Source organism: Hemibagrus wyckioides, linkage group LG11 (genome assembly GCF_019097595.1).
Source record: "Hemibagrus wyckioides isolate EC202008001 linkage group LG11, SWU_Hwy_1.0, whole genome shotgun sequence".
NCBI lineage: Eukaryota > Metazoa > Chordata > Actinopteri > Siluriformes > Bagridae > Hemibagrus > Hemibagrus wyckioides.
The window spans coordinates 9223403-9511760 of record NC_080720.1 but is presented as its reverse complement, the minus strand read 5'-3'; the positions used below and the strand labels follow the sequence as shown (position 1 = coordinate 9511760).

General features: G+C 38.4%; 10 protein-coding genes and 3 non-coding genes across 38 annotated transcripts in view; 7 read left to right on the top strand and 6 right to left on the bottom strand.

Moving 5' to 3' along the window:
* Nucleotides 1–8572: 8572 nt before the first annotated feature.
* LOC131361836 (sodium- and chloride-dependent GABA transporter 2-like) lies at nt 8573–22758 on the top strand. The gene is made up of 14 exons (XM_058403425.1): nt 8573–8795; nt 16731–16865; nt 17476–17616; nt 17739–17826; nt 17915–18047; nt 18275–18409; nt 18933–19036; nt 19569–19693; nt 19895–20007; nt 20121–20258; nt 20507–20609; nt 20738–20838; nt 21991–22161; nt 22280–22758. The coding sequence occupies exons 1-14, from the start codon at nt 8594–8596 to the stop codon at nt 22394–22396; spliced, it is 1806 nt and encodes a 601-aa protein (XP_058259408.1). The 5' UTR covers nt 8573–8593; the 3' UTR covers nt 22397–22758.
* Nucleotides 22759–24792: 2034 nt separating this feature from the next.
* On the top strand, nt 24793–34680 carry LOC131362188 (sodium- and chloride-dependent GABA transporter 2-like). Of its 3 annotated transcripts, XM_058404026.1 has the most exons (16): nt 24793–24950; nt 26274–26470; nt 27522–27656; nt 27817–27957; nt 28157–28238; nt 28348–28480; nt 28606–28740; nt 28850–28953; nt 29094–29218; nt 29506–29618; nt 29777–29914; nt 30137–30239; nt 30772–30872; nt 31288–31458; nt 31671–31799; nt 32851–34680. In XM_058404026.1, the coding sequence occupies exons 1-16, from the start codon at nt 24898–24900 to the stop codon at nt 32878–32880; spliced, it is 1890 nt and encodes a 629-aa protein (XP_058260009.1). In that variant the 5' UTR covers nt 24793–24897; the 3' UTR covers nt 32881–34680. The 3 variants fall into 3 exon arrangements, with proteins under 3 accessions (XP_058260009.1, XP_058260011.1, XP_058260012.1); XM_058404029.1 differs by lacking the exon at nt 24793–24950 and having other exon boundaries at nt 26339–26470; nt 27587–27656; XM_058404028.1 differs by lacking the exons at nt 30137–30239; nt 30772–30872.
* Nucleotides 34681–37331: 2651 nt separating this feature from the next.
* On the bottom strand, nt 37332–42181 carry synprb (synaptoporin b). Its single transcript, XM_058403799.1, has 5 exons — nt 42041–42181; nt 41195–41313; nt 40103–40301; nt 39351–39542; nt 37332–38716 (listed from the first exon to the last, which is right to left on the bottom strand). The coding sequence occupies exons 1-5, from the start codon at nt 42062–42064 to the stop codon at nt 38393–38395; spliced, it is 858 nt and encodes a 285-aa protein (XP_058259782.1). The 5' UTR covers nt 42065–42181; the 3' UTR covers nt 37332–38392.
* An 11036-nt stretch (nt 42182–53217) lies between these two features.
* On the top strand, nt 53218–127962 carry cadpsb (Ca2+-dependent activator protein for secretion b). 17 transcript variants are annotated; one of them, XM_058403303.1, is made up of 32 exons: nt 53220–53760; nt 70139–70252; nt 73985–74317; nt 83620–83700; nt 84104–84337; nt 89104–89225; nt 93054–93165; nt 95357–95496; nt 95723–95789; nt 95989–96097; nt 97075–97287; nt 103632–103768; nt 104446–104633; nt 104976–105080; nt 106606–106707; nt 106845–106908; nt 107072–107195; nt 108864–108932; nt 110280–110312; nt 111582–111688; nt 112117–112146; nt 114942–115098; nt 115198–115339; nt 116445–116606; nt 118799–118954; nt 119418–119565; nt 120460–120534; nt 120659–120742; nt 120979–121011; nt 121107–121214; nt 125574–125678; nt 126590–127962. In XM_058403303.1, exons 1-32 carry the CDS (start codon nt 53422–53424, stop codon nt 126764–126766), a joined length of 4170 nt encoding a protein of 1389 aa, XP_058259286.1. In that variant the 5' UTR covers nt 53220–53421; the 3' UTR covers nt 126767–127962. The 17 variants fall into 17 exon arrangements, with proteins under 17 accessions (XP_058259295.1, XP_058259297.1, XP_058259301.1 ...); XM_058403312.1 differs by lacking the exon at nt 116445–116606 and having other exon boundaries at nt 53218–53760; XM_058403305.1 differs by lacking the exon at nt 110280–110312.
* Nucleotides 127963–130036: 2074 nt separating this feature from the next.
* cplane2 (ciliogenesis and planar polarity effector 2) lies at nt 130037–134010 on the top strand. The gene is made up of 5 exons (XM_058403155.1): nt 130037–130189; nt 131622–131774; nt 131984–132108; nt 132222–132358; nt 132850–134010. The coding sequence occupies exons 1-5, from the start codon at nt 130081–130083 to the stop codon at nt 133085–133087; spliced, it is 762 nt and encodes a 253-aa protein (XP_058259138.1). The 5' UTR covers nt 130037–130080; the 3' UTR covers nt 133088–134010.
* Nucleotides 134011–134094: 84 nt separating this feature from the next.
* On the bottom strand, nt 134095–137724 carry LOC131361693 (heat shock protein beta-7-like). Its single transcript, XM_058403156.1, has 3 exons — nt 137202–137724; nt 134761–134877; nt 134095–134582 (listed from the first exon to the last, which is right to left on the bottom strand). Exons 1-3 carry the CDS (start codon nt 137247–137249, stop codon nt 134439–134441), a joined length of 309 nt encoding a protein of 102 aa, XP_058259139.1. The 5' UTR covers nt 137250–137724; the 3' UTR covers nt 134095–134438.
* Nucleotides 136584–158205, top strand: LOC131361690 (twinfilin-2). Of its 4 annotated transcripts, none has more exons than XM_058403150.1 (9): nt 136584–136837; nt 149815–149993; nt 150123–150218; nt 152113–152217; nt 152324–152338; nt 152911–153036; nt 155217–155367; nt 155941–156062; nt 157420–158205. In XM_058403150.1, exons 1-9 carry the CDS (start codon nt 136720–136722, stop codon nt 157585–157587), a joined length of 1080 nt encoding a protein of 359 aa, XP_058259133.1. In that variant the 5' UTR covers nt 136584–136719; the 3' UTR covers nt 157588–158205. The 4 variants fall into 4 exon arrangements, with proteins under 4 accessions (XP_058259133.1, XP_058259134.1, XP_058259136.1 ...); XM_058403152.1 differs by lacking the exon at nt 136584–136837 and adding an exon at nt 146208–146827; XM_058403151.1 differs by lacking the exon at nt 152324–152338.
* On the top strand, nt 139158–144278 carry wdr82 (WD repeat domain 82). The gene is made up of 9 exons (XM_058403154.1): nt 139158–139514; nt 140895–140992; nt 141812–141878; nt 142006–142105; nt 142189–142305; nt 142608–142763; nt 143317–143386; nt 143504–143646; nt 144061–144278. Exons 1-9 carry the CDS (start codon nt 139354–139356, stop codon nt 144088–144090), a joined length of 942 nt encoding a protein of 313 aa, XP_058259137.1. The 5' UTR covers nt 139158–139353; the 3' UTR covers nt 144091–144278.
* A 37938-nt stretch (nt 158206–196143) lies between the features above and the next one.
* On the bottom strand, nt 196144–196216 carry trnaf-gaa (transfer RNA phenylalanine (anticodon GAA)). Its single transcript has one exon. It is a non-coding gene; the product is annotated as a tRNA-Phe (tRNA).
* A 465-nt stretch (nt 196217–196681) lies between these two features.
* trnal-aag (transfer RNA leucine (anticodon AAG)) lies at nt 196682–196763 on the bottom strand. The gene has a single exon. It is a non-coding gene; the product is annotated as a tRNA-Leu (tRNA).
* A 6475-nt stretch (nt 196764–203238) lies between these two features.
* Nucleotides 203239–234456, bottom strand: lepr (leptin receptor). Of its 3 annotated transcripts, XM_058403444.1 has the most exons (21): nt 234146–234456; nt 231740–231792; nt 228313–228353; nt 228174–228226; nt 226367–226579; nt 225427–225553; nt 224859–225046; nt 222347–222492; nt 222019–222169; nt 217224–217493; nt 216350–216455; nt 215414–215643; nt 215109–215260; nt 214149–214302; nt 213030–213109; nt 212483–212699; nt 211029–211232; nt 210288–210365; nt 209182–209275; nt 207225–207300; nt 203239–206757 (listed from the first exon to the last, which is right to left on the bottom strand). In XM_058403444.1, coding segments are annotated over exons 3-21 (3291 nt in total). In that variant the 5' UTR covers nt 228315–228353; nt 231740–231792; nt 234146–234456; the 3' UTR covers nt 203239–206007. The 3 variants fall into 3 exon arrangements, with proteins under 3 accessions (XP_058259427.1, XP_058259425.1, XP_058259426.1); XM_058403442.1 differs by lacking the exon at nt 228313–228353; XM_058403443.1 differs by lacking the exon at nt 228313–228353 and having other exon boundaries at nt 231740–231794; nt 234152–234456.
* On the top strand, nt 216807–216879 carry trnav-uac (transfer RNA valine (anticodon UAC)). Its single transcript has one exon. It is a non-coding gene; the product is annotated as a tRNA-Val (tRNA).
* A 27126-nt stretch (nt 234457–261582) lies between the features above and the next one.
* Nucleotides 261583–288358, bottom strand: part of dnajc6 (DnaJ (Hsp40) homolog, subfamily C, member 6) — a 42301-nt gene continuing 15525 nt past the window's right edge. For 2 of the 3 annotated variants that reach the window (XM_058403874.1, XM_058403871.1), the window contains 17 exons: nt 285123–285258; nt 279899–279948; nt 279307–279455; nt 274521–274643; nt 272533–272666; nt 271506–271700; nt 271296–271404; nt 271002–271081; nt 270119–270312; nt 269501–269890; nt 268884–269030; nt 266988–267086; nt 265827–265964; nt 265058–265357; nt 263820–263968; nt 263324–263500; nt 261583–262542 (listed from right to left, as the gene is read on the bottom strand). In XM_058403874.1, coding sequence (XP_058259857.1) covers nt 262441–262542; nt 263324–263500; nt 263820–263968; nt 265058–265357; nt 265827–265964; nt 266988–267086; nt 268884–269030; nt 269501–269890; nt 270119–270312; nt 271002–271081; nt 271296–271404; nt 271506–271700; nt 272533–272666; nt 274521–274643; nt 279307–279455; nt 279899–279948; nt 285123–285258 — 2672 coding nt within the window. In that variant the 3' untranslated portion in view covers nt 261583–262440. The remainder of the gene's footprint in view (nt 262543–263323; nt 263501–263819; nt 263969–265057; nt 265358–265826; nt 265965–266987; nt 267087–268883; nt 269031–269500; nt 269891–270118; nt 270313–271001; nt 271082–271295; nt 271405–271505; nt 271701–272532; nt 272667–274520; nt 274644–279306; nt 279456–279898; nt 279949–285122; nt 285259–288358) is intronic. The other variant, XM_058403872.1, reaches the window with a different exon arrangement.

Below are 288358 nucleotides of genomic sequence, written 5' to 3'. Positions count from 1 at the left end.
TTGGACACACAAGACTAAACAGTACACTTCATAAAATGGGGAAACATGATACAGGCAGGTGTGAATTTTTTGGGAAAGAAAAAAACAGTGGAACGTTATAGTGGAACAATTTATACCGAGAGATATTTTACAAAATAAATCGAGAAATGAATGTTTGCACACTCCATACAAGTTGGTGGTGGAAACACATTCACACTCTCTTCAACTCTACTGTTGTTCCTCTTTGGATGATCTATGCTCTTCTCCCTTCCAGTGGGTCATTTAGGCAGGTCTGTCCAATGAATGAATACTGAATGATTAACCCACTCACACTCTTGCTTATTTTTAGACTTAACAAAGGAAATATATCCAATGATATTGATTACTTATTGTTATTCCTCACACTTACTTATTGTAACTTCTATCCTTTGAATCTATAGAGATTACATGCTCTCTGCACCTCAGAAAGAAAACTTCCTCTGAACTCAACCAGAAGGAAAAAATGTTCAAGTTGTATTGGCTTTACAGTTGTACCACAAGTGCGAGAACATCCTTGAAGCAAAAGCAGAGTGATTGTTACTGTGCCACCTGCAGTTCCTCCTCCTAGCCATAAGAGAGAACCCTCGCCAAAATATTTAACTCTTCCAACTTCATTACGGATTGGTTTGGGGTACTTGTCCACTGTGGGGGAACTATTTGTCTCCTTGAATATAAATTTTACACAGTCATTTGTAGAAATTCAAGAAATTTTATGCAAAATTTTAAATCAACAATTTTATATTTCATGTTACTCCATGTAAGCAAGACCAGATTCCTACTGAATGGAATTATTCACACTTATTTTTGTTTTTGCCAAATGAACATACATTACTTTGATACAGTAGACTTGACAGAATATACAATGAACAGATCTATGCAATGTAGGCCAATACTAGATCAAACCATCACTTGACAGTAGAGGCAATGTTTTATTATTTTTTATTTTTTTGTTTTTATTTTTTTTTATAATGATTGTTTCATGAGAGTATGATAGTCAGTTCTAGTACAAATAAATTTCTCTGTGATCTGACAACAAAGACTATCTAAATTGCCCCCCAAAATCATTGGCACTCTTCATAATGATTAGCACAAAGAATACTTCTTGTTGTTAGCATCTTCTTTTCTGTCATCTTACACTTGAAGTTTAAAAGGATGCAAAATTTTCAGTGAGGTAACATTGTAAAGCAAGTTTTCTGAAAAAAAAAAGCCTGTCACAATTATTGCCATTCCTATAAATTATAAATCTATAATTTATAAATAAAATCCAATTATACTTCTTTGGACAGAAATACTGCATCCTTGCTACATCCCTGGCTTAAATGACCAAGGACAAATATGCTAAATTAGATGCCAAAATTAACTCAAAATGTGACAGATGTGAACAAGCCACTGCCAGTCTTTTGAACATTTTCTCAACTAGAACAAAACTAACTCAGTTCTGGAGGTCCATTTTTGAGACTTAGGCCACCATCTTTGAACCATGAAGTCATTCCTGCAGGTGTAAATTTGAGTTCTCTGTGACTTTAACCAAGCTTTTTGACCTGAATCTGCATAATTGAATGCTTTGAGCTGTGATCATGTAATCTCGCTGACTTTTTTTGTTTTATGATTGTTGATGCCAGACTGCTGGTTTAGGTATTTCACAATCTGCTGATCTCTTGGGATTTTCACATACACCCATCTCTAGAGTTTACAGAGAATGGTGCAAAAAAAAACATCCTGTGTGCAGAGGGTCTGCATGCTGAAACACCTCGTTGATGAGAGAAATCAGAGGAAAATGACCAGACTGTCAGAACTGACAGGATTTCTATTAAAGGACCAACAACATGCAAACACAGAGATCGCTTTTTTTTTTTTTATTCAGATGTTTGATGTGAACATTGACCTTTATCTTTATTCTGCTACTGCCACCTGTTGAGTGCTCCTGTATAAGTGCTCACTAGCTGATTTGCATTTTTCTTGCTGACTTCAAAATGTTCTCTCATCATTCATTTCATAGGCAAACTTTGTGCTATTAGCTTTGTTTGTTTGCTCAAGCCTTAGAGGCAGCAACACTACCTGCTGCTATCTCCCAGGGATCTTCACCAATCAGGCATAACATTATGACCATCTGCCTAATATTGTGTTTGTCCCTCTTTTGCTGCCAAAGTAGCCCTTACCCATCGAGGCATGGACTCGACTAGATCCCTGAAGGTGTGCTGTGGTATCTGGCACCAAGACGTTTGCAGCAGATCCTTTAAGTCCTCTAAGATGCGAGATGGGGCCTCCATAGATCGGACTTGTTTGTCCAGCACATCCCACAGATGCTCGATTGGATTGAAATCTGGGGAATTTGGAGTTGTGCTCATCAAACCATTCCTGAACCATTTTTGCTTTGTTGCATGTTACATTATCCTGCTGAAAGAGGCCACAGCCATCAGGGAATACCGTTTCCATGAAAGGGTGTACATGGTCTGCAACATTGCTTAGGTAGGTGGTATGTGTCAAAGTAACATACAAGATACATACAAGATCAGTGTACAAGCTCCCACTTGTAATGATTATTTTTCATAATTTCTGTTTAATATAATGCATTGCGGACCTGGATTACTAACAATTTTCTTCAGTTAAATGCGAAGAAATCAAACTAATTGCCATTCAAATCAACAAATATTCAGTTGAATAATTTAGGATTACTGACCCATGTCTTAGTCTATGGCTGAAGAAGATTTATTTACAGTATCTTCTGATTTTAAGTTTTGGATTACGTTTTGGATTTGTTTGCTGTATGGATTAATAATCTGCATATGGATTCTATTCCTACTGCCTCAGGGGTGTCCTTACAGAATGTTTCACCAACAGAAATGAATCCAGCAGACGTCACACAGCTGCAGGCCATCATTGCTCACCAAGGTGTGATGTTCGCCACTTACCAGGAGCAGTTAGCAACTGCTGCAAAAATTGCTGCAGAAGCAACAGGGTCAACCAATGCTAATGCCAGCTCCATGCGGTGAGCCAATTCACATGGCGCTCCCCAAAAAATTAGACGGGTCATCTACACTTCCCATCACCACCCTGCTCCATGTTACTACAGTAGATAATGGACCCATAGGGGAGGGCTACATCTTGCACCAGACCACTTCAATAACCATTCAAATTGGACTGTTTCACATGGAGAAACTCACATTCTATGTCATCTCCTCTCTTTCAAACCTCATCACCCTGGGATTCCCCTGGCTGCATCTATACAACCCCACCTGTTATGGTGGGACGAAGAACTCACCCAGTGGTCCCCCTATTGTCTGAACCAGTGTTTCCATAACAATTTGACCTGGCCATGCCTGACAATCTCCGTAGAGAGTCCTGATCAATCCCCACAGAATACAGCGACCTTATGGAGGTTTTTAATAAGGAACGAGTGACTCAACCAGTGGCGGACTGGCCATCTGGAGCACCGGAAGTTTTCCCGTAATATTGCCAAACCATAATATTGCATCTCTTTTCTACGCAGATGGATGAGTGCATTTATCGCACGGGCGCCGCCAACAAAGAGCGTGTGTTTGTGTGCATGCAAATGTATTGTCCTCCCTCCCTATTAATTAGTTTGGTCTATTCCATACATGTTCTGAAACACTCCCCCTTCACTTCAAATTTACCGAGGGAGAGATATTGATCCTTTCGCGATACAACGAATTTCTCTGAGTAAATAAACAATAATACTTTCAGTGGATGAAAAGGGGAAAAAAGAAAAGGTGGAGCTGAAATGTTACGCGAAAAGAAGAAAAAAGCTTTAGAGGCAGATGCTGTGAAATGCTTCAGATTAACAGATTATGCTTTTGGCGTCGAAGGGAAGTTGCAGTTCCGCAGGCTCTGACAGCTCTAGCATAACGGTCAAGGATAGCGAGGCTGGATCCAGCAGCAGGGTCAGTGATGATGAACCAGGGCCTGCTGATGATGACCAACACCTCTCCCCTTCTCTACCTGAGCCGAGTGAAAAGGATGGCAATCAAACTGAACAGGTAAACTGGAATTAAAATCAGTAGCAGCCTCAACTCACACTAGTAAGCTAGTTACTCATTTTAATTATTATGGTAGTCAATATTAATTCAAAATAATGCTGAGAAATTAGCTCCTAACTCTAGAATGCAGTAAGTATAAATTTAAAATAATAAACCTTAATGAATTACATTTTCTTTTAAAAATGAGTAGCATTGGTTCCTTGTTGTATATTTATCTTTTACTTAATAATGACAATTTTAGTGATACTCTAATTTGATAATTTGTGTGTTAAAGAGGAGAGAAATGTAAATTTTCTATTAACATTTGTAGATTGCGTACCTATGACCATTGCAAATAGAACCAACACGTCTTATTTAATATTTTATGAATATTAATATTATTTGCCTTTTTGCATTTTAGGGCTAGCTAACACTGTTCCAACTCATAGATTATCGTATTTTTTTTAACTGCACCTATATAAAATAAAATTGCAAACAGCATTATTATTATTATTATTATTATTATTATTATTATTATTATTATTATTATTATTATTAATTCATTCATTCATTCAGAATCGGGAAGATAGATTGAGCCAGAGTCAGGAAGCCACCACCAGCTTTGATTTCTTCAAAGTACCAAAATCAGAAGATCTAGAAATATTTTTCAAGTTCCACCCTCAACAAAATACTACAAAATACTTTTCCCCTCTTGGGAAAATATGACATTTGTATGAATGAGCATCTTGTTGAGTGTATTAAGAAAAGCCAAGCACTCCACAAGTCGGTGTCAAGAGGGGGAAGAGGTGCTCTCATCACATTGTTGTCCAAAACTACTGTCAATAACATCATCACCACCATTCAGCAGACAATGCAAGCCACCATGGCTAGACAAATTGAGAAAGCAGGTATGTTTTCTGTGCAGATTGACACAACACAAGACATTACAACACAAGACCTTTGAGCACTACTTTGTCCAGGTGTTGACTGATGTTCTGGAAAGGATGAAGCTAGACTTGAGCAGTTGCATCAGCAATTCTACTGATGGAGCCGCTAGTATGCATGGGAGGTATAAAGGCTTCAGTGCCTTGCTTTCTGCAAAATCTCCTAATCAGGTGCATGTATGGTGTTATGCTCATGTGTTGAACTTGGTCTTGGCAGACACTACAGAGAGTGTGTTGGCAAGTGGATCACTTTTTTCCTTTTTGAATAACACTGCTGTTTTTCTTCGAGAATCATACCAGAGAATGAGCATCTGGGAGAATGAAAGCAAAGACCCGAAACACAAACGGCTTGCCCCACTGGTGAAACGGCACAACGGCATACAGAATTGAGGTCCATAATTTGATTATGGATACAGTAATTGAAAGCCTACATCAACGGTTTCTGAGTAATGGCACTTTGTATGTCGACTTGGCTCTTCTGGACCCTAAAAACTTTGACCAGATTACGGCCAACACCAGTGATCTTTCACAGACTGCACTTCAAGAACTAAGCAAATGCTTGCTTAAGTTTGACAGTACAGCTACAGTGACCAATTTAAAAAGTGAGCTCTCAAGTCTGGCTAAACAGTGGCCTAGATTGAAAAGATCAACATTCGATGAATACACTATCAGGACAACAAAAAGAAGACAATGGTGTGGAGATTGTGAACAAGAGCTGCTCATCTTGCAAGAACTGTCCAGTGTGTTGTTACCGTATTCTTTGTCAATACAACCTATTGACCAATGCATACCCCATTTTGGGACTTGCTTATAAGTTCTTACTTACACTCTCAGTCAACCAGGTAGCTTGCGAACGGAGCTTCTCCACTCTTAAATTCATAAAGAGTAGGCTCAGGAGCTCTCTCACACAAGAGCATCTAGAAGTTTTCATGCTCATGGCCTCAGAAAGAGATGTTTTATTGGCCTTGGATAGTGATCAGATCATAGATGGCATTGCTGAGAGAAGTGAGCAACTACGGAAATTGCTCACCTAATTAAAAGGAAAAGAAGGTAGTCATTTTCAGATGTAAGCTCTGCTTAACCCTACTTCTATGTTGTCTTGCGTACTTGATTTCTTTACACTAACAAATAATTTATAATAAATAATAAATAATCACTAATCTGTTTTGTCTCCTTCACAGGAATCCTTTCATTATCGTTATATCTTACACTGCATCAAGATGATACCCCCCAAAATATTGTCTTTATAGTTTTATATGTTGTTTGTCTTAATGTTCTTTCCTTTGTTTCTTTGTTTTACAAGTATGACCCAATACTGTATATGTTCAGTGATACTTCAAATAAATGTTTAAATAGCATTTATTCTGTATTGCGTTATATTTTTATGCTAGAAAGTGGTGTTAAAAATTAGTCTCCACATTAATGAGCCAATGTATTATGATGTGGGATGTGGTGGGCTGCTGTGGGCCAGGAAGTCCAGGGCCAATTTTTGTCCCAGTTCGCCCCTGGACTCAACTGTCCCCTCACTATCCTTGAGACTGTTCCATTGACTTGCTACCAAATGCCATGCCACCAAAGTGCCAGGTTTACTCTCTGCCAGTTCCAGAAAGTAAAGCCATGAAGAAGTTTGTAGAGGAAGCCCTGGTGACTTGGTACATCCGGCGTTCCACACCATCCGCTGCTGCATGATTTTTCTTCATGGAAAAGAAAGATGGACTCCATCCGTGCATTGATTATCAACTCCATCACAGTGCATTACCCTTAACCCATACCACTTGTCCCAGTGGCCTTAAAACAACTGTGGGAAGCACAGGTGTTCTCCAAATTGGACTTGAGAAGCGCCTACAATCTCTTTCGGATTAATTTGCAAATTTCTATATACGATTTATCAGAAATTACAGAAGCCGCCAAGGTGGCCTTTGAGAGACTCAAAACCTGTTTCACTACTGAATCATGACCCAAGCACACTTCATGGTGGATGTAGATGCCTCCAGCTTGGGAACTGGTGCAGTTCTATCACAACACCACAGAAAGGCTAACACCTGCCCAAGCAAGCTACAATGTCAGCAATAGAGAACTGCTATCCATTAAAAAAGTCCTGGAGGAGTGCCTCAATCCCTGTAAGGCAAGGTGGGCTTTATTTTTTTTTACATGCTTTCAGTTTACTGTGACCTATAAACCCAGGACAAAGAACAGCAATGCAGCACCCTATCACATCACAATGACCCCATATACCAGCCCATTAGCCCTGAAACAATCCTACCCACATCTGTCGTTATTTCCCAGTCTGATGGGATCTAATGGAGGAGGTTCAATGGGCCCAACAAAAAACCCCCGTCAGAGTGTCCTCCCTCCAAACAGTATGTGCCGGCTCAACTATGCCTCCTGGGTCCGCACTGCGTGCACGGCCCTGGTACAAAATGCCTTCTGGTGGCCCTCCCTAACCTGGGATGTAGAGACCTATGTCAAAGCCTTCCAAATTTGTGCAGTAGGGAAAACAGAAAAATAGCTGCAAATGCAAATGTTCTGATAGCTGCACACTCCACTGCACATAATACTACTAATAATTTTCATTTTGAAATCTGTAACCTTTCAATTTGAAAATTTCCTTGGACAATTTAGCAGATACAAATGCCTCACAGAGGAAAAACTGTTCAACCAGTTGTACCCATCTACTTCAGCAACTGGAGGCCTGATATATAACAGAATGATGTGCAGCTAATGGTTTATTCCAAGGAAGCTCTGCAGTGTTTTTTTTATTTATCATCCAAGGTTTAGTATTTGGATCCAAGGAATTCTCTTCAGCTTTTTAAACTTCTGTCTCCCCACATCAGGTAGCCTCAATCATTTTTTATTACTTTCTCTCTTTACTCATACATTTAAAATGACATAGAAAGCATACTCGATTATTTTAGCAGAACAATTTTTAAAGATAATGATTAAAGAAAATAATTTGATTAATGCATCTTCTGTTTGTTCTCTTCTTCTTCTTCTTCTTCTTCTTCTTCTTCTTCTTCTATAGCATATATATCAGTTTTTGCAAACTATTTAAATTACATTCCTAATTGTGCTGTCAGGTTGGGTGGTTATTTTTCATTTGTTTCTTTTATGAAGTTAATAAAATATGCCATTAATGCTACTAGCTAGAAGTTTGCAACCAAACCCTTTTTAGTATTTCTTAGAAAATTTAAAGCCTTCTTTAGTTGTGGTAGTGGAAAATGGAGGGGGATAATTCTTCACTGTCTTAAAGTCTTAATAAATAGTCATAAATAGAAAAAAAAATAACCCAGCATTTTTAAAAGTCATTAATGTAAGTTGACATGTATATGGACAAAATTCTCCAGTATATTTCAACCAAAAACTTTGAACAGTGGAAGTGCACAATCCATCTAAAAAAGAAAGATCACAGGTATTGTATTATAGCAGATAGGATTCGGGAAAATATGTAAGTTTATACATTTTACTCATTCTTTACGCAAAAACCCAAGCTCATGATCAAATCCCAATCACGGAAGCTCTGGAATCCAGTTTAGATAACAGTTGCATAAATAAAGAGCTTCTTTCTTTCTTTTTTTCTTTCTTTAAACAAGGGCTAATTTTTTTCTTGATAGATTGATAGAATGCTTAAAAATGTTTTTACCTCCTTCCAGTGATATGGCAATACATAATAATCCAGAGATGGACTTATCCTATCCAGAGTCAAAATCAAGCTCAGAAAGAATTATTACAAAGGCCAAAATTAAAGAAAGAGGCCAGTGGTCATGTAAAGTTGAATTTCTCCTGGCTGTTGCTGGGCAACTCATTGGACTAGGAAATATGTGGAGGTTCCCTTACTTGTGCTACAAGAATGGAGGTGGTAGGTTTACAGAATAGTATTTCTTATTAAATATACTTATCAAATGATTTAGAAATCAATGAGTCACATTTGTGTCGTAATTGTGTTCAGTAATGCCTCAGTGTAAAAATTAAATATATTTAAGTGAAATTGTGAAACTGAAAGAAATTTGACTTAAATAAAATTTTGGCCAAACACATCTAATGTGAAATGAAATGAGAACACAGGCTTGGAACATCAGGTTTAACTAGAAGGTTCATTAATGACGTTGGCTTGGAACAGCTTGCTAGACACTCTAAATTAGTAAAATAATATTATAATCTGTTACTGATTTTAAAACATAAAAGCTAATTGTGTACAGGTAAAAAGACTCCAATTTTCTAATATGTAAATCAAAATCACCAATGTTACCATATTTGTAGTAAATTTGTACTCTGCATTCATATTCCCACTGCTTAATAATACCATCCATATTGTAACTGATTTAATTTAAGAAGAGAAAGGACAATAGTTGCAGTTCTTCAGTAATATAATACAGAGTCTAGTGTGTTTTCCACACACAAAATTTAGCAACGCTACACAGTGACTAGTTGTAACATCAACAATGGCGTCAGGCTGCCAGAGGAAGCCCTCGTCCAAGTTTTAGCGCCACTTACAATGTGTAAACTACGTTTAGACACAAAATTTCATTTGACCCCAGTTACAGTAGCTTGCCTACGGTTTTTGCCTCTGTGTCTGTTGTTTTGGACTTGTTAATAAAACTGCATATGGATCCTAACACATCTGCCTCCAGAGATTCATTACAGAATACGTCACCAAATGTGGATCCAGCAGAGTATGCACTCCTTCAGGCGGTGATAGCACGCCAGGGAACTATCATCCATGCTTACCAAGAGCAACTGACTGCCCTGCAGGTCGCCCATGAGTTACAACAGCGATCACCACCGCTCAAAAACACAGAGAGTTGGTATGCATGGCACTACCAGAGTTTGATGGCTTGCAGACCACTGCCGTGGCTTCCTGCGGCAGTACAACAACTTCTCCATGCACCACCCTGACGTATACCACAAAGAGACTACCAAGTGTGCCTTGATGGTGTGTTGGGACACAGACACCACCCTGTCCGAGTACATCACCACCGCCATCCGTCTGGATAACCTGCTGTGCCTGTGGCCCTCGTCTATGCACCGAACCTTGGCCACGTGAGGAGTATCGGAGCCCCAGGGAGGAGGGAACAGAGATCTTTTCCTGGCTCCAGCACCACAACCCTCCCGTATCCTGGAAGAAAGGGGAGCTAACCTGCTGGTCACCATATTGTCTGGGCCACTGTATCAAGAACGTCCTCTTGCGTCCATGCCTCACCACGTCCACTGAAAGCTGCTGAGAACACCATGATCCCACAGGAGTCCCGAGAACTACGCAAGGTGTTCAGCAAGGAACGGGCCACACAACTCCCTCCCCACTGCCCCTAGAACTGTGCCATATACCTGCTTCCTAATGCGATGCCACCTAAGTGCAAAGTCTACCCTCTCTCACTGCCCGAATCCAAAGCTATGGAAGATTAAGGATGGCAGTCTCCAGCCTTTCATTGATTATAGGGGTCTAAATGTGATCATGGTGTGCTACTCCTACCCACTGCCATTGGTCCCGGCAGCCTTCGCTCAGCTGAAGAAAATCTTCACCACAGTGCCCATATTGACACATCCAGACCCCTGCCACCTGTTCATCGTCAAAGTGGACGCCTTTAGCTGCGGGATTGGGGCCGTGCTTTTCCAATGCCACAGACACCCTGGGAAAATCTACCTTGCGTCTACTTCTCCCAGAAGCTGACCCCAGCAGAAGTGAATTATGATGTGGGGAACTGGGAGCTTCTAACCATCAAGACAGATCTGGAGGAGCTGGATGGCGACATTGGCTGGAGGGGGCTGGAATCCCATTTCTGGTGCAAATGGATCATCGAAACCTCGAATACCCCTGCAATGCCAGGCGGCTGAACCCACGCCAAGCCCGGTGGGCACTATTCTTCACGAGGTTCCAGTTCACAATTACCTATTGTCTCAGAACCAAGAACGGCAAAGCAGATGCCCTGTCACAACGTCATGACCCTTCTAGTACTCCCTCATTGCCGGAGCCCATACTTCCTCCCACTGTCATGCTTACACCCATCCGATGGAGCCTTGTAAAGAAATCCAGCAGGCCCAGTTCAATGAGCCCCCACTGCCTTCCTATCTGGGCGCAAAGCTCTAGGTACCCACTTTGCTGCGCTCCCAAGTATTACAGTGGGTGCATGAGGCACCCAACTCGGGCCACCCAGGCATCCGATGCACCATTACTCTTATTCAGAATCAGTTCTGGTGGCCCTCCCTGTTCCAGGATGTGGTGGATTACGTAGAGTCATGTGCCACCTGTGCCCAGTCCCAGATGAGCCGACAGCTCCCCACTGGACATCTGGAACCCCTGCCTGTTCCCTGCCAGCCCTGGTCCCACATGGCAGTTGATTTTGTGACCAACCTCCTGGATTCGGGAGGTTTCAACACTATCTTAGTGGTGATCAACCAGTTCTCTAAGGCTTGCTGACTGGTGCCCTTGAATGGCCTGCCCACGGCCATGGAAACTGCCAGAATGTTGTTTAACCAGGTCTTTCACACCTATGGGCTCCCAGAGGACATCATGTCAGATCGAGGGCCACAATTCACGTCTCGGGTCTGGAGGGCATTCTGCACACACCTGGGGATCAACGTGTGTCTTTAAGCAACATGCAAACTACGTTTACACGCAAAGTATCGTTTCATGTTGAGATACCAAGCTGCTTGCTATTGTGCTTAGTCTTTGGATTTACCGTGTTTTGACTTGTGCTTGTTTCTCCTGTTCATTAAGTTTTGGTTTGTGTTTCTGGTTTATCGCTTGTTTCATTGCTTCTCCGGTTTTTGACCCCAGTTAGCATGCCTACGGTTTTCGTCTCTGTGTCTGTCACTTTGGACTTGTTAATAATCCTAACATACTTGCCTCTGGAGATTTGTTACACTAGTATTTATTCTAATTAGTGACCTAACAATTTTTGCATTATGATAACAAATCAGCTATCAGTAAAATTGTAAAGATGCATCTGCAATTCGCATATCTGCAGCACCAGCATCCAAACCTAAGCAAACCTGATACAGCTTCAATTTATAAAATTTATTATAACTTTTATATAATAATGTATACATATTTTATTTATTGTTAATATGTTATAACTCCTAAACTGCCAGCTTTTGGATATTTATGCTGGTTTAGGCAGGCTTCTGCTCTTGCTAATGATTGTTTAATTGTTGTTTAATTGTTATGTATATTAATTGTTTAATCTGAACTATAAAACAAAATCAAGAAAATTGCTTTCAAATGGCTTAAAATAACTTCTAAATCCTAAATACATATACATGCTTCAATTAGTGTTACAACATAGGGCAAAACTACAGCTTAGTTCCTGCTCTGTTTGCTGCATATTTTGTTTTGTTGTTGACTGGGTGTCAGAGGTTGCGAGGGAAGAGTCAGGAGATATAGGTGATGTGCACACACAGACTGTGCTTTATTTCACACTAAGAAGGTGAATAGACAAACTGAGAAACGTTCAGAACTTAATAAACTGTAACTGCAGGAGAAACTAAAGAGAGCTAGTCACAGAGCATAATCACAAATGCGCAAAACTCAAAACAGTCCTTAATACTCGCCACCGTCTCTGACGAGTATGGCCTTTAAATAGTCTATGGGCAATTGTCAGCAGGTGCACCGGTGGCACTCAGATGATTGGTGCATGATGACGTCACAGAGTCCTGCAGATCCGTGACAGTAGCCTCCATCTCCAGACGTCCGGGGCCAGCGACGGGGCCGACCGCGGCCTCTGGGAGCAGGGCGTCCGGTCGGCGTTGATGAAACTCGGAGATGAGCGCGGGATCAAGGATGTCTTCGCGATTCACCCATGATCTCTCCTCCGGACCGTAGCCATCCCAGTCGACTAGGTATTGGAGTCGGCTGCCCCGTCGTCGCGAGTTCAGGATCTCTCGGACCTGGTAGACCGCATCGTCTGCATCCACCTCGGGTTGCTGCGACTCAACTGTTTCTGTGGAAGGAGGGAGAATGGGGTTAATGTATGGTTTGAGAAGTGAAGTGTGAAAGGTGGGCGCTATCTGGAAGAGCGCCGGTAGGTCGAGCTCATAAGTCACTTCACGCTTCGTCGAATGGTGAAAGGTCCAATATAACGTGGGCTTAGTTTTGCTGTAATGCTGGAAAACTTGGTGGAAGAGGGCTTCCGCCATTTCCAAGGCTGTAGGTAAAACTCTGAACGGGATTAGTTTACGGTATTACCCGGTGGTATTACCCTCGGAGGAGGGCAAGTCGGTAACAAAATCTATCCCAAGATGAGACCAGGGACGATGTGGAATGGGAAGTGGTACGAGCTTGCCCTCAGGTAGCCGGCGTGGCATGGAAATGACAGCGGAGACCGAGCATCCTTTCACAAATCGTGCAACCTCTTGTGCCATTGCAGGCCACAAATACCTGTTTCTAAGGAGTGAGAGGGTTCTCTGTCTGCCCAGATGCCCAGAGCCCGGAGAGGAATGTAGCGAATCCAGCAGGTGTAGGCGTTGGGATGTGGGTACGTAAACTTTCCTTTCCGGGCCTCCCGGCAGAGCAGGTTCTTCTGAGGCTGCGGCATGGATCTTTTCGTCGAGGGACCACAGAATGGGACAGACGAAAAGTTCTGGGGGTAATATGGGCTCTGGTTCTTCGGGTTTCAAGTCCGGAGCATGAACACATGACAGGGCATCAGCTTTTGTATTTTTATGCCCCGGATGATAAGTGACCGTGAATTGGAACCATGTGAAGAACAGAGCCCAACGCACCTGACGAGGATTTAAACGCTTAGCGTCCCAGAGATTTTAGAGATTTTGGTGATCGGTGATGACCTCGAAAGGGTGTTTTGCTCCCTCTAACCAGTGACACCATTCCTCTAGGGCTAACTTGATAGCCAGTAATTCGCGATTACCAGTGTCGTAGTTTTGCTCCATTGGGGACAGTTTCTTCGAAAAGAAAGCACATGGATGGAGTACAGGAGGCTTACCTCCACGCTCAGATAATACTGCTCCGACACCCACGGCAGAGGCATCCACCTCTACTATAAAAGGATGGCTTGGATCAGGATGTAGCAGGGTGGGTGCGGAGCAGAAGGCGGTTTTTAGATTCTGGAAGGCCTCACTCTTGGGTTGGTTTCATAGTAGGGAAGTAAGAGGCGCAGTGTACTGTCTGTACCCTGCCACGAAACAACAGTAAAAATTCGTGAACCCCAGGAAACGTTGTAGTTCTTTGATCGTCTGCAGTTGTGGCCAGTCCTGCACTGCTTTTACTTTCACTTGATCCATCTGAATCCCTTTGGCGGAGATGATGTAACCTAAGAAGTGAATCACTGGCTGATGGAATTCACACTTCTCCAATTTCAGATAAAGATGATGGTGGCGAAGACGAGCGAGCACCTGCCGGACGTGGCGGACATGCTCGGTTCGGTTGGGGGAATAGATCAGAATATCATCAATGTACACCATCATGAACCAATGTAGCATGTCTCGAAGAATCTCATTCATGAAACTCTGAAAGATGGAGGGTGCATTGGTGGGCATGACTAGATATTCGTAATGTACGGCAGGAGTAATGAAGGCTGTCTTCCACTCATCACCTTGGCGGATTCGGATTAAGTTGTACGCTCTCCGTAGATCAAGTTTGGTGAAAATCTGAGCTCCCTGAAGTTCTTTTAAGCTAATTTTACCGTTTGGGCATTTAAGTTTCGATAATCAATACAGGGTCGCAGCCCCCCCCATCTTTCTTCACCACAAAGAAAAAGCTGGACGCCGCCGGAGAAGTGGAGGGGCGTATAAATCCCTGTTGTAATGCTTCCTGAATGTACTCCTCCATTGCCTTGTGTTCCGGGACAGACAGAGGATAGATGCGCCCTGTGGCGGCGGTTTTACAGAACACATCATGGAAGTTTTGGTATTCGTTCGGGAGGTCCACTGAGGTGGAGTTTTGGGGGCTTTCTATGGTTGTAGACCGCAGCGCCAGTTGTATGGGAGCAACGACTGGAAATGCGCGTAGACAGGTCCGAAGACAGTAGTCGCTCCACTGGACAATACTCCCTTCACTCCACTGGATTGATTGATTGGGTTGATGAAGAGCCAACCAGGGACGTCCCAGAACGATATCCACATGTGAATCCTCCAGTACCAGGAACGACATGGTCTCCTCGTGGAACAGTCCGATACGGAGGGAGAGCTCAGGGGTGATCCACTTCACCAGTCCGTGGCCCAGTGGCTTTCCCTGTATAGTGGTGATCTGATAACGCCTTGGGCTTGGCTGTCGGGGCATGTGGCAGGCTGATAGAACTCTGGAGGAAATGAAGTTTCCTGATGCACCGGAGTTGAAGAGCACTTGAACTGTATAAGAACGAGAGCCGATGATCAGTGCAGCCTCATGATAATGAGAATTAAACATTACAGTATTCAAATGGAACGTACTCACCGCTGGGCTTTGGGGCCGGACTGGACAGGTGGGAACAGAATGACCTGGCTCTCCACAGTACAGGCAGAGTCATTGCTGAAGCCGGCACTGACGTTCGCCTGTGGACAGGTGGAATACATCTGTCTGCATGGGCTCGGGTGCTGCGATCTCCTCCTGGAGTGAGGTATCGGATTTATAGTTCCCCTCTACGGTGACCGCGGTGAGGTGTTGTGACACACTCTGCGCCTTCAGCAAGAAGGCTTCGAGGCTGGCAGAGTCATCGTAGATAGCCATCTGTCTGCGGATCTCAGCCCGTAAGCCTCGCCGGTAAACCGCGAGTAAAGCCGCCTCATTCCATCCGCTAGAGGCCGCGAGAGTATAGAAGCGCAGCATGTATCCATGGATGGTGTCTCTACCTTGATGCAGGCCTTGAAGCCCGCCAGAAAGGTTGCCAGGGAAGTGAACACTGGACTCTCGGACGTCCACAATGCCTCCGCCCAGCGTCGAGCCTCGCCAGACAGTAGTGAGATTATGAAGGCTATCTTCGCGCGGTCGGTGGGGAACTGCTGAGGTACGACATTGAAATACAAATTACATTGCATCAGGAATCCGGCGCATTCCGATACCTCACCCGAGTAGACGGTGGGTTTGGCCATGGGACATGCTGGTGGAGTCGCAGCAGACAGGATAGTTTCTCGTAGCGAGGCAGCCAGCTCAGCGATAGGATCGGCTGGGGGCTGTTGTGGATCCAGTGGGGCAGGTGCATCGGCGCGTGGGGTTGACATCTCGCAGGTAACAGCGAATCTCCTCTTTTCTTTTTAGGGTGAGTATTCTGTCAGAGGTTGCGAGGGAAGAGTCAGGAGATATAGGTGATGTGCACACACAGACCGTGTTTTATTTCACACTAAGCAGGTGAATAGACAAACTGAGAAACATTCAGAACTTAATAAACTGTAACTGCAGGAGAAACTAAAGAGAGCTAGTCACAGAGCATATTCACAAACTCAAAACAGTCCTTAATACTCGCCACCGTCTCTGATGAGTATGGCCTTTAAATAGTCTATGGGCAATTGTCAGCAGGTGCACCGGTGGCGCTCAGGTGATTGGTGCATGATGACGTCACAGAGTCCTGCAGATCCGTGACACTGGGTTGCTGAAGTAGGCTAAGACTTGTATTTCATCGGGTATAACTGGTGCTCCCATTTAAAAAAATCTAAAAGCAGAAAAATAAAATGCTATATAATTTTTGATAAGCATACAACTAAACATGGAAATTTGTCTTCTAAAATGATAAAAGATATCTAGCAATGTTATCAACAATGGATGGGCACAAATTTGTATTTAGAAATAGATTTGTGGAACAATCACTATGCTACTTTAAGTATAAATCATTTTGGCCCAAATGTCAAACATTGTGTCTGTCTTCCTCAGGAGTGTTTTTAATACCATATTTGGTCTTCCTGTTTGCCTGTGGCATTCCACTGTTTCTCCTGGAGATATCACTGGGTCAGTACACCAGTCAGGGCAGCATCACATGCTGGAGGAAAATCTGCCCTTTGTTTCAAGGTGACTCTTATGCTTTTAACCTAAAAGAAACTTATTGGAGCATCCAGGAATCCAGGCACTATAGGCCTGAGGATAGTTCATTTTGTTTTCTTATATTTGGGCAAAGTACCGGACTTCTTCATGGCACTAAAATCAGCCTATCCACTGCAGGAATCTTGCCTTTTCTGATGAGCCAAATGAATTAGAGTGAAGGTACATTGTAATTCGAAGGCAATTTAGAAGGTTTCGCACACTAGTAAATAAACAATTCCTGCCAAATCAGGGTTATTAGAACCACTCTGGCAGGCCCAAGGGTAATGTCTTCAGGTGAATGTGTGCTCATTGGCCCACACACACAACCTATTTGAGCTGTAATTGCTGAAATGTGAAGGCATGCTGACTGCTTAAAAGGCAAATGATGCCAGTTAGGAAGCAGTTATCAAATACAATATTTAGAATATATGCAAAGATGACATGGGGGGACTGTTAACTGTTGAGCAGGCTTGCTGAAAGAAGAACCAAAATCCTGGTCAGTTGTCTGCATGCATGTGAAAGTTTCAAGAATTAGTCTAGTTGATGATTGTACGTTGACTTGTATTAGTTTGTGATCTTTTCCACTTTTGTTCCACAGGAATAGGCTATGGAAATGTAGTGCTCCTGTTGTATTGCAACATCTACTACATTATCATTATGGCCTGGGCATTCTTCTATCTCTTTTCCTCTTTTAGTATTGAGTTACCATGGGCTAACTGCAGCAATACCTGGAATACTGGTACACTTACATATTATAAATAGAAACTATACAAAATTTAGACTTAACTAGTAGATTGACTATGTGCATATGCAGTAGTAGAAACAAGTTTTGAATATTCAGTTGTCTTTCCTCTTTAACAGAAACCTGTTTTGATTTTGATAAAAAGGACAATTTTAGCTACTCTAATATACCAGAGAATGCAACTTCACCTGTTAAAGAGTTCTGGGAGTGAGTTGTTTTATACTGTATTTACAATAAATCCATTGTATTATTAAATGTATCAAAAGGTAATTGCCCAAATATGGCTTTTTTTCAGGAGGAGAGTGCTAAATCTCACTAGCAATGTGTATGAGCTGGGCAGTGTGAGGTGGGAGCTGGCTCTATGTCTCCTATTGTCTTGGATCATCTGCTACTTCTGTGTGTGGAAGGGAGTAAAATCAACAGGCAAGGTGAGAACCTCATGACGCTTATTCAGAAGGTATTGAGGAAGAGCTTAGAAAGTGATGGATGTCCTGTTTTATTGTAGACTGATTGGGGGGAAGCATAATATGTTGGCACAGTCTATTCATCCGTCCATCCATGTGTTTGTTTGTCCATAAAAAAAATGGAAAAGTTGTAGACTTCTTGAAAGACTAAACTTTTATGGTTTTGAATGAGAGAGCTCTTTCTTTCTCAGGTGGTCTATTTCACTGCTACTTTTCCTTATGTGATGTTGGTGGTGTTGTTGGTGCGTGGACTCACATTGCCTGGGGCCACTGATGGCATCAAATTTTACCTCTATCCAGATCCCGCACAACTCAAAGACCCACAGGTATATAAAGAAATCTGACCAAGTTTAAGATATGGGATATGCCACTGACTCAGATTCATGGTTTCAGCTGTTGTTTATATTTGTGTCTTATTTTTTTTTTGTTTAGATGATTTTACAGTTTACCATTGAGCTTATGCATTTCAAATGTAGTTCATCACTTACTTGTCTGAGCTTGACCAAGTTGATTAATATAGCAGAAAAGTGTTTTCTGCTTTTTTTTTTTATAAAGAAATCTGACCAAGTTTAAGATATAGGATATTCCACTGACTGAGAAGAAGAGAGTCTCGCTTTCAGCTGTTACCATGAATAGTGTATTAATTTTTATTTATTTATTTATTTTATTGTTTAGATGATTACAGTTCACCATTAAGGTTATGCATTCCAAATGTTTGCACTTAATCAATCAATATGATTAAAAATATTATAGACCAAGTTGATTAATATAACAGAAAAGGGTTTTCTGCTTTTTCTGTGTCATAATGCATATAGTCATATTAAGTAATCTTGCTTTCATGGCATGTAGGTGTGGATGGATGCTGGAACGCAGATTTTCATGTCTTATAGTCTCTGCACAGGCTCCCTTATTGCTCTAGGAAGCTACAACAAGTACAACAACAACTGCTACAAGTGAGGGAAATATATGTACTAATAACTTGTACACTGTAACATGTGGGATGTGGTAGCTTAGTGGTTAAGGTGTTGGACTCCTGATTGGAAGGTTGCGAGTTCAAGTTGTGTGAAAAATGAGATAAAATTAAAGTTGCACTGGATAAGGGTGTCTGCTAAATGACAGAAATGTAAACAACTTCCTTTCTTAAAGCTGACTAAATGTAAAGTAGAACTAAGGGACTGACAATATAACAGGACAAATTATAGTTTGCAGGGCATAAAATCATTCAGAAAAATTGTAATTGCAATATGTGCTAGGCATCATTTAAGAATCTCCACCCTCATTATAGTACACACACACACAAATAATAAAAAAATAAAAATAAAATAAAAATAAATACATGTTTAACTAGAGCTCAGAGTATGTAAAAGAATGCAAAAAAACAGTCCAGGGTGATAGTTCCTTTACAAAGTCTTATAATAAATAATCTTATATAAATAACCAGATAGCGGATGGTCAGTTATAGCCTATTGTATCTATTCTTTGCAGGGACTGTGTTTATCTGTGCCTGTTGAACAGTGGGACCAGTTTTGTAGCTGGCTTTGCAATCTTCTCTGTGCTGGGCTTCATGGCCTATGAGCAGGAGACAGACATCTCAACAGTGGCAGAGTCAGGTGACTGGATATCTAACCTATCTGCTAAGTTACAACCAGTACACATACCCAAGTTTTATGTGTAGAGCAAAATGTCAACCCTAAAAAATTTTGCATACTTACCCAGGTCCAGGGTTGGCCTTCATTGCATACCCCAGGGCAGTTGCAATTATGGCTGTTCCACAACTATGGGCCATTTATTTATTTCTTATGCTTACCCAGGTCCAGGGTTGGCCTTCATTGCATACCCCAGGGCAGTTGCAATGATGCCTGTTCCACATCTTTGGGCCATTTGTTTCTTTCTTATGATTATTCTGCTAGGACTGGACAGCATCGTGAGTGCAAAATCAATTTAAACTAGCCCTATGCATATTTTACTAAACTTTAGTTTATCTGAGTGTAAATAAGTACATAATTACTTCTCTTCTGTCAACACTCTTCTGTGCAGTTTGTGTGTTTGGAGTCATTGACAACTGCTGTAACTGACATGTACCCCTCATTCTTCCTCTTCGGTCATCGCCGTGAAGGATTCCTGCTCATTATTTGTGTGGGGTGTTTCCTGTGTGGCCTGGTTATGGTAACAGAGGTGATTATGCATTCCTGCCCTAGGCATCCTGAAATTACTTTTCCTGTTTAAACATAAATGTAGACATCTTATAAAACACATAGTATTATATTTTAACAGGCAATATAAAAGCACATTTCAGTGATGTTAGGTCAACATGAAAGTGAGTGGTAGCATTTCTTGTTGACCAATACCATTTTTAAGGCAGTTCTTATATCTCTTGGATTGTTATTGGATTGTTGTAATCTCTTTTCCATCTTGTCCTTCAGGGTGGCTTGTATATTTTCCAGCTGTTTGATTACTATAGCTACAGTGGGATGACACTTCTGTTATTTGCCATTCTGCAGTCAGTGAGTATAGGATGGGTATATGGTGAGTTCTCCACATCAAGATGTTATAATTTGAAAAGATTCCAGGCTGCAGATTTAGTATAGTGTATAGTGAGTACAAATATATTTGGTAGGTTAATGATGATTAAAATGTAGAATTATTTTTTATAGGGGCTAATCGCCTATATGATAACATTGGAGACATGATTGGTTATCAACCATTGTTCTTAATAAAGTACTGCTGGAAATACATCACTCCTCTTGTCTGCACTGTAAGTACAGTGACAACCTGTGTGACCTAGGGTTTGGCTTTGAAAGAAAACACTATTTCTTATTTTATGAAACAAAATAATATTTCATTCCTGCTAATAACCTGATGTGTGTATTACAGCAAAGTGACATTTTTCATATTTTATTTTCACAAACAATTAAAAACATACAAGGGGATATATTGATAGATTATTATTGTGATACAAGGTGTTAAAAACATGAATGCTTGGCAATGTGTCCAGCTATAGCCAATATAATGACAAATTCTCACAGTGTTTTAATACTTTTAATACTACTATTTAATGAGCATTTCTTCTGTTTTTCCTTTCTGACTTTCAATATACAGATTTCTTAACAAACCTAATCACTTCTTTCTTCAGGCCATATAAAAGCAGCATTAGCATACATTATTAACAGACACAGTGGTCCCAGAATTTAACTTGATTTCTCTGCAAAATGTGATATGTGCACTGCCTGTTTTTGTTTTTTTCACAGAACTGTAAACTGTACATATATTTTCTGAGAGCAGACTTTAGCCAATCTGTACTTCACAATACCCTTAAAACCCTTTTTTCAGCTTTTTTTTAGGGGTAATGAGAGAGCGAAATTGAAGGCACAATTAGGGAGGCTCATTCTGGCCTAGTATGAATTGATATTTCTGAATACTATGCAAATAACCTGATTGTTTCTGCAGCATAATATTATTTATTTTTGTGGATTTCCCTGGAACTTGTGTGTATTTTAAAATCTGGATAAAATGAAAATATGTGTGTTTTGGAGGCCTTGTTCAATTTGGTTGATCTTGGTTAATCATTGGGTGAAATAACTTATTTGTGTTGAAGTACACTGACATAAGCAGTATATTTCCCAAACTGTTTTTCTTTAAACAAACTGGAAATTTTTTTTTAACCATATGCTTGTAGCAAGAAAATTTTTACTGGGGTGGGGTTGGAAAAAGGAAATCCAGATTTTACATTTCACAAGCCCTTCTGCCCTGGTCCACCTACATTAATGGAGGCACATTCACTTATGGAACCAAAAATAGCAAATAAGTGCAGGAACACCCAAACTAAACACAAACTAAATAACAACATACCAGACGAAAGGTGCTATGTATGAGTTTATTGCTGATTTCTAAAGACATCTTTCTTTAGGGTACATTTGTCTTCTCTCTGGTCAAATTCACTCCTCTGAAATTTAACAATATAATGGAATACCCCTGGTGGTGCTATGCTATTGGCTGGTACTTCACACTCTCTTCAACTCTGTTGGTTCCACTTTGGATGATCTATGCTCTCCTCACCTCCAGTGGCTCGTTTAGACAGGTATTTTTTTTTTTTTAATTTATTTGATGTTAACTGATTGATTAATGCTCATATTCAATATTGTCTTTTTTTATTTATTATTTACTTATTGTAACTTCTATCCTTTGACTATCCTTAGAGATTACATGTTCTCTGCACCCCAGAAAGAAAAGTTCCTCTGAACTCAAGCAGAAGGAAAAACTGTTCAAATTTGATTGGCTTTACAGTTGTACCACAAGGGGGAGAACATCCTTGAAGCAAAATCATGGTGTTTGTTTTGGGGTACATGTACAATATGAATTGTAACTTAACTTCTGAACATGACAATCCCATGCTGTAATTTATTAAGCAGTTTTCTGCAAAAAGTGTGCGTTAATCCAGGATATTAGAGTGTTTCAATTACTCAGTGTATCTTACTGCAAGACCAGGTGCACCCCCTGGCTGTAATCTGAAGAACTCAAGCAGCAGTGTGAGAGAAATTTCAAAATTTCAGCTTTACTTTATATTTAAATCTAGACTTGTTAAACAATTTAGAACATGGCACATTTTATTTGAACCCACCGTTTTTTGTCTGATCAAAGATATTGGAACAGAAAAATATTGTAGCTGATAGATGTTGTCCAGGTATGCCATGTTAGTTTGATTTAATCAATCGATAGCTCTGAATTTCTATTGGAATGTTATGCTTTTTGTGAACTTTTCTGTTGTTATCTGTACATGATGAATTGTTCAGGTGTATGATTTTTGTTTGTTTGTGCTGGAATGATATTTTAGAACCTGACATTTTCTTCACTGATTCACAAATAAATATATGATCTCTTTGAGGTGAAAAAATAGGTAGGATTCAGACATGATTACATGAATAGTTTATGTTCCATCGGTCTACTTGCATATCAGATTAAAGGGGAGTGAAGAATTACAGATGTTGCATGCTATAACATAGGTATGTCAATAGCTAGCATGTAGAAGCCTCTCTGATTTAATGAAGCCTCACAGTTTTATATGTGCTCCACAAGATACTGATAAAGACAGGTGTAGAAAGATGGATGTGCTACTTTCCATTTTTCCCCTAATAGGAAAGTAAGTCCAACTAGCATGATAATGATGTTACAGTGCAGGTTTGCATATTTTTGCTGATATCTCTTGAAACATTGACAGTACCCTCAGTTGTATGTAGACAGCAGAGACATTAGATGTCTTTTTGAATTTCCTGTAGCAGGTTTGATGTGTCAAGTCTGTAAATAGGTGACCTAACAGACTTACTATTTAAATTTCTAGTAGGATTTGACGGCTTCGTTTAACAGGACAGAAAAAGGTGATGGAAAGAACAATTCACTACTCAATATCTATCCTAGAAAATATATCTCTGTATCTAGAAAATAATTGGATATTAACTAAGGACATTTGAGCAAAGCTACAATGTAAACTGCAGTACCTGCAATTTAACATAATAATAATAATAATAATAATAATAATAATAATTTATTAATTAAATTATTAATTTAAATAAAATAATTAAGTTATAATAAAATAATTTATAATAAAATAATTAACATTTTATTATAAAGTTTAACCGTTGTATGTGTTTTTAGACTATGTTGAAATTATAACAACAACAACAACAATAATAATAATAATAATAATAATAATAATAATAATAATAATAATAATAATAATAATTATTATTATTATTATTATTATTCTTTTATTATTATTATTATTGCTGTTGTTGTTGTTAATGATCTTTGAATACATAGAAAATATTTGTGTGATCTGAGGCACAAGTAGCCATGCTTCAGTTCCCATAATAATGTCTTGTTTGGATCTATAAAGAAGGCTTACAACAGAGTGGACAAAATTGTTCCAATATCATTGCAACACTAGAGGGCAGGGTTTAGTGCTGTTTGTACACACCATCACCTGTAGCTCTCAGTAATGCCAGTAAATCTGTCATTTGAAAAGTAAATTACACTTTTCCCACCATAGTTGTTTATCAGTAGGTTTCTGTCTTTTTATACACTAGGTAGAATGATTAGCATATGACTGGGCAGTTCCATTCTGGTGGTGTAATAACTTAAATACTGCCTTAAGCCTACTGAATGGTCCAGTGAAAAAAGCAGGTTTTGCCAGTTTAAATAAGAAGGGCTTGAGGAGTGGTGGTGATATCAGGTTTCAGCTAGTTCAATGGATGAATAGGTTTTCAGTAAGAAAAGCAGGTGGGTCTGTGTTTGTAAACGATAATCAGAGAAAGAGAGAAAAGTAGTGGGGAAACAGATGTTCATAGAAATACTTATTTCACTCTCCAGAGGACAGCAGATAAGACTAGTTTTGCATTTCTCAGGGACAAAATTGTTAAAAAGGACACTAAGTGAGCATGTAGACTAAGGGTGCACAATCCCAGTTCTTGAGGTCTGAAATAAGGTCCAACTAACCAGTTAATAACCAAGATATTACCAGCAGGAAAACTCTCTTCTTGACACTAACCATTCAGGACTGGAAATGAGTGCCCCTGGCTTACACCTCTTTCACACAGGTTTAATGTAAGCTTTTCTTTCATTCAGACTTCAAACTGTTGATTCAAGATCAACATGTCTGTTCTATATCCATGCTCATGATACATAATCATGAGTAGAGAAAAAAGCAAGACCAGTATTAGATCAGTGTTTCAAAACTACCCCTATCGTCAGAGCTCTTGGCTCCACCTTAATTCCTCTCATTCTTGCTGTTTCACTGTTTCAATTGGAACTGTTCCTTCAAATGGACACAGTCTTATTCAGAGACAGACCAGCAAGATACTTGCAGAACCTCAGGTAAACTTTACCCTTTTGCTTTTTTTCAGTGGACTTCAGTGAAAGAAAGGGAACAGAAATATTGTGTTTAACTACTGATTTACTAGCTTTTTTAATTTAAACAGGTAGATGAATAGGATAAATACAAATTTACTGCAGTTTGCTTCTTTAGTAGGAAGAAGAAGATTTGTGCTATTGATTTACAGCACAACTAACTGCTGTACTGCTTTGTGAATCTGTGGCTCATACAGTAATTGAATTGATTAAAGGTGTTCTTATGACCTCTCGTAATGTGAAATCATTCATATACAAAATGTGTGGGTTTGGTCAGGAAAGGGATGACATTTGACTCTCAAATGAGGTAAAGGAGGTCATGACCCTGTGTGGCTGTGGGAATGAGGTTAGCTGTGCAGAGTGAGGTGTAAAGAGGATTCAGTAAAATAAAATCAATAAATGTAAACAACCTGAAAAATGTATATGTACTAGAGGAACAGTAGTGGCCATTTGGCATTTGCTAAATTTAGTAACAATTGAGCTTCAGTGGCCTCAGTTTAACTTCCTTTAATGATCAAGAACAGTATTAAAAAATATTTATACCAGTAGAGCAATATTAAAGTTTAAAAGTGATTTTAGAGTTCGTGTAACACCATAATGCATGTGACTTTTGCCTACTGAAAGACAATTTTAGTTGTCATGTGTCCCACATCTACTCAAAGCATACAGTATGTGAGCCCAATTTCATGTCAACTTAACAAGGTTACATAACAACAATATATGTGATTACTACTACACATGCTATATAGATAGATAGATAGATAGATAGATAGATAGATAGATAGATAGATAGATAGATAGATAGATAGATAGATAGAACTTTATTGTCATTGCAAAGTACAGGTACATAGCCATGAAATGCTGTTTAGCATCTACCAGAAGTGCAAACAGTAGAAATTCTGCAAATGAACAAGTGCAGATAAATATGTACATCAATAAATAAGGCTATGTTAGTGTGCAAAGAGAGGTATGTGCAAGTAGTATTTACAGCAGATAAAGTGTCAGTTGTAATTATAATTGTGCAAAAATGTGTGCATTATGTACAATGTATATGTTCCTTTGTTTTAAGTAGCCATACATTATGAAAGGGGAATATATTCACAGTGTCATTAATATTATAACCACATGCAATAACTTAATAATTGAAACATTAAAAACATTGAAAACATTGACAACAATTTATTGAAATACAATAATAAAAGGATCTTTTAAAGTTCTGCTTTATGGAATAATGTATATTAATTTGTTCATTTATTAAATCCTTCTTTCATTGTTTTTGTTTTTTCTCAGCTGCATAAAGGACAGCTTTGAGTCGACAGTGAATTTAAAGCTGGTGAATGTCGGCTCCATGGCACAACCCCAGGCCAAACCACAGCAGAGAGAACAGTGGGCCACAAAGATGGAGTTTTTTCTGGCTGTTGCAGGGCATATCATTGGTCTGGGAAATGTGTGGAGGTTTCCTTATCTGTGCTACAAAAATGGAGGGGGTAAGCTCCTTTACTTACCAAACAACAGCCTCTAATACTTGTACTACAGTTCTTTTTGCATGTACTCTAACAACACATGGTAATAAGACAAATTATTTTTATTTATTTTTATTTTGGTTCAATAGTGTATTTCAGATCAAATATTTTAAACATGTAATTTATAAGACTACAAAATGGAGGTACACCACAACTCACAAATTATTGAGTTAGTGAGCTAGGTTTCAGTTCAACTTCACACTGTGACAGCAGATAAGTCCCAGGCAGTAATGCAGATGAAAATAGTTTGAATCAAATAATACAGTTACAGCATGTTTACTTCTCTCACAGAGAGTATTCTCCAAGGCACATTATTTTCATTTAGTTTAGTTAAGAAAATTCTTCAAATATAATGGAGGACAACATTGTTTTAAACAGAAATGGCCTCTAACACATTTTGGAAAGTGACTGTGAGGATTTGTTCTACAAGAGCATTAGTGATGTCAGGCACTGATGTTAGGTGAAGAGTCCTGGTTCTTCCACAACAACTTTGGCAAGCCATGATTTCATGGAGCTCACTTTATGCACAGGGCATAATGCTGGAACAGGTTTGGCCCTTCTCGTTCCAGTGAAGGAAAATTTTAAAGTTATGGCATACAAAGACTTTCTAGATAGTTGTGTGCTTTGGAAAGTTTGGAAAAGGCCCACATATGAGTATGATGGTCAGATGTGCACATACAGTTTGGTCCTATAATACATTTCAATTAAAAAAGAATAAGCAAACATACTGTATGTGGTGCTGTTTCCCTAGGACAGGGGCTGCATCAGGTGGTGGGTGATGTTAACTCGGTTTTGGGTTAAGACATAGTGAACTTAGGGAACCGAACTGTTTACATGCGTCCCTCTTTCTCACTTAATCTGCATGATGCTTAATCAAAGCAAAGGTGTGCATAAGAATAACAGAAATGTCACTGTGTATTGTCTGCTTTAACATGTGCTAATTTAACAATATTATTAGGTTAGCTGAAGTCACTTTGAGCTATTGTGTATTTAATATTATTTGTCTGTCTCAAAGGAGCTTTCTTTGTGCCATACATACTGTTCCTATTTTCTTGTGGCATACCTCTCTTCTTCCTGGAGACATCATTAGGCCAGTACACTAGTCAGGGGGGCATCACATGCTGGAGGAAAATTTGCCCTTTATTTGAAGGTAAACACAAAAAATAATCCTTTGACAATGAATTGAAACTTGCAATTACAAAAGACTTACATATAATCAAATACAATTATATAGACCTTTGATTTTCATACAAAGTGCCATTATTTAATTGGGAGTTACTACAGTATATTCTTAATTTCCCACCCCTCAGGACTGGGCTATGGTAGCCAGATTGTGATCCTGTATACAGGAGTTTATTACATCATTATTCTGGCATGGGCATTTCTCTACCTGTTCTTCTCATTCAGCTCAGAGCTCCCATGGGCTAACTGCAAGAATAGCTGGAACACAGGTAATACTCCTGCCATTGTCATTAACTGCCCATAATCCTATCTAGAGTTACACTGTGTACTTTTCTAACAATTCAGTTAAACTAATGATAAGCTGTGCAGAAATAGTGAAGTCTAATGGAATGCAAATCCACTGTTATAAATCTCAGCAGGAGTTCACTTGCATTAAATAACATAACAAGTTTGTTTTCTGTCTTACAGAGTACTGTATGGAATTTAACAAGAACAACATGACTGATAATATTCCAGACAAAATTACGTCCCCAGTTGTGGAATTCTGGGAGTGAGTTTTGGGAGTTAACTATGAATTTAACTATGAAAGTCAGTGTCAGTTCCTATACTTTATGAAAAAAGCACAGATCACTAGAGATCACTTTTTTCTGTACTTACAGGAAGAGGATTCTGGGTTTGTCTGTTGGTATAGAAGAAATTGGTAATGTGAGGTGGGAACTGGCTCTGTGTCTCCTGCTGGCCTGGATCATCTGCTACTTCTGTGTGTTTAATGGTGTGAAGTCTACAGGCAAGGTGAGTGCTCATACTACACAGCATTCTTGTCTGTGCTGGCCACTGCCAGATAACGATCGATAGAATGATGGGAAATGACAGGAAAATGGGTTCCTAGCTCATGACATGAGTATTTTGTCTCACAGGTGGTCTATTTCACTGCTACCTTTCCTTACTTGATGTTGATGGTGCTGCTAGTGCGTGGCCTAACCCTACCTGGTGCAATTAGCGGAATAACATTTTATCTCTACCCAGATCCTACTCGTCTCACAGACCCTCAGGTAAAAAAAAAACATTCATTTGGACAAAGCAAAATGCAAAATGATGATTTTTTTTTTACGTTTTAAACATATTGCATGCACTTATAGATATCAATGATATTTTTTTCAGGTGTGGATGGATGCAGGTAGCCAGATATTTTACTCTTATGGAGTATGCACAGGGACTCTGACTGCTTTAGGAAGCTATAATAAATATGATAATAACTGTTATAGGTAAATATATTATTTCTATTTAAAATCTATTATTTTCTAGTGCTTAATTAGACCTGGGATTGTATGGTACATAATATGTATGTGTATGGAAAGAGAGTCTGTTTTTTATGTTATCCAATTTGTTGTATCTTGTTTTTCAGAGACTGTCTATACTTGTGCTTGCTAAATAGTATGACTAGCTTTGTGGCTGGATTTGCCATTTTTTCTGTCCTGGGTTTTATGGCAGATGAACAGGGAATGGACATTTCAATGGTGGCAGAATCAGGTATGGCAAGAAAATTGATGTAGAGTCAATTTACCTCTTAAAGAAAATATTGGGAGGAAATAATGATATTACATATCACTATATTTGAAAACAAGACTACTAGACCCATTTTAGAGACTTTAACAGTTATTATTGCAATGACAAGTGACAATTGATCATGTAAAACATTTAAAAAGCACAATTTTTCTCTCAGAAAAATATGAATTATTTTGCATGGCATTGTTCGGGAATTTATATGAAATATGTCTGAATTGTATTAGATCTTTGCATACTTTGTATTTCTCTAGGTCCTGGGCTGGCATTTATTGCTTACCCACGTGCAGTGGCCTTAATGCCTCTCCCTCAGTTATGGGCAGTTTTCTTCTTCATTATGATCATTTTCCTTGGACTTGATAGTGAAGTAAGTGTGCTTTGACAAAGCTTTTTTGTTTATTGTTTTTTTTTTTATAGCTTCCTATTTCTTTTAATTTTTTTCATCAGTGATGAATAATACTTCTAATTATAATAATCCACATATTATCATATAGACATCTTAATACTTTCTGAATTTTTCTGCAGTTTGTATATCATGAAGCGTTGGTGACAGCAATCTCAGACATGTACCCGTCATTCTTCCAAAATGGACACCGGCGTAAAATCCTACTTCTCCTAATCTGTGTAGTCAGCTTTCTTGTTGGCCTACTGATGGTAACAGAGGTGAGAGCTCAGACATATTGAATGAGAATTTGGATTTCCTTGTTCCTTACTTTCAGCAGGTTCTGCTAGTTTTAAATGAATGCTGATATAACCTTTTGAGTACTATTGCTCTCTCTCTCTCTCTCTCTCTCTCTCTCTCTCTCCCTCTCTCTCTCTCTCTCTCTCTCGCTCTCGCTCTCTCTCTGTCTATCTTCTTTTTCTGTCTTCTTTCTCTTCCTTAAGGGTGGGCTGTATGTCTTCCTGTTATTTGATTATTACGCTTGCAGTGGAATGACTTTGCTGGCCTTCGCCATTCTTCAGTCCATCTGTGTTGGATGGGTTTATGGTAGAGACTTTTTCAATTTTACTTGGGGATTGATGAAAACCAAGACTGTCCTAAAATCTCTTAAATCTAGGGCATAATATGTCTATACCATATGCATACTATATGCTTACTAGTACTTGGTAGTAAATACAGTTAGAGCTAATAGGTTAATTATATTACAATTGCATTTGCCTTGACAGCCACTACAGTAGCAACCAAATTAAGTACAGATGCAAAGTATTAGTTTTAGTTTAATGAATCTGCTGTCAGTTTTCTTATCGCCCTGTGTTTTAATGCTACTGCTGTCTTGATAACTATGCAGAGAGTTATAGTGGAAGAGGAGGAGATTTAATTGATAATAAAGGTTTTAAATTTACTTTATGGTGAAGGTGCATTAACAGATGGCCAGTTCAGTTGTTTATACACCCCTGACGTAAACAATAGGAAACACATTAATAAAGGTAGCTTTGGTGCCGTTGTCTACACAGTCTCAAAATTGCACAACAATAATTGAAAACATTCCCAATCGTCTGTTTTTTAAAACTTTTCTTAGGTGCAGATCGTCTGTATGACAATATTGAAGACATGATCGGTTATCGTCCCTGGCCCCATATGAAATTCTGCTGGAAATATATGACTCCTATTATTTGCATAGTAAGTTAAACTGAGAGAAATGTTTCTCTCAGCAACTAGTGAAGGTGTTTTTAACATTACATAAGGGTTTTTGTCTATGAAATAATACAATAAATCAGAACTCTAAAAAAAAATTAAAAAAGTAGTTTTGTAATCTGTTATATAATATATGCCACTTCAGGATCATATAATGCATGAAATCAGTGCATATTCATTGATGCATTGGACCAGCATCAACATCTCTTAGTAAATATGTCTTAGCAAATCTGTTTGTGACACCTGTCACCAGCGCCTGTCTTTCTGGACAAGACAGATGAGAGTTTCACCAACTGTAAAACATTGGACCTAGGTTATGTGAGCCTTAAGTCTACCTGTTTAATTTCCATATCAATCTTCCTTATCCCCATCACTAATCCCTCTTTATCTTTTCCTGCAGGGGACATTTGTCTTCTCCTTGGTTAAATACACTCCTCTAAAGTTGAATAACTTATATGAATACCCCTGGTGGGGTTATGCTCTCGGAGGCTTCTTTACACTCTCCTCCACCATGTTGGTTCCTTTATGGATGGTGTATGCATTTTACAAGACCCCTGGCTCCATAAGTCAGGTAAATCTCTATAACAGTAAATAGTGAAAAATGAAAAAGAAAGAAAAAGTAAGTACATCCACTCTTTCTCAAAAGAGGCTGCTGCTTTGATTTGTTTTTCAAGAAAATTGACTATATTGCTATATATATTGAATATAAAAGATATAATATCTTGGAATATGATTTTTTTATGCTTATAAAACAGAGAATGATTGAAAAACATATATTTCCAGAGAATGAAAACCCTGTGTACTCCTGCTGAAGATCTGCCTAATCCTAAATCACCCAAAGGTGTCCTGGCTTCTTGCACTTTTGAGACCTTCACAGATCTGCAGACTTTGCGTCAACACTCTCCAGAAGATGTATGACCTTTCTGCATTTTAGAACACACAGACAGACAGACAGACACACACACACACACACACACACACACTGCACACATATTTATTATCATTATTGTCAATATCATAAGCATTAATCATTCAGTGGGGGAATGATTATTTCTTTATTTACATTTAAATAGTTTCTCTTGTACATTGTTTAACTTATATATTTGTATAAATAATCTATGTGAACAGAAGAGCACAGACATTGTTAAACCAATACTGTCACAACACATAACATTTATTATTCAAAGCAAAGCTTTGTGAAAACCATAATTAATCTATTTATTTGGTATTTATGATTTCTTATGATTAAGATTTAGGCAAGGATTGGTTGTGATTTTGTTGTGATTGGTTGTGATATGTGATTGGATGGATTTATGTGGATGATTTTGGTGCACAAGTATAGTATTTGATTAGATTTCTGTGTTTTGCTCATAATTGTATTTTTATGAGAATGTATACATTTGTTTTTAAATAGATTGTGGATTTGTTGTCCGCAGTCATGTTAGCACTGGAAACCCAGCCTACACTGCAAAAAACAACATCGTAGCGAAAGCGTAAATGCTGATAATCAAACAGTCTACAATTAATTAAATATAAGATTACAATAAATTAAATATAGGATTTCTTATGCTATTTCCAAGCATATATAATTATTTTTTTCGCTTTACAGTTTTGCTTCTGTCTAAAAATTAATGCTTAAAATTATTCTATACACCTCTGTATAAAAACTTATTTTAAGATCTCTCAAGTTTACAAATACTGTATGTCTGCACCCATACTTTATTAGAAACCGTACATTATTAGAAAGTTTAGAAACATTAATGCTTAAAAAATGGACGCATGCATACAAAATCACTGTATGCCACATATTTGCTGCTGATTATCTAAAATGCTTTACAATATTTCTTACAAACTGTAAACAACCATTTTGTTATGAGTTAATCTTTAAACTTAAATAATTAATTACAACCATGGGCAAAGCTCCCAAGTCATTTATTGTGCCTTGTTGACTTCCTGTAAATAGGTACTTACAGCACAAAGCAAAAAGGAGTGAGTGGATGGATGTTTCAACCAAAGTACAGTAAGTACAGTTGGAGTGTTTGCTGAGTTGTATGATCTATTCTATTTGAATTAGGTCATTATTTGAACTATGGCATATCAGCTTGCTACATACTTAGCCAATTATTTAGCAGAACTAAGTATTATACCTAGTTCAGTGCAATAACTTCTCTTGTCAGGGAAATAGTTCCATCTAATGGATTAATTATATTATTGTCAGTTACACAAAGGTTACTTGCCTTTAAGATCTGCAAGATCTGTAGTTTGAACATTATATGTTTAATATGTTCAAATAAAATAAAATGTTGAATGTTGTGTGGCAATTATACCTTTTCCAAAATCAAATCCACAATTGTCATGCTGCATTTCATTAAACAGTTCTCTGTTGTTGCATTATTTGGGTGAATGAAACACCTTTTATAATATTGTTTTTTTTTTTTTTAATTACTTACTTAAAAATAATCTAATTAATAAATGAGCCCTTAGAACCTCCATATATTTAACGGGTCTTCTAATGTGTTTTACTCTGTATTTATATTTTATACCTTTTTGGGGAAACAATCTTAAAAGGATGTCATTACAAAGAACTCAATTACTTATGTCAACAGAAATAAATTGGCTCTGGTACCATCTAAACTGTGAACCCCTTGACAGGTTGATGCCCTGGAGGAATTTTTCTCCTCCTGAAAAATTTTCATTCTTTAAGATGCCCTTGGGCCCCCTTTCTGCTCAGCGCCTTGAAAGCATGACACACCTAACCAATCATGACTGGCTCACGTATAAATTAGCATAATGTAAAAGTCTGATGTTGCAAAAAATGAAATAAAATAAAATAAAATAAAATAAAATAAAATAAAATAAAATAAAATAAAATAAAATAAAATAAAATAAAATAAAATAAAATAAAATAATAATTTGTTCAAAAGTAAATAATTAGAAATTTTAGTACCATTACCAGCTCGTCAAATATATCCTTGTTAAATAACACAGTACTGTTAATAATAGTACTGTTTTTTAAAAAGCTTTAATCACAAAATGAGTCATATGTCATAATAATTTAGTTTAAATTAAACCTACACTACTGATCAGCACCAACAGGGGATAGTATTTTACTTTTTGGCAGAATTATAATCCTTAACCTGTGTGAAAAAATTAATTGCTGAATATTTGTGTACTTATTTGAGTACTGGACTGCAATGACAAAGAATGTCAAAGAAGCTGTTCTGATACAAATGGAGTGCAGAGATATAGTACAAATTCCTGGACAGTGGACAGTGACACAGGTTAAATTGTAATCTCTTCTCTTACTCCCCCTGCATCCCCCTGACAAAAAAATGCTGATTCTTAAAGAGAATACATTTGGCTCTTGATTATTAACATCCATCTTCTGAACCAATAAGCATTAAGTTTCCATTACTATCAATCAATGCTTCAAAATTACCATATCCTAAATGATCAAATATTGCATTAGTCATATTTCAGTGTGGCCTACAAATATGGCTGCTACTGTAAGAACTACATCTCCCACACGCCTGGACTTATCTACAGCTGCCACTACACTCAGTATAAATAGTTCTCACATGCATTGCAGAGTATATGCTCTGTGGCATTGTGCCAGTCCAAACTAAGCCTTGATTTAGCTTGCTTACCTGGTTTGATCTAGTTATTTGTATTCAGATGGTCACTTTTTCCTGCCATTGTTTATGTTGTTTGCACATTGCTTTACTTTTGCATGTTTTTGACCATGGTTTTGCATTATGTCTTTGTCCTATTTACCAAAATTAATAAAACCCATCATGTACCTGAGTACCTTGTATGTCTATGTAATTTTCATCATGTGTGAAATATAAAACACGTACAAATTCCATATAGTGTTTATTAGTAAAATTGAAAGCTGAGAACTCACCTCCTTTACACTGGGTTGTCTCTGTAAGGTAGATGTCATGCAAACTTACTAAATGATCACACTATTGAGGTTTTTAATGAGACAGCTAATGGATAAACATGGCATTATTAATGATCAAAGCTGTTGCTGTAACAGTGGATCAGACAACAGAGGGCAGTCGATTCCATAAGCTGCTTGCTTCTCTGCAGGCTCCACAAAATAATCATTAAGAAATATAGAACAGTGCTGTGGTTTTTTTTAGTTGAATATATCTACCTAAATATTACATCGCACAAATATTGGACATAGTTAGCACTGGTGGAGGAACATAAAATGTCACTAAGAGGTTTGTTTGGAGGATGAGGAGAAGCGCACTGGGAGTTGGACAGAGACTGGGTGCTTTGATCTCTCTGATAAGCACGGGGGGAGGCCAGCCATGCCAGAGCTTATGCTCCTGATGGGCTACAGTTTACACTTAAATAATGAAAAAAGCAAGAAGAATTATGCATTTAACTGGTTTACTTTTTCCCAAAACTACTACTATACTATTACTATTATTATTTTATTGTATATTATTATTATTATTATTAGTAGTAGTAGTAGTAGTGGTAGTAGTAGAAGTAGTAGCACTTTTTTAGATCGTAAGATTGTAATACCTGTATGGATGTTTGTATACATCATATGATATGATTTTCTTCATTCTCCTGAGAATAACTGGCATAAGCGCTCTCATTTCTAATATTCATGAATTTAATATTCATGTGCTGGGTACATAGGCAACAACCCTTTAATATGTTTTAAAAATGTTTATAGCACTTTGAAACATTATAAATTCCACTGAATGTGGTTAACAGTTTTTGGATTTTTATATTTTATATTTGCTCTGCTTCAGAAAACGCTAAAGTAACTTTCTATTTTCTTATTAACATCTAACAAATAACTACCAATCAAATTGTTATTGCCCAGTGGTGAAAAGATGATTTAATATGTAATATTTATTCTGTATAGATATGTTATAGGCTATGATAAATAATGAATATTTCTGAAATGTAGTTTACCACCAAGAATGCTACAGTGCACAAATTTAAGAGCTATATCATATAGCTTTTTTCATTCATGAGACTCGGTGAGCAAAACACTGTCAGAGAGCCAGGAGGGACAGATGGATGAACAGAATGAGGAGGGGGAAGAGGGGAAGGAAGAGTCATCCTCACCTCCCCATTACATACACTTGTACCAGCAAATCACTAACAACATGGTGTCTTATCATCCACTCAGCTGAGTCTTGGATGAACTTTTATACTGAACTATCTGTAGCTGAATTGAAAGAACTCCTTGCAGCACCACGGTAATTCTGCCTTGATGGAATGAACTGCCAGCCCAAATAATAAAACCTGTCTTTTTCTTACAATGTCTAACACACATTTAATGATTTTTTCAATTCCTCCAGCTGAACATAGAGAACTTTCTATTTAAATAAGTATATATCTTGGCAAGGTGGCAATGACTTATATGTTACTTGGTCCAGAGAAAGAAGCATTCACATTTGTTTACTCATATGTGAATAATATGACATATGGCTAAAACCTATCAATAGACTGCTGATTATATCATCATCATCTTGGAACAACTTGGAGTTCATTATTTAAGAACACTGCAATTATTGTTCACAGGCTTCCTTTCTCTTTTTCCCCTACCCCCCCCCTCTCACACACACACACACACACACACAGAATTCATGTTCTGTAATTGAACCCTACTAACAGTTGAAGACAGTTCTTAAGTTGTAACCTTTCATTTCCTGTTATAAGCTAAATGGCATCAGCTATAGACTTATAGCCACCTAAAGCTGCAATTTCAGGGGCTGGGCACCTGCAGGCAGTTAGCTTCACTGCAGTGGGTCGGAGAATGCTAAACCGTCTGTAGCCATGAGTACAGGCCAGGACTCTGACAGACCTAGAGATCTTAATTGCACCCTCCTACCCTCTCATTAACAAGGCTTCGTGAGGAAAACGAGCATCTTCACCATCCCTTTGTCCGGAGCTGAGAAGAAGCAGATTTATTTACAAGAGAAGATGCAATGAATATACAAAAAAATTAGCACTAAAACAATATTAAGGAGCACAACAAAGTGAAGAAAGTGTTCAAGAGTAAACTAATAAAATCTGGCTGCAAAAAGTAGAAACCACAATACTGCATCCTTATATATGATTATCTTGTAATGGTTAATACGTTCTCAGCATGATATATTGCAACTTGCAGAAATTCAAATGATTCTGAGATTAGATCTTATGTTTATATTTATATTTATATTCAACACTACTGATCTCCGATGAGAGCCACTTAAACCCAAAAATATCAGCCATGCACAACAAAAATACGCCTCAGTGATCCAAGTCTTCCTTATGTTTGTATGCATGTAACAGTCATCACAGCAAGTTGGTGGAATTGTAATATTTTTATTTCCATATTTTGACAAGGTGAGATCAGAGAAATCAACATTATACGCAACATAGGTTACAACATGATTGCATCACTTGCATAGACTCTGACACACTTTCTGCACTGCACTGAACACTATGAACAGACAGTCATTAATAATACAGCCCTCATATCAGTCATTTTACATCCTCAGACACCTCCCAGTGTCAGACTGTGGTTCACATTTCTCAATTTTGAGCCCTATGTAGTTACAATATCACTACAGTACACGAAGCAATTACTACATATACATTATACATTTGAAATTGTACCAAATGGGAAAAATACCAGAGACACCATTTTACAGCGGCATAACACAAATAAATAATGGGATATGTTACATCTATCTCAATCCACTTACAATCACTGACCACATTAATAGGAACATCTGCCTCAAGATTCAATGTATTGTGCATTCTTAGATGATTTTCTACTCACCATGTTTGTAAAGACTGATTTACTGAAGCCTACCACCTGCAAGACAGCACTCACTCTGTGTTTTTTATATTTTATTTTTGGATCATTCTTTATAAACTCCAGAGACTGTTGTGTGTGAAAATCGCAGGAGATCAGCAGTTTCCGAAATACTTAAGCCAGCTCATCTGGCACCAACAACCATGCCATGGTTAAAGTCACTTAGAGCACACTTTTCCTCATGTTGATGTTTGATGTGAACATTCACTGATGCTCATGACCTGTATCTGCAGGATATAGGCCTGCATTGCTGTTACATGATTGGCTGATTGGATAATTGCATGCTTTAGTGGCAAAGGTGTTCCTATTAAAGTACGATTGTACACTAAATATTTTTGAATTAGAATTTGAGAAAAATTCTCACACAAATTATATAATATATATTTGTCATTTAAATCACATTTAATAATAATCAAATGAACAAAAAATATATAAAATCACCAAACTAATCTAAATGAAACACTTAAACTTGCTGCCTCTTCTGTCAAAAACCATATAATTTCCACATATAGTGCCTTGGATTCATTCTTTTACTGTCTTTTTTTTTCAACTTCATATGACAATCTTTTCAGAAATTATATCTATCTATTTATCTTTACTCAATTTTTTTCACATTGTCTCCTGACTATCTCCCTCATACAGTGTAAACACTCTGCATTCTCTTATCTCACTGACTTTCATTGACAAATATGAGCGGTCCTCTAGAAGTGGGACTGCCCATCTGTCTGTAAACATTAGGTTGTCCCAGACTGGTCTGCAATAGGCTGAGTCCTCCACCTGAAAGGTCAAAACTTGGCTGGCTGTAGAGCCTCTGTCCAAAGCCTGTTCCGGATTGGTCAAAACTGCTTTGACTGTACTGCCTGAAGCTACCACTGCGTTTCTCAGAGGGCGTTCTGGAGGGATAGCGCTGACCGGACTTATGTAAGCCTGTTTCTTTGTAGGCAAACCAAATGTTACCAGCCCACAGGGAGAAATTCAGAAAGCCAAAAGCCTAGGGGCAAGAAGGGATGGTTCAGAATCATAAAACAAATATGACATTAGGAGTATTTACGTTAATTTTTTTTTAAATAGTGTTCATTTATAACCAGCTTTTTCACACTTGCTATTCTTTTTTTGGAGTTTTCTTGATTGATGGTGGTCATATTTCTATAGTAATATTAAACCTGATGCAATGGAACAGGACTATTTAAAAATAAAGACATCAAATTGATATTTCAGTTGCACTAATTTGCATTGTAATTTAAAGAGTTCTCTTGACTGAATAAAACAAAATATTCGAAGCATCAAGACTTGACAGTTCAGCTCAGTACCCCAGTCAACAGTCTCAACAGTCTCAGCAGATTCTAATGGATTTTCTACTCCTAATGGAGTTCTACAGAGTTTATTTAAACTCACCTAAAATAAACATTCAATGTTTATCCATTCAGCCTGTCTTTAGACATCTCAAAATGCCTATAGAACCCATTGTTTGTCCCTGGCAAAATTTAAAGCTATTACAGATTTTAGCTTTTGATATTAGCAAGAGTTTAGCAAAGGTTTGCACAATAATGAGCTATAGACTCAAGATATGTTGTAATAGCTTGCAAACTTTGCTTATATTCATACTGATGACTCAAAGTACATACCACTGAAACGTTAAGATTGGTCCAGGTAGGCTCCTCTAGTGTCTCGCACAAGTTCTCCTCATCTCTGCAGGCAGACATTAGCATCTGTATCAGACTCACATCTGTGGCTGTCTTTACTCCAGAGAGAGTTTTAGCCCATGCTATCGAGCTCACAAGCCACAGACATGAGAAAATCACAGTCACCAGGCAGTCCTGTGGAGTATATAAAATGTAATAATTACATTTTTGTGAAATGCTAGCATAAACACTGGAAGAGGCAGCTAACACAACTATGCTAAATGGTCCCCACTAGCTTTACAGTATTTGTTATATATTTTTGCTAGTTACTTTTCTTATATCTTCTACAGAGGAGGGTTATATTTCACAAAATGCTTTTTTCCCGACATGATTTAATTTCACATGTTTTTCACACCTGAAAATGTGTTCTCATTTGTTAATTTTTTGTAGGTATAACAATGTGATTTAAATTGAGTAATGGCCAATTATTTATAGACTAGATAGTGATCTTTGGCATTACTATTGCATGAATTCTTGTTGCAAATGAATTCTTGTTGGAAATGCAAATTCACATTATTTATTATTATTATTATTATTATTATTATTATTATTATTGTTATTTTCATGTGATCACATGTTATTTACATGAATCCATTTGTGAAATAACACTAACGTGAAATATATGTGATTTTTATGTAAGGGTTTTTATGTCTAGCTTCTTTCTAAAACAAGAACATCATAAGAACATCACTCACCACTAGAGGACCTCTGTTCTTCTCTCTGTACTTGTTCTGGTAGAAAATGTAGACTACTGTAGCTAGGAGCGAGTAGAGAAATGCTAACACAGACACAGTAACAAAGAATTGTGCTGAAGAAGCGTAGTCTCCCTCGAGGAAGAGCGTCTCATACCTCTTACCCTCACAGATAGGGACACTGAAGTGCACCTGCTGCAGTCTGGAGGAACAGCATACAAGAAATTGCAGCATGTTGTATAACATGCCATAACAGTCTCGTACCATACATATTTATAAAATATTAATTTTGCCATTTACAAGTCAGTGTATTGTCTGCCATTTGTCTTTACAGACACGTACCATGCTGTGAAGCTGGCAGAATCCCTGTGTGACCTTGTGAATGTGTACATCAATAATTCATGCTTATACATACTTATATAAAAGACCAATAAATTTGCATTTATGTTCAAACAATCAAACAATCTGTCCTCATCACTTGTTAAACTGGAAATGATATTTGAGGGAGAAGAGCATGAATATCTTGCATTAGAAAAACATGATAAATTACATGCCAAGTATGATTAAAATGATTTCTTTACACTTTCCTTTCATTAATTCTACATGTAATCAGAGTCTGGAAATCAATGTCTGATTTTGATTATTTGACTTGATTATTATTTCGGATTTATCTTTAAACAATGTTATGTTCATTTTACAACTGTATTTGATTAACTTATGATGATTATTATTAACATTTAAATACTTATGATGATTGTTTATTTATTGTTGAAAGATCTTTCTTTGTGTGTTTGGTTTCTCTAAATGTAGCCTTTCTAACTAAATTTAGTCATCAGCCCTTGCAACTGTCACTTCATATCACAAGACAATGCAAGAGTGGGAGGGCAAAAACTTCACACACTTCCTCTGAGGCATTTGATGCTATGGACATATTTTTAAGACCCCAGTGGCTGCAAGCCTCTGCTTTATTAAGGGTGGTCTGTTCAAGTGTTAAAGGCATAATTCACTGCATTTTGTGAGTTAATGTTTCACAGAAGTGTCTAACAGCTCTTGATCTATGGTTTTGAGGGCATTGGAAGAAGTAATTGTACTCACCTGAATGGATAGCCAAAACTGATGCTGATATTTCTTTGGGTTTTATCCATGCATTCTACTTTAACCATTATCTGGCCAGAATATCCCCCACATGTTGCAAATGCACAAACGGCAAAAAGCTGTTGAAACAAAGTGAATCAACAAATCAAATAAAAACCCCTACTGCTTAATGCTCAGTCTCCCCTCCCTCTCTCTCTCTCTCTCTCTCTCTCTCTCTCTCTCTCTCTCTCTCTCTCTCTCTCTCTCTCTCTCTCTCTCCTCTTTCTCTAATCTCTAATCTCTAATATGCACTTCACAAGCTTTATTATTAAGTAAAAGAGAAAGAGTAGTGGTTTTAGGAGTGTCACAAAGTCCTTACAATACATTACATATACTGAAACCTAAAAATATTAGTTTAGTATATAATAACATGTAAAATAAGGCATATATAAAATAATGGAACCTGTTTGAAACAATGAACTAAATATTGAACATGAAAAAACACAATCAGTAATTAAACACACATATTCTGATATAAAGAAATGCTACAGACAGTGTAATACTGATCAGCGATTAGCATCGATCTTTCAGAAAGAGCAGATAAATTATTCAGAAAGGAAAAACTACAAACAGTGGAGACAGATGCTGGGACCCCTCACTGTGATTAAATCTGATTAAATAATCAAACTGTTTCTCAGATGTTCACACAAACATGACAAAAGATAATCACTGGATGCACTTTTAAAAATATATATATTTATGTAAATAATTATTTACACCACTTAAACTACAAACACAAAATTATCTGAAAGTAAAAAAAAAAAAACAACTCAAGATGTCTTTATAAGTAAACTTATGTAGTCTTACCGGAGCAAATATGACCATACACATTGAGGTGGATGACTGATCATCAGTTAGTATGTCTCTCAGTAAAGGAGTGAACGCTCGCTCCCATGTAAAGCCTCAGATAGTGACTGAGAATTGACTACACAGACGCTTCGACACAGGAACCAGGCAGAATTGTGTTGTGTGTGAGAGGGAAACAGAGAGGTAGAGACAGGAAGGGAGAGAGCAAGAGAGATAGCAAGAGCGAGAGAGAGAGAGAGAGAGAGAGAGAGAGAGAGAGAAATTAATTTTGCACTTCATTATGATTGAATATATGGCATGTCCATATACTCAAAACAAAACAAAACTCTGAATGAAATTTACAATTAAATTTTCAATCCATTATCTTTCCATAATGATCTGTTTTCATAATTTCACACTATACATGCCAGTATTGCATGTTATTCTGCATTACAGTACCCTGTAACAAAAAACCTAATGCATAAGTATAAAATAAACCAATAAACACATTATTACTGATACATTTTGCATGATCCACAACCATACTATGAATATTTAATCTGCTTAAAAAACTGCTGTTTAAAAAACTATTCTCTGATATTCACTGATCATGCTTATTGGTTTGCTACACAGGTTTATAAATCTAATATTTCAAGTAAAATAATATTTCACATGATATCTTTGACAAGTCATTCGTCATAGAGACAGAAAACAGTTTACCAGATTCTTTATCAAAATATACAGTATTTATTTACTGACCCAAGTCAAGCCCAGGTGACTGCATGGTTTCAGGTTTTCTACAGTGAAGCAGTGATCAGTCTTGGGGGATATCATGGTCATACATTAAAGCAAAGTCATCCAAAGTGAAATGGTGAAATGGATTGGATTTATGTAGTAGCTTGAAAGAAAATAATCTTTTGTATTTTTGAGATAAGAGCAACATTGAATCATTAGGTTATTTCAATATCCTCCATAATTAAGCACTTCCTTCTTTTATATTTTTTAAAATTGACGTATTGTTTATGTGGCAAGTCTGTGAATGGTGCTCTGTGATGGACCGGAGTCCTATCCATTTTTCTCATCTTGTATCTAGTGTTCCTGAGATATCCTTCGGATCCATTGTCAGCCTGAACAAGATGAAGTGGTAACTGAATATAAAGAACGAATGAATGAACATTTTTTTCAGTAGAAAGATATGTCACTGTTATTGATGGTGTGCACCATTTAGCCAAGCAGATTACCACTAATAGTCTTACTCAACAAATATAAAACTTCTTAATGACTGCATTCATACACTGTCATTCATACAAATGCTGATAAAAGGCTTAAGCCTGCTTGAAGAAATTAAAAGATCTGATCTAAAATGCACAGGCTTGTTCTTTTGCTATGTACTGTAACAACGTTTCCATGCATTCCCTAAGCAAACCAGCGCTGCACCATTCTAAGCTCCTGCTTAGCCAACTCCTGTAATTCTCCATCTGGGAGGTTTTTCTCTCCAATTAACCTTATAATTGCTTATGTGGTCATTTTAATGACCACTAATGATTGCTGTTAACAGAGATGTGTACTGACCTTTTTCAAGTCAACAAACTGCAAATAAATAAATAAATAAATAAATAAATATGCTAAATAAATAAATATGCTCTGTGAACATAAGGATGGATAAAGTTTATGGATAGAGTTTATATCCTCTTACATTTGTGCTTTCTTTTCATTGCTTCAGAAAAATTGGATGTTTTAATAAAAAGATAATTCTCTCACTGATTCGTGTTTTTTGTTTATTATAAAACATTTGCATGTAATTTCCAGGATTCAGTATGCACCTAGTTGGGCTAATTTGAGAAGTAGATCATGATTGGTGAATCAAATAGTCATTACATATAATTAGTTGCCATTTACTCATCCTATAACTTTACAGTTGTCACAGGCAGTCATTCAAACTAACTCTCCCTCAGTTTCACAGTGAAAGCTCTAGCAACAAATTGACGGATTGAGCTTTTAATCTACATGAGGTATCTTTTTGTTTAGTACTGATACCGTGAGCCCTAATTAATTGAGCATTTCAGTATGTTTTCAGTCTTTGTCAATGCCAATCATTTTATTTAAGACAAAAAAAAAACCGTGCAAAGTTTTGTGACTTGTTGAAACATGAAGATAACAAACTTAGAGTTTTATTTTTAGATTAGATATGATCCCCCTCTTCTGGGCAGGCATATAAATCACAGTGCATTTAGAAAATAGTGCTAGTTAGTTTGGTTTTCAATTATTTCTCTAAAGTGTCTTTATAGCAGTTTATAACACGACCCAACAAGAAGCATATACTGATCCAGCAGGTGTATTTTTTTTTGTATTGTATTGTATTTATTGTACTAGATTAATAGGAGAGACAAGCTGGTAATTAACTGTAACAGTTAATAGTTAAAATATTATAGGATGATTCTTAGAAATTCTTATGTTTAATCTATAGCCTTTAAATACATTAAAATCCCTTAAATCAGTTGCAAGAATCCTCACACAAAATGCCCAAAGGTTTATTTTCACCTGACCATCACTCCTAAATGTGCTTGCCGAACATCCCACATGATGTAGTCTTTCCACTAGATTTTGGAGTGTAGATGTGGGGATTTGTGTTCATTCAGTCACAAGAGCATTACTGAGGTAAGCTGTTGATGTTAGGTGAAGAGGTTTGGGGTGCAGTCAGTGTTCCAGTTCATCCCAAAAGGTGTTCAGTGGGGTTGAGGTCAGGGCTCTGTGCAATTCTTCCACTCCTTGGCAAACTGTGTCTTCATTGACCATGATTTTTGCACAGGGGCATCTTCATGTTGGAACATGTTTGGTCTTGGACCATTAGCTTCAGCAATATTAAAAACATAGAGAAGCAGTTCCCTCTATATTGAATAGACAGTAGTAGTCTATGCAGTATGTGTGTATATAGGTAAATGTTACATGATTACTAATGTGCTAATTGGACACTAACATTCATGTGCATTAAACAAGCAAACAAACAAATAAATACATTTCCAATTTAACTTTTCTAGCATTCTAAACCTGGTATTGTAGCAGAAGAACTTTCTCTAAGTGTGCAGTGCATTATACTCTGCTACCATCTGCTGTTCCAAACTGTACAGGACATGATGCCTGTCCTTCTGTATTATTGTCATATGCATATCATATCATATTTGCTTCAGTGCTCTGAAGATCCAAATGTGTTATCTATCTTCCTTAATTCCACTTTCACCTAAAACACATAACTTATAAAGGTTGTTTTATACATGTTAAATTACTGTGGTCAGCAATTTGTCATGTATCTTTTCCTTTATGCATGGAAATGATGTGCTACCATAAGTCTCCACTGGAGGAGCTATTGGGCTTTGTGAGACTGAGAATGAACGGCTCAAGGTTTAATATGGAGCCTTTCTATTCTCCCTCAATACATGCTCTCTCAGTGAGGTAATATCCTCATATGGCTTTTCATACCACTGTTATGCTATTGACACCAAACTCATCCTCTTATGTCTTCCCTCAGACACTGATTCTGAATGAACCTCAGTGTGCCTGGCACACATCATCATAGATGGCAGCTCATCAGCTGAAACTAAATCCCAGTAAGACTGAGCTGCTGTATATCCCTGGAGATGTATCTCCATATCAAGATCTTGTGATTTCCCCAGAGAGCTCTCAGATCACACTGAGAATTCTGGACAAGCAGCTATCCTACTATTGATATTTTAAAACCATTGCCTCCTTAAAAACCCCAAAACATCTAACCCTTAGATGCCTGAAGGATCTTATCGCACTGTGCCCTGCACTGCATTCCCTTCAAGCCTCCAGCATGGTTTGACTGGACCTACCACCTCAAGCTACAAAGTAGACATTCATCGTGATGTGTCTCTGTCCTGACACTCAGGTAGTGGAATAAACTTGCCCTGGCTGTCCAAACAGCTGAATCACTGTCTGTCTTCAAATGAAGAGAAAAGACCTGCCTCTTCACCAAGCACTTAAACAAGCATTAATTTTACATCTTGTGAGGGTTTTTTTCTTATAGGGTTTTATCTTGATGTTATTCTTTGACACTGACATACTGAACTATCATAAGGATATGTTTCTGATGGCGACCAGAAAACACTTTTATAGGATGATCTGGATAATGATGTCTGCTGAATTCTGTAGATGTAAATGAATCATTAATAATGAAACACAAACACAGTGTATTATTTATATGGCAATGGTAAACATGCATGTATGATTTGTAAAATAAAGCATTATTACACAGTGCTGAAATGTGTCATAAATATTTCAAACATACATGTATGATAAAAAAAAATACAGAGCTTGAACATATGTCTCAAAATAAGAAGAATCAGCTTCTTTATTAATTTGATTTTACCATCACCACACAATATTAACCTTAAATAAGCTGTTACTGAAATCTGTGTTAAAAAAGATATTTTACTCGACCTGTACCTAGCAATTCAATCAACTGATACACTGCTGCAAATAGTAATTGGACTGCAGGGGTCATTTATCTTTGCAAAAACATAATTAACTTTAACTGAGAATACAAAGTTACAGATCTGCACACTACCTTGTATTTTATTGGAATTCTTTAATTATTGCCGGTCTCTGTGTTCTCTGCAGGCCTTTTCTTTAAGACACCAATCAGCACCATGACTCTCTTTCCCTCATGCCAGGAACCACTTAAACCTAATTTCATTTTGACTCACTCCTGTGAACATGCCAGAGAGAATTTTATTAGGGAAGACAGCCTCTAGGTATTCTAGTGTAGAACGAAGCCAGTCTTTGAGCATTGGCAAAGCTGATGTACTAACAATAGATGTATGAGAATTATTGTCTGTATTCATTATTATAACCAGTAGAGGCTTACAAAAAATGCTTTACACTATTTTATGTGTGTGTCAGTATCAATGTAAGTGTTAGCACATTTGACTGAATACATTTATCTCCAGGTATACACAGCCAAAATATTGCTAATTACTTATTCATTCCAGTATTGGAAAACTGACCCTATCTCTTTTACATAAGAAAACACTAAAGGAGAGATTTACTAAAGCATGGTCTCCCTATATAAGCATTTCTGCAGATCAAGGCATGTTTTCGCTCATTAAGACAGATAGCAGGTATAATTTCCATTAAGATTTGGCTCACTGATGGTCTTGTTGTGAGGGCTTATTTGAGTAGACTGCTTAGTGGTTCTGCATTAGGAAGCAGAAAAGGTTGGTATGTCCCCATGGAGAGTAAGTCTGACACTTTGACACAAAAAGGTTTTCACTAGGCTGAAGTTAGGAAGGCTGCTGTTCGACACTGCATAATTAATGATTCTTTTTCTGGCTTCCTTCATGCTCTTCTATCTCTCTCATCCCTGAGAAGCAGGACACAAATAAAGAGTGACAATACAGAAGCTGTGATGCTCTAATCAGTTTGAATGTTCAGCCGTTTCAGTATTAGTGTCTTGACCAGCACCCCATTCTCTTTTTGACTTCAGGAAGGGAAGTGGAAGGAGAGAGGTTCTCAGATACTAACTGGAGCATTTAGAATGCCAGAGAGCTGGCTGTGAATCGAGCAAAAATGCACTTCACAGCCTGTGCTGTTCTGCCTAGTAGAGCTCTATATATAGAAAAGATGGCACTCTTCAAAACCAGCACTGTTTCTCACTGAGGGAGGGAGAGAAAGAGGTAACAGCTTCCCAAGGCATCCAAATAATCAGTGAAAAGCTGTGATACAAGCATAAATAAAATACCTTCTACAGAATGCAATGTATTATACACTCACCAGCCACTTTAATAGGAACACATGTTTTTGTTCACATAAAATGTTAAAAGGGGAAAAATGTGATGACAGTGACTTTGACTGTTAACTGTTTGACTTTGACTGTTGACTGTTAACTTTAACTGTTAACAGATTTTGTTAACTGGTTTAAGATTTTTAGACACTACAGTAGTCTCTAGTTTGCACAGAAACAAGATAGAAAACATCCAGAAAAAGGCAGTTCTGGAAGCAGAAACACCTTGCTCATGAGTTCAGAGTAAAAGGCCAGAGAGATTTAAGCTGACAAGTCTATGGTTATGTTTAACAACTATGCTTTACAGCTGTGGTAAACAGAAAAGCATCTTAGAATATATACATATATATATATATATATATATATATATATATATATATATATATATATATATATATATCAACACATGAGTCACCTTCATGTGTATGTGACCAATAAACCAATAGCTGCATTTCAGTAGTGTTGAGCATTGATAAATCACTCTACTGTACACTGACCTTATTCCATCAATCTCATATTTGCAGAGAGAGGAGGAGAGAAATACAGAGGGGAGGGGGGGCATGAATCGCTCACTTGGTTTTTAATATTTCAAAGAGCCACTTGCTTTGTGAGTGTGAGCTTCCAGACTCACATCCTGCCTTTTTTCACCGGCCTGTTGATGCCCAGTGTATGACCTCTATCACTCAAAACATTAATGCTAAGCTGACACACACACACACACACACTCACACCCAAATTACATATTCACACAATTATTCCTACAATTATCATTGTGCATTTTTTGTATTGTGTTCATTTTCAATAATAATAACATTATGCTTTATCTTTATTCAAATTTTGACATGTTTATACCCCAGATGGGTTTAAATGAAAGATTCATAAGTCATGTATGTTGCTAACAGCATATAGTGTTTGTTCATTTTGCCCACACATACAGCTGTAAATCCCCTAGCTGATGTTTGCAATGGATTGTATGGCAGCTTCATGAATATGCAAATATGGTTGTTTCTGTGATTGATTACCAGTGAAGTAATTTTCCCTGCTTTTTGTTTTTCGAAAGATCTATTGGCCTTTCACAGTGGAGGGAGAAACAATGTGCTTGTGGGAGAACATGAACAATACTGCATATGTGAACTACAGCCTCATATGCAGCCTTAGGAACACATTGTGATACATGTGTATCTTTCCATTTCATCTAGGGTTATTGTTATTACTATTGATGTTGTTGTTGTCGTTGTTGTGTTTTTGGCAGGTTTTATTCTATGATAGCAATTCTATATGTTGTGTCTAATAATCAAGGTTAATAATAATTCAACTCAAGACTAGCTCTGCAAATTAGAGTCACAGCCTTGAAAGTTGATATTAAACTATCTCAGGTGTGGAATTGGGGTTAGTCTCTATTTCAGCAGCAGACATGAGAGCCTGGCACACAAGGTAAGAGTATTAAACTGTCATTACTGAGACTCTATTAATTATTAATGGTTAAGATGCAAAGAGAGTGCTACTGCAGATAAAGCTAGGGAAATCTGGAGAACTCCTCTGGACCAACATCCACTGGAAATGATAAAGAGTTAAAAAACAGGGCTTGAGTGGCAGAACAACTATTACTTTGGAGTACATTGTGCACAACATAGAGATACAGATAAGGAGATACATGAAACTGAACTGTTTTATTTTCCATCTCATATAGAAATTATAAATAAGGGAAAAAATAGATAATGTTTCTTATCGACACTAAAACATTTGTTCAAATCTCTACCCTAACTGTGAAAAAGTGATGCTTCATTGTAAATAACTTTGTTACACATGTGCCCTGAAAATATATAGAATATCTGCAAGGATATCTGAATGTGCATGTATATCACTCTCAAGCAAGCTTTTGTGGTGCGTAATGACAGATCACAACAGAAATCAAATCTTGCTGAACAGAGATAGTAAAAAAAAACAGAGGTGTAAATTTAAGATTTAGAATTAAGATCAAATATTTGCTACAGCTCACAGAATTCTCTTTTATTTCATCCCTCTGATAACTTACTGACAGTCTCCCTAAACAGAACTTTTATACACTGGTACATCTTAGTATTATATGCAATCAGCAAATTGGTATATTCTTACTCTTTGTATTTAACTTTCATTTTATGGACTAAACATAATTGGAGTTAAGCACTGATTGATTAATTTTCTATAAAAGCAGCCTCTGGCAGTAGTTCAATAGAATCACAGTTATATATTAGAGTACTTCTTTTAATACATTATAGGTTCTATAAAAACAGCATACACTTGTAAAGTGGGTTCTCTACATAAAATTATTTTTAAAAAATATGTCATTGTTGATATGGTGTTCTGTGAAAAGTCTTTATACTTTTCTGAAGGATTGTGCACTTTGCAATAATCAAAGATGAAGCTGTAATTTTAAGCTTTACCATTAATTACTATATAACTATAACTCTTTAAAGAAATCTATCACAGCAAATGGATAACACATATGACAATGTCATTCTTTAATGAATACATTTTTTAGTGTTAAATTGCTACAGGACCTCAACACTTCAGGACATTCTGTCATTGGAAAAGAATCTAACTCGTGGTGGTAACACTTTTGTGTGGAGCTGCATCACATCACCTAGTTGTTGGTTATTTTCTTATAGTCAGTAGCAGAATGGTGGACACACTCAATCATGTTTATTTCTTTACAAATACATATTTATGGAGGCACTGCAGCAAATATAAAAAAATTATGTTCTATTATGTACGATTATATAGTTAGAACATCAGTCATACATTAACAGACTACTAGAGCTAATGTTATATTATGGATGCATTTGCAGTCTCTATCACTTTCCCTTAGATTTATTTTACTTTTCCTTTACAGTTAAAATTTGTGAAATGTGAAATATGGGCAGCACGAAATTGAAAAAGGTAGTGTTGCTGATTCACAGCTCCAGTGTATCAGAATCAGTAGCAGTGCAGCTGCATATCAATACAATATAATTTTTAGTAACACCTCACAACAAATTTGTTTAATGTTAGCATTATTTATCTCAGCTTGTTGTCTGTGTAGAATTTTGTGTTACCCATGTGTTCTCTCTGTGCTTGCATGTGTTTCTTCTAGGTTCTATGGTTTCTCATTGTCCACAAACATGCAGGAAGGTTGGAAAATGTGTGTGAATGTATCTGCATGAGTAGTGCCCTAGGACTCACATCCCATCCAAGGTGAATTATCCTTCCATTCAGGAAGTATTATGGTGATCCAATGTGACCTTGAGCAGATCTAGATGGATGGATGGGTGGATGGATGGATGTATGGATAGACAGACAGACAGACAGACACTTTTACAATTATATTTCAAAATCCATCCTGGCTGTGTTGTGCTCAGTTATTCTACGCTTAGTCAAGAGGTTTCACTGCTAGGCATTTGTAAAGGAAAAGTCATATGGAGCCAGTGGGTGAATTTTTGCCCAGGGCTCAATAACAAAATTTGTTTTGTTTTTATCTTGTCTCAATATTGAAGATACCGAGTATGCTGGTTTCATAATTTATTGAACAGGCTTATGAATGCTTAGCAGATGTGGTCTGAGCTTCAAGTGCTACCCTTTTACTGAACAGCTGCTGCAGTATCTTGAGCTGTCAGACGTTTATATTTATAGTCTTAAGTGCAATAACTTCCTGGAGTCCTCACTACCTAATGTGCTAAATTCAAAAATCACTGGCAATGCAAGCCTTCTTAAAAGAATTCCTTATCTCTATCTCTTAATATTCCATCCATGCCTTTTCTTTACTGCTTATAGAACATGTGGTCTTGGTGACCTGGAGCCCATCCCAGGTGAATTTCAGACAAGGTGGGGTTCATCTTGGATGGGGTGCCAACCCACTGCATGGTACAGTTGCACACAAAGTCTTACACTTAATCACACATTACAGACAATTTAGATATGCCAGTCACACACATTTGAACAGACAGAGGAAACGTTTGAAGCACTTTTGAAGAACATGCAACCTCCCTACACATAGGGCAACAAACCCCAACCCACCCAAATGTGTTAACTACCCAATTCTCTTAGTATTTTTTATTTTAAATCTTGTATGAATAGAATTCAAATAACACCGCAAGTCTTCTCTGAGGATCCTCAAACATTGGTTAAAGTGCATTTCAGAGATATTGGATACAAATGCCAGAGTTTCCTCCATTCAGGCACATTGGTGGCAATAAAAATAAATCAGGATGTTAGCCACGTTATTTAGTTTTTGTTTGAACCAGTAACCATAAAATAACAAAATCTATACCATTTACAATTTTTTCACAGTTGGACGTCTGGTACATTTATGAGTGAGTTTGTTACTGATGTCAAATTTCACATTTGAATAATTTTGCATTTGATCTGAGGGCAATAAATTATGTGTATTGGCATTTATGCTCAGATCACTATTAATAACCTGGCATATTGCAATGTGTGTGTGTGTGTGTATGTGTGTGTGTGTGTGTGTGTGTGTGTGTGTGTGTGAAAATAAGAGAGGGGGGGAGCATATGAGAAGCCATATGTAGAGAAGGAGGAGCAAAAGAGCACACTGAGTTAAAGGTTGTATCTTGGCCTGATTTTGTAGATAGAAATTTTACATTCTAAAATAGCAATAACCTTAAAAAGATGAAGCACCTTTAGTAAATTGAAGTGATTCTGTTTGTTAGGCCTGTGATTCTTTCTGTGCCATCCTTCCATAGGGAAAGTGTTATATTCTAGCTAGCTGCCACACAGTCTGACCTAAGAATGACCTTTAGAAATGTCACTTTAGCCAGAGAGGCAGGCATTGTATTGTATTGTATCGTGCTGTGTGAGAAGTATCTTCCCCTACAGGGGAAATGTGGAACTTCAGTCCCTGTATTACATGAACAGGTGTAACAGCGCCATTTCGGGTTTGTATTTGAAAGCATGACCTTGTTTATAATTTTCATCTGCTCTTAAAATGAACAAACATGACGTAAATGCATTTATATGGTCGCTCAAAATAAACTGTCGTCCTGTTTATATATAGCTAAATGCTTGCAGCCGTAATTCGCCTTTCAGGTCCGGAGATAATAGTGATTTTGCTGGCTGGCTTTAATTCAGCTTGAATGTCTCAGCACGCTGCTTTAATGACGGTTTAAATGCATCCTTCCACATTCAGACCGCGTGCTTTCTGAATGTGGCGACCCGGGAGTGCGTTCAGCACCACGGACAGCTGCACGGCAGGAAGTGGCCGTCGGCGCTCGTAGGTTTCATTCAGAGAGAGAGAGAAATCTCCTGCGCTCGGCCCCGCCTGCGCGCCCCCGCCACTGCCTCGCGCGCGCTCTCTTCCACCACGCCGGTCCTCCCCTTTTGCGCGCCGTGATTGGCCAACCGGAGCCACGGCAGGGCGCGTCAGCATCGTTGCGCTGCCCGTGCGTTGAGATTGCGGTGTCTGTCTCATCCGGCGTCCGCTGCCTCTTCGTTGGGACACAAGACGCTCTCCACCGCTCCGCAGTTCAATTCACTACTCCACCAGTAAGCCGAACTAGGTTCCTCTGGTTTTACATTTCAGCAGGCTGTTGTTTTTTCTTTTCAGTCGAGTGCCTGTTTCAAAGCAAAAATGTTGGATCCGTCATCCAGTGAGGAGGAATCGGACGGGATAGTAGAGGAGGAAAGCAAAGAGACGCTGGCGCCGCAGTCTGGAGGTTCTCGCGTGTCGCCGAGCAGAGGTAGCGAGAGCTCGGAGCGGCTGCAGCCCGGGGGCCGTGGGAGCAGCGCCCGCCCCAGCAGCCCAAGCCCGTCCGCCGCCAGTGAGCACGAGAAGGAAGATGTCGAGAAGCTGCAGCGGGAGGAAGAGGAGCGAAAGAAGCGTCTGCAGCTCTACGTCTTCGTTATGCGATGCATCGCGTATCCGTTCAACGCCAAGCAACCGACCGACATGGCGAGGAGACAGCTCAAGGTAAGAGAACGAAAGCAGAGCAGAGGTGCAACCTCCTTTTATCTCACCTTGAGGGGTTTTATTCCTGTTCCAGTTCCAGTTTCCAGTTTTATTCCTGTTGCTATATATATATATATATATATATACGCATTAGCAGTGATAAATGTATGAGGTCACCACAGTCCGCTGTTTTGTGGGACAAGTGGGGGGAGGTGTGTGAATGAACACACGGGGCCAACGGGACTGCAGAAGCACAAAGATTCTTGCATTTGGGATTTAGATGCTAGGCTGAGAGTGACCCCAAAAAGCAGCCCGTCCCACATCCATGAACGCGCAAGTCGACTTCCAGTTCAGTGCTTATTCCTTGAAAGGGCGACGGAGCAGTCGGACCAAAATAAAGCGCCGTCACGGCCTCAGGAGAGTCACGTGACCCACGCGCTCTCGCGGCGGGCCGATGATAGAATCTATTCCCCAAATCGCTTACTACCGTTTTAAATTATATCCAAAAATAGGATACTACACCTCGTATGCCAAAAGATGGCGTACTACTTAGACAAACCATTAGTAACATGCGGTTTGGGACCTAGCTCCATCATGTCTCTCCACATTGGCTCTTTTATCTGCCTGTGTGACCTTAGGCATCAGATGTTAATAGGAGATCCGCCAAATGTATTTTTCCCCAGTGTATAGTCTTGAATCTAAAATCCTGCAACTTGAATTAAAGCACGTGCAATTGACCCAAATCACTGAATTGCATGATAGGCCTGTTGTATTGAGTATTTGCAGGTGTTACACTTCCTCCATCCTGACAGAGGAACCCTCAGTATTTACAAACAGTTTAATTTTCAAGGTTGAAGCAATAACACCTACTGTAGTGTTTACCTTCTGTAATCCAGTTCATCTCTCTCTGCAGCTGCCTGTTTTCCCTGTAAATCTTTTTTCTTTTCTTTTCTTTTCTTTTCTTTTCTTTTCTTTTCTTTTCTTTTCTTTTCTTTTCTTTTCTTTTCTTTTCTTTTCTTTTCTTTTCTTTTCTTTTCTTTTCTTTTCTTTTCTTTTCTTTTCTTTTATCTAGAGCAACCAAACATGGTATTAAGTTCCAGAATATTTGTTTAATGTATTGCTCTGCCCTTCTCTTTTCTGAGCACGTAGAGATCACTTTTTTTTTATCATCCAGCTATCGTTTTTCTTTCTTCCTTCCCTCAAGAGCCATCGGTATTAGTGTAAAGCTTCAGGCTATTGATCACAGTATGCTGCAGTGTTTCATACTGTTTCCACTCTTTGTATCTGATCCTGATCTTGCATGTGCGCACTACAGATCCCATCTAATTCCCCTCAGTTATTGATCGAGGTTGAACATTTACAATTTACAACAAGTTCTTAACAGCTTGAGGTCACAAACCATCTACAGTCACTGCCAGATAATTAAAATCATTTGTTCCATCTTTATTTTTATATAATCCTTCAAATAAATATGGCTCAATAGTCAACAATTATAGTTTACATCTGTTTGCAGGAGGACCTTGTGGTCCTAATTAGGGTATCAGTGTGACAACATTATGTCTAAAATACAAAGACAAAATAGAAGAAGCACATATTAATCCTGTCTAGTACAATGTGAACTTTGACCATTTCACGTTCATACAAGAAACGAGGACCTGATTCTCCCATTGGGAGTCAGTGGAGTTTAGTGAGTCATGGCTGGTGATATTTGGGTCATAGAAATTAATTTTAGTGTTGAGTCACTGCTAAGGTCCTTAAAGCACAAAAGAGACATTTCAATCACCATGCAGTCCAAATCATTCCCTTGAAGGGAATTCATCAAGTGCGAAGAGTACAGGACCCATAGTGTGGGAAATGTGTGATTTAAAAATAATATAATTGAATTTGCAGTGAGATAAGTTTATTACTAGGTACAAGAATTCAGATTCATTCCTTTTAAGGTTTAATGGCATTTTTAAGAGCATTTCCAATTCACCATTTGCTGTAATCACAAAGACATGAGGATTTGCCATGCCTAGCAGCAGGCATAAATATTTCTAATTAATTAAAAAATATTGTTAATTATTATCATGAATAGCATTGTGAAAAAATACTTATCGTAGGTAAGTAATCACTATAATGGTGTTCTGTTTACAGAAAAAAATAGGATATTCAGAAAGAAAATTGTGCACTCATTAATTAAAATGTCATTAATCATGCAATTTTATTAAAGATATTTCTGTGTTAAGGCTTGGATCATTTAGCATTGCCATGAAAATTTCAGATGTATGTTAAACGATGACTTAGAGTCTGACCTTGAGTTTTGCTTTACAGCAACTAGATTTTGATTATTGTAAACGGGTACAATATACAAAATTGAACTGAGTTTTGCATTTCCATTTATTATTGTAGCCAACTACTTGTATAAAATCTTATAATATATAATTTAAAAGCTTTATTTCAGTTTTGTTTAATCCTCTTTCTTTTCACCAAATTGATATGTTGTTTGGTTTTGGAAATATTTAGGTAAATAAGTTAACTTTACAACAACATGCCTGGCCATCATAGAGTAAAATATCTATCGCAGATATTTTTAGAAAATGTGTGTGCTTAATAAGCTATTACTGTACACTGGTCTTTGTGGTGTTGTCCCTTTAAGTTGACTTGCAGTACTTTATGAATGGGGTATTCAGTAATTCCTCCTATCAATATAAAACAAGAGAAAAATTGCATTTCTCAATGTTCTTATAGTTTGCTAAGCAGTGGACATCTAACCACACATATTTTATAGCAGTGAAACCATTTTTAAATCATTGCTTTATTCACAATTATTATTTTACATAATTTTAAGTGTATATCTCAACTGCTCAGATATAGCAGTCCTTTGTTTGTAGCCTCACACCACTTGAACTGTGGCATTTCACCTGAAATGGTAGCCAAAAAAAAAACCAAATCAGTACTCTCCTGTGTGTAATTACATTTGTCATGCAGGTGACCTTCATAAAAAAGTCATACAGACAGGCAAACACATTTGAGACATCATTTTTAAGGCATAAAATTACCCACCAGATCAACATCAATGCACAGATTATTAAGACTTAGCAGCTGTACTAAAAAACAAACATCTAAATTTTATGTCAGGCTAAATATATACATTTAAGACTGTCTGTTTTTATTATATTCATGGTGTGCAGCTCTTGTGATAAATGCTCTGAGGACTTTTTCAAACATGAAAATATGAACACCTAGTGAATATGTAATGAGTAACTCAATCAGGCTTGCAACTTCTGCCTGTTAAATGGGTTGTGATGAAGACTGACTACACTGCCCTCCTGTGCAGTCAGAACCCAGAGCTGCAGGCCACATGATTACCTCTTTTTTTCACAATGGGATGCAAATCAGGGCATTACTGTGTGATTGTGTGGTTAGGAATGTGTGAATGTATTCAAGTGGCCAGTGTGGGAAATTCACCTGCTTTTCTTTCTGATTTTCTGCTTAGATCTTTTTTTTTTTTTTTACTGAGGTGTGTTTGTGTGTGTTTAAGAAAGCAGAGACATCTTCAGCTCTTTGATAAATTTGAAAGTGATAAGTATCACCATTTAATCATCTAGAAGCGCAGAAATGTCAGAAACATCATTACAGAATGGTGTGTTTTTGTGGAATCTCATCAGTTCAAAAAGGCAACTATAAAAATCTGACTTAAGAAGAAAATTGATGACAAGCTGCATTCAGCACTTACTCTGTCAAGCTAAGCAGAGTCTGAGATTAGGATAGAACCGACAGCACAGTATGCACAAACTATACGGTGACAGTACTAGGCATCTTTCTATATAGACCATAAAATTTTGTCTTTGGTTATGTAGTCATTCAGATAGGGTTCCTGTCAAAAATTTAAATTAGACCCTCAAAGATATCTTGTAGTCTATTGAAGACATGTCGCAGCAACAACAGTGGAGGCTGGGCTTGTGATCTAAAATAAGAATGAGAGGAAATTTAATTAGATAAAGAAGGCAGATAAAGAAGAGACTAAAAGAGGTGCCATTTAGGGAAACGATAATAGAGTGGCAAATGCAGTATACACATACGTCTGTGTGTATGTGTGTAAATGTGGTATTCTGTTGGGGCTGAATAGGCAGAACAGACTAAAGAGAGCAGAAGAGACAGATTTTTTTTAAGTCCTGTTAAAAGCTGTCAGTGTAACTTCCACTTCTACCTGCTGCTTTGTGCCATCCTTTTTTTTTTTTTTTTACCTCAGTAATCATGACCAATTATAAAAAGCGAAGAATTTGAGTGAAATTTTGTTGTTTTTTTTTATTCGAAAAAACAGCCACTGAAGCAGTGACTACTCTTTAGCAAGTAGCAGAATAGAGTGGATGTGAAGCGATAACCATGTTGTTGGTTAAAAACTCTTTGGCTGACACCACAGTGTGCGTAGGTGCATTGTCACAGTGCAAGATCCATTTCTGGGTGCAGTTCTGGATGTATTTTTAACCAGACTGTAAGCATATACTACCTGCAAAAATTATGCTGAGTGTGTGCGGCACATGTGAATTCTGAATTCAGATTTTTGAATAACCACCACCACCATCATTAATTTAAAAAAGATCCATATATCAATATTATGTATATAAGCAGATGTTTAAAATATTCTGTTGTTCTGGAAATTTGGGTACTATTCTTTATTTTTACTACTTCTACTATTATGTTATTATAGCACACAGTAGATATAGCTTACACGTTTTTGGCTGCTGCTGATGTCCTACTACTGTAACAAGGGAAAACAAGCTTTTTTAATCCTAAATTAGAATCAAGACATGGACTGAGATCCTATCCAGTAGATAAAGTGGACATTAAAATGAACAAAAAAAAAAGAATGGAAGAATTTGAATTAAATCTGTGAATAGGTGTGAGAAGTAAATCATGACCTATGAGGCACTTGGCTGGTTCTACTCTTATGAATGAATATGAAATGCTGAGTAATTCTTTGCTTTGCCACTTATTACTCTCAAAGAACCATATAGGATAATAATAATTAAAAAATGCAGCATATTTTCTTAGACGTACATAGGCTAGCAAATGGAAAAGACATGGTATTTATTACATAAGAAAGAGGAGGTGGACTGCGCTTTCTCATCATTAAGCGCAACAGCGTACCAGCTGTTTTAGGATCAATACAAACACACACATGCAAGCACAATTGCAGATTGCTTTATTCTAAAGACCAGTGGCTATTTTACTCCATCCTCCCATCTCACACACCCTTGTGTATTAGCACCGACACTACGTTCCATCTCCCTTACGCACATCTCATTATCCATTAAGCAACACCTCCCCCTCTCCCACTCACACCCAGCTGGCACAGGCCTACATGACCTTCCCTCTTCCTCAAGGTTGAATAGCATGCAGCTCTTCGCTCAAGGTCTCTCATGCTAACAGTAGAAAAAAATGAAGGAGCATCAGACAATGGTCACACACATGTTTTCCGTAAAGTTCTCCTCTGAGGCGTTTGGGGTAAGAAAGAAAGCACTGATTCCTAGACGACATGCTTTCTCTCTGTCTGCCGTCCCTTTGGTCACAGGAAGCCATTTTGCTGAGCGTGCCATGTCATATGCCTCAATTCCTTATTTTTAGCTGGAATTGAAGAGTTCCAGGCAAATGCTCACACCCCCACATGCACATTAGCTCTCCTTTGCAGATACACACATTATCTCGTGTGCAGGCGTTTACACGAGCACAATTACAATCTGTCTAAGAACAACATATAATTGAGAATGTATAGCTCACACATAGATATTCTCTTGTTTGATTATATAAATATGTCTTTCTTTCAAACTGTAGTTGCTTTTTTCCTGTCCATTTATCATGCACACACACAAATATACAGCTATCCATAGGAGAAGAAACTAATATGTAATCTGTATCGATTTATATATTAATATAATATGTTGAATAATCATTGTGGCATTTAGAGCATGTAGAACTTTCTCGCTTTTAAATGCTTTACATTTCCTCAAATACTTTTAATACATTCATAAAACATTAATACCTTTAAAATTCAAAAACATATACACTTACACACATGCTTTTGACCAGGCACACACACACACACACACACACACACACATACACCACAGGCACATACAACCTACACAGATGCATAAACTATATGAGCTTCCAAACATCACAGCTATGATGGGTCACCTGAAAACCCACCAGCTGGTATGTTTCTGGAGGATGGGAGGAAGCAGAGATGCAGAGAACCCAGGATTATGTGTTGCATTTATGTTATTGCAGAGCATTTCTAAAATGCTGCACATGTAGTGATTTTGATTAAAGTGTTCTGCAATGGATGTTATAGTTTCCACTGCACCGGGGCTCGTCAGCCATTATAATCAAAACATCACAATTCTGTAGGTTTACACAGCCTAACTATTAAGATCTGCAAAATAAATTATTTAATGAGGACAAAATATGAAACAGTACAAACATTGCGTTCCGTGTCCACAAATGTGGCAATTTCCTGCAATACAAATACTCAAAAATCATAGCTGGCAGATTGTATCTTAATATTGACATTAAATGTACTAGATATATTAGATAATGTTACCACTATATTCCCTCCAAATAACATTTCAGGACTGCATAATTGTCTGATTTTTGAAGAAAACTTTTTTTAAGAAGTAAGTCTCTTGCTCCTAAGTTTCTAATCAGTGTAAAATACTTATTAGTGTAAAATTCAAAATCATATTCACAAAACACATACATTTCAGCAAACACACACACACACACACACACAGATTCATACACACACAGATTCATACAAATGCATATTGTACACTATATGGGCTTCCAAGCATCTCAGCTATGTTGTTAGATGATGACCTAAGGCTTGTTGTGTGCATGGGCAATGTGATCATGTATTAAATAAACAAAAGCTAGTTTCAAATACCACAATCTACTGGAGACTTTTTATGACTAGAAAAGGTGGAAGAGGCTACCAGAGCATGAGAATAATTCATGAGATTCCCTCCACATTTTGGAAATTTGATTTGTTCAACTAAATAATTTCTTATCCGTCAGACCATTCGAATTGTCCAGTTTTACAAAGTGAACAAATCCTTTCTTTTCTTTTTTTTTTTTTGCATAAGAAAAGTCTTTTGACCTCCACCCAATTAACCTGCTCTGATCCGCAGAAATTCACACATCTGTTTGCATTAGGTCAGTGTGCAGGTCTACACTTGTATCTGCTGTAATCCCATTAGCTATGATAAATTTCAAAGATTGTAACTTATACCTTAGGTGCTGTGAAATGAACTGATAAAATCACCGAGTAGATAGACGATACCCTATAGTATATCACTGATGAGAGATTGACTGCATCATTAAACTGGACCATTGAGGTCAGCAGAGGTGAAGCAAGAACAAATGTTTTGAAATGGTCCATACTCTTCAGGCATTGCTCAGAGGGCCCACCGTAAATTTGGTAGATATTTCTCTTACTAGAGCACATGGTTGCTCAATTGTACCCTTTATAATTACAGATACCTGATTTCAATATAATGGAAAAGCTACATAATAAAATGCAAAAATTGTTGCCTTTCATGAGTAGCTAATTACATAATGCGAAAGATTATGATTGCTATGTGATGTATTATTAATAACACTAATGATCATAAAGCTGTATGTGGTGCTATTCTACATTTTTGCTACTTTAAACAGCTGGTTATTCTGAGTACCGAGTTTACATTAACTCAAATGTTTTTGAAAATTATAAAGTGTGAAATTTATAGCACGGAAAATGAATTCAGGTAGCATAGACTTCACTGTCCTCTCTTAAAACGTTTACATTTACAGCATTTAGCAGACATTCTTATCCAGAGCAACCTACTGGAGTGCTTTACAGTTCCTATTAAAACATCCCAAAACATGATAGAACAAATAGGTCAGTGTCTAAGAATATTATTAAGCTCAAACCCTGTTAGAGAGAAGATTCAGGTCTTCTTATTTTTTAATTATGAAGATGTGGGTGTTCAGTCTTGGTTTGCAGACAGCCAAAAGAAATCCCTTGATCATGGTGGCCTAAAAAAGCCAACACAATGCAAATGGAAAGATGTGCTGAAAAATCACAAAACACTCTTATGAAAATGACACCATAATACAGGCATTTTAGAAATGCACTGCAAATTAATGGATGCACTGCAAGCTTAGCATACACATGTCAGCTCTGGAAGTGCACGAGACCCTCTGTACACTATCACAATATGAATATCAAAACAGTGGCAACATAACAAGTAAAACCAGTTAAAACAGGTGCTGAGCCCAAACATGTTCCAGCATGAAAATGTCCCTGTACACAAAGCAAGCTCCATGAAGACAGGGTTTGCTCTGGTTGAAGTGGAACAGCTTGAGTCCTGACCCCAACCCCACTCAACACCTTTGGGATGAATTTGATATATGTTACAGCAATAGACTGACTAAAGGAAAACACCTTTAATTTTCCCAGTGGATGCTGGCTGCTTTGAATTTGAATGGTGTACATGGTTCCAAACGCCTTGAAAGTAAGTAAGAACACTCTGTCCGCTGTCAGTATTCTCTGGAAAGCCTTCTGTTGTGTTAGTGGCTGGGTTAGCATTTTAGAATTATACCACAAACACATAGCTGAATTTGCATGTTGATTCATTCCTTCATTTCCAGTAAGTACTTTATCCTGGTCATATGGATCCAGATCCTATCCCAAAAACACGAGCCAAAGATACATACTGCAGGGAAAGAAAGCCCATTGCAAGACATCATACACAGAAATCAACACACATCTAGGGGCAATTTTTTTGAAGCTAATACACCTGCCGGCATGTTTCTGGGAGGTGGGGGGAAACAAGAGGACATGTAAAATTACACCTCACAGATATTAACCTGAGCTCAGAGGATGCATTTCTAAAATGCTGCACTTGTAGTGATTTTGATGAAAGTGTTCGGCAGTGCATCTTTCAGTTCGCAGTGCATTAGGGATCAGTCACCATGATCAAAGCATCACAATTTTGTATGTTTATACCGCCTAACTATTAATATTAAAATAACAAAATTCATTTATTGAAATATTGAAAGTATATGGTTTTACTAGTTAATATTATCACTTCATTCCTTCTAAAAAAAGTACATCACAACAGGAATGCATAATTGCTTTATTTCTAAGAAAACTTTTTAGAGAGCTGTGAATCTGGTTTGATGTCTGCTTGAGACTACCAGAAAGAAGTTTTACACCGCTTCTCAGAAACAGCAAGGCCTTTCTTTTGGCTCAGCATGTATTGAAACTGCTTCAGCAGTAGGTCTGCGATCTTTCAGAGCACTTTCATCAGAAGGAGAGTGAAATGATGGGAGGTGCAGGGAGGGAAGGTGTACAGGGAGCTGAGGAGTAACTGGAACGTGTTGTTCCTTTCCTGGTACAGTTCTCCTAGAGATCCAGACTTATCCTGCTTGCTTGTTTATTGCATCTGGTACCTAGTTGCTGTTTGCTCTTGATTAGTGCGCTGGATATGAATGAGATGCAGATGATGCTCTACTGAATGCTATGTGTATACACAAAGGGTTTGTCTGTTTGCTCTGGTCACTGTATGTGGAACTGTGTATTTTGGCTTGTTTGTGTGCCTGAAATATCCTTAAGTAAATATTGCAAAAACCTGCAGAACCTGCAGCAGGAGGAGTTTTTTTATTTATTATTATTTTATTATGTATTATTTTTTATTCAGGGACCTTGTTTTTGTGTGACTGTGTGTATGTTTCTTTTATGAGTTCCAAGTACTATGTGCTTTTGACTCATACTCATGGTTTTGAAGGAAAACTCTACCCTGAAACACAAATATATTTATATTGAAATATATAGGATGTGTGTAGCTATTCTGGTCCTAACTTGTTGGTAGTTGCTGTATTTTTATTATAAGAAGTGTGCTGCTGTGATGTCAGGGGACAAAAAGGTTTAGTAGGAGAAAAAAAAAAGAGCAAGAGCTTATTTTCTCAATCTCTATGTTCCAGCAACAGACTCATAGTTCCATAATGTAGTGCAGCAACTAGGATTGCCTAGTAAGCAATCTACAATATGACAAGCAAAACGGCATTGACAGTGGTATTCACGTAACAGCTGAGGATTTCAGAACGTTATCTATTTGAGCAGAGTGTGCAGATGAGTAGCTGAGAGAGCTGGGGAGAATAAAGACCTAAAGCGCTGCTGCATCAGTCTCTTTAAGTAGACATGTAATAATGGCTAAATCTCTCTGCCGCTGCTATCAGCACTGAGAGAATTGCAGAAAGCAGAATTTGGTTAACAAATAAATCCTGGATGCTGCTGAAGATCACATATTAATTATAAAAAGGTGGGTTGTTCCTTTAAATATCCACATGAATATGCTGTACATGCTTTACTGTGGCTTAACCACACCAACATAACCAAGCAGTACATATACTATGTCACATCACATTTCAATGTGCAGGTGTTTATGGACTCGCTATTTAAATAGCAAATCCAAACCAGACAACTGACACTATCCATTATATCCTCCTGGATGCAAAATCACAACAATGCGAAATATGTCTCTTTGAATGTACAGTCAAGTGTATGGCATCTACTCAGAATGACAACTAGAGCATGAGGAAAGGCGAACTTCATGTAGGGCTGTATGTTTATTTAAAAAATATCATTAAAAAGCAGAAACTGTGAGCCAGCACAGTTCCTCTTTGATGAAATGTGCGTGTGTCATGATCATAAAATCTCCTCCTCATTTCTGCTTCAGCTTCTGCAGCTCTAAATTTGGCAAGCACCTTCATTTTTTTATTACCCATTGAGTACTTACATAACATCTAGCAAAGGTCCTTTTTCTTCCTTTGTCTCGTTCTCTCTCTGTGTTGACGAGCCAATATGGAGGTCTAATTCTAGAAACATCCAGTCCCTGGGTAATTTAGTTGCAGTTTTAATTGTTCTAGGTAAAAGTGGATTGAATTCGAATGCATTACAAAAACCATGCTTTAAAATATCTCTTTCTCATGCATCATATTTTATCACTTAGTTAAAAAATCCCTGGCCTTGTGCAAATTAGCATGGTATCACAAACATACACACACACACAATAATTATAAATAATCAGGTGAGAAAATAATCCATGAAAAAAAACATGTAAGTCCATATGTGAAACATAACATGTAAAGTGTCCACAGGTGTACAGTCCAGGGTTTTTTTTTCTTTAAATTATCCACATGTGAAAGTCATGTGACTTTTCTGAACGCATCCTGAGAGAAAACATGTAATGTAGCTTTTTTTTGCCAGTCTCAAAACACACTGTTAAAGTGTGTGTGACCAGCAGTCGCTTGAGACACCGGGTGGCTTGATATAACTAAAATGTGACCAAGCAAAACAAAGAAGAGGTGTGAGGAAACCTGTGAGTGCATTTTGCTTTGTAGTTGTTTACAGATTCAGATTAAAGCCAGTTTGGCATTTGCACACAGTGAAATGTGAACTTTGACCACTGTTCACTGTCCCTTACTAGCCTGTGGCTAGAAAAGCTGTCCGAAATACGAGAACTCACAAAAAGTGTAGCTGTCTGGTGATGAATCGGAAGTCAAATAGAGCAGTGAATATCAAATGTAAACCAACATTAAAACCATACCTATAATGAGAAACTGTCTAATTATTTGTACACTAAGTCACAGTTCCGGGAAAAATGGATTTATTTTTCCTTCAAGTGGAGGAGACAAGTTTCCGTCATCTGTTGGTTGAATAAATGGGAAGCCAGATTGTGTAAAATGAAGATGAATATCCGGCAAAAGAGGTTTGTTGGAATCAGGATAGGGAGGAATTTGTGTTCCTCAGATGCTTTTTAAGTCAGACTGTGATCTGGCAAAAGCTTGGCTTGTCTAGTGCTGTTTCCAGTCCAAGTGATATAAAAGAAATAAAAAGAACTAAATATGTGCGAGTGAAAACTTATGCTAGGTTACATAAAGAAATATGGGGTGCCTGGTGTATGTTGGATCAAAATAGAATTTCCGACTCGACTAAAGGACCGCCGTCACAGTCAGGCTTTTAGCAAAGAAATTGGTGCTGGTAAGTCACACTTTCTCAGTGTACTTCACACTAACAGAGACTGGCCATCTGTACAAGTATGCATGTGTGTGTATGTGTTCTCTGCCCTTGTGCTGACATATCAAGGCTGATTTATGTGTTTGTCCTTTCTAGTCTTCTCTAGTGAATCTGGCTGCCATAGAGCAATCCTTAATAAGGGTGCTTTGAAGAAAGGATCGATGTGTAGGTTAGATGTAGGAGGAGATGCAGCATGAGCAATGCCGCAATGCCAGACATAACGAATGACTGAAACCAGTGACTGAAAAATCATTAACTAAAAAGGACTCAAGTGCTTTTAATGCAATTAAGAAAGCAACCTATATGACCTATGCTTCCTTTCTGGCTCATTGCATCAATGTACACTTTCGCTTCGCAATGAGACGCACACACACAAATAGATACATTAGATACTTAACAAATAAGATATTTTTCAACAGGTGTTTTATGGGGAGGACAACATATGCTATATAGCCAAAAATTATATAGTTATATGGCCATCACATGCATATGTGCTTCTGTTGCTGTTATAATAACCTTTACGTTTCTGGGAAGGCTTTCCACATGATTTTGGAGTGAAGCTGTGGAAATTTGTGCTCATTCAGCCACAAGAGCATTAGTGAGGTCAGGTGTTGATGTTGGGTGAAGAGGCCTGGGGTGCAGTCAGTGTTCCAGTTCATCCCAAAGGTTTTCAGTGGGGTTGAAGTCAAAACTGTGCAAAACTCTCAAGTTCTTTCCCTTCAGGAATTTTAAAGGTACAGCATACAAAGACATTCTATACAGTTGTGTGCTTTCAACTTTGTGGCAACAGGTTGGAAATGATGCACATATAAATGCGATTGTCAGATTTCTACAAACATTTGTCTATGTAGTGTAGATTATTATGTATAGTGTAGATCATTTCTACTATACTACTACTTTATAATATCTATATATGGTACACATGATTTAATTAAAAGAACAAGAAATAATTTGGTGATTTGGAGAAACCCTTTACAAATCCTTGCCAGGAAAATCTGTTTCTCTTGCATGCCTGTCCTGTAGTAGTAAAGCCAAGGTAGCTGAATTTGTGTTGAGGAGCTTCATCATTTTCATCAAGCAACAGAAGCTGAGAAATGAAACATCTTCAAAAATGGACAAGTCCAGTTACTAGAAGAGAGAGAGAAAAAAAGAAAAAGCTCATACTGAACGAAAACATACCTGAAAACATTGATTACATTTAGCTTTTTCTTATCACGTCAGGAGGATAGGTTCAGCAAACTCGGAAAGGACTGGTAATGCATGTGTGTCCATTTCTATGCGAGGGAGAGCGAGGACATTAGCAAAGAGATGAACACACAGATGGTGCAGTAATGCCTCACAGGCACACTCTACATGGTACTTTTCCACCTTCCTCCCACACCAGAATCTATCTCACATGCATGCAAACTCTCTCACACACACTCACATTCTTTTCTGTTCTCCTCCACACAAATACACACATCCCAGAATGTTTATTTCTCTAGAGAACAGTATACCACAACCAATTAAACATCAAGACGCTTCAGGCACCATGATGGATGATTCTGATTCTCCTCATTCTGACACACTAGGCAGTTTCCTTCTTATTAGAAGATTAGAATACTTTTTTATTTCCCTTCATTCATATTTAATTCCAAATATTTGAAATATATCTTATGTCATACAACAGAACCATCAATCTGAGAGAGCAAAAGTGCACAGTTTCTTTTGGAGAATAAAAACATAGACAACGCTCTGTTGAGTTCAACTAAGGGTACAGAATGTGAAGTAACTTTTATTATTATTATTATTATTATTATTACTTCTTGTTACTGTTATGTTTATTTTTTTAAATTTATTGTTATTACTAAAAGGTTGCTTGAGAGGTTGCTGGTGGCTCAGTGGTAGGTTTTTCACCTACCATGCAGAAAGCCCAGGTTCGAGTCCCAGCCAGTGCCCCCACCCCAGCCACTGGATGCAGTGCCGGTCCCAAGCCCGGATAAAATGGGAGGGTTGTGTCAGGAAGGGCATCTGGTGTAAAACTGGTGCCAAGTTGTTGTGCGGACCAGTTGGTCTGCTGTGGCGACCCCTCGTGCACGTAGGGAGCAGCCGAAAGATCAACTAAAAAGTTGATTGACAAATCAAACTATTTCTTTTTACCGAACTATGCATATGAAACTAGTTACATCTATGCATGTTTAAAAAAAGAAAATATCAATATATATGTAAACATGTTTAAAGATATTTATGCACATTCTTATTTAGAGATGAACACATCTGATCAAGATCAGGAGAGTTCTGGCAATCAGTTCATCAGCTGGCATATTGTGTGTTTATAACATGATTTATTATGCACATTCTTATAATTTCTCTTATTAACTTTCATAATGTTCATATTTATTTCTGCTTTTCATAATAAGCAGAGTTAATGAACTTCTGTTAATGAACCAATCTCACACAAGCTTCTGTTAATGAACCTATTCACTCTAAGACCAAATAAATGAGCTCAACCATGTCATTAGCGGTTATCATTTTCTGTCACTATCATTTTCCTTTCTGTTTTTCAGGAAAGTAAATATAGGAATGCTGACTATTGTAAGGAATGTTCTTGCAAACATATGTATGTTAAAATGCAGTGGAATTGGTAGCAGCACTTTGGTTTGAATGGATTCTTGGTTGGTTAGCATTTTAGCCAGCTTACCTGTCCAGCCAACTGATAGTAAGTGACAAGTACAGCTATAGCTATCACTTAATTAGGTTAAGTAGCTAGTTAACTTTGTATTTTTTATGCTAGTTTCATTCATTAGGAAATAAAATAATAAGTCATTTTTAAAAAAAATCCAGTGACCTTGGTGTCACAGTATGGACCAAGCAAAATTAGTGATAATGTGCTGTATTTCAACAGAATTACTTTGCCTTTTTTAAGTCTCTTCTTTATTTTAACTCAAATCTTCTTTAAAGCTTGAGACATGTATAAATCAGGTTAATCCAATAATCTACATTTTCATAACTGCAAAGATGTTTGTTGTGAATACTGTGCTGTGGTTTTAGCTGGTTAGCATCTTAGCTGAATAAATAGCATAGCACGTAATGGTTAAACAGATACATGAATGGTTTGTGCTTCCTTGTATTCTTCTCCCTTGTATTCTTTATTTGCCAACTGTGTTTTCTGGAAATTCTGTCCCCTAATGGCACAAAACCCTGCTGTACATCTCACCAAGAGTTTTGGCTTCCAGTTTCCTCTTTAGATCCCTCATTAGTGTATTCCTTTTTTAGAGCAATTACATATTACAGAAGAACTTCCTGTAATTTGAAATGGTTTCAGGCAAACTGCTGCAGTCTGGCATGCATAACAGCTACTTGGTTTACATAAAACTTTTGGCACAGACAAAATAGTTTAATTATAATCTTGGTGTCTTGGGGTAATATATGCAGCCTATTTGCTGCCGGAGGTAATTTTCTTTTTTTGGAGCAAGGATTAGATGTTGATGGCCCTGAACATTCACTAGTTCTTTCAAACACGGATGCTGTTTACACTGTCTTGCTTTCAAGCTGTCATCTACATAACACCTGTATAACTGTCTTACTTTGTGGACGTCGCATTTACTCTGCTAATTGGCAGGGGTGATGCATTTATGTTATCTTTAGCCCTGTCATTGAAAATCCACAATGCATTTATGTTTCAACTTTGTTTCAATTCACTACACACCTGATCCAGGTAAACAAATGCAACTGGGATTAGCAGGCTCAGGTGTGTCAGGAGCTCAAATAGAAAACTGTGGACTGACTGGAGGCCCTTCAGAACTAAGCTAAGAACCCCTCATTTTGTTTTCCACACAAGAGAAAGGCCACACCTCTGTGGAAGAGATTCTTGACTTAAACTGTGTGGTTCCAAAATAAATAGAAGAACATGTCAGTAGCAAACAACACAGTGTATTTTGTTATAGAGATATAAGTCATGTCAAGAGACTGAACTGATTAAGAGTATCTAGACTTAATAATATCTCTTAGTTCATCACTGAATTATCCCTTTTATCTTCTCATTGCCCATGGGCTCTTTATATATTCTTTAAATTCATTGGTTCTGGAAAATATGGGTCTTCTCAGATTGGAAAACTTTATAGCAAGTCATTAAAAAATAACTTTTTATCTCAAGGGAAATATATAAACGAAATCTACATTAAAGGAATATTTATGGATTTTGTTATTTGGCCTACATTCCTCTCTCTCTCTCTCTCTCTCTCTCTCTCTCATATTGTATGTTTGTGTTATCATTGCTTAGGCACTGAGGCAGTTTTGTGTTCTCTCCCTCTCTAGATCACCAAGCAGCAGCTTCAGACCACCAAGGATCGCTTTGAGTCTTTCCTCAAAGGAGACACTCAGATTGTGGCAGATGAGGCCTTCATCAATGCAGTTCAGAGCTACTATGAGGTACACACAAAATCCACCATTTTGTTTGCTTTTACAGCACTAACTGATCAGTATACTTTTCAGTTTGTATTGTTGTTTCTTTTACTTTTAGTGTGGTAGTAAAAATGCTATGTGGTGGATGCTGTTTAATCTAAGGTGATATTTGATTATAGCTTTTTACTGTCAGCTTAGATGGGCAATAATGCTGCAGTGCAAGAGGATATATAATTAAAAAAACAGCCTTTGGACATTTTATAATGCTATAAAATTACTCATAGTGTCATTATGTTAGAATTGCATTTCATTTTGTTATCTCATAGCAGCAAATGCTTAGGCATATGACTGTATAAGATAATTAACATAGACGTGACAGCTCTAAACAGCCCTCCTGGGACACAAATGACTCTTTTTAGCTGGTATATAAATGCATACACTCTCACAGACACACAAACCCAGTGAGGAAATTTGTATGCTTAATGGTTTCACTCATTAAGTATTGTTGTGGTAAGGTTACTATGTCATTATATCATTCTCTGGTGTTGCTATGGTTTGGGCTTCTGCAGTTGCTAATTAATCTGCTGATAAACGCAATGTAGAATCACAGTAGTATCTAAGACAAAGATTATTGGATTATGCTCCAGTCCTTGCAATTATGAAGATACTGCATCACCTTTTTATGAGCATCATTGTTATGGAACCGTCTTCTTTCTTTTTGGGGTGGGGTGTGGTGGGGGTTGCACTTAGCCCCCAAAACTATTTAGCTCAACCTACTTAGATTTTTAGCTAATTTGCATAATATGCCAAACCTATTTTTGTGATGTAGTCAGATAATTTATGGCATATCTTCACTAGAACCATGTCCACCATCAGCCAGTCAGATCATAGCAGGCACACACACACATATAGGGTGCTAGTTCTGAAAAATGTACAAAGACACACACACACAGGAATACTGATGCATTTACAATGAAAGGGTGTAAATTGAATCATTAAATTAAAGTGCATACATTAAAATACAAGCATAAACCTTTGGTCTCTTTGTAACACAGTAGGTGTCGGATGTAGGGCTGAAGTATTATCAACACCCTGCACTGATGGACTCACTGTTGTTTGAGCTCAGACAGACACACACACACACATTCCCCAGTTACACACACTGCGATCACGACAGATCGGCCATCACTTCACAGTATCATGGCACAAAATGTGTGTGTGTGTGTGTTATGCGTCAGTGGTAGCACAGTGTTAACATGCAAACCATTTGGCTTTTGTGACCAGTATCAGAAAGTAGCCAAAGTAATGATACAAATGGTTTGATAGATTTTGATGGTAGTACTAGTATTCTGTCTCATATTAATAATCATAATCATAATCAAACAATGCATCTTGATCTGTATATCAAACTTGAATTAATAGGGTGACACTTTAACCCAGTGACATGGTCACCATGGCACTGGGTTTCTTCATCCAGAAACAGTTCATTACATTAAGGTAGTTTGTAATTGTATACACAGGTAGAAAGAGGCATGAGGCAAATCAGTGTTTGGATCGTTACCAGGCAGCAATTTAGAGTCTAATCTGTCTTCCTGAATACAGCAGTGGAGAGGGACTTTTAAAGTAGGGAAAAGCAGCTGCCAGCTCTAGCAGACCTTCCCAGTGTGGAAAAAAACAACATAAATCACATTTCACTCGCAAGACCATATAACTCAATTTGAGACATGGGTAGGAGACAGTGTGTGTGTGTGTATGTGTGTGTGTGTGTGTGGTTTGGGGGAGGGTGTGGGGGGGATTTCCGGATGTTAGTCAGACCCTTTAAACCTCACTCGACTGCTACTGCAGCAAGAACAGAGAACAAATCACACTTTTTTTTTTCTCTGCCTGTTTTCAGAAGGGAAAGAGAGACTAAATAATTCAGAGAACAAGAGAGATGGCGAAAGGTGGAGAATTTGTGGCTTTATGCAACATTTCTGCTTTCACTAGCTGCATCATTTCAAAGCTGTAAAATTTTAAAGTTTCAATTTCTTCCCCTGGCTTTAATGACCTTGCTATATTATTTCAATATATTATACAGACACAGGCAAATCCGTCATAGTGTAGAATATTAAACCAGAGTCCAGAGACACAATTTTCCCAAAGCATATTGCAGTTGGATCATTATTGATTTAAATCATTACGGAGATTACACACTGATTCAAGTGCACTTTCCAGAGAAGCAGTGCTCAAAGGTTCATACAAGTGCAAGAAAATAATTCTCTAAAACACACCATTTTGTAACGTTTTGCTGTCTGTTTCCCACAACTAAACCAGCATGCCTTCACTACATCATGTGATTAACAATAAGTTCATAGAGCTTACTTGCAAATATTTTATAAGCTTTATTTCTTTACAAAGTAAACAACAATTTAGAAATCATATAACTGGAAGAATTAAGTGCCACCCACTGGCACCTTGTTCAAAGATGCCACCATATGCATATATGTAATATGTTCAACAAATGTTAATCCTCAAAAGTCCTTATTCATGCGATTCAGTTACATTATGTTGAAATCCTAATTACCTCCATGACCAGGGATTTTAAAAATACTATTTGACAGCTGATTTTGTTGTTATTATATTTTGTGGTCAAAATGGGAAATGCAACAAGCACTATTAGAGGCCCATTGGGGCACAAATCACGCTGGGAATATGTTCAATGGAGGGGATGCAGCCAACAGGACAATTAATGACAGAGATTGCATGTCTTTTTCTTCCAATTTGACATAATTTAAAATTACTCAGTGGTTGCCAAGATGATGTCTATGGCAAATAATTGTAAGAGTGTAAGTACACCTAGTGAATCTATAATATACAGAACCCTTTATATTGTAAGATATACTGCAAAGATTGAAAGTGAAAAACAGTGGGTTGTGGAGTGGATAATGTCCGTACAGCCATGCTTCTCACATAAAGGAGACAAATTTGTTTTCTAGTCCCTGACATTTTTATGGCTAGATTAAGGCCTTTTAGTGTTTTTTGAGATGTAGTGTGTCCTGAAAATCTTGCTGAAACCTGGCAACCCTGGTTAATGTTATTAGCTCTTCTCGCATGCAGCAATAGAAACACATCAGCAGTATTAAACACAGTTGAACAAACACACAGGTTTGTCTAAAACCACTGAAAATGAGGTGCTAGGCTGTTTGCTGAATGACTGTATGTTGCTAAATCTCACAGAACTGTTGTGGAGATCCTCTAAAGATTCACAAGATAATAGGCATAGTATAAGAGTGAGCCTCCTGACTTAATTTTGTTTGATTTCTGTTGTCCTGCTTCAACAAAATATATGGTCATGAGACACTGATAGAGCTACTATGAGTATTACGTAAAACTATTGCTAGTACTTGACTGTGGTGAAAGCAGTATATGCAATCACCTTGTTAGATACTTGATTTTTCAGGGATGAGGTAGTCCAAGTAAAAGGTTTAGAGTTAATGTTTATCCATGTAATCAGCCTCTTTAGACTTCTCTGACGAGTCTAAGTATTTAGAAGCGCTGTTGCGGTGTTCATGAACAGAAGGTGATGCCTTTCAAAAGTAATTAGCTCATCTCTTGCTGTATAGGAGCTCTCATGCTGTTTCACCTGCAATCTGCAGTCTACCACATGACACTGCACACTGTCGCTATACAAAGTATTTTCAGTATTCTGGAAAGTACATTACATGAAAGTATTTTAATACAAATTATATGAACTCGCATTTATTGCTTTTGGACTCCTAGGTGTTTCTCAAGAGCGATCGTGTGGCTAAAATGGTCCAGACTGGAGGTTTTTCTGCTGTCGACTGCCGCGAAGTGTTCAAGCGCCACATTGAGAAGCGAGTACGCAGCCTGCCTGAGATTGACGGCTTGAGTAAAGAGACGGTCTTGAGCTCCTGGATGGCCAAGTTTGATACCATCTACCGTGGGGATGAGGATCCTCGCAAGGCTCAGCAGCGCATGACAGCTAGCGCTGCATCTGAGCTCATCCTCAGCAAAGACCAGCTCTATGAGATGTTCCAGCAGATCCTTGGCATCAAGAAATTTGAGCACCAGCTGCTGTACCAGGCCTGTCAGGTAAGTGTACTGTTAGAGCCACAGTAGAGAGGCAGGGAAGTTTTAGTTCAGTTATACTGTACTCTAAACCTAAAGAGATTTCAGGCTATGGACATTGACATTTGATTTAATTTGAACTGTATAAAGAATAAAGAAAACAAATCCTTCATGCCTGTAATGAAAGCATGCTGGGTATTCTCAGGACAGGGACACCACATGAATAAATACAGTTGGATAGAGACACATTCTGAAGAATGCAGTTCAGACAAAACATAAATTCATTTATTAGCCCAACAGGCAAGTAAATGTTTTCCCCTAGTCCCCTGTTTTGGTTGCCAAAACTTCCAATAAGTTAAGTCCAAATGCAGTAACAGACATAATTTACCTTAAATGTTTGACAAAAATACAGAATGCGGTAGAGAAATGACTACTTGATTCCCTGGAACAGAAAATGTTTTGTATACGTTGACTTTTGAACCCTATGCACTGTTCTGAAATTGTTCAGAAACTGAGTATAGTCATTGTTTCTACATCACTAGTTCTCCTGATTCTAGAAATATTGTCTTGCATCAAGCTTCGTAGAGTAAGCTATACATAGTAAAAATATTCCCTACTAACAGCTAGACCTCTGTTATTGGTTCACATGCAGCAAGTGGAGGAAATATGAAAAAGTGTATTGTGTCACACAGCATCAGGATTCTGAGGAAAAACATAAACCTTTTGGGATGTGTTATCAAATGATTTTTTTTTGTTACAAAAGTCAATAGGAAATAGAAGTTTTTCATCCTGTAGTTATTGGAGAAGTGAAGTAAAAAAAACAAAAAAACATTTTGCTCATATATCACCGGCTTACTGAATTTCATTTAAAATGTTAAAATGAATATAAAATTAGCAGCCTGAATATGTAATCTTCTTGTAATCCTGGGTTCTGTCTGTGATTTGTCCACCTCTGTAGTTGCACAGGGAAGCCTGGTAAATGTATTGTTATATAAAACAGAAACATAACAGAATTTTGTTACTGTTTCTGTTTGTGTCACAGATTCATAATTCATTTATTCTGCTCATCACAAATTTTACAGGATTTAAAATGAGGTCTGATAATATATATATATATAAAAAAGTGTTAATATATTCTTATTCTAAGCAGCCTTGGTGATGAAACAAGAAGCCAAGACAAATTTATATTTCATGAACAGTGCAATGTATTTGACCACACTTTTCTTGAAATATCAGTCAGTTGCATTTAATATGCTCGATCTTATAAAATTGTGTTGAGTCAGCTAAAAAGATCAGGTGAAAGCTTTTGCAGTTGTTCAAAGGTATCCACACTAGATATATTTTCATCCTTAGATCCCTGAAGCATGAACCAATCCAGACATCTATTTTTATCTTCCATCAAGCAAAGCAGGCAGACTTCAGGGATGAGTCAGAGGCTTAGCTGTCACCATCGCTCTGCCAGTTAGTGACAGCAAAAGCATTTTGCATCATAAAACTATAATGACTGCACTACAGAGAAAAAGCCTGTGTTGAATTAAATCTAAAATTGTTCATATGAGTCCAGACGACCACGATCACGGTACTTCAAGACTGTAGATTGTAATTCAGCACTATTTTGTTGAGGTTGGGGAACTATGAGGCTTAGTTAAAAATTTTAAGGAAATTCGCCTTAAAATGCTCGATGGTCTGATGTCCTGTCTATAATATCAGCTAATTCACTGGATTGGTGGGTAAAATCAATGCATGTACCCCACTGTTAAACTAAACACAGTCTAACCTTTGTTTAGTCAATAGCTTGCCTCTGTCATACAGTGTATTCACATCACTCAAAAATTAATTAAAAACACATCAAATATGTCTGTGAACCTTATAAATCAAATAGTGTTTGACACATCAAACCAGGCTTGTTTACTTTTTGTGAGTGGAAAACAGCTCACTCACCCTCTTTTTTTTTTTCCCTTGCTCCTATGTTGGTCTCAAGGCCAAGCGTAGGAGGATTTTTTCTCTCTGCCAGCCAATAGACGACTCATACACCACCTGGAGTGTATTTAATGAAAGCACAATCACATGTAATTGGCAGAAATTGTCTGGCACTACGCACACACAGCCAGAGCAACTGGGCTGATGCCTGCCCCCTCACACGCTAACACACACATTCACATCATCACAAATAAAACAAGTGGTCCATCATCTTCCATTAACAAGCTCTTCATCCAGCAGGAATTTCAGTTTCCGAATGCTAAACAGCAAGAGAGAGAGAGAGAGAGAGAGAGAGAGAGAGAGAAATGCTGGAGTCAAGTTTTGTATTATTGTTGACTCTGCACATTATGGTACTGAATATTGCAAGACGCACCCTTGGTGAGCCACAAGATCGAGGAAAAGGTAGCGTATAACGATGATGACCTACATATGCAGTTAATGAGACCACCAAGACACAAACAACTCTTGCTGATCCTGCAGATCTGTATGGCATTTATTACTGAGGCGTAACACACAGCTACTGACAAAGCAGCATGCCTTTTACCTGAGCTTTGGAAAGGAATTAGTGTTTGGTATTAATTGGCAGCTGAAAACAGTCAAACTGAATTCCTGAAGTTCTTGTGTCAAAATTTTTCAAATAAGTCTGGCACTGAATATATCTATGGAATCCCCTTAAATTTTCAGTGTATTATTCAAATACTCATCCTAAATCATTTTATTCATGAACTTTTGTGAATTATTCAGTTACTACAGGAAAATTAATAGTACAGATATGTAGTTAAGCAGTACAGTGGCTCAGTGTACATGGTCCCATGGTTCAGTCCTGTGCTCAGGTTACCGTATGTGCAGAATTTTGCATGTTCAGCAGTAAAGACAATGGACTACTGATCTAAAAGTTCCCAGGGCCACCAAGCTGCCACTGCTGGGCCCCTGGGCAAATCCCTTAACCCTTAACTGCTCAGTTGTATAAATAAGATAAATGTAAGGTGTCTGCCAAATGCCATAAATGTAATATACCTGTACATTTTCTCCATGTATTCATGGGTAGTTCAACTGGCTAGTCTGATTTCCTCCCAAAAACTTGTTGTTAGGTGGATTGACTACTCTAAATTGCTCATAGGTGTGAATGTGTGTGTACACGGAGCCCTGCAGTGGACAGGTATCCCATACAGAGTACATTCCCACTACATGTCCTGTGTTCCTGAGATACAGCAAACCAGGACCTACCGAAACCCTGATCAGGATAAAGAGACATTATTGAAGATGAAAAAATAAAATAGGTGTTGGAGAGAGGAGTGTCTGGACTCACCAATGGTGAGTTTTAAACATTTATTGATATCCACATAAAACTGTCTCCCAGGCATTTTTACTTCAGACTTGGGTTTTCTACCAGAGCAAGATCTTTTGCTCTTTCTTGGTTTGCACACTTCAGGAGTAAGATCAATGCTGTCTGCATTTTTCTAATCTGTTGGAGCCATTCTTCTAGCTCCAAAGTCACACCCTGGAGCAAGCCAATGGCTTTACTTCATGTACTTTCTGGTTTCACGTTCAATCCCTTTTATTCCTTCTGATGTTATCATAACTTATAATTGCCAAGTCTATAAACACTCCGGTTTTCTGCCCCTTATCAGCTGTCACCATACCTGGTTGTTTCACTATTACTTGTTTATTTGTCCAGAACTAGTAGTTGCCTGTTTATTTGTCCAGAACTAGTTGTTGCCTGCCTGTTGATCCTGCTTGCATCCTGTGACCTGTAATAATATACTGGATTATCTCTACACAGTCTGATATTATTCCTCACTGTTTTGATCGATCCATTATACCCTGAGGCTGATAATGTATATAGTATTGTGCAAAGGTCTGAGACACAGGTATAAAATATCTGAAAAGCAAAGATGCCTTCAGAAAAGGAAATAAAAAGTTTATAAATATAAACAATACTATAAAGTGTAGTGAGCAGTAAAAATAGAGAGAAATCAATACTTGCTGTGAATAAAGACTTTCTTTAAAATATTATGAACACTGTTAACAGTTTTATAAGGAAACCTGTAGGTAGATTATTACAAACGTACAAGAACTTGTCAGTTGTTCTGGAGACTTCTTATCTTAACCATGTACTGGACTATATACCTACAAAGCTATCGAGTTTCTCTCTGCTTATATGCTACTAAGGTAGAATAATCTTCCAAAATATAGACTCAGCAGCCACTATATTAGGAACACCCATACACCTGCTCAGTAATGCAATTATTCAATCATGCAAATGAATTTAAAGAGCTGCAGTTAAAACATCAGAATAAGGGACAAGTATAAACCCATCTGGCACCAATAAACATACCATGGTCAACAAGATCAAATTTTCTCTCTCAATCTGATGTTTAATATGAAGATTAGTTGAACCCTTGACCTGTATCTGCATGATTTTATTCATTGCAACACTGCCACATGATTGCATGATATAATTGGCTGGATAATTACATGTGTCTGCAGCTACACAGGAGTTACTAATGAATTGGACAGTGAGTGTGAACAATAACAAAAATCTAGAATATGTAAGACTACTGTATATTTTCTCCAGATATCTGTTGAGTATCATAAACTGATGCTTTTGTATCAGATGTTGTGTCCTTCATAAAACTGTAACGTTGTACTTTTTTCTTGTAGGTCTTCAGTTTTTGACTGAATGTTTATGAAAATAAGGTGGGGGGGGGTCCTTACCTACCCAGAAACCATGGCATATGCTGTTATCTATAGATATCTAAAGGTTTTGACACAGAAAATCTTTAAACATCATATGTGTTTAGCACTATATCTTGGTGGAATAGTGTGTAAGTGGTCGATTCACACTCATCTCCCTGCCGTCATGAATATTTCCCCTCAAGATCCGCTTCGCAACTCCCTCCTCTCTGCAGCGCTCTTGTGCTGATTGAATTAGTTAACGACTATCAACGGAGCCTGAGAGCAATGAACACGTCAGTCTCTTACTATATGTGAAGAGGCATTAGGATAGTGTTTGAATCCACTCTTTCTCTCTCTTTCAGTCCTTCATCAAAGGTCAATAAATCATTCAGGTTGCTTGGTCACCACACGTTATTAAAAACACTCCCTATTCTTAAGGAGTATAAGGAAACCGAGGATTAAAAACTTGAGAAAGTCAGGCTGATATAAGTGTGAGTGTGTGTGGGGGAGGGGATACTTCTGATTCTCCAGAAAGAGGATCAACGTGATGGACAGGAAAAATGTTTGTGGGTGTATTTGTGCAAGTCAGAAATGCTGGGAAGAATTGATGTAGACTTAATAGAAGACAGAAAAAAAGAGAGTGGCTTTGTGCAGCTAGTGGCTGGAGCTAATTACGTGCTCCACTAACCAACAGCTCAGAGAGGACCACAGGGTTATGGCACACACACACACACACATACACACACACACACACACACACATTGTTAGGATTCTTCTCTGTAGTATAGCTCTGTGAATCTGTCAGTGATTCACTGTAGATTGTGTTGCAGTGTAGCTACTACTCACCTAATTATTAATGTGGAGGTCATTAGTGACATCTGGGAACCATCTAACTCTGTCCCTAGCCCTCTGTCTACCTTTCTACCCTATTCCTTTCTTACTGTTTCTCTCTCTCTCTCTCTCTCTCTCTCTCTCTCTCTCTCTCAATTTACCTTACCCACCAGCTCAGAAATATGTCAGATAATAGTAATGAAAAGATTTCAGGCCAATTTTCAGTCTCTGAGCACAGCACACAGTCACAGCCAAAAATGGTTAGGGACAGGTAGGGATACATTGGCTTTCCAGTGCAAAAACAGATCTCTCCGTTCAGCTAGCTATGTAGAAATTTAATGTTTCCCACTAAATCCCAAGGACCATATTTAAAAATCATTAGCTAACTTAATCATTTCCAAAATGCAACCAAATCAGTGAACTGGGATTTAAATTTTTCCAAAGCAAGTCATTTATTTCCATTCAGTGCTGCAAAACTATCACAGTTTCTGGGTATCTTTTTCACACTTGGAGTACGCCCCCACCTTAAAGCGCCTGCCTAAACACAGCGTTTGTTTTCTGCTTCTGTTGTGCAATTGCATAAAGCATTTAGGTTTACTGTAGATTCCTAGGGGGTTCAAGTGCGAGACTGTGTTTTTAATCTTGTTATTTGTGGGACGCTGGTTTTCTCTAGAACCCTCAATGACTACTTAACTTCACAAAAATATTACCTGTCAATGTATGACTCAGATTCAGGAAATGAGGAAAATTTATCTCACCAACTTCTGCTCCAAAGCTATCTTGTATCTCTTTAGCAAGTAGCCAACTCCTACATGCATGAAACGCTACATTTCAAAGCTATTTATCATTCTTCAGGAGGGTGTAAACAAAAGTAATAGATGCCAGATCAGCCATAATGTGGCTTATAATGTTAACTTATAATGTTTCCAGTTTGACACCATATTAAGGTATAGGAATTACCATGTGTCACCAGATGCAACCACCTGTGACAGCTTCCCTCTTCCTACTCTCACATACACAGACATTCAAAAAACACACACTCAAAAAAGGATTTTCTCCTGCTGAGAGTCTCAGAGACAGAGAGAGCCAGTAGTATTTGTGATCTGTTGTCTTTTTTCTCACATTTAAGACTGCTGTCAGCAAATCTAGATCTGTGCATCCATTATTAATGCATAGGAGCCTTGCCGCTGTCCATTACCTTGTGGATGAAACTAGGCTAACAGCTGCCAGGAGCTCCCTCTGGTGACAGGCAGCTACTGTACCAGCTCACTTCTACTAAATACACTCAAACTTAGCACAGAGATGCCACTGTACTGATGTCCACTGCAACCTAGGTTCCCTTAGGCCTTTCAGATATCACTTGATTTCCAGGACTGGGAGCTTAAGAATCAAGCTTGAAGCTTCAGGCATGCTATAGTTGCATAGTACAATCTTCTTCTTCTTTTTTTTAAACCATTCCACAGAGAATGGCAGAGAGAACATTATAATGAATTCTGCTTTTATGTTAGCACATATAGGCCTAAAACATGGCCTGGCTTCACTGTTCATGGATTATCTCCATAGAAACAGCAGCTGGGTCTATGAAGTTTTTTGAGCAAGACGAGTGACAGCTCCTGCAGGTACAGTACAGGAGCAATGCTGCAGAACTTAAGCTCGCCATACCGCTGCACTGCAGGCCTCCTGCCGGAACCATGGGCAGGTGGAAAAATCATGCCAGTCATGCATCAAACAAAATGGAGTCATGCCATGAGCAGAGAGAAAGTGGAAGATTTATTTCATAAGTAGCTCTATTAATTCACTGTGTAGTTTTACATTTGTTGTGAGTTCTATCTCATGAAACAGCAATATACAAATGTATCATTAAGAGTTTTACATTCGGGACACATTGGCTTGGTGGTTAGCACATTTGCCTCACACCTCCTGGGTTCGATTCTTGTCTCTGTCCTGTGTGTGCAGAGTTGGTATGTTCTCCCTCTGCTTCAGGATTTTCATCAAGATTACTCCAGTTTTCTCCCTCAGGCCAATGATGTGCGTAATGGGCTGATTGTCATCTCAAAATTGTCTGTTGTGTGTGAGTGTGTTATATTGTGCCATGTGCTTGGCACCCTGTCAAGGGTGTCCCCCACCTTGTGCCCCAAGTTCCCATGATCTAATATGATAAGCAGTACAGAAAATGGACAGATGGAGGGATAGTTTGATGGCATCATTTAGTGTCTCTTTTAAGAGATGTCAAGATGCCACATGTTTAATATCCTCTGCTTGACAGACTGGTAAAGCTGGTGTTTTGTCATTTTGTCCATCTCCAGGCCCTGGTTGATGTGCATTACTGCATTACTTGACCTAAAAATATAAGGCCCTCAAGGTTACAGGCAGTGTTTGTTACACACTATCTCTTTACTCATGTTACAAGATTACAAAAATAGATTTCATATTAAGGCAATGACTTCAGAAGGGTTTGCCACAAGTGATGTTCCTGTTTAGCAGAGCTCAGCCACCCACTCACTGACAGCACTGTCCTTTCCTTTACTAGAGCAATAGCCGCACACACACACACACATACACACACACACACACAAAGCCTCACAGGGTTCCCGTGGATGTCGTGCCATGTTTAATTAGAGCAGATCCCCAGGAGAGCAGGCCACAGAGGGTGGGCTCTGGGGACATGACTGTGTTCAGCCGACGGTGATGGGGTATCCCGCTCCACAGTGACAGTTGCCACAGCATGGGTTGCTGCGTTGCTGTAGTCCCTAGATGCTGCGTGGGTGAGAGCAAGACAGTGACATGCACAGGAAATGATGGCTGACTGGGCAGGAGGGATGTGCTAGATAATACAACGTGCACATGAGTTGACTTTAAAAGTAGGTACATGATGTGGCGTGCACAGACACACACACACACACTCCAGTTTTCCCCTAAATACCCTATGCATATAGACACATAAACACATAACAGTGAAAAAGAAAGGATGACACTACCATTATAATTAGCACTATTGTAACTATTCCATTAGGTAAAATTTGGAAAGTTTGCTTTTAGGTCTGAAGAATATCCAAGCACGAATTAGCAAAAAAATTTTGCAACTTCAGAAAAGTTAATAGGATTCAGATTCCAGACAGTGGGGTGCTGGGACATGTGCACAGTGCACTAAGCACAGATGGTGTTAAATGATATTGTTGAATGTTTCATTACACTAAATGATTAAGGTTCAATAATAAGATGAAGCTTATTTGTCTCCAGCAGTGTTATTGATGATCTCAGGCTTTCTAGTTGCTTGTATGCAGAAATTGTGACGAAGTAATATACTGATTTTGAATTTCCAAAACCTTATCTGATTGCGTAAAGAACATCTGCAGTGAATGTAATAACTGCAGGAATTATAATTCTCTATGAAATTGGCTATGAAGGAGTCATTTAGTTAAAAAAAGCTATCTGTTTTACACCAAAGACTAATAAAATAAATTTATGAATGAACTGTGTAGTTTCTAGGAAACTGATCAGCATTTTGGGAGTTTAGAAAACTGAAAAAAAAAAAATGGGGAGACCCATATCTATGCTCTCAATGTATCTTCATCAGAACTGCTGCCATGTTTTAATTCATAACACTCCAGTTTAATCAGCTGACCTAATTAGAAATTAAACTCTGTGATGGCCCTTTGACCCTTTTATCTCTTTCTGAAAACCTGCTGTCCCGTGTTTAAAAATGAAGGGTGACCTATGATGACCTCAATTGTGTTATAAATGGATGTGAAAACTTATTAGAATTAGGAGAGATTGATTCATGCTGAGAGAACAAGATTATTCAGTGTGTGTGTGTGTGTGTTTGTGATTTATAGTTGGATAATCTGGATGAGCAGGCTGCTCAGATCAGGAGGGAGTTGGATGGGCGTCTGCAGATGGCTGATCAGATTGCCAGGGTGAGTTTCATTTATGGATCAGTCCAAAATCCCATACCTTAGGTACACATTTATGTGCCTGCATGCTAAATATGAAAATTACTAATGCTTACACTTTAATTTATGATGTGGGGAGTACTAAGGTAGTTAGGTTTTATGTTTTTTCACATTATCTGACAATAGCATATTACTTGCAGTGGCCTATGTATAAAACTGCCTTGAAATTTTGATAATGACTTCTATCACTTCTATATTTTAGTACATTTATGTTAGACACCGTCTGTTTTGTCTGTGTTATTTTTATATGTTATGCTAGCTACAAAAAAATGATGCACTGTAAAATATCTGAATGATATTTGCATATGTTTTTTCAACCCTTAAACTGACAGCCATTTTTTTATTTTTGCATTTTTATGAACAACAGGCAGGCAAGTTTCCCAAATTTGTGTCAAAGGAGATGGAGGCCATGTACATTGAGGAGCTTAAGTCATCTGTAAACCAGCTGATGGCTAACCTTGAGAGCATGCCTGTGTCCAAGGGAGGAGAGTTCAAACTTCAGAAACTGAAAAGAGGACACAACACATCCATCATCGACATGGGCCAGGAGGATGAGAACCAGCTCTCCAAGTCCGATGTGGTTCTCTCCTTCACACTAGAGGTACAGGATGTTGATATTGTGAAAACCTTGCAGTGTATATCACAAACTTCTTCTTTTTTTAAGAGTTCACTTAACCCAATACTTAACTTGTGTCTGTATTTAGGTTTCAGAGATATTGATTCCTCAGAGAACAATGTGGTATATGAGATTTCTAGTTTATTTTAAAATCTCTCCTTGCACAAAGCCGAATGCTAAGTGTACAGTTACATGATTTCAGCATCAGCTTAGTAAGATAAGACGTATTAGTTTTAGATTGTTGTTCGTATTTTTGGTCCTAGATGTCCACTCTTGCTGATATTCATTCTGTATTTTTTTCATTCAACAGAAGTATTGGGCTATGTTTCATCCTGCTCTCTAGATAATATATATATATATATATATATATATATATATATATATATATATATATATATATATATATATATTATGTGGATGTATATATATTATGTGGATTCACTCTAAAGAAAAAATTATACTAAACTGTAGTTGCACTTGTGACTGAGGTGGTGTCCATTAATATGCATCCTTCACCAGTAATTGTGGACATAGTTTATTTATTTTCATACATTAAGGTTTTAATGTATATAATTAGACTAAAAATGACCTATATAAAAGTATACAGTATACAACATACACCTTTCTAGGCAAAAGATACATAGTAAACGTACAAAAGGTGTACCAGGTACTAACATCCTACATTGAAAGCTTTGTAGTTTTTGAGAAATAAATAATTACTGCATGATAGCTCACATTATTGAATCACCTCAAAAGCTTCCATATAAGCAACTGTATTTTAAATCCCCAAATATACTTAATTTTGAACAGTTCTGGCATTGTTTTAATAGTAGAATACATCTTGCTGTGTAAACACATTGCTTGCAGTAAACCCACGGGATGTAGACACACAGTATGAGAAATAGATCTTGTTTAGATGTGAAGGTTACAGACATTTACAAGAACTGTTACATTTGTGCTTGTTTTTAAAAGATAAATGATTAGGGTATATTAGGGGAGCAAAAAAATGGAAAGGTCAGATTGGAGTCTTTTCTCTTTTTTTACCGCAGTGCAACAGAATTCTTGTATCTGATTGGTCAGACAGTGTTGATTAATTTTCTGTAAGCGCACGGCTCAAAACAAACCACAGGTTTAAATTAATGCACTCATTTAATGTGTTATATAGTTTTTAGCCTTAATAACCTCGAAAGAAAAATAAAAGTGAGGGAATTACTGTCCATGGCTGCTATAACATAAGTGATAAGATTAATTAGCTTATCATGTGGCTGTCCCACAACATAAATGTAAGAGTTAAACAATAGCTGCCATTGATTAAAACATTAAAAATTGCCACTGGGAAAATTGTTGACAAATAGCTGTGGTATAAGAGGAATACGTTGGGATCTACTGTTATTGGGACATATCATATTTATATATTTTTTTAATATAGTATACGTATTATATTATATTTTGTTATAAAAAACACCTGTGTTTTATTCCTTACTTAATCAACACTTTTTTTAGGGCTTTGTTAAAGATTTTTTAATGAAGTAAAAAACACCTCAGATCCTACCTCCTCTTCATTTTTTGTGTGGCTGCTGCACATAATCACTTATAATCTTTCCTGAGTGTGTTTTTGATGAAGGTTCAATTTGGAAGGATATTTTGTTGCTTGTGGATGAACTGTAAACTATAGAGTGGTTTCTAAAAAACAAACAGCAGCTATGATGGTCCTAGATTATTATTTATGAATCAGCTGTAATTCAGCAATTCATTCTAAAGTAAAATTTATATGTTTTTGGGAAAATGCATCTTTAATATATAAAAAGTCTCTTTGCAGTCGTTGCCCAATAGATGGCAAATGAATAGCACTATTTACCTCGTAGAGTGTTCTTGGTGCAGAGCCTAATGGCATTGTCTCTCTGTGTCACTGTCAGTGACCATTTTATAGAAATATTCCATTACTCACAGCCCACAATGCTGCTCTTCTCTCCAGCAGAAATGTGCTTTTAATGTCACTGGGAAAGATCAGCTAAATGTTCTTTTAATGTTGTTCCTATTATACGCCTTGTCATACAGATACATAAGGGAATGAGATTTAATGATTTGCACCAAAATCTGATTAAGTAGATCAGATATATATATATTCTATAAGTAGAATGCAAATCAATATTTGCTGTGATGGGTGCATCTGATGAGATTTTCTCTCCATACAATATACTGTGCTATTTTTAAATATTCAGTCTGCTTCATTTCCATAACATGTCCTCTGCCAGCTTTTAAGGTTGGACTCTCCTCATTAGGAATTCATGAACAGCCGAGTTGTGATAGAAAATCTGAGACAGTTATAGATTTAGCAGCATTGGCAGTTACAGTGTTAGTTTGATGCCTTTATAAGGCATCGATTTTCACAAAATTTTCACACTTGAACATTGTAGAATTACAGGCACAGATAGGAGACAGGACTGCAGTATATTAAAAAGAGTAATTTTTTTTTTTTTTTTGATGAATGATCTTGGAGAATATTGAATATCCAGAAGCATTCTCCTCCCCCAAAGTTTATGCTGAAATTAAAGCGTCTTCTACTGGATTGTCCTCCTGGCTGTTTATTATATTACAGCAGGACCGCATTCATTATAGTACTTGGCAAAGTAGTGGTTTATGGATCTTAACAGGGTTGAGACGTGGGATGTCTGTTTTGTGTCAGTGCTCTGATTTTGTAGGTTCTAAGGACTGGGGAATTGATTTTTGTCAAGCTGATTTCAGCAGTGAAGTGAGCAGCACTTATTCTGGGATATGCTGAAACAGCATGAGTATCTGATAAAAAGGATGCTGGATAGAAAATTGTCACATGCTGCATGTTCAGGTTTCTGAGTAAAAAGGAACAAGCTTAAATACCACAGCATAACCATTTCAAACCCAAGGGGAAAGCGATGATTCTTATATAACTATATCTACTTGTTTCTTAAAGAAATCTCCACCATGAAACACATGAAATATGTTTATATTGAAACATTTCTGGTATCTATGCTATGCAATGCCGGTGCTAATTTGTTTGTCGATGCTGTATTTTCATTATTCCTGTGAGACATTAGCAGCTGTGTGCTACTCTGATGTCACAGGGGGACATTGCTGCAGCACATTTATAATGATGTTTAATAGGAAAACCAAATCAGTGATCATAAGCATAAGTGAAAACATTCAGGTTTTGCTGTTAGCTCCTAAAAAGGAACTAGCGCGTCTTTTTGCAGTCAAAGTTTTACAGCAAATCAAATGTAGAAGCAGAAGTAGAGACAGTAAAAGTTGGACTCTAAGATGCAGTGCGGGTAAATAACACAGTTATGCTGATTTACAGAAGAGATTTGACTTGGCTAGTTAAGCACTGCTGCACTGTTGTCTTTTGGTAGACATGACGTACATTCACATCCACTTTAATAGGTATACCTGTACATTTATGGAGCACAGTGCATAAAATCATGCTTCAGTTACTGTTCAGTTAAAGGAACCTGAGACTTTTCCATTCATCATCTCTTATCAACAAGGCATTTCCACTTACAGAACTGTCACTCACTTGGTGTTTTTTGGGTTATGCACCATTCTGTGTAAACTCAGTGGAAGAAAATCCCAGTTTCTGAAATACTCAAATCAGCCCTTCTTGTACTAACAACCGTGCAACAGTTACAGATCACACTTTTTTGACATTCTGATGTTTCTTATGAACATTAACATGAAGTCTATGAAATCTGTGTCTACATGATGTTATGCATTGTGGGTAATATAGGAAACCTTTAACCAAAATGACCATGTGTTAAACTTAGAGATATGCAAGTGGTTCATGATGGATTTTTCCATTAATGCTGTTGCTTATTTATTTTATAAATGGAATTAAGTGCTACTTTGATATGAACAAATGAGTTGGATTTCAAAAACAAGTCTTTATTCTTACGAATTCTGCTCAGAATTCTGTAGGGGTTTCTGAAAGCTTGTCAGAAATGCTTATATTTCATTTTGTGTATTGTAACAGGGTGTTTTGGCCATAGAGAAGACAGTGCATTTGTTGAATTTGAAAAAATATATACTGTATGTTGAACTTAAAGCAATGGTAATGTTCATTTCTGATTTTTAAGCTTATTTTTAATGCATTCAATTGTAATGCTAAAATATAAAGCTAAGGTTGCCTGTGCAGAGCATTTTAGTAAGTCATTCTTAATGCTTTTTATTGTGCTCATATGAATTATCCTGCTCAATATGCTTATCTCCTCACGTAATTGTTTTTCTGCCTCAGTGGAGCAATAAAGCATAATCACAGCAACGCATATTGACATGGAAATGTAATAATTACAGTGCAGTATTGCCTGGGAAACCATTTTAGAAAATCGTGTTTTACTATATTTTATAATATTTGTTTACCATTTTAAAAGTTGGTGAAAGAATTTAAATATCTTCTGCAATAATACCTGAAACCACTATACTTTACTTCCAATTTTTACTAAAGTTCAAATCCAAAAGATATGATTTAGAAAAATTTATAAATTACGTTATTTTTTGAGACTATGGAAGACATACACCAAAAAGTGCCAACTGTGGAGTATATAGAGATGCTCAAAGTGCTGGTTGAGGATGATTATCTTGACCAAGAAGTCACAATTACTGTGTGGCCCATTTCAGCATGAAGTATTAGTGGGGTATTGAGGCATGCACCTCAGTAAGGGCTTTTAACTGTTCATTCATCAGAATTGCTATTAAGTGTTAAATGTGACTTTCTTGTGTAGGTAGTGATCATGGAGGTGCAGGGGCTGAAATCTCTGGCCCCAAACCGTATCGTGTACTGTACTATGGAGGTGGAGGGGGGGGAGAAGCTACAGACGGACCAGGCTGAGGCTTCCAAACCAACGTAAGATATCTTTGTTGCTATTTACACCATCAGTCTGCACCAGCTGAGGCCATTTTATTTAAATTACATCCTCTTATTAAGAAGTATCATTTAACTAATGCTTAAACCGTTTATGTTTATTTACAACGAGTGAATTTATTACATTTTCGATTCTCTATATAGCAGTGCCCAGAGAGAACGCAGAGAGAAAATCAGAATTTTCCACAAAATTTTAGTGTACGGTGGTGGACAAGCAGGATAATTTGTCTCAGCTGTATACAAAAGTCTGATGTGACTGCTACTTAATAAACAACTTTTCCACTTTTTTAATATGCCAAAGAACCCGACTGACTTTTTGATTTCTGTTGACTCACCAGGCCAGAATTCATGAATTCACAAAGTCCTGTGTCCTTTCCCTTTCAGTGAATTGCCTTTTCTGTTGAATTATATTTGTGATTGACCTCTAGTTTAGTTATACAGGCAGAAGAGCACAGTTTTCTGGTCATAAATGCTACAGGTTAATTACTGATGTTGCCACTTCTTTGGGTACCGGTAGTATTTTGAAGTCAGTGCTTTGTAGAATGGTGTTCACAGTCCACATTTGTGCAGACTGAATTTAAAAAGAAACAAAGTCTACTGGCAAATTATATGCTCTTTATCTCTGAAAAATAAAATCTGCTTCACTAAGCTTGAGTAATATAACAATGCTATCAAGAATCAGGTATTTCTTTCTTCTAAAAATGTGCCGTTTTGTCTTTCTGATAGTAATGTTCACTTTAAAAATATGATGGGAATATAAAATATGAAATGTTTTTTTCAAATTGAATTGAATTCAATTTTATTTGTGTAGCATTTTTAACAATGAATATAGTCACAAAGTAGCTTTAGATGAATATATAAATTCAGGATATAAATTACAAATTTGAAACATAAATTTATCCCTAATGAGAAAGCCAGATGCAGCAGTGTCAAGGAAAAACTTTTAAAAGAAACCTTAAGAGGAACCAAACTCAAAAGTAAACCTATCCATATCTGGGTAACACAGGATAGTGCAATTATAAATAATTTCCCTTCTGTAAATTCTATAAATTTACATTTTCTTTCATTGCAATATTATATGACCATTATCCCTTAAAGTCTGCAGTGCAGCTACTCGTGAAGTCTAGACTATATTATTGCAAAATATTAAAAATCAGCACTCTACTATGTCTCTTCCAAACCAGTAAGTAGTGTACTGGATTTGCGGTGTATTAGAATTCTCCGGAGTTCTGCTTCTCCCAGGCTGGAGGTTGTGTGTACGTCACGGCAGTGCTGCTTCAGGTGCTTTGTGTTCCAGCCTGCACTCATTTGGACACTCAGAGGCTCTGGGGAGGAGCACGTGATTTTGAGCTATTTTGGGGCTCCCTATTCTGTCACTGGATCAGGTGCCAATTTATAATGAACTGAAAAAGATGGGGGGGGACTAGAACACGGAAGGAGGAAAGAGAGAGAGCGCAGCCTCTTTTACCTCTCACAAGTGTAGTCAGCTGTGGGGAAACTGATTAAAAACAATGAGAGAGAGAGAGAGAGAGAGACAGAGAAAGAGAGGGAGTGTGAAAGAGAGTGTTGAGGGAATGGAAAATAGATTGAGAGTGAAAATGAGCAAGCCTCCAGGACTGAAGTATAATGACATCACAGGAGAATTAGCTTGATCCATCATCATATGCAGCGCATAGTTTCACATATTCACAACTTACTGCTGCATACTAAAGACACATGAATTTAAGGGTGTTGTATCTCATCAAATATATGCATCTTTTCCCTACACTTTTATCTTGCTGCACAAGGTCACCTTCATGGTTCGCGACATTGATGATGACAAAACTCAGCGTGAAGTAGACACCAAGGACACACTCTCCTCTATTCCTCCCATTTTCTGTCTGTGCTCAAACAGACAGAAAGAATAGGACAGAGACAAAAAGAGAGAAGGCTGGTGTTGGGGTCCAGACTGGGGTTTAGGCTATGCTTGCATTTTAGATTTAAACATAACTGTAACCTATACACATAAGCTAGACAAAAGAAAGAACCCACAGTGTTATTTACACATACACACACACACACACACACAGTAGTGTACGTAGCGTGTAGCGTAGTGTGATGGATGGTGTATTGCAGTGTCAGCACATTCGCTGCCAGAATGTTAACCGCCCCATCACAAGAGGAACCAAACATACTGGACGAGGAATGAACGCCACCTGACCAACAGCAGAGAAAGAGCCAAAAAACAGGGTGTTGTTGAGAGAAACACACACACACATACGCGCACACACAAACACACACACACACACACACTAATGTTGCTGTAGTGTTCACATGGCCATTAAAGCTTTTTATAGTTGTTCCATGTTTATGGACTCTTGCCAACAGAGTTCTTTGTGGTTTGAAGGCAGACTAGGGATGATGTCTTTACTCACAAAGGCATTTCTTCATATTTTCTGTCGCTCACACACTTACCCAGTCTCATTTGACTGCTGTCTCTGACACGTGCAGCCTGTTTCCACGGCAGCAGCTGATGTCACGTGTTCATGCCTTTACTGGGCCAGTTCAGCCTCTCATCATCAAGGCTGTGGAAGTGTATGCACCGGAAGATGGAGGATTATTCAGGGGACCATATTAAAAATGCGATTTTATGCCTATACTAAATCTTTTTCAAAGCTGTAACTTAAATTCATTCACAATGGCATTTCATAGTGCAGCACTGTGAAATTGCCAGGTTATCTCACTCCACTCTGTGTGGATGTATGCTGATAGCATGTGGTAGTTTAGTGGGTTGTCTGTATACATATCAATGCATATCAATGCATTTAAAACAGATGAAATGCACTCTCGCTCCTGCATGCATTATGAGTAACAGCAAGATTTATACATGTTTCTTTCTCTTCCATCTCACCTTCTCTCTTCTCACACTGGCTGCGCCGTTGCAGTATCTCACTTTCATATAAGTGTTAGAAATGATGCAAGTCGAGCTTGGAGAAGAGCAGAGACATAGTGCTTGTCTGCCTTTTATTGTGCTCCTCCTCGTGTGACAGCTTTGCTAAAAATGAGGGTGAATCTGCTAAGGGAGAGAAGAGAATGTAAAGCATGGGGCAGAAAGAAAGCCAGATCTACAAGAGGGGTTAGACGTCAGAAAGAAGACAACAGGGGCAAAGGAGGAAGGGAGTGAAAAAGATGTAGTGTTATGAAGTACTGTAAAAAAGAAAAAACCTTGGAAGGGTTTAAGATATTTAAGGAAACAGCAGCTCTGCCAACACTAATTCAAATAATAGGTTTTTATATATATATATATATATATATATATATATATATATATATATATATATATATATATATATATATTTATGCAAATATGCAAATACTTTATTGTTTCTATAGTAACAGCTCACTCCACCACAGACACTCCATGTTCTTTAATAATAATAAAAGATGTATTATAATTTAGCAAAAAAGAGACCAAAAAATTATCATAATGTTTTTTGTTTGTTTGTTTTATTTATTTCTTTTTTTAAAAACTTTTTTGAGTCATGCTATTATAGTAAAATAACCACTGGGCTGCATCATGTAACATTGTTATTGATTATTTATCTAAAACATCATGGTCTACTTTGATTAATTTATTACCGTATATCTAAACCATGTTTATGTCTCTAACTCATAAGAACAGATAATGTTCAGTGAGATTTTTGTTAAAATATTTACTTGCAGTCCAAGTAGTTGCAATCCAAATAAGAAAAGTGTTCGGTTTTTTGGTGCTGTGATAACTCAAGCGAGGTGGGCAGTTGTGATAGTTGTGTGTGTATATGTGTGTTACAGATGGGGGACTCAAGGAGACTTCACCACTACACACCCTCTGCCGGCAGTGAAGGTCAAACTGTTCACAGAGAGTACAGGAGTGTTGGCTCTGGAGGACAAGGAGCTGGGCAGGGTACGAGTCTCCTTCTTTTATCACTTCCTCAGCTTGTGTGGCTGAGTCTACTTGTTCTGGCTTTCTGAAATGGGTCAGTCAGGTCATTTTCTTTGCCTGCGATAACAAACCAAAAGACAACTCTTGTACACAGTGTGTGAACTATTGTAAAATGCTGCAAATATTGCGTAATTTGATTATATATTTGACATTTATGCAATCTGACATTGCAGCATATACAAGTAATTATCTAATTAAAGCATTCCTGTGAGAAAGCCATGCTCTTGAACACTTTGAAAACCTTACAACATTAGTATGCAAACATTTCTAGCTTACTTCTGACAGCGCCTAATTACAAAAGAAGCTTGGGTAGGTAACTGCATAGTGGTGTAATGTTCACTTTGTTTCTGTCAGTTTCCCTAGAGACAGAATTATGTAAGTAACTTCTCCCAGGATCACTCACTGAATGCGCACACACATTTTTCATTCTCGAACCTTCATAACCATGCTATTAGTATCACTCTCCTACCTGAATAATTGATTGTATTTACAGAATTACAGAAATGCACTGCAGAACAGTTATTTCATGTAAGATGAGTGAATAATATGTTAAGGAGTTACGTGAGCTTATGCCCTTATTGATCTCAGAGAATATAAAACAAGTAAACATGGGATGTAACCAAATATAGGTTATTTATTTCTAGTGCGTTCCAGTGTGGGGCATAATGGAAGGGTTCATATTCATTTTTTTTTAAAGAGCATTAAAGATATACAGAAATAGATACCTGTACAGATACTGATTTAGATACAGGTACAAATAGTGGCATTGTTTTACACCCCTTATATAAGCAGGTGAAAGCAAATGTAAAAAAAAATCTCCCTTAAGATTCTGATTAGATTAGATTAGATTAGATTAGATTAGATTAGATTAGATTAGATTAGATTAGATTAGATTTGTTATTATGCAGAGTCCAGGTTCTAGTACAAGATTAGCAGCAGCTTTGCATCTAACCAAATAGTAGTAAAGTGCAAAGTAAGCAGTAAGACAGTTATATACAGATATATTTGAATATGTACAGTGTAAATAGGAACATTGTGAAAAAAGCTGTAGCAGTGAATAGTAGCAGAGTATAGAATTTTTTATAGAATATTTTGTTCTTGTAAAGACTTATGCATGCTGCAGTTGTAGAAGCATTTCAGCAGTGATGGCTAGCTTCTTCTATCACCCTTTGCTGTTTAAAGCAGTCGAAGGAAAAATGAACCTGTTTAATTCGACCGGAAAGTCTAGCCATATTGTCCATTTGCTGACTTCACTTTGTCTTTTTTTATGCTCCCTGCTGATATACACACAAACACCCACACAGTAGAAAGGTCTATTTCAGACTCGGTTGACTTCCCTGTGGAGAGACATGTCCAGTTCACACTTTATGCCCAAACTCTGTGACTTTCACTGTTCAGTCCTCTGTGTGATAAAATCAAAGCTGTTATCGAAAACTATTTGGTTTGGCTTGTTTTTTGTAATAAATATCAACATTTATCAGTGACCATTTTTAATAATATCTGGATGCAGATATATCTGATACTGTTATCATGAATATGATAAATCTCGTATCAAACACCATTGTTCAGCCTCACTTCAAATTAATATGAGCACTGTGTATTGGTTGAAGTCTCTGTAGATGTTAGCTTGTGCAGCTCGACCTTGCCTGTTAACAGGGATGTGTGATGTGTTTCCTCCAAGGAGCAAGCTAGCTAAAAACTCTTTAAACTTTGCAAAGTCGAAGATTACGTTAACTCATCAAAGAGAGGCAGAAGGTGGGGCGAGTGGGGAGTCAGACAGGAGAGCCGGATTGAGAAAGACGACACGAGATGTGATAAGAAAGAAGCTTGCTGCCTTCTGATAAGGTGCCATGCGTGCAGCAACTCTTTCAACATTCAACTCCCTACCGTTCAGAAGGAAGAGAAAAAATATAATTGAATGCTAAGTTAAAAAAAAAAAAATGCTGACTAGAAATGTAACACGTACATATTAGCTCAGCTCATACAGAGACCTGTGTCCTTCAAAGTGCTTATCCTGTTAATGATGCTGTATATGTGGAAACACACTGAACTGAAAATGTTGGCAGCATGATGGTCCTCTATGCTTGTTTAAGTGAGCAAAATCTCATACAATCGTAACCAATAGTAATAAACCTCTCTGATTGTTGATTAGGTTGTCCTTCACCCGACCCCTAACAGTCCAAAGCAGTCTGAGCTGCATAAGATGACTGTGACCAAGGCTTGCCCAGACCAAGACCTGAAGATTAAACTGGCTGTTCGCATGGACAAGCCCCAGAACATGAAGGCTTGCGGGTATGTATAGAACAGAGTGCTGCTTTGATGTTTCACTTTTCCTAATTTGCTCTAATTGGCAGAACAAACAATAATGTGTCATGGTATAACAGAGCTTTTCTAGTGCATTGCTCTGTAGTGTACCATAACACAGATTGTACTTTTTTTTTTATTGTGTATGAACTCCTTTGCCATTGCATGAATCGTCCTTCAGGCTCACTCACATTTTATGTGTTTTACTGCATAGGTACTTATGGGCTTTTGGGAAGAATGTGTGGAAACGCTGGAAGAAGCGCTTCTTTGTTCTGGTCCAGGTCAGTCATCTGAGTTTTCTTCTGTGTGAGTCATGCAGTGGAAAAAATGTCTAGAAAAATGAATGATGAATGAAAATGTGACATATGACTCAGAATAGGATGTTACTTTAACAGAAATAACAAACGTTGGTGTCAATCTGTTGCAAAGACTCAAGTCCTTGATCTGAGAATGTGTGTGTGTGTGTGATTTGTGCTACAGGTGAGCCAGTACACTTTTGCCATGTGCAGCTATCGGGAGAAGAAATCAGAGCCACAGGAGTTGCTACAACTGGATGGGTATACTGTGGATTATACTGACCCACAGCCAGGTATAAATAAACACACACACACACACACACACACACATTCCACTTGTGCAATCTTGCTTATATTTTACAGTGTTCATTTATTTATTCTTAATTCTTTCGTTTTTAATTTAAATTCCTTTCATGAGTGTTATGTTTAAATGTCCTTGCTGCTGTCTGAGAGATACCTCACCAAATGCTGCTGCATTGTATACAGTGACAATAAAGTATCTCACCTTACCTTACTTTACACACATTAATACCAAAATTGTGCATATTAGTATTCAGACCTCAAACATAACTGTGGACATAAGCACTATTTATAGAGTTGTGTGAGATGCTCATACAGGAGAGAGTTTTCCTAAAAGAGGGGAGTGCCATACACTTCTGCCCTTGAACTGAAGACTTTTTTTCTTGCACCATATGAGCAGCATCAGAATCACCATCTGACAGTTAAACGCATCCATAATATATCTTGCTGAAATTCATGTTTTTGCAAGGTCAAGAAAATGTGTTTTTGCACAGAGATATTGCTTATCTCGAGGGCTGAATTGTATAGATAAAGCATGAATTGCACTTATTTAAAGTGAGCTGTAAGCATAGCAAATGAGTGCTTAGTCAAAATGTTCTTCTCTGACATCCCTAATCAAGAAAAATCTGGCAATCTTAGAGGTGTAAAGTGCATGCATGTAACTTGCATAATCTGAATAGTGCAGCGACTGACTTAAGCATCTATGTAACACAACTCAGGAACATTTCTCGAGTGAATACTAGCATAACTTTTGGATTTCGGTCACCTAATTTGTATGTGGTCCTTTAAATGGATAGAATTTTTTACAATATTGCAAAATGTTTATTCATTCATAAGATTATTCATTTATTCACTAATCTTCAGTAAGCACTTTTTCTAATTTTGTTTTTTAAAACATTTATAAATTTTGTAGAAGCATTGAGCATTTGAGTCACAGTTGAAATGGTATGTTATCCTTCATTGTATGCAGGATTGGACGGAGGCCGTGCTTTTTTTAACGCTGTCAAGGAGGGCGACACTGTGATCTTTGCCAGTGATGATGAGCAGGACCGCATCCTATGGGTGCAGGCCATGTACCGGGCTACTGGCCAATCACACAAGCCAGTCCCGCCCACCCAGGTCCAGAAACTCAACTCCAAGGGCGGGGCATCGGCACAGATGGATGCACCCATTTCTCAGTTCTGTAAGTTCTGTTCCACAAACATTCATTCTCACACACTTTTAGTTTATAACAGTGTAAAATATATTTCATTTAAAATTTTAAAGGTCAAAATAGTATACATCCTTACTTTCATTGAAAAGACAGAAATATGACCAAACTTAAACCTCAGCAGTAGCCAGCTAGTGAGACACACACACACACACACACATACATACTGTACACAAACTCAGACATTCTTTAGGCATTCTATATCTATCCTAAAGATTCACCTCAGTGAGCCATTATGAATGAATTCAAGAAACTCTGGTCAACACTAAGAATCTAATATCTCACCTGTACAATAGCTTGCATTCTTAACAGATTGCAGCAGTAGCAAAAGGTAAGAAAAGAGTGTGTAGAGTGGAGTGTGTGATTGATTCGAAGGTATAATTTTCTATGTTAGGTTTTAGACTGCGTGCCAAAAACAAAAAAGATGGAGCCACTTTCAGAATATATACAATATACTGTATGCTTTTAATGATTTAAAGCAATTCCTTAGTCATTCCTTGACATCCGCAAAAACTTTAAGGTATTTTTTGAGTTTGTTACTAATACGGCAATCACAGTTTTGCCTAATAGCGGCACCCAACCTTTGTCTAAGATACGTTTGAACATTTTGTAACTGCACATTATTGTCTTTAGAGAGCTCCCTGTTGAACTAAAATTGGACAGTGAATAAAAACACAGCAACATGCACAACCTGATTGCAATAATCTGAAAGCGCTCTATCTTTTACATTTTTTAACATGAATCTTTATATAAGCAATATCCAATATCAATCTCAAAAATGAAAATGACTAGTTTAGCTAGTTTGTCATAAAATATTAACTCTGCAATGATATGCAAATAAATCTTCTTCTTCTTTTTTTTTTTTCAAAGAGACCTCAGAGTGTATAAACAAAACAAAATAGATCCTGCTATTCAGAACCGTGTCCATGTTTTTGGTGTGCATCTTACAACCTCAGCCTCTGTTCAGATTGAGGTTTTTCAGTCCTACAGTTTCTTTTGAAAGTTACTGAAATATTACCAGCTTTGCTCTTTTCTTGTGTCCAAACCATCATTTTTACAAGGTTGTTTTTGAGGTATTCTGTAAAATTTGTGCTTTTTTTTTTATTTTTCATTAAGTGGAATCATACAGCTATGGAAATATTAAGGTTGCTTAAAAAAACAATCCAGCAGGTTTTTGCATTTTCTCTATCAGTTATTATTATTAGTCAATATGTAAATGTTTCTTATGGTCAGTTCTTTTTCAATTTAGCTGACGTCATTCAGATATAAAAACAGATCTTAGCTCTTCCTTCTGAAATGCAGTCACATGCCGTAGATGTTTTACACTCTTACCTTCTACACACGGTGGGTTTGAATGGCACAGAGAAATAACATACACTGCTTATAGCCCTCACACTGCCCTCGCACAGAGACAACATATCAGTATGCGCTGCAGTTGCTTTGAACAGATTCTAGAATGCTATGAAGGTTCTGGCCTTTTTTTTCTGATGATTAATCAGTTCCTCCAGGATTTCATGTTTTTATGTGATTGTTGTTGCCAAAAGTGTTTGATTTATTTATGTATTTATTTATTTTATTTTTTGCTACATGAATTGGCAAAATTGCAAGAACATGATTCTTTTTTAAAACCACCACCAGTGAAGACGTAATTGAGGATATAATTACTGTCTGTGATTGCTGTGCTCATGTTTGATACATGTGAATGGAAGAGAGCTTTGGCTGTTGTGAAAACATCACACAATATGTATTAGCCCAAACCTGCAGAAAATCTTTGGTAATCTGGAAAAATTGGAAGCGCCGGAGAATATCACAGAGTTTGTTTGATTGATTTTGCAAAATCAATCGCAAAATCGACAAAATCCTGGAGAGACTGATTAATATAAAACATGAAAAACAAAAGGAAAAAATCTACCCTGAACCACTTGAGTATATTTAAAGCTGTATTTTTCTTTGTTGGTTCATGTTCACTCCTATCAATTTCCTACATTACCCTCAGTGCTGCAAACTTCATGTCTATCTAAAGTGAGCAATGCAGCAGAGTTTAAATCATTTAATCTGTCGAGCTGTCTCACCTCATCGTCTGTACACTGTGGTCAAAGTGATCCGGTTCCACAGCGTCCAATTTCAGTCTCCTGTATGATAAAATAATACCGCCTTTAAGTCCAGTGCGCTTATCATCTTGTAGCAAAGCCAAATCTGTACCACAACTCAGCACAACTGAGTCTAACTGCATTGCAATCTGGAACATCACGTCTAGCCTTTGCTGTCGCCACTAAATTTGGATTTCTCATTATTACAACATTGGATGTCACTGTATAATGACGGGTGAGAAAAGAAGGTGTTGCTGTTTTGTTTTCAGCCCCACCTGACCATTATACCTTATGTTTGAGATTGTTGTACTTCTCATGGGAATAATAAAATAAATAGAGCACCAAGCAACACATTAGCACCAGCCACGCTAAGTATGTCACAAATATATTTTAATATAAGTATATTTAATGTGCTTTAGGGTGGTATTTTCCTTTAAGACGATGTTAAATTTGACAAGAAAAAAAAATCAGTGATTTTGCCGATTTTTGAACAGTAGAATTCTTAATATTGTTTAATAATTGGCTGAATCAGGCCTAACATTTTTGAACCAATGCAGTGCCTTCATAGAATCCTTATAGCTGCTGCTACTGGCATAACCTATACATTTTAATATGGACCTCTAAAAGGTAAGATTATTTGCCAGTACAGTATTACAGAACACATTTATAGATTATACATTGAAGAATCCTGTTAAAACCAACTGCACCTTATAAATGAGTAAAAAATAAATTAAACAAACACAAAAAAGACATACCGATCTTTATCTTTCTCCCCATCTCCCCCTCCCTCTCCTTGTCTATCTGTCTCTATCTGACATTGTCTTACACCAGCTCAGACTACACTATCATGTTGGTACAGATCGTCGTTTTTACATTGTGTTTTTCTTCCTTCATGCTTTGCTTGTACCCTTCTTTACTCGTGCAGCTGTAGTGGGGTCAGGGTTTTCGTGTCTGCATTTTTTCCTTCAGCCTTGTTGCTAGTCTTTATGTTATTCTGATTTGTCCCTTCTTACCCTGCTGTCTTCTAGCTGGACTTAAGGGTAAGTGCTTCCCTGTTAGCTAGCACCAGTCAGATAATCCTAAAACCATTATCTGACAAATATAATGTGCTTTTTCTTTTTTCTTTTTTCTTTTTTTTTTTTACTCTTCCTTTTCCTTCTTCTTTTATTTTCCCTTTTTTTCTCTCAAATCTTTTCATGCCTTAGACCAAAGTAGATGATTTAATTTAATGGATGTAGGTCTATTAAAAAACTTTTTTTTTTTTGTTGCCAGATTAGGATGCATGAATTTTTAATTCGTCTCTTGTTATTACAAAGCACAGATATTATGACTGATTTGTTTGCATAATTGCCTTCTCTAACACATCTAACACACCTAGTGTCGCTGAAGTGAGAAGACCCCTCAGAGTAAAGATGAAAGACAGACGATATGTCAAGAGTTACGCTAATATACCATTGCATTAAAAAAGAATGTTAGACACCGGAGATAGACGCCTAAGTGAAGAAAATCCAATTAGGCGTCTATCTCCGGTGTCTAACATTCTTTTTTAATATATATAGGAGTTTACTAATCATGTATGAGAAGTGTTAAAACAGATAACATGCCTATAAACAGAACTCCAGAATTACAATGTTTTTAGTTCAATTTCAATCCAACTATTGACTAATTAAATCATCCGCTCATGGCAGCAGAATCTGTAGCACTTTACTCTTGAGGGTTTGTTTACCTTTAGGCTGATTTATTTCATTTTGGTTATGGCTCATAAGAGTTGGCAAATATGTAAGTGGAGTATTCTGAATGTCAATGCCAAGGACTAGGTATTGCCATCTTTTGTTTCCATGAAATACTCCCAGTTTTTGTAATATTTTTGTAATCAGATTTTCTGGGTCTGTTATAGATAGCTGCTAGGCCCAGCAGTGAGAAACTCCATTTTGAATTTGTGTTCTGATTGCCCATTTATTGCTTGAGTAGGTGAGCACTCAGATGTGATGTAGTTCATTTAGATGGTGGTAAAAGGGTGAGATTTTTTTTTGTTTGTTCCTTTCTTTTGATTTTGTTATTACCCATTTTCCCAGAGAATGAATGACCCACTTTTAGCCTCTGTTGGCTTCATGCTAAACCTATGTACTTGCAACAGAACTGTAATGCTAGCCTGTTAGTGTACCACCATGGTGGCTTGCTTGCTAGTGTGCTCAGCAATTGTTGCGAACACACTGAAAAATCCTCAAGTATTGTCAACTTGCAAATGCTGATTTAAAAAGAAAAAAAAAGATGGAATGCAAATAGTCAGCCTTTAGTGGAAAATGTATCAACAGTTCCCTTCTTGCATGTCACTGAAAAGCATAGTGGTTTGACTCATTGTCTTCCCGCATGTGATTCTAGATCATCATAGAGCATTTACATACACTCATGTTCAAAGGAAATTAATATTAATTAATGTAAACAATAATGTAATCTGTTTCTCCTACTAAGTAGGCTATAACTGAGACATTAAAAGCTGCTGGCATATGTTGGCGTAATACATACTGAGATAACCAGATTAGTGTAAAGCACAGCTGTTAGTAGATACACATTTACAGCAAAATAACATGTTTAAAGTACATCTTTTCCTGATATAAAGCTCTCTCAAGCCCTTAATTGTTTCTTCTACATTTCTTATTATTCTGTTATCCAATCCTTCCGCTCTCAGCCCCACAGATGCTTTATTTTTGGTAACACTTTTTGTAACTTTCTCACATATTATCTACTTTATTGACCCATACTATATTATACTTTCCAGAGTTTTATCATAGTTGTATGATTTTTACTGTTTAATGTATTTTATGTTCCCTCTTTCTTTTCTGTCATGACTCTTGATCCCAAATTTTTCTCTTTCTCTTTCTTTCTGCATCATTTTTATTCCCCATGAAGAAATGCTCCCATCCTTTTGCTTTTTTTTTTGCCACTTCTGAATAATTCTTGAGATAATGGTTGATTTTACACTTCAAATGATTATTGACAGGCTGCATGTAACCCCACGAAGTCCCATAAATCCAGCAAGACTAAACTAAAAAGGAAGATAACCTTTTACAGATCTGTCCTTTCTCTATGTAAAAAGTCTTTATCCTGTCCCGTCACCACGTTCATAACCATTTTCACCTGTTTATGTGTTTATTTATATATATGTATATATATGTATACATATATATATATATATATATATATATATATATATATATATATATATATATATATATATATATATATATATATAAAAAGACATGATGAGCTGCCACTTACAGTCTTCAGCTCAAAGACACTACACACATCGTTCACACAATCATCACAGCACTACTTCAGATTGTTTCATTCCTTTCTGTAGCTCTTTTAATCATTTTGTCATGCATATATTATTAAGGCTTTTTTTCTAAATAGAAACTAATTGAAACACTTCATTCAGTTTTAACTGAAGATTAAGTATGCAGCAATAATTGTACATAATAATTATACTTCATAAGCATTATCAGACAATAATGTTATGCAAAAATAAGAGACAAGCATGTTAAGGAAGATCGCTTTGCCACTTTACAGAGAAACAAAAGATCTGTTGGGAAGGACGCTGTCATATGACATCAAAAGCTTTTTTTTGTCCCCAAAAACGCTGGGATTTTTAACCCTAGAAAGTGTGTATCCACAACAGGAAAAATCTAAAACTATTAAACAAGCTTATCAAACCCCCCTCCTGTTTTTCTGACATCTCCATTTTTACAAGCACACAATCCATCATTTCTCTCTAAATGAATGACATTAACCAGTTGCGAATGGCAGAATCTATTATATTCATGTGAATGAAAAAGCATTACAATTCATCATTAAGAATTCCTCCACTATCCACATTCCCTTGAGTTATAATTAGGGGTCTTTGCAAGCTAAACCTAGTGAGAGTTTGAAGAAACTGCACCCGAATCTGTCCATGCATGCCCATCCAGTTTGAATGTGGGTTGATGAGTTGAACTTGAGCATTGCCTAGTTCCACATTGCTAGGTCTGATTGAATTCTCCTTGACTTCTGCTGCAAGTTGACAATGTGAAAGCTGAAAGTCTTTGGTTTGCTGTAGAGTAGATTAATAAGATGCAATTCTTATGTTGAAGGAATACAGCCCATTGTATAGACTGTTTTGCTAACTTCATCTTCCTTACACCACCCCCACCCCGACTCTCCTTGCGGCTTGTGTGACTGGCTGAACAGATGCTGATAGGGCACAGAAACATGGCATGGATGAGTTTATCTCGGCTAACCCGTGTAATTTTGACCACGCCTCACTGTTCGAGATGATGCAGAGGCTCACGCTGGACCACAGGCTCAATGACAACTTTGCTTGCCTGGTAAGTGAGACAGATGTACAGAAGAATCTAAACATCCGGGTTCAAGAACTGTTTTTAATCAGCCATTCATGTCTGGGAGTGTAGAGAGCAAAATTGGCCATGCTCTCTGGCTGCAAGGGATGGCATACTCACTCTCCCCTGTCAGTCACAGTGACACCAGCCAATCATGGGTGTCTGCTAGCTCATGAATGTGGAAAAGGGCAGATAGTGCTTTCTTCTGAGTGGTTCACCTTCCTCAGAACCGGTACATGATTAAGTCAATGGATGGATGGATGGATGGATGGATAGGCAAATATTTTTGTCCTAAATTAATATCAGTATATATACAAAAAATTAAGAAGGATTGATATTTGTAAGCAAAACACTGTATGAGCAGGATATTTTAAAATATATTTAAAATAAAGTTTCAACAAAAAAATTTCTAGCAACTGCATTACCATTAGATACATTTCAAAAGGAAGCAGTCCACTTGAAAATGACACCCTACTCAGAAGGCGGCATGTGGGCTCTTACACAGGATTGCAGAGTGTCTCTGACTGACTGACAGTGTTTCTGTGTGAATGCTAAATGCTGAATGACTGAATGACCAATCATTGCTCCACATGGCATGTGACACCCTTTTGCTTTTGCAGCATTACCAGACCCTCAGCCTCTTTTCTACTCCGTTCTGCTTGCAGGGTTGGTTTAGCCCAGGTCAGGTCTTTGTTCTGGATGAGTACTGTGCTCGAAATGGTGTGAGAGGATGCCACAGGCACGTGTGCTACCTTAGGGACCTACTGGAGCGAGCAGATGCAGGTCACATGATTGACCCAACACTGCTGCACTACAGCTTCGCTTTCTGTGCCTCCCATGTCCATGGCAACAGGTATCAGAATGGTCCATGATGATAGTACTGGGGAGGTTAAAAAAATCAGGAAAAGAATGAAGGACCGAAGGGTCATCAGTGCTTTTTTCCATCACATTTTGATTAAGTATTTGTCCTTTAATTAATATTTTTACCTTTTTTTTTGCGTTTGTATTCCATGTATGTTTTCTTTTATTGATTTTCAAATGATTCTTTCTGCTTTGTTTCTAACATTAATCCATTTATTTCCCCATCTTAGTAGTTTTCATTAACCCATAAAAACACCATATCTTTTCATTCATTGTTTTTATTCCTGAACCTTATTGCTTCACTGCTGCTCACCTCATCACATGTTCCTGATAGTCAGAGGGGGTCTGAGTTACAAGGGGTTGGCTCTAAACTGGAAGGGAAAACGGAGTCTAAAAAAAAGAGGAGCTTTAAATCTCAGCAAGTCCCAGTGTTCCAAAGGTAAGAGGGTTTAAAAATGCAAGGAAATAGCAATTACATTTTAAACCTTTATTCCATCAATAAATATACATGACATACCCAGAATGGTACAGTTAGAATGGTAAGTCAATTCAAAACAGAATTAAACAGCAAAAAAAAAATGGCCATTTTTAAAAAGAGGACTGATTTTGATTTATTAAAATAAATGAATGTAGGTTTAAGACTCTCCCCGGTTTCCAAAAAATTACAAATTAAAAGGAATGTATTACTTTTAGGAGTGATATGAAATTATATATTTATTTTGGTTTGAAATGTCATTTTGTTTTTAAGAATGAATATTTTTGGTCGGTATTTGTCATCTGTGATTAGAGGGTCTAGGATGTGTTTGGTTACGATAAAACCCAGTTAAAAGTTAAAAGTACAGTTTTGAACTAAAGTACTAAAGTATGTAGAGGCAAAAGAAACTGATGCCATTTTTCATGTCAGACTTAATTTACTGCTGCGGTTCACTAAATTTTAATTAAATGAACATTCTTCTATGCCCAGAGTCAGTCTTAGTTAAGGCTGTGCATCTGCTGCCACCTCCAGGATGCCTTAACCTATTTTCAAAATAAAGTATTTTTATTTGAATACAGAGTAAAAAAAAAATCATGCTAAAGGTGATCCAGGGTACAAAGTACAATCCCTTGAACTAAATTAAAGCCTAGAATCTGCAGGTGAAGCTGACGGCACAGGTACATGATCTACAAGCTGAAAATAATCACATTGATAGCTGTACACAACATGAAGGAGGGATCCTATTTCCTGCCATGAGTGCTACATGGTGGTCAAAGGCACTTGTGTCAATATCCCATTAATACTTGAAAGAACACAGTTGAATTCTGTATGATTCCTTCATATTAAGTAGACCTGCTCCTCATATTATGCAAAATAAGGTCTCTGATTAACATCTCATGTAATGTTAATATCTCCTGGGATTTGTTTAATAATTGAGGACACGTTCTTTATGTTGAGTGAGTTTTATCCCTTTATTCATTCTCAACTACTCAATTTTTTTCATAATTTCTATAAATGTTCAAACGAGAAAACGGCTTGAGATAGACTTTACGAAAAACAAGATATCTGCATTGTACTGTGATCAAGGACATTTAGTACATCACACAGGGTTACTGCAATTTATATTTAAGAGATTCTGCAACTGTAGAACTCTTTCACACTGACACTATCACATAAATGCACTCTCCCTGATGCTGTAGTGAAAGGCAGGAGGGCGTATATCATATAAGGAAGCTTGAAATATACAAGAAACTCCATCATGGTACTCAGCACACTCGGGAGTTCAATTGTTCATTGTTCTCCCTTACACTGGTCCAGAAATACATTTGAGGAAAAAAAAAAATATTTTCTCAAAAATCAGATTTTCTATGACAAAATACAACAACAGTGACATTCAGGTTTTCCCAGACTGCTGCACATATATGATCTAATAACCTAATCCACTGCAAAGTGACTGATGTCTAAACAGCGTCATTTTTTCCTGAAATAGACCCGATGGTCTTGGAACCGTGATAGTGGAAGAAAAAGACCGCTTTGAGGACATCAAAGAGCGGTTACGTGTACTGTTGGAGAACCAGATCACAAACTTTAGGTGAGCAGATGCTTTTAGGATGCAAGGGGTGTTTTATTAGTTTAATTTATTTAGCTGTCTTTAATGTTTTATTAGTTTTGTATCACAAAACTATACCACCCACACTATTACTCATTGTGGTTTTGCTCCTGCCATAGGTATTGTTTTCCGTTCGGTCGTCCTGAGGGAGCACTGAAAGCTACTCTGTCTCTGCTGGAGAGGGTAATGATACCATTGTTTTCAGCAGACACATTGCTCTGTTTCTCTGGATATGTGAGCAGTGAAAGAGAAAAGGGGAAATCATTTTTTATTGAAGCATTTCTTATTAAAGTGCACACCAATAGCAAATATATAACCTGTTTTTCTGGGTACTGTTCATGACCAGGTTCTGATGAAGGACATTGTGACCCCAGTGCCACAGGATGACGTGAAGGCTGTCATCCGTAAATGCCTGGAGCAGGCAGCTCAAATCAACTACCAGCGCATTACTGACTACGCCAGAGTGGAAGGTGACTACCAATGCTCTTATCTTTTCCACTATTATGTTTTTAACCTTTTTATTCCCCAGATTAATCTATGCAGTAGAAGGAGCGACTGATTGCCCTGTACTCTCTCTGTCTCTATCTATCTATCTATCTATCTATCTATCTATCTATCTATCTATCTATCTATCTATCTATCTATCTATCTATCTATCTATCTATCTATCTTATTGTCCACTGTATGTCAAGATAATCAAGTAAACTATGAAGGAATGTTTATGAAGGCCCCTCTGAATTCCTGCTGATATTTTTCTGTAAATGCTGTGTGTATCTAATTGAACTCTAATGATGTTAACCATAAGTATAAGACTGTATTTAGACACATCATAAATTAATCATATATTCAAAAATTACTGAACTGGGATAAAGTTTATTTAAAATGTCTATAGGTCTGTGCCTGCTGGAAGCCTGTGGGAAATTTACTATTCTACTCTACTATTCTACTATTCTATAAGTTTATTAAGGACTTCTATAAATACCAGTCCATTTCAAGATGCTGTGGGGGGAAAAAGGTTTTGCACGAATGATGGAACAACCCTTTAATCAGAAATGATTGCCTGCTGTACTGTATCTTTTGTATTTTCAGAGACCATCACGGTTGACTTCAGAACATATAACAACTATTTAATCGTAGCTTAGATGGTTTTGTGCACCTTACCTTGTGAGTAAAAATGCATTCAAATTCGTAGAGTGAAGAGCTTCTGTTCCCTTCCATTCACTTGAGGTGACATGGAAAATGAAGCATAGGGACTTGATATGAAGACGCAAAATATCGTCCATTACCCTGCACCTTTCTGTTTCTTTGTGTACAGTTCTGCCCAATTCTAAAGCCAAGATCTATCCTTTCGACCATTCTTGCAATGGCTGGATTAAAGTAAATCTTCCAAGGTCTCTGATTGGCCTTATGGAGTTTCCTTCCATTCAGGTCTTCAGGCCATGTCAGAGACTAGGGAATTGGGAAGAGACTTGAGGAAGGGGCTTAAGGTAAGCAAGGAAGATACCAAAAAAAATAGTCAGAGGCTAGGGAAAGTGTTGGAAGGGAAAAACTTGGTACAGAATTTGGGGGGAAAATGTTGGCTTTACTTTAAGAAAGACATTAATACAAATCAGAGAATATGACAAGATGAAAGAAATAGAGAGTAATGGCAGGTATAAAATGCCCTTGGAAAGAAAGGACAGGGATGAAGGATTGTTTTTTTCAGGTGAACCAGCTGTAAGAAGATGACAGGAAGATGATGATGGTCTATTTGGAATTGGGCTTTTTTTCTCTTCAAAAAGACATGGGGTCTGGTTCAATTGAGTACACCCCTGTCTTTTGATCCCACCTCCCACCTCACCCCCTACCCCTCTACCTCCCTACCCTCGACTAGTCGTCTTACACCATATATCATTGGCTCTTTCCTGTTAATATTTTGTCCCTTATAATTTGTGATATTTGAGGGTTACAAATGGTGAACTAAAATATACAAACAGGAGCATTGTCTGCTCATTCCATTTTCGAAATAATTTTGGTTTCATTGTATTACAAATGAGTTTGCATAAAGTCCACCAGACATGCCCTTCACCATCTGTAGCCCTTAACCCCCTGATTTCTGACCCCAAACTCTTGCATGCCCAAATCCTCTTTTTCTTCAGGAAAAAAGAGGGAAATGTATGATCACCCTGTCTACTCCTTGGCTACACAAGTGATGGATTTAACCATCCGTGAGTAATTTCTTCTCATCCTAATCATCGCTCTTTCTTCACTCCTGTACACTTCGTCTTTCATGATATTTTCAGTCCTTTTGTTCTTTTTAGAGATAAAAGCTAAAAGTTTATAGAAACAAGGAATAGGAAGAAACATTTATAAAACTGGAACCATGGACTTCTTCTAGTGCTGTAGGAAGCATTTGTTGTAAATTGATCCAGGTCAACATAGTCGTGTAGTCAGAAGAGGTCAGACCTATCAAACTAGCAAGATGACCATCTATACATTAAAGTATTTGATTTTATTTAGTAATTATTCATAGAGAAGATTATGTTGCAGTGTGAAAAGTAATACGCTGGTGATAAACATGGCTTTCACTGAAAATATTACACCCTGAAAAGCACAATTTTTAAATTTAGTGGCAAAAAACTAATCCAGGTAAGAAATTGGTTCCTCATTCAAAACTTTTCCCTTATGTAGACAATCAGCTTCCTGCACACATTCATATATGTATATAGGCTCACGCTGGAATAAGCTTCTACAATAGAATGAACCCGTTATCATTGTCATCTATGATTAACTAGGCAATCCATTGTAATTCCATGGAGTGGACAGGAAGTTGTGCTGGTTACGGCCACATCTGTTTGTGACATAACACGATTACGCATCTGTTCAGCTTCTTCTTGTCCTTTTGTTTGGTTTGAAGCTCATGCTCATGACTTGAATGCATTTTTGCTTTTCTCACTTGTTATCTCCCTCAGTCGTCTGCTCGTGTGTCTGTGCTGTAGTGTACTAGCTGGTTTCACTGAGGATTCCAGATCACTTCAGCAGCTGATTCAGATTCCAGGAGAACTGGACTAGCGCAATGGAACAATGAGTCATGTGTGTTTAAACCGGTGTCATATGTTTGTTCTGTTCATGACTATGCGATCTGTTGTCAATGTTTTGTGAGGTTCAACAATTCTGTGCTCTATTTGTCAAGTGTGTCTTTTTCACTGCAACTTTTTTTTTCCTGCCAAGTAGATGTGTGTCATTGAATATTCGTCTGCGTACTTTACATTTTTTCTTGTGAGGATCAACAGCTCTTTGGTGCTTTTTTTTCACTGTTTGATGTCGTGTGTCCATGTTTGTCACTGTGTGTTTTAATTATTTTAAAGAGATTTTATTACATGAAAATCCTTTGGAGTGCAGAGAAGATTCAGCTTACAAAAGATGATGCCTGTCACTGACTTACACACCGCAATACGCGATATAATTCTTAATGACGCCTCTTTGTTTTCTTTCTTTTTATTTTCATTTTCTTTATCTCCCTCTCTCTCCCTTCCTCTCTCTCTCTCTCTCTCTCTCTCTCTCTCTCTTTCAAGTTGAGAAAACTCTAAAGGATCAAAGGGATCCAGGTGAAGCTATATTTGACATTGACCTATGACTTTACCCCTCTAACATGTATCTTAACACACAATACATTTAACACTTAGATAAGCATTCCCTCGGCACAAAATATATCCCCTCTGCTATTATGGCATGGTCTGTCTCTCTCCTTGCACCGTACTGAATGCTGACAACTGTATGTGAAGATAGTATTCAAAACTTGCACAACATTTGTGTTGTTGTATTGTTATTTCATGAAGTATGAACAAAGGGTCCAAATGATCCTTTGTGACTGGTCTGTTGTGCAATACTATCTATCACAAATATATCAGTGACTGCATCTTCAGTGTGTTAAAGTGTCATAAAATGTTTCATCCTTAAGTTTATTATTCGACCCTAACTGCGCAACGCACTATAACCTAGGTAACACCACAGACAAGCTACTGAGAAGTAAAAACAGTTTAACACACTGAATACAGATGAAGTGTGAACCTGGATTATGATAATCCTTGATTATCATTATAGCCACTATCATTACTTCATCATCTTGTGTTGATTGCATCGTGACTTTAGAAGATGATTAGCTTTAACTGATGAGAAATCGCTGGTCAGTAGTAGTATCGTAGTGCTAACATGCACAGATTTATTGTAAAGTAAAAAAACATTTGGACAGTTTCCAGATTCAACCCCCACCACACCTCCTCACGCCCCACACCTCCAGGGCAGGCGATGTAAATTGCGTATGCAGTGACAGCAGTGTATAATTAACCAACTGGTCCATGTTTCTGTGGAAACAAAGACTTTGCTGCTTATCATTTCTACGTATTTTGTTATCCTGTCTTTTTAAAGTTGTTGTGTTCAGACAATGTTTTACTCTATGTGAAAACATGAAACATTGTTTGTCCTGCATTCATTTCATTGAATCAAATGTCTGACAGTTTGTTTGTGTCTACTGTGGCATTACTACTCAGAATAACATGTTCAGGATTACTAGTTTCTTATTAGATTAGATTCCTAAAATAAAAATCTGGTGTAATTTGAAAACAAGACATTAGCTGTTATTAGTTTACAAATGATTTTAACATTTAGCTCTAGTAGTAGTAGTTGAGCTCCTTAGTTGAAATTAGTTGAATTTGTTTACTCAGAAAAGAAATAGAAACATTTTCTCAAAACATCAATCATATTACTGTTCCTGCATGCAGAATGAGGCAGTTTGATGTTATATCCCTACTTAAATTGGCCAAAGAATTTCACTGCACTGCTGTTGATCTGTGTCCTGTTTGACTATTCTGCTCCAGAGAATGTAGCAAACCTAGCTACTCCTGCCAAAAAACTGGAGCATGTCATCCGCCTGGCAGAGTTAGTCATTGAGGTTCTTCAGCAGAATCAGGACCATCATGCTGAGGTGAGCAAATTCGTCATTACTGTCTTTTATCCAGCCAATTTGTCTCATCTAATGTTGTAAATTGTATCTTGCTTTACAAGATGTGCATTTCTTTTAAAGTTTGTTAAATAGTATTTGACAGAGTTGACACTCACTAATTTTTCCAGTCTCTTTTTCCTGTCTGCATCTGCTCTTTATAAACAACCCTGTTTAATTTTTTTCTCTCTCTGGAAAAGCATATCACATGTAAAATGAAAAGTGGGCAATTAAGGAAAACAAATCAATCACTTATAATATGAATTTGCATGATTCATAAGTTATTTACATCCACCAGCTGGTGACAGATATCCATGCTTGGCATGCCTACGGTACATGGAGTTAATATTTAGATAATCCGTGGTCTTCCTGAGTTCTATAGATTTATTCTTTTTTTTGAATATGCTTAACAGGCTGCGGTCACAAGTACAGGAGACCAGTCGGTACAGTATCCATGTTTCCTTTCTTCTCAAGTCCTCATCACATATTGTACCTTTCCCCTCAAGCATGCCAAGTCACGCTAGAGGCTTTTCTGTCATTTTGGGGTGGGTGGATGGGGCGGTTCTGTAAAGTACCTAGACATGGGCTAGAACTGATGAGATGAAATCTAGCATTTAACTTATTCAGGAGGGTTTGCAACAAATGTGAACTTCACCTCACAAGTTATGACTCCAAAAGTGTCCGTTTAATCCAAATAAATCTGAGTTGATCCCTGTATCTTATCTGCTAAGCAATATTTCCATGTTTTTCTTACCACTCAATCCATCCAATGTTCTTTGGCAGGGAAAAGAGGTACGTGAGAAATCTGAATGCAGTCAAGTAGCCCCTTTCTTTCCCAGTAATGGTTTGTGCATGAGTTGTGTGGGGCCTCTATTCCTGTTATTCCCTATTCCTCTCAGTATGGGGAATTTAAGCATTATGTCTGCCTATGGTGCGTCTCAGTTCATTAGCACTGTCTGTGTCCAGTCTCTCTTGAAGGACCTGATTGTAAGGCTTGCTTTCCCACTTTCAGGGGGTGGTCTAATGGAAAGTTTTTCTTTTTTCCAAAGGAAATGTGTATGTACTCGCACCACCCCACCCCCTACTTTTGTCATCCTAAGCGTGTCAGAGTTTGCTATGTCAGTTTGCCCCTTCCTGCTAATGTTTCCAAATTTAAAGTCTACTTTCTCTCTATACATCATAATCCAAAGTCATAGCCTGGCTCCCTCCCCTCGGCTTTATCTTGCCAATTTTAAAAACAACAGTCATTTATCAGAGGCCGAACCATTTAACATTTTTTCCATATTGCTTGGATCGACCCAGAATAGCTTTGCAAGAAAGGGCTTGGGGAAGGATCTTGGAGTTTGGATTTGACATTGCTACCCTGTTTCTATCTCTTCCTCTTTCTATTTGTGTGTTTGGATAAGCTCGGCCATACACATTGCCCTGCTGCTCCAGCGAATGCTTTGTTTTCTGTCCCTAACCTGAGACATTATGCTCTGTGTAGTGTACTCAAAGCTTAGTCAAACGGTAAGTTCATCCTCAGCTACATTATAAAAAGTGGGTTGACAGGGTATGACATCAAAACAGCATACTGCAGAAGAGAAGGATAAACCATCTCCAATGCTGATCAGTTCCCAGAACAATTTAGACACTATCTAGTTTTTATATATAAATATAAATATGTACTGTTTTTACATTTTTTTACCATCCTGCCATATGTCTAAAACTGAACAGCACTATTGGACAAAATCCTAAATATAAATAAATAAATAAATAAATAAATAAAAATAACTAAACTTCATAGAAAAGTAATTGCCTTTTAAGAAGCTTGTTGCATGCTTGCAGTCTTAGGCATGCCAGGGATTGCAAGGTTGCATGATAACGAGTCACATCCACATCCTGATGGCAAGGATGCAGTGATGTGAATGGTTGAACAAATACATCTTCCATCTGGAGAGCAAAAGCATGCAGCGATTTCTATTTTCACCTGCATGACAACTGCACCTTCTCTGGCATCTTGAGTCCACTGGCTGTAGAGTTAAATGAAGGAAAGGTTGTTATAAAATGGAGCAGTCTTACCCTGGGAAAGGAATACGCTATATAAAATATTGTCTTATTAATATATTCTGGTACACTGTCTGGACACTGTCATATATATAGGCTGATTAATAATAATAATAATAATAATAATAATAATAATAATAATAATAATAATAATTTAATAAATGAATTCAGTGGGACTAAAGGCTGTGTTGAAATACATAATGCATCTGATACAAGATGAATCCACTCTAATGTTAATCATTAAGTTCATGTGATGCATTTTGCACAGGACAGAAACAGATGATAGAAGGGTAATAAAGAGAATATCAGGCCCTGATTTACTAAGATCCCAAATAAATCACCAAAGCACCAAAGAGCTACTTTGGATATGCAATCAGATAAATTGCGAATGCAGTTAGTAGGCATATTACAGCTTATTTACAAAGACTAATTGCTTGCTTTTGTGTTTTCTACCTAATGGAAAGTAGGGGGAGAAGACACTATTTCAAGGAGGATTTGCATGTGCTTGTTATTCTCAATAGCTGCAGTGGATTTCAGATAGACCTGCCATAGATGCATAAAACCACATCACGTATTACCAATATATGGTATGCTGTATGAAAAGAAAACCCTTTCACAGGTTCATTACGTTTTACTAGCGTTGAAGGTATGCATGTGCAGCAAGTACAAATTACAAAAACAAATCAGGCTTAGTGAAGTCACATATTCATATGAATATGAATGTAAGATGTACAATTTTATTTACTACCCTGTTAGTAAATCAGCTTTTCGGCAGGTGTTTTCGAGTTTGTTTATCTTTTGTAAATCAGGGCCTCTGCTGCAAAATTCAGTTTTGTCGGTTTTGTCATCCAGACTAAACAAAATACCTATTATCATTTCACCAGGTAAAGAAGTGCATAATTTTCTGACAAATAAAAAGTTTTGTTGTTTTGCTGCAAACTCAATATGGAACTCTTGTACAATGTAATTGAGTTTGTAGACACAAACGCTTTAGTTTTTAGGTAAAATAATAAACAAAAAAGTTATTTAATATAGGTGAAGTAGCGCCACCAGCCACTTATTAAATTCAATATTGTGAAGCTGAAACACCATATGGCAGAAAGCAGTCTGCTTCCTTTCACCTCATTTTGCCCTAAAAAGTCTCTCAATCTATTCTTTTTCCTTTTCACTACTTCCTTTTCTGGTAATCAAGGCCTTTGCCTGGTGGTCAGATCTGATGGTGGAGCATGCTGAGCACTTCCTGTCCCTTTACGGCGTCGATATGGACGCAGCACTTGAGATCCAGTCTCCTGAAAGCTGGGATAGTTTCCCTCTCTTCCAGCTCCTCAATGACTTCCTACGGACTGACTGTAAGCACTGTTTTTACAAGTAGCAATGAAATAATTAAAGGCAACATAGCAGTGGCCGTGTGTGAGCATGGAAAATAATTATAGGTCTTTCTGTTTTAGATCATCTGTGCAATGGGAAGTTTCACAAGCACTTGCAGGACCTGTACGCACCACTGGTTGTGCGATATGTCGATCTAATGGAGTCCTCCATCGCTCAATCCATTCACAGGGGCTTTGAGCGCGAGTCCTGGGAGCCTGTGAAGTAAGACACTACTTCCTGCTGAGTCCACAGGGCTGGGAGCGATTGTAACACAGGGCATTTTGTGACATAAATAATCATTTAGAGCCATTATTGCTGCAGCAAGCAGTAATGACAAATTTTAGGCTGGTAGATGTCCACTGTCTGGAGGCATCACAAATAAGGCAATTAAATATTAAGCAACTTTCCTTAAGTTTTCACAAAAAGCCACCTCAGTTTTGCTTTCCGATCACAGTTTTAGAATATTTAAAATATGTTTTATATATGACATTAATTTTAAGATTAGGCTTTTTTTTTATTGATCTGCTCATCATAACACTGGTGGTTTACAGAAGATAGAGCTTCAGGCCAAAATGAAAACTCGCTCTTTCAGACTCCAGTCAATGCCTTTCATGTTTTCATCTTTTTTGTTTTGTAGACTAACCCTCATTTTGCACGCTTGAAGGAAATAGGATGCCTTTTATGTGCTAATCAGTTCTGTCTTTCCTGCCTTTCCTGATATTTCTTTGCATATTGATTTGACAACTTCCCATATCGAGATAATCTTATTTAGATGAAGGGCTGTCAAGCTTTCTCTTTAATAATCTTATTTTATCAATATTTTTTCAACTAAACAGATGCACCATGGAGATTATCAGCTTAGAGTGTTGTAAGCTTGTACGTAAACGGTTTTGAAACCCTTGATGGAGCTCTTACTGAGTCCCCTTCAACTAATTCAATAGAAAATAGCTTCTTTTATTCGTTTTTCGTCTATGTTTTGTCTTTTCAATTTTCCACCACTTCATGTTTTACCTTCCAATCTGCTGTTTGTTCCTGCTGCTGAAATATGCTGCTTCTTTTCCTTTGTTTTTCTGTATATGTGTGCTCTTGTCTCTATTATCAACCATCTTTCAGTTTTACTGTAGGTCCTCTGTTTAAGTGTTTTAGAGACCTTCCCTACATTTAACAACTGATTCTTTATGTCTGCTGTTTTTGAATGTCTTAGACATTTCCTTTACAACTTTTCTTACTTGTTACTTTTTTACTGTATGTCTTACATTGCTTTTTTGCAGCATTCCACATTGCCACTGTTATGGATTTTTTTGTTTCTTTTTGTCTGTTTCTGCAGGAGTTTAACAAGTAATCTACCCAATGTGAATCTACCAAATGTGAACCTCCAAATTCCCAAAGTACCAAATCTTCCTGTGCCAGTAGCAGGACTATCTGTTAACCTTCCACAAATGCCTAGCTTTTCCACTCCATCCTGGATGACTGCTATTTATGACTCTGAGTGTGTATTCAATGAGTTTACCTCAGATCTGATTAATTCAAACGTATCCTTGGCATGAAGATGTTCTCTTGAAGCTTCTTGTTACTTCTGGGGTAAAACATAGACATTACAGAGAAATATTTGACAACGAAAACAGTAGTGCCTTGACAAACATTAGTAAAATTCTTTAGATTTTTTTTTTTTTTTTTGCCATAAAGACAGATGGCTTACGTGTGCCATTGCGAGAGGAGTCAATTGGGCAGACAATTTTGATTACAAACTGAATCTCCTATGCATGATTCGACTCATTAAATGAAAGAACAGTTATATAAACTGCCCTTTCTCTTACAGTGTTAAAGCTTAATCTAACTTCAGACACTTCCATGTGGAACTTCACTTGGAATTGGTTGAGGCTTGGTGTGTGATGTTCCTTTCCGAGCTTTGACATGAAAGAGAAAATGATTTGTCTAGAGTATTAAAAAGAGATTTTAAAATGTTTGTCAAGCTGGCATAATTAGGCTCCAGTGTGTTATACAATTTCATACAAATGCATAAATTATATATTGGTCTCTCAGTGAAGGATTCAAAAATGTTGATATGTCAACTAATTAAGCAGACTTGAATTGGATAAAATTGACCGTAAGCAAAGCAATTATTAGCTTTCAAGTCATTTTCATGCCAAGTAGGTTGCAAGGGATTTGGGTCAATCCCAAGTTGTTTGTTCACCTGAAATGAGAAATGAAAAGCTTTTCATTTTCCTCAATGTGCATGCCATTGAGGTAGGACTGAGGTGGTGAGATCTGGATTGCAACCCAAACCTACGTTCAGTCAGTCTTTAGTCTCCCAACGAAGGAAAATTCCCTATTTAAAATTGTGTCTGAGGGTAGGACTGCAGTTTTAGTTACCCATATGTGTTCTTGAAGCTCGATGAGGTGATGATGATGATAATGGTGGTGATGATGATGAACTTCAATGACGTATAATGGCCCTAAAGATTTTTTTAAGAGTTAAAGAGTTGCATTTGACGTCTGAGGTAAGAAATCCATTACTTTGAAATGGAGGGGCTTTCTAATGGGCCAACACTGATTTCAGGTCTGCCTGAAAGGTTTTAGTGGGTGTGGGTTGGTGGACCTCCCTGCCTGGTCTTTGCTTTAGAAAAAAGCCCTCTGAAGCACTAATTAGCTCTTGTGGAGTTTAAACATCAGAGTGGGCTTCAGATCTTCGTACCTGTATGTCAAAAAAGCATACTCAATTCAGTGATCGAGTTACTAAGATTGGATCAATTAAGATCCTTATCCAGTAAAGTTCATCCAAAACACTACAATGTGAAATAGATCATATTCTGTTTAAAGGCTTTCACCCTGCCAAGATGACTGCAGTTCAATTCTCTCAGAAACTCGAGTCACTCTTATGTTTCAACTCTATGGTAGGCTACCACCCCCTCCCTGACCCTTACTACACTCCTCCTCCTCCTCCTCCTGTCCCATTTATCTCCACTCAGGATGGCAACGTCTTCAGAGTTGACTGCATGGTGTGTGTTGACCTCTGGAACTCCGCCAGCCTCGTCGGGCATGGGTGGTGAGAGAGAGCCTGATCTTTGTGTTTCTGTCTCTCATCTGGATTTATCGTCTAGCTCTTGTAGCTTCTTCTTTTTTTTCCCCTCAAAATTGCAGTTTTTTTGGGGCTCTCAGAAAGGAGTCCATTACTTGCAAGTAATATGTGTAGCACTAACAAGATAATGATAGGGTTTTAGAGTAATAAAGTATACTTTTGCTCAGCATGTGTAGGTATGCAGCTGAACGATGTATGTATCAAAGCACCTGAAGAGTTCCTGGAAAGCAATAGTGGCAGGTTTTAGTGAGCCAGCATTATTTAAAATTAGTATAGATTTATTACATGCCTTCTCTCACCATGACATTCCCAAGCCCTCTCTTGCCCTTTTAGAGAAGTGTGACTGATTAACATGTGCATGATTACAGACCCTCTCTAAGGAGGAATAACCACGCAACTGTGCGAGGTTATTTACGTGTCTCTATTTTACCATACACTGACTGAAGCTCTCCCTGGATATTAACCAGATGAGTACCATCAGTCAGTGTATGCATAAAATAATCAGAGAAACACATGATGTAATGAGTAGAGTCATAGAAAACCTTTCACCTTGTAACAAAGGCTCTGACCCTTGACCTCTGATGTATCACTGTGCCTGGCAGTAATGGTTCGGGGACATCAGAGGATCTGTTCTGGAAGCTGGATGCCCTGCAGACATTCATCAGAGACCTGCACTGGCCTGAAGAGGAGTTTGCCAAGCATCTGGAAAACCGTATGAAGCTCATGTCCAGCGACATGATTGAGTCCTGTGTTAAACGGTACATGCATGTTGAGTTTGAAAATGAATACAGTGGCCCTAAAACTGCAAACACTTTAACCAAAAACACAACAGGAAATTCAAACACACAACTCAAAACAGAATTGAATGTGACATGCTCGTTTCTGAGTCACAGAATCACAGGATATGACTATTAAAGTGAAAAGGTTTCTTTTTTTCATTTTGCTTTCGTATTTTTTTTTATTTTTATTGTAGTGCTTTTGATTTTGCACTTTAGGGCCACTGTAAATGAAAGTTGCAAAGATGTGATATCCGCTTTGTCATTATCTGAAAAACTGATGTAAATTAAATAAACTAAATAATCCTACCGAACCTGCAACACAGTACACTTACCACAGAACATTAAGTCTCCACCAACAAATCATGAATGCATAATTCATAGTCTGCATACTGAGGTGTAACATTACTAATACCCTTCTTGCCAACTCTTTGCATGTCTTTAGCACCAGGGCAGCCTTTGAGTCCAAGCTGACCAAGAGTAGCCGTTCTACAGATTTCCGCATCCCACTCTCCTTATGCACCATGTTCAACGTGATGGTGGATGCCAAGGACCAGTCAGCTAAATTATGTGCCATGGAGATGGGCCAGGAGGTAATAAAAAGGTCTAATTAATCTAATAAAAAGTATCTATCTGATTGATCTGGCTGGCTGAAAAATGCAAAGGAGCAAAATAAAAGATACTGTATATACTGTAAGTAGATTAGTAGACTAAGTAGATTTTATTTCTGAATCATCAAAAAAAAAAGAAGCTTGCGTTGAACCATTTAGTGTTATTCAAAGAGGTGCTTTGTAAACATTATAACATACATCCACAAAAATACATTCCATTCATACACACAATATCAGTGGTCTGTACATTCTAAAGACTAAAATGAAGACTTCTGAGTTTGTTAGGAAAGATAAACGTTAGGAAAGATAAACGTAAAGAAAAGTTCTATAATGGACAAGAAGCCAATGACATAATGGTGAGTTTGACTTTAAAATCAATTGCAAAAATATTTTAAACAGATCCAAGTTGCTAAAAAAAAAGCTGCATATGATATTTATTAGCGAAATTAAGGTTTGGGTGTAGCATTAAACAGATAAATCAATCCCTGAGTTAAGCACTAAATATGTTGAAACTTGATTGAATTTATTGTTACATAATTGCACTTTTTGACCAAATAGGGAATTTATAGAAAATGATTTATAATCACATGCTCTGGTGTCACCCAGATGAAGATGGATTCCCATTTGACTCTGGATCCTCTCAAGGTTTCTTTCTCATACCATCTCAGGGAGTTTTTCCTCACCACCATCACCTCTGGCTTGATCGTTAGGGATATATTAAAATTTTACAATTTACATTCTCTATATTTCTTTAAAGCTGCTTTGCGATAATGTCCATTGATAAAAGTGTTACACAAATGAAATTAAATAGGATTGTTATCAAAAGTTGACTATGCAATGATTTATTTTATGTGTGAATGTGTTGTTGCTTTTCAGAAACAGTATCACTCTAAAATTGATGACCTCATTGAAGAGAGTGTGAAGGATATGATTTCACTTTTGGTGGCTAAGGTAAATGTTTCAGTTGCTAACATAAGTGTTCAATTTGGTAAACACTTTACAGTGTAAAAGTAAGTTGGTGTTTGGTCACTGACTTGTTTTGGATTTATATGGTGTTTTTGTGTCACATGTACAGTTTGTGGCAATTCTGGAAAGTGTTCTTGCCAAGATCTCTAGGTATGATGAAGGAACTCTCTTCTCCTCCTTCCTTTCCTTCACGGTGAGAAGGCTATCATATTATTAAATGACTAATGTAATAACCATAATAACCATGTCATATATCTATCTATCTATCTATCTATCTATCTATCTATCTATCTATCTATCTATCTATCTATCTATCTATCTATCTATCTATCTATCTATCTATCTATCTATCTATCTATCTATTATTGGTAATATTATTATTATTATGTCTTGAAAGTTTCCTTACTGACTTGTTTAACTTGTTTTCAGGTGAAAGCAGCATCAAAATATGTGGATGTTCCTGTAAGTATTAAAGTTTTGCTGTGAATGATTTACTAACAGTCTCTTTTTTCCACAGGAGTAACTAACTAACGTTCTCTGCTATCTATAATCTACAGAAGCCAGGAATGGATGTTGCTGATGGCTATGTGACCTTTGTCCGTCACTCTCAGGACATACTGCGAGATAAGGTCAATGAGGAGGTGTATATAGAGAGGTTATTTGATGTAAGTAAGATGCCGTCTCCTCCATGCCTGACAAGGGAGGTTCCATCCAAAATGTGGCAAAACAATGGGGCATATAAGGGATAAGTCACATTTTGAGTGCTGAGCTCTGAATTCTTTCATCATGACAAAAAAAAAAAACCCAGCCTTATCATGAGGCTCTCAGTCTTTCACTTCTCAGTGTCTCATTACTGTCAATTCTCGTTCGGCGCTCTGTGCTCTGGTGTTGCATTAAACACAACCAGTTGCACCTTTGTGCTTTAGTGTTGCATTAGCTGTTTGTTGGACCTTTGTGCTTAGAACTCACAAGGCAAAGTGTCACTACCACCACCAAGTGGATTATTTTTGACAGTGCTCTCAAACAGTCAATGGGATCTTTGAATATTAAAATATAATAGTTTGGTGTATTTTTCATATTTGTAAAACTACTGAATCATGGTTGCAACATGTACATGTCATGTAATGAAGTATTAGTTATTTGATGACCAAAGAAAATGAGGATGCCCACTGGAGAGCACTGTTTAATTTAGAAATAATCCTCTGTGAATCATGTTCTGACTTCCAGTGTTGCACAGTGATCTGTGTGTGTAGTGGGAGGTGATTTATTCTGTGTCTAGTAGATCTGTGCTGTTTTTGTATATGTGTGGATCTTGCTGTTGAGTGTGTGCACATGTGAGTGTGTATTGGGGTGTATTAGAGTTTGTGGTTGCATTTTTTTGTTGACAAGATGCAGCGCAGTGCACAAGGTACACACAGCATGTGTCTGTGATGGAGAGCAGTATGTTTGTGTGTGTGTCTGAGTTTGGTGTGTCTTAAAGAGGTTTAGTGTGCTTTCTCTGCTGCTTCTTCTGCTGTGTTTTCGGTATATTTAATATACGCTCTTTGCTAATGCATGACTGCTGGCAGGTTTCCCAATCACTGTAAACTACATTTACAAGCCATTGTCAATTTATTGATTATTAATTTATTTACAGTTTCTTTAGTATGGGGCAATCAGATGAGATGTATGTCCTGAGTGAATTCACTAAACAAAAAAACCCGATCTTGTGAGCAATATGTGGATTTTATTCCATTTCATTTCACTAGAAAAAGATGAGGAAAAAGTAGTAAAGTACATTTTCATATTAATTTGTTAAACATAAGCATATTGAACCAACAGAAATATTGAAACATAAGTTTTAAATAAGGGTACAGAACTTACACAAATAATATTTGGCTATACTCCTAGACAAGCGTGTTCTTTATGGGTTCTACCAAAGGGTTCAAAATAGACTTCATGTTAAATCTAGAATGATTTTTCTGGTTACATAATTGCACTTTTTTTGACCATATAGTACACAGTTATAGAACAGAAATTATATAGAAATCGAACTCTGTGTCACCCAGATGAGGATGGGTTCCCTTTTTAGTCTGGTTCATCTCAAGGTTTCTTCCTCAGATCAACTCAGTATGTATTGTTTACATCTGAATTTCTATACCTTTTATATAAGTGCAATACAAATAAAACTGAACTGAGTACTTTGAGGGAAATACTCTGGTATAAGGTTTGACATAAAACCTTTAAGCATTTCCCCAGTGTCGTTAAACGTTGAAATTGTTAATTTTTATATTCCTGTGAGACACTGAAGGACATACAGCTTTCCATGCCCCATGTTATGTATCACCATGGATTTTATTTGTTTGTTGTGTGTATATGTAAGTTGTTTCATCATCTGCGTACTTGCTTGCTCCTCAAAACATGGATGGGTTCCTTTTAGATGCACTTTAATTTCCATCCCAACCCCTTAAGAAAATCAAATACAGTAAGTGCTCTAAATGTCTTGTGCCAGAATTGTGGGTCATCACAATTGCTAAGTATTCTTAAAGCAACACTACTGCCAATAATATTTAATGCATTTAAACCCACACATAAGTGAATCATATTAGTATGAGCTTGAAGATCTGTGTTCTAAGCGATGCAGGAAGCAAGAACGCATTTGTGATAAACTAGTGACTTAAAGCCAAGTCCAGACCTCCTCATCTGGGCTTCTCAGTCTTCCTCTGTCTCCTCTCTCTTCACATTTTATTTCCATCCCTTTCTGTTCTACGCTCTTCTTTCTACCCTAAGGACACCACCACCACACTCTCTTGTTATAACAAAGTGGAACTTATCTCTAGATGTCCTACTGTTTGATCACATTCTGTTGAGTGGCATGATTTCTAATCAAATAATCTTCCTGTGTACATCTACTAGCATGACCACCTCCTAAAATTCTCACGTCATACATACACACACACTGGCCCACCGACTCACCTGCTCCTTCTGCATGCACTGCACGCTCGGACCAACTGACTGCTTGAAGCGGACCAACCAAACCACCTAACCCTAATTAACTCGACCAATCACGTATCTAATCATTCTAATCAGCAAATGCCAGCATAGGTTTTCCTTTTACTGGTCAAAGCAGTCATTGATCACTCAAATGATCCACTCATTGAAATAGCCTGCCATTGCTGAGTTCATGTGTTTTGGAATTGTTGGAAATAAGACTGAGATTGAAATAGAATTATAAAAATCTAAACACGTGTAGAAGTATAAAATAAAATAAGCAATATCCAAGCAATAAACAGTACATGTTAGGGATAGAGATTGCACAATGCCACATCTTCTTTCCTGAAACATGGAGTATAAGCCGAAACCCTTCCAATACAGTTTTTTTTTTTTTAAGCTTCTTTAAAATGCAGGATGAAAAATATACAGGATAGAATAAAATCAAACCTAACAAAAAATCAAGTCTCTATATATGCAAAGATCTTTTCTAAATATATAAAAGTATAAAAGGTATAAATGTCCTTGGTATGGAATATGTGCCATCTCTAGTTATGATGAAATATTTCAATTTCAAATCATTCCAAGCTGCTGCATCTGACACCAGCAAAAAAAACAACAACTGAATAATCGTGTTTTGATTTTTGCAAATTTCCCCTTTGGGGATTAATAAAGTACTCAACTCTCTTGATATGAAGAATAGCATTTCAGTCTAGCCATCTGCTCATATTAACTTTGCGAAACAGCAGCTGTAATGAAAAAATAGGAGTTTCCAAGAGCCAGCTGAATGCAGCATTAATATGAAAAGATTCTATTTCACTAAGTGATGAGAGTTAATGAGATTTAAACAAGGAACTATAGGTACCCTTTGCTGACTGGCAAGCAAATGTAGTTTAGGTAGATGATGACTTCAGGGAAATCCTACAAGGGGATAAAAACACATTACAATTCCCAAATATACCAAGTCACTCCACAGGATCCTGCTGTTGACTATTTCTTTCACTGTAAGAGATTATCACTTCATCCATTACGCAAAACCTGTGCTGTTCTCTTTGAACTATACGTAAGATGTTTGCTATGCCATTTCAAAGACACCTGGGTTTTCAGATTTGCAGTATACATATCGCTCTTTTAAAAGAATAGAAATGGTTTAAGATAACAGTACAAATCGCCTTGCCTGCAGATTCTTCTCATTCTCACTTTTATATATTGATTTCTGAGTTTTCTGGTTATGATCATACTGAAGTTTGCTGCTTTGACTTGAAGAATGTTTTGTTGGATTCAGGGGTGTTTGGAGAATATTTTGAGTTTAAAGTTGATAGCATGGACAAATAATTTCATTTCAAGGTTTTGCTTTAAAACATTCAGCATAGTTCTGATAGCACAGGCCAAAAATGATCAGAAAACAATCAGATTCTCACATTATACCATGTTTAAGTAACTATTCACACTTTCACAATTCCTTCAGATCTGAATGTGAATAATTTAAGGCTTATTTTAAATCATTTTAAAAATTCTGATCTATACTTTTTATACCTCAGACTATGCTGTATAAATATACTAAGAATAATACAAGTTAGCACTTTGTTTTGTTATTAATTATGCAACTAATTAATGCATGATTTATATACTTTTTTGCAGATGGTCATATTGCTGCCTCTGTAAATTAATTTTAAATTGCCTGACTAACCTAGTGCTAAGTGAGGGTGTGACTGTGTCTATGTTGGTATGCATTCTGTGTATTTTTTGTGTGTGAGTGTGTGCCTGTATATTTGTCTACGCATGAGTTGTGTGAATGTGTGTGTGTGTGTGTGTGTGTGTGTGCATGTAGGTACGTGTATATGTGTATGTATCTGAGAGAGAGCTTACACGTACAGTCATGCATATTGTAGTGTGACTACATCTATGTGAATGTATGCAATGTTAATGGATATATACGTCTATATATATACACATATGTGTGTCTGGACACTGTAGTCGCTTGCATGGGTTCGTTTGTGGGTGTGGGTGTGTGTGTGTGTTGCTGGAGAACGCTGTGTTTGTGTACGTTGCAGCAATGGTATACAGCCACCATGAATCTGCTGGGGACTTGGCTCACTGACCGAATGGACCAACAGCTCCATGTGTACCAGCTTAAAATCCTCATCAGGATTGTAAAGGTACTGTGGACATGGGAATGACGCAGTTGAGTAAAATAAAACTGGTCATACACCATGTGTGGAAACTCAGCATTTTCTACTGCTTTTCTTTGTTCCGTGAGAATGGTACCTCAGGATGCTTTGTTTAATATTAATATTACTTACTCATATTCATCCATTCATATTTATGGGATTATTGTCATTTTTGCTAAAGATTAGCAAAATGGTTATATAGAAATTCAAATAATAGTACTCCATGATGTTCACTCCAACATCAGTCTCATAAAAACACCTATATTAAAAATTCAAAATCTCAGAAATGTGGCAAAGTTAACGACACCCCTAAGGATTCAATTCAAGCAGATTGTCATCCTTAAAAAATTTTTTGATTATTTTTAAATTGTTCTCAGGCACCAGAAACTCAATTGCTGCCTCTGACCATTTCCTGGGGCATAAATGTGAAATTGCATATCTGTAAATTCCTTTTTGCCATCCATCATCACAGGGACAGCCAACACAATCGAGATAAATGGTTTTTGGAGGCTGGGTAATGGATAGTAAAAACAAAAAAAAACAAATAAAACAATAGTAGTTATGAAAGTATAATAAATTCTGCACAGAATCAGTATGTTTCACACTAAACCAGGTTGCCTCTGCCAGGACTTTAGGTGACATATTGAGCTTTCATCAAGATCCTAAAAAACACATAAATCAACATATAAATATTTCATCAAAGGATCATGAGGGACAAAACTAGTCATTAAAAAATTTGAAGAAAAAAAAACTCTTTCACACATATTATTTTCATTATATTTAATAATATTCTATATTTAAACTATTAAATATATATAAAATTATACATGTAATATTATCATTAAAGAACTATCTTGCTCAGCATGATCAGAAGTATTTGACTTTTTTGTGCTTTGTAGAAAAAATATCGAGATTTTAGGCTGCAAGGCGTTCTGGACTCAACGTTGAACAGCAAGATGTACGATACGGTACGGAACCGGCTCACTCTGGAAGAGGCCACTGCCTCGGTCCGAGAGGGTGGCATGCAGGGCATTTCCATGAAGGACAGCGATGAAGAGGACGAGGAGGATGATTAGAGCAGAAAGCCATGTGGTGTGCTCTACACCTGAGCCCCTCTGTCCCCTACACCACCCTCCCCTTTCCCCATAGCCTGGTAACAGAAGATGCATGTACCCCACTCTGATTACTCCAGTTAGCCACCCTAGGACCTCCCATCATTTGCTCGATATGCCCACAAACAGAGCTAAAGTCCAGAAAAAGCTAGTAATTATAAACAGTTAAAAAGAAATGTTAAAAAGAATTACAAAGAACATGATTGAGAATTTTAGCTGTGTTATGATAATATAATAAAGAATGAAAAAAAAAAAAAAACAAAGATTTTTTTGGACTAATTTCTTTGGGGATTTATTTCTATGTGTTCCTAAGCAATATGGAGTACCATTTGTTTGACAATGTCGAGTGAGATTATTAGGTGTGTCCCTGTCCAATGCGATAACATATATGGCGCTTCTTTGACATACTCTTACATACATTAATGGTACATTGTCGTAAAAGATGAGTGTATGGATCCTTTTTCTTTGTCTTGTCTGTTTCTAAATTGGATGCCAACTGCTACAAAACTGAAACTGAACCTCTGTACTTAAGTTAAAAGTTGTTAACTGTAAATGTCCTCTGTGTCTGCACATTCTCATAAAAAAAAAAATGTAAGGATTTTTTTTTTCTTTACTTGTGCTGAGGCTCTGTGACTCTTACGAGAAACATATGTTGCATTTCACCAACAAGACATTGTCTCAGCATCTTAAAACTAATATATAAATTGGTATTCTAGAAAGGCAATATTCTCTTAGCTCCATTTTGATATCTCATCAGAGACGTCTTTTATTTAGATGTCAGAAATGACTACCAAATATATTTTTCTTTAGTTTAACTTTTACAAAGCAAAGCGATTCTTGCCTCTTTTTTTTTGTTTTGTTTTGTTTTTTGTTTTTGTTTTTTATGTTCTATTCAAAGCAATCTTTTGGGTTCTTACTTACATAGCCAGAGATATGTGCCATTCTGGGGGGGTCTCATTATTGTTTTGTATATACACAGCTGTACATTGCACTCTGAGCCATCACTGCATGCCTGTGGGTTCCACCTTCTCCAAAAGCTCTATGTTTTTCTTTTCTGTGTCAGTTAGCTGGTGGATTCATTCTTGCGTTTGCCTTATCAAAGCCAACAGTTGTTATATGCAAGAGCTGTGGCCTCTAATAAATATAACTGTACAAATATGCCCAGTGACTCTGTTTGTATGATTTAAAACGTTTTACATTTTACTGTCGATCCATTCAATCTGATGATAACATATGTGAGATTCAACATGACAGGCAAATAGTTTTTTTCAGTTAAGTTTGCACATTTATCTATCATATCTATCTTTCATTTATTTATCATATTAATAGGACAAATGGGGTGTGTGAAGTTCAGTATTGCAGGCACCAACAAGAAGTTATATGGATTTGGTTTATGCACTGTGTATGTATACATTCCCCTGCAAAAATACTGGCATTCTAACTAAAAAGATGAATATGAGGTACACTTTCAGCTTTCATTTCCTGATATTTACATCCAGATGCGTTAAACAACCTGGAACACTGCACCTTTTGTTTGAACCCACCCATTTTTCAAGTAATCAAATATGCTGGAAGATGTGACTGACAGACTTTCCAATCAGGACAGGTATCACAAGTCACTGTTTGAAAATAACTTCAAGAGACGAAATATAGAAGCTGTACCACATGATGCAAACCAATCATTCATCCAGACTAATTGTTAAGAACATCATCATGCAGCAAGATACTGAGCCAAAATACACTGACAGCACAACAAAGGATTTCATCAGCGGAGAAATGTGGAAGGTTTTAGGCTGGCCAAGTCACTTACCAGACCTTAACCCACTTGAACTGCATTTTACCTCATGAAGAGAAAACTGAAGGAAAAAACTCTGTGAAACAAGCAACAACTGAAAGAGGCTGCAGTACAAGCCTACAAGACTGGAAGCTTCACAAAAGAAGATGTTTGGGGGGAACATTTGGGTTGCTAGCTTGATGTGGTTATTGCAAATAAAGGTTATGCAACCAAATATTAAGTGTTATTTAATTTATTTGAGAGTTCCAAGATTTAAAATTGGGTGGTCTGACTCCAGTGGTGTCATGTTCTAAACTGTTTTGCACATCTAGATGTAAATATCGGGGAGTAAAAGCTAAAACTGATCTATTCTCTTATATCTAGTTCCAACTCTGTTCTCGGGTGTGAAGTCAAACTATATCAGTAGTGGGCCATCAGGGCCAGCAAGGCCTTCTCTGCTGGCCTAAACAGCAGTGATCTGAATCACTGACTTGCATTTTAATATATTTAATATATTTTTCAATGAATGTGTATTAAATTAATCCCAATAGTCTATTCTCTACATTTCATAGCATTTGTCTTGGTTGCACTGCTTCCAGTAGTGTATATTTATGATAAGAGTATTTATCCAATCATATTTCAGCCAGTGGCTGACATCATGTGTTGCCAGAGTGAAAGAAATCTGCCTTAAGGCCTTCAGAATGAATAGTGCAGGCGCCCGGAGCTTAAAATAAGTGGCAATGAAATTGTTACATTAACTAATCAGATTTTCGAGTTGGCTTCACTGAGGCCATCTAGCAGGCATACGATTACGTCAGCAATTTCTCGTCCTTTGATTGGATAATTGGAGTAGTCAGAGACACCGAACCGCACATATACATTCGCTGCGTCTCATTTCGAATGCCGCGTCCTCCGGAGATTGCAGTCATCAAGAATGTCTTTTTTGAGAAAAGTAACCATAATAAAATTGACTATTCCTTGTGAGGTGTGAAATACTGCAGCCTAATTTCTTTTTTACTTTGCAATTTAACGGGTGATTATTATCGGTTGCCGTGGCGTCATAATGATGGTATAGAGGTGGATTAATTCAGGAAGGACACCAGTGAAGGCCTGGGTGTGAAATGCACGGCCCGCCACTGAACTATAGTACACATTTAGATGAACTTTGGTAACCAGAAAGAGTCGGCTCTTGTTAAATGTGATGAACCAAATGACTCGACTCATTAAAAAGAGCTTTACTTCTAATCTCTAATACTCAGTAATCATGGATAATTTGTTTACGTCCTTTTTAACATTTAGTATAATGGTATTCAGCCACACTAGTGTTCATATTTAAATGTTATCTTCCTCGCTTGAGTTGTGAAATGTAGAGTACTTTTTCTCTCCGAATACACTATTAAGGAATATTGAGACTTTTATTTTGACATTGTTTAGAGTGGCTTCCTTCCCGTCCTGCTTTGAGTTTGTAGGCTGTTTTATCAGCTGTTTTGATCAGAGGACAGAAATGGCTTGGGTAGCTGCCGGCTCGGTAATGGTGTCAGACTGGCACCGAAGCCCTGAAAGCCGGGAATATTTTAGCAAGATACTGCATAAGAAAAAGCGGAGAAAGTTTGGTACGTTACCTTCGTGGCATCTCCATGGATACCACTAAAACCACTCGATTATTGGTCTGTACGCCTGCACGTGACTCGATGAAAAGCATCTCTGTATGAGACAACTGAGTAAACAGAAACTTGATATTAGTTTATTTTTTATGTTATTTTAATTTGTCCGTCTGTCTGTCTCGTTATCCCAGCTTCAGGTTCTACGTTTTGTTCTTAATATAAATGAGAATAGTGACTTGATTGTCCATTATTTCACTGTGTTTATTATGATGGTCTGGTTCATAATGGCAAAGTTGCTCATGTTGTCACTTCACAGGTCCAGGTTACTGTCACTATGTTAATAATGTTCCTATGTCTGCATGGTTACATTACATTTCTAGCATTTGACAGACACCCTTATCCAGATCGACTTACATTTTTATCTCATTTTATACAACTGAGCAATTGAGGATTAAGGGGCCCAGCGGTGGCAGCTTGGTGAAATCACATAAGGAGCACAACGCTTTAACCACTAAGCTACCACATCCATTCATGGTGCTTCCTCCAGGTTCTCTGGTTTCCAAAAGCATGCTGGTTTCACTAATCTAAATTGTGCATGTGTGCACTGCCGTCCAATCCAGACTACATTCCCACCTTATTCCCAGTGTTCTGAGAGGCTCTTGCCCCCCCCCCCCAACACTTATTTTATAGTAAATGCCTAAAATTAAAATAAATTCAATTTGCAAACAGAGGGGGGGGAAATGCAGGAATCAAAAGTATCTACAGGGACCCTCAAACTTGAGAGCTTCATTCTGACCAGATCATTTTTCATTTATCCAAAATGACTTTTCAAGATTCAAAGAACTTTAGTAATCCCAGGGGGAAATTCCTTTGCCATGTTACAGTTTCTCTAATGAAAATAAATATATAAGAGAGAAAGAAAGAAATATATACAGTGTTTTATAAACTGTAAAATAGAATAAATAAATACAAATACAGTACTGTACAAATACTAGTGTAGAGCTGTAATATTACACACAAGGATTGTAAATTGGTGATAATTTAACACTCCCGTTTCCCACCTCTGCCCTGTGTGTGTGTGTGTGTGTGTGTGTGTGTGTGTAGAGGTTTCCTCTGGATACTCCAGTTTCCTTCCCCAGTCCAAAGACATGCGTTGTAGGCTGATTGGCATCTCTAAAACTGTCTTTCGTGTGTGTGTGCCCTGTGAAGGGATGGCATCCAGTCCAGGGTGTCTGCTGGCTTGTGCCCCAAGTCCCCTGATATAGGCTCCAGGTTCCTCAAACACTGTGTAGGATAAGAGTTACAGAAGATGGATGGATGGATAGATGGATGGATTTATTCATTCATCTTCAGTAACCATGGGAGAAAAGCCACATAAACATAGGAAGGATATACACAGAACGTTTGGTATGTTTCGTAACGTATATATATTTTCTCTTAGGTCTTTTGGAAGCACCAGTGATGCCTCCACATTTGAAAGCAGACATAGTTCGCTATAAAGTGTTCCTGTCAGGTAAAAGTGGAGTGGGAAAAACGACACTAGCTGCTCGACTTGCTGGTCTAGACATGCCCAACATACACTATGAAACCACAGGTACTGTCTTGAGTGCAAAACTTCAAACCTTACATTTGAAATATGACAGAGGGCCATGTGAGAAACTTTAACCCTAAACATGATTTAATTAAGTATAGAGGCACTTAGTTTGTAGTTCTTATGTTATTATACACCATTAATTCTAATACTTGTGTTTACTTGACCAGTGTAATGAATTGTAAAACCTCTCAAAATAATAACCTCTTTAGGCATGGAGACGTGTGCAGTGTTTTGGCCTGTGAAGCTGAGGGAGAGTGGCCGCATCCTTTTCTTTCACTTTCATCTATGGGACTGCGGCGAGAACGCCACACGCAGATTCGACCACATGCTGCCGGTGACAGTATCTTTTAGTACATGATCCCTTTAGTCAACTTTTCCGTCCCAGTTATCCAGCATATACTGTGATTACTTTTGTGACCTACATTTTAATCACTGCTTTTTCAACAGTCCTGTAAAGAACATGCGGATGCCATTCTCTTCCTATTCTCCTTCACTGACCGTGGATCTTTTGAGGATCTTTCCAGTCAAATGTCTCGGATCACAGAGCCATCAGACAGACTTGTCAGATTGGTGGTTGGGACCAAGTATCCTTTAATCAAGGCTGATATGAATACTTAATTATCAGATCAGGGATTTTTTTTTATATCTGTTTAAGATGAAAGAACATTTTTAAAAAGTTAAATGACCAACCTGAGCCCAATATCTCAGAATTTATTATAATTCAGTTTTAAGCCATGATCAGAGTAATACTCAAATATGTTCAGCATGTTGATATCAATGTTGTGATAGATGAGAGAAATTGGAATTGAGAAATACATTTACATTTATGGCATTTGGCAGATGCCCTTATCCAGAGCGACTTACATTTTTATCTCATTTTATACAACTGAGCAATTGAGGGTTAAGGTCCTTTTCTCAAGGACCCAGAATTGTTAGCTTGGTGGACCTGGGATTTGAACTCATAACCTTATACTTATGCACTTAACAGTGCTGATAAATGTGTAGTGCTCATTGACATATACATCTGCATGTTCTAACATGTTTTGTGTTACACACATAGACCTTAACTGTTTAGATTTGACTTGTTTATGCACACAGATGTAACAGAGAGAGACATCACACGCTTTCAGGAGGTGTTGGGTGTGCCAGTGTTTCGCGTCGGAGGCGATGTGAGCGGAGGCTTTGGTGAAATCGCACCCCTTTTAAATGCCTTGGCCGAAAACTTGTGGCACCAGGACTGTATGCACACCTCCACTTCAGTGCCAACAGTGCCATCTAATTCGGGACACATTGGCCCAGAAATCATCGTATAAGCTCACATTTTAACAGCACCCGGACTTTGTATGAATTCAAATCACAGTTAAAAGGACCTTTATTATATTATTATATACTGTACCTCATTCCTGTATGTTTTCCACTAGTCTAAAATTAAAAGTTTGTCAAGTGTAGTAGAATCATAGAATTCAGTAACAGCTTTATCACAGTCACAGTGGACCTGGAGCCTATGCTAGAAACCCTGGGCATGAGATGGCAATATACCCTGGGTGCAACACCAATCTATCAAATGGCACCATGCACACACATTCACACCTAATTACTGTAGCCCATAGCCACAATCGGCTATATTTTGCGAAGATGGAAGAAACTGGAAGACACAGAGAATATTCAAAGCTTCACAGACAGTAAAGAAAAAATTGGGAAGCATGAACCTCTAACACTGCCTGCTGTACCACTGTGCCCTCCTTAAGTAATATATTTTGACACATAACTGCTAGACCATTCTTAGTGGAAAGCTGGAAGCTAGAATTACCATATTTTTTTGACCTACATGTGCTCAAACTACAAAGTAGGAAACAGACACAATCTATCTAGTTAATGTTAGTGATATGTGTGATGTATTCCATTCTTAAAACAGTGAACTGTATAGTCTTCTAGATTTAACAAACAAATGTATCTGTCTGTTGATTGTTCTAAAGCAAACAGTAGTATGTACAGTATTCTTTGTTAAAAGTAAAGTATTACTAGTTGATGCTGTGAGCAGTCAGGTTGATTTGATGTCGTGCTGAACTACAGATTTACATGACCATCATGACTTGATTTCTTTGTTTCCTAGTCAGAATTTAAAGATGCAATTCAATTATGGTTGATGATAAAAGTTGACAGTGCAATTAATTTTTTAATGAATTAAAAAAAAAAAAAACTACCTCAACTTATTCTGAAAATTATTGATGAATGGGTATAATCTTTTATTCATTTTCCAAATCACTTACAATAATAAAGTTGTCTATGTTGAAGAACAAATATTTGAATGTATATAAACCTCACACAGCTTGCATATTACACAAAAATATGAAATGTTATGAACAAACATGAATTAAATATGAAACCTTTTATTAGCACAGCCCAAACCAAGACATAATAATGTATAGTTATCTAGATTTTTACAGATTACCATATTAACCTAGATCTAAATCAGAACATCACAGAAAAGGGAAATTACAACAAGCAAGAACATTCAAGAAAAAAATTAATGAATTAAATTAAAAGAACACTTTTATAATGTGAGTGAAACTTATAAGTCTGCAGATATTGTAGAGACCAAGTCTGTACACGTCTTTGCACTGTGGTCTTTGCACTGTACACTGTATTTGAATTATTCGTTGTCTAAACTTTAGCTTTCTGTTTCCATGCCCTAACCGTCAGTGAACCACTGCTCCCCAAGGACGAGGTCACTGACATGGGGTCTACATCTGCTGGAAACTGGCATTTGTGTGAAAACGTGTCCACGATTGTCCCGTCTGATTCCAACTTGTCCCCAGCGATGAGTGATTTACAATAAAAACACAACACAGTGACTGGTCAGGAAGTGATCACAAGCAAGATGTCCACTCAAACACTGCCCTTAGACACAGCACACAGTTCCATCAAGGCTTTCTACACAGATAAAGTAGAGTAATGATGCAGTACTTTAGATATATTTACTTACCTTCTCAGCAGAAACGTGGATGAGATTATGTGAAGAAGTAACTATCACTTGCTCTGGTGAAAATGCACTTAGATCCAATGTGAATGTGTACATGTCTCCTACAGCACACATTTTCCCCTTTAAAACAGATAGATAAGATAAGACAAGATATGAAGATACACTGGCATTAAAATGCAAATAAATAAAAGTGTCACTTAGCACAAATGAGCATGCTTATAACAGAGTGTGCTGTTATTGGGGCAGTGGTGGCTCAAGTGGTCAAGGCTCTGGGCTGTTCATCAGATGATTGGGGTTCAAGCTCCACTGTTGGGCAAGGCCCTTACCTTTCCTGCTCCAGGGGTGCTGTATCATCAGCTGCCCCTGTGCTCTGACCCCAGCGTACTCAGCTGGGATATGTGAAGAAAAGATTGTTGTCACTATTCTACAGTTGATTATTTTTCAATAACAGCCTGATGTGTTTTACTCCTAGAACACCAGAGCAATTTGCCAACTTTAATTACTAATAAAAGACATGTCTTGCCCTTGAACTATAGTATTTATACTGATATTAATGCTGTGGAACATCCATGAGACATGTTAGATCCTGTTTTTACTTACAATCATGGGGAAAAATAAAGTGCATCCTCTTTCATTGCTATGCTAGGGGCCGAATAACAAATGTGTGGCCTTTACCAACTTGTATAAACAAAAACAGACAGAAAAACAGATAGATTTCAATATGTAGTAATTTTTCCATACAAGTAAACCAACATTCAGAAAACAACCAGCTATTCAACAATTCGCTGTTACTACAGAAATAACATATTAGAATAACTGCATGAATATAAACCTGGGATTTAAATGACAGCCTAACTACAGTCCGAGCTTCTGCTATAAATAATTTCCTCACCACCTTCTGACCAATCCAAATGCAAAATTCAGCAGCACTGTGGTATAAAACACATTAATGATTAGACTCAAGGCTGGATTCATTACTGAATTACCCTGTGACATGAATTACCCTCTGACAATGTGCCTCTGACATTTTAAGAAGCCTGAGAGGATTTAGAAACATTGGCTGAAAAGCAAAATCAATGTTACTTAGAATTATTACTGTAAGATGTATGTTATTTAGTGTGTACTGTTAAGATCAGCAAAAGTCAGCTATATTCTGTAGACACTGCAATATGTTATCAGACATATTTTATTTTTAAATCTCCTGTACTCACCTTTGATACTTTGCTTGACATGATGTTTATGGATAGAAAATAAAGCCTTATAATGTGCACAAAGAATAGAAAGTCTAGAAAGTCACATTCTAGACCATAGATCAATTTCACTCTGTTTCACTGCCTGTGTGAGTGAGTTATATTACGGGCTGTGGCTTGTCAGTAGGCTGTGGGTTTATATGGCTGAGGTTCATATGATGTCCATGCGTAGTATTTATCAAGTAGGCGAGAAAATGAATTTAAGAAGCTAATAATATTCAGCTGCTCCACATATACCTGCCCTTTGTGCTTTTGTAGTCATTTTGGGAGTGATTCATGGTGCACTATTCACATGGAGTGTATTATTGAAATTACTGAATTGAAGCTATATATGCTTAATTTCTGTATTCAGGATAGCAACCCAGGATAAGTACATTTGTGCAATAACTAGAGAATGAATATGTTGTGACATGAATAGCATTTCCACAAGTGTTACTTATCACACCAGCTCTAATTAAGTAGTAAATTAAATCACTTTGGGCTTGTTTCGTAAACAGAATGGAATGGTCAGTGTCCTGGAGAGATGCGAGTCATTTCTAAAGTTGGTTAGAGCTTTTATTGTGAAGGTAGGTTTTAGTGTAGCAACCATTTTGTATGTTGTCAGTATGGTTGTTTACGAAATGGCATACTAGGAATGATACTAATACTAAACAACGAAAGAAGTTTACAGAATGTTGTACATCAAAGATGACCTGATGATGTACTACACAGGATGTTTCCTATTTTGTGCTGGACTACACCATACAGAGCAATGTGGGTTCTTCATTTTCAAAATAAAAGCCAGGAAACTGCGATAAGAAGGCAAGAGTGCCTGCATCAAAATGTCACAGGTAACCAAAAAAATCGTTCTGCTATTTTTTTTTCTTAACCAAATGCTGTTAGTGACAACTAAATAGTTTACTATTTTTTATTTGTTGTGGTCAGTTATTAATTCTTAACTGGCCGTGAGGTTTTTTTACCTGAAATGCCCGAAACCCTGGCAAATTTCTCCCAAGAATAGCATATGGGTGAGGCAAGGACCAACCACCGCTTCCACTCTATGCTTTTGCTCCCAGAAAATACTTGCAAACATCTCGGTGCACACACCCCACCTTCAACAATCATGCCTTTCCCACTGCCCAGCAGTGAATCAGGCTTTGATGAACGGTGATCAGGTTACACCCTTAGACCACCAAGGCCAAGATGTATACTCACCGATACATTGTATATTCCTGCTTGATTGTGGGAGGCCTGTGGTGGCATTAGGGATCAATGTTCCCATTTCCATCAGAGAATGCTGATGCTAGAAATGCCAGCTTCCCCTCTGTGTCTGCAAAGCTGCCTGAGTTTTGCCCCATGTCCTGGTTGGTAGAGAATGTTACACCTGCGAAATTTTGGGGTGAAGAAGACATCAGAGGTGAAAAACAAACGTCAAGGAGATGTAAGAGATTGTTTCATTTCAAGTTAAAATTTTTTTTTAAGTTATATCTCTACAAACTATAGTAGGGAATAGTATTCTGACACTTTTACAAGTTAATTTGACCTTCATATCTCCACCAGTTACTCTTTTTTTTTTTTAAGTGAACTCCAGCAACAGAACACACAGAGCATAAAAGAACATACCTTAGACATGTAACTTGCTGCATGGAGAGCAATAATCTTTTCCTCAAAAAATATGTTGAATGCATATATTGACTTTTGTTTACTAGTATATATTTAAATGGCATTAGCTACTTATACTCAAATTTCTTTGATTAGCATGATTAATTTGCCTGTGTCAGCTAGATAATACACACCTCTGAAGATACATTGCACACCTTTCCATCATGGCCAGCATAAACCTTTTCTGGGATTTAGATTTCTCAGTAGCTCTTCTGTGGAATTGGACCAGACAGGCTAGCCTTTGCTCCCCATGCCCATCAGTGAACCTTGGATGACCATGACCCTGTCCCTGGTTCACCGGTTGTCCTTCCTTGGACCTTTTATGGTAAGTACTAACTGCACTTGACAATATTTCCTGCTTACAACACGTCATCGAGGCCTGACTGTACACTTGCTGCCTAATACACAATCAGCCATAACATTATGACTACTTGCCTAATATTGTGTTGGTCCCCTTTTTGCTGCCAAAACAGCCCTGACCCATTGAGGCATGGGCTCCACTAGATCCCTAAAATTGTGCTGTGGTATCTGGCACCAAGATGTTAGCAGCAGATCCTTTGAGTCCTCTAAGTTGTGAGGTGAGGCCTTGTTTGTCCAGCACATCCCACAGATGCTTGATTGGACTGAGATCTGGGGGATTTGGAGGCAGTGGTGCTCATCAAACCATTCCTGAACCATTTTTGCTTCGTGGCACAGCGCATTATCCTGCAGAAAGAAGCCACAACCATCAGGGAATACTGTTTCCATGAAATGGTATACATGGACTGCAACAATGCTTAGGTAGGTGGTACCTACCTACCTGTGGAAAGATCACACAAGACCTGCTGTTTTGGAGATGCACTGACCCAGTCGTCTAGCCATCACAATCCGGCTCTTGTCAAAATCGCTCAGATCCTTACACTTGCTCATTTTTCCTGTCTGCAACACAGCAACTTCTAGCCCTGACTGTTGACTTGCTGCCTAATATATACCATTGACAGGTGCCACTGTAATGAGATAATCAATATTGTTCACCTGTCTGTGGTTTTAATGTTACAGCTGATTGGTGTATTTACAGTATAATACATTAAACTGTAATGTAGTGTAATGCATAGTATTACGGAATGTTTATGTATATAATTAAACCATTTTATTACATCTCTATTGCCAAGCCGGAAACCATTATCGAGTATCGATCAAATAATATTTTCACTAACTGTACCTAATGTGTTCAAAAAAAAACAAACACTATAGCGTTTTTTGACGACCTTAAAATCATATATCTCCACGTAACATTACAAGTTTTGGTTACAACACGTGTGAAAATATTCAGCACAAATATATAGCAGTCTCACGCAATTCTGATGTAACTATAGCAAATGAGTCATCTGGATACTGCGTACTACTCCAGAGAAACAGTACGCATGCTTCTTACAGCGGTGCGCCCTGCAGCGCATACTAAAGTAATTACTCACACACTGCGTAGTACGGTAGTACACGACTTCCCACCTACATCACGCTTAAGCCACTTCCGGTGCCGAGTTCACGGGCTTGTACGGCGGGCTTTTCCGTAGATTATGAAATATATATGTTAGGGCGCTTTATTTGATACGAAACGCATCCGTGCAGAAGTCGTAAATAAATCCCAAACAAATCCCTCGTCTGTTCGCCTTCGCGGTGAGAGGAAAGCCTGAGCCTGGCCAGGCAATAAAGCAAGCGCGGCATCATGAAGCTAACAGACAATGTGCTGCGGAGTTTCAGGGTTGCCAAGGTTTTCCGAGAGAATTCGGACAAAATCAATTGTTTTGACTTCAGCTCAAATGGCGAGACGGTGATATCGAGCAGCGACGACGACTCTATCGTCTTATATGACTGCCAGGAGGGAAAGTAAGTGAACAGTGTTTTGTTATTAAATCATAACCAGCCTTTGAGGCCTGACAGTATGAAAATCCCCGGCCTCGAGTAGCCCGCGCTATCCGCCCCCATAGCTCATGACTCATAGCTCGCCTATAGCTAATGGGCGAGGTATAGGAAGAAAATGCTAGGTTAAATTTAACCTGGTATCTGCGCAAAAACAAAATGTTGGGGATTATTTTATAACATTTGGTAGTTAAAATATTGCTAATCTAGGCTAATGGTTAGCATATATGAGCTAGCTCTTATGGGCGCCTCGTTTGAAAAGCTGTTCCTCTTTTTGCTGTAGTCTGTGTTTAACTCCCTACGGTTCAGTGCCTTAATGGCTTTAAATACAAGCAGAATTTTTTAAAGCTATAGATATCACTTTTTTCAGGAATGTGCCTGACTGCAATTGAGTTATAAAATATCTGCTTCATTTAATGAAACGTGCAAATTACTTACTTTATGCATCCAAAATCCAAGGATTTGTATGATGTTCCAATTAAAATTCACTTAAAGTTTATTTTACTGTGAGAGAAATTGGAAATTGACCTATTTATCATTAAATTAAGACAATAACATTCCTTGCTATAAAACGTTTGTTTGAAAAAAAAAAAAAAATGTTATGTTCCTGTATAAAATCTGTCATGAATTCAATAATAAGTATTTAGAGGAATTTCAGCGATAAGCGTAGGAATGCAAAAGTAAAAAAAATGTAGGTTTTCTTTTTCTTTTCTTTTTTAAGATTGAAAATACTGCTTGAATATTAAGATCGAGTTTAAGAGCCGACTTTTTATACATGCAGTTCATATCTGAAAATCTGCCAAATTGACTAACATGACCAAACTCATTGTTTTTTTTAAAATTATTAATTGTTATTATAATACAAACAATTTGACATTGAAGCATTCAATATTTAGAACATTTCAAACAGAACAAGTTTACAAAACAAGTACACTATAGTATTTATAGGATACCGCATGATCATGAACAAATCAGTCAAGAAGGAGAAAACAATTAATAATAACAAAAAAATCATTGTTTCTGCCTGTAGTGTTTTCCCTTAAATGCAGTATACAAACAAATACGTTTTTTTTTAAAAAGAAAGAAATAACTATATTCACATATATAAATGTGTGTAACTACAATAAGTCAAAATAATGTCATTGTAATAAAATCAAAAGGCTTTTCTTGTTATGTACAAGTGCTTATCAGTAATCAAAATCTATTTGGAAATGAACATTTTGCTTTTCTAATAAAATCAGAATTTTTGACAATGTATTTTGTCCATATGAGTCCGCTGTGCACTAGGTAGGTCTATGCAATTAAACATTTCATTTTCTTTCCCAACTTCCTTTTTCTGTATCACAGACCTAAGCGTACTCTCTACAGTAAAAAGTATGGCGTGGACCTCATCAGATACACACATGCCGCCAATACAGTCGTGTACAGCTCCAACAAGATTGATGGTAAGCTTATTTCATTGAAGTCATTTCAGTTGACTTTGTAGTGTATATGATCGTGAGGCTATATAGCTATGAAATTTAATAATGGACAGTGTGACAAAAATACAGTTGTACTTAAAAATGTTTGTAAATGTAATGTGTTGAGGCGTACGTATTTTTTTTTTTTTTTGCTTGCATTAAGACTGGAAGACACAAACCTTACATTGTGAATGAGAACATTTCACTAATTTCTTGCATTAAACATGAGAAAAAGGTGTAATGTTCAGTCAGGTGATTGTTAATCCAAGTAATAACTGGCGTTCTTCAGTATTATAGAATTACAAACTGTGACACTGAAAAGTGCAACATAATCCTACAATAGTGATAGCTCCTACCCCGTCAGCATTAATCTCAGTAAGATGGCACTGATTTTTTTTCATCACGATGCTCGTCTTTCATTCAGGGATGCCTGGCTGTGACCACTCTGGCTTGAGGTAGTTGTTTGTACAGTTTGAGGGTCTGTGATTCTGCCCTTTCAAGGAGCTAACTGTACAGACTACTGCCTTGCCCAGGGTGGTGCTTGCTCGTCTCATCCTCTTACCTGGATATCTACATCTCCAGAAATCCAGAAGTCTAGTTGTTATTTTGGTTTGTTTTTAATTAACTTCCACAAATAGCAATATTTCTTGGTGTTCCAAATGGTAAATGCTGTCAAAATGCAGAATTGTTTATAGCAGTATGAATGGTTGTATATCCTTCGTGGGCTTACACATGATTGGCAGAGGAAAACTTTTTTTTTTTTTTTTTTGTTCTGACACTCTTCTCACTTTTGCTGTGTTACAGATACTATAAGGTATTTGTCTCTTCATGACAATAAGTACATTCGTTACTTTCCTGGGCACAATAAGAGGTAAGGATTCCTAACATGTTGCTTATGCAGCATTTATTGTGAACTATCTAAATTTGAATCCTAAGGTTATGAGCCATAATTATTTTTATCCTTGCTAATTGTATGGATTTTGTTTTAAATTAACCAGGGTTGTTGCTCTGTCTATGTCTCCTGTTGATGACACATTCATCTCTGGCTCCTTGGATAAGACAATCCGGCTATGGGATCTTCGCTCTCCCAATTGTCAGGTAAGCTGTAGCTTAACTGTTTGCTTTTGCTGTAGTCTTTCTATCAGTTTGGAGCTTGATCTGGATAATCTTTTTTGCCACAGGGTTTAATGCATCTGCAGGGGAAGCCAGTGTGCTCGTTTGATCCTGAGGGTCTTATATTTGCTGCAGGAGTCAATTCAGAGATGGTCAAACTTTACGATTTGCGCTCGTTTGACAAAGTAAGAGAGACTAGTGTAAAATCCACTTTCTGGAAATTTTGCCATGTCATGTTGGCTGTTTTTAGTGCATAACTTTTTAGATAAACTATATAATTAGTCACCATGATGGGCATGTTCAGTTATATTTAGCTGTGTGAAGAGTTATTAAATATCCACTCTTGCATTTATTTAATATAAACTCACTGCTTGAGCCATCCGCTCAAGGTTATCAGATTTTTGGTTGTTACTTTTTTAGGAATTTCTCTGTTTAGTTCTGTGTTGCTCCATTCTGCTCTTGCAATAGCCTTATTGTCTTAATTTAGGGCCCATTCGCCACATTTAAGCTGCAGTACGAGCGTTCATGCGAGTGGACCGGCCTCAAATTCAGCAACGATGGAAAACTCATCCTGATCTCCAGCAACGGTGGAACCCTCAGGCTGCTTGATGCCTTCAAAGGCGCTGTGCTACATTCATTTGCGGTAATATTGCAGTTATGAAATGTTTATGGACTCACTGAAGGCAATCCCTTCCAGTGAGGAATGGAAAAGCAAACAGTATATAATTTGGAGTGAATGTGATTTTCTTGTTAATTAACTGAGTAAAGGTTTCTGCAGATGAAATGAATAAATATTTGTATCTACATTAAATTAAATTTAGTATATATGGGCTAGCTCTTATGGGTGCCTTCATTCGTGTTATAAAGTGTAGGCTCTGTTTATGGTGCATTTTTCAGTTCAGAAAATTGAAACAACGAGGGAAGAAAAACACCTATGGCTTGATTGATTAAATAATTAGTTGATTAAGATAAGCACTTCCACAAATGTAGGATATCAAAATGACTTGCAGGTAATTTGTGTGTGATTGTGTACGCTTTCCTCATAACCGGATCTCTTATTGTGTCGCTATGTATTTTATATAAAACTTTATTTTTAATATATGTATGATAACTTTTATATTTCTAAGGAAACTTGTGGAGTTCCTTTACCTTTTAAGAATTTTTGTTAGAGTGTGTTCTACTGTTCTGTTCTGCAGGGCTACAACAACAGTAAAGGTGTTGTTCTGGAAGCCTCCTTCACCCCAGACTCTCAGTTCGTCATGATCGGTAAGTCCAAACCAGTTATTTTTTGTTTGTAGTAATCAGGACGTCAAGGACATCTTACCATTTACCCATTTCAGAGAAATACTTTTAAAGCTGTGGTTTAAATGGTTTGTTGTCTAGGTTCAGAGGATGGGAAAATCCATGTATGGAACGCTGAGAGTGGAATGAAAGTAGCAGTGCTGGATGGGAAACACACGGGACCTGTCACCTGCCTACAGTTTAACCCGAAATTCATGACCTTTGCCAGCGCATGTTCTAATATGGTGAGATGCTGAATTAGGGGTCTTTTTGATGCCATTGTTTTAAATTGAATGGTTACTTCATTAGGAAAAGGGGGACAACCAGGAATGAGAACAAGTGTTTACCAAAAAAAGATTTCATGTGCATCGGATTTGGTGGCTTATGTAATTCTGATAGGTTGACTTGATGTTTGATTATTATTATAGTTATTATTTATTAGTATTATTATTAAAAGATGCACATTTTTCCTGTTTTAAGGGTTAATCATCTATCCTTATTTTGATTTAATAATGAATATTAGGCTTAATTCGTTATAAAACATTTCCCCCAGTTTAAATACCTTTGATTGTCTAATTTCAATATTTGATGCAATTTGCAGCTTTGTACTTTTTAGAGTTTTAGATATTTGACTTGCTTCCACTTCCCCACCTCCACAGGCTTTCTGGCTACCAACAATCGATGACTGATGAAGGTGTGCACTAAACAAGAATTTCAATTTGACGGGTTATTGTGATCCTGCAGATGGCAGCATCTTCCTTTGCCTCTGGATCACTGGGACTGCTTTTTGTGGACTGTAAATAGGCTGACCATAAGGCCATGCTCTAATTTCTTTTTCATTTTATACCTGTATCATTAAATCATGTTCTTTTGTAAATTTGTGTTATCTGTGATGTGCATTCATTTATGAGGGTCTTGCTTGCTTTCAAAAAAGGTCTTGGGAAAGAGTTTAGCATTTTGATTTATTTCAGAAATGAGTGCCACCTGAATATGTATTTCATGCAGTTTGGAGAACTGTCTGTGAGACTTTCTGTGCTCAATAAATATTTATCAGCTAAAATGTAATCGAATAATTGAGTAATAAGGCAAGGCTTAGTGTCAGTTCACTTCGAGTCATAATCAAAAATAATTACTATTGTTCTTAACTCAGAATGTACTTGCCAGATGGTTAGTAAAATGAATTTTTAATTGATAACCACAATAGGCAGATGACTTAACTGGTATCCTTAAATGATCTCCAAGACTTAAAATTGCTCTTTTCTACATCAGCTTTTGCAAATAAACAGTTGGCCTACTCTGAATTCTGAATAAAGTTCCAATCAGAGGCATTGAATCACAGCAGATTCAGTGGTTTTGTCAAACATTAAGTAATTGCCTTAAAAATCTGAATCTTGTGAATGCCTGAACCCATGAAGGAAATAATTCCCATATTCTGCTGGCCTTTTCTTATTGACTTCTGAATGCAAGAGTTTAAAATATGTCTGAATATAGACATATTTATAGACGTATAGAATAAGTTCTATACTTCTACACTGTGTTTGCTGACACTGTTATAACAACTGTAGTAATAGTATTTAAAATTAGCAGTACACCTATGTAGAAAAGCTAAAACGCAGCAGCTGATTTCCTTACACTGGATCATTTTTCATCATTCATGCATTGTCCTTAGAGCTAGCTATTATGAGCAAGAGTACAAATCGATATGATTTTTGGAGTGTATACATTTTAAATAAATGATGACCAGAAGTTACAATCCCAAGACCCTTAAATCTGAACTGCTCCAGAGATGTTTGATGCTGACCCTGTGCTCTGACTTTAGAACCAAGGGGGAAAGAGCAAAGCTTAGCGATTCTGATGTTAATTAACTGGTTGGTGGTCATAAACATAAGGAATAACTGTCAGGTTTCACTGTTAGCACTTAAAAACAAAAGTACCAGAACTTATCTCCATCACCATTTTTCTAAACACAAAATGGTTAATCGCGGACAAAATGTGTTTTGGGTCATTATCCTGTTGGAGGAATCACGACTGAGACCAAGCTTTCTGGCACATTTCACTCTAGAATGCCTTGATAGTCTTGAGATTTCATTGTACCCTGCGCAGATTCGACACCCTGTGCCAGATGCAGCAAAGCAGCCCCAGAACATAACCGAGCCTCCTCCATGTTTCACAGTAGGTAGTGTTTGTTTCTTTGTAGGCTTCATTGTTGTGTCGGCAGCACATTTCGCTCCAGTGACTTGCCAAAAAGCTCCAGATTTGTCTCATCTGTCTAAAAGACATTCTCCCAGAAGCTTTGTGGCTTGTCCTTGGGACAGATGAGACAAAGCTGGAGCTTTTTGGAAAGTCACTGGAGCGAAATGTGCTGCCTAGTGTCAGAAAGCTTGGTCTCAGTCGCAGGTCCTCCAACAGGATAATGACCCAAAACTCATCTAAAAACACCTAAGAATGGCTAAGAACAAACATTGGGCTATTCTGAAATGGCCTTCTATGAGCCCTTGAGTCTATATGTGTATATGTTGCTCTGAGACTGATTGCGCTACGAGATGACAAGCACAACAAAATTAATGGTGGAACTAGCATGAAAGTTACTTCTTTTGCACATACTGATGAGAATATGAGAGAGCTGGAGAGACTTATGGTTTAAAGTCTTTTATTATAAAATACACCTTAAATATCATTGACAATCGTGTTAATTATAATAATTATCAAGCATGTTCAAGGTGGATTTTATTTAAGAATTTCAGTATATCATTGGGACTAATTTTAAAACCGTTCTACACGCAAAAAAAAAAAAAAAAAAAAAAATCAACCTACCAGAATATTTTAAATCGATGAAATATTCTATAATCCTGTTTAAAACCTGAGGCACATAAGCAGAGAAACAGTGTTTGCATATTTCTATACCAGTTTATAGCTAAATGTTACATGGTTGAGTGTGTGAAATGAACCTTCATTGGATCTCAGGTAAGCACTCTCTTTGGGCCTCCTCTCTGATTGCTTGCTGTGTAAAGTCTCCTGGATCTATTACCCAAGGCAGACACACCAAGCCTGTGACTGCTAAATTTGGGGCCAACAGGATCAGGTTCCCTTCTGCCCAGCACACACAATCCTGCCCTAGTTACAACACCTCTCTCCCTCCGTCACACACACTGCTCTCTCATGCCGCAAACGTGAAACTCTCTTGCTTCATTCCAGTTTCTTAAGAGCAGTTTAAGGGAGTCTTATTTGTTTCTATTGAAGATCTTCCAGGTGGCCTTCACCTGACTTGACAGATTTTATAGGCCCTTATACAGACACAGCTCCTTGGCGGGTAGAAGTGCTGACCCGCCATGTTTCTGGTTCTGGTGGTGACAGATGAGTTGAGGCAGCTCCTGGCCAGGGCAAGGAACGGGACTGGCCGTCTCATCCAGGTGCTGATCCGAGACGGTGAGTAAGCTGTGGATACAAATTTAGACATTTACCCTGAACCCTAACAGTTAAAGTCAATCTAGTGGTGTAATGAGATTTAAGCTACCAGTACATTTTACATCTTCAATCTCTAAATTTATCCCAAGATTTATCAGTGAGGTCAAAGTAAACCTTGGAGTATTTTTTTTTTTTTTGTTCTGTATATTTAACTAAATCTTACTAGTAGAGATCTACAAAGTGAATATTTTTTGAAAACCTTGATATCACTGCTTATGAGATATCGTACAATTGCAAGTTTAGGCTACAGGTCCTTAATCAAATTGTTCCTTTACAGATGTCTACATATGTATGTATGTACATGTGTAACACAAATGTGTTTGTCTATTTTTTCTAATTTTCTATTTTCCTAATGTTTATTATACTGCTCTTACAGTATATTCAGCTCAAAGATATGTTATATAAGTATAATATAGTTTCTGTCTGATGCTATGGTGACATGTTCTTGAGTAACAGCTTTTCAGTAAGCATGACACGGCGCATTCCCCCACGCACACAACACTTAAATAAGTCTAAAGAAGTTAATCAACATTTCAGTATTTCATATTAAGGCCTGAACAAATATAACCTTGTTTATCAAAGCAACTCCACTGAAAAGTTCCTCTCCTTTAGAGAAAGAGAATTTGTCTATGTGTGTTCATTAGTCACCATACAATCAGTGAATAAGTGACATCACAGTAGTTAAATTAATGCAGCATTTGCGCAATATTTGTTTATTCACAAAAAAAAAAGAATTTTATTTAATTTCATTGTCATAACTGATTTTTTTTTTTTCCATTTGTTGTTTACTTGTTTGGTTTGTTTCTGAAGCTGAGATGATGAAATATAGGGCAAGGGGAAAAATGCATATTGGTGAATATATTTTGATTGTGAAAGGTTAGGTCAGGTGACAACAGCTGAGGTCAACATGTTCAAAACAAATTTATTCCATACTAGAATGTGCATGACAAGAAAGATTTACTGTTTTCTAAATGTGTGTGTGTGTGTGTGTATGTGTTTGCATGTGTGTCTATGTACAGATGCAGTAAAATTCTAAATTATATTCAAATGACGTGACCTGCTTTCTTAGAGAGTTAGCCTGAGGCGATCCCATTTAAGTCACGGATTGTAACTGTATATTTTCATCCACTGATTCATGTAGATAATTTTAAGAGAGTGTAATATTGCCTATTACATGAATTAAAGATGTGAATGTCTGACATCAGAGGACTTTGCTCACTGTGTGTTTGTGTGTGCAGGTGAAGTGCCAATCATGTAGAGGATTAGAGGATAAAATGTCTTTCTGTTTCAATGTCATGTGTCCGACCTTTCTATTGAGTGTCATTCTGTGTATCTCATACATTGTGTGGTATCAATGTGTCCTGCACATCTACTGGACTGATTATATATCATAGACCACGATCATATTGCGTGGACACTGATTGTCAGACTCAGAATGATCAAATAACCAGGCACTGAGATGCAGGAGGTCTTATCAGAGTCATGTGCTGGTCCATATTGTCCTACCTTCAAACAAGTACGATTTTGAAACACATCATGTCTACCATGTCCCTTTGGCACACTTTATTCGTGTCTGAGAGTTGACGTCATGGTCTACATGTTTGGATTTTTGTGTGTCGTCTGGGACTTGTTTTCTTGTTGTCACTTGTTCAGGGTATCATTTAGTTCACTGCTATTTGGTGGCAGATGATTCAGTAGGAGATTGAGACTAAAACAGTTGCAATGCTTATGATTCGCTGAGCTTTTGAGTCATATGTGTAACTGGTGTCTGGTTGGCTACAACACAGGAAACAGAGTATGCTGTTGTTTGGCGTTCCATAATATAGGGCTTTGCTCACTTGTGACACAGAGCAGTAGGAATGCCAGGCTCTTTCAACACCTTGTGTTTATGTGTTTGTTTTTATGCCATACTGGGCTTATTTGAAATGATTAATGTAGGGGAGGTATGTGTGGATCACTTTATAAAAGTGTGGGTGCCATCATGTGCTCATGAGCAAGTGAATGGCTGATGGAAAGTATGCATCTCTACCGATAATTGGAATGTGTGAGGGCTAAGAATAGAAATTGCTGTAAGAGACATTCAGGAAATCCCCCACCAAGGTCATACTGCTGTCTATGTGTGCATATGACATGAACACTTATTGACAAGCTATAACAGATCTCTGACAGTGAGTGGAAATTCTCCCAATCAGTCTGCACAACTTTCAGATGCTTTGCATTATGGGGTCTTTACACTGGGGGTGGTATTATTTTGGTGTACTTATACACCAAACAACCATAACATTAATACCACCTTCCTATTATTGCATAGGTCCCCCTTCAAAGACCAGCAGCAGATCCTGTAAATTGTGAGGTGGAGCCTCCATGAATTGGACTTGTTTGTGCAGCACATCCCACAGATATTTGGGGAATTTGGAGGCAGGGACCACATCTTGAGCTCTTTGTCTGCCATTCATTGCCATTAGTGAATACAGCTACATAAATACCTACAGTTTTGGAGATGCTCCGAGACAGTCGTCTAGCCATCACAATTTGGCCCATTTCAGTGTTGCTTCGATCCTTATGCCCATTTTTCATGCTTTCAACACCTTCAAGAACTGACTGTTCACCTGCTGCCTAATATATCCCACCCCTTGAGTCGGGTGTTCAATTTCTGCCTCCACTTTGTGTGCATGAAGTTTACATTTTCACCCCTTGCTTTGGAGGTTTCTTTTGGGTACCCTGGTTTTCTCCCCCAAGTGGCATTTCAAACCCATGACCCTGTGTCAGATAAACAGTTTAGGAAATGGGTGGACAGATTGATGAAATTAATAAATATCAAACATATGGCTCTAATTCAGTTGTTTATTCCTATGTGTTATATATATATATATATATATATATATATATATATATATATATATACTGTATATGTATGTATGATATGAGCTTTTATGTTTCTGTTTCAGAGCAGTTGGTTCTGGGTGCATACCGTGAGCCATCTCAGTCCTGGGAAAAAGATTATGACCACTTCCTGCTTCCTTTACTTGATCCCCAAGAGCCTTGCTACATCCTGTATCGCCTTGACTCCCACAATGCCCTGGGATATGAGTGGATCTTTCTTTCTTGGTCACCTGACCAGTCTCCAGTGCGTAATATACAGTACAATTATGTATACATACATATGAGTAAATTTATAATAAAACTGTCCAGTAAAGACAGTTTTGATCTCATTAGTAAACACTGTATTTGTCATTTTGTGTGAATCTCACTTTAGACCAGACTGAAGATGCTGTATGCTGCCACGCGTGCAACAGTGAAGAAAGAATTTGGTGGAGGACATGTAAAAGATGAGCTCTTTGGCAATGTGGTGGTATGTCCTCTTCATTATTTCATTACCTCTAAAGAGCACACATAAAACAGGGGTGCCAGGGTTTGTTATGATAAATTAAGTTGTGGCTAAAAAGTGAGGTTGTGGGGATTTATGTTCATTCAATCACAAGAGGATTAGTGAAATTAGTCACTGATATTTTGCATGAAAGTGCACATGGGCATTGTCATGCTGAAACAGGTTTGGGCCTCTTAGTTCCAGTGAAAAAGAAAGTCTTAAAGCAACAGTATACAAAGACATTCTAGGCAAATGTGTGCTTTGGCAACAGTTTGGGGAAAAGTTACATATGGCTACAGGCCCACACAACCAGACTGTTGAACAGCTTCTTCCTTCAGGCAATCAAGTGTCTCAACTGAGAACTGAACTGTTGAGTTGGACACGGACACACACACACACACACACACACACACACAAACTGATATTGTTTACATGCACATGTAACTGTAAATATTTTGAACTAAAATAACTATTTCTGCTGCTGTCCTCTCTACTCACTGTCCCTAACCCTGTTTCTTTTTTGCACTCACTGTCTTACACTGTTTTTTGCACACAGTCAGCGTTATGTATCTTGTTTGTCTGCACTGTCTCATCATCCTCTGCACTTATGTTGTATGTTTAGTTTAATACCTTGGAAGTATAGTTTAGTTCTATGTTTGTCTGCGTCACCCTGTATTCTGTTTTTGTTCTGTGTAGCACCTCTGGTCCAGGAGGAACGTTGTTTCATTTCACCGTGTACTGTATCAGCTATATATGGTTGATATGACAATAAAGCTTCTTTGACCTGAGAGAGAGAGAGAAAGAGAGATCTGAAAGCACAAATGAAAATGCATCTATTTTGCATTATTGTTTTATTTCCTTTCATTTTATATATTTTTTTCATCATCAAGTTTTTATGAGCAATAATCTGTGAGTGAAAAGTATAATTTTAGAAACATTCAAGAATTTCCAAATTTCCATATAGTTGGTTTTCCTCTTTTTACTTTAATGACACTATGCATTCGAGACACCACAAGTTTGGGTAAATCAAATACACTGGAGTCTTTTTTGAACATAAGCTTCACTGGAAGTGATAAGACAGGGAAAATCTCACCTTTTGCATGAAGGAGTTAACAGGGTCAATAGAATTAGAATGTAATTCAATTCAATTTAATTCAATTTATTTGTATAGCGCTTTTAACAATGGAAAAAAAAATTAAGTTACTATTTATTTATCTCTAACATTTATTCTTAATAAGCAAGCCTGAGGCAATGGTAGCAAGGTGACACTGGGCAGTAAATAATGTAAATGTAAATAATGTCCTTTCTACAACAGTTTATATTCACCTGGAATTGTGCAACCTGCTCCTGAGGAACTAATTAGTCAGTGAACAGAGTTAATTTTGGACTTAACACTAATTCCTTCCTGCTGAAGCCTTCAAATGTTCACTGAGGAAGCCCCAAGCATAAAGCTAACTGATGCAACAATTAAAATGACCTAGTTACATCAATAACATTAAATAGTGATATCAGTATTGAGGAATCTTAATTATACACTATATTGAACATTGCTTTGTTTTTACATTTTCCAATAATCTAACACTTTCTGTTTTAAATAAAACAAACAAACAAATCCCAGATTTCCACTGTAGCCTCTGACTTTTGGACCCCAATGTATGTATGCACCATTACTCTCATATTGAAGGAAATACCTTGAAATTACAAATAAAAATCTTAAAATGTATTTGTATAGTTTACCACACAGCACAGCTGTTGAATAGTTTCCAAAATCCATCCCCAATGCTGCAAAGTTGGAGCAGGCAGGTAATATCTGGTCCATTATTATCAGAGTTGAATAAGGCTTTGACATGAGTGTGGTTTGTGTTTCCATCACCATTAGGAGGATGTTTGTCTTCAGGGTTACCTTCGTCATGTATCATCAATCTCTGCTCCTGCTCCTCTCACACGGGCTGAGCAGGAGCTACAGAGAATCAAAACCACAGAGGTGAGAAGACTTGAGTTTTAAATAAATCCAAGCATTATTGAAGCTTGTTGATTAGCATTTCAATACACAAATTTTAATTCCAATGTTTCTACTTTGATTATTCCAGTTGAAAGTTAAGCAGGTGAGTGTTCAGTTCACTGTGTGCTTTCTAGTGTGAAAAGCGAAGCAGTGAATGCATGGCATATATGTTAAATGTGTTTTAATTAAACAGTTTATTTAAAGGACAATCCACCAATCCAAGTGCTTAATAAGAAGTCACTTTTCAGCTTTTACATGTTTGATGTGTGATATGTCAAACATTATGTTATCACGTTAAGAAAAATTTTTTTTGCAAACTCCAAATAGTTGGTGGAGACTCTAAAGCAACCTTATACCAAACCATGGTTTAATCAGTACAAACTTTGTTTGTATGTTTCCTAAACTGTACGAATTTGTACTAGTGAAATTTTTACATGGGTTCGCTGATGCTGCCATGCTTTTTTTGCTACCTTAGGCTGGTGTGCTTGTTTTGTCCTGAAAATAAAGTGTGCTCAGAGTGTAAATACTGTGCAATAAGTCATGAATACATTCATAAACACGAGAATGCTCCTATATATAACACAGCATTCTTCTAGCTGCATGCCATCATTAGAGATCAGTGGGGATGAATAATTCTCACATACTGTGTGTGTGTGTGTGTGGCTTCCTCGGCAGGTTACAACAGAGATGAGCGTGGAAACTAAGCCCCAGACCTTACAGGGCCTGGCCTTTCCACTACAGGCAGAGGCTAAGCAGGCTTTACAGCAACTTGCTAAGAAACACATTAACTACATCCAACTGGTAAGACTGCAACACCCAGACACAGCAGTACACCACTTAACTATGTTCACGTTCATAATGTCCACGTTTAAGTCTCACTAGATCTCACTTATCAGTCTAGTGAGAATGACAAGCTTGCATTTCTTATCCACAGCTTTTCTTAACAGGAGTCAGGATGTGTGTTTGAATCATTTGGGCCGACACATCCAGCTTTGAAAAAAAATAGGGTGATGTAATACAGGGCGGAGTTACAGTGGGTTATTTTCCTATAGCAGCATGGCCCAAAGTGTGTTGTTCCTATTATGCTTTGACAGCCTGATTTTGTCCGTTGTTTAGAGGGGAGTTTTCGAAGAGACCCCTCATTCCCATTGCCCACAGAGAAACATCTGGCTACTCTGTTTTGTGGCATATCACATAAACAGTTTGGTTTCTCCTCATTCTTTATAGTCGCGTTCAGTAAAACCATACCGCTCAAGTCAGACTCACTCAATATTGTTTAGGTAGATGGTCAGAGAAATTTGTCTATTTTATTACTGAGCTCCTGTGCTAGTGCAACATGTCAGGATAGTGAAAAAGACTAACATAGGACATGCATTCTTATTTAAACCTAATTTTTTTTAATGCGACTCCTAGGGTTACGTTCACAGAGCAGGCAAAAGATGTCCCAAATTGGATTTTTTTCTTCAAATGAGACACTGGTTTGTTTCTTCTATGGCTGTGTGAACAGCAAAAAAATAAATCTGAATTTCAATTCCAAGTTGGGCCATATTCATTTGTGGTAATGAAACCTGATGTATATCCGATAAGTGGCAATGAACAAATGAATCAGAATTCGTGTGACTAAATCAACATTCATCCTAATTTCACGCTGCCAGGAAGGAATGATGGAAGACAGCAGTCAGGAGGATTTCAGTGGCAGGATAGTAAGGTTACAGACCTCATAAAGATTTGAGGTGATGTTTGCTGTACAAGCAAAATTTGATGGCAGAAAAGTTCAGAAATGAAACACACCAAGGATGCAAACCAAAGTAGAAACCATTGCTGAATAAAACGTCATTTTAACAGTGAGCTTGAATGCATAACGCAACACATTGTTCCTTTCTGCATGATGGTCAGTTTAGGAACGTGATCTGAACTTGAACATGAACAACAACAACAAAAAAGTTTAATTAGTTCTGTAAATTGTTCAGATTTGTGTCATTTACACTAACTATGTGAATGCGGCCCTATTTTAAGGTCAATGGTATGTGCTAACTTTAAAATAGTAGTACATACAATAGCACATGGTCCTGGAGAACATTGTTTCATTTCACTGTGCACTGCGTCAGCTATATATAGTTGAAATGACTATAAAAACTTCTTGACTTGTTTTGACATTGACCTTAAAATAGAAGCAGCTTATATCTGTCTTCACAGTTAGACTGAGGTTTGTAGATAATTTGTTAAATAATTGAACAAAACAAAAGAGGATATTGCAAGTTTTTTTTTTTTTTGTAGATCAAGCAACACTATATGGGGATTGTGACCCCTAGTTTGGAAACCACTGCACTAGTCACATACTGAACAATGTCCTGATCTGCACAGATGTTATGAGATATGGTTCACTGGTTTGGGAGGAATTCAGTGGAGTTAGGTGTCTCTTTATAAGCTTAAGTGCCTCGTTATAAGCTGTTTGTGCAAAGCCCTATACCACTAGTGTACAGTTACTTAATCAGATTGTGGAGTCTCCTACTGTGTTTCAGAAACAATAATAATAATAACATTGAAGTGTTTTTACAAGTAATCTTTGTATTCAAATGGGGCCAAGATTATTCCAGTATCAACTATGGGCAAGCTAGCTAAATTGTTAGTTGTTAGTGTATCTCTATATGAATGCATCAGTTATTTCGATTCTTATTAAATGCAGAAAATAATCTGCGTTGCTGGAGTAGTTACAGTGGCAATGACATGATCGGTTCATGCCTCCTGACCAGCAGCATTTAAGTGCTGAAACAAAACCTGTTTTTTTGTTTTGTTTTTTAAAAAGATCTGCTTCATCTTTTATGTTAAAGCATGAACTGGTTCTAAATTAGGCATCGGTATCAGCATTGACACTGGCTAAACCACTGTGAAATATCACTACCACTGCTGTAACTCACTTTCATTTCATGTAATGGAGTTTTGTGTATGTACTCTGTGTGTGTGTGTGTCTGCAATGTCAGAGGTTGGACACTGAGAAGGAGACCATTGACCTGGTGCACACTCGCCCCACAGAGACACATGATCTTCACAGCAGGATCCCAACAGACACGCCACGCTATCACTTCTTCCTCTATAAGCACTTGCACGAGGGAGCCTACCTAGAGTCTGTTGGTCAGTATGAGTGTGCCCTATTTACCTGCCTCATACACTTTCCCTTAAATAGCTCAACTTCATCAGGATTTGAACTTCTAAGAACTTAATCAAAGCCTTACATACAGGAAGTTAAAAAAAAAATGTACACATAGTTTCACATTTATGTTTGCTTAAAGTTAAGGTCATTTTAAGGTGTGTATGTTACAGACAAAACATACACACTCTATGGGCTGTTTGCAGACACAATACAAACACATGCTAATGGCGGCTAAGAACATTAACAAGCAATTTCTCCTAGCAAACAAAATAGCATTATGCCGTTCTAGTGCTAGTCGATTAATATATCAATATATCAATCACTAATTTTAATATATTTATCATTATATATAATTTTAAATATAATATATCAATCACTAATTTTATCTCAGAATGGTAGCATGTTATGGTACTGCTAGTTAAATATTTCTAGTAAAATAAAATAAACAAAATACAGTGTTTAACTTGTAAAATAGGAATGTAAGAATAATTAGATCTTTAGGTAGGAATGAATGAATGAATAAGTGATTATTTTTCCTTTGTTTCACCCCACAGTGTTCATCTACTCAATGCCGGGCTACCGCTGCAGTGTTAAGGAGAGAATGCTGTATTCCAGCTGTAAGAGTCGGCTGCTGGAGGAGGTGGAGCGGGACTACCATATAGAGGTGGTCAAAAAGGTAAAATGACCACTGTGTTACAATCAGATGCACCCCAAATGTTTCTAAGATAAAAGCCAAGCCTTTTGTTTCATATTCTGGTTAAATGAGTGTAGATGACTGTACAACTAAAATTCATATCTGATAAGCAGCCTGCTCTGAATTGAGTAATGATTTTGGAGTGGAAATACTAGCAGAGCAATTTTAACATACTGATTGAGTCTAACGTCTTAAAAAGTGGCGATATAAATGTACATTCAGATTGGAATGATCATAAACCAAGGCTTGTCCATGCTGAGTGTTTTTCTGCCAATAATTCATAGAATAGGAATCAGCAATACCAAGAAATTACTTAAAAGACAGAATAATGTACTGTTACACTGATGTTAATGCAACAGATGCTTCACGTTAGCAAATCAAATCAAATTCTAATTTTATTTGTCACGTACATAATCGTACACAGTATGATATGCAGTGAGATGCTTACACGACTATTTGCTTTGGCCCTTGAAAAGGAAAAGGAATAAGGACAGAAAAGACAAGGATAAAATATAAAATACGTAATATAAAATATAAAAAAACTACAATTATGAAATATAAAAAACTACAATTCACAGTAGGTAAATAAAAATAGAATATAATATAAATAAAATAAAAATATAAATATATATAAAGTAAGGTAGGTTATATGTGTATACAGAATATGTTTATAAAATATAGAATATATATAAGAAATGTAAGATATGTAAAATGTAAACAACTGTATTATACAGAACTATATAAAATGAATAGTGTGCAATAATGTGCAAGGTGCAGACAGCAGCAGTACGGGGTGATCATTTAGTGAAATAAGGTGATGAGATGATGAGAAGCAGTGGTATTGTCCATCTTAAAGCACAGATGTGCACAAGTCCTCTTTGTGTAGCACAGATACATCATGATTTTGTTGATTTTTTTTTAAAAAGTAGAACAATCAATGACTGATATATAGATTATTTTCCACATATAATATATATATAATATATAATAATAACTACAAAAACAGCTGATGCTGCAATGAGTCTGTAAAAAGTCTTTCAGGTTGTTCTTCAGTGAACCCTACATTGTGTGTACACGCATTTGTGTGTGTGTGTGTGTGTGTGTTTGTGTATGATGTGATGTGATACAGTACTTTGTTGATTTAAATGTTGTGCAGAAATTTCATGGTATCTAAAGTAAACGTGTCACAAAACACAATCTTCCTGTTTTTATATCCTGGAAAGACCAAAAGCACATTCAAATAAATTTACAATATAAATTTATACTTAATTTTTAACCACTAACAGGAAACATCCAAAAATGTATTAACGTGTGTGTGTGTGTGTGTATGTGTGTGTAGTTGGAGATAGACAGCGGGGAAGAGTTGACGGAGCAGTACTTGTATGAAGAAATCCACCCTAAGCAGTACGCTCACAAAGAAGCATTTGCTAAACCTCGTGGTCCTGCAGGGAAAAGAGGAAATAAGCGGCTGATTAAAGGAGTGGGAGAGAATGGTGTGAACAGCTAGGGAGGAAAGAGCACGAGAAACATGTCCTGGCTCATCCCTCCAAGAATCTTGTACTGCTGTGTTAAGGCATGACAGGATGAAAGAGGTTGAAATGTGATCTCCATTTTTTTTTTTTTTTTATTCTCATGGATTGTGATGCTTTTTTTTCTAACGTTATTAGCTTGGGTTTCCTAAGCATTTCATTAATTCAAATTTGTGTGCACTCATAAAAAAGGAAACTGAGGAAATCATTCTGTATCTGTAAACTGTCTGTTCATGCTTTTTGTTCATTCAGAAATCGAGAGATACAGTAACTTGACATTCATGTTTCATTCACATTTAATTAGTGTCACTTATCCAAGTCGACTATATTTAAAACTGATTCTTGATTTTATTTCACAGCACTACCAGACACTACCATTTCCGAATATCTGGGTTCAGTAGACTGTGACTGTTCCAGCTGTGATTTTAGATCTGTGTTTTATTACAGATTGGATTGGAGCTAGTTTGCTGTGTCCATATTCACACTTCTGTGACACTAATGTAAATCTTTCTCATTCTTTTGTGTAATATCAAGTTGTGCAAATAGCTGTTCTTTATAAAAAAAAATAAGAACTCATAATAAATTATTTTTATGAATTTTGAGTATAATCATTTTCAGAATGGAGAAGAGCAGAGGTTGGGCATATGCTGGTCTGTGAATGAAGTTAATAGAGCATATACACTGATCAGCCATAACATTATGACCACCTGTCTAATATTGTGTTGGTCCTTTTGCTGCCAAAACAGCCCTCAAGGCATGGACTCCACTTGATCCCTGAAGGTGTGCAGTGGTATCTGGCATCAAGATGTTAGCAGCAGATCTTTAAGTCCTCTAACTTGTGAGGTGAGGCTTCCATGGATAGAACTTGTTTGTTCAGCACGTCCCACAGATGCTCGATTGGACTGAGATCTGAGGAATTTGGAGGCCAAGTCAACACCTCAAACTCAGCAAACAAGCTCATCAAACCATTGGCCCTTGTCAAACTCGCTCAAATCCTTACACTTGCCCATTTTTCCTGCTTCTAACACATCAAATTTGAGGACAAAATGTTCACTTGCTGCCTAATATATTCCACCCACTAACAGGTGCCATGATGAGGAGATAATCAGTGTTATTCACTTCACCTGGCACTGCTCAGAATGTTATGCCTGACTGGTGTATTTTAATAATAGAAGATGTGAAGAGGACATGTAAATATAAAAAATGAACACCTGTACAGACTCACAGTGGGAATATTTCTTCATTTACACTTTTAATTATGAGGGGAAAAAAATTAAGATGGGGGTATTTACAAAAATAAATAAATCATTTACGCTGAGTACTGTAAATATGTACACCCCCTTTGAAAAGTAACATTTTAAGCAGTATCTCAATGAACACAAAACAATCTCCAAAATGTTGATCTTTCGGCTGCTCCCTATGTGCATGAGGGGTCGCCACAGCGGACCAACTGGTCCGCACAACAACTTGGCACAGGTTTTACACCAGATGCCCTTCCTGACACAACCCTCCTATTTTATCCGGGCTTGGGACCGGCACTGCATCCAGTGGCTGGGGTGGGGGCACTGGCTGGGACTCGAACCCAGGCCTGCCGCATGGTAGGCGAGAAACCTACCACTGAGCCACCAGCGCCCTAAAATGTTGACAAGACTAAGGTTTATATAAAATCTGTTTAACATGAAGGTAAGGTTAATAATATAACTTAGATTACCACAGATTAAATAGTGAGAAAAATGGGAATGGTGAGAAGGTAAATGGAAAGATCTCCAGCCAGGTCCAGACTAATGATGTAGATCGTGATGAAGACAAGCAAGATTTGATGCACTCTAACTTCACCGTTCTGATGAGGCATGAGATATCATCAAAATTCTCATGCTGCCTCACCCACGCGAAAAACTCTTGGCCAGTGCAATCGTCTATAAAGGACATAAGGTCAAATGAAGAGGATAAGCTCCTTGAAGGAGATGAGCTCCTCTCCAAATCAGTGTGCTCAAACACCTCAAACTCATCATCCTCTGGCTCCACAGATTCCCATCCTGCATGAGAAGCCTCTTCATCATTGTTTTCCTCACCAGCCATCAGCTCCCTCCTTCTCATCATCATCCTCCACCAGAAATGATCACTGCTGGGAGAATCTATAATGGGGATAACATCCAAAGTAGGGGATAAGGTCCACAAAGAGGATGAGCTGCTCCCCAAATTTCTGAGCCTTGTCCTGGGAGGGGCCTCTTCATCACTGTCCTCTTCATCAGTCGTCTCCATCCTCCTTTTCCTTCTCCCACAGAAATGCTCATTGCTGGAATGCGCATCCATGCTGGGAATGGAGTCCAAAATAGGAGATGAGCTCTACGAAGAGGAAGAGCTCCACTGCTCAATAACCTCGTACTCCTCATCCTCTTGCTCCAGACAATGTCTTCTACTGGGAGGGGCCTCTTCAACGTTGCCCTCTTCCTCAGACATCTGCTCCCTAGTCCTCCTGCCCCAGAAATACTCACTGGTGGACTGCACATATAGCTAATCGGAGCTATAGTCCTCATCGTCTTGATTCTCCACAGTGTTAAGGTGGAGTTCAGTGGCACGTAGCAGGTCAGATGGAGTTTCCTCCATCCGTTTTCCTGTGTCAAAGGAGATGAACAGACATACACGTATCTGCATATTTCAGTAACACTTTCATTTTATAACAGCATCGCACCAACCCATAACAGTGAGTACATCTTCAGTGAGCTTTTAACACCATGACAAATACACACAATAAAAAACCATCCTAAAAACATCTTGCTTCCCCTGTGCCCCAGTAGGATCAAACTCTAGAAACGCCCTGTTTAACACGATTTTTTCCCTATTAGTTTCACAGCAGTTGATGAAATTCATAGATTAAATAAAATCAATAATAGTTTAGGAAACATTTAATGTTATTTTAAGCCTCTTACAGATTTTACACCTGTTACTGTTTTCCGTAGTGTCTAAGGTAAAAAAATAGCGAAAACCCAGAAGAGTGAAAAACAAGTATTTAGCATTACTGACATTTCTAACTAGCTATTTAAACACGGAACTGTACTAATGCTGCCAGCTAGTTATCTTAACTAATGTTACTCCATAGTGTACTTATCTGACTTTGGTTAACTAACTAACTCTCTTTAACGAGTTCGCTAAACTTCGCTAACTTACCGCTGCTAAGAGTTTATTCGGCCTAGCCGTTGAGGCGATGAGACAAACATGCGACCTTCAGAAGAAAGAAGGCGACCCACAAAACCACCCCCACCCACAAAAAGCAGAGAGTGTGGTTTATGGACAACATTGTTCTAGATCGTGTACAGGGCAGTTCGGCTTTCCCTTGTCATGCAATGTTACATGTGTTGCACTCAATGATGAAACAAGTTCAAGTGCAGAAAACTCAGCCACCAGAAGTATGTGGTCCGAGAAACTTAAGCACAAGTTCACAAGTGTATTGTCACAAAGCACTTCAAACTTTGGGTTCAAAGCCCATAATAAAAAGTTATTATCTGTCGCATCTTGGCTCATCGCCAAGCGCGCAGAGACACAAAAACAAAAAGACACTGAACCGAGAATTAAATCTGTCTCCAGGCCAGACAGACCCCGGCCGTTTTTTTTCTCCAACCACTAGATGGCGCCAAAAGACCATCTATGGAAGCGGTTCAGCAAAACCCTCTAGCTCTCCGTTAGGAGGCTTGGAGAGAGTGTTCTGTGCATCCTTGGGTCCTGGCGACTGTAACAAAAGGTTACAAGCTGCAGTTTGCTATAAAAACCCCTCCCTTCAACGGGATTATAGCATCTGTAGAAACAGGTGATTCAGCCCGGGTGCTCAAAACAGAAATAGCCTCCCTATGAAAGAGGAAAGAGCTATAAGACGAGTTTCAGTGGGGGAAACTCGGAAGGGCTTCTACTCCCGTTATTTTCACATTCCAAAGAAAGATGGGTGTCTTCGAACGAAATTGGACCTACATGCGTTAAACAAGCACTTAAGAAAATACAAATTCAGAATTCTCACGATCGAAGCGTTCACTTGCTCGATTCGCAGGGGTGACTGATTTTCCACGGTTGATCTCAAGGATGCTTACTTTCATATAAGCATTTACCACACGCACAGGAAATATCTCAGATTTTCCTTTCAGAGCGAAGTGTACAAATTTGTTACTCTTCCATTTGGGCTGAGCCTAGCTCCATGCGTATTCAGCAGGTGCATAGAGGCAGCGCTGTCACCACTGAGACTCAAGGGTCTTAGGATATCTGCCTATCTGGATGATTATCTGGTATGTGCAGTATCAAGAGCGTGCGGAGCAGGACACGATGACGCTCACGTATCACTTAATGAGTCTGGGATTCAGAATCAACTATGTCAAGAGCCGGTTGACTCCATCTCAGGAGACAGGGTATCTGGGTCAACGTATAAATTCGGTGACACACCACACTATGCTCTCAGAGAGGAGACTTACGGCATTTTATCAGTGTCTGGCTCAGTTTCGCAAAGGAAATCTGATGCTATTCAAGACATGTCTCTGTTTGATGGGCATGATGGCTTCCTCGCTGTCACTGGTCCCACTGGGATTACTCAGGATGAGGGAATTCCAGCAGTGGGTTGCGGAGAGGCGGTTATGTCCTCGCTGTCATCTCACGGGCCGTGTGAGAGTGATGAAGGTATGCTTGGAGGCTCGTCATCAATGAGACTCCTCCCTATTCTATTCGGGGACTCCATTAGGGGGCGTGTCCCTGAGAAAAGCGGTGACTATGGATGCATCCCTGATGGGCTGGGGAGCCGTTTTTCAGGGCAGGTCAGTAAACGGCCTCTGGATGCCCCAGCTCCGCAAACTCCACATAAACCAGTTGGAGCTGATGGCAGTGTTTCTGGCACTGCAACATGTTCTTAAGGGGATGTCACATATTGGTCAGAACAGACAACACGACAGTGGTAGCGTATATCAATTGCCAAGGTGCAATTGCACAATCTAGTGTGCAAGCTGATTGTTTGGAGCGCGGCACGCTTCCACATGTCCCAGGGGTCCTGAATGTAGGGTCAGATCTCCTTTCAAGAGGCAATCCGTTTTTATGGAGAATGGTCACTCCATCCGCAGGTGATGGATCAGATCTGGGAGAGGTACGGCAGAGCGGCTGTAGATCTCTTCGCCTCGCAGGAAAACGCAAAGTGTCCACTTTATTTCTCTCTCAAGGACGTAAATGCACCTTTGGGTGTGGATGCGCTGACACACACATGGCCATGTGTACTGCTTTACATGTTCCCACCGCTGAGTCTAATCTCTCTCACCCTGCAAAGAATAAGAAAAAATGGGTTATCTCTCCTAATAGCCCCACGTTGGCAAGGGATGTTGTGGCTGGCAGAAATTGTTCAGCTACTACAGGGACCCCTACCTGGAGTGGCTCAACCTCTGGGTCTGGCCTGTGAGAGGCATCCTCTCGTATGTCGTTTTATGAAGGAAGTGAGACGCCTGACACCGGTATTGAAACAGCTCATTCCATCAGGGGATTTATCTAAGGTTCTGGGTACTTTAACTCTGGCTCCATTTGAACCTATAGATACTGTTCATATCAGGTTTTTATCTTTAAAGACAGCTCTGCTTCTTGCTTTAGTTTCGGCTAAGCGAGTGGAAGAATTACATGCTTTGTCTGTTCATCACGCATGTCTACATTTTAGTCTGGATGGCAGAAGGGTTACACTGCTGCCTAACCCAGTTTTTGTTCCCAAGGTCGTTGATTCATGTTATAGCAGCACCACCTTGGAACTAAATGCTTTTTATCCCCCTCTGTTTGCTTCAGAAGAGGAGAATGAATTGCACACACTGTGTCCTGTAAGGGCATTAAGTCAGTATGTTAACAAGACTCGATTGTTCAGAAAGAGTGAACTATTAACTAACTATTTGTTTCATGGGCTGAGCAATGTAAAGGTAAGCCGATCTCTTCACAACGCCTTTCTCACTTTCCCCCTATGGGTCTCGATTCCCCGATGGGCTTAAGGGCTCACTTGACACGAGCTATAGCTACTTCATGGGCCTTGTTCAAGGGAGTCTCAGTATGGGATATTTGCGCGGCAGCCAGCTGGCTTTCCCACACGCATTCATCAGATTTTACCGTCTGGATGTCACTGCGCCTTCTATGGCTCATACAGTTCTCCAAGTTGACCCATGAGTGTAATGAGAGGTTATCTTTCGTTTTCACCAGGTCTGTCCGGCGGCTTCAGAAAGCATGTGCTACGGGAGCAGGCTATATCATTCCCATAGTGAGATACCAAGCGAATGTTTGAAAGAGAATGTAAGGTTACTTGCATAACCCCGATTCTCTAAAAACAGAGTGAGGTATCTCACCAAACTTCCCTTCTTGCATTACACAGGGGAAGAGCGTGCTTAGAATGCCATTTCAGGGATCACAGCTATATATATAGGTCCCGGATGGTGAGCTGTGATTGGTCTGCCCTGCGGACAGACGTGGTGTAATTGGTGCTTCCATATTCTATCACGCCTGAGGTGTTTCCCATAGTGAGATACCTCACTCTGTTTTCAGAGAACTGGGGTTACGCAAGTAAACTTACGCTCCCTCCGGTCTGAGGTCCTTCCTCCTGCAGCTGCGTGTGGAAAATACGTGTGGAAATGGTCGCAGAGTAAAGTCATGCATGTAATCCAGAGTTTGTGATCTTCAGGACTTTTTGAAAAGAAACATCCATCCATCCATTTTCCTAATCAGGGTCATGGGGATTCAGCCTTATAGAGATTATATTATTTGATACTAAATAAATAAATAAATAATACAATAGATGGATCATGTTCTTAAATATTTTAGCTTTTTCATATTTGAATATATACCATGTATAACATTTAAATAATAAATACATAGTAAATCATATGTAAGTAATGTATGCATACGTATAAATACAGTGTGAATAGTTATACACGTTTTCCATTTTATATATATATTAAATAGAAACTTAATTAATATTAATTTATTTAAAATGAAATTAATATTAAAAGCTAGTTTGCACTTTAATTATCTCAAAAATGAATCCAATTCAAAATGACTTCAGATATTAATATAAAAAAACTGCATTTCATCTGATCTGTACACGAAACAGGCCAAGCTGCAGTTAATCCCCAAAACCTTTCACTGACTATATGTTCAGTACATAGGAAGTTTGACATAGGAAGTTTTGACAGTTTGTAAACTTGCATGTTTATGAATGTGTATGAATGTATTATTATTATTATTATTATTATTATTATTATTATTATTATTATTATTATTATTATTATTATTATACTGTAACTGTTCTTTTTTATTTATTTATTTATTTTAAATAACTATAGCTGCTGACTTTCATTGAATACATCACACAATTTTCTGTTCAGATTATTCATATTTTTATTTTTTTATTTATATATAAAATATATAATACAATAAGTTAAATTAAAGATAGCAGCTGTGGATATAGTCATATATACATCAGTATTTCCATCATAGTACACATGTGCAAACAAGCAGTAGATAATGAATAGGAAGTGCCTGTAGTACTGTAAACTGTATGGACCAGAATTAAAGTGCAAATTATATGGACCAGAATTTAAACTTTTATTCTTCACTATTGCGAGTGAAATATAATTTATATTACTGAAATAATTTGCATATATAGCAAAATATGCTAATCATTTCAGTATTGGCAACCAGACTTTCCAATGTTTCTTTACTTTCCTTCAAGTTAACTTAGTAGTCTTATGTTTCCCTCTAGTGATGATACTTGGTGGTGCATTTTGAATATTTTTGAAAAGATCTAGATCATAAAGGGAGGACTGATGAGGTCCAAAAGTCCCCAGTGATAATGCTTCAATTGTGCTTTCTTTTCAAAATACTACTCTAAATACAATTCAAAGAGTATTCAAAATACTCTTTACATTACAAATGGCATTATTGATAATAATGTGAGTGAAAAGTAGAATATTTTAGAATTGTGACTTCAGCAGCATTCAGTTCTCCATTAAATGATAGACATGATTCTGTCACTGGCTGAACCTGGTACATTAGCTGAATTTATTAAAATTCAGCTTAACACCTGTTAGAGACAGACTGTCATGTCACATACAGAAACCTTTGCAAGTGTTTGATATTACACTAGGTTTGGATATTAATTCAGTAGATTTTGTAAAGCAGTCAAGCAAGACATTAAAATGATATCAGTGTGTGTATATAAAGGCAATATTCGCAATGAAGTGACTGATAAGAATTCTAGTAGGAATCAATGAAGTTCAAATCCTGTACTGAGAATATTGAGAATATACTGAGAATTTTATAAAATACTGAGAATATTAAACAGCTCTGCAAAACTCTTTTACTCAGCTCATCTCAATACTTTATTTGAGATATAGTACGCTTTTAAATATATAATTATAGGTACTAACTTGGAAAAAAAAACTAAGATTCATGGAGACACAGAATTATCAGGGAAGGAGACCCTCTCTTGATAGTTTTTAATTTCAATACTGTAATTCACCTTGTTCATTCACCTTTCAGCCATATTATTATTATTTTTTAAAAATAGAGACAGATTAAATAAAAATGTTCAATTCACAAGCGTTCCTATATTTTTTAATATATAAAATGTTATTTCAACTATATCTTTTTGTTTGTTTGTTTCTCTAATTTTCAGCTGGTGTAAAATGAGGCTGAGAGGATGCAAATGCAAATAAAGCAGTTTTTAATGAATCCAAGGCAAACAGGTCCAGAATGTGAGGTAAAATCACCCTCAAAGGCAGGCACAGGTCAGGTAATCAGCAAACAGCAGTGCGAGGGTTAGGAAAAACACAGGATTTAGAAAAGACAAAAAGTCCTACTTGGCAACCAAACACAATACAAAGGCTTAGAAACATCAGGGCAGAGTGTAACAGAGATAGTAAATTGATAACTCTTACAACATCAGTTCCAAGTTGGTGCCATAGCCTCCAAGTGGTTCTATCTATATCTAGTGTCCTGCAATTGGCTGATGGTCATCCTGAGTTTATTCCTGCCTTGAGCTATGTTTTCCTGGGACAGGCTCTAGATCTACTCTGAACTTGACAAGGATGAAAGAGTTGCATTGTGAGCTCCATCACTTCTCAGAATGGAGGAATCAGTCCATCCACTTTGTGCTGTAACTTTGTTGTAATGACTCATCTAGAGAATTATATAGAATAAGAAATGGTAACTGTAGCTTGAAAAAAAAAAACATGACCTCATGCTGCTAAATATACAGGACATATCAGGATGGGGCCCTGAGCAAGCACTCATAATAGCTGATGATGTTTTTACCTGTTCTTTGTTTTAGTTGCACTCTCTGTCTATCTTTTTGAATGTATGCATATAAGGGTGTTTTTAAGTTCAAGTGTCTTAGATGGCTTATTACACTCTTAAAATGCTGGGTTATTTTTAAAGCTCAGATGCTGGGTCAAGTAGTTAGGTCAGTGTGATAAAAATTGGGTTGATAATGGGCAACACAACATGCTAGATTGGAAAGGCAGACTTAAAAATAAACAGACATGTTGAGTCAAGATCATTCATTCATTGTCTCCCGCTTATCCGTAGCCGGGTCGCGGGGGCAGCAGTCTAAGCAGGGATGCCCAGACTTCCTTCTCCCTAGCCACTTCCTCCAGCTCTTCCGGGGGAATTCCAAGGCGTTCCCAGGTCAGCCGAGAGACATGGTCCCTCCAGCGTGTCCTGGGTCTACCCTGGGGTCTCTTCCCGGTTGGGCATGCCCGGAACACCTCCCCTGGGAGACATCCAGGAGGCATCTGAAACAAATGCCCAAGCCACCTCAACTGGCCCCTTTCGATGTAGAGGAGCAGCGGCTCTACTCCGAGCTCCTCCCGGGTGTCAGAGCTCCTTACCCTATCTCTAAGGGAATGCCCCGCCACCTTACGAAGAAAACTCATTTCAGCCACCTGTATCCGGGATCTTGTCCTTTCGGTCATGACCCAAAGCTCATGACCATAAGTAAGAGTAGGAACGTAGATTGACTGGTAAATCGAGAGCTTCGCCTTTCAGCTCAGCTCCTTCTTCACCACAACAGACCAGTACATGGACCGCATTGCTGCTGCCGCTGCACCAATCTGTCTGTCAATCTCACGCTCCTTCCTTCCCTCACTTGTAAACAAAACCCCAAGATACTTAAACTCCTCCACTTGAGGAAGGAACACCCCTCCAACCTGGAGGGGACAAACCACCTTTTTCCGGTCGAGAACCATGGCCACGGATTTGGAGGTGCTGATCCTCATCCCAGCCGCTTCACACTCGACTGCGAACTGCCCCAGCGCATGCTGTAAGTCCTGGCTCGAAGGAGTCAACAGGACAACGTCATCTGCGAAAAGCAGAGACGAAATTCTATGGTCCCCAAACTGGACTCCCTCCACCACCTGGCTGCGCCTAGAAATTCTGTCCATAAAAATAATGAATAGAACCGGTGACAAAGGACAGCCCTGCCGGAGTCCAACATGCACTGGGAACAGATCTGAATTACAGCCAGCAATGCGAACCAAGCTCCTGCTCTGGTCATACAGAGACCGAACAGCCCTTAACAGAGGGCCACGGACCCCATACTCCCAGAGCACCTCCCACAGGATGCCATGAGGGACTCGGTCGAATGCCTTCTCCAAGTCCACAAAACACATGTGGACTGGTTGGGCAAACTCCCATGAACCCTCAAACACCCTGTGAAGGGTATAGAGCTGGTCCAGTGTCCCACAACTAGGACGAAACCCGCATTGTTCCTCCTGAATCCGTGGTTTGACTAAAAGATGGACTCTCCTCTCCAGTACCCTGGAATAGACTTTCCCTGGGAGGCTGAGGAGTGTGATCCCCCTATAGTTGGAACACACCCTCTGATCCCCCTTATTAAAAAGAGGGACCACCACCCCGGTCGCCCAGTCCAGAGGCACTGTCCCTGACTGCCACGCTATGTTGCAGAGACGTGTCAACCAAGACAGCCCCACAACATCCAGAGACTTAAGGTACTCAGGGTGAATCTCATCCACTCCCGGCACCTTGCCACCAAGGAGCTGCTGGACTACCTCAGTGACTTCAGCTTGGGTAATAGATGAATCTACCTCTGAGTCCTCAGCCTCTGCTTCCTCTACGGAAGGTGTGTCAGTAGGATTGAGGAGATCCTCAAAGTATTTCTTCCACCTTCTGACAATATCCCCAGTCAAGGTCAGCAACTCTCCACCAGCACCATACACAGTGCTGGCAGAGAGATGCTTACCCCTTCTGAGGCACTGGATGGTCTGCCATAATTTCCCCGAGGCCGACCGATAGTCCTTCTCCATGGCCTCCCCGAACTCCTCCCAGACCCAAGTTTTTGCTTACACAACCACCCGGGCTGCAGCTCGCTTGGCCTGCTGGTACTCATCAGCTGCCTCCGGAGTCCCACGAGCCAACCAGGTTCGATAGGACTTTTTCTTCAGCTTGACAGCATCCCTTACTTCCAGTGTCCACCACTGGGTTCGGGGATTGCCGCCATGACAGGCACCAGAGACCTTACGGCCACAGCTCCTGGTAGCTGCGTCAACAATGGAGGAGGAGAACCTGGTCCACTCAGACCCTCGGAATCTTGTCGAAACTATCCCGGAGGTGGGAGTTGAAGACCTCCATAACAGAGGGTTCAGCCAGACGTTCCCAACAGACCCCCATAGTACGTTTGGGTCTGCCAAGTCTGTCCGGCATCCTCCTCTGCAAGCGGATCCAACTCACCACCAGGTGGTGATCAGTTGACAGCTCAGCCCCTCTCTTCACCCTAGTGTCCAAGATATATGGCCGAAGGTCAGATGACACGACCACAAAGTCGATCATTGACCTCCGGCCTAAGGTGTCCTGGTACCACGTGTACTGATGGGCACCCTTATGCTTGAACATGGTGTTCGTTATGGACAGACTGTGACTAGCACAGAAGTCCAATAACAGAACACCACTTGAGTTCAGATCAGGGGGGCCGTTCCTCCCAATCACGCCCCTCCAGGTAACACTGTCGTTACCCACATGGGCGTTGAAGTCCCCCAGTATAACTATGGAGTCCCCAGTTGGGGCACCTTCCAGCACCCCTCGTAGGGTCTCCAAGAAGGTTTGGTACTCCACACTGCTGTTTGGCCCGTAAGCCGAAACAACAGTGAGGCCCCTATCCCCCACCCGAAGGCGCAGGGAAACCACCCTCTCGTTTACTGGGGAAAACTCCAACACATGGCGGCTGAGATCAGGGGCTATAAGCAAGCCCACCCCTGCCCGCCTCCTCTCACCATGAGGTACTCCAGAGTAGTAGAGGGTCCAACCTCTCTCAAGGAGTTGGGTTCCAGAGCCCAGGCTGTGCGTGGAGGCAAGCCCGACTATCTCTAGCCGGTACCGCTCAGCCTCCCCCACCGTCTCAGGCTCCTTCCCCCCCAGTGAAGTGACATTCCATGTCCCAAGAGCCAGATTCTTTAACCAGGGTTTGGGTCGTCTAGGCCCCTGCCCATGACTGCTACCCAAAACACATCGCACCAGCCCCTTACGCTCCTTCCTGCGGGTGGTGGGCCTACAGGAAGATGGGCCTACGTCGCTCTTTCAGGCTATGCCCGGCCGAGTCCCATAGGCGAAGACTCGGCCACCAGGCGCTCGCCTGCATGCCCCAGCCCCAGGCCTGGCTCCAGGTTGGGGCCCCGGTAACGCCAATCCGGGCGACGTAACGGTCCTTGCTTTCTTTTTCTTCATAAGGGGGATTTGAACCGCTCTTAGTCTGACCCGTCACATAGGACCCATTTGCCTTGGGAGATCCTACCAGGGGCACTTGGCCCCCGACAACATGGCTCCTAGGCTCATTCGGGTACTCAAACCCCTCCACCACAATAAGGTGGCGGTTCAGGGAGGGGTGAGTCAAGATCAATTTTGGAATTTTCCACTGTGTGTTTTGAGACCGAGTGGTAACCAGAAAAAGTGTGAATGCAATCAATTTTTGTTCACATTTGTAGACATTAGACATTGTAGAAATTGTCTAGAAAATAAACTTTTTAATATGTAGTTTTATAATGTTAGCCAGCTGAGAAAAAATGCTAAAGAACATTAAGGAGAAAATAAGGCCCAAGTTTGTTTCTTGTAATCATTAAGATCAGTTAAGGTTAACTGAACTAAGATTAGATTTAATTAGTATACTTATATTTACAGCTAACATTGTTACTTTTTTATTTTTAGCTAAATATTAACATACATTAATTACTTTCCATTTACTCCATGTTTTTAAAGGTTTATTTAAATATTTACTCCATTTATTTAAGCAACATTATCTTGGATTTTTGGCTAGAACTGGAGTCAAGTTCATTCTAATCCTGCTTGTGATATTTCTTACTCACCATTCCAAAATAAGCACAGATATGATAGTTATTATTTTTGAATTGTGTGATGCAGCTTTCACAGTACTATACTCTAATATTGTTGTTAATGTGTATTATTGCTGAATGTATTTAGATTATATTCCCTGTAGTTTTGAATTATTTGCTGATTAATGTATGTTTATTTGAAGTCTTTGTGTTTGATGGAAGTGTTCTAAATAAATAAATAAACAAGCAAGCAATCTGCACCCAAATTGTTAGGTGAAAGTGTTAACAGCTAATTAACTGTTGTCTTGATCAAAAAAGAAAGGAAAAAAACAGAAGTATGGCTAGTTAAAACTCATACAAAATCAAAAAAGTGATTTCAACAATAAGTTCTATAAAGTCTCTAGCCACATACTTCACACAATCACAGAGAGAGTCTCTTGTTCTTTCTACAGCTACCTTGAAACTCACTCCTGGAACACTTATACTAGTGACAAGATGAGGTGCAGACTGCCTTATGTGGATAAAAAAGTATCTCTGCATATGAACATATTCAGTTCAATATAGTGTAGATTAGCACCTGTCATAATACACCTTTACATCTAGTTGTCTATTTACAGGAGATGTACGACATGTAGTGAAATGCTTTTTTACGACTGTCTTTGTTCCAGGAGAAAGAAGAATAGAATAAATTTAAGTTAATAGACATAAAAATTTAGGGAATAGATAAATAAAGATTTAAAGAAAACAGAAATATAGAAATAATAAGTCCAGAGAAAATGTCCAGAAAGTCTAGGTATTCTGGTTGAGGGCCTGAATGGCCTGCAGGAAGAAGCTCCTCCTCATTCTCTCTGTGTTTGCCTTCAAGGAGCAGAAACATTTCCCTGACCACTACAGAGAGAAAATTCCATTGTTGGGATGGCTGAGGTCCTTCATTATCTTCCTGGCCTTGGTCCAGCACCACTTGCTGTATATAGTCTCCAGGTTAGGAAGCTCAGTGTGGATGGTACGCTCAGCTGATCGCACCACCCTCTGGAGACCTTGCCTGTCCTGGTTGGTGCTGTTTCCAAACCAGGCTGTGATGCTTCCCGTCAGGATGCTCTCAATGGTGCAGGTGTAGAAGTTCTTTAGCACCTTTGAGGGCAGTTTAAAGTCCTTTAGGCGTCTGAGATGGTACAGACACTGCCGGGCCTTCTTCACCAGGGTGTTAACGTGAAAAAGACCATGACAGGTCTTGTGTGATGTGAACACCTAGGTACCAGAAACTGTCCACTCTCTCCTCTGGGGTCCCATTGATAGTGAGGGGCTGGTAATTCCTCTCCTGTGTTGTACTGAAGTCCAGTATCAGCTCCTTAGTCTTGCTGATGTTCAGGAGGAGATTGCTGTCCTGGCACAATGTCTCTAGGTTTTCAATGACCTCTAGGTAGGCCGTCTCGTCGTTGTTGGAGATCAGGCCCACCACCACAGTATCATCCGCAAACTTAATGATATTGGTGGAGCTGAAAGTGGTCACATAGTCGTAGGTGTACAGTGAGTACAGCAGGGGGCTCAGAACACAAGCCTGGGGGGCTCCAGTGCCGAGGGTGAGACATGGTTGCCCACCCATACTGCCTGTGGTCTGTCTGTCAGGAAGTTGGAGATCCATCGACACTGGGACGGGCTGAGGCCCAGGATCTTCAACTTAGTGGTGAGTATGGAGGGAACTGCAGTCAACAAACAGCATTTTAACATAATTCCCCTTTCTGCTGTCCAGGTGGCTCAGGGCTGTGTAATGGAGGTGTTTCGATGGCGAACTCAGTAGATCAGTTGGGCCGGTACGCAAACTGTAGCAGGTTGAGGGTGTCAGGTAGGGAAGAAGTGATGAAGTCTCTGATTAGTCTTTCGAAGCATTTCATCACTACTGAGGTCAGGGCTACTGGACGATAGTCATTGAGGCAGGTGTTTCTTGGTGACAGAAACAATAGTGGACTGTATGAAGCATGTCAGGATTATCCTGACTGCCTTTTTCACGCTGTGCTCAGATATGATGAATGCATTTTAGTCCCTGCCACAGACTCCTAGAGCCAATTTGATGAAATTGTGACTCTAGTTTCTTTCTGTAGTGCCGTTTCACAGTCCACAATAAGTGCAGCATCATGAGTCTGGGTTTAAAAACGGCGGTAGGTGAGTAGATTGTAAACCAATAGAAATAAGAGTGTCTCTGTCAAATGTAATAATGTCCATTGTGTAGGTAGATGTGTTCCAGTGTGGTCCGGAGTGCAGAAAATAAACAAAAACAAACAGAGTGTGGTCGGAGCAGTCGTGACGGCAGCCGAACTCACCGGCGCCATCTTGGACTTAAGGAGCATAAGTCCATAAGGGGCCATAAGGAGCAGGCCAGAGGTGAAAACTCCCTGAGGAAGAAAATACACTGATCAGGCATAACATTATGATGTTATCACATAATAATATTGTGATGGTCCCCCTTTTGCTGCCAAAACAGCCCTGACCCATCATGCACTGTGTATTCTGACACCTTTCTATCAGAACCAGCATTAACTTCTTCAGCAATTTGAGCAACAGTAGCTCATCTGTTAAATCAGATCACACGGCCAGCCTTCTCTCCCCACGTGAATCAATGAGCCTTTGCTGCCCATGACCCTGTCACCTGTTCACCACTGTTCCTTCCTTGGACCACTTTTGATATACACTGACCACTGCAGACCGGGAACACCCCACAAGAGCTGCAGTTTTGGAAATGTTCTGATTGAGTGGTCTAGCCATCACAATTTAGCCCTTGTCAAATTCGTGCAAATCCTTACGCTTGCCCATTTTTCCTGCTTCTAATACATAAACTAAATGTTCTCTTGCTGCCTAATATATCCCATCCACTAACAGGTGCCTTGATGAGGAGATAATCAGTGTTATTCACTTCAGTGCTCATAATGTTATGGCTGATCAGTGTATATGATATATTGTAACGAAACACAGGAAATAGCAGCTTTTTTGAGTATTATCTTTTATTCCTATCTGTTTTGCTTAAATAATGTATTTTTTTATGTATAAAACATAAATGATAACCTGATTTTGTATGAGAATAGTGTAGATTATTTATACTGAATATAATTGTAGCCCAGTTAAAAAAAATGAATGAGTTATTTGTAATAAATAAATAAGACAAAACAAGATTAAAATATATATTGTGATTTAAAATATCAAGTTCATTAGTTAAAAAGTTGAAAATGTAAAAATGGTAAGTCTATGTTTTTGCTTCTTTTATAAAAGCTGTTAATTTCAGAGTTAATTTTCTAGATTAAGCAGCCTTTTATTTTATTTGATTAAGCAGCCTTTTATTTTATTTGATTAAGCAGCCTTTTTTATTTATTTATTATTTTTATACCAGATGCTATGGGGTACAATGGGAGTGAGAACATGCAAAGAAGAGTAGAGTGGTGCTAGATGCTAGCGGGCTAATGGAGCAGTTGTGAGGTGGAACCTCAGATGAGTGGAAATCGTTGGATAACCTCCAAACGTAGAATAAGATACCACCTTGTTTTTTATTTGTTGCGTCCATATGAGTGAAGCGACCAGTGAGTTTTTGGTCTCAACAGCCCCAAACATCGAATCAGGCCTGCAACATTTGTGTTTTAAGTAATTTGGCTGTTATATTTGGACATTGAGGTAATTGAAAAAAGAAAAAACTATTAAGCCACTTTGTGTGTAATTTGGTTGAAATTAAAACATCTCAAAAAGGGGTAAATGTGAGTGTACTTGTGTTTGAAATTGGAATTGTGTGATGTAGATTGATTTGGAATAGTGTGATCTAGTTCTGGTTTGAGGAAAGAGGTAGAGCACCTGTGATTTATATTCTGTGTTAGTTTGTTTAATTTACTTTTCATTAAAAGGGAAACTATCATTTATTTCTAAAACAAGTTTATTGATGTTACTATATTTGGTGATCTAAATCATATATAGTTTTAAAGTGTTAGTATGCTCAGTTATTTGCTTTACTCCATTTCTTGTATTAGATTCTGAATTGAGAAATACGATTTCTACAGTGAGCCAAGACCTACAATACTGAAATAAAAATACCTGAGTTAATAATTTAAAATAAAGAATCTAGGGCCTCATTCTACAAATATTCAGAGTAGGAGGTCTACCTAAAAAATTAAAGTTCAATCCTGAGCTCAATTGTCTGTCTGTATGAATATATCACTGTCTGTCTTTCTTTGCATGTCAACATGGGTTTCCTCTGTATTCCCTTAGTTTCCCCACCTCACCTTCCACAGAACATGTCAATATGTGGATCAGCTATGACAAACTACTACTAGGGGTGAAAACTTGTGTGTGTGCGTGTTCTTGTCACACGCAGTGTACAGGGGATAAGCTCCAGTTCACAACTCTGACCGGACATGGTCAGCATGGTTAGCTAAGATGTCTGGCTAAATGTCTCATTATATGGATAATTTGCATCAAATTTAAGATCATTTATATAGCACGTTAGATGTGTTGTGATATACCACTTAGTAAAAAGTAAAACAAAGCTATCTCATCATCATCTACAGTATCTCATCATTGTAGTTTCACTGATAACCCAAAATGTGCACAAAATGCTGGGAATGGACACCGGACACTCACTCGCTCTTGCTCTGGGACCGTGTTAGCGTCATGCTTTTAAGGAGAAAAGTGGAGTCGGATTTGAGGTAAGGATCTATGCGTATGCACTTTTTTCTTCTATTGTTATTCTGTGACACTGTCTAAGTGCATGCTGGGATGTTTTATTAAAATCTGGAAGGTTCCTTTGATTCCTGTAATGGCTAAGCCTGGGGTAATATTTGGAAATTCTCTATCAATGATCTTTATAAGCTTTATAGAGTGGGTAAATGATGAACTTGCTTGGACACATGCGGTGATGCTGGAGCGTGTGTGCATGGAGTGGAAATGAAAAGTGTTTGTACAGCATGTACACCTCTGCTTGAACTGATCACTGCTAGAGATTTTCAATGGGATCTTGTGCGAGGGAAAGTGTGCAAAGCTCACAAGATAAGATAAGATAAGATAAGATAAGATAAGATAAGATAAGACAAGATAAGATAAGATAAACTTTATTGATCCCACAGTGGGGAAATTCAATTGTCCCAGCAGTATAGCAGATGCAGACTGTAGGTGGTATTATGTGCAGAACTCAGGGTTGCCAAATTGAGTTTCCCCCCCTTGTGCTCAAACCCGTCAAGGCATGGACTCCACAAGACCTATGAAGTTGTGCTGTGGTATCTGGTTGTGGTGTCAAGATGTTAGCAGTAAATTTTTTAAATCCTTTAAATTTTGAGGTGAAGATGTTTGATCAGCTTGAGATCTGGGGAATGTGGAGGCCAAGTCAACACCCTGAACATTTTTTCCATATTCCTCAAACCATTCCTGAACCATTTATGCAGTGTGGCATAGAACAGTGGTTCCCAACATTTTTTTGTCTGAGACCCCCTTTTTCCCAAGAAAATATTTTAGTGCCCCCCTAACAAATGACAAAAAATGTCGTTTTCTAACAAATGGTATGTTTATTACTATAACGAGATATGTTTATACACAATAATAGTCCATATATAATATTGAAAAAGGGCCCTGTATTTGTCTTTGTCAGTCTGGCCCTGTATTTGGTTTTAAGGACTGTTGTGGTTGAAAACCCAGGTTATTTGATGTTGAATGATTTTAAAATTCAAGTGTCTGTCTGCAATAAATGCATGGGTGTGCTTAAACATGTCACTGATTCTGGAGGAGACACTGGTTTTCCACATGTGTAGTTTTCTTTTGAAAGCCTCTACTCATTCATGCTGCACCACAGTGTTTATGTTTGCACCTTGCATTGCTCTGTTAAGCTTGTTCATTTCACCGAATATGTCTGAAAGGTTGCTGAGTTGAGCGAGCCATTTGTCATCGTCCAAAGACTCTGCAAGGTCTGGTCTCTTGTCCACAAGAAATTCACACAGCTCCTCCCTCAGGCTGAACAGATGCATCAGCACCCGCCCTCTGGACAGCCACCTCACGTCAGTGTGCATTAGCAGGGTATGGTAATCAGCGCCTACCTCTTCTCAGAGAGCAGTGAATAACCGGGAGTTGATGGCTCTGGCTTTCACAAAGTTCACAATTTTTACGGCCACATCAAAATCTTCAGACCAGTTCTTTTGTAGCAAACACCTCTCTGTGCAGAAAGCAGTGCATTGAAATGGCCAGGGGAACAACCTCTCTGATATGCTGAACTACTCGGGACTGCTCCATCAGTGCAGACCCAATACAGTCGCTCCAGTTTATATCATTTGATTTCATGAAATTATCCAAAGTTTCAAAACTATCCTTTGCCATCATCGTGGTACGGTATTAGTTGATAATGGTATCTTAGCCAATTGTTTTGACTTATCCTCTCCAAATAATTCCTTGACAATCTCTGTTGCACGTGGCAAAATCAAAGTTTCTGCAATTGTATGCCCTTTCTTTGCTTTGGTGATTTTTTCAGCAACTATATACAATACTTTAAAAAGTTTCTTGTCAGTAGCTGTGATTTCGATCACCTCATTTTGGGAGTATGTCACCTCTTATGCCTTGCACTCAAAAAATGCCCTGGGCTTGTCGTGGTATTGGGGATGAGATGTCCGCAAATGTCTTATTAGTATGGACGGCCTCATGCATTCATTAGCAAGGACTTTGGTGCAAATAATGCACTGTGGCTGGGGCAGGGACTCTTTGCTATGAGAAAATGAAATAAGACCATATTTCAGGTAACTATCTTGGTATTTCCTGCATTTCATGTTTCCAGTATTGTTAGCACTGCAACCTGAATTGGTGGGAGCTTCCTCACCTGGTTCCAGTATGCCTGGGTCATTACTATCAGCTGCTGTAGGCGAATCAGTTGGACTCTGTCATTTTTGTGGAGGACGAATTACAAATTTGTCCATTTTTTGGTCAGCCAGAGGATCATGGATAAAATTAGCTAATGTAATATGATCGTTCTCCTTAATGCTCACTGCTCAACACTTTTCAAAATATAACGCGACCCCCCACAGAGCTCGCTGAGGCCCCACATCCTGCTGAATGAGGCCACTCACATTAGGGAATACTGTTGCCATTGAAAGGTGTACTTGGTCTGCAGTAGTGCTTACGTAAGTGTTACGTGCCACAGTAAACTCCACATGAATTCCTGGACCCAAGGTTTCCCAGCAGAACATTGCTCATAGCTGTTTTGCCTTCTTCATAGTGCATCCTCTTCCACAGGTTGGCAACCTGCTTTGACCCAGTCATCTAGCCATCACAATGCCATTTATCCTGCTTCCATCACAGAAACTTCACAAACACATCATCACATCAACTCACTGTTCACTTGCTGCCTAATATGTCCCACACTTCGAAAGGTGCCATTATAATGAGATAATATGACTCAGTTCACCTGTCAGTGGTTTTAATGTTATATCTGATCGGTGTGTATGTCTGTGTTTGTTCTGTTTTTATCTGTTTCCAAAGTTAACTAGAAGAGGATGACAGCTAGCTGCTAGACCTATAAACAAACAAACAAACAAAATTGTTAACAAATGCATATAATCAAACAGAAATGTTTATACATAGAATTAAAATTTTCACCATTTCCAATTATATAGTTAGAATAACAAGCTACAGTAGTTGTGGAACATTGTTGGATTAAACTACTGACCCCCTTAGCTACTTTTGTTAGCTGTGAGTTAGCTGTCAGTCCTAGTCATTACCATTGTCAGCTGTGTAACAAGCTTCATTGTGTGTTAAATTACAGAACAGAGCAATATTTGGTATATTGATTCAGTTAAATATTGGATTTCACCAATGAATAATATAGACACTTTGCTAAACATTTTATTGCCACATGGGTGGCCGCGGTTCCCATTTAGACTTTAATGTGATGTACATCCTGGTGTGGCATGCAGTGCCATCTTGTGCACATCTTGTCTTGACTGTGTGTAAAGTTCCTCCAAATGTTTGATAATGATAATAAGATTTGACATCATAAGATAATAATAGAGCAAGCTATAAACAGCAGGAGTTTCCTCACACTTGGCCTTTCACTGAAATGTCTGACAATGAATGCTATTTAACATTTATAGGTCCTGCATGGATTAATGTGTCTTCTTGATTACACTCTGAGAAAACTGTGAACCATTAAATGTTCTTTGGTTATCACTTTACAACAGTGTTTTTCTCTCAAAAAGTAGAACCATTTTAAGAGGCTAAAAAAAATAAACTATTCAAGGAACCCTTAAATAACCGATTTTTCTACAAATGCAGAGCTCCATATAATATTAATTACATTTTACACCTTAGGTGCCTCACATCACAACAAGCAAATTGTTGCTTATGAGTTAGAGGGCTACAAATCTGCTTAATTTCCAAACTGACCTTTTCATCTATGGAGCAATTATGCGGCACATTGCCTGAAAAAAAAAAAACAGCTTATGATTCATTCCCGAACTGCTATCATGCCGTTTAAAAAAAAATCAGCAATACCTATGTGGTATGATCTGTTACTACCTTGACGCTTATTCTCTTATAACAGCTTGTCTAGGAATGTTTTATCCCTCTTATATCACAGCAATTTGCCCAACAAATACAACTTACAATTACAACTAATAAATAAGAGTTTGATGTATTGTTGATGTATTGTCTGGCATTGTTTTGTTTACATTATTGTTATGTTCCCATATGCTTCTGTTTACGTTTTGTGTATGCACATGTGTTTGCCCCGCCCAATCAGTTCTCCTTCCACACCTGTTCCTTATGTCTCACTAATTACCTTCCCTATATATACACCTTTCAAACAGCCTTCTTGTGCTTGTTTTCTGCTGAGTCCTTGTCTCTTGTTGCCTGTTCTCTGCTGCCTGGTTTTTGCTTTGTGTTTGTTTTGTATTTCTTTTATCTAGTTTTCCTTAGTGTTTCCATTTGTCTGTTGTTTTGTTATTTTCCTAATAAATCCTGGTTGGTTATTTTATCCCTGCATTTGGGTCTGGATTTTGTACCCATGGAGGCAACCAATTTTTGACAGTTTCGCTTCACAGTCAAGAAGATAAGTAGCCTCTCATCCTTTGACATATGTTTTAAATAGCATGTAAACTACTAAATGTATATGAATCCATTCAAACAAAATGCTTGAATCCACAACAATTCAGTATTCACTGAAAGGCTCTGCATAAAAAAGCTGCATTTTTAGTCATTTGAGCCACTATGATCTTACTAACACAAATGAGCTGTGATTATTTGGCATTTTGCTTGTAGGTTGTGTTCAAATCATGCACAGTGGTTAACAGCGGTTTAAAAAAACAAGAGAGGGGAAAGTTATAGGTAGAGTTCCATTTAAAACGAAACCCGACATCCGTTAAATATGATTAGTTAAAAGGATAAAATTGTGAACTGCAGTGGACTGGTCTTCTATAGAGAGTGTATTCCCTCCTAGTGACCCAATGTTCCTAGGATGACCAAGTCCATGATAAATGATTACTGAAGTTGAATGTATATTTTGTGAATTTTTATTTGAGTATATCCCCAGTATAAGGATTGTGTTGAAGGTTGCTCTGCATGTGTTGGCATGACAACATAAGATCATGTCCACAAATGATTCATAACTTTTTTTTACAAATGTTTACAAATCTGCTGTTGTGATCCCTGAAAAGCTGTCTCTTAATGACATTTGATTCCTGAATCATTCATTGAACCAATTCTTTTTAATGAATCCTTTGAACGGTTTCATATCTAGATCAAACTTCACTATTTGTCATTGATTTAGAAATTATATTAAAAATCTAACAATTAAACTTCACAGTATTATAAACATCATGTAGTGAATCATATTAACCAATGGCCTAAGACTTGGTTTTCTTTTTGCAACATTTTTGCTTTCCAATCTTTGTCTTTATAATGTAGAATTAAGTAAACCTTCTAGCAGTAACTGTATTCATCTTGATTCATGTATATGGTAGGCTTATCTAATACCTAATAAGCATAATGTTTCTACTAACAACTGCAATACTCTTCCAACCTTCAGATATTTTTTAAATTGCTAGAGTGAGAGCATATAATTGAATGTGATTTCATCTAAAGCTCAACATTAGTATATCACAATAAATAGATGAGTTAAGCGGAACATAGTAAATTGTGAGCAATCTGCTATGACTATGATATGCAATATCTTATCTAAATCATAGTTTAGACCAGTTTCACTTCTGTGACTCTTGCTGTGTTATGCATGAGGACAAATTTTCTGAGGCATAATGCATGTTTTATTCACCCATGTTCATCATGCCTTTGGGGTTCAATTTAACTCGGTATGAGATTGAGTCACAATTTTGTTATTGTCAACGAAAACCAGAATACAGAGATCGGATACACTCTGTTTCTTCTAAAACAAATAAAAATGATGATTTCTAACTCTGTTTATATTGCATTATATCAGTATTTGGATAGCTACCCATCAGTTTAAGTATAAAATGAAGGTAAATATCTATATGGACTAGTCCATATGTAACATTCATTCAGACCTTTCCCTTAGGAAATGAACAAATAGATCATGATCCACTTCTAACAAAGTTTCTAATGTCACATAAGTAGTGTGTGCTATACTGATAGCAGTTAAGTGTCACATTATCATGCAGTGCATTAAGTTTAAATTTACAGTACGCTCCTGGGCCAGAAGTTTGTGAATACCTGACGATCACACCCATAGTTTGGTCCACTTTTGCTGCTATAAAGCTCCACTCTTCTGGGAAAGCTTCCGACTAGATTTTGGAGTATAGCAGTTGGGATTTGTGTTTATTCAGACACGAGCATTAGTGAGATCAGGCACTGTGAGCCGAGAAGGTTTGGTTTGCAATCAGCTTTTCAGTTCATTCCAACGGTGTTCAGTGGGTTGGAGGTCAGGGCTCTGTGCAGGACACTTCAGTTCTTCCACTCCAACCTTGGAAAACCTCTGACCGAAAAACTACAGCAAGCCAAACAGAACAAAAAACAAAACTCAAAATCAGCACATTGTCTATACAGCCACATTATGTGGTAATACTGCACCATTTAGTGGGCAGCACACTCCCCGCCTGGTATGATACTTCATACCACTATGCATTCTCTCTTGGCAGCAGTAGTATGACCTCAGAAATAGGCCGCAGGTAAACTTTAGCTGTACCCTGCTTGATTACTTTGACCTCAACCTTACGCACTCTATTGTCTTGGCTCGGAACAGTATCAACAAGTCCAGTTGGCCAGTCATTTCTTTTGACTTGTGAATCTTTCAGTAGAACCACATCTCCAACTTGCAGATCCCATTTAACTGACTACCACTTCTTTCTTGGCTGGAGTGTTGTCAGATATTCCTGTGTCAATCTCTTCCAAAATGCATCTGCCAGTGCCTGAACTCTTTTCCACTGTGTTGTATGGATTGCTGCCATCCAAGTCCCCTACAGGTGCAGACAGTGTCCATCTTCTATGTTAACAGCATTGCTGGGGTCAGTACTGCAGGTTCAGATGATACTGGGACCAACGGTCTTGAGTTCATAATGGCAGCAACTTCGGCCATTAGTGTACAGAGCACCTCATGTGTAAGGTGAGAAGTGTTCATCTTTATCAGTAGTGCATCCAAGATACATCGTGCAATGCCAATCATCCTTTCCCACACTCCACCCATGTGAGAAGAGTGGGGAGGGTTGAAGATCCAGTTGCACTTGTTGTCCTGAAGATAGCTTCTCAGCTCAGAATCAGTGTTGAGGTTGAGCTCCTTACAGGCTCCAACAAAATTTGTGCCACGGTCTGATCAGTGTTTTTACTGGACCTCTGATGGCAGTGAATCATCTTAGGCCATTGATGAAGCTGGAGGTAGTCATAGTCTCTACGGGCTTGATGTGCACTGCTCTGGTGCTCAGACAAGTAAACATGATGGCCCAACGTTTACTTTCTGCATGACCTCCTCTTGTTTTCCTGGAAGCGACTGTCCATGGACAGCCATCTAATCCCACATGAGTAAATGCGGGGTCTATTGAAAGTCTGTCTGCTGGTAAGTCTGACATCTTTTGCTCTTCTAGTTTTCCTCTTAGCTTCTTGCAAATAATGCACTGATGTATTACACTAGACAAGTCTCTTGCCTCCAATAATCCATACACCAGCTGACCTGACAGCCCCTTCTGTAAAATGACGGCCCTGATGAGCAACTTGTTCATGATAATGTCTTATTAATAAAAGTTGCAATGTGGTGTTTCTTTTGAATTATCAGGGGGTGTCTTTCTTCCCAGGAAGTCTGTTGACGATATCTGACCACCAACTCTCAGCAAGCCATCTTCATCCACAATTGGTGTCAGTTTCCAAAGCGGGCTCTGTTTGGAGAGCTTAGCTCCTTTAGAGAGACAATGCAGCTCTTTTGAGAAGTGATCTCGCTGCACAGCTTTTATGATGACTGTCACTGCTTGGTTAACCACATCTCTACTGTTGTCTTTGTCAGGAACTTTTATGATGCTTCTCACTTTCCTGATTAGCCTCACAACTACATAAGTGAGTGACTTCCAAGTGGAAAACCTTTCAAATCTAGCAGAACCCAACAGGCCTTCAGTAGTCTTTGTGCTGAATGTTGTCACATTAGGACAAATCTCTTGATCTGTATCTGGATCTACAAGATCAAAACAATGAAAATCAGTGAAATGCTCTTGCACTGGTATTGACAGGAAAGGTGGACCAGTAAACCAGTTGGTACTTCTGAGCACTGCTGCCGGTACTGGCTGAGTCCCATGGTCGGCAGGATTGTCTTCAGTGTTGATGTAAAGCCGCTGGTTCGGTTGAGAGGATTTTCTGATGCGAGCAACTCTTAGAGACATAGACATAGAATCGCCTTGCAGTATTGTGTATGTAGCCAAGCACAATTCTACTGTCTGTGTAGAACTTCACTGAATGAATGTCAATGTCCATTTCTTCCTTAATGAGGTCTGCTACCTCAACTGCCAAAACAGCAGCACAGAGCTCTAAGCGAGGTATTGTATGGGCTGGTTTTGGAGCCAACTTGGATTTTCCCATAACAAATCCCACACATGAATCTCTAGTTGAAGAGTTTGCTCTCAAATAGGCAACAACTGCTATAGCTGTGTATAATGCATCTGAGAAGATGCAAAGCTCTCTGTACTCTGCCTGTGTCTGCCTGGCTAGAGAAACAGGGATATAAGGCCTTGGGATTTGAAGTTGCTCTAGTTCCAACATGGAGTCTCTCCAGACTTTCCATTGCTCTTGTCTTGGAGGTGAAAGAGGAGTGTCCCAGTCACCTTGTTCAGTAGTGAGTTCTCTCAGCAGGGACTTTCCACCAATGGTGACTGGTGCCACAAACCCCAAATGGTCAAAAATACTGTTGACTGTAGAGAGAAGACCCCTTCTCGTGACAGGTTTCTCTACCTTAGACTCAGAGAAGGTAAAGCGGTCTGTCTCCAAGTTCCAAAGTAGTCCAAGGCTTCTCTGAAGTGGTAATGGATCTTGTCCCAACTCTAGATCTTTGAGGTCTTTTGCTCAGTCCTCTGCCAGGAATGCTTGCATGACAGTGCTGCTGTTAGATGCTATTTTGTGCAACCTGATTGACTCAGCTAGCATTTCTTGAGATGATTGCAGGTTGATAGCTTCCTCTTCACTTGGAAACCATGAAAGTCCATCGTCCACATAGAAGCTGTCCATGATGAACTTTTTTGCCTCAGGGCAGGGGTTTTCGGCTTCTTTTGCAGCTCGTCTGAGACAGTATATGGTAACTGCTGGGGATGGACTGTTACCAAATACAGGTACTGTCATCCGATACTCTGACACTGGTTTTTGGAGATCATTGTCCTCATACCACAAGAACCTCAAAAAGTCTCGATGTTCCTCACAGACCATGAAACAATAAAACATCTGTTGCACATCCACTGTAACTGCAACTGGCTCTTTGCGAAAGTGGATCAGAACTCCAACTAGAGTTTTATTGAGATCAGGACCACTTTGGAGTACGTCGTTGAGTGAAACACCCTCATGTTTGGCACTAGAGTCGAAAACTACTCTTATCTGCCCCGACTTTTGCGGATGATAGACTCCAAATATGGGTAGATACCAGCATTCCTGTTGTTCCTTCAGTGGTGGAGCTGGCTCTGCTTGATTTGCATCAAACATATTTTGTGAAGTCAATGAAATGCTGTCTCATTTGTGGCTTCCTGTCCTAGAGTCCATCGTGGAGATGAAAGACGCTTGATGGCTTGAGGTTTAAGTCTGTTCCGTGGTGCCCGGAAAGGTAAGGGAGAAACCCAACAGTTTGAACTGTCCCTGTATACTTCTCTATCTAGAGTTTCCAGAAAGATTTTCTCTTCCACTGACAGTGTAGGTTTATCATCATACTGTGTTCTCTGAAACACTTGGCTGCCTAGACAATCTGAGTCTCTGTCTAGTTCACATACATCTGCTGAGCTTTGTGAAGTTAGGTGAGTAGAGTGGCAATTGAGTTCTTAATGGCGTTGTTGCATGTTGTCAGAAGTGAGGCTCGTCCATTGCGTAGGATGTTGGTTCTGTAAACTCCAATGCCGGTTGGCTTGTGTGCTCCCTCAAGACACACTTCTCCCACAATAACCCAACCAAGGTCAAGATGTTGAGCAAAAGGTTTGTGTGAAGCCCACTATACTGTTCCCTGACCTTGTGCACACTGAGAATGTCTCTGCCAAGCAGGAGTAGGATGTCAGCATGTGGATCAGTTTCTAGGATTTTGTTTGCTATAGTGTTGAGATGTGAGTAATGATAAGCCACTTCTGGTGAAGGGATTTTTTTAGTTCTATCATCAATCATCATGTCACACTCAATGAGAGTAGGAAGTGAGAGCTTTGTTTCGCCGTCCATCAACTCTACTACAAAGTTGTTGGCATGTCCCTGTTACTTCCATCACACCAGAGCAGGTCTTCAATGTATATGGTTCCAAAGGTTTGTCAATGTTGAAGTGATCAAAAAAGCTTGTCTTTGCTAATGAGCAGTTACTCTGCTCATCAAGGACTGCATACATCTTAACTGCCTTTTCTGTCTGACCAGCAGGATACACTCTCGCCAGACATTTTTGAACATGATCTGGACATGGCAGGGTGTCCACACACTTCAGTGCACTTAGATGTCACAGCTGATGGATATGTTTCTTGTCTCCCCGCCGTGATCCTTCATGGTTGTAGAGTTTTCCGACTTTAGTGGCAGGGGTTCTGGATGTAGTGCTGTGGGATGGTTTTCACTGCCCCACACATTTGAGTGTCTTATTACAGTCTTTGGCCATGTGATGCACAGAAGAACAACATCTGAAGCAGATTTGTTTATCTTTGAGGAAAGATTTTCTTTCGCTTATTGTTTTACTTCTGAACAAGTGGCATTTTCTGAGGGGGTGTGGCTTCAGGTGCAATGGACATTGTTTTTCAGGGTCTAATGTTTTTCTGAGGTTTTCTGATCATATTTTCTAGATGGGGAAACATCAGTCTTTCTGACAGAAACTGGCGGCTGATATTGCTGCTTTACAGTCTTTTCTGTTCTCGGGATGCTAGAAGAAGCACTAGTGACAGGCAAAACTGGGGTCGTTTCGAGTCTTGGCTTCCTCACATATGAAGCCAACAAAGAATGAAAATGGTGGATAGGGTACACAGTTATCTATCTTGAATCTTGATGCCACTGTAACCCATTGTTCTTGTAGACTGTATGGCAACTTTAAGATAGGATTAACACCATGTGCTGTGTCGAGGTGTGAAAGACCAGGGAGATAACCATTAAGCTTTTCTGCCTGTAGCTCTACTAGAAGATCGCCAAGCCCTCTCAGGCGCTGGTTTTCTCAGTTGGAGATCTTTGGGAAAGCTTCAATCTTTTTTAACAGTGCATGTTCGATGATTTCTGGTGCCCCAAAAGAGTCTTCAAGTCTCTGCCACACCATATTCAGTCCTGCCCTAGGGTTATGGATGTAAGCTGCTCTTATTCTCTTGGCTTGCTTAGTTGACTGCGGCCCAAACCACTTGGAAAGCAGATCGAGTTCCTCTTGAGCTGACAGACCCAGATCTTGAACTGCACTTCTAAAAGATGTTTTCCACGCCCAATAATTTTCTGGTAGATCATCAAATTTCAGCAGCCCAGAAGAAATCATTTCTCTTTGCATTAGATATTTTGCCAGATCAGATGCATCTGTTTCATGTATGGGTGTGGGTCTGGGTGTGAATACATTTGGCTGAGGATGAAGGAAGGGATCATTACTGCTTGCTGCTTTCTGTCCAAAGGGGCCATAGTTCCAAGTATATGGTTCTTTCTTTGGGCTTCCTTGGTGTGGTGTTATAACTTGTCATTTGGGGTGGACTGCTAGTTTGAAATGGCAAGGGTTTGAACTCTGGATAGCCATACTCACTACTCTGGTGATTGCATGGTTTTTTGGAGTATTTTATTGGTTCATAAACATCCCTGGCTGATGCAGACGTGGCTCCAGGAAGCTCTGCCTGAAGAGTCTGTAGACTGAAGTCTGAGTGAGCAGATTGCACAAACTCCTGTGTGCACTGCATTGGGCTGCTGGCTGGTATCTCGGTGTCTAGCGGGGACTGTTGTGGGTCTCCACTTTCTTGCGCGGATGTTTCCCAAGCTTGAGCCTCTGCTAGTGCTGCAGCAGCTGCTTTCTGTGACTTTAATATGTGCAGGTCAGCATCCAGTTCCGCTTTCTTCTTAAGCTGTTCAGCTTGCTGTTTTAGAATATCTGCTTCCTTTTGTGCAAATGAAAGTTGCGCTTTTGCAGCTTCAGCCTTTGCTCGAGCCCGAGCAGCAGCAGTTGATGAAGTGAGGTAGCTGGAGTGAATAGAGCCAGAACATCTTGATCTCGTCTCTGGAGTGTCTCCAAAAGCTTCATCTGCTGGAGTTGCCATGATTGATGAGCCCTTTCTGATGCTCGATGCACTGGCAATGTAGTTCTAGAGTGTGATGAGATGGATGCCTTTTTACTATTCTGCCCTCCCTGAATGTGGGTGTCCAGTTTGGCAGATAGCTAAACAGATTCCCAATGAGAGACAAACGTAGCTGTTTCAGGTTGTTTATTTTGCCTCCCAAAGAAAAACACTGTAAACTGAGAGACAGACAGAAGAAAAGGATATATAAATCAAACATATATAAAAATTGACAAATTAACAGCACATTTAAATAACCTACAAGAGTATGACACATTTCTAAGCACGGTCAAATGGTATTGAAAACATGCCATGATGTGCTGAAACCCTAGCCCGTTAGCTCAATGCTAACACACAATGGAGTTTCGCATTAACGGTAATTAGCATCGCGATCGCGACCAAACTACTTTAAAACAATATAACATCTATTGATATTCAAACTACTAAACAAGTCCTTAAAATGTATACAACCCAATATTTGTAGTTACAAGCATATAATTTCTCTGCTCTGTTGAAAAAAATCTAGATTAGGCATTCACTGAGATAATAAAGTGCAACTCCCTTTGCATGGCTGACCTCTGACCAAAATACTACAGCAAGCAAACAGAACAAAAAACAAAACTCAATCAGCACATTGTCTATACAGCCACATTATGTGGTAATACTGTGCCATTTAGTGGGCAGCACAACATATACAGTATATGCACAAGTGCTATATTAAGACATTGGAAGTGATGACTTCAGCCCAATGATCACTGGAAATACATAAAATATATATATTTCATCATTTGAATGTGTATCTCATTATCCCTTTTTTCAAAGTGTAAGCCAATTTTATATTTGTCTGTCTGTGGTGTGGTAGTATAGATGGTGTATTCCTAGAGTTTTTGAGGGTTCATATAGGCCTGTTTATTCATTTATAATTTGTCTGGTAGTCTACCTGTTACATCAACTAATAGGGTTAGTCTAAAAGATTAGCAGTCTGGTGGATTACATAAATAGGGTGACAGTGATGGCAGCAGCAAAGTTGGACTGGGATGAAGTCAAATTCCCTGCCTGAATTATTGTCCCAGTCCGCCACTGGTCTATAGATTATATTTGAGCACTGTTTTAGATTAATCATTCAGATCTTTTCCCTTGCCTGTGTCATTCACTTTGAAAAACAGGTGTTTACGTACATTTATCACCACATTACTCATGTAGCTGTGGGCGGAAGGAACACTTCTGTTTAAGAACAAAAGGCCACCCTGGCAGCGGTGAGACTGACGCCTTAATCCAGCGCCTTGGACCACTCGGCCACACTACCCACAGGCGAGCTGGTTCATTCCGAGATCAGCAAGATCCAAACCCACAAGGGTTTTGAAATGTGGATTGGCTGTCCATATCCTCCACCTCCTGTTGAGGTGGCTTGCTCATATGAACTTACAGCATGTGTGTCCAACCAGCATGGGAATGCAGCCCAAGGTTTTGAAACACTTATGCTGAGTTCGCACTGCACGATTTTCAAAGTAGTCGGATCACTGTTTTCACGCTGCACGACTGTCTGGGGGAGCATTCAGTTGCTGCGGTGTTCACATTGCACGATGGATCGGCGACAGGAGGTCTGACACTGCATGATTTCACAATAGGAAGAATCGCAGACAAGTCTTTCTGGTCCTCAAACTACGTTTCACAATCAAACGCACGCGAGAAGTGATAAAGAAATAACGCAAGATCACACGTGAGTTCAGAGGTCTCACGCGAGACTGGAAATGGTACCCCCTGCGCGATCCAAATGGTCTGTGTGGGGAACAAGGATTGTGCGTTCTGCTTAATTGAAGAAATGATTAATATTGCAATGTGCTGCTGCCGGTGCGGCTGGTCAAGCAAATGTTTCTGCTTTATTTCTGTTTGATGTAATTGTGTCTGAATCCCGAACACTAATTGGAAGGCTGTTCCATAACTTTGGGGCTTTGAAAGAGAAAGTTCTGCCCCCTGCTGTAGCCTTTGCTACTTGAGGTACTACCAAGTAACCAGCACCCTTTGATCGGAGTAGGCGTGGCGGATCATAAAAGACTAAAAGATCGCTCAGGTACTGTGGCGCGAGACCATTTAGTGCTTTATAGGTTAGTAACAGTATTTTATAATCAATGCGAAATTTGACTGGGAGCCAATGCAGTGTGGCTAAAATAGGAGTGATATGTTCATATCTTCTGGTTCTAGTTAGGACTCTAGCTGCTGCATTCTGCATTCAACATATTTCTTATCTTAGCAATATTCCTAAGATGGAAGAAGGCTACCCTAGTGATATTATCTACATGAGCTTCGAATGAAAGACCAGAATCAATAATCTCACCAAGATCTTTTACTGCTGGACAAGATGAAACCAAAAGACCATCCACCATTACTCTGTAATCAGAAGGCTCACTTCTAACTGCCTGTAGTCCTAGTACAAGCACCTCTGTCTTGTCCGAATTAAGCAGGAGGAAGTTAGTGGCCATCCAATGTCTAATGTCCTTTACACATTCTTCTATCTTAATAAGCTGGTGTCTCTCATCTGATTTAGCTGAAACATATAGCTGTGTCATCTGCATAACAGTGGAAGCTAATACCATGTTTATGAATAATTGCACCAAGGGGTAACACATATAGGGAGAAAAGCAGTGGGCCTAAGACAGAACCTTGTGGAACACCGAACATAACCTTGGTATGCATGGAGAAGTCACCATCTAGATCTACAAACTGATAACGGTCAGTCAAATAAGACCTGAGCCAGGAGAGGGCTGTTCCTTTAACACCAACATGTTCTAGTCTATCAAGTAGAACAGTGTGGTCAATGGTGTCAAAAGCTGCACTAAGATCGAGTAACACCAGTAGGGAGACACAACCCTGATCAGAAGCCAGTAACAGGTCATTTACCACTTTAACCAGTGCTGTCTCTGTGCTATGATGAGGCCTAAATCCTGACTGATACATTTCATAAATGTTATTTCTATGCAGGTATGAACATAACTGCTGTGCTACAGCCTTTTCTAGGATCTTGGAGATAAAGGGCAGGTTTGATATCGGTCTATAGTTAGACAGCTGACGGGTCGAGGTCCGGTTTTTTAATCAAGGGTTTGATAACTGCTAGCTTAAAAGATTTAGGCACATAGCCAGTGCTTAGAGAAGAATTAACTACTTTTAGAAGGGGTTCAGTAGCTACTGGAAATATCTGTTTAAGGAAAGATGTGGGTAAAGGATCTAGGATGCAGGTAGATTTTGAAGAAGAAATTAGTGAAATTAGATCAGGCTCTTGAAGTGGAGTGAAGCACTCTAAGCTCTGTTCAGAAATAGCTATATTATCTAAAGGATTATCTATCAAATAATATGGTTTTAAATTAAGTCTGAATTTTTTGCCTGATGTCAATTTTTTCATTGAAAAAATTCATGAAGTCATTGCTGCTAAATGTAGATGGTGTGCGCTTTTCTACAGTGGTTTTACTCCTAGTTAGATTTGCTACAGTGCTAAATAAAATTTTTGGATTGATTATCTTCGATTAGGGCATACGCTAGAGATACGCTGATCTAGCAGCACTAAGAGAATTTTTGTATCTCAGAAGGCTTTCCTTCCACGCAGTCTGGAATACTGCTAATTTAGTTTGACACCATTTACGCTCTAGTTTCCTAGCTGATTGTTTTAAAGCTTGTGTGTGTGGTCGTTGTACCAGGGTGCTAGTTTCTTGTCTTTAATTTTTTTCCTTTTAAGTGGAGCTACAGTGTCTAGGGTGTTCCGAAATAATGACTCCAAGTAATCAGTCACCTGGTCAAGTTCTGTAGGGTCAGAAGGTGAACCAATCATGTGTGATAATTCTGGGAGACTATCGGTAAATCTCTCTGCAGTAGCAGACGTAAATATACGTTTCATACGGTAATGAGGCAAGTTGCGCATCTCGTGACTAAGACGCATTCTAAATGAAACTAAATAATGATCTGAGATAGCTTCCGACTGTGGAAGAGTGACTGTTTTCTATATTTAATCTGAATGTAAAAATGAGATCGAGTGTGACCTCCATTATGAGTGGGTCCTATTACATTTTGATCAACACCTAATGAATCTAAGATGGACACAACTGCTGTTCTCAGAGGGTCTTCCAGCTTATCAAAATGAATGTTGAAGTCTCCTACTATTAATGCTTTGTCTAAAGAAACAAGGTTTGAAGTAAAATCTCCAAATTCACTAAGGAATTCAGAGTCTGGCCCTGGGGTCTGTAAATAACAATTAGTGGAATTGACTGTGAACTTATTATTGCTACGTACTAGCATACGTAGTATACTACGTATAAATACTTAGTACTTGCATACGTTAGGTTAGTATAAAGAACTTCGAATGTGTTGAACTGATGTCTGGGTTTGTGTGGCGCTTAGCTTATCATGAATAACTGCGACACCTCCTCCCCTGCCTGTTAGACGCGGTTGATGTATATAGCTATAGCCAGGCGGACAAGCTTCATTTAATGCTACGTACTCATTTTGTATAATTCATGTTTCTGTTAAAGAACACTGAACTCCTGATCAGCAATCAGTTCATTAATTATAAGTGTTTTAGTTGACAGAGATCTTATATTTAACAGTCCTAGCTTCAGATCAAAGGTGCTGGCTGTGCATTCACTATCATCTAGTTTATGTTAATCAGGTTACTAAAACAAATTTTCTGATTGTTAAAACATTTTCGTTTGGTTCGGGGAATAGACAGTCTCAATGTTATGAACCCTGAGTGACGACTCATTGCAGCCAGCAAACGGTTGAATTAACCTGCTTGTCTGCTCCCTGGCCCTGGATTGTCACCGATTAACTAGATCTGCTCTAAGACTATGTGCTATGCTGCAAGAAATGAGAGCAGCACCCTTCCGAGTGGGATGGACACAGTCCCATCCTAACAGGCCAGCCTTGCCTTCAAAAGAGCTCCAACTGTCTATGAAGCCCACATTGTTTTTGGAGCACCACCTGGACATCCAGCAGTTCAGCGACCATAACCTGCTGTAAGCTACATCGCCACGCCACATTGGGATGGGGCCAGAGCATACTACGGCGTTGGACATTGCCTTCGCTAATTTACACACCTCTACAACATTACTCTTGGTAACCTCAGACTGACAAAGGCGTATATCATTAGCTCCTACATGGAAAACTATCTTGGAGAACCTGTGCTTGCCTAGGACCCTAAGATTACCTGCAATGTCCGGCGCCCTGGCTCCCGGAATACACCTAACCTGTGCTGCTGGAGCCTCTAAAGGCCTAGCTAATTTCACATGCCTTAAAATTGAGTCTCCTATAACCAGAGCTCTTTCAGGTTTCTCAGCGGGTTCTTCACTGAGGAGAGCAAACCTGTTGGTCATGTGAAGCGGAAAGGAGTGGTGCTCCCGTGGGCAAGCCTTAGCGTTAGCCTTGGCTGCATGACTATGCCGCCGAGTCGTCACCCATTCGCCCCGCTGTGAGGGCTCTAATGCCGGAGTTGGGGGGTTACTAACTCCGCGTAAGGCATCCAGACTTCCTCCTACAGACACTACACTGCTCTCACCATCAGGTGAGGAGGTTTTTTTTTTTTTTTTTTTTTTTAAAACTCTCCCACTAGTTTTTACTACTTTACTACTAAATTGCTGAAAGGTCAACGCTCAGATTTATTTCACCTTATTTTTCCCAAATCAAGAGACATACCAATAATGTTTTTTTTTCAACAAGAATATATCGACACTTAATATTAAATTCTTTGTACACTTTCATTAAACTGAAATATTACCACACAGGACACTTATTTCTCCAAACTTTATTCCAACAAGCATGCCCTTTAAACAATTTAAAAACTTTACTTATTAACAGCACAGGTATTAATAACAATAATAACTATTACTATGTAATTTTATTATTAAGAACAATAATTATTATACATTTACTATCATTTAGTGCTTTTTTACCAAATTTACCAAAATTACAAGTCTTTTTTTTTTTTTTTTTTTACAAAATTACAAGTAATTACAATAATTACAAAAGTCAAAATTACTTTTTTTTTTTTACAAAATTGCAAGTGTCATTACAAAATACAGTCTCCATGCACGTTGTCGATTCTTAGACTGCGGTTCTGGAGCTGAGGGCTGAGGATGCGGCAGAAAAGACGACCACCCCTGAGTCTGTGGTTATGGAGCTGATGGGCGATAAGCAGGTGGAAAGGATGATTACCCCTTCGTCTGTGGTGTTGGAGCTGATCGGCGATAAGCAGGCAGAAAGGATGACCACCCCTTTGTCTGTAGTGTTGGAGCTGATCGGCGATGAGCAGACAGAAAGGAGGACCATCCCTGGGAATGTGGTGTTGGAGCTGACGGCCGATGAGCAGGCAGAAAGGATGACCAACCCTGAGACAGAGGTGCTGGCGCTGATTCTGCCGGTCAAGCAGCCTGAAAAAACAAATCCATTTTAAAAATTCCAAAGTTTTTATCATTGAACTGAGTGTAGGGAACAGACGACCAAGAAGAAACTTTAGTGTTATTTATGGTTACTAAAACCAGGTTAGTCCGGTCCAGCAGCACTTTGCAGTCTTCAAGCAGCTGCTTGATGTGACAGTACATCATGACAATTGCCTGTGGAATGGGAAAGGTTTTTCCCTTGTTGTCTTTAGGCCTATTTCTTGCTTCCCTGTATTCCTTCAAAAGCTTGAGGGCAACACATTCAGAAATCCTGTTGGCACCAGGTCTCTGGGCAGTCTGGCCATGAGTCATGAACAGTCTGTGGATAAACAGATGCATTGTTTGTGTAATGCATGATCAATATTCTATCACTACAATCGTTTCAATAACAGCATCACCAAAATATACAGAATATTATTTCAGAAACTGCAAATCACATATGACCATTTATTTTTGTTTACACTGTCTGCCATTTTTCAAATAAAAAAGATAAATGCTATTGTGACATGATAATTTACACAATTCCTTTTGAAAACTGTCGGAACTATACTTCCACAATCTGTATGTAAATTACAGAATGTGTGCGGCCACTAAAGGTCAACTCATCTCTCAGCTGCTTGCTGACCAGGGGCTGAGCCACTACGCTTCCGTGAAGCTCTCCATGGACCTGGCAAGGTCTTTCTTGCATTGAAGAACTTCAGCCTGCACCTCTGGCAGAGTGATGCCTATTTCAGCATGCTGCAGAGGAGCCAGCAGATCCCCTCTGCCACAGCAATATGCTCACCTATCATAAAAAACATGAAATATTTTTTGAATTTAGAGAAGTAGAACAGACTAACACAGCCTAGTGCATTTGTTGAATGTAACATTTTTAACAAACCATCTATTGTTAATTATTTGCCATTATTTTCCCCTGATATCAGCTTGGAAGTAGTGGCAGACAGCATGAGTGAACCCAAAAGAAACATTCTATCATCAAGCAAGTAGTTAGATGAATCTTACTAGTGGGTTTCCCAGGGGGTGTGAATTCTGGCAGGAGGGCACATCCGAGGATTCTGCTGCTGAAGGCATTCATTTGAGACATCAGACGAAAAATCAGATAGTGAAATGAAAATATAGGGAAAAAAAAATCAGTTATTAGGCTGATGGTATCCTGTCTGTGTCCTACTGAATCAGTGTTAATGTATTCATCAAGAGAGACTTCAGAGCACTTTTGTTGCTCTGGATAATAATGTGTGCCAAATGCCTAGGGTTAGGGTTACAACACTCGGGTGTAATAGAAAAAAAGTTATATATTTACATGTCTGGCAACGTACAAAAGTGCTCTGAAGTCTCTATTAATGAATACATTAACACTGGTATCCACATACTTAGGATACCATCAGCTTAATAACTGATTTTTTTTTCACTATACAGTATATAGTACAAGTTAAATCATACCCAGCAAAAGCGGATCAATATAAATCGATATAAATGTTCGCCATGATGAAACAGATAATAAAATAGCCTAACCAACGACTGAACAATAAAGTTAGCCAAATTAACGACCGTACTCACCTGCACGGTGCCGATAGGCCCAAAAGGAGAGTAAATATGTCTGTCACAGTGGTAAATAGTGATATTGCTTCGGCCAATGAGCGTTTTGCCCTGTTAGGACTTGTTAGAATCGGCCAATGATTTGTACACAGGTATTGAGGCACGCGGTCATGTAAACTGAAGGGTGCAGCCTAAGCGTTCAACGAGAACCCAAGAGTTCTGTAGCATCCGAGTTTTTCGCTCTCATCTCGGACCAGGGGACTTTCAGATCTTTAGCCTGCGCTATTTCCACGTTTTGCTGTTTTCAAGTCTGAGGCATAAGTTACAGAACCGCACTGGTGGACTACACTGCCTCCAGCTGCCAAAACCCGGGATTGAACCAGGGACCTTTAGATCTTCAGCCTAACGCTCTCCCAACTGAGCTATTTCAGCACCTTTGCCAGGGGTCTCCTGTACGTGTGAGCGAGCACGTTTTTGTCAGCACGACTGCACACCATGTCCAGACCAGCGAGTCAAACGTCTTTCAAAAGCGGTATAGCTTTTTCCTTAAGGGCATAGACAGAAGGCATGGGAGCCTTACGCCACTCAAATCCCACGCTACCCAAGGGTGCCGGTGAGGTTACGCGTGCGTGCTAAGAAGATGGCCGAGTCATTTGGCCAGACAAGGAGGAAGCCTGGCACGGGCACTACAAATGGGCTGCCGTGCAACTAACACGCCTTCTGCTCCACCAGCTCTACAGGAGACAACTAACCATTCCCAAGGAAGGAGGGAGCTCGGCCTTGGCTCGCGGCAGGTCACTGACCTCGATTGGTCTCGGCTTAAGGCCCCGTGGTCAACCGCCTCCCCTGTAGCCGTGGGTGGAAGGAACACTTCTGCTTAAGAACAAAAGGCCACCCTGGCAGCGGTGGGATTTGAACCCACACCCTCGAAGAGACTGGAGCCTTAATCCAGCGCCTTGGACCGCTCAGCCACACTACCCACAGGTGAGCTGGTTCTTTCCGAGATCAGCAAGATCCAAACCCACAATGGCTTTGAAATGTGGATTGACTGTCCATATCCTCCACCTCCTGTTGAGGTGGCTTACAGCATGTGTGTCCAACCAGCATGGGAATGCAGCCCAAGGTTGTGAAACACTTATGCTGAGTTCACACTGCACGATTTTCAAAGTAGTCGGATCACTGTTGTTTTCATGCTGCACGATGGATCGGCGACAGGAGGTTACACACTGCATGATTTCACAATAGGAAGAATCGCAGGCAAGTCTTTCTGGTCCTCAAACTGCATTTCACAATCAAACGCACGCGAGAAGTGATAAAGAAATAACGCAATCACACGTGAGTTCAGAGGTCTCACGTGAGACTGGAAATGGTACCGCCTGCGCGATCCAAATGGTCTGTGCAGGGAACAAGGATTGTGCATTCTGCATAATTGAAGAAATGATTAATATTGCAACGTGCTGCTGCCAGGGCGGCTGGTCAAGCAAATGTTTCTGCTTTATTTCTGTTTGATGTAATTGTAAAGCTTATTTTTCTGATATAACTATACTTGACATTTTTCTCTGACAAAAACATATACACTCTAATAACCTATAATATTGTGCTCCAACCAAAGCCATGCTTGCTGGTATAGTGGTCTATAACTCCTCCCCGAACTTCCCGCTGCCCTGTATCTTGTTCTCTCATTGGCTGTAGGTCGTCATCAATGTATTTTTCACTCAGAACTCCTTTCACACTGCAGGATTCTAAGTCGCCGACAGGTATTTCAGGGGCATCGGCCATGCTTCGGCGATTGTCTCAGATCACGTCTTTGGTAATTCACACTGCGCGATTGTCACTCGCGTGCACGAGCTCCGATTTGCCTTGGATTTCGGGGGTCAGCGATCTCGCAAAACCTGTCGGCGACTGAAAATCCGGGCTAAGATCGTGCGGGGTGAACTCGGCATTAGACCCACTGCTAGCTTTTCACTATTCTCACTCCGTCTCATGGGCCAGGTCTGAAGCAGTCGGCTTGCAACAAACCTGGGTGCATAGCGGTAAAGGGGAAGCACACACGCAACGAGGGTGGGACTCGAACCCACGTGTGGGGCGCACAATGAATTAGCAGTCCATCGCCTTAACCTCTCGGCCACCTCGTGGGGTGGCAGGGCTTCCAAGGCGCCTTGTCAAAAGCAGGGGTTTTCTAATGGCGTGCGGGCTAGGTGGTTGCCTTGCCAATGATTCGTACGCATCCGAAGCATACGATACGAAGCATACGCATCTGAAGCATACGCATACGAAGGAGGGAGCACGGCCTTGGCTCGCGGCAGGTCACTGACCTCGATTGGTCTCGGCTTAAGGCCCCGTGGTCAACCGCCACCCCTGTAGCCGTGGGCGGAAGGAACGCTTCTGATTAAGAACAAAAGGCCACCCTGGCAGCGGTGGGATTTGAACCCATGCCTCCGAAGAGACTGGAGCCTTATAAATAATAAATATGAAAGGATGTATGTGTTTATGGCATATATTGAGGTGATCCAGTGTATATCATTAAAGTGTCCATGTGCTGGAATAATTGTATAAAGTGACTTGTGCCAGTCTAGTGTCAAAGTATCAGTTTGTGCAAATGTGCAAGGTTGTGCATAGTGATGAAAAGTGATGAAAGACAGCAGAGATAGTCCCCGTATCTGTATCAGGTTCTAGGTGTTTCCTGGTTCAGACTCCGAATGGCCTGCGTGAAGAAGCTCCTCCTCATTCTCTCTGTGTTTGCCTTCATGGAGCAGAAGTGCTTCCCTGAATGCAACAGAGAAAAGAGTCCATTGTTGAGATGGCTGAGGTCCTTCACAATCTTCCTGGCTCTGATCTGGCACTGCTTGCTGTAGATGTCCTGCAGGTCAGGGAGCTCGGTGTGGATGGTACATTCAGCTGAACGCACCACTCTCTGGAGGGCTCGCCTGTCCTGCATGGTGCTGTTCCCAAACCAGGAAGTGATGCTACCCGTCAGGACGCTCTCAATGGTGCAGGTGTAAAAAGTCTTTAGCACCTGAGAGGGAAGTTTAAAGTCCCTAAAGCGTCTCAGGTGGTATAGACGCTGCCGGGCCTTCTTCACCAGGGTGTTGGTATGACAAGACCAAGTCAAGTTCTGTGTGATGTGAACACCTAGGTATCGGAAGCTGTCCACTCTCTCCACTGGGGTTCCGCTGATCATGGTCGGTTTGTATGACTGCTCCTGCTTTGTACTGAAGTCCACTATTAACTTCTTCATCTTGCTGATGTTCAGGAGTAGGTTGTTCACCTGGCACCAGCTCTCCAGGTTTTTAATCTCTTGTAGGTAAGCCGTCTCATCGTTGTTTGAGATCAGGCCCAGTACAACAGTATCATCAGCAAACTTAATGATGGTGGTGGAGTTGGAACTGTCCACACAGTCATAAGTGTACAGTGAGTACAGCAGGGGGCTCAGAACACAACCTTGAGGAGCTCCAGTGCTGAGGGTGATGGAGGATGAGGTGTGTTTGCCCATCCGTATGGCTTGTGGTCTGTCTGTCAGGAAGTTGTGCTGAGACCTAGAACCTCCAACTTAGAGGTGAGCGTGGAAGGAATTATGGTGTTGAACACTGAACTGTAGTCCACAAACAGCATTTTACATAATTCCCTTTATGCATGTGTGTCCAACCAGCATGGGAATGCAGCCCAAGTTTGTGAAACACTTATGCCGAGTTCACACTGCATGATTTTCAAAGTAGTCAGATCACTGTTGTTCACGCTGCATGACTGTCTGGGGGAGCATTCAGTTGATACGGTGTTCACATTGCATGATGGATTGGTGACAGGAGGTTACACACTGCATGATTTCACAATAGGAAGAATCCCAGACAAGTCTGTCTGATCCTCAAACTGCGTTTCACAATCAAATGAAGAAGGACATAAGATAAGGAGACTTGGTGGTGGAATGAGGAAGTTCAGGATAGTATTCAGAGGAAGAGCTTAGCCAAGAAGAAGTGGGACATGGACAGGACTGAAGAGAATAGACAGGAATACAAGGAGTTGCAGTGCAGAGTGAAGAAGGGGGTGTCTAAGGCCAAGCAGAAGCCATATGTCAAGTTGTATACTAGGTTGGACACTAGTCTTGTACAGGTTAGCTAGGCAGAGGGATCGAATTGGGAATGATGTGCAGCAGTTTAGAGCAAGTTAAGGATAGAGATGGAAACATGCTCACAAGTGGGGAGAGTGTACAGAGGAGATGGAAGGAGTTAAAAAGAGTAGAGGGGTGAACTCTGTGGAACAGAAGATAAGATTAGAAAGGATGAAGTCAGGAAGGCTTTGAAGAGGATGAAAAGTGTAAAGGCAGTTTGTCCTGACGACATCCCAGTGGAGGTCTGGAAGTGTCTAGGAGAAGCAGCAGTGGAATTTTTAACTAGTTTGTTTAACAGAGTTTTAGAGAGTGAGAAGATGCCTGAGGAATGAAGAAGTGTATTAGTGCTGATCTTTAAGAATAAGGGTGACATGCAGAGTTATTGCAACTATAGGGGTAACTATAATTTTTTAGATAAGTTTTGAGATGGTCAGAGAGAGTTGCACTGTGTGTTTGTAGACTTATGACAGGGTATGACAGGGTGCCAAGAGAAGAGCTGTGGTACTGTATGAGGACGTCAGGAGTAGCAGAGAAGTATGTCAGAGTGATGCAGGACATGTATGAGAGGAGCAGGACAGTGGTGAGGTGTGCTGTAGATCAGACAGAGGAGTTCAAAGTGGAGGTGGGACTGCATCAAGGATCGGCTCTGGGCCCCTTCCTGTTTGCTATGGTGATGGACCAGTTGTCAGAGGAGGTCAGACAGGAGTCTCCTTGGACAATGATGTTTGCAGATGACATTGTGATCTGTAGTGAGAACAGGGAGCAGGTGGAGGAAAATCTGGAGAGGTGGAGGTTTGCGCTGGAGACAAGAGGAAAGTCAGTCATAGTAAGACTGAGTACATGTGTGTGAATGAAAGGGAGGGAAGTGCAAGATTACGAGGTGAAGAAGGTACAGGAGTTTAAGTTACTTGGGGTCAACAGTCCAGAGTAATGGAGAGTGTGGGAAAGAGGTAAAGAAGCGAGTGCAGGCAGGTTGGAATGGGTGGAGAAAGGTGTCAGGAGTTCTGTGTGATAGAAAAATATCAGCGGGAATCAAGGGGAAGGTGTACAAGACAGTGGTGAGACCAGCCATGCTGTATGGTTTAGAGACAGTGTCACTGAGGAAGAGACAGGAGTCAGAGCTGGAGGTAGCAGAGATGAAGATGTTGAGGTTCTCTTTGGGAGTGACAAGGTTGGACAGGATTAGGAACGAGTACTTCAGAGGGACGGCTCATGTTGGAAGTTTGGGGGACAAAGTTAGGGAGGCCAGATTAAGATGGTTTGGACATGTCCAGAGGAGGGAGAGTGAGTATACTGGTAGGAGAATGTTGGACATGGAGGAGGTATATGAATGTAATAAATGAGGATATGAAGCTAGTGGGTGCAAGTGTTGGGGATGCAGAAGATAGGGATAGGGGAAGAGAGACGACTCGCTGTGGCGACCACTAAAGGGTGGTATATATACACACACACACACACACACACACACACACACACACACACACACACACAGAAATATCAGACTTATATATAAGAACCTTACATGTACAATACAATAAGTCAAATTAAAGGTAGCAGTTGTGGATCTAGCCATATATACATTAGTATTTCCATCACAGTACACATGTGCAAACTAGCAGTAGATAATGAATATGAAGTGCCTTGAGAGTCTAGAATATAATGATGTAAATGGTTGTAGTAGTGTAAACTGTATGGACCAGAATTAAGGTGCAAATTATATGGACAAGAATTCAGATCAGCTTTTATTCTTTTATTTTTTATTCAGATTTATTCTTTTATTCTTATTGGGAGTTAAATATAATATGTAATACTGAAATAATTTACATATATAGCAAAATATGCAAATTATTTCAGTATTGGCAACCAGACTTTCCAATGTTTCTTTACTTTCCTTCAAGTGAACTTAGAAGTCTTGTGTCTCCCTCTAGTGATGATACTTGGTGGTGCATTTTGAATTTTTAATGAAAAGATCTAGATCATAAAGGGAGGACTGATGAGATTCAAAAGTCCCCAGTTATAATGCTTCAACTGTGCTTTCTTTTCTAAATACTACTCTAGATACTATTCAAAGAGTATTCAAAATACTCATAATAATAATAATATAATCATAATCATAATAATAACATGAGTGAAAAGTAGAATCTTTTATAACTGTGATTTCAGCAGCATTTAGTTCTCCATTAATTGCTAGACATGATTCTGTCACTGGCTGAACCTCGAACATCAGCTGAAGTTTAGCTTTAGACACCTGTTAGAGACAGACTGTCATGTCACATACAGAAGCCCAAGTGTTTCATATTACACCAGGTTTAGTCACTTTTTTCTATCATGGATGGATGAACACATTTGAATAGTTGACATCTTTTGTCAGTTCTGATGCCTAAGTGTTGTGTATGTGAGCAGGTGGTCGGTGTGAGTGAAAAATACAGTGAATCACCTGTACACACACCTTACTTATGCATGACACACAGTGAAGGCTTACATTTATTGTGTCCTGCATATTTAACAGAATGAGGGCATGATTTTTCAGTGCTTCTTCATTGTGTCCAATTTAATGATGAACAAGCTACAGTTTCCATTTCTTTTTCTATATAATCATTTTGATGAGTTACAACACAAAGAGGATGGACAGATTCCCACTGAGGAAAAGCCATTGAGGAAACAGTGTTTTTGATTACTTTTTTTCTGTCAGTACAGGTGTGTACGTGCAAGTGTTTCATCATATTTCCCCCTAATCATCCCCCACACACACACACCAGCACCAACCACCATCACCCCTGTTGTGTTCATTTTTGAAAGAAGCTTCAGCTGACGGCATTAGTTGCACAGCTCATCACACTAAAAAGAGAAAAATGCAAACATAAAGCAGGAAAACACAATTTTGTGAGTTTTAAAAGAAAAAACACCTAATTGTGTATTTTATTATTCATTCACTCAAATGTTATAGATAAAAATTCTGCAGTTGACTCAATCTAAAAAAAACATATCCTAAGTAACTTGCACATGGTATAGTATTAACCAAGTCCCTGTCTCTGTGACTCTGTCTCTCTCTGTGTCTCTACAGGACAGTGAAGACCCTCCAGACTGTACTCTCAGTGAGTCCTTCGTGTCTCCAGCTTGACCTGCGCCGTGGGTGACATTGTTTCTCTGGAAAACTGTAGCTCTGAGTCACGGGTAACAAGGACCCTTTCATCAGATGTCTGCGTGAGTGAGCAGCATTTTTCTTCTTATACAGTCAAACACACAATGCTTAAAACAGCATGAATGGCTTGAAGCACAAGACTTATTTATGCGACAGGAAATACAACTCTGAGTTCTGATTTTGAGGAACTAATATGGATAACTGACAGTGCTTTCAATAAATAGTTTATTCAGACCAGAAAAATAGACATCAAATATTTATATACTGTATACATATTCTTTAGAAACATGAACAATGTAATAAATTCCATCAATGTCAATAACATTCAGTGGTCATTACACACTTGCTTTTGATACAAAATTACAGACGCTGAAAATAGACGGAACATTTCACATTTTATGCTTGAGATTTCAAAGCATGTAAACACAGATGACAAACCAGACATTCACAATCAAACACAAATAAAATATGACAAGTTGGTACAGTTTCAGTGGATTCAACCATGCAGCTTAAATCCTGAACAGTTTTAAACGGCACTGATTGTACTTGTTATACAAAAGCACCTTAAATGCAGCCTTCCACTTAACCACAACACTGTCTTGTGTTCTTAATGCCTGAGGAACTAACGTTCATTCTTCTTCCTGCTATTGTATATGTGTGGTGGTCTGGGAAACCTGTCAGATGGCAAAGTATCAGGTTTTGTCAATATACTGTCATCTCTCAACATTAAGAAACCATGAATTCGGTTTTAGCAGAATGATGTTTTTTAATTACTTAATAACCTTGCCTTGGCGCTCTGTCTGCAAACATCATTTTGGATAAAAAATAAAACAACCACTACAGCTGCCTAAATAGGTCCAAAATATTGATGAGCTATTCTCAATATTTAATCGAGTTGCCAGATAACAATGTGGCATAGTGTAACAGACAAAAGCTGAACGAATTCAGTTTGTGATCAGATACTGGCTCTCAAAATGGATGAGATGCTCACATCATCATCAAAATAGATTTGTACAGATGACAGCAGATGCTGTCCTAAATGCCATGGGTGACTTTGACCTTGTGCTTGTCTTTAAATGCTACGAGTGATTTTTTTTTTTTTTACCTCAGGTAATGAAGCAGAAAATGACGGACGATGCTGAAAAATCATGATGCTGAGTCATTTCTGTTTTTTTTTTCCTCCAATTTCCTCCAATTATTATGCTGTTGCTGTTTTTTTCATATAGAGGTAGGTATGGCATCTTCCAGTGGAGTTAGAATGAAGTGTTTAAATGCAATTCTCCTTTTTATCTTGACTGTGAATATTCATTTAAAAATAATGATAGAACATGTTAAGATACATGCAAAACAATTCAGTTCAGTGAAGCCTGTGGTTTCCAAATTTGTCAAAGTGAAAGGTTTTTCCCTGGCACCGACACATACACTATATTGCCAAAAGTATTTGCTCACCCATCCAAATAATCAGAATCAGGTGTTCCAATCACTTCCATGGCCACAGGTGTATAAAATCAAGCACCTAGGCATGCAGACTGTTTTTACAAACATTTGTGAAAGAATGGGTCGCTCTCAGGAGCTCAGTGAATTCCAGCGTGGAACTGTGATAGGATGCCACCTGTGCAACAAATCCAGTCATGAAATTTCCTCGCTCCTAAATATTCCACAGTCAACTGTCAGCTGTATTATAAGAACGTGGAAGTGTTTGGGAACGACAGCAACTCAGCCATGAAGTGGTAGGCCACGTAAACTGACGGAGCGGGGTCAGCGGATGCTGAGGCACATAGTGCGAAGAGGTCGCCAACTTTCTGCAGAGTCAATCGCTACAGACCTCCAAACTTCATGTGGCCTTCAGATTAGCTCAAGAACAGTGCGCAGAGAGCTTCATGGAATGGGTTTCCATGGCCAAGCAGCTGCATCCAAGCCATACATCACCAAGTGCAATGCAAAGCGTCGGATGCAGTGGTGTAAAGCACGCCGCCACTGGACTCTAGAGCAGTGGAGACGCGTTCTCTGGAGTGACGAATCGCGCTTCTCCATCTGGCAATCTGATGGATGAGTCTGGGTTTGGCGGTTGCCAGGAGAACGGTACTTGTCTGACTGCATTGTGCCAAGTGTAAAGTTTGGTGGAGGGGGGATTATGGTGTGGGGTGGTTTTTCAGGAGCTGGGCTTGGCCCCTTAGTTCCAGTGAAAGGAACTCTGAATGCTTCAGCATACCAAGACATTTTGGACAATTCCATGCTCCCAACTTTGTGGGAACAGTTTGGAGCTGGCCCCTTCCTCTTCCAACATGACTGTGCACCAGTGCACAAAGCAAGGTCCATAAAGACATGGATGACAGAGTCTGGTGTGGATGAACTTGACTGGCCTGCACAGAGTCCTGACCTCAACCCAATAGAACACCTTTGGGATGAATTAGAGCGGAGACTGAGAGCCAGGCCTTCTCGTCCAACATCAGTGTGTGACCTCACAAATGCGCTTCTGGAAGAATGGTCAAAAATTCCCATAAACACACTCCTAAACCTTGTGGACAGCCTTCCCAGAAGAGTTGAAGCTGTTATAGCTGTAAAGGGTGGACCGACGTCATATTGAACCCTATGGATTAGGAATGGGATGTCACTTAAGTTCATATGCGAGTCAAGGCAGGTGAGCGAATACTTTTGGCAATATAGTGTATATATACTACCTCTTACAGCATATCAGCCAGCTTCATTTCCCTTCTCGAACATCCCGTGTGACTAGGATGTTAAGCAGCAAGTTGTAGCAATAACAGGATGACATTTAACCCGTCAGTTGACGTTCACAGTCAGACTGTGCTCTGATAACAGGAAATGTTTCATCTTGGCACAGTGCCAAAGCAACTCTGGCTTGTTTCCTTCAGTGTTCTTTCTCTTATTGTAAGGTAAAAGAGACATAATATGAACGAATCACAGAAAAGTGATATACAATTAGTTTCCAGAAGGTAGAGCTGATTCTTCAGATCACAGCTGGATGATGCTCTCGCCTGCAGTCTCTCTCAGGAGTTTAATGGCTGCAGTCCGGTATTGGGGCAGATAGAGAGGAACGTCTGAATCGCTGCTTTTCAATTTCAGCTCAGGACTGGAATCTGAAATCTGCTCCTCTGTTCCATCGTCCTCCTTAAACTCCTCCACCAGCTCATCACCTTCTCCCTGTTCATTCATTCCCATGTAGTAGAGTTCTTTGGACACTTGTGTGCTCTCTGATGCTTCATCCTCTTGTTCTGACGTTTCAGAAAACTCCTCCACTGAGTTGTAGGAGCAAGAGTTTCGAGGATTGACGCCTTCAGAAGAGGAATGGCTTTCCAGCTCACAGAGGCCTCCAGGGAAAGAGCCGGAGATGTCTGAGTTATTGGCAGAGAAGTTGCCTTCGTCGCTGGAGCTGCTCAGGCTCTCCTGCTGCTTTCTCTGGAGGACAGGCTGATCAAACACCAGGATGGTTGAGTATGTTACAGATGACTGGCCTGACGTGTCAGGGCTTGCAGCTACAGTGGGCGTATCGAGAGAAAGAGGATCTAATGATCCTTCTATGGATGAGAGATTGTTGCTTTGGGCTTCAGTATCAACTGAATGGTGAAGGAGTGCCTTCTCTTCATGGTCTTCTTCCAGAATAAAAAGTTTCTCAACAATCTCCACTTCGCACAAATTTTCAGACATTGACAGAAGCGGACAAGCTGTAAGGCCCTCCTGATGACCGAATAAGTTGGCATCCATCTGTAAAGAGATAGATAGCAAATCTTCAGCATTTATTCATTCATGTTGAATAAAGTTTTAATTTTACTACTAGACAATGCTTTTACTTTCTCTCTCATTTTCCTTCTCACTTACTCCTTCTCTCATTTCTGTTCACACACAGCTTTTTTTTTTAGTTTTGATTTATTTTATGTTACACTAGTGTGCAGTTAATGAAAAACCATAGGTTTTCCTTTTTGTGAGAGAGATAGCTAGCATTTTAAATTTGAGCGCATTCAGTGTCTTTCTCTCTTATACATGACTACCGAGTGCTTTCCTACCCACCAACTTGCATGTCACTTCAATTAATGAACCTGGTGTAGACAAATTATAAAACAGAGGCACACTTATCATTAGACAAATGACTATATGTCAACTGTATGCCCTTTTCTGCAGAAACATTTCAGAGAACAAACTATTTCTCATTAACAATACATTTAAAATCTGACCTTTTTGAAATCTATCCCCTTGGCCCAAGAGCAGTTGTTGGGATTTGGGACGTCCTTCCACATCAGCTTCTTCAATCTGAAGAGAAAACGGAATTTGAATTTGAGGATATTGAAAAGAAAGAGAGAAAATAAGATTTCAGGTCACACTCAAATCACCTAAACTAATTTATAGCCTACTAAGTGTGACTACGCCAACAATGTCAGTAGGATCAATCAATGGCAACATATACATGTATGCAGAATAGCTACATTATGCCTCTGCATACTCTATATTCTACAAAACTTTTACTTCACTGAATGAACATTATTTTTCAAAAAGATGTGATGTTTTTGATGGTGATGGTAGAGAGGACATCCCTCAAAAGATTTCCCACAGGCGTTCAACTGGACTGAGATCTGGTGACTATGATTGCATAAAGTTTATGTCCTATTCATCCACATCAAACCATTTAGTAAAACCTAATATCCTGTGGATGGGGCGGGATCATCCTGGAAAAAAACACTCCCCTCAGAAAAAATGCTGCATCATTTTAGAGTTCAGTCAGAAGAACTGAAATCATGCCAAAAATAAAAATAGCATAAGTCACTGTTTTTTTCCCCTTTAAAGTCATTGGAAGATATATGTTTTTCCTTGCTCTTAACACCAATGTCAAGTACACAGATATTATCTAGAAAAAAATAACTGAATAAAAAACAGAAACTAGCAATTTTATAAAATATATAAAAACTCAGACATAATATATATACACTACCAATCAAAAGTTTGGACACAGCTTCTAATTCCATGGTCTTTCCTGATGTTTATTTCTTACTACATTGTAAAACAATGCTGAAGGCGGCCGAAATACACAGTAATGTCCTTTGAACAGTTGATATTGAGAAATGTCTGCTACTGATACTCTGTAAAGCCTTCATAACGCCTCTAATCTGAGGGGCTGTTAATTGGTGATTTCTGAGGCTGGTAACTCTAAATGAATTTCTCCTCTGCAGCAGAGGTCAGTTTTGGTCTTGCTTTACTGGGATGGTCTTCATGTGAGCCAGTTTCATCATGGTGCTTGATGGGTTTTGACAATACCGTTCTTGCAAGAACTATTCCAGAACACCTGACCTTCGTGTCTTAAAATAACAACTGACTGTTTTTTGTTGTCATTACATATGGATTACTTAAGTCCATGTGTGTTATTTCATAGTTTTGAAATCTCCAGTATTGTTCTAGAATGTAGAAAATAAATCCCTAAACAAAAAACTTATTGAATTAAAAGGTGTGTCCAAACTTTTGACTGGTAGTGTAAATCTCGTACTTCTAACCAATTTTATAAATGGATGCCCAACAGCCCACTCTGCATAAACTAAGCCAAACATTCATATTTATATGATAGAACAGACTTTCTTCTCTTCATTACTGGCCATCCTCATTTCCTGTGCATATAAGCGAACTGTATGTTTCTAAGTAAACAGGATGAAGGTTGTTTGTAACTCTACATAAGAACAGACGATGCACAAAATTATCCAAAAAGGTGCTTGTGAAGTAAAACCAATCTGAGTGATGGATATAGTGAGGCCAGTAATCAAATGCATTAGCAGAGAATAGATAAATTTTATAACCACTTTGCCCATGAACGCAGCACAAAAAGCGGCCATGCTGTGTATTATGTACTCCAGAAAACTCTGTTTCTCCTCTGCTCTCATGGTCATTGAACCATAAGGTTGTCTGCAGTCCTTTTACAGTCCTTTCATTCTGTCAGTCAGTTACACAAGCACAGAATCAATAACAACTATACCATGCTCAAACCAACATTTGCTACTGAATCAGTATTTTAAAGCCTTAATCCTGTTTGACTTAATGTTTAAGAAATGCTTTTTGCTTATTTTGTTGTCTGATTTTTTTTTTTAACTCTGATATTTATATCATATCTGATAAAATGTCAAGTTTGTCTAGAGGTAGACGATGGCTTACTGGTTTTGCGAGATGATCAAAGTGACAAACAGGACGACAAAGAGGAAGGCGATGATCATGAGAAGCATGTAAGCTGCAGGGTCACTTCGCACAGCTGCAAAACAACAGCACAACTGTCAGAGGGATTGAAGGACATGCTGAGATGTTGTGGTGAATACATTTGTCAGGTCACACACACAGCACAGTGTGAGAAACGTCAAATGTCTATGTTACATAACACTCAGCTAGTGCACATCTGGTTATGTATCTGTCATTCTTTTGTCTTCGTCAGCAGAGGAATTATTTATTATTTAACAGCTGTAGAAGTTTGTGGATGGCTTGAACCTCCCATATAATTAAAATAATGAAAGATCTTGAAGTGCGTTTAGCCATAGTGTGTTTATGATTTTTGACCCCTTGCTTTTGTTTTTTAGCTAAAACAGTGGTCAGACCCATAATGAATAAAATTCACCTGGTAGAAAAGCTAATTCACTGAAGCGTAAAGGACACTGCTTCTAATAGGGATAATTACTATGACCTGTAAATTCACAAGCCTTTTACTTGTGATCCAATAAAAAGCATGTGACTTTTGTCTCTAACTGAAAAAAATGGAGGACCTTCTGGTTAAGTGTCAGGTCACCACTAACCCATAACCAAATTCCATCTTCTAGCAAACACTGATGCCTATCGACATAGCCGCCACAGATTACAATCCACAAGAAACACACATACACACACACACATACACACACTGTGATTCACTAGATTCGCTGAACTTACAGACATTAAGTATTTCTGGTTTTGGCATTGCTTCTGGATTTCTCTGTTTTTGCTTGTGCCTTGTGTTTATTAAAACTACTTTACCTGCACTTGCATCTTGTCTCAGCATCTCTCACAGACATTAAGCAGCACTCACACTGGATTATCTCATCACTGTTTTCTAACTGTTGCTTGGTGCGTTTGGGGGAAAAAATAGCCATCTTATCCACACGTAAACTAGAGTTTTTGTGGTAAAATTCGTATATTTTTCTCTCCCTCTGCTCCTTAAAATTTTCTAGTTACTAACGTTGGCACCCCTTATATTTCTTATATATTTCTTAAGGCTATGAATTAGCATTGTGTCTTACCTGTGCATTTCACTGGCTCCCCTTCACCATCCACAAACACAGGGAACAGTTTAAACTCCTCTGTGCCAAAAAAAGGCCCTGTGTGGAAAACAATGTGTTAATATAACACATACACAGACATGTCCAAAACATCATATTTTCATTTACTTCATTTCATTGACCTTCAACATCAAAGTTCACACAGAAGTTGATGATCTTTTATTTCAATGAGCTAAACTCAGACATTTCCTGCATGTATGCAAACACTGCAGTTTGCTCGGTTGCATCAGTTTTCTATTTCTGTGGTCAGAAATGAACACAGGGGAAAAAAAGACACTCTCTTGTGTCATTTCAACCCAATTCTTTAAAAGTGTACATCCACTTCAACATAATACTTACTACATACAGCTGACTGACTTATTTTACTACATTATGCAACAAATAAAAACAAATAGCTTAGCTATGGCTAGTAAATCTTAATAAAACAGCTAACACAGTTTGCTATACTGTATATGCTGGATACGAATGGAGCATCATACATTTTACTAGAATCAATAGTATGCCAAAGAAACCAAATTAAATTCCACACTGCAAAATTCATTTCCATCACAAAGACAAATAAATATCCAATATAAACACTATATCGAATAGAATGTGTAAGCCTCTAAGACATCTCCACCATAGTGCTTCAGCAGATAGTAAACACATTTATTGTAAGTTATTTCTGCCACTAAATTTTCAGCACAAACATTACAAACTTACTGCACAGCTGAAGATCCCTGGCGGTGGAGGCGACTCTGAGCCACTGTACTTTTCCGGCTGATGTCCAGCCCTGGCTAGAATCACCGCTCAGCTCCTGCCACTCAAGGACGAAGGAAAGGAGCAACGGCTGCTCACTCACCAGGCTCCAGGACAGAAACACACATGATGCATTGGCTGTGACATCGAACCAACGCACACACTGCCCTGAAGATAGGAAATACAAACGGCATATACTCAACACCAGACTGTTGCTTGTCAATGAGTCAACTCTTTGAGTTGATTCTTGAGCCGACTCACATTAGCCATAAAATGGTAAAAAAAAAAAATGCAGTTAATCAACACACAAAGCATCTAAGCATTATACTTTAGAGCCAGTTCTAGTCAGAATGATCTCAATTCTTTATGTAACTGCATGGGGCAACATGAGGGTGTGATTGTGCTTGTATATGGTAATAAATTAGATTTGTCTAATAAGCAATCAGAAAGCACAATAATATTAACATGAAACCTCCATGCTGAAACACATTAGATATGTTTATATGGAAACATAATGTAGTTCGTCATTTTGGTGTACTGCTGTATTTTTATGACTCCTGTGTGTAATGTCCTGCATTTAACAAGTAAAAAACACCAAAAACACACCTAAAATGCAACTTGTCAACATGGAATAGTCTTCTCAACTACCAGTACTTTCTCTGTTTACAGAGTGATATCATATCAACATCACACTCCTTAACTACCTTTAAATGAGCTTTAGATCAGCTCATATACCACAGCACTTGGCTAAATCTATAACACTGATCATAATAATTACTATTTTGAGAAGTTAATCATCAACAATAAAGTTATCGCTTATGTTAGACAACTAGCTTGTTGCTAGGCTACTTGCTGTTGTCAGTTGTTTGTGCTGTGCAGTCCAAAATTTTGCATGCGTTTGTCCAATATAGCAGAAGAATACCAATAGCTACTCAGGCATGTAAGTATAAAAGTGTTAAAGTGTAAATGGTAGTCTGTAGCTTGCTTTTTCATATATTTAAATAGATTTTATAACAAACAGGGCAAAGCAAAGCATAATATTGTTTTGAAGGTAAAGTACAACTGCAGCTGAACTATTAGAGAAGCCAACATCGTGATAACTGAGTACATGTTTACAAAAAACATCTAATAACTGCAACAACAGCCATTGTCCTTCCTGTTTCAGAAACAACAACGTGTTCTATAAGCAAATAGCGTGGACTCTAAACAACAAACAGCTCTTAGCGAAGCAATTAGCTGCAAAATAACCACTTGATGGGTGAGCTAATATAGAAGAACAGACAAACACAATGATAAGCGAGATCACGCTTTAAAAAACCATAATAATCCTGGCATGCAGTACAAAACAGAAGCTTCTCTAAAGTTCCTTGGTCAGTGTGCAGGGTGATGACCACTACATTAAGAGCTTATTAACTCACGTTTAGGCTGACGCACCAGAGTCATGTTACTATTCTTGGCTGAGAAGCCTAAAGAATTACGAGACATGACAGTGATGTTATGGAATTCCTTTCTCCACTGGAATGTGTAAAATGAGCTTGGGGCAATGATGTCATCTGACCACTTGTTGCCCTCTGAAGTCTGGTGCACAACTACAAGTCCCTGCACACAGCTGGCTGGTTCCACTTCTGGAAGTGGCTGCAAGACAAATGAAAATAACGAGAACTTTTCTATAAAAATGTATTTTTATTGATCTTCATTTGTAGAATAACAAATATTGATCTATATTAACTATAGATGCAGTAATCACAAATTTACTATCATTTTTTCAGATTGAGTATGAGTATTTCTTATTTCTTTTTTTTTTTACTTGAAACTCATAATGAAAAAAGGAAGCATAATATGAAAAAAAAACCAAACTAACAAAAAAAAACTAGAATAAAGGACAGTTCACGCCATTTCATTGTTATTAATGATACATTTGATGCATACACAAATACATAAACCTATGAATGAAGTCTGTATTACCTTAAAGAGCAGAGTTACATTTGCGTAACTTTCACGAGTCTCTTGTATAATTCGCCAGAAGTCTGGCCCCATCTCTGGTGCTGAAATCATACAAGCAGAGCACCTCAATAACCAGCAAAATCACCTGCACTGCCATATGTGTGTGTGTGTAAAGGTTCTAATTAAACACAGTGTTTTCCAACAGACCTCGGAGCTCACTCAGTGTTTTTGATCTCATGTAAGGCCCAAGAAATGAAATACACTAATTGTATGATTCAGGTGTGTTGAAAAAGAGCAAAAACATGGACCATCTATGGACTAGAGAGTAAAAAAGACTAGAGAGTACAAAGAAGTCATGTTTAGAGCTCAGTTAAATGTGGCTGTCTAACAAATTCATATAAATATAAATGCAAATGAATGTCTAACTTGGACGAATGGACCAACAGTAATATATTCTTGGTGTAGTAATGGACATCAATAGATCTCTGGTGGGTCCGTGATTAATAGGAATTGTTACAAGTCTTGAACTGCTGCCCTACTTCCCTTGCATTACTTGATTGATAGCTAGCTAATTATTTCATCTAGGTACAATATTACTACTTTCATCTTTTTTTTTCAAATAATAAAATTGATCACAAAATATGCATTTTCCTCGGTATCATTCATCACAACAAAGTGTTGCAAAACACTTATCATAATAATCCCTACAAGAGTATCATTCTTCCTGTTTAGACCTATTTAACATTAATAGTAGCATTAATTTTAATAATAAAATCCAAATACTTAACACCTGCATTAACTGGTGTTCACACTATCAGAAAGAAACATGAAGCCCACAAAGACCAACACTGACAACACCTTAATGTACATGGTTATGGATGATTAGTGGAAAGCCTAACAACTAAGGCTGATAAGGACGATTTCCAGTATTTAAACCTAGATACCAGACTTTAATATTTAGGAACATGCTGCCATGTAATTTGAACTTATTTTAGTCATGGATGGAATAAACTTTTGTCAGTGTAAGTGAATTTCAGAAACATTTTCAACTACCATCTGTTAATTATTTTATTACTTAGTAAGTGCTATGCTTTCTTAATGTTAGTTATTGAGGTAAATAACATTATATAAGAGGTTCACCTTTAACATAATAAACGGAGGAAACATGAGAATCGCTCCAGTCACTCCAGTAACCCAAGCCATTAAGCCTTCTGCAGCGAACCTCAACCTTGTACTGTATGCATGGGTCCAGTGGCAGAATTGTTGCCTGTGAATCAAAGAGAGGGCCAAACACCTGCGAAGGACACAAACTGGAGTCTGTAATTACTGCAGAACAAAAAACTACCCTTCATCAAATATTTGGTTCTCTATAACTGCTAAATAGAAAATCCCATCAAAGAGCATAATTTCTTCCCACTCAATACCAATGAGTAAATATGTCAGTTCTGTATATTTAAGTAATCAGACGGCCAGAGTTAGCATCAGGCTGATAGGAAAATATGAATTTCAACCCAATAACACAAAGTTTATTCCATTGCAAGCATTCAGTTCATACACCATGTGAACCATGTGGAAGAGACCACATCACTCTGCTTGCAGTCTGCTCTCAAAGCTTTTCAATTATGCAGCTATTTAAATTCTTGTAAACACTAACTGCTTTACCACATGCCACCTCAGCTCATGTTTCCAAAGTATTGTGACCTGTCTATGTGACAAATTCAACCTTTCTGACTGCACTAAGGGTGTCATTTTATTTTGAGTTTTTGTTAAAGTTCTGGCCATTAGCCCTGTCACTGGTTTGTTTCCAGAATGTGTGCACCTGTTCTGTGTGCAGCCCGTATTTAATTTCCCTATTTATAGCACACCATTGTATTTCTCAAAGTCTTGTTGAGTGATCTTATGAATTACTGAACCTTGTTTTCACTTCCTTTCTCATGCATGGTATTAGTTTTGATTATTCTGCCTTGATGTTTCCTTCTTGTTTTTTGTCCTCAGCTATGCATATCGACTAGGATGTCTGATTGCCCTCGCCTTTGCGATTACACCTCCTTCCTGTCTCTAACATTACATGATCACGGTACAGTTCAATTCTTTCCTTACCTTCCACTGGAAATCTGCCAACCCATGCCTAGGTACATAGCGTAGCTCATATTGCAGATCATAAGCAGGCAGGTGAGGACGTTTCCAGGTGACACTTAATGTTTTGTTGGGTAAAGTCACTGCTTGCAGGTCTGAGGGTGGAGACGGTTTTACTGGAGAACATAAATATGACTGTGTGTCACTATTGTCATTCACCTAATCATGGATCGATGTAGCAAAACATGATTTCCTGAAATCACTGTGTAAAACTTAATATAAAAAAGCACATGCAACACAATATTGCAACAATAATCTTAAACACTCACCATAGTCTACAGGTGAGACAAAGACGGGACGTGACCTCACTTTGTTATATCCGTCCTCCACCACTAGCCATAGCTTATAGCAGGAGAACAGGTTTAGGTCTCGCAGGGTGCACTCACGATAATCTCCAGCTCCATCTGGGCACTCCTCAACATCAGCCATGGTTTCTCCTTGTGCTTGTGTTAGGGTTCCTTCCTCTTGTTGTATCTCCTGACACGTTTGCTTATAATGTCTAAAAATACAGAAGAAAGGACAGGCTTTTATGAGACTAGATGCTAACAGCCCATGGCTTACATGCCATACTATAGAATGCAGTGTAATCTATCTATCTATCTATCTATCTATCTATCTATCTATCTACCTATCTATCTGCTTGTTTCTGTTCCATCCTCTGCTTTAACACTAAACCAATCACAGAGTGCAGCTCAATGGGCAAACAAAAAGGACAAACATGGAACACAAGGCGCTCATGTGATATTAGTCTTGCTAGTGAACAAATATACAGAGCTTTACCCATAAACTTAATGGAAAATAATTGCTTCCATAGAGCAGCCTAATTAATGCTGTTCAGTTACAGAGGCATGCTGTTGCTTTTCTGTCTAGCCAAAGATAAAGCCAGAGTTTGTCTAAATGTTAAGGAAAATGCAACTAATTTAATGAGGGACAAAGTAGTGCAGCAGGTAACATTGCTTCAGGGTCCCTGGTTCTCTCTGGTTCTCATGTTTTCCCTGTGACTGCAAGGTGAGCATTTGCTTCACCTCCCAAAAACATGCTTGTATGTGGATTAGCTATTTTAAGTTGCCCCTGTGTGATTGTGTGAGTATGTTTCCCTGCTGTTGACTTATATCCTATTCAGGATATCTTAGGATATGCTCTGGATCCTCTGCAACCCACACTGTGTCTGAATGAATGAAAAGAAGGGGTGTGAATCTACATACCTGTACACGAAGCGTATCACAGCCCACGCACTCTTATTCCATTTACAGGTCATTGAATCTCTGGAACGCTGATCAGTTTGACAAGTTATATTCGCATCAAAGAATCCTGAAAATAAGACATTATAAATTACTGCACATGAGGAAGTTTCATTACTTATAAAAGAGGACTGGGAACTGACTGATACTGTATATGGGTTGGCCATAGAAATTGACCAATATTACATTTGGTGGTAGCATGGTGGGCCTTGGGTCTAAACTCACAACCTTAGGATCAGCAGGCCAATGCATTAAACACTGAGCTACCACTTCCCACATGGCTCCAGCAACAGCAGCAGCAGCAGCAGCAGCAGCAGCAGCAGCAGCAGCAGCAGCAACAACAACAACAACAACAACAACAACAACAACAACAACAACAACAACAACAACAACAACAACAACAACAACAACAACAACAAGGGGTTCCATAGTGTAGTGGTCATCACATCTGCTTTACACGCAGAAGGTCCTGGGTTCAAGCCCCAGTGGAACCATGCTGACATGAATCAAGTTATTATAAGAAGGAAGCATGGTACAGTACGAGATAAAAATGTAAGCCCATCAGGATAAAGGTCTCTACCAAGTGCTGTATGTGGAAAAAACTAATCAGTAATGGTTTTGCATTAAAAGAGAACTGTTGCCACCAATTACTTGTTGCATATTTGGACCTTGCAAAGCAAGAGATTTTATGTAAAAGAAATGTTCAAAAGTTATAGTTGAATGTATAGCAATTCTCTACTAAATGGCATTTTATTAGTAGCCATTAGTAGACATAATAATCTACTCAACATTTTGTATCAATGAGAAAAATCAGAGCTTGTGCCACAATTTGTCTCACCTTCTACGTAGACCTTGGTGTAGGCAATGCTGCACTTATATCTCTCTCCCCACGGGTAACAGCACATAAGCGTATCAAATCCAGGCTCTTTCGACGTAATAGTGACTGCGCTGACTCTTTTGTTGATCATCCGGTATAGGCTTTCTGGAAGCATCTGGCCATTCAGCATCCACACAGCCTTACTGGCATTCCAGCTGTGGTTGTGAAACACACCATACACTGTTACATCTGCTCCAGGCCTGGTGTACACTTCGGCAGGGATGTAGCTCACTGTTGAGGTTTGGAAAAAAAAAAAAAACAGCAAAGAATAAATTAGAGGTATAACAGTTACTCAGAATAACTTGTTAGTAAAGAACATGTTATTTAATGTACTGTATTTAAGAGCATTACAGTCTATTTACAGGGACTCCACAGGGATTTGCTAAATTGGAGATGTTCCACACACACACATTATTATTTGGATTATTTCTTCCGTGTCGGGGATTTGAACAGTCAGAGCTTTAACTTTACTTAGTAACTTTGTAACTAAGTTTTCATTATACCACCCCATCATTGATTATTTATAATAGCACACATATTGTTATATTTTATTTATGTGTAATGCTACATAAAATCTGTTTATAATCTTCTGATACATATAATCTTTCTAGAATCTTCAGCTATCCATCTTCTAATCTATGAAGCTACACACCAGTTAATATCAACAAATGTTTTCGAAAACCTGATGGCTGCTGTTTGTTACTAGTGGTTTCTTTGTAGGTTATGCAAAGCACGTACTTCAAAGACAACCAAACATTTACAGGAAATAGGTTCACCAAAGAGCAAGAGCCTAAACTGAGCAAATGAAACTGAATTAAGGCTGTTAAGGCAGGTAGACCATCTAGAAAAAAAAAAAATGTTTTTTTCCTGGTATAGTTTGGCTGTTTTGTCTTGCCTCCTGTGAGCAGCTGATCCTCCATCTTCAATCTCCATCTTCATCTCTGCGAGCACCCTGAACCTTTCCATGTAGGTTACTATGGTGACTGAGCCTTACATGTGTTTGGCAAATGCACTATAATCCTGCTCCTATCATGCTGCCTATCAAGTCAAAGTACTAAAACAAAACAAAACAAGAATGCATTTTTTTATAGACTTCTTTGTCGAATGACTGGAGTTGTTTACTGCAGCTTAATAGAGTGCAATCCTGCAGTGCCACTTGTCTAAGCTGACACCTCAATTTGTTGCATTGCTCTGTAGTCTGTATATTAGCCTGAGCATATTAATGTCATTAATGTAAATATAAAATTAAATAAATTTATTTAAATGTATTCAGATATTAGAATGCTCTCGTGATATTTTCTGTATTTAACTATAAATGTACCAATTTAACAATGACATACAGCACCCTCAATTCAAGGACCTATAAATTATTAAAGCACTGATTTTAGTTGTTTCTTTTCTACTTGTTTAAGAAGCCAGAAATTCAATTAAAGTTAATTCAGTTTTATTTGTATAAGCTTTAAACAGTGAACATTGTCACAAAACAGCTTTACATAAATATAAAATTATCTCTAATGAGCAAGCCAGAAGCAAGAGTAGTGAGGAAAAACTCCCTGAGATGATAATAGAAAAAAACCTTGAGAGGAACCAAACTTATCCAGGTGAACAGTTCTGATGTCAAGTTATCCATGTTGGAAAAGCAGCTACGGGATTTGTTTCTCTTTAATTTCCATACACTTTATTTTCTAGCAGACTGAATTATTTTTCCTCTGCAATAAAGTATCTGGCAAAGTTATTCACTTAACATAAGACTCTATAATGTTTGAATTTCTGAGCAGTAAAGCTAGGGGTATGACTGACAGATGAAATTTAAACAAGCAAGAAGTTCAGCATGAAATTTTGTCAGACCCTTTTATCTCTGGTGTACAATACACTGAGCCATGTACTCTTGTTGCTGTAATTCGCTCCGTAGTTCTCTGGGCTGCTGCTTTTACGCTGGTTTCAGTATTATTAAATTAACTTCTTCCTAAAATCTTGTTTTACATGACTTTTGGGACAAAGTCTTATAGACTACTGATGAAAAAAAAGGAAAGTGTGAAAGGTGCTCATGATTTAAAGCACACCATATCATCTGTGTGCTGGCTAACGTGAGTATTTATAGCTCCAGTGGAAGTGAAATGCTTTACTGACAATTTGAGGGTCAACAGCAGCAGGAAGGTGACTTCAGAACTGTGCAGAAGCATTTTAATGTTCATAATTAAATACCTATATACTCAGTGGTCTTATTATTATATATAACATCAAACTACCTGGTGGAAAACAATGAGCCAATGAGACAAATGATGTATTTAAATAATGTGTATACAGAAAAGAAAGTGTCTCCTGTCAGTCAGTGTTGCAGCTCCAGCTTTGTCTCGAGATAAAATGGCTATGTAACAGGTTATCAGCAGCGCTCAGAAAGTCATCGGCATCCAACTCTCAGATCACGTTGCCTAGACACAGCAACAAAAAATATACAGGGCTCCCACTTAACCCTGTCATCATTTATTTGCTCTCCAGACATCCAGAAAGCAGTTCAAGAACATATACTCATGCACTGAGAAGCAGCGTATTCCCAAGGGCCAGCATCTTAATGAATCGGACCAACTCACTGAAACGGCATGCTCCACCTCCACACACACAAAGCTTTCAGTCTCATGATGCACTGCGATGCCAAACACCAGCAATTATAAGCCTTTCTAATAGTAATAACTGCATATCACCATTGCATTTTTACTATGAGTTTTATTCTATTACCTCTCATTTAAAAATCTCATACTAAATACTCAACTTTGCACATTACATACCCTGACACTTACAGTGTGAGGGTCACTACAATATTATTTTTCTTCTAATAACCAATTCTGCTTTTATATCTTCTCTGTATGTATGGCTTATCCTATTTAGATACACTCATAAGGCTTATCCAACATGCATCAGGGGTTGCATAGAATAAAAAGCTCGTTTTTGCAGCTCAAAGATAAATATGGCAGTACAATCCTCACGACTGCCTCAAAAAACCTCCCAGATGCCGCAGTAAACAGAGCGTCCTCCATCCAAGGAGGTCAAGACAAAAAGTGGCAAGTCAATTCATTGTCTTGACTAGTAAAAACCCATAGTAATAGAACCTCTAATACTGGTGTAAATACCATCAGACTACAGCTGTCATTCTGTATATTAAAATCATAGCTGCTGCTTCATTTCATATATAACATGCTACATCAACATACATTTATTTATTTAATATTTTATGTATGTATGTATACACTAAGGTCATAAATAATGCCAGATTTAGGCTGTGTATTATATTAAAGTACACTATATATGCATATATTACAGATCATTGTTTTATTTCTAGCCAGAATTCACACTGCTTTACTCAAGTTTGCAGTTAATGAAGAAACTATATCAGAAGAAAGGTGATTCACTGTGTATCTGTGTGTGCACAGGCACACAATGTTATGAAGACATTAAGTCATGTTGTATCTTTATACATCCACAACTGCTACAAAGCACTGGAAAAAGATTATTTTGTATTTTCAATACTATGGGGAAAGCTAAATACACGCACACACACAAGCACACTCAGTTAGCATAGGGCTGACTCAGTGTTATGAGTCCCAATGGTGAGACATTAAACTATGCATAATATAATAATATGAGTTTTTGCAACTCAGTGTTTAATGTAAAATTAATAAGAGCTTTAATGGCAAAATGATGACAAATATAATTGAACCTAAAAGTGTCCACATCAGAAAAAAAGGCACCATAGTAATCATTTCTAGCTACTCAGTATAATAAAGGGTTACAACACAACAAGCACTCTATGGTCTGTTAAAGAGCTAAAGCAGTATTCAGTGCTCAGATACAAAATGGGCTGATGCAGTACAACATCACTCCTTCACTTACTGAACAGAGCCAAAAAGGCCAAGAGAAAAAAATGAATAATTGAAAATGACACAAAACTCATTTTAAGCAACTACATTAACCAACTAAGCTAACTAATGTGCAACAGTCCATTTCAGAGTCTCATAATTCATGATGGAGAACACAGAACTGAAAGAAAGAAAGAAAGAAAGAAAGAAAGAAAGAAAGAAAGAAAGAAAGAAAGAAAGAAAGAAAGAAAGAAAGAAAGAAAGAAAGAAAGAAAGAAAGAAAGAAAGAAAGAAAGAAAGAAAGAAAGAAAGAAAGAAAAGCTGTTTATTGCTTAATGATTAATGATTTTAAGCTCCTAATGGTAATAAATTATTAATGTAGCTTCAGTCATAAATGTATTACTATTGTGAATTGTATTATGAATTACTACATATAGTAGATATTATATGACTATTACTTGGGCCATGTAATGTATGTAGTGCCTTTTGAATCTCAGGAGTTTCTAAAAAATTATATATTGGTTTGTGTTTATTTCACTCTCTTAAGAAGTACAAGGTGAAAATACAAAAGCGTGATTATCTATTATAGAAAAATAAGCCATTGTGGTAGAATAAGGATTGACCTTAAACATATTAACCATATGAAAATACATTATCAATATATAAACTTCAATATCTCTACTTCAGACATACTTTGTACTTATCTACAGATGTGTATATATACAGTAGACTATATATTATCAAACACTGTCAATAAATAGCCTCTGCCTAAATGGTTGAATGTCAAAGCAATACTATTTCAGCAGGAATAGGCTTGACTAAATTGGATGTAATTAAAGAAAAAACTCAGCAGTGTTACAGTGGCAATGGTGCATGAGGTTACTGTGTCAGAGCATCCATACCGTCAAGTGTGAGGAGGAAGGGCTGGCTCCAGTTGCTCCACTCGCTCCAGTAGTGAAGGTGATGAAGACTCTTGCAGCGTACCTGAACTGTATATCTGACCCCGGAAGTGAGGTCACTCAAAGACACCCATGGATGGTGGACATTAAGCACCTAACACAGATAAACACACACACACCCATTCGTTATGAATACTATATTTTCTACAAATGTAACACAATAAAGAACAAACAACAGACGAAGGGAAATGAATCAGTTTTCACACCCGTCTACTGAACCGAAATGACTGTATCACTGTACATCATCGCAATCATTACTGTTTTTACTCACCTCCCAGTGTGCGAGGGAAGTGTTGGGTGAATAGCGGAGCTCATAATAAAGTGGAAGCTTATTATTTTGTGAGTCATTCCAGGCGATCATCACTTCACCCTCAGTAGTTACATTATAACGCAGATGAAATGGTGCGTCTGGCTTCCCTGCGAAGAGAGGTCATCCAAGAAATATGACAAGGAAGCAGAATCCAGCTTGCCTGTATGCCTTACGGCTTAGAAAGAAACCAGACATAAACACTGGCAGGCTTCTACATCCAGGTCAACTCTGTATTTCAGACTAATTTTTAATTATTATTTATATAACCTTTTAATATATGACAAGATGATATATCTTTGTCGCAAAATTTTGTCAGAGGAAATTTCTTCTTGAATGATTGTAATGCCCTTGTTTTAGTTCTGGATGCAGTTTCTATACTTATAACAAGTTTTATTTTATCTAATGTCCTGCATTTTTGAACAGTATGAAAATCCTCTGCTCTAGCTGAATCCCACAATATCATTGGTAATAACCAAAACAGCCAAGCTTTTTATTGGTGATATCTCTCAGGTTAATGAAAGTGCCTCACTTACGGAATAAATGTGTCTACATTCATTGATTAAAAAAATAATAGTAGTAGTAATGAGACCCGGCAGGTACTTACAGTAAAGAAATTCAAGAGCTAATAAAAAGCTTTTATGATGGTCATCTCAGATCGGTTTAATTCTGGATACAGCTATGTTTTTACAGGCTTCAGACCATCACGTGTGGTTTTACTGTAAATCGCCTCTCATCCATCTCGTCTTATCAGTCACCCTTTGTTAATCTACACGGCAGTAAACTGTTTCAGTGGGAAATGGCTTTCTGAACGTTTGTCATCTGGCTGCGGTTTAAAGAGCATTGATTTGAGCACACACCCCTTAAATACAAATTTTCCACACTTTCCCTATCAGTAGACATCTACCACGTTTTCTTGGTTTCACAAGCATCCCTAAATACCTCCAGCACCTCACATCTGACCACATACAATAAGCTCATTATGTTTGAGCAGTAGTTTCTTCAAAAACACGAAAAGTGAGCGCGAGTTAAGTATTCTCTCTTAACAAATTAAATATTCAGATTTCCAGGTAAAAGTCAATATTTCCTGTTGTTATCTCATAAAGTCACACAGCGAACAAATTAGTGCCATGTTACAACTCGAAATCACTTAATAATAGCAAAAGCCGCTGTTACAAATCTAAGCCTACTGAAAATGTCACAAACAGGAAGAACGGGGCAGGAAACATATAGCTTCTTGCTGACAAAGCTTTGTAAAAATAAAAACAGCAGACTTTTTTTTGGTTTGTTTATATAGAAATGAACTCTATTCACTGAGCCTGCTAAATGTCACAGTCGATTTAATAGTGGGTGGAATATAATGAATAAAATTAATTAATAAAACAATCACTTTAAACAAGCTCGTGTTTGATTTAGATCATACTGACGGGCCAGGTTGTTAGGAAATATTTCAGTTTTCATAAAAAGTGCAGTATGGTGTCCCACTAGATTCTGTTTAAGGCTCACTACTGGTCCTGTTCTATATCTACACCTTTGAGTTGTGGTTCTGATGGTAATGGGTGCAATCTGTCAGTGGTTTTGCTACCTGACTGTGATCACCTGTTCTATGTTATTCCTTATTTAGTGAGTCACTGAGTATACCCTGCTGTTACTCTGTAGCATCTCATCATGCATCACACATTACACTTGTCTTTTTCTTTAACTCTGATGACACACAATTATTTGATTTATTGGCTAGATTTAACAGAATGGCCCAACAAAACTACAAAAATATCCATCTGCTAAATTCTTATAAAGCATAAATAGAATAAGCCAGAAGAGATGAATCATATTTATATACATGTATCCTCAGAAAGCCAGGAATGTTAGAAGGAGAACACTCAGGAATAATTTCATTGAATTAGCATGTAGATGTCTATGGGTTGTCTGTCCATCAAATTCTAGCCTTACAGTGCTGGGAGCTTCATTCCCATACACTCATACACTGTGTACCTCTGTAAATAACAAGACATTTTGTAACAGGTGAGTGAATGTGGCTGGATGCAAGTGCTGGTGCTCAGCGTGTTTCATTAAGGTGCATCTATAAATCAAAATCGTAGTTAGTTCATACTGTGGCTCACTACACAGGAAGGCAGAAATTAATATGTCATTAAATATCTCATTAAATATCTTTTAATGGGGTTGAAACAGGCAAGAATAAGCAAAAAAAAAAACAGACTGTGGAAACGGAACAAGAAAATGATTATCAAACTTAGAAAAAATTAGAATATCAACGTAATAAAAAACACAATCAGGTAACATACCAGTGACAGGTTAGGAGTGGAGACAAAAGCAAAAACAAAAGCACATGACGAAAGAGGAATTTGTGGATATGTGTTGTGCATAACTTTAATTTGATTTTATATGAAATGAGTGAAATGAGTAGCTCAGAACCTAGAAAAAAAATGAGTACAGTACAATTTTTTGTGAAACTTACGCAGCAGGTCAATGCTGATGCACATCTCGGGTGTCAGTAAAGGACGACCGCTGACAAATCCACTAACAGACAATAACACAGAGGCATCGTTGGAATGAAGGGCAAAGAAGCATGTGATCTCATCTTCACCAGGACACTGCACATGAGTAGTCATGTTCGTTTCATCTGACAGGGGATCCCGCTCCAGTCTGAAACAGAAAAAAGATTTATTTTTAATAAATAACTTTTATAAATCTCTCATTCCTCACAGGTACGGTATATCACAGAAGCCCACTTTACTACAAACGCCTACATTTGGTGTGTGTTTTATAAACCAATTTCTCTGCCATGTATGAGTAAGAAATATGGACCTGGATATTTATCACAGAGAAATAAAAGTCTATATTGAAAATTTAAAAAAAAAAAAAAAAGCCAAACTATAAACACTGTGTCACTCCATTATGTGTGCTTATGAAGTAGGTCCATTCACATGTTCCATCTTTGAGCTATGTCTTACAAACACAAATACAAATACATTATTATACTAGCCTACAGGTTTAGATTAAATGTAGACAAACAGAAGACTCACATTACTCGCCGCAAGCTAATAATCAGATGACTGGTGTTTGTAGCTGTTGTTCTTTGGAGATTTAGAAGACAAATTAAATTTGCTTGTTTGTCTTCGAGCTGGCAAGAGACGTCCAAACTGATGTTTTCTGGAAAGACATTCAATCGATATGTTCATCTCTTTAATAAGGCCATTTATTTAGACAGCTCAAGCTAATTAGTTATGCATTCACCAAAAACCTGTAATTAAGCAATTCAAAGCAGAGCTTCATTACAGTATGTACACATACAGGCTAGACATGAATGAAGAAAATATTCATTTATGCTTAATATTCTGCTCAGAATCAGTCAGTATGAAAGGCATCCTCATGAATTTCAAAGAATCACACAAGGGACTCTTTTTTCTTTTTTCAAATATGAACTTTTTTATATATATATATATATATATATATATGCTCTCCTCATATAAAGTCTCAAATTCAAGAACTGTGTGGAGAAGCATGACTATTGATTTAATGATTAAACCTAATTTGCAGCTTTCGTCTCCTCCAGCTTGGCATCTCAGAGAGGTGGCTGAGGGAAACATCATCCGAACAAATAAGATTTTCAAGGCCATTAATTAACAGATAATTACGCCCCACGTAAGAATGACGTAATTGTAATCTCAGAACTAAAGATTGCATGCTACCTTAGTCATTTTGTGATTTCCTCATTTAGTGAGAACATCTCGTTTTCTACAGCTACAGTAACATATAATACTAGTACCAATGTAATATGTGCTGTAGAAGCATTACATCTAAGCAGAAAGGGTTAGCGTGACTGGACTTGGCTTAGAGAGGTCTTTAACTCCACTGTTGTGAGGCTGCTGAACTGATGAGAGGTGAAACATCCAGCAGGCTTAAATTTTTAATTGGCTTAAAAAAAAAACTTTTACAGATAAACATGCAGTAAGTGAAGTTTACCAGAGACAGCTTGAGCTAAACTGGAATCATCTCTGGTGTGTGTGGAGTTTTGGATGCGGCACTGATACTGGTGAAGGCTGCTGACGTGACTAAGGCTCTGATTATAAATGCTGGCTTTTCCATTGGAGGTCAGTGCACAGCACAGCTGAACTCTCCACTGCAGATCCTGATACACACCAGGCCAGCCATTTAAAGGGCTCAGAGCAACTGCAGCTGAAACAGACACATTTAATGCAGTGAACAATCAATGCAGAATTATTTACCTATACAGTGGAGAGTATATTGATATGAATGCTGGTACAAAGGCTCATTCATGCAGTTATCCAGTCAGACAGTCAATGAGTCAATGTAGCAGCACAATGCATAAAAACCATGCAGATACAGTATTGGAGCTTCAGATAATGTTCAGAATGTTTAAAAATAAGAATAAGGGAAAAAATGTGGCATTGTTGGTTGTTGGTGCTAGATTAAGTATTTCAAAAATGCCTCATCTCCTATGATTTTCACAGTCTCTAGAGTTTATACAAAATGGTGCAGAAAACAAAAAAACACCCAGAGAGTGACAGTTCTTTGGGCATAAATGCCACATTAATGACATAACACAAAGGAGATGAGCCAGACCAGTTCGAGCTGACAGGAAGGCTACAGTAACTCTGTACAACCATGATAAGCAGAGGCTCACCAAAACTGGACAGTTAAAAATTGCGAAAATGTTGCCTGTGCTTGTTTTTTAATCATCAGCTGTCCAATTTTGGTGAGTCTTTGCCTGCTGTAGGCTGTTTTTTCTTTTCTCCTCAAACTCAGGAAAACATTTTTTGTAAATATATATTTTTAAATGTCTTTAAAATACAATCACAGTATCATGGTTTCCATCCATCCATTTTCTGTAGTGTTTATCCAACACGGGGTCATGGGGAGCATGGAGTCAATCTGCTTTCACCTTTTCAACTCATCACAAGGCACCAACTCATCACAGAGCACAATCTCTCACACACACACACACACACACACAAACTATGGACAACTGGAGATGCCAATCAGCCTATGTAGCATGTCTTTGAACTGGATGAGGAAACTAGAGTATTCAACTCCACACACAGGGCAGAGGTGGGAATTGAAACCAGAACCATGGAGGTACAAGGCATACATGCTAACTACTAAGCCACTATGTCATGTTTCCTTTGCTGAATTAAGTCTTCAAAAATTGTTCATAGAATTCCTGTAGAAATTCCTTTTCTTCTTTTTCTTAATACAAATCTTCTATTAGACTGTAGCAACACTGTACGTACAAGCAGGTCCTTTGCTTTCTTTCTCTCATTCAATTCAACATCAGTCCATAGAATGGGAAAAAACTGTTGTTTTTTTTATGCATATGCACCACCAACACCAGAGAGAAGTTGAAGCAGAATGACATTTAGGCACAAGGAATATAATATATAAATATAATTTCAATATTGTGATAAACAGCACTTTTAAATTATTTATGAATAACTGTTATAAAACGACTAAAAGCAGCTGGCATGATGTTAAAATATTGAGCTGAATCTTTCAAATGGTGTACGGAAATATGTGTTAAATAAATCATTTTAATCAACGTCCAAATAAAACTTATTGTTCCGTTGGAAGTTATATGATGATGCATTTCTATGATCATAACTCAGAAAAATGTCTTCTCGCATGGTAAGATCTTTTTCCTAACAAAAAGAAAGCACCACCTCATCTCAGTTTACGGTAGAAAAAAACAGAATGCTGATGACTAAGTGTTGGTGCGATGTGAGTAAAACTTGGGCACAGGCCAAACACTTACCATGTGAAGCAGTGAAGATGTTCACAATGATAAATAGCCTCATGAAGAAAAACCTGGAAAGGAGGAAGCATCTGTTAAACGACTACAGGCATGAGTCAACCTCTTTCATGAGGGGGGAATAAAGCACTGGAGTACGCACATTATGGCCGGGTTCCGTCACTGCTTCAGTCACTCACAGGGCTGCAAAGTTCAAACGGTCCATTAATCCTTACTGCTAGAGCAATGTTCAAGCCCTCAAGCCAATGCCTACTGCAAAGTCAAACTGCAATCCTCCAGATGCGCTGATGAAACATGATGGCACGATGCCACATTAGCACACCTCTGTTACACTACTTTAATCACCAGGCAGTGATATAGGACTAGACTTCTCAGTTCACACATCAGTTTTAATAAAGCCATAAACAAAGCAATGACACTACATTTGTAATAATTTCCCTTGACTCAAAGATTAAAGCTTTTATAAGTGCTTTTATAATGTACGCTGTACAGCTATTGACACGTCACACCCTGCTTTAGATAATTACAAGACTTGCAATGGCATGTTTCTGTATACTCGCCCTGGATTTATACAGTGCTTTTAAATTAAATTAAAGCTTTTATAAGTGCTTTTATAATGTACGCTGTACAGCTATTGACACGTCACACCCTGCTTTAGATAATTACAAGACTTGCAATGGCATGTTTCTGTATACTCGCCCTGGATTTATACAGTGCTTTTAAATTCTTGAAGCTGACTGGTCAGAAAGTTTCATTTAGAGTAATGTGCTTCTAATACGTTATTGTTTCTTCGATAGCAACTCGTCGATAACAACAGCTACTTGGGTGCTGGACAATTTACACACTCTAAGCCTAATAATACGATATACTCACAATTATATTAGTTTCCACGATAATTCACAAACCTATTCGATTTATAATACCAGCTTCATGATTTGATTTCATCCGATTCTCTGAATATTCTGAAAAATATCTGAATAAATAAAAATAATGACCAATTAGAAATCCTAGAGAGACTGAGTTGCTGTGATGTGATACTACATGGAGTACAAGAGGAGAAATAGCTTTCTAAAGCTCCACAAACGGGCTGAATCGTTTTACATGATTATTAAAATTATTTTATTTTGAAAGCCAAAAAATAGGTAGATATAGACAATCTGGCTTATAATGTTATCTGTGGGGAAAATCACTGGCTGGCAGTTCCATTCGTATACGGAAAGCGGGTGAACTAACTTGCCATGCATGTTAGCACGTGTCTATTCAAACATAAAACAAATCTGTGAAAATGCTGCAATGTTATATGCAGTCCAGTTAGATTTAGTTCAACAATTTGCTTATTATGGAATATAATATGGATAATTAGAAACAGGTGTTCAGCACTGGTGTTAGCTCTGACTTTGTTAGCTGTTTTACAGTCCTATACACTGTTCACTGGTTTAATAGATTTAAAAGATTTAAAAGATCTGACCTAATGCTCATATTGACTTGTTTTTATTAGTAGCTGTTGGTGTGTGGTTGTTGCAAGGTAATGCTCTCTTTTTATTTGAGGGAGGTTTGTGTGTTAAGCCCCTGATATATATGCTGTCCACACTTTGAGGTTTGCATGAAGATCAATCCCATGGATATATTTTGCTAGATAATGTCACTTGACATGCAGGTCACTCGTTAGTACAAGAGATAACCCTAACTGTGTTTTATGATGAATAAAGCATCAGATATCATGTGCACAGAATGTGAGAATTAGCATATTGAGATGCTATTTGAGATGCCTGCCAGGGTTGTTTCTGGGGTAACTATCCGTACTGGACTGGTAAATATGTAAATATGCTTCTACAAACATAATACATAGTCTAAATTAGGCAACAATCATAATATGAAAATGGTGTAGTGGTGTATTCGTGTACTGCTACATGATTATTGTACTTATTATAATCTGTGTTTATTATAGTCTATGTAGGGTAAAGTCAGAAGACGTTTTAGGATTTTGATGAGGTTTCAAAACTTTTTTGATTAGTGATTTATTCAAGGCTTTGCCACTGTGGGGCATTGCATAAGTAAACACCTCCTCGAATCTTACATTAGGTCTGGTGCAACTGGTTGCCATCAGAAGTCACATAGTTAGTTAAATGGGTCGACCTGTGAGCAATTAAAGTGAGTTCATTATATAAGTAGACCTGCATCTAGAGAGCCACCAAGTTTGTTAGAGAACATATCTGTGCATATCATTAACAAGGAAACTATGTATCAAGACCAAGGAGTTATCAAGACAAGTCAGGCAAAAGGTGCTGGAAAAATATTTCAAACTTTAAAGCAACATTATTCAAAAATGACAATAATATGGCACAACTGTTACTCTTAGGAGGCTGTTCACCTAATACTGAGCAAATGAATGAGAAAATCTGTTCTAGTCTTGAGATGGGGCTGAGGTTGACCTTCCAACAGGACAACAGCATACTGCGAAGCTCATGCTACTGAAAAGCCCAGTCCTCACTCTGATTGAGATCTGGACCGAGCTAATTCAGTATTTTACAGCATTTATTATATTTTGTTTCACTTATTCCTCACCAGAACTGTGTACTGGTCTGTGCTCCACTGTCCTTTACTGTGCCCGTAGTCCAATTTTTGTAATTGGTGTAATTATTTGCACACATTAGCATCCTGTGCAGTTTCTCATGTAGTTTTGTGTTGTTTTATGTAAACACCAGAGTCCTGGAGGAACACTGTTTCGCTTCACTGTGTACTGTACCAGCTGTATATGTTCAGAATGGCATGAAAGCCACTTGACTTGCCTTGACTTGACTTGACTAACAGCTTCAGCAAATTCGCCAAGCAGTATGGGCAAAAATGTCATGATCCAGAAATGCAAAGCTGAAAGACACATTGAGACTTGCAGGGGTTTGTAGACTTAGACCATATATTAAATTTGGTGCATGAACACTGATGCAATGAAGAAAATGACCAAAAATGTTTTTTTTGTTGTTTCATCAAATGTTAAAAATACCATTTATGTCCATTTCAAGTTCAGGATGTAACACAATTGTGAAAAGTTCAAGGGGAGTGAACACTTACACAAGACACTTGCGTAAAATAAATAAAAAACTGCTAAAGGCATTAAAGACAATTGTTACAGATCTTATATCCTGTTATGTAATCCCTTTGTTTAAGGATTCTATGCCTGTGCATGTGTGCCATTTTTATTTCCCTCATTCCCTTTCTTTCATTGACACTGATTAATTACTTGCAGGGATATGTCAACGAATCAGTGATGAAGACCCAAAAGCAAAAAAAAAGAAAAAGTCAACAATTTAATATTCTTTCCGTTTCTTTACTGGCTAATTAGTGGATCTAAACGAAGTAAGTAAGATAAATAATTAATAATTAATATACAGTGGCTTTAATCATTCTGCTTTCTCATACCTGGTCTGTAGGCTAGAGACATGTAGGCTGGAAAAGACACTTTCGCTGTTGTGTTTGTGTAGACAGGCCATAACCTAACACTAATAAAGCTTTATACAATAGACGCACTGGAATCTCAGGAGCAAGTCTACTTAATTATACTGCATACGTACATGATGTCACTCTCAGACGAGCATCACTTCTGTCTTCAGTGGATGGAGTATATCTGCAGGAGAAGTACAGAAGAAAATTCAGCAGTGTATTCTTTGAGGCAAGAGGAGAAACCGAGTTTAATTCAATGAATGAAAAAACCTTGTTCCTTTAATATGTGGGCAATTATAATCAAAAGAAATCCATTCACCATAACATTTTCATACGTAACATAATACTTTTTGCTTCTTGTTTACATTTACAGTGTGTATTGTTTGCTTTGTCAAGCTATCAGGCAGATGTACCACTGAATAGCAAACACACTTCCTTCCAGTTCATCCTACGCACGTTTGTGCAAGGTGAAACCTGTACAACTTAAACCAAACAAATGACTAATAGGGTAAAATTCCTCTAAAGATTACACCCTGCTGATATATTAATTCATTTCTTTGTAAATTAAAATGCCTAGAGGACCCCTCTCCATCTGTCACGTTCTGTCAAGAGCAGCGTGGCATTAAATCATTAAAATGAACGTTACGAGCATCAAGTAAGTAGCCAAACACTCCATTAGAACACAACAGCATGCTCATTCTCAATATTCATGTCTATTAAACATCAAAACAAGCATGAAGTCTCCCCTTTTTAATGACATTAAACCTGATGCTTTATATTCTTTATGAATGTTAACCGAGCTTACTTGGTGTACAAAACAAGATTACTGCCGGTTTGAACAATATGTTCGATGTTCAATGTGTGAACATTTTGTGATTCAGAAAAGTAAAGGCTAGCATCACCGTTTAAAATATGCAAAAGAAAACTGTCGGTCTGTGGTGAGATCAGGAGATAAGAGAAGAAATCAGCACAGTTCAGTGCTTTTCCAGCTAAATTTGATATATCTTAAAATGCAGCACCAACCCCTTGAACTTTTAGAACCTTTCAGCAGCTCCAGACTTGCATTCTTGTAACTACAGTGTTACAAGTATTACAGTGTTACGCCTGTAATACTTGTAATTACATGCTTCAAGATATACAGTTTAACAACCTGAAAGTGTTTCAGGGCTTAAAGTGGAGATGAGTCTTAAGATATTAGGGAGCTGATCCAATGAATTAGGCATTTGAATAAGAATAAGTCTGATCATTATTGTGAAATGTACCCAGGTTGAGAATTTAACTGAGAAAAATAATTCTTATACATAAAACTGGTCCAGTATTAAGCAGTTCATCAGCTCATCCAAGTTCAATTCTTTTGGCACAAATGACCTGGTCGGATTTCTTTTTAAAACCTCAAGTGTTTCATTTGTTGGGAAACAAACCTGCTCTGTGGAATTGGGCTTGATTAGTCTGACCCAGTCTAAATATTACAAGTGAATTGACCCAGTCTCTGTATCACTGAGGAACCAGCCCAGTCTGATAAGTTAATTAAATTTGGAAATTTACCTATATGTGTACAGTATTACAGATCTGAGCATTATTGGGTATGTCCTAATACTTAATTTTGTGGGAAAGATCCGTATAAGTTTATTTGAGGCAGTGTTTCATTCTGTGAGAAAAGTATTTGACTTTCCAGGAAACTGACGGAGTATTACTGAAGTACTCTGAGAATTAGATTTAAGAGGAAATGACCTGATTTCGTTATTACTAGGCTAGTCTAAGAATTTGATTTGATATCTGGTTTGGGTATAATCCATGCACTTTTTGTATTTTAAATTTCCCTTTGGGATGAATAAAGTATCTATCTATCTATCTATCTATCTATCTATCTATCTATCTATCTATCTATCTATCTATCTATTTAACTTTCTTGATCAAGTATTACTGTAGTACTCTAAATATTTGATATTTAAAGAAAGAATCTGGTTTGAGTATTAATGGGCCAGCCTGAGCTTTCATTTTTCCGGGATGGGTCATGGTCTGGGAATCACTAAGGCAGTCTGAGTATTTCATTAATGGGGATTTCCCTCAGTCTGAGTGCATAATTGAGTCTCACTGAGTATTCTTGGGGGATTGGATCAGTGTAAGGATTTAATTTTGGGGGAAAGTGATCCATAGTGCTGGTGGAATTGATCCAGTCAGCAGTGGAGCAGGTGACTCATCAGTCCCAACACTGCTGCTAATGTGCATCATGGAGATAGAAAGAGTCGAGTTTAGCCACTATTTCCATCTGCAAACTACAGACACACTCAGAGGGAACAAGCCTGTCTCTGTCCTCCGCTCCCAGAGGGGAATTAATCAAAATCGCTAGAGCTTAAAACTCTGCATATATCTTCACAATATATATATATATATATATATATATATATATATATATATATATATATATATATATATATATATATGTGTGTGTGTGTGTGTGTGTGTGTGTGTATTTAAAGTGGCAAAGGTGCACAAATAACCAGTTGATAAAAGATGTTAAATTTCAACAAACTTACCTCTCTCTCTCTCTCTCTCTCTCTCTCAATGTCACACCTCCTCGAAGAATTCTTCTTAACCGAAGTTAGGACGAGACAGAAAACTCCTTTTGTTTCAGATAAGAAAACAACCCGCGGAAATAAAGCAATAGGGCTCTACTTATTCGTCCCTACAAACACGTTCATTTCGCGTAAAGACAATATAAAGCAAACGTGATGTTTCTGTACTGAATCCAGCGCTTCCTCAGCATTGCCTCGCTGTCCCGCTCATCGCCGCTCCAGTGTATCAGTGTCGGGAACGATACTCGATTCGTCTGTGAGTCGGTTCAGTTTGAAACGACTCTTCTACTGATTCCAGTTCGTTGTCGTTCCGCAGAAAGTCCCGCCCTGAACCTTTACGCTCCGCCCACTGAGCTCATCTTCAATAACCTAGAATACAATGCATTACATATTGACGCAATATACTGTTGAATACAATATGAAATGAATAACTAGTTCATTGCATTGTACAAAAATGGTCTTCACTAATGGACTATTAAATATCCCATTCTAATTAACAAGAAGAGTTGATTAGTTTTCTAAAAAAATAAAAATAAAAAAAAGCTGTAATAATGGCGACTGTAAATCAAACCACAGGTTTGTACACAAACCTGTACAATGATGTTTTACATAATCTAAGACTGATATGACATGGATTTAAACAAAAGGTTTGTTATTATTTAACAAAGACATAGTTTATACAGTACAGAGACATCTGTAATCTAACTTTTATGTAAGGCGTCTCCATCGTCAGTGATTTGTAAGGGTTCAGTATGTTTTCTAACATGGAAGACGGGACTTCTTGCATTGTGCCTTCCCTGAAGAATGATTCTTATTAACATTCTTAGCAAAAAATTAAAAAAATAAATGGAGAGAATGTTGAAGGAGTTTGTGCTTGTCGTCCTCTAAACATGAGTTTGTAGATCTCAGGAGTAGGAAAAGACATTCATCAAATATAAGACTCCTGCCAGCTGCTATTTGAGATTATGCGCTCTAGCCTTAATTCTCTAGAAGGAAAAATAGCTTTTAGGCAAGATTTTAGAAGTCCTATCTGTGCTAATGGAGGCATCTTGATACATTCCCATTACATGGATAGAAGTTTAAAATAAGAATACAGCAAAGTTAGTTATTTCATGAAATTTGGGGATTAAACAATGAGATGGAGAGAGAGAGATAGATAGATAGATAGATAGATAGATAGATAGATAGATAGATAGATAGAGAGAGAGAGAGAGAGAGAGAGAGAGAGAGAGAGAGAGAGAGAGAGAGAGAGCAAAAAAACAACAAAAGCTATAGATAAATGCTGGTAGTGGTCATACTGTGGGGTCAATATTATTTTGTCCTTAATCAATTTTTTGCAAGTAGTCTTTAACTCATTAGAAAATAGAAAGTAAAAATAGAAAGGTAGCTGTAGCAGCATTGCATCATCTGTCTGAGGTCAGCGGGATGATATCATCTCATGACCTGATTGTGAGGAAACACCCCATGGTGTAGTGCAGGTCTCTAGGATCTTTAAACAGCTCTTGAATGTGGGCTATGAGCAAGCATGGAGGCCCTGAGCACTTATTTACACATTATTCAATGATATATTACTACATGTGTCTATTACAAATGATAAAATATAAATAGAACAAAACTGTGTTTTAACAATCTGTAAGTCCATAAAAATACTTTCTTGATATTGATATCTACTTGCTCTTCATAGTATCTAAATAATACATTCTGAATACTTCTGCATTAATATGTCCAGTAAAAGGAGTGGCTCCCCACACCTACAGTACTTATAAAGAGTGTTTCTCAGACATGAAATGCTCATCTTTTATTTACACACACACACACACAGGCACACACATGTGCTCAAGATGTCACATTAGTAATTTGTAACAAGAGTATTTTCTTACATTAGTAATGCAACAGAATGCTAATATCTGTATATGTTGACTGCTTCAAACACTCATACCTGTATCTGTATTCAGTTTTACATTTATAAATAAATAAATAAATAAATAAATAAAGGTTATATATTGCCCAAAATATATAATGTGAGCATCATATTTGAGCACTTGCAGGACCACAGTATTGATGCACCTATTAATGTATCTTGTAGTGTATCTGTTAATCTCTTTAGAAAACATTATCTGTAATATGTAATGTATTTCGTCTAACTCACTGATACCTTATTGCTAAAAAGATTAGTCAAGGGTCAGAATGTCCAAATATAACATTTTTCATACAACCTGTCTGCATTCAATAAAAAGGTAGGAAGAGTATCCAGTAACAAGCACTTGATTTTTTTTTCAGTAAAATCACATATCGTCCAACAGTTTACCCAGTGCCCATAAATGATGATTTACATTTTTTAAGCCCAGACCTTCTATTGTTTTAATTTCCTGGAAGTCTAGCAGCAATTCTTGGAACAGCCTTGGTGCTGCTGACAGAAACTACAGCAGTAATACTGCGGCCTAGACTTTATCAGCCGTTAACAGATTTACAGACCAGCAGCGGTATCACAGCCAAAGCATACGTACAGTCCACATTTAAATTCATGACATGTCCAAATCTCATACCCACATCTCATCTGACCGCAGTGTACCTCCTGAACAGAGCAGATCACTGGGCAACACCACCGGGACATATTTAGGATGCACCTCATGTTTATCAAAGCCATTAAATTCTATTGCCATAGAAACAGGTCCAAAACTGCCTGGCTGAGATCAAGGTGTTAAGGGTGTCTGTCTCCTCCTCCTCTCTCCACGTCTACAAAAATGTCTGATAAACAAATGCTAAAAAATAAGAGAGCGAGATATATGCATTAATTATTAAAGGAGCGCATGGACTAGAAATTTTTCTTGTAGTTGGTCTCATGCAAAAAATTCCAGAGATGGGCGAGGAGGCCTGAAATTTCTTCCAAGACTTTCTTCCAAGACTGGTATACTCCCAGTGACAATAATCACAAACTTCTAGGGAACTTGATAACAAAGCCAGGATGGGCTTAGGTTTTCTGCCCTGTGTGTGTGTGTGTGTGTGTGTCTGTGTGTCTGTGCGTGTGAGTGTGTGCATGTGTGTGTGTGTGTAGTGGAGAGGGGTAGAACTGATAGCTGATTGCAGCATTATATAATAATTCTGTCCTTTGTCCCCCTCCCCTTCCTTCCCCTCTCTATTCTCTCTTTCCCTGTGTTCTACCCTTCCCTGGGGTAATGTGATTTCTGAGATTGCTCATGAATACCATAGTGAGCGTGCTGAGACTGTGTAGGATACTGATATGTCAAATGAGTCACCAAGGCTCAAAGGTGCCTTTTTGTCATCACACTACATAAACAATATACTGAAAAATACATGTGCTGTAAATACATGAATAAATCAATTGTGGTCAGAACACTTAATAGGGTATTACTGTTTAAAAAAAAGTTCTCCTAAAAATTTCAGCAGCTTCTAAAATACTGCTTTTTGAGTTGCATTACAACCACCAACTTTTATGATCACTAACACTAATAGCAGTGCCATTGCATAATTTCTACTGATAAACAGTGATACAACAGAGCTTTAATCCTTTAGTCAGTCTAGCTCTTACACTTTCTTGTCTGTACACTCTGCTCAAACAGATCAGCTTCCAAAGCTTCAACCTTCATGCTAATAATGCTACAAACACCGTCATCTCATAAACCGCCCCTAGTCATATCAAACCTTTTCAATAATTCATTATATGGCAACGGCATCATATACAGCTCTAGAAAAAAAAAATAAGAGACCACTGCCCAATCTCCAGAATTGAACCCTATTGAAAACCTCTGGAATGTCATCAAGAGGGAGATGGATGGTCACAAACCATCAAGCAAAGCTGAGCTGTTTGCTTTTTTGCAAAAAAAGAGTGGTATAAAGTTCCCCAACAGCAATGTGAAAGACTGGTGGAAAGCATGGAGCCAAAACGCATGCAAATCAGGGTTATTCCACCAAATACTGATTTCTTAATGTTATTTATCCAAAGCATTAACACAATTTGTTTACAAATTATTTGCATTTTGTTTTATTGGAGCTATTAAAGCTCTGCAAATACTGCATGACCTTGGGTTATTTTGATGTGTTGTCATTTCCTTTAAATATACACTCTAAATAACAATAGTTATATTTTGAATTTAGGAGAAATATTGTCAGCAGTTCACAAAAAAGTGAAACAAAACTCTTCATCTCACCAATACATGAACCTGGAAGAAAAAAACATAAGAAACTCATTATTTTGTCTCTTTTTATTTTCGAGCTGTAGTTACACTTCATTCTGAAACTTTGAGACAACTGTTTGTGGTCTTCACTAGTTCTAGGTTGGACCTCTTATTACAGCATTGGAAAATGATGAGTAAAAGAGAAGCTTTTACTTTTAGTTTGCGTTTAGCAGCTAAAATCTCTTTAAAAAAAAGAAAATTTTGCGGTGAGAGTTAAAAATGTCTCACACTGAACGCCAAGAGTGTCCTGACTAATTTTATATCAGACCTGCAGCCATAAAATAATTCATTTGTTTATAGTGATTGAAAATGTCTGATAAGTCGATTTCCATTACATACATGAAACACCAGTTTACTGATAAAAAGGTTAAAGTGTTGTTTGGTCTAACAGAGATTCTGGTGTAAATGCCAGCAATGTCTCAGCTGCCAAGACTGAATACTCACAGGTCAATATATATCATGGGATCATGTGTCTGGAAGCCCCTGACTAGGGTGATTCACCTTTAATCAATTTGATCCGTCACAAATGATTCACAACAGATTCAAAGGTTCAGTGGACTGAGTTTCAGGCGTTTTAGGAGATGAGAAAGAAGAGAAAGGGAGCGGGTGTGACAGATTAATAGGTTCAGTGTGTGTTTGTGATAGCTAATCTGTTATGTAAAAATGTAGCACTGAACTGATTGAACTGAAAAGTAGAGAGAGAAGGAGAAGAGAAAATGTTGCAGGAGGCAGTGCAACCCTTCAGTCAGCAGCTAACAGATGACGTTGCCTTGCAATTCCTCCACCAGCTTAAAGGTGACCTCATTCCCTGAGTATGTCATGGCCTTGAGGGAAAACAGTAGTGCTGTGCTGATGAAATATTCCAACAGCTCCTGCTAGACCTTAGGCTCATACAGTATTCCTGAATAAAGAGAGACTTGTATTGAAAAGCAACACCTTTAACCACGTGATCCATGAGTCACCAGTGAAGCTAGACTCTTTAATTACCTTATAAAATAACGTGGACCTTGTCTGGGATTTATTATTTCTGGTGCAAATCAAAAAGGAGAAAAGGCCAAGGGAAGATTTTTCCAGCACACAGAGGATAAAATGTAGACCCAAGGTTTTTACGACAAGCAATTTTCCTGGCAGCCAGAGAGTTTGTAGATCCCATCACATTTTGAAGCACTTATTCTTTCCTGATTGAGAAACGTTATTCTAGAGATGATTCAGAGTTGGAATTCAAGTATGTAAGACACAATATAAAACGATTTATGAGAAACCTTACGGCCGAATGTGTAGCACAGAAACACGGCCTCTGCAGGATTCACAGAAAGTAACACAAAATCACGCAAACGACACTATATTCAAAGACGCTATCATAGAGAGTAATTACATGTGTCTTCACTGCTAAATGTTTAAAAGAATCTTGTGCTTAAATCAATCCCAGAATTGTTTCACAAAAAAGCATTAAAGACTCATAAATGCTATTACTTCATATTTACTATTTTTCCACTAATTTATAAGAAGCACTTAACAAACTGCTGTAATTGTGGATTTGTGAACAATAATAAACATTTTCCTAGTCAATGTCTTTATTAGCTAACAAGCTTAGTGATGAGTGTCTTCATTTGTGACCTGCAAGGTTGTAGAAAGTGTGAGATGTTATCAGTCAAATGGAAAAAGGAGTGTCAGACACTTTGGCTTGATAGTCTGTCAGATTAGCTTCAATCAGATAGTGAAACTTTTCTGCTCACTGCAGTTGCAGTTCATTTGTCTCTACTAAGAAAACTAAGTAACTGTACTTGCGCTCTTCACTTGTCTATTGACCAGTGGCTTCAGTAAGAATATGTCATATTCATTATCCAGTATTCAGTATCCAGTGTGTATTAATTCACACAGAAAACACTTACCAGAAAACATCTTTAGTCTTTAGTTAACATTTTTCAAGATGAGCAGGTGCACGGTATATTTGTGTCAATTCACATTATCAGGAGTATAGTTATCTAGGCATTATCTAGGCAATTTAATTTTGATATCTAGGTTTACTCATTCTGACCTCTCTGATACCAGCTTGCCCCCTTTTATCATCCATATCCCAGCTAGGAAAAGGCCAGGAAATAGATTTAGACCCTTAATTCTGGAAATAACGCCATTGCCTGCAGTTAACGCTCTGACACTTAGAGGTCTAACAAAGACAACTTTCCAATTAACCCCCTTGGCCATTCTGTCTAGTGGCAAAAACAGCATGCATCACTGTGGGCACTCATGCTGTCGCCATAGAGACTGAATGCAAACTGGCCAGAAATGAGTAATACTGGTGAGTGGAATTTACATGTAGTAATTTTTTCCATTTATATTATACAGGATTTCACACACTCCACTCAGAATCAACAGAATCTAAATGCACTAAACAGGCATTTTTCTGTAAACACAGTGTACAGTATTTAGCGTCTGATTATGTGGTCTGATAGACCTTGGCTTAAGGTAATTATGATGCATGATGTAAAACATACAAAACATGCATACTAAAAGCAGACTAGACATTAACCTATTAAAAATTTTGTGTGGGATTAGATGAAAATATCACTTTAACATTTAAATGTGTCCAATTAAATGTGGCGTTGGTGGCCCAAGTGGTTAAGGCTCTGGGTCATTGACTGGAAGATCGGGGGTTCAAGCCCCAGCACCACCAAGTTGCCACTGTTGGGCCCTTGAGCAAGGCCCTTAAACCTCTCTGCTCCAGGTGCGCTGTATCATAGCTGACCCTGCGCTCTGACCCCAACCTCCAAGGATGGGATATGCAAAGAAAAGAATTTCACTGTGCTATAATGTATATGTGACAAATAAAGGCTAATTATTATAAAGAAGATTACTAACAATGGTCCCAACTTTCCCCATTTTCTGCACTGCCATAGGGGAAAGTGGTTAAGTTGTAATATTTGTTAATCCTTATGGGTAAAAGATTCTACTCTCCAGTTCATTGGCACGACACATACATTTGTTCCGAATGAACAGTTTTTAGCAAACACACATATGAATAGAAGGTGTACTTTTTTGGAAACTTACAAGAAATGTTCACAGGACATCTGGTCGAGACTAGAGGTGTGGTACTGAGACAAGGATCAATAGCATTAAGACTGAATTTGAACAGTTTTGAACTCACGTCTCCTTCATTGAGCAGTTGATAACTTCCATGCGATAGAATTTACGTTAAAACTATAATGAATTCTAAAATGACTCTGATGCTCATACTCATAATTTGCTCATAAGCTCCTTGTTACTCACTTAAACCTTTTGACTATATAGTGCACAGTTATAGAAGGGAAATTACACTGGAGTTCCCCAAAAGGATGAGGATGGGTTCCCTTTTGAGTCTGGTTCCTCTCAAGGATTCTTCCTAATGTCAGCTCAGGGAGTTTTTGGAACTCTCTCTCTCTCTCTCTCTCTATGAAATACAAGTGATCCATAAACCTTTCTGCTCTCTGGACCTCCCTGATCCATCCTAAAGCCCTACTTCTGTTCGGAGTTCTCATCACCTGGAAACCACTAGCTGCTGAAGATGACCCCACATGGACAGCCTAGAGATGCATGAGATTACTGTGGATGGTACTACTTAGAAACCATTAGGACTGCAATTGATACAAACAGTTTTGCACTCAAGTCTCCATCAGTGAACAGTTGATGTTCCTGTTAAAACTAGAATGAATTTTCTGGTCACATAATTGCACTTGACCATATAATACACAATAAAATAGGGGAAATTATTTATAATCACACTATTTGGTGTGACCCAGATAAGAATGCTTGCCATCATTGCCTGAGAGATCTAATACACTAGCTTACCACCTTAGCATTGTCAAATACGGATCAAATATTCGTATTTTAAATTTTGTTGCAATTAAAAAAAAGCATTACTACTGTAACTTGTTCTGATTGGAGGAGTTGTTACTGTTGCTACTGTCAATAAATATAGCTAGAGGGCCACAAATTGTTTCCAGAAATCGAACTGAAAAGCTTCTCTGTGTATTTATGAAAGGTTTTCATTTAACTGTCTGTCTCATTTCAGTTGGTCTGCTATTACTGGATAAATGGACCAGTTATACATGTAACAGCTACTACTTTCACATTTATTTTAGAAAACCACAATGAATATCCAGTTAGGCAGAAGTTAGTAAAAACTACATTTTACAGTCCAGTAATCATCTCTCATGAACCAACATGCTGTATCCACTAATACAGATCTCATATGCTGATCATTACACATTTGTATTTCCACCAATGCATTTGTTTTAAGCTCTAATTTCAAACCTCGTTTCTGAATAAATATCATAGTATGATTGATTATTCGTCCTAAAAAATAATATGTTTGCTCTGGTGAACTATATTCAGGTTTTATCTGAAATTAAATTTGCTTCACACACAGCTGGCCTGATTGTGGATATTAAATCCGGTAATTACCTGAGTAACCTGATCTAAAGAGTGCAATTTTCCTCTAAGCAAATGAAAATAAAGTAATGTCATCTTGAAATTACCTAAATGTTAATTGCCGTTTGTAATTTGTGTCGATGAGCTTGAATTCACTTTGCGTGCTTAAGAGTAGATTAGAAGAGTAGAAGTGTAGCCTCAATTGTATGAGTGGAAAAAGCCTATTTTCTGTATTAATGCTTAAGAAATGAATAAATAATTGCACATGGGTGGCAGGTAACACTTTAGCTTTACAGTTCCTGAGTCCCAGGTTTGATTCTGAGCTCAGGATGCTGTCTGTGGGGCATTACTGAGCATGTTTTCCTCATGTCTACATGAGTTTCTGTCAGGTTCTTTGGTTTTCTCCTACCTACCAAAGACATAACAGGTGAAAGTTGCCTCTAGGTGTGAATGTCCATGGTGCTCTGTGATGGAATAGTGGCCAAAGACATTTGAACCAAGACTAAGATCCAGATCCAGATCCAACACTAAGACTGATCAGGATGAAGAAACGATTGAACGAATGAACGAACGAATGAATGAATGAATGAATGAATGAATGAATGAATGAATGAAAACCCATACACTAAAGAATAAGCTTGACATGTTAGCAGTTTTACTTTATTTCATTTTTTAAAAGGTATCATGTCTGGATGATATGTGTAAAGCCGATGGATGCTACTGTATATTTTCATTTTTATTCTTGTAACTTTTTCCTTTTTCCTTATCTCCACCTACATTGTTGCCTCCAGAGATGGTGAGCACTCAGCACATTGTCGGTCAGTCTACACTAGGTAGAAAAGAACTGGTTATGAATTTGTGGTTAAAGGTGTCTCTATATCTAGTGTACTTACACTTTATTTAGAATTTACATCATAAAAGAAGTCTGCAGGTACTGTGTCATTAATAAGTAAATTTCAGACTGGGTTAATTAATTGACTGCATATTGCAATACAGCGATTGTGAAACACAGGGTAGTGCTGCCACTTCACAGCTTCGGGGTCATTGGTTCAAGCCTGAGCATGAGTTCTACATGTTCTCACATTTTTTTTCCAAGTTTATTCCCAAAAAACATTTCAGTAGGAATGACCTGGATGAATCACTTACATAGGATAATAAATATATGTCGACTGTAGGAAATATATTATAGTTAGACTTTCAAATATCAGGATGTTCTCACACAAGTAAAAAATAAAGTTCATATATGTATATTTACATAAAACATGCACACATCTGCAGTACATGTAGCTACACAGTTTATAAAGGCAATTCATATGAAGTGAGACTGAAGAATTGTGCGGTATGCCCTCAGTACAACTGCACTATGAATGAGTGTAGAAAGAGCCTATGTATATATGCGAAGTTTGACTTAAGACAGGATTCTACCCACACACAGTTTCATAGACAAGTAAATCTGAACTATTTCTTCTTTGTTGATCAAAGAGGCATACATTGGTCTACATATATTTGTCCTGCCCAGAGAGCCTTGAGTCATCTCCCTAATGTTCCTCGAGAAATCTCAGTGCAATCCAGCAGCCCCCTCCAGACACACAAACACATAAACATCAGGCATACTGCGTCATTCGGTTTTATTATATTGTTACAGCAGTGACGAACCGTAAAGGTAATGACAAAAGACACTCTTGGCAAAGACGAAAAAAACAAACAGCCTTGACTCACTAACAGCCCTTCTGTCACCAAAAGCTCTGCACCGGTGGCTGTGATAATAACAGTTTGGACGATTTCAGATATGTAAATGAGACACACTCTCTCTCTCCATCACACACACACACACACACACACACACACTTGGATTACTATATTTATGACATGTTTCTATACTTAAATACTGATAATTTGTTTCAACAATGTAATAGACACACACAAACACACACGCAGTGAAATGGAAATGTAATTAGAGAGGCATGATAAAGCATTGCTTGTGTGACTGTGATAAATGCTGGCTCTGTGCTTCACTGCTCTTTTTATCTCCAGAAGTAACAGAAAATCAATAACAGGAAGCAGAATTATATCAAGACCCCAAATTAATTCATTCAGGCATGAAAAAAGTTAGAATGTTCACAGTACAAGTATTAAGACTACGGTGTTAATAAAACAGTGAAATGTGTCCAACAACATTATCTTTACAAAGAGAAGACCTAAAAAGGATGACATTTTAATCCCATTTTCAGATCAAAACTCTCTCCCTCTGCTTTTTTCTAGGGCATCAGCATAAGTCTAGTATAATTAAAATCTTGAGTATATTTGAATGAAGTAGGATTGGAGGCTTAGAAGTTCCCTGAGCACTTGTTTTGGATGAGAGCCTTTCATGAATGAATCATTAGTGCCCTTTGAATCATTCAGCTTACGGGGATAATAAGCAGCTGTACAGCTGATAATTCTCATCAAGAGCTTGGCTATGACATGCAAATACCGTCACTCTGTGGTCCTTGCTGGGGTTTATACCATTCCCTTTTTTGCTATCAAAACAGATGACACACATCAGGAGCTTACAGCATATATGTTTACGTATTATGTATCTTCTAGGTTGGTATGGTGGCACAGCGTCATGGAAGTGTTGTTGTTGCAGCACATCTTCTTCTCTGGATCGAACCTGAACTCATGTTACTGGAGGAATGCTGTCTAATGAAATGTCACTATGATCTGCACCAGATGTATATGATTGACGTGACAATAAAAGCTTCTTGACTTGGATAACTTGATTAAGTTGCATTTGCCTGTAAATAGATTAATAACTCGAAATTGCCCCTAGGTGTGAAATGAGTGTGTGAATAGCGCCATGGACAACAACCTCCTTACTGATTTACATAACACTATACACATGCTGTATCTGCATCACACAATGTCACCCAAATGAGACTGGGTTTCCTTTTGAGTCTGGTTCCTCTCAAGGTTTCTTCCTCTTACCATCTAAGGGAGTTTTTCCTTGCCTCAGTCGCCTCAGGCTTGCTCACTTGGGATAACATCTAGGACTGTCTGTCTGTTTATATGTTTGTTGTTTTCTTATGTTGCTTCTCATGTAAAGCTGCTTTGAGACAATGCTCTTTGTTAAAAGCGCCATACAAATAAAATTGAATTGAATTGAATTGAATCGAATCGAATCGAATCGAATCGAATGTGTGTGCATAGTGACCTGTGATGGACAAGTCCAGTCCTGGGTGCTTTCCTGTCCTGTGCCTAGTATTCTCTGAATCTGCTCTAAGTTTGACCAAGACAAAGTAGTTGTTTTATGAATAAATCATACATTCTCTAAGGCACTTACTAAAATAAACTTTTGACCACTTCACATATACAGTGAAGACCTCTTGACTTGAATCCCATTGAGAATTAATGAAAGATTTGGAGGTCCATTGAGGAACCCTTGGATTAATTCTTATTGTAGATGGGAGCTACATGTACAGTATGTAAAAGAAGGTAAATAGAGCTTTCCTTCAAATGTGTTACGCTGCCCTGTGACACATGGGAAATAGCTGACTTTAGCTGTCTCTGAGTTTGTTCAGCTTTCACCCTGCTTGGTTAGTAGTTGTCATGTGATACCAAAGAGCCGGTCTGTGGAATAGGCAAAGTGAACTAACTGGTGAGAAAGAGAAGCAGAAATGTCCTAAAGGCAATTTTATCCCACCAGAAGCATACAGGTATAAGGTTAAATCTATTAAACAGGTACTTAAATGGAGAGATTAGATTAGTTTCTGCAGTGTTGTCCAGAAAATGTTGCATTTAACCCCATATTAGCCTTTAGATCGAGCAATAACTAGATTAAAGTAAGCCTAGCGTTTCATCTGGAGTGTTTGTTCAAATCTAACCTATCATGGGGGCTTGTGTTTAAGTCTTCGATTATCTTAAATCAGGTAACTTAAACTGGAGAGTAAACCTAAACATAAGCATGCATAGTCATCTATCCATGACCATGACCACTGTGTATTTTACCTCAGATCCTGGTTGGGTATCATCATTCCATACACACTGTATTGCCTAATAGACCTGACTCATTAATGAAATAACACTAAATTAATTAGGGGTAAAGTGAGTGTTTTGAAAAATTATAATATGCATTAGAGTGAGATTTCAGGTCTAGATTTGGCAGCCAATACTTTATCCCACCTGCCATAACAGCTGGTTCCATGTTACTAGTCACAGCATCAAACGCTGCATATTTTCAGAAACAGTATTCCTATTTTCTGTCAATATTGATCAGTATTTCTTCATATTTTGTGCAAGGGTAATGGTTGCACTGCACAGTGTCCTCGAAGTCTTCAGTGTATGACAGAGCTCTCACACTGTAGTGACAATAGCTTATAAGAACATTGCCCATCACATGCAAATGGGCCATTCAGTCTTCCTGGAACTGCTAAACAGATAAAATTAAGTGAACGTTTGACGTTCCACATCATTATTATGTGGCTTTATCATATCAACACCACACTAAGATACAAAGTCTATTGTCATAATGTTCTAATGTAGGCCAGTCCTGAAAATGTCACAACAGAACCATATATCAGCAAAGAACTATGCCAATCGACTCTGGGGTTACGTCAACTTAACTGTAAATTGGCATCTTTGAAGTATGTCGACTAACCCCTTTTGGAATAAAGCCTTCTAAGGTTTCATTCAGTTCAATTCAATTCAATTAAAAAAACTTTATTTATCCCCAGGGGGCAATTTAAGGGCACACAGAGTAGTAAACAAAAAAAAAAGTCAGTTAGTGCAAAAAGCTTTGAGTAAACATCTGTATAAAATATCTGTAAAAGTAAACATCTGTATAAAATATGTGTAAATAAATATAAACTGTTTAAACTGTGAAAATAGGTACTGCTTAAGAGGAAGAAGAAGAAAGTAGAAGAAGGTGAAACAGATGGATGCATATATATATATATATATACAGTATTTAAATTAGACTTAAAGTGAGAATATTGTTGTGCAGTATGGAAACATTGGTATGTAGCAGCAACATTAGAGTTATTGTCACAGCAGAGTCCAAATCTCTATATGAATGTTTTCACAGATTGTGAGTATGAGAATCCATGAGTCTATTTGAAGGAGTGTGGGTTGGGGGTGGAAGGGGGTTATAATGCGGGTTATGATAATGTAGAGAATGGTGGTTACTGAGTTGATGGGGGGGGGGCAAGGATAGTTGTGAGGTGAGGAGTTGAACAGCCCTGGGAACAAAAGTTCTTCTCTGAGTCCTACAGCTGGGGCATCGTTGCCGTCATCCTGATGGAAGCCACTCAAATGCAGGGAACAGGACATGAGAGGGTTTAAGTAGAGTTTAATACATTCTCAGGAGAAAGATACTAAACTATCTTTTCTTTGTGTCAAACAAAAAATCTTTCACGCTGTATTTTTTTACAAGAAAGGTGCATATTGTGTGCTTTTATTGCTTTACACTGTTTATGTAACTTCTGTCAATCGACCCTACCACACATTCTACACAAGGAGCCTATACCTGGGCACAACCCATATCACACAAACATTCACACAATTTAGAGATGCCTTTGGACTGGGGGAATAACTCTGCACACAGGGCAGAGGCAGGTACTGAACCCGCAACCCCAGAGGTATGAAGCAAACAGGCTAAGCACTAAACCACCCTCAATTACATAAGATCATTTTAAAACACTATAACACAATATAACACTATATTTCCAGAATAAATATTAATAGATGTTATAGGTATAAAAGATATAATAGAAGGTATTGTTAGTTTTGACTACATAATTAAAAAGCCTTCTCACAGTGTTGTTATATCTGTTTGTTGACCAGATACAAATGCTTGAATTATTTCACCAGCCATCGGTCACAATTATTATATTATAGCGCCATAAACTGTTGTTATTGATGCTTAAACAGCAACAATGTTTAATTTGCAAGCATAATAATTTAGAGTTTATATATTATCATCACATTTGGCCTTTTCTTACAAATCATGACATCTTTATTAGATTTTATGCTAAAGACACCATTAACTTAGTTACTGAATGTTCATAATTTTTGTGTTGTTTGTACACCACTGATCACCAGAAAGCAATAACAGTGGCTTATGCAACTGCATCAGGATTTTTAAATTGACCTCAGCGCACTGAAGTCATTTGCTTGTTTGCCAGCATGTACAGGTAAACAGCCTGATCTGTTTTTGACCACCTCGTAATTGAGGCAAATTATTATGAGGCGAACATCCTGTTCTAGCCATCTAGAAGTGACAGATTGTTAACCGAGAAGGAACACTTACAGTCTCATTCGCATCAGCACTCTGTCTCATTACTGATAGAGAAACACATGCACTCTGGGAATTACAGTACAGCATGTGGGGAATAATAGAAACAGATGTTTTTGGAATACTTTTCAGACCTTAATAAGCGTAAGTTTAAGTTCGGCCTAATGAGCATCATTAAGGAACTGAATGGGAGAGAAAGGAAATTAGTTTTTGCAGTGGAAAGTGGGGAAATATGGTGTTGAAATGGGTTTAAAGATCATTACATCCTTGTCTCCTCAAGGCACGTCTGTTATTGCTGACACTCACCAAATAGAGATTTTAGTCAATCTAGGGAGGGTAAAATTAATTAGGCTTGTATTTCCATTCTTACTTTTAAAAGAAAAAGTGCCTGTAAACTCTCACTTGCTGACTGTGAGGTGGCAAATTCTTACCAGATCTTGCATCAGATTATAACTGTCGCATGACCTATTCTAATGGAATGCTAAGGAAAGTAACCTTGTGATTTTTAGTGAATAGCACATATGTAACCCATGAATGGCATTTTATTTTGTTGGATTTTATTGTATTTTATTGCACAATCAAAATTCATTCAGTTATCTAATCAGCCAATTAGGTGGCAGCAGCACAATGCAAAACCTCATGCAGATACAGGACAAGAGTTTGTTAATGTTCACACCAAGCATCAGAATTAAGAAAAAGTGTGCTTTCTGTGACTTTGATTGCAGCATGGTTGTTGGTACCAGGACTGGTTTGAACCACCTTTAGAGTTTATTCAGAATGATGCAACAAAAAAAAAAAACACTGAGCCACAGTTCTGTGGGAGGAAATGTCTTGCTGATAAGAGCAGTTTGAGAAACAAAACAGAACCGCTGCCAGGAAGGATAAAGTAACTCATATAATCACTCTTTTCAAGCAAGGTGAGTAGAAAAGCATCTCAGAATGCCCAACAGGCCAAACCTTGAGGCAGATGGGCTACAACAGAAGAAGACCACATCAGGTTCCAGTCCAATCAGGGAAATTCAAGTGATCTTGGGGAGAACACATAGAGAAACCCCGGATAAGAAGTAAACTGATTGGTTACTTTACTGGAGAGAGTTTATGACATAGCATATCTCCTATAAACCTACATCTGTGATGTTTTGGTCCACAGGCATGCTGTATGCACTACCAGTTCAACTGGAATACTGCGGTAATCACAGAAAACGGAAGCAGTTTCAAATGCTACACCATGGGTAGGTCTGCCTCACAGGGTTTGTGCATTATTACTCCTCAATAACAAAAGTGCTTGGAAAGTCCCACTGGCTGTTATAAATTTGCCAAGAGAAAATTACAGATCCTCTGACAGGCTGCTTTCAGGACCAGCATGCGATTGTCCCAAAACTGCACTATTCCACATATTTTTACTGAAGTTCCAAAGTAAACAAGAGCTGTTTTGGTGATATGGATAACGATATGAATGATGATCTAAATAAAAAAGAATCTAAAAAGAAAGAGGAGATTGATGAAGCTTTGTTCTAAGCATCCATGATCTATAAAACCACAGATTCAGTAGGAACTGAAAGTGATCGTCGTAGAGGTCCACAACTGGACCAAAATAAAATCTCAATACTGTAGCTTAATGTAACGTCTGGGACCCCCGCCCTATGCGGGGCTCGACCCCAGACGCCCGTGGTGTGTGTGCGCACGCCAGCACATGGTGTAATGAGACCCATGCGCAGGATTCAGCGAAGCACTGCTTTTATTACATTTAAGACACGACATAGGGAAACAAACGGAACACTAGACATGGCGTGGTTAACTAAACTAAACAAAACCTAGACCTTAGCTTGGACATGGAACCTAGCAAACAAAACCCCAATAGAAACCACGGTACAGATAACAATCATGGACAAGGACACAAACACAAGGATCCCTATTTATAGGGGTAAACATTAGGGCTAATGGGATACAGGTGACAATCAGGATAGGAACAATAGGAAGGGCGTAACAAAAGACACACAAAAAGCAGGCTTCCAAGGTTCACCTGCCAGCGCCCTCTCTGGGCCTGGCAGGGAACTGTCCAGCTGTTCCTGACACTTAACCTACATTATTAGAGTATAAACTATTTCCTTTGCTAAAGATAATTTGATAAATTGATATCCAGGGTTTCAATCCTTCTTAATCCTTTTGGTTTTCTGTGCATGTTTATTTCACTTTAGCTTGAATGCATTATTTTACTCCCAAAAAGGACCAAATACTAACAAAATACTAGGTAGGCAGGTATTTATTTTATTATTAAGTACCTTAATAAACTATTTCACAATGGTGAGTGAAGGCAAAGGTTCATCCTTTGTTGTCTTAGTTGACGCATTGTTTAAGTTTATTAGTTAAATTCTACTTCAAGCGCTCATTTTGTATACATGATATTTTTCATCATCTTCCATGCTTTTAATATAGATATAAAATGCTTTCCCACTTCTTTTTGAGCATTTATAAAGTAATCTCTGCACTTGACACATGATGAGGGTTTTTGTGCTGCTACACACAGTAAAAGAAAGACACTTAACACTTTTAAAATCTGACATTTCTTTGATGAAGGCAGGTGAAAAAAAGCAGAGGGGTTAAAGTGTCATTGCTGTTTGTTCTAATAATCAGAGAGACTCACCTTCTTCAGGTTATTTGTGTTTGGAAGTGTGGAGAGAAGCTGAACAGTAGCATGGTCAAAGTTGTGAGGAGTTCAGGCAATTTGCTCGGATCCAGTGGTTATGTAGACCCGGACTCGGCAATACACTCTGGTCTCCAGGCAGACAGAGAGCAAAGGCCAGAAATACACACCAATCGTTAGTTAACTATAGCGCGCATGTGTTTCTGTGTGTGTGTGTGTGTATTTGAAAGTTTGGCAGCATGTCATAGTTCTCATAGATCTTCACATAGTAACAGTACCAGATATTGAATTCCAGTCATTACAGTGAATAAAGTGTGTGTGTGTGCGCTTGAAAGAGACAGTGTATCTACATGCGGATGAACAAAAGCCAATGCTTTTGATGTAGCAACACCAACACATATTGAATTCCAGTAATTACAGAATAGGATCTGTGTGTGTGTGTGTGGGTGTATGTGTGAATATGTTTGTGTTTGGATATGTTTGTGTGCCTTACTAATTAAATGCAGGAAATATTTTTTACAAATACAGTCACTCAGACACTGATCTAATTTCCTGAAAACAACAATAATCTTTGTGGGCAACTTCCTTATGAAATTCCACAGCATTTGCCATAGCTCTAGTTAGCATTAAGTGCCAGTGCAGGTGTGCTGACATGATTATTTCAATGTCAAATTTAATTTTCCAAGCAATTTTAGCCTAGAACCTGTTTGCCTCTGCCAGAATGTTACAGCACATAAATGTTGGTCATAAATATTTAGTTCTTGTTATTCCCGCTTTCTTTAGAGTGGCTTTAATAGGCCACATAATTTTGCTAGCATAGTTCTTGGTATCCCTGAGAGGGGCAGTGGATAGTTTAGACAAGTTTCAAATGCCATGCTTTGTGTCTCTAATATTGTTAAACATTACAGGAAGAGACTCAGTGCCAAAAGAGGCTTCACTGGATTTTTAGTGTGCAAATAATTTTGAAACCAGTATTTTGCCTAAAAACGAATATAAGATCATCTTTGATAGCTGTAAAGGTTACATGTAAAAGATAAAGAATGAGTGTCAGAAAAGGACACAGTTAAAACCTATTGCAACATACCCTGCAACATCTACGACTTAAGATCTTCCTCTAGATACTAATCTATAAATTCACTGCACAGAATTCACCGATCTGAACAGTCCGAGAAATGTTGCCAACACCTGTTCAGAGCAGCTCACATATCAGAATTGGAAAAGCAGTTACAAGGCTTGTAAACGTCTGTCAATATATTTATATATTATACATTCAGCTATAATTGTTTTGCACAGTGGCAGCTGCACTTTAACAGTAAGAGTGGATTTAAAGAGGCCTATCTTTAGCCTGCCTGGATGACAATTAACAGGTGTTTTTTTCCACAAAAGAAGGTCCATGAAATGTGCAGGATTAGTATTTGTAGGTTGGTGTACAGTATAATCTCCAGCTAGGCCTCATCAGACCTCATTTCAAATGAACAATGCGTCAAACTGACGTGAGCCCTGTTTTAATACTGAAATCGTCTTGCTGTGAAAACGACCCTAAAACAAGGACAGATATGACATTCGCATGTTATAACACAACTTTTAGCATGCTATAACAATTTTTTTTCTTTTGTGCCTGTGTGGGTTTCTTCTTGTTTTTCTGGTTTCCTCCTTCACTCCAAAATGTATGCAGTAGGTGGATGCCCCTATGGCCCTAGTTGTGAATGAGTGTGTGAAGTTCCATCCAGTGTGTATTCCTACCTCACCAAGAGTATTCCTGGGAAAGACTCCAGATCCACCGTCACTTTGCCCAATATAAAGTGATCACTGAAGATGAACGAATAAAGGTTAGAATTTTAAAGATATATTTTTTAAAATGGAAAGACTCTTAGCTTCGCAGAGCAAGTTCACAGCCTCTGAACATTGTCTCTGTTATTGTCAGGTCAGCGACAAAGTGCTTGATTCATACTTGGTCGATAAAGCAGCCGAATAGCAGAGGTGATGGGCAGATAACAATCTCCATTAATGTCAGTAAAAAGGAGGAGGGGAGGATGATTCACTGACTCAAAAAATTGCATGGTTATAATCTCTCTAAATCGATATTACCCAGCATACGGGTTGATGGCCTGAACCACTTCCTGTGTAATTATTACCACATAAATGTGTGCATCTGTGCATGCACAGATGTCTAAATTACTAACTAACTAACTAACTACATACATATATATACATAGTGCAGTTTTATGTAAATATATATGAATAGACAGTTGCATTTAGAAATTCAGAATGCAGAAATTCTTAATGCTTAAGGATCAAAGCTGTGGCTCTCTGGCAATCCCACAAAATGATCTTCTGAGCTTCATTTTATTTGTATCAATCTGTAATGCAGTGTATAAGTATAATGACAGTAAAGTTACAGTATATTGCTGTGGTTCTACAGTTCAATTTGTGAATGAAATATAATACATCAAAGTTTCTGAAAAACCCTGAATACAGTCTCCAAAATCACTGCTAAGAACAAAGAACAATGCAACGGAACAAACCAGCCTTTGTTCATTATTTTTGTCAAATAGATTATGTTTTCCACTAAAAATGGAATTATTTTTAAATAATGTTCCATTAGTTCTGACATAGACCAGGGACCTTGAAGCATTACCTGTAAACATCTTGGTTTGAATCAGTTCAATTCAAAGAAGTTTTGATCGCAAGGTCCAATAGTCTATCAGTTATACAACCATGTATTTTAATGGGGTATTTAACATTGTAGCAACGATGCAAAAAGGTTATTTTGTTCATGAAGATCAAGAAAATGATGTAGTCTATACAATAAACAAGGCCATGAATACTATATACCATGTTTATTAGAAACTACTAAAATATGATGATTATTGTATTATTATTTATATTTGTTTCATATTCTAGTAAACATGACCTTATCTGATCCCATAGATGCTCGATCAGATTGAGATCTTGGGAATTTGAACAATCCTAAACAATTTGTTCAGTGTAGCAGAGATCATTATCATGCTGAATGAGCATCTGCCATTAGGGAATAATGTCGCTATTAAACAGTGTACATGAATGCCAGGACCCAAGGTTTCCCAGCAGAATATTGAGCAGACTATCACACTGCCTTCAATAGCTTGCCGTCTGCCCGTAGTGCATCCTGGTGGCGTTTCATCCCCAGTAAAGCGGCACACACACCCAGCAACCCACATGATGTAAAAGAAAACAACAGAGTGTTTCTTGGACCACTTTCAGTTTCTTGGACCACTTGGAACACCCCTCAAGACCTGCTGTTTTGGAGATGCTCTGATCTAGTCATCTATCTATCACAATCTGTCCCTTGTCAAAGTCACTCACACTTACACTTATCCATTTTTTCTGCTTCTAACACATCAACCTCGAGAGCTGACAGTTCACTTGTTGCCTAGCTCTACATACAAAAGTCGAGCTCCAGATACACAACAATGTAGCCTAATGAGCTCTCAGGACATCACTTTTTATCTGTTCTGTGATATATACAGTCTCACCAGGTAAAATATTTTGTTTCTAGAGGAGAAGAAAACAGAGAATGCAGAGCAGGTGAAAAAAGGAGATCTCAGGCTACTCTCTCTTTTAACAAGTTCTGGGTTCACTTAAACCACAGCATGTTTCCTCCTTTCTGTTTGTGTGAAGCACAAACCAGATCACAGTCTTGAAAAAAGGTTTCAGATCTGATTCATCTCTGGCCTTGTAAAGTTTCATCCACAAAGTAGGCTAATGTGAGGGACCATCTAGATAAATCACTTTCTCTCTCACACACACACACACACAATATTATATTTATAATATGTAATTATATTATTACATTTAAAAAATGCTCACATTAATAGAACTTTATATAAATAATAAAATACCTTCTCTGTCTGTTTTTCAGCTGTTATAAAACAGTGATGTTTATTATACAATGAAATGTGTTATAGCAGTCCCTGCGGTCCTAACTATGAAGCCACACTATCATGTTTAAAGGGTGCATAAACTTTTTTGTAAATCAAATGGTAATGTCAGTACAACAGCAATAACACAGTACATGGTTTTTTTTTAAAAAAAACGTTCATAGTGATTTGCAGGAAGAGAATAGAAATTTAGTATCTAACATGCTTATTTCCATGTATCAGTGAAGCCTGGGCTGAAAAGTAAGCATGTTAATAAACTAATTGCACCAAAAGCAAAAAAAAAGGGGATTCAAATGCTTAGATATCCAGGTGATGTTCATTTGGATCGGTACAGAGAAAAGTCTTCATACTTAGGGGTGTAAACACAATGCTACTATCTGTACCAGTATCTGTTTAGTGCTTGAAAGATCTATATTTAGATGCATGTGTGGTCAATACTGAACGTTTTTAAAGTATTAAGCCACTATCTCTAAGCTCCTGGAACACTGGAAAAACAGTGGGGGAAACCCCAGGGGCATGATGGCTTAGTGGTTAGCCGTTGTCTCACATGTCTAGGGTGGGAGATTCAATCCCACCTCTGCTCTGATGGCTGATTGGCATCTCTGAATGATGCCTGTGTGTGTGTGTGTGTGTGATTATGCCCGCAATGGGTTGGCTCCCCATCCAGGGTGTCCCCTACCTTGTGCCATGAGTCCCCTGGAATAAACTCTAGGATCTCCTGTGTAGGATAAACAGTACAGAAAACAGATGGATGGCTGTTTTAAAATAAAAAGAAAAAATGAATATTGGGCCTCATGCTTATAGCTGTTCCTTCTGAATAATTAATTCATATGTTGGCGCTTAGGGTACATTGCAGGATGCGACTGTTGCCATCATCAAAGTAGCAGGCAGGTCCATTATTCGACTTTGTAGGCAAGCATCATGATTTTAAATACAAAACAGGAAACAGGGGGAAGCAGCAGTGTACTGTGTGTGTGCTGTTTCCATTTTGAGAACTTCAAGAGTTAATAACAATATGGAAAAGTACAATGATGTTTAAGAACATTTTTATACAATGAAGTGATGGAACTGCCATCAGAAGGGTTAAATCCCAGGTCTGCCTGAGAACCTCAGTAGGGCTATTTTGTTATTTATTCATCTGGCAGATATTTTCATCCGAAGCCATTTACAAGTGAGACAGAATAGCAGGTCAAGGGTCCAGAAAACCTTTAGCTATACAGGCACTGGCTCAGAACCTTAACCACAGAGAGAATTAATGCTAGAGAAATAAATGAACATGTGGAACTTCCACTATTAGTCACTATGTTAGCTATATTAGGCACTATGTCAGCTGTTACTTTAGAAATATTAACATATTAGGATGAGTGCATTAATATAACCCTGTAATTTAGTCTGCTGTTACTGAAAATGAATGAATACTGTACGTGAATTTTTTTACAATACAATAAAATATACGCCAATCAGCCATAAAATTATGAAGTGAATAACTATGATTATCTCCGCATCATGTCACCTGTTAGTGGGTGGGATATATTAGGGAGCAAGTGAACATTTTGTCCTCAAAGTTGATGTGTTAGAAGCAGGAAAGTGTAAGGATTTGAGCGAGTTTGACAAGGGCCAAATTGTGATGGCTAGACGACTGGACTCCAAAACTGCAGCTCTTGTGGGGTATTCCTGGTCTGCAGTGATCAGTATCTATTTAGAGTATCCAACACAATTTAGGCAGGTGGCCATAATGTTATGCTTGATCAGTGTAAGTACATACGATATAATGTAAATAATATCAGGTGAATGCCCAAGCAATATATATGTAAGCTCTCAAATTAAAATTAAAACAATTAAATGTTGTCACTGAACACTGTAATTTGATAACAGTAATAAAGCTCAGCTTTTCCAAACATATTCACAGCAGCAGATGTGCAGCATAATGAGTGCAAGCCTTTAGATGTTTAATCACATTATATCAACAGACCTCACATTGGTTACTTACGTGATGGATGACCACTGGATGACTCACACACCACACACACACACACACACCACACACACACACACACACACAACGATGTAAAACCCGCAAGCAAGGTTCTCCTGAAATGATTACAGATCATTTCACATCATTTCCACAACAAGAAGGTAGCAGCAGTTTAATGCCACATAAAAATTGCATTTTCATTTGAAAAAAGAGAACAATAACAAAAAACAATATTCTGTTCTGTTCTATGGGTTCAAAAATTAGGCTAATGGTACTTTCACACATTCAACAACTCACAGCAAAAAAGCACCTGGAGAGCATTCATTTTCAACAAGAGCTGGTGACATAAGTGTTGGTGGGCAAAAGTAGAGAAAAGCTTAACTTGATGCAGGGGTGAGACAGCTGAGAGAATGTGATTCATGCCCAAGAGCACACGCTCATTCCTTTCCAATGTCACTTGTTGCTGCCATCTTGTGTGAAATAACTGAAATCACATTTTCTAGCTGAGTAAGATTTCTTCAAGCCTTCTTATTACAATAACACCCTTAAATGATTTACTGTTCAGTCAGTACTGGTCCATTAGGTAATTGTGAAAACAGTGAAACAGTGGTTTCTTCCTCATTCTCCACTGGATTAGTCATTAAGCATCTAAATATAACTCTAACCCGCATTTCTGAACACATAGGCGCCTCTCAAAGCTTTTGAGACGCGACTATGTGTGTGTTTACAATGAAATGCAATCCAGCTATAAGAATGATTTCCAATATCTTCTTCTTTTGTTAAAGGCATTCTTAAAGGTTCTTAAAGGTTATCTGAATAAATATATACACTGACCAGGCATAACATTATGACCACCTGCCTAATATTGTGTTGGTCTTTATTTTGCTGCAAAACAGCCCTGACCCATGATGCACTGTGTATTCTGACACCTTTCTATCAAAACCAGCATTAACGTCTTTAGCAATTTGAGCAACAGTAGCTCGTCTGTTGGATTGGACCACAGAAAGGCCAGCCTTCACTCTCCTTGGCCACCCACCGGTTCACCACTGTTCCTTCCTTGGACCACTTTTGATAGATACTGACCACTGCAGACCGGGAACACCCAGAAGCGCTGCAGTTTTGGAGATGCTCTGATCCAGTCGTCTAGCCATCACAACTCAAACTCCCTCAAATCTTTATGCTTGCCCATTTTCCCATTTTTCTAACACATTAACTTTGAGGACAAAATGTTCACCCCCACTAATATATATATATATATTCTGTATATATAAACTAAGTATGAAAAATGTATGGGTTCATATCACATATGTATGGAGACTTCTGGGACAGCCGTTAATGTTAACACAAAAAAATAACTTAACTGATTCAAGTCAGTTAAAGATAAACACTAATTAACTCATTGTTTTTTAATGTTGTTACTGAATAAGACTTATAAACTGCTACCATTTTCAAAAGGCCAATATCCCAAAGGGCACCTAAAGTCTTGTGCAACTTCCTCAGAGTCTTCACTTTGCTGACTGTGCTGTCTGCTGTATTTCATAGTCCCTTCCCATAGGCCAAATTTTTTTCCTGGTGGATTAAGCCATTTATTGTTCAAAAGTTTAAATCCTGGAACCAACAAACTGAATCTGCTCAGTTATATCTTGTCTTGTCTCATGGGATAAAAGCTGTATCTTGTCTTGTCTCATTAAATAAAAATCACTGACCAAATGAGATAAATTGATCAGATATATATGCAACAACATGCGCATGCTATGAAGCAAATTAAATATATAAAGACAAATGAAGTAAGAATTAAGCAAAGGGCTGTGTAAAGGCTGTTTTATATACTGATGTCTGTATCAATTTTAATAAACTCTCCTTTAAACAAACTTATTTAAAGCATACACAATCATAACAAAACTGAATATTATAATTATTTACTTAGGTATTTTCTGTTGTGGACATAGTATGCCCCAGACTTCAAGTGTGTGTGTGTGTGTGTGTGTGTTCAAAATCAACTGATTTGGGACACAGCCTATCATAACCTCCACTTAAAAGCTTATTTAAAGATTATATTTACTTTTTCCATTCAAATTGCATTTAATTTAAATAATGACAAGTCAATGTCTAAATAGTATAAAACAATGTAGGTTGAAGAGATTAATTTTAATAACTGTCACACCTCCCTTGTATGTTTGTGGCATCCCACATTCATTATATCGTAAGAGTTTCCTCTTCCTGTTTCCCTGTTGTCATATTAGGTAATTAGCCGGCACCTGTTGCATTTTCCTCCTCTCTGATTTATTTAGCCAAATGCTGTGTTCCTTTAGGCTTTTGTATCACCAAAGCATATTAGAAGTTGTGGGTTATTAGTCTGGTGTTTGTCTTTCTATCTGAGTATCCTTTTTGACCCCAACCTTGAAAAACAGGGTCTTAATTTTTGATTCAACATGTAAAGGGGGAAAAAAAAGTAACCAGAGATGATTTTACGTATCACATACTCTCTTGCCCATTTATTTGTGCAGCTCACTTTTTTTTTTACGGGTGAAACCGAGAGAGGGAACACGTAAAATAAAATTTCAGTAATGGTGATACAGCAGACAGGCAAACACAGAACTGTATCCAAACCACCTTCTTACATAGTACAGTATTATTGGTAACACCACACGTTCACTACTGTATACAAAGATTAGCTTCAGAACAACAGGACAGCCTCAAGGTGGAAGATAATCTAGTCCAGAACAGCTGAGGGAAGAGGAATGTCTGATTCCAGATATGGTGGTCCATCCAATAATGAACCGTTGCTTGATATTCTAAGAAGACATTCAGATAAGTCTTTTGCAGAGAGGGAGAGGCAGTCGACTGAACGATCCAGAAGAACCCCAAACGTCAACAGCAGGATCCAGTTTTTCACATAGGTATAGAAATCATGAGCAATGGATATGTTGGTACCACATGTTTATGCACATATCTATTGTATATCATGGTTAAAGAGTGCCATTCCAGTGCAAATATACCAATTGAGAAAGGGCAGATCAGTTGTGTGGCTTAGAGTCATTACATCTGGGCTGTGTACCACTTTACAGGCCTAACACATGACTTGAAGCTATCCAAATATTGCAGAGGTTGACCAGAGGAAGTTCAGTGAAGATGACAATATTGAGGTCTTCTTTTCATGATATGTGAAATCAATTTGAAAGATTTCTACAGCAAAAGAAGCAATGAGGAGTCGGTCATTCACATTCCCTAACATGAGAGAGCTAATGAGAAAAAAAAAACCTAGGAGAATTCTATACATCAGTGCACACGTATACACACACATACACACTCACTCACGCATACTCAAGCCAAATATACATCTTAATTCAGTCCGAATATTTTGTCAAGTCAAAGTCTCTTGAGAGAGGCGACCAAATCCTGGCTCAATACTACTACAATAATATTAATTATAAGAGACATAATTAGATATTTTATATTATTCCTATAGGATATGCTGAAAATCTAGCAGTATTATTCACTTTAAAAACATTTGCATAAAAAGTGTGGACTTGAATAAAAATAAAACATCAAATGGATTAATATTTAAACCTATTTTTAAATTGAACCATATGAATGTATATATTTTCTAGTGTCTAAAGGAAACTTTATTTATTTTCATCCATTAATAAGGCCAATTAGAACAAATTAAAATGGGTCTGTGAATATGGAAAGGCACCAAAAAAAAAAACTGAAAATCATTTTTTTTATATATATATATTCATCAGTTCATTCTCATTCCAAAGTTCATTCTCATTCCAAATAAACTCTATTAAGTGTTTAGTCATTATTTTGTAGTGTCAAAATGATTTTCCTTCAAGCAGCCCACCTACTGTATCATCTCATTACTCACTCACGATTATTTTCATAAATGTGCACTGTAATTTTTCCACTGCTAAGTTTTTAGTACTTGTCTGTCACGATGAATTAAGCAAACGCCACGATACGTTATTTTTCATTATGAATATTATTAGTAGCTACTTGTGTTTTGTTGTTTTGGACTCTCTATGCTGCGAGTAATCCATTTGTCTTAAGACTATTTTTGTAAACAATACAACATAAAATACAGTGCAGCACATTTCATACACACAGATACATCAGTAGTCAGTGGAAAACGTTAACTCCTAGGCATTTGCGTCTCACAGATTCTGTTAAATATAATCAATATATCTAGCTGCATGTACAAAACTTCTCTAGTCGATCGTTATTTCTGTGCTTTCATGCCGGCGCTTGAACTCCGACAGCCTTATATCACTTCACACAGTGTAGATGTGTAGAAGAGCAAATTTTTTTTTTTTTACTGTATGCTGAAACTGTTTTCTCATGCTAATCTTATCTCTCAGTGCTAAGTAACAATAAGGCCACGCTTCAGTGTCGTCACCGACCTGCACATGGTCTACACCACTTACACCACTATATGTAATTAAGATCGGTTTAATGTGAGGCAAGATGTTTAGGTGTTGATCTAGCTTACTACAAAAAAAAAAAACAAACAGAAGAAATACTGTATTTAATGAAAAGAAAAATACGTGAGTTCTAGCTCTGGGGAGAACACATGACTAATGTCTAAGTTCACGTAGTAGCTCGCTCATCAGCTGATTTATGAGACCAGTTACAAAGTCGTTGCACACAGTCACACTATGCAGGCCGATGCTCTAGTGTGTGCAGTGTACAGAGCAGGATGTAGGAGACGGAGGAGAACAGCGAAGGGGGTTCTGATGAACGTGGACGTTGTCTCATGCTGTTCTGAGGAGGAGTGGTTGAGCAGTTGTGTGTAAACAGCAGCAGGGTGGGTTTTTTCTGCGGTCGCTCTGTGCAGCAAGTCTCAGTAAAGAGCTTTTTGTCCTTGGCTTTCAAACTCTGACCACGCATCGTTTAGTTCCATAAAAATCATCTTGGCATATTGTTCATAGGGCTGTCCAGTGGCCTGGAGAAAGAACAAATTTTAGATATATTATTCACACTTTTTAATAGAAAAGCCCAAAATTATTATATAAAATGCAATTTCTATTCAGCTAGAGAAATTACTTGCCTTTCCTCACATGACAAGTTGTTCAAAGAACTTTCTCAAAAAATGTGTCAAAATTATATGAATATTTTGTTTCAGTTTTCAGACATTTCATTCGTCTCCAGGAACTTACATCTGCATCATGTTTTGCTTCCCTGGAGTACAAAGCTGTGCTTGAATAAACTTGTAGCATTACAATTTCTCTTCAAGGGAACTAAGTGACACAAACCTGTTCTGGCATGACAATGCCCCAGTGAACAAAATGAGCTCCATGAAGACATGGCTTGTCAAAGTTGTTAAGGAAGAACTCAAATGTTCTGCACAGAGCGCGGACCTCAACCCACTGAACACCTCTGGGATGAACTGGAACACTGACTAAACCCCAGGCCTCCTCACTAACACCATTATCTGATCTCACTAATGTTCCTGTGCCTGAATGAACACAAATCCCCAAAGCCACACTCCAGAAGCCTTCCCTGATGTGAGGAGCTTATTATAACAGGAAAGAGGGACTAACTAACCTACTGTATATGTGCTTGTTCAACAAGCACATATACAGTAGGTATGATGGTCAGGTGTCCATATGCGTTTGCTATGAAGTGTTTATTATATATATATATATATATATATATATATATATATATATATATATATATATATATATATATATATATATATATATATATATTGACCCTCTTACCTTGTCTGGGTGGACGACCAGCACAGCCTTGCGGTAGATCTTCTTCACCTGTTCAGGTGTGACAAGGTCAGCCATGCCCACAGGTTTCCAGCGGCTCTCTCCTTCCCACAGCACTGTGTGCATTGTGGAAAGTAGAGCACGGATATTGCGCTCCTTCCCCTCGATCCAGTCCAGGATCTGCAGCAAACACACAACACAGGAGCTGTTTCATGGGCAAATCTGCTGTGATATAACACCTGGGTTTATGTGCTAAAGGCTGCAGTTACAGTCTGGGTAGGAATTATGACTAATCCTTGATTAAAATGAAATCATTAACATGAAATTCTTATCCAAACAGACTTGTATGTATAACACTGGTCTGAAGATTACAGGATTACAGAGCTTTGTGAGGTGTAACAGTATAATGCCAGGCACTAATGATAATTTAGATGGATGTAAACTGACTATTCCCTATTCCCATGTACCCAAAAATAAACCCATTAGTATTCTTTCTCACCTTGAGCTTTTCTGGATCCATCTCTTTTGCCATCTCTTCTTTTCTCATCTCTGCTATAGTCTTTGGGCCCTTCTTTTCCTTTCCGCCAATAAAGCCTTGTCCTGATAGCAGGTCATCAAAATTAGCATCAGTAGCCTTCGGTTTGGTACCTGAGAAAAACGTCAGAAATGCTGTGTTATGCTTGGTGCATTAACTCACCCAGGGTTAGTGTGAGAGTTAATGAGTGGTTAACAGATTGGACTACTTATTGGAAGATTGTCAGTTCAAATCCCAGAACCACCAAGCTGTCACTGCTGGGCCCTTGAGTAAGGCCCTTAACATTCAACTGCTCAGTTGTAAGTCACTCTGGATAAGGGTGCCATAAATGTAAATGTTTTTAGGGCCCTTGGATATTTAGGACACTTCCCTGAACAACCACCAGAGGGCAACTGTGCACGTGTGAAATAAAGTCTCTTCCATTTCCTTGGTTCGTTTTGCTCACCTGTTCTGTGTTTAGTGATTAAACACTTTATTTAAGTTCCTGTTTTTCACATAGTCTTTGTCTACATTCTGTTTGTAACCTGTGTGTTTTTTGGCCCCAGCCCCGGTCTAGTTTTTGAGGCTTTCTGTGTCTGTGTTTGGTTTTGCTTTCTTTGTTCTCAGTTCCTGGTAGTTGTTTGCTCAGCACTGTAAATAAAAGAAAATGTTGCATTTGCTTCCGCCCTCAGCCCCTTGTTGTGACAGATGTCACACTTGTTTTAAAATATTTTTGATCTGTTTTATAGTTACATATAGTGTTCTGAAACATGCACAAGAAAAGGTGGTTGCTATTATCCCTTACGGTACATTACTTTAGCTACTAACAGTCATTCACTGATCTTCCTTTTTTTCACTTTTCTTTTTGTTAATGTTAAAGCCAGAAAATGAAGCTTGTCATCTTACAAAAAAAAACAAAAAGCACAAAGTCCTCTGCACAAAGTTCTCCCTTGGCAGAAAATATATTGACTGCTACAAACCACTGAAAGTCTCCTTACAGAAAGCTTCTAGATGTTACTTTGGTAAATAACAGCATGTTTTTGTCCATGTATTACTATTATAAGATTATGTGACTTGTCTTCCATACAACTTCTAGTGAATTAGCTATAGTGTATAATATATATAATAACGTACTACAATAAGTGCATCAATATTCGTTAAAGGGTGAATGGCACATGGAATATAAGCACATCAGCATCTTAAGGACTTCGTTTGTCACTGACCTATGTTGGGTGGTACTTTTCCCGCTGGCACAGCTCCACCCATGCCAGAGAAGCTGACGTTGTAGTTGGGCCTGTTTTGAGGAGAGCTGTGCGCCATGGATGGTCCTGGGGCTTTGGCCTGAGCCTGTGGCTGCCACTGACCTGCACCTCCGTGCTGCCATGAGGGGAAATTCGTGCTGGACTGCCAGCCTGCTGTGGTGTGTTGGGGAGAGGCAGTGGGTCTCTGGGGGGAACTCATGGGTGGAAATCCTCCCCCTGTTCCAGTTGGCGTAGTAGGCTTACTGGAGAATCCTGATCCACCTGCAGGAAGAAAAGAAACAGGAAATTCCGAATTGTTTTTCTTATGGCTGCTCCAGTTTTGCTCCTGGAGTCAACACAGTGGATCACTGATATATTTATTTGATTTGGCACAGGTTTTATGCCAGATACCCTTCCTGATCCAACCCTCCACTATTATCCATGCTTGGGATCAGCACTGGGAATGCACTGTCACGTTCAGCCCTAGTGACTGGGGTTGGTTTATTGGCCAGGAATCAACCCAGGCTGCTGTAATGAGTGTGCCAAAGCCTAACCACCAGTTCGCCAGTCCACTAGACCATGGCTCAGCAAAGCAATAAAACTGATATAAATGCAACTGCATGTGTCTCGATAGCAGTACCGCAAGAAGTTTAAGAATACAATATATATACATAGAGCATAAACTCATCTTTCCATACCTGTTGTTTTAATACCTTTAATAATTACACCTTATCATTTTTGTTTACTTTACCTCCCAGACTGGCTCCCAGGTTGCCGATGTCAGCGAAAGGGTCCAGGGTGTTTGGCTTGGCCTGGTGAGTAGGAGTGTTGTGTACAGAGCCAGTAGGACTCGTACCAGCTGATTTACTGCCTACGTTAAAACCACCACCTGCCAGCACAAAGGCTTGTGAAATACACCTTATGACCTCAGAAAACCTTTTATATACTCTATACATTCACACAGCGAGCAAATAATACTATAATAATACAACCTGCATATTTAAAGTGCATAAATATATACATTCAAACAAGGGATGTTCATTTATGGGGAAGTTTTTGTGTAGAAACCTAATTTTAGAGTCAAAACCTGTCTTGACCAATTTGCAGCTCTTACTTGTACGTTAATTTTTGAAATAGAGTAAAAGTAAAAACACTTAATAAACTACCCAGTTTATAGCAATATGCATGTGTATGTGTGGAAAAAATGGCATTGTCATCCTGTGAATTAACAAATAGTCTAATTTCTTTTGTCTAAAAACATGAACTAGTGTCTGAATACATGGCAGTCTATTAACACTCGTTGAAAACGGTTTAACTTTAACAGTGGTTCAAATGTATAGCTATGAGTTAGAAACATTAGCTAGGGTAACTACAATTAGTCAGCGTAGCAGTTTCACTGATGCTATCCTTCCAGTAGCAGATATCAGATAAGTGTTTGAGCAACACAGCCAGCTAATATTATGCAAGATGGTGCAGATGTAGCAGCTAGGCTTTTCCAGACTAGCAACCCTTTTTACTATTTTCTGTGTTATATTTGTTAAGTTTATTGGTTTATTTCATTTTTTAAATTTATGTTGTAACAATTGTGTTATGCTTAAATGTCCTTGTTGTTTTTGTGTACAATGACTATAAAGTATCTTACCTTTCCTAATGTTAGGCAAAGAATCATCTAATTAAATAAAGGGCTATCAAGCTAGACAACACTAATGTAACTATCATATGTTGTTATGAAAACCATTATCCCATTTAACTAGCATGCTAGTTTGCTAGTTGGGTGATGGCATGGCATCGACCAGCTTGTATTTTGAAGTAAGGATGAAGCAGGTGATATATGAGATTATATGTAGGTGTAATTCATAAATTCTCCAGCAGATGTCCTGCTCTGGTGTTTGTGGTATTGAATTTCACTTGCCAGGTGGAGCTGTTCTGTTCCAATCCCATCCTCCTCCCATAGTGCTCTGCTGCTGGATGTTTACAGTGGGTGTAGCGGGGGGCACGGGCGAGCTGCGGCCTGGCAGGGATCGGCACAAGTTAGACCTCATTCAGCTCCAGCCATTTTATACTGAGGTAACAAAATGGTCACTGGAAGTTTGCTTTGAGTCAGGTTTTTGCTCAAAGTGCTGTTTCATAAATGTGCAGATATTTTAAAAATCACTGTCAACTCCATTACAGGAAATCATAAAGCTGGACAGACTAAATGAGTAAAGTGCTCTGTTAGACTCTGTTTAGGTATTATGGGTAATGTGGGATACTGGTAAGTACAAATATGTAGTGTAAACATACCAAAAAGCTAATAAAAAGGAATTTAAACTAAAAAAAAGTAAATCCAGAAATTACACTATGCTGATTTACACACAACTAATACACAATGCTGATACACACATAGCTAATACACACACTGCTAATACACAATGCTGATACACACATAGCTAATACACACACTGCTAATACACAATGCTGATACACACATAGCTAATACACACACTGCTGATACACACACTGCTAATACATACTGCTGAAACATACGGCTAACACACACACTGCTGATACACACACTGCTGATACACACACTGCTGATACATACTGCTGATACACACACTGCTAATACATACTGCTGAAACATACGGCTAACACACACATAGCTAATACACACACTGCTGATACACACACTGCTAATACATACTGCTGAAACATACGGCTAACACACACACTGCTGATACACACACTGCTAATACACACACTACTGATACACACACTGCTAATACATACTGCTGATACATACAGCTAACACACACTGCTGATACACACACTGCTAATACATACTGCTGAAACATACGGCTAACACACACACTGCTGATACACACACTGCTGATACACACACTGCTGATACACACACTGCTGATACACACACTGCTGATACATACTGCTGATACATACAGCTAACACACACACTGCTGATACACACACTGCTAATACATACTGCTGAAACATACGGCTAACACACACACTGCTGATACACACACTGCTGATACACACACTGCTAATACACACACTACTGATAAACACACTGCTAATACATATTGCTGATACATACAGCTAACACACACACTGCTGATACACACACTGCTAATACATACTGCTGAAACATACGGCTAACACACACACTGCTGATACACACACTGCTGATACACACACTGCTGATACACACACTGCTGATACACACACTGCTGATACATACTGCTGATACATACAGCTAACACACACACTGCTGATACACACACTGCTAATACATACTGCTGAAACATACGGCTAACACACACACTGCTGATACACACACTGCTGATACACACACTGCTGATACACACACTGCTAATACATACTGCTGAAACATACGGCTAACACACACACTGCTGATACACACACTGCTAATACACACACTGCTGATACACACACTGCTAATACATACTGCTGAAACATACGGCTAACACACACACTGCTGATACACACACTGCTAATAGATACTGCTGGTACACACATGGCTAATACACACACTGCTAATATGGGTAGCTTGATGATTAAGGTGTTGGAGTACTGATTGGAAGGTTGTGAGTTCAAATCCCAGGTCTACCAAGCTGCCACTGCTTGGGCCCCTGAGCAAGGCCCTTAACCCTCAATTGCTCAGTTATATAAAGTGAGATAAATTGTCACTCTAGGTAAAGAGGCGTCTGTCAAATGCCAGAAATGTAAATGTAATGTAAAGGCTGATCCACATACTGCATACACACACTGGCATAAGCGCATGCCTTACCCAAGCCCATGCTCTGCATAGTGGGAGATGGAGAGCGTGCAGCATGCAGAAAGGGCTCTGGCTGTCTCACATTACCTGGTCCCAGGAAGGCCCCCATAAAGTCTTGAGGTTTTGCAGCAGATGGAGCTGACCCGAATGGGTCAAAAGCTGCATAAAAGTAAAAGAAATAGTGTGAAAACAACTTAAATTTAGTTTGTCAGAACTGCTGTTGTACGTTTATAGTTAAAATAATAATTATAGACAACATGCAGCTTAACAGAATTCATGTGAGATTTTGACAAATCGATGTATCCCAAAAGTAACACTGCCGTCCATGATTAGTTACCCCTGCAATATTTAGTTTTTTAATTCATTTTGTTGTTTCAACTCCTCTATGAACTTTGCCTTTTATGGTGTTTTGTGGGTATCACTAACTAAATCAGCTGTGCTGTGAAGACAGACATTTATCAGCATACATACATACATGAGGGCAAAACTAAATAAGTAGATTGATCTCTCAGTTGATCCATTTCCTGCAGGTATTTCCAAATTATGTAAACTGTCCAAAATATTCCTTAAAACAGATTCAGTGATCAAACTCCAGTAAAAGGCTATGCTGAAAATGAATGTGTGCTTACTGTCTGTAGGTCTAGGTGAGGGGCAAGGTGAGGTCGAAGAGGCCGTCCTTTTAGGAGTAGACTGGGCAGAAGCAGGGCCACTGGATAACTGAGAGCCTGAAGCTCCAAACAGATCGCCCAGCAGGTCGGTGGTAGTGTTTGTGGTGGTAGGAGGCTGTGGGGAAGTTGGGGGAGGCTGAATGTCAGCTCCATCCAGGCCCAGGAGGTCAACGTCCTCAGCAGGTGGAGGAGCAGCAGCGGGTGGAGCCTCGACTTTACTGGCCCCTTTGGCTTTCTCGCCACTGCCACTGCTCTGCTGGCTGGAGAGCGAGAGCATGTCGTCATCTGAGGGCTCACTCTCCTCATTTGGGCCCACACGGCCTCCCTGGGCCCCTTGAGTCTGCGCTGGATCTAAACAACACAATCGATATATTTTGCTTCAGAAATAGCTATAATGCTCAAAAATGTGGGTTTTGTCTCCAGAGATTTAAGGGTTTGAGGATTGTTTAACAGACCCAATACTGTTCTAGTGTTTGTGACAAACTTGTTCTTGTGACATACTTGTGCTTGTAAGTGTAAGAATATATTAATGATTGTACAGTATTTTATAGCCATGTATCTTGTTACTCTATATATCACCTGTAACAGCAAGAGCATCCTTGTGTTCCTGGTGGCTGGAGAACAGCACGTTTGGGCTCAGGTCTTTGGTGGGGAACTGTTCCCAAGGTGGTGTGAGATCTTTCTGCTTCTCTGTGTTCTCCACCTCAATCTCCAGCAGCACTTGGAACAGCTGAGGATACTTGTCTGGAGAATCACATGCGTCCAGCTCTGACCTGAACACACACAGGTGAGTATTTTGAGGATAAAGTATGAAGTATGTTTTGGATAAAGCCACAGTGAAACATTCAAGAGTGGAAGAGTAGTGGCTGAGGGGTTCGGGTTCTCAGCATATGATTGGCTTGTGTCTTGTATTAAATGTAAGTCACTTGAGATCAAAGTGTCTGCAAAATGAATACTGGAAAATGGAGATTACATGGTGCCTGAGTGCAGTACACATAAAAAACACAAGCACTGTTCGAGAAGCATTTTAGCTTCATTAGTCAGTCCCTACAGGATTTCAAAGAGCTTATATTTATTGTTGTGGCCGAACATGCTAGGTTTTGCTGTAGCTTTTTAAAAAAAAAAATCGTGATGTAACTGCTTCAGTTTGCTTGAATTAGACTACATGAATTGAAAAAACGACACGGATTAGAGAAATTGCAAGCGCATGTACAGACACATACGTAATTACTGTACTGTACTCATCTTCAATGCACGTGAATCGAAGAGAGCTTTTTGTATGTGTTTGTTGTGATGATGTCATGTGAAACATATTGGCCCAAATCTGCTGAAAATTTGCTGTAATTTAAAAAATTACACGCTCCTATAAATATTGTACTGTTTGCATTAATTTTAGTGAATCCTGAAGGGACTGATTTGTGTACTTTTCTATTAAATCAGACTGAAAACTGTTAAAGCTTACTTCATAAACTTTAAGACCGTTGTGCCGGGGGCTATGAAGCCTGTATGGAACTGAATCTGGAATATCTGCGTGTTGGTCACCTGCAACAAAACAAGCATTTAATCAAACATACTGTAATGGCTGGAGCATTAGTGTCATTATGTTACTACAAACTTTATTCCACAGCAGTTTTGAATTGATCTGTGTTTTGAAAGTTAATTCGCTTGTAAATCGAACTTGATAATGTGTTGTACAGTATTTTTATTTGAAAACACAGGATAAAACTTCAATATTTCTTTAATGCCCTGTCCTTACCTTGGCTTGTAGTGCATGAGAGCGCATGTGGTAGGCTGAGATCACCACATCGCCTTGGACGCTCACTCCCAGGTTGAAGACCACCTTCCCCTCGTGCACCCTGTACTCCCTGGATGGAAAAGATCAGGATCGTTCACATGATACTGACTACTTTAAAAATACAGGTTCTATTTTAATGCAGACAGTATATGTATGAAAAAAAGGTTGTACCTCATCCTCTCATACTCCTGTGCTGTGGAGAAGATCTTGGTCTCGCCGATCAGGACGTCGCAAAAAGGTCGACAGCCACTGCGCTGTTTGTTGAAGCAGGGAATGGGGTTCATCGTGACAGCTTTGATTACTAGAGGTTTAGAGTGGGGCAATGTGGGCTTCTCGGAAACCATGCTACATACGTAGCCTACGTACCTGACCAAACACACACACAATACACCATACACACAGGTATATCAGTCTGGAAACAATTTTAGTGCCAAGTTAGTAACAGTCCCTTAAAACATCCCTGAAGTAAAAAATAAATAAATTAATAAATTAATTAATTAATAAAGTTAGAAAGTGCGAAGAATATATTCAATCAAAAAAAATAAAAAATGTTTTTCTTTAAAAAAAAATAAACTGTGACATATATAAGCTAGCATTTAACTAGCTAAAACCTTAAACATGAGCCTGGTCATGAGCTGTGTCTATGAGAAATGTCATAATGCACTTTTTACATTTACTTTTAAACTGAACTACACAAGTGACTACTTGACAATAGCAATGTGCAACGTTAGCCAGCATATTATTTGGTACTACAAACATCTCTCATTCAATGCAATTCTAGCTAGCTTATTATTTTTCAAGCTAGCACTAATGATCATGCATTAGTAAAAAAGGTTATTTGATATACCATAAGCAAAACTAGCTATGTGGCCTTTTGTGCAAACAACTTAGTCAACCTTGTTGGTATTTTCAACGAATGAACATAATATCTGACATTAGAGTGGAAAGGTCTGGAATGAAAACCACCATGATCATGATACCAGCTATTAGGAAGGCACTGGGGGTGTTTCTGTGTTCATTATTTTCTTAAAAGCAGGTTATGATAAAGAAAATTTCCGAAAGTACTTACATTATATTGTTAGAACAATTTTTCTATGATGTTTTTTACACTAACTTCTAACACTATTCTGTCCTCTAATTCATCACAAAAACACAAAAATGTTCTGTTTGCTGCTTCCTGATTTTGAACTATTTCTACCTCCTGTGTGAGGGCCACAGCCCTTGTCCAGGTCTCTTGGCGCTGAGCAGTTGCATGGCAGGTACCGGGTTAGTGAAAAGGTGGCAGAAGCAGAACATGGCACAGACCAGCACACCAGAAGGACCTCTGCCATCCTGAGACACACAGAAACACATTATTATGACTAATATAAATTCACCGAAAATGTTTTACACAGATCTGTCAGAAATAAATATTTTTAGTAAACCTAACATTTGTAAAACCTAATATAGTGATAATGCAGTTATATTAAATTGTATAATATTACTTTTCATGAACGTTTGTATAAACCAAAAAATATAGATAAGTTTCAGACTACATTTCCCATAATTCTCAGCCCATAACCTTATTAAACTCATTAAATCCCCGTTTAAAGATCTCTGCCCACTGAGAGTAACCTGACTATTAATGACTATTAACTCACCTGTTTCCAATCACACTACTCCCTTTAAATAAGCCAGACTCTCAGAGGCGCCACCTCAATCAGCTCCCTAGTTCAGTAGTCGGGGCAGTGATCAGGTACTCAGCCATTTTAAGGGCCCTGAACTAATCCCACAGTGTAGCGCAAAAACCAGGGAGCACTGATGCTCACTATATATTCCCGCACTGGAAATAAGGTCATATTTTCTGAAGTCTCTCAACTAAAAATAATAGAGGACAAACACTCAGCCAATGTTGTCTAGAAATGTAAGTAGCTTGTTATCATTGATGTTGCTTTTACATGATTACTTAGCAGTTAGCAGTTTTTAGCTTTGTGAAGGTTTTTATGCAGTTTTATCAAAATCCACTAGCTAGCCTACGATCCTGATTGAAGTACCATGTGTAACTTTTGTGTGTTGACTCTAGTGGTGACATTTTACAATGAGTCAGGCCACCAGAAATTCATCAGTCATCAGTGTCCCAATGTGTAGTGAATTCTAGAGAGCTGATTGAGTCACACCCTTGGCTACTTTCTGAAATCTTGCATGACAGTATTTGTCTGTAGTGAAGCCAAGCTTTTTTTAGTGTTTTTATGACCTGCTTCACACATCAATTTATTCTTCACTAGTTCATGAGTGACTAATATCCTGCCTCATATTTTTTCCCCAAGGTTCTTTCACAAGTATTGCTTAGCCCTTTGCTACACTGGTTAAAAGTAATTGCTTTCACTTCTGTCTGTCTGCTTCATGACAACTAGCAGGTCTGGATAACATAGTAAACAAATGTTTGTTTCTCTGAGTGCTATAGACATTTACATATTAAATCGATTACAATAGCAGCGCAAGCAAAAATCTGAGTTTCATTTCATTTATAAGCACGCAGATTTTAACATTTATTTTAGTAGCCTGAAAGCATGTCTTACCACTAATTTTAATAATTTTACTGGAATTCTATTAATTAATATTTTTATTCCTATTGATTCTATTTTTAATGACGCAGACAGTCCATAAAGCATTTTACTACATATCATATTATTTATGGCTGTGTATGTGACACAAACAATTGAATTTGTATTTGAGGTTGAAGTTATTGAGCCCATCGTCTCTGTTATTGGTTGCCATGCTTAAACAACTATATTGTCTTCTGGCTTGTTCTGATTGACTGCCAACAGCCAAAGAATGGCACTGGAACATTCAGGGAAAAATAAATACATTTAAATTAAAACCCCTGAATTTATCAAATTTAACATTAATAAAACACAAATCAATCAATAAAACACCAAGGAAAAAATTGCTGACTGAACATGCTGCTTTGTTGTTTTGTATTATTGTCCTCTGGAAAACTGACCGAATGATGAACACCATCTTCGACAAAATCCCATGAATAAACGAATAAGTACCACACTACGGCATAAATTAAGCAGACATAAAACTTAAAAATTCTAAAAGTAAAACAAAATTAAAAAGTTTTGAGCTGAAAATCTGGGATGTAATTCGAAATTCGAGTGTGACCCTACAGCGCAGTTAGGGGTGTAGTGTTTCTTCTCTTACCGAGCAGGTGATCACACACACGTTCTTGGGGTTCTGCTTGAGCCAGTTGTGCATGTTCTTACACACAGCGAACAGGTTGTGAAGGCTTGGGGCTTGTCTGCCTGGCCAACTGCATTCAGACACCTGAAGAGAGAATCAAGTAACACAGCTGGAGGGAATGTAGAGTGGAAAGGCTATGATATGAAGCAGAAAATGCTTCAGGTTAAGCTGGATGTGGAATGAGGTAACAGGTCACACTGTAATCCTGTGTAAATAACCATCACTGAGCAAACAAGAAGCGTGTTAAATTTATGCATAAACACACCGCTTTATTGATGCAACCACATCAAATGAGCCGTGTGTGCCATGGGAGTGTGCCGTTAATGTGCACATTATTTAATCAGTGCATGGAAACCAGCCTGTTCAGATTTCACTGCATGATAATATTTAAAAGTCTATATTGACAAAGCCATTATAATAACCATTATGAGATGCTAAAAAGCTATTTATAGTGCCCTCATTAAAAGCGTATTTATAGTAGAGGGTGGACAATATGGAAAGAATATCAGGTTAAAAGAAGACATTTTCCCATTGCATGATGGGTCCTTTGACACAACATTGAAGTGTCAGCACAACCATGCTACATTAACCAAGCATGTTTTAATGCTTAAATAGTGTCTAAGTTGTACACACATGTATTCAGAAGAAAAATATAATATATATTGGGCTGTAAAGACACTCAAAAAAGTATACTATGCAACTTGAGGCAAGTCGATTAGATTCATTAATCCATAACCCAGGGGACTCGGGGCACAAGGTGGGGAGGGAAGGGTTGTACCCAAGTGCCAATGCATCACAGGGCACAATCACACACAATCAAGAAAATCTAGAGATATCAATCAGCCTACAACACATGTCTTTGGCTGGGGAGGGGACCCCCAAAGAACAGGGAGAGCATGCAAACCCCACGCACAAGGCAGAGACTGGAATCAAACCCCCAACCCCGGAGGTGCAAAGCAAAATATCAAGTGATATTTAATAAACCCCTGAGTGATGAGATTGGGTGTTATATTTTAAATATGGCGCACACATTTTTTTACAGATATACTATATTGCCAAATGTATTCGCTCACCTGCCTTGACTCGCATATGAACTTAAGTGACATCCCATTCCTAATCCATAGGGTTCAATATGACGTCGGTCCACCCTTTGCAGCTATAACAGCTTCAACTCTTCTGGGAAGGCTGTCCACAAGGTTTAGGAGTGTGTTTATGGGAATTTTTGACCATTCTTCCAGAAGCGCATTTGTGAGGTCACACACTGATGTTGGACGAGAAGGCCTGGCTCTCAGTCTCCGCTCTAATTCATCCCAAAGGTGTTCTATCGGGTTGAGGTCAGGACTCTGTGCAGGCCAGTCAAGTTTATCCACACCAGACTCTGTCATCCATGTCTTTATGGACCTTGCTTTGTGCACTGGTGCACAGTCATGTTGGAAGAGGAAGGGGCCAGCTCCAAACTGTTCCCACAAAGTTGGGAGCATGGAATTGTCCAAAATGTCTTGGTATGCTGAAGCATTCAGAGTTCCTTTCACTGGAACTAAGGGGCCAAGCCCAGCTCCTGAAAAACAACCCCACACCATAATCCCCCCTCCACCAAACTTTACACTTGGCACAATGCAGTCAGACAAGTACCGTTCTCCTGGCAACCGCCAAACCCAGACTCGTCCATCAGATTGCCAGATGGAGAAGCGCGATTCACTCTAGAGTCCAGTGGCGGCGTGCTTTACACCACTGCATCCGACGCTTTGCATTGCACTTGGTGATGTATGGCTTGGATGCAGCTGCTCGGCCATGGAAACCCATTCCATGAAGCTCTCTGCACACTGTTCTTGAGCTAATCTGAAGGCCACATGAAGTTTGGAGGTCTGTAGCTGATCGACCTCTTCGCACTATGCGCCTCAGCATCCGCTGACCCCGCTCCGTCAGTTTACGTGGCCTACCACTTCGTGGCTGAGTTGCTGTCGTTCCCAAACACTTCCACGTTCTTATAATACAGCTGACAGTTGACTGTGGAATATTTAGGAGCGAGGAAATTTCACGACTGGATTTGTTGCACAGGTGGCATGGGTGAGCGAATACTTTTGGCAATATAGTGTATCTTAAACACTGTGTGTGGTGGTGGGGGCGTGGCCGAGCACCAGTTTGTGAATGAAGGGCGGAGTCCGGGAGAACAAGCAGTAAGCTTCACACACCTGAAGTAACTTACTATCAGTGTATTTGCTCTCCTAACAGTGAATGCAGGAGGAGATTTTAGGATGGAGACACAGAGAGCTGAGCACACAGAGCTATATGTATGTGTGTATGAGTAAAGACTACCATAAAGCACAGTGTAAATAAAGTAATTAGTGTGTTTGACCTTAACTTTGTCTGCCTCCTGCCTCCTCATCCCCACCCTACACCAACTCAGGGACTACCACACTGTCTTCACTTAGGGCTTCTTCGTCATTTTTGTAGCCAATCGAGTATGGACAAGATCATAAATTTATGTAGGAAGATAAAGCTGCAAAGCACATGTCAAGCTGCATATTATTCGTACCCAAGAGCCCAATGAACTACTTAAAAAAAGAGAAATACTCAATAAGAGTCAGCTTTGATGAATCAAACATAGTGAAGAATCATGAAGAACTTTATGACAAGGTAATAATCTTTGAATATGAGCCTTGCTGATCTCTTTCCACGTTTAAAGATGTTTTGAGTGTGACTAGCGTGTAAATTTGTACTGAACATGAGAGGTGGTGCTGTATAGTGCTAGCATTGTTACCTGTACCTGAATGTGTGCTATACTTGTATTGTGTTGTAACTGCGTTTATTGTATTTTGTTCATTTGCCACTGCTTCAGTATCCTGGTTCTAGAAAGATTTTATTGTCTTTGCAAAATAATGTCTAATAAAAGCAGTTTCTAACATTACATCATCGGTGAGCGTATGAGAGTAGTGCAGAAGATTTTGGAATTCAGTAGAATAGTCCACAAGAAGAGGATTATATGGTTTTATGTTTAAACAAACCTATTTGATGAAACATTTTCTTTTGCAACAATCACTTTTTCTTACAGAAAATATCTGAATAGAGAGTTTAAACATCAGCTTAACTAGGCGAGAGGGAGTTCAATGTGATTCTCATTCCACCATTCAGCAATGATCTTTATGATCTCTGTGATGCTTTTGAGAAGAACTCAACCCTGCTTGTCCGCTTGTCCCAGGAGCCTGGGCTACTGATTTGTTTTATCCCTGTTGTGGGATCAGCCCCAGCCTCAACACACTTTTTAGCAAGTGATATCCTAAATCTAATCAAATCTATTTACTATTTCTTATCATGTGATTAGTCAACCAGATGTATATGATTATAAGGCCTATTTCTAGATATATTCTACTATTTTTTAGGTTTAAATGTTATTCTACTGGCAAATAAATTTGCTTTTTTTTCTCGAATAAAATGCTTAAAATTAGCTAAATAATATGCCAACATTACATATCATATGCCAACAACGTGAACAATATGATCATGAAGTTGGTTCACGCAGAGTGAGGCTCAGCCATTGCATGTCAGTTGTGTTGTGAATGAACTCCCAGTGAACAGCAGCATCAACAAGATCATTGTTCAGTGGACAGTGGGAGCTCAACAGTTAAGTCTCTGGGTTACTGATCAGGATATTAGAGATCTAAGCCCCAGCACCAACATTGTTGAGTTCTTGAGCAAGGCCCTTAACCCTATCTGCTCCAGCGGTGCTCTATCATGGCTGACGCTGTGCTTTGACCCCTCTGCTTTACCTAACAAGCTGGGATATGCAAAGAATATAATTTCACTGTGCTGTAATGTATATGTGACAAAATAAAGTCTGCTTCTTCTAGTGCAAGGGTCTTGAAAGCTTGTAAATAGGTTAAATAATAATTTTAGATTATTATTAATAATATATACTATATATAAAATGTTGCACACACACTTAATGTGTGAGGTTAATTTACTTTTTAGTCCTTAGTTCTGTGTTGTCTTTGTGTTTTTATGTAGCACCACAGTCCTGGAGGAACGCTCCTTCATTTCACCATGTACTGCATCAGATATATAGTATATGGTTAAAATGAAAATAAAATCTTCATGACTTTACTGTTTATATTTTAAATGTTTTTTGGCAGTGCAAAAATAAAGCTCCTCTTTTCATTAGGAAGAAGCAGCCTATTTTTGTTACATATGCATTACAGTAAAGTACAATACTTTTTTTGGCAGATCCCATTTTATGAATTTGGAGTCAGAGTGCAGGGTTGGCCTTGGTAAAGCACCCCTAGACCTTCCGATCAACCAGAGCCTTAAAACCCCAGGCTACCACGGTCCATTAAGTGAAACACATGATCTATGAGACATACCCCTTCAACAAAGAGAAAAACAAGGTGGAATATAACAACTTCTACTGGGTTTAATTTCAGTTCAGTGACTTGCTGCTGTGAGTAACAGTGGTGTCAGGCCATACTGAAGAAGTAATGAGGAAATTCTTAGGAAAGCTTTTGACTTATCAGTATTACTTCATATAAATTGCTGTCGCATCTCAATAAGCTATGGTTTTAAAGAAATCAGGCGCATGATCAGTATGACTCATTGGGCTATCATAGAAAAATCAGGAAATAAAAGGAAGCTTTCTAAATCTTCCGCTACTAAGCCTTTGTCTGCACAGCTCCACGGAGACTTTTACATCACCTCTGGTTCTTAGAACAGAAAGACTTCCTCAAGGCTTGGACACACAGATGAGTCGACTCACCCTGTTGGAGAACTTGGCTCCACGATAGTTTCTCTGGGACAGATTGAAAACCGTGTAATGATCTGCATGACGCGAGTCCAGGAAAGAGCGGATATCCTCCACATGGTTCCTGTAGCCCAACTCCACAGCCTCCGCAGGATATGACATCACTGATAGAGCATGAAGAGGGATAGTTACAGTCAGAACATGAGATTTAACCTGCTTCACCACCAAGCTTTATAGCTCCAAAACACTTTGCGCTTTGAGCTTAGTCCTACTTCAGCTTATTCAGGTGTTCATTCATATCTAACACATCTGAGGCCATAATGAGTCTTTAAATCATCCGACGATTTCATTCAAAGAAGGTCGTGAATATTTATTTCTAGCAGCCAGGTCTGAATTGAGAATTACTACAGTTTGTCGTGCAAATAAATCTGTACAGATCAGGCAAATGTGTAGAGAGAGCAGACACAGCACTATCACATGGGAACTGAGTGATCGGCTCCTGAGTGACCTCACACCCACTGACATGGCAGACAAAAACGGAAAGATAAAAAAGAGACTCAGGGACGAGGTTTATGAAATAGGTGTTTAAACATGTTTCAATCCTCACCTATGATACGGGAGGTGATGTAGGCGATGTCCAGCTCTCCTTTGGTGTAGCTAGTACACAAAACCACAAACAGACACAATTACTTCCAATACTGTATATTTTGTCCAATCTGGATCCTAATGAACAGGATTTAGTCATATACACCAAGTCAGATAAACCAGTTACATACAAGGGAAGAGGATAAAAAAACATCCCAAACAAGCACTATTCATCCACAGGCAGTAATGACCAAAAAAATCCGACACAGGCTTAACCAGCAGTGTCCAAGTAAATAACGTGTCCATTTAAAAAAAAAATGGTTTATGGCCCAGTAGGAATAATGCGTCTGATATGGCTGGCACCCTTTCTTCCTTTCCTTCCTTTCAAATGGTTTTTGCTCCTCAAAAGACATTTTTTGTTTATTATTCTGTTTATTATAGGAATAAAACACTTCAAAGCATGGTGTTCTGGGAAAATAATGAACAACAAGGTGGTGTGAGGCAACCTGATGCACAGCCAAGGTACTGTCACTAAACCAAACTGAGTTAGTTTACTATAACAGAACATCCTAAAATTGTTTTCTTCCACAACCCTTCGATTACTGAACAAAAGGTCGTGAGTTCAAATCCTACACTGCCAAGCTGCCACTGCAGGGCCCTAGAGCACAGATCATAACCCTGTTATATAAATGAAATAATTATAAGTTTCTCTGGATAAGGGCATCAGCCAAATGCCATAAATGTAAAGAGAGTAATTCTTCATTATTAATGAACGATACTTTATTGCTTTTTGACCGTTTATAGCTATGTTAAGGAATGTCTGCCTAACACATTAGTTCCTCTTATTACTTATTTTATAGCAGTTACATATATAAACAGTTGATCTCTCACCAAATTTTCTCCCTCTCTCTTAAAGTTAAAAGGATAAAAAAAAAAAATTTGTCAGTGCTTGTCCAGGAAACCAGAAAGTACAAAGTTCTCTATACAGAAAATTCCCCATAGAGGTAGATTTACCGCCTGTGACAAAGCACTGGAGACACTGGAGACTCCTTCCATACACTTTACCCCAACGATGGAAAAATGAGAATGTTTATCTTTGTTAAACAACAGTACATCTTCTTAATCCATTTATTATCAGGCTTGTATTGTGTGGAACGATATCGTGTGAGAACAGACGCATTGATACCTGAACCTGAGCTGTGCTGTTATATGAGATGAATCAACAGTGCTGTGATGTAAGTCCTTTTTTAGTGCAATCTGCTACAGTTCAGTTCATTTGCTTCTTGGTGCTTTGACAATGTGGCTGGATCGCATTATGCTTATTCCTGTCGAACTACTGGACGTCATCTGAGAATGCATTCAAGCTATTTATAACGCTTCAGAGCACGCTCTTTATAGAAAAATATTCAAATTACCAAGAGTTACTGTTACCACATCAAAGATTTGCTTCTTTTTAACAGTGTGTCCCAAAATGGGTTATTTCTTAATAATCACTACTGAAATAAATAGTTAGAATGCACCTCCACTCTTCTAAACTTTTATTAGTACAGAAAGCAATTGATAAATAAATACTTTCATGTCTGATATATTGGAGTATTATAACGACTATAGTTTCTGGGCATAAAAAAACATGCGACTGGACAAGAACAATGGAGCTCTCACTTGCCTAGCTAATGTAATTATGAATTGTCCACACTTGCCTAGCTCCCAGAAATAACTGGCAGCCATCAGCAATCACATTCAAGCAATTACACTTTCAGTAAACAGTAAACTTTATCCTGGCCAGAGTGTGGATGTAGCTGGGGCCTATCCAGGAAACAACAGGAGCAAGATGGGAATATACCCTGGACGGGACAGCAGTCCATCACAGGGAACCACACACACACACACACACACACACACACAGCTTTAGCAGTTATATCTATTTCAAAGCAACATTTGCCAGCTTTACCAGCATTTCTATTTTCTTAACTATAACTATAAGCCTATCTGTGTAATAAAGTGCACATGCACCACTTGGTTCATTACAGAGAAGCTGATCTGTTATGTAGTGGATAAGTCACCTGAGTAAACTGCTGAAGTCTCCAGTCTTTCTAATCGGATAATATAGTACATCAACAGTCTGTTGTTCTAGGCTTTTGTGTTAACTGGACATGCATGAGTACACACACTGTTAACAGGACATGCATGAGTACACACACAGACGTACAGACACACACACCTGCCATGTGAGTTAGGTGATAAAAATACAGAGATGGAAACATATAAAAAACCCACACAAAGAAAAGTACTAGCTGTCTATAAGATTAAAGTATGATAAATACAAAAGCGATTTTTCCATTTTAGACTTTTCAGTGTTAGTTAAGCATGTAGCTAAGCTATTTATGGGTCACACACAGTCACATGGCCAGCAGGTCTCAAAGCACGTTGGGAGTTAAATAATAATATAAAACTCAGAGCTAGTAGTTATGTATTGTGTAATTTTTGCACATGAATGAATTTTGTCTGGATCAAGTTTGGAATTTTTATCAGAACACCAGCAAAAAATCAACCTCAAAATTCCAGATCCTCACAGATCCCAATAAAACAGTTTGTTAGAGAGCTTACTTGCATACTGCAGACAGCTACGATATGAGTATTACAAGTATGCAGCTCTAATATATAATATGCAGGATGACAAATTTCACAAAAATACATACGCATAAGTAGTTATAAAAGTAGCGACATCCTTATTTAGTTTAGATAGCAACTTAAAGACCTTGTACTTAATTTCTCAGCCGGATTTCAAACAATTGCACAATAGCACAATTTGCACTACATGCACATTCTAGCACTTTACTAACACACATAACATTCTATATGTTCATATTCATACACATATCTGTACCATTATCTGATCCAATTACTGTATTCAGATACTACCTCTCTATTGCTAATTTCTAATATTTATTTTTCTATTGCAAATTTCCAATATATATGCCCTAGATGTTCTCTTTCTAATTTGAGTCTTATATTTATTCCTTTACCTTACTTTTATTTCTTTTACATTAGTGTTAGTGGGCTATTTTTTTATATCAAGGACAGTCGTTAAAAATATTTAAATAATATAAATAAAAGATTTCTTTTGGTTTGGATATTTTCCCTGTTGCCCCAAAAGAACCAGGAGACAAATTTTATAGATCATAATGTTTATCAAGATGTTTATTCCTTCTCTACAGGGGGAGTAGACCTCAGCATTACAGAAGAAGTCTCTGCATGTCCATATTATGCTTGAGAAAGTGATTCCCTATAACCTTAAGCAACCGATCTGCACAGGAAAACACACTGAGAGAATGCATGCGTCTATTTTCTATACCATACATCCTATTCAACATCACATGGAACCCGAAGCCTATCCAAGGGGACTTGGGGCACAAGTCGCACACACCTAATTACACACTATGAACAATTTAAAGATGCCAATCAGCCTCAACCGGAAGCACATGGAAAACATGCAAACAGGATGGAGGTGGGAATCAGACCATCAACCCCAGACACTAATCACTAAGCACTCTGCCCAGTCATTGAGACAAAAAAACAGGGATTAAAGAAATAACACAGAGAAGCAAAAACAAAATTTACCAACATTACTTCAGTATACTTCCTGATTTGTTTTTACTTGAAAGTTTTCAAGGTTACTTTTGTGGAAGGGAACAGATCTTTCCTGACTTCCTGACTGGAACTGGGAAACCTGATGTCACGTCTTTGGTCCATCTTACGGTCGATAAGGCTTTAAGATATGTTAAAAAAAGAAACAAACTAATTAGAATAATAAATGATCTGGAAAGCTATCCCTCCGTTCATGTGACAAATTTGGGCTGTTACCCAAAAGACAAACACGAGACACGACTGGCCTACTTAGTGTGTTAGACAGGGCTTTTGTGTTATGCTGTTCATTTCCAACGTTGCTACAGTGCTGATTTAGCAACAAGGAATTTGCAATGCTTGTTTGAGCAGAGAGGACTGTGCTATGAAGCAAAAAGTGAAGACTGCACTGTGAAGGAAAAATAAATACACATAAACTTTGATTTTTCTGTACCAAAATAACAGTGGTCAACATTTCATTGCAATTTCCATTCTTTCTATTCTTTTTACTTAAATGACATAAATTAGGTGTCTGATGTTGTCTTCATAATCAAATATATCATGAAGCAACAATGAAAATAAAGAAATTTCTTTCTAAACATTACAGGGCCAATTATACTGTAATTTCCAGAATTATTAGCACCTTTGGTCAGGGAAAAAATGAAAAAATGACCTAATCTTATCAGACATAAGTCTAAGATAAATATAACTTCATTTACGTAAATTGCTAAAAATCAAGAAATAAAAACTAAAATAACATAAATGCAAAACTTTTTTTTTTTTTAAAAAGCAGAAATGCATGACTGTCCCAAGAAGTGTGGTCATCCCAGTCATGAGAAAACCTTTAGCCATATACTAATAATCATTTTATTTTATGTACACTTTCAGTGACCTTCAGATTTAAAGGCAGTCTTTATTAATGGAGCATAAAAATAGAAATAACAAGCAGCAAGTGATATCTTCATCATCATTTTAATTCAATTCAATTCAATTTAGTTGTATAGAGCTTTTAACAATGGACATTGTCTCAAAGCATCTTTAAAGAAGTGCAGAAACATAGAAAGAAATTATAAAGATTAAAATTAAGTTATTATTAATTTTATCCATAATTAGGGATAAAACTCAAGGAAAAAACTCCCTGTGATGATATGAGGAAGAAACCTTGAGAGGAACCAGGCTCAGAAGGGAACCTCATCCTCATTTAAGTGGATCCGGACAGTAAATAATGTAAATGTTGATAATGTCCTTTCTGTCAACTAAGAGCTCCTGATGAACTAATAGGTCAGTGTAGTTTCAAGCATTCAAGAACTCCGTAGTTTCATTTATGATTTCTAAATTATCTGCACCCTTCATGGTAATATTTGTTAAAACAAAAAAGAATAACAAAACTGAGTCCCTTATCTCTCTTATCTTTTTAGGTTTGTCCATGTGGACTATCATCTTTCATTTAGACATCTGGTTCAGATTCATTGCACAACACTGATTTTGTTCCTTTAGCCATTTGTGTATTGATCTGGATGCCTGTCTGGGTAATTCATAACCTCCTGGCAGATATCTTGGGCTTAAATATCATAAAACACAGCAGAATTTCAACACATTAAGACAACACATTAAGTACTTACGTAGCCACTTGATTCATAACCTTCGTGGACGTGTCCTTGATGGTGTCCTTCAGGTTGTCCTTGAAGTTGCTGAAGAACTTTCCAGCACCTCCTTTAACCATGTCCAGCAGTCCACCCCCATAGTTTCCATCCATATCTGGAAAAATAAGGCCTTTAAATCAGGGGTCAAAGACAGCATGATATTATATGGAGATTGCACTTTGTCTACATCTGCAGATTTCATAAAAGTGTAGCGTCCCACATCTACCGCTAACCCTGACCTTACCCTCAGTAACCACTAGAAAATATTTGAGGAATTGTAGAGCTTTCAGGTCCCCACAAAGCACTACACATGTATGCATAAACACACACACACACACACACACACACAGTGCTTGTGGGACAGCACTAAAAATATATGCCCTTCATCAAGCTACAACCTTTTTAACATGCAAATACATGAAAGAGACAAGAAAGCAATGCAGCATGCAGAAGTGCACTTGGCACACAAAGACAGTAGGGTGTGTACCAGAGGTGTGTAAGCTGGAACAATAATACTTCACATGATATTGTAGGAACTGTATATATGCTAGAGTATTAGGTAATATACTACCTAGCATTAGTTTTTTCTTAGTTGTTCTATGACAATAGTTCTATGACAAAAGTTTCAATGCGTCAATTTTTTGATGCTGTTTCCATGACAACAAACACCATGTTTTGGTTTGGAATCTCATCCTGTCATTGGTTTGGTATTCACCTGTTTTGGGTTAGTCCTTGATTAGTTTCTTTATGCAATCCTAATTTTCCTATTCCTTTAATATTTCACACTTTCTTGATGGTGCCTTTCTGTGTTTTGACCCTGAATTTGCTGATGATTAGACTTTCAGTAACTGGAACCTTGGTAGGCGGTGATCATGTTACTTAAGAGTTGAGACTGTTTTGCCAATATACATTCAAACATGCATCAACAGCAGAAAGACAGGAATTATTTGCATTAACTAAGCAGATTGTACCTGAAATATTTACTGGAAAATTGAACATGGAATCTCAACATTATTGCGCAGACACACACCTGACTACAGCATATCAACTGATCAACCCCTTTCAAATAGCATTCAAGTACCCTACTTATACTATATACCGACTAGGCATAACATTATGACCACCTGCCTAATATTGTGTTGGTCCCCCTTTTGCTGCCAAAACAGCTCTGACCCGTCATGCACTGTGTATTCTGACACCTTTCTATCAGAACCAGCATTAACTTCTTTGGTAATTTGAGCAACAGTAGCTCATCGGACGACACGGGCCAGCCTTCACTCCCCACGTGCATCAAAGAGCCTTGACCGCACTTTTGATCGATACTGACCACTGCATCCCGGGAACACCAGTTGCAGTTTTGGAGATGCTCTGATCCAGGCTTAAATTTGGCCCTTGTCAAACTCCCTCAAATCTTTACGCTTGGCCACTTTTCCTGCTTCTAACACATCAACTTTGAGGACAAAATATTCACTTGCTGCTTAACACATCCCACCCACTAACAGGTGCCATGATGAGGAGATAATCAGTCTTATTCACTCCACCTGTCAGTGGTCATAATGTTATGCCTGATCGGTGTATATAATATTTATAGCATATATTAATAGCTGAATAATGCACATAGATTAGTAGTATTAGTATTAATATATATCATTATTATATGTGTACTTGATTAAAAAGGATGAGGAATGCTGATCTATGTCCAAGATGCTCCTAAACGCATTGGAGGCTAAAATTCATCTTCAGTGAAAAATACTCACCACTGAGACAGGTGACTGTGATGACAAATCACTGTGACAGGATGGTAAATAACATAGGTAATTCTGGCTATGTAAAATTTTTATCTGTCATACATGTGCTAGATCCTGAACAGCTCAACTGATTCTTGAATATGTATACAGATATTTCTGTAAAGAGAGGCCACAAAGATTATGCTTGTACTTCCTGATCAAATAACCTGTAATGGAAGTCTAAATTAGCTCTGAACAAGAGTTACAGCTGAACCTGCCAACCTTTCACATCATCATTCTAGCTCTGTGAACTGTATAAGTGACCTAACCTTAATCTTCCACTAGTTATCACTGCCATGTAACCTAAGCATTCTGAGATGTTGTGCTGTAGCTTTAAGTGTGTGTGTGTGTGTGTGTGTGTGTGTGTGTTCTTATGTATCTGTCCATCCTTTCATCCTGGATCCTAAACATGCTAAGTTACTTTGCTGTAGCTTTAAGTGTGTGTGTGTGTGTGTGTGTTTGTGTGTTCTTGCGAATCTGTCAATCCTTCCATCCTGGACCCAGAACATCCTGAGTTATTTTGCTGTAGCTTTAAGTTTGTGTGTGTGTGTGTGTGTTCTTGTATATATGTCCATCCTCCCATCCTGGACCACTCCCAAGCTATTAGTCTGCCTCAGCATCCGCCACCCACTTATATCTGCAGATCTGTTAGATTCTGCCTACATCTACATCTAGACACACACACACACACACACACACACACACACACACACACACACACTGGGCAAGCTGTATGAAAGTGGCACAGCACAGCCCAGGTGAACAGCGTCATTCTTAGTCATTAGAGAGTGTATCAGAGAAGTCAGGTGGGATTCTGCTCTGTCACAATGTCACACATTCTAGTGTGGAGATTAACAGTCCTTTTTGGATGGATGGTATCAAGTACAATGGTACCTGCACAATATTAGGTAGGTGGTCATAATGTTATGCCTGATCGGTGTATGTCATAAGACAATTTGAGCACAGCAATTTTGAGACAAATCAGCATATTTATAACCCAGTTAACAGCAGCAGATCTTCCATAGACACATAAAGGTTTTCAATCACAGCTCCATGCATTTTAGTTAGCTCTAATTAACTTTTACAAGAAACCAATGAATTTTTTTTTTATGTTGCTATCTGACAGATATAAGCTGATGTTCCATTGATTTGCTCACCTTTATAGATGTTGCACAATCATGGGGCAGTGTGCTGCCTGCCCTGTTTACCTTCGTTATTGCACCTAGTGATCAAAAATAGGAACCACAACAAGAATTTTCTTTGTTCAAATAAAAATCTACTTCACTTTCACCATGTGTACATGTGCGTGCAGCAGCTACACCAGTGGCATTCTTCACATACTCGCTTACGCATCTTGTGTTTCCACTAAACGGCAGTTATCTGTTTATCTAGCTAGTTTCGCGCCGGACTGTAGGTTTGTGTGACTGT

Coding starts and splice junctions, on each gene's coding strand:
- LOC131361836 (XM_058403425.1), top strand. CDS start 8,594: ATGGCAATACATAATAATCCAGAGATGGACTTATCCTATCCAGAGTCA. Junction 19,037..19,568: donor TACAACAACAACTGCTACAA/GTGAGGGAAATA, acceptor TATTCTTTGCAG/GGACTGTGTTTATCTGTGCC. Junction 20,610..20,737: donor GAGTATAGGATGGGTATATG/GTGAGTTCTCCA, acceptor TATTTTTTATAG/GGGCTAATCGCCTATATGAT.
- LOC131362188 (XM_058404026.1), top strand. CDS start 24,898: ATGGACACAGTCTTATTCAGAGACAGACCAGCAAGATACTTGCAGAAC. Junction 26,471..27,521: donor GTGCTACAAAAATGGAGGGG/GTAAGCTCCTTT, acceptor TCTGTCTCAAAG/GAGCTTTCTTTGTGCCATAC. Junction 31,800..32,850: donor GTCAACACTCTCCAGAAGAT/GTATGACCTTTC, acceptor TCCTGTAAATAG/GTACTTACAGCACAAAGCAA.
- synprb (XM_058403799.1), bottom strand. CDS start 42,064: ATGTGTATGGTCATATTTGCTCCG. Junction 41,314..42,040: donor GTATGGTCATATTTGCTCCG/GTAAGACTACAT, acceptor TTGTTTCAACAG/CTTTTTGCCGTTTGTGCATT. Junction 40,302..41,194: donor AGTTTTGGCTATCCATTCAG/GTGAGTACAATT, acceptor CTGTTCCTCCAG/ACTGCAGCAGGTGCACTTCA.
- cadpsb (XM_058403303.1), top strand. CDS start 53,422: ATGTTGGATCCGTCATCCAGTGAGGAGGAATCGGACGGGATAGTAGAG. Junction 112,147..114,941: donor CAAGTACAGGAGACCAGTCG/GTACAGTATCCA, acceptor CTGGTAATCAAG/GCCTTTGCCTGGTGGTCAGA. Junction 125,679..126,589: donor TCCTCATCAGGATTGTAAAG/GTACTGTGGACA, acceptor TGTGCTTTGTAG/AAAAAATATCGAGATTTTAG.
- cplane2 (XM_058403155.1), top strand. CDS start 130,081: ATGGCTTGGGTAGCTGCCGGCTCGGTAATGGTGTCAGACTGGCACCGA. Junction 132,109..132,221: donor GATTCGACCACATGCTGCCG/GTGACAGTATCT, acceptor CTTTTTCAACAG/TCCTGTAAAGAACATGCGGA. Junction 132,359..132,849: donor AGATTGGTGGTTGGGACCAA/GTATCCTTTAAT, acceptor TTAACTGTTTAG/ATTTGACTTGTTTATGCACA.
- LOC131361690 (XM_058403150.1), top strand. CDS start 136,720: ATGTTTCCTATTTTGTGCTGGACTACACCATACAGAGCAATGTGGGTT. Junction 136,838..149,814: donor CCTGCATCAAAATGTCACAG/GTAACCAAAAAA, acceptor TTTCTGTTTCAG/AGCAGTTGGTTCTGGGTGCA. Junction 153,037..155,216: donor ACATTAACTACATCCAACTG/GTAAGACTGCAA, acceptor CTGCAATGTCAG/AGGTTGGACACTGAGAAGGA.
- LOC131361693 (XM_058403156.1), bottom strand. CDS start 137,249: ATGCCACCACAGGCCTCCCACAATCAAGCAGGAATATACAATGTATCG. Junction 134,878..137,201: donor CAGGAATATACAATGTATCG/GTGAGTATACAT, acceptor TCTGTTTTAAAG/GGGAAAATGTGTGCTGTAGG. Junction 134,583..134,760: donor TCCACGTTTCTGCTGAGAAG/GTAAGTAAATAT, acceptor GCTGGGGACAAG/TTGGAATCAGACGGGACAAT.
- wdr82 (XM_058403154.1), top strand. CDS start 139,354: ATGAAGCTAACAGACAATGTGCTGCGGAGTTTCAGGGTTGCCAAGGTT. Junction 140,993..141,811: donor CAGCTCCAACAAGATTGATG/GTAAGCTTATTT, acceptor GCTGTGTTACAG/ATACTATAAGGTATTTGTCT. Junction 143,387..143,503: donor CTCTCAGTTCGTCATGATCG/GTAAGTCCAAAC, acceptor TTTGTTGTCTAG/GTTCAGAGGATGGGAAAATC.
- lepr (XM_058403444.1), bottom strand. Junction 225,047..225,426: donor ATTAGCTTGCGGCGAGTAAT/GTGAGTCTTCTG, acceptor TTTCTGTTTCAG/ACTGGAGCGGGATCCCCTGT. Junction 222,170..222,346: donor CTTCCCTCGCACACTGGGAG/GTGAGTAAAAAC, acceptor TATCTGTGTTAG/GTGCTTAATGTCCACCATCC.